Genomic DNA, 288,358 nt, shown 5'->3' with positions numbered 1-288,358 from the left:
TAAAATGTAAAAACTGTAACTTGAATGCAATGTAAGTCGCTTTGGATAAAAGCGTCTGCTAAATGCATAAATGTAAATGTAAATGAATTAAAGTAAAACTCGTCCTACATAAACACACACACACATACATATATATTAGCACTGCAATTGTGCACAGCACTTCAAGGTCAGGGCTCGCAAAAAAAAAAAAAAGCTAGCCCGACGTCCCGGGGCTATTGTGTTTTCCAGTCGGGCTACCAAAATGCATCACCACTCTGCCCGACGGGCTATCTCCCCGTGGGTTCTTAAAAACTCCTAAAGTGAGTTATATCAAACTTAAGGCCATAAAAAGTTTGAAATACGTTAAATGGTATAAGAAATGTCTTAATTATATTTTCAAGAGGTCTTACAGCTGGGGACGGAAAGACAAGAAACCACAATATTTCAGCGCTCCTAAAGCACCACCTCGTGGCAGAGAATGAATTTGCATTTCCGATAAGCCTTTCTTGCCGTTTATAGTCAGATCAACTCAGCAAACACAAAGTTGTAAATGTGAAAGAAGTTAATGTGCCTTCTAAAAATCTAAACAATTAAGACAGTAATATTTACACGTTTTAAATTAACAATAATTTATATGCTTGATTTATCCCTTTTCATAAAAATGGTTTTAAGGATGAAATGCTGTTGTATAAGATTTTTGTTTTTGTGAAAACCTGTATCTGAACAGTAAATCATGTAATTTTATGGCTTAATACTGTATGTTACCATAGACATTGTCCAACCCCGCTCATAATGTGTTCATTTTACTTGTGCAGCTCTTAAAATGGACCATTAAATTTTTTTTTTTTATTATTCTGCAGATACCCTGTAAATAGTGTAATAAAATTCCTTCCTTCATATTTCATGATATTTGTGTATTGAAAATATTTTTGATTGACATTTAAACTCCTATCTGATTTTCCATTTTTTAAAAAGGTATTTTATTTGGGCTAGTTGCGATCCCTGAAGGTTCTTCTAAAATTTAGACAAAGTGTGACCTCTTGTTGACCATCAGTTATGAGCATGCCATTCATAGCACAAGAGCATTCCCCATGTGCTCGGTTTACTTTCAGGATATTTCCTTGAGGTGAGGTTTGACTGCATTCACTCTTAATGCTTTAAGTGGACATCGCTCTGGAAGAAAGGAATTTCACTTATATTCCCCGCTGTTTTGAATAAAAGTCACAATAAGTGTTTGGTTACAGTGGGTTATAAGTACACAATTAAAAAAGCAACAAAAAGCTATGATTCAGTAAATCTGGAAAGCTTATGCTGCCTAAATTCGGAAATAATTTTGATACTAGAGTTTCCGAGTTGGGTGGGTCATAAACTTTAAACATGGAGGAGGGGACAACCATTGCTGCTGTCAATGCTGTTCTCACAACAACTACATCTCTTTGTCTTGTCGCTAAAGTAGTGTATTTATAGGCTAGATGTGAACGATCATTCGAAGCATATCGTATGTTTTATAAGCAGTGAAATAAGCATGCATTTGACCGAAATTCCAGAATTGTCAGCAGACTGCATGTATAGCGCAGTGAATGTTTATATGATTGTCAACCAATGGGATGCTACACTTTATTCCTTCTGACATTAAAGCACTTGAATACGACAAGTTCGTAATCACGACTTCATTAGTGGTAAATAGGACATTTCCAATAGCACGTGAAGGCAGCATAAGAAACCTGCTGACTAAAGCGTTTTTAAGTCCACAATACACCGATCAAGGAAACAACTATTGTGTTACAATTACAAAGTGTGTTTCAGGTCTGTTGATGTTGAGATGCTTGCATGCTTCTAGGAGCGTCTGGTAAGGAGATACAATGTAAAGAATGCATTGCACATGTGAAGCATGTGGTTTATGTTTAACAGATGCCGTCTTCAAGGACACTTCATTGAGACGTTTGTCACTGATTGACCTCTGACACGCAGTAATTCAGTTCCAAATCATCTCAACATATAGAGTTTCTCTTATTTAATCCTTTCCATATGCTTGGAAAGGTTTAAGTTTTTTTAAATGGCATTGCATTCCATTATTAATAAAATACATTTATGAAATTAACAACAATATAATAAATAAAATAGATAATATTGTATTATTATGGAAGACTCACACAAAAAAAAATCAGTGTCTCATTGTCTGTCCTTCTCTAGATGTCAATAATCTCTTGATGATACCCTAAAAATGTGGGTCTTGTTTAAATAAACTAACATTTTAGATTTAAAAAATTTGCAAAAGATTTGAGGATGTCATTAAATAGTGTTTTATTTGTGTCCTGAATTGTTTTGGGGGGCAAAATGTTGTAATGAGGTGGAATATCTTGGCAAAAATTCTGAAATGACATCATTATATACAATATTGTGAAAGTCAACCATCTGGGTTATGTGATATTAATGGAAAGTTTGAGGAGTCTTCGTCTGTCCATTTACGTTGAACAATAGATAGAAAGGTAGAGAGCTGGATGGACTTTCAAATTACTAGAGACTCATGGGAATGCAGATTGAGTTTCTCTCTGTAGTGTGTCGTAAATTAATAACCCTGAGGTCAGAAAATTAGTTTCAGACCAGACAGAAAGTGTGTGTGTGTGTGTGTTTAATGGGGAATGTGCGCAGTGGGGTGCTCTCTGTTTTCTATCAGTAAACCCGCTGTTGTAATCTTTACCAGCTTTGATTCTGGTCTAAAGAGAAGCCAAGTGTGTGTCTCATCGCTGGCTTACACACCTCTGTTTAGCTTTCAGACTGACTGATGCTGTTGATATGAATGTGTATGAGCCGACGGTCTGCCAGGATAAACCAGCACAGGTATTCTGCAGCCGTACAGCGCCACAAACAATCTGCTCACACATTTCAATGAACGAAGCGACTGCATGAATAAAACTATACAACAAACAAGTGACAGCAGCTTTTATAAGGAGGTGAGAGAAATAATGAGTCTTTGATTCTCCTCCTTCATGAAATTCTTTGCTGTAATTTTCCATTTATGGTCTGGTCACTATTTTTGGCATACTATTTTAATCATTATGACTCATAGTAAATATTTTTAGTGGATCACATGGTAAACAGCGGTCTGTAGTTCTAAAGACATAATGTTTGCATGCCATACATTCACTGTGGCTCTTCAAAGAACGTTCACATGCAGCTGTGGAAAGTACAGTACAGGGAGTTTATGACACACTACATAAACCTGACACAAACCCGGCACTCATTACATGCCATATAATAACACCATACTGTATAACTGACCACAGTGCACCATTCATACAGACCAGAGATGCTTAAATGAATGCAACTGTCTCAGATTCATTAGACAACAGTAAGCAAAAGCTGCTGAATTTAACATTTGTGCCTAATAAAGACTGTAAATAATCACAGTAGTTGATGTAAACACGTTAAAAGCAAGTGCATTTCATCCTAGTTGATGTTTGACCCATCATAGACAAAACCAATGCATGCACAACAAATAAGTGAAGGTTAGCATAATAAAATGCATTTAAATGCATCAATAATCTAGGTGTAAACTGTAAAAATCAGGTAACCTAAAATATGCTGCATGTAGTACAATCAGATTGCCTGGCTTTATTCAAATGCATTATTTAATATGACGGATTTAATATGCATTATGTTATGTTACGCAGTCAAAAGTTTTTAAAAAGTAGAGTAGAAATAGATATTGAGAGCAACTACTACACCACCAAACGTTTTATGGCGTGATGCAAAACAGACAATATGATGCATGTGGATAAACATTAAAACAATCCTAACTCATAGCATGACAAATACACATACCCATGTTAATGCTGTGCTTTAATGTTGCAGCGATCCAGTCGTGTGTGTTCAGCGAGTGACAGCCACAATGTGAGTGGTCTCTCACACACTCACGCGCGTCTTTATTGTCCGGAGCGGCGCGTCAGAGCGTCACGCCCACGCGCGCGTAAAGGCTACGTATTATTCACTCCTTATTTTGCATTTTCTTGATAGTATAGTATTGTCTTCTTGCACTGAATATGACCTCACGTTTAAAATAAATGCTATTTTGTGTATTTAATCACAATGAAGTTAACTTTATGCTAAATTGGGTGCTGCTACAATAACAACAATAATAATCATAATAAATAAATAAATAATTTCACAAGGAAAATAGTCTCTTTCAGTTTTTCCTGTCTGTAATTGGAATGTTTTCTTGATCCTGTTTATTTGTTGTTGTTGTTAGCTAGTTAAAATCCCTTTAACTAACAAAATCCAGTCCTAATGACATCATTCTGCAGGAAGTGACATCATTCTGGTGAATAAAACAACACCACAAACATCAGTAAATATTATGAACTATGAAATCTTGAGATAAATCCGTTAGACGGAAATTTCTAGAGAAATCAGTCCTAAAGCATTTCTGTTGTGGTTTTTACAGGATGTTTTGCAATGTGTAGCACAACTTTACTAGCACCCCTTTTCCAAAAATGACTTTAATTTTTATCTACACTCTAAAAAATGGTGCTAAGTAGCACTAAAGGTGGGTCATTGGCTCATATTCACAGAGGAACCACTTTAAGTGCTATATAGCACAAGTGCTACAGCACCTTTGTCAAATGGATGTAGAACAATAAGAGGAACCTCATTATCTTCCTTATTTTAAATATGTTACTCCACTCTTTTTTTTTACTATAATGGCAAAAGCTTTTCTGAGGTCAAAAAGTCTTGTGTGGGGGCCCTGGAATATGTCCTTATAGGGGGCAAAAAGTAGAGAACCACGCAATCTTCAGGAAATACATGGTACTGTGTTTTAAAGTGTTTTAAGTCCTTTCCTCAACTAAAGGAAGAGACTAAGAAAGAGTTAGAGAACCTTTAAAGAACTATACAGGGGCTTAATGGGTTCTTTGTGTGGCATGGTTCTGAAGAACCAGTTTTTTTGGTGTGTAAATATAATGAACATTTCCACATTCATTCAAAGTTTACAGAATAAGTTTGATTCTTTTTACAAAGCAATTCATTTAAAATCATTCCACTGAGAATTGAATTATTTCTTGCAGACCAGTGACTTTATGACAATTCATCAGTTGTTATTTTTTTCCAAGCAATTTTATTAAAAGATTACACCGCTGTTTGTTTATCACCTGTGCAATAAGGCTAAGTAGATACAGAAATACAAAAAAAAAAGATTTTGTAGGATTTTAAGATTTAAAAGTTACAGTAGTTCCATGAACTAATGTTACACACTCACACTGAAATAAATAAATAAAATAAACTTTATTTTAGAGTTTCACAGGACTGATAGGTATAAAAGGTAAAAAGGATGGGCCTGATAACATAAAAGCATGAAGCTATTACAGTATAAACATACATGATGGGCTAAACTTCAGTTGACTTTCCTGTGATGCTTGTCCCTTGAACCTGTAAAGAACAAAGAGAGTAAATTAAAATATAAATATGCAGAATATTCCTGAAAATGTGTCAAATTGTAATGCACAATGTTGAAATTTCATAAATAATATCAAAACAGATAAATCTGCATGCCGTACTGTAGTGCATGAATGGTCGCTGGTTTGGCCTGGTGGGTTAGTGGGTTTCACGCTGCATTCGTGGCTGTGGGAACACGCTTTTTTCACACCAATGACAGGCGCCTCAGATTGGGTGTGTTCACAGTCTCCACCAATCACAGACGAGCAGCTGTGACCAGAACTGCTGAAGCAACTAACACTTTCTTCTGAGGACACCGAACTCTCCACTGAAACACAACACATTAAAACATCATATTAGCAACATATATTGCAAATCTGGCAGAACATTAAAATATGAATCATTCCAAAAAGTATAAAAAACATGGGCGGTAAAAATGGTAGTCAACAAGAAATGACGCTTGCTAATTCCATAATCGATGCATTCATGATTGAAACAGAATAAGAAAGGACAAATGCAGGGCGCGACTCAAATTTATGTAATTACCAAATATGACTTTAATTTGTATTTACATTAAAAATTAAAAATGTACATTAAATTTCATTCAAAGCAAAGTTTGAAAAAAAAAATTTCACTGCTTTTACACTTTCTTATTACAAAACATGGTCATTTTAATTCCATAATCTGACATATTTCCAAGTGAACGTTATTGTTTTCCGGTACACTCAAAAAAGAAAATGCTGGGTTAAATAAAACCCAGTGCGGGGTAAATATTTGACAGAACACATGCGTTGTTTTCAACCAATAGTTGGGTTAAATGTTTAACCCAACCGCTGGTTCTAAACAACTCAATCACTGGATTCGTCCATATTTTACCCAGCACTGGGTTTTAATTTAACCCAGCATTTTTTAGAGTGTACACATATCTAAACAATTTTCTTTCTTTCTTTCTTTCTTTCTTTCTTTCTTTCCTTCTTTCTTGCAGTGCATGTGGAGAGGCTAAAGATGGTTTTAAAAAAAGCTAATTATCAGAACTAATTATTAGATTAACAAAAACATGAACTGATGAAACATTCAAAATAAGACCAGAAAATGTATTAAGAAATAAGGTACATTTTAAATTGCACTTCTATTGATCACAGATTGCATGCGTTATTTTGTGTAGACAACATTGTGAAGAAGGACATACCCAGTGTACTTTGGTTTACGCTCTCCTGGTCTAAATCATCTTCCTCCAGGATCCCTGAGGTGCCGTGGACGTACCGGACAACATCTCCTCCGCTAGGACCGATCAGATGACCCACAGGAGACGTGGATCCCCACCCTGAGGAGGACGAATGGCTTCCAGAGGATGAAGTACAACTGGCCGAGCCGATAGAATTCAACCGGAGGACAGGAATCCCACCTACGATATTATATACAGTTAAATAAAATCGATCTCTCAGGCTACCCAACGTTTAACCATGACAGGTGCTTCACCTCGTCCTGTGGGAGAGCAGTTGATGGCTCGGTCATTGATGGCCATCTCACTGGGCTGGATATCCATGAAGGGTTTATGACCGATTCCCATGAACACCCTCTCCTGCATACGGATCTCTGAGTGAAGATCAGCAAACAAACAAGCTGGGGTTGTTAATAATATATGGTCTATGAAAAGGAACAAGAGGGTGGCTAGCTGCTCACTGAACCCAATACAGACTAAAAAAGTCTACAAAAACATTGCAATTTTATTTTCTAAATTGCATCGTGCAAAAAGTGAATAGTGCATGCAAGTTCAAATTTAATGGACATGAGCAATGCTTAATGCGCACATCTACAAGAGTGCAACCAATTCTAAGGAAAATTACTGCTGTTAATCATCTATGGGACGCATCAAATGGGAGGACTATTATTGGGAAATTCGTGTGGAGGCTGTGAGCAGTGAGAGTGATGAATAAATGCATGCAGCTGTGTATGGGAGGTGAGCTTCTGTCGTTCATCTTTCACTCCTTATCACATTTCTCAACATACAAGATCACGTTTCAGCAGTTCTGTAGGCTTCATTAACTTAAGCACATTCACATTTCTGATTGTCAGTGAAGTGCTGTGGTTTCAAGGTTTTAACTAAATATAAAGAGTGGATTGCAGCAATAATTGCATCAAATCATGGCTTAACAGTAAACATACAGTAGATAAACTTCAAAACTTTTTTTACGATTTAAATCTCAGTTAGGGATTTAATTTTAACTTGCACCTGAAGAGGTCTGAATTTCCAAAAAGCCAGCAATTTTTCAATGAATTCACAGAGAATAAGAGATCAAATCTAATCACAGGTTAATTTTTTAATCATTCATTTGCTTTCAAAAGGCTTGTTTTCAACATATTTCGAAGAATATTAGCAACTGAACAGTGGCTGGTCCCCATTGACTTCCATAATATACGGGGGGGGGGGGGGGGGGGGGGGGTTCTTCAAAATATATTTCCAAAATAAATTTGGTAAACACTTTAGGTTAGGGAACATATTCATTATTAACTAAGAGCTTTCCCTCAATAAACTCCACATTACTGTTTATTGGTAGTAAGGTAGTTGTTGTAGTTGTTAAAAATAATATAATAATAATAAAAATAGTTGTTAAGTTGTTAAGTAGTTGCAGGTATAGGGTAGAGTTAAGGGATCTATAATATGGTCATGCAGAATAAGGCATTAATATATGTTTTAGAAGTACTAATAAACAGCAAATATGCTATTAATATGCATGCTAATAAGCAACTACTAAATAGTGAATAGTGTTTCCATAATCTAAAGTGTTACCAGAAATTTGTACACGTTTGGAACAACTTATGGGTGAACTATCCCTTTAAGCAATGCAATAACCTGAATTGAAAAAAATCCTAGATCAAGAAACTAGATTAGCTCTAAATGCTCCTAAATTTAATTTACACCATAATCATAATTCATGTTTATCAAGACAAAAGCGAATTGAATATATTACTGTGTGCTCACCTCTGTTGTGGACGGCTTGTTCCCACAGGATCCTCTCCAGGTCTGTGGTCCAGTTCTCCTTCACTTCTCGACTCGGTGCTTGAAGGACGTATGTGTCCTGAGACTTCCTCCTTCGAAACCAGATCTCAAAACACAGCCCGCTGTCACCAGAATTATGGGTCATACCGATGTCTGAAGTCTGCGAGAGCACAGAAAGCAAACGTGAATGAGAAAGTCGTCTATATTTTGAGCTGTTCACTGATGCATCATGCAGTGGTTTACCTTGAAGGATTGTTTGTAGATGTACGTGTCATTCCCAACATCGGTTCTGCGCGTCTTGCTGAAGAGTATGAGATCTTGGAAGAGAAAGATGTGACGGTAGCATTTCTTCTTCCTGAAGGTCAACAGGAACTCGTCCTGACGGATCAGCTGGCCCTGTTCCTTCAGATTCACCTGCACACACACGGGAACAAAACAAAATTAATGCTTTTATATCAATCAATTGCTTTTGCATTCAAATTATTTTTTTCAGTGTCTTTTAACAATAAAATCAGTGTCTTTTAATCAAAACATTATCAAGGTTGGATCGAGAGACTTGCATTCACCTTCAAAACCTTTTAGATCTATACTACTGGTCAAAACTGTTTTCAACATTGATAATAATCAGAAATGTTTCTTGTTATTAAAAATTGTAAAGCTATTTGTTTTTACAATTTTTTGTTTTTTGTTCTAATAAATGCAGCCTTGTTGAGCAGAAGAGACTTCATTCAACTTTTGATAGTTAGAGTATAACATTACTTTAAACACATCCATCATCAGCACTCATGTTGGGTTTTCAGGAGGAGATTGATGTGCAGACAGATGGGGAGGAAAGTGAAGCGTAGGTAGCTGCTCGAAAAAGTTACCTGAGACACAGATCATTTTGAACGAGAGGAGCAGACAGAACCGAGAGTGATCCTGAAGAACTGCAGTGAATGAGTCATAGATAAGATGAAGAGCATGTCTAAACCTTCAAGGTTTCAGAGTTTCCCGTTACATAAGAGTACAGTAACTCGAGTGTCTCAGCACACACTGAGCTGATGTGCAGGAGAAGTTAGTTCACTGTTCCTTTTAAAAGCTTGCCGTCTGAAAATAAATGCATGAAATATGAAGGTATTTATCTTTCTAATTACAGACGGTATGTGATGTGGGCAAAACTCACCTACATCTCACGCCTGACCATCCTGTTCTACAAAAATATCTCGATTTCAGTCGCATTCAGTTTGCAGACAAATATGTTTTGCCTTATCATGCAAAACAACATATCATAGATTTATAAGTAAGCACAAACTTAAGTAAACACTTCATATTCTGAAGACATTATGGTGATGATTACCTGTGCAAGACGATGGGTTGTTTTATTGGATTTTAGTGTTACTATGCAGTTGCTAAGGTGTTTTGGTGTTTTACAGGCTACAAAGACCAGCCCTTAAATCTGTGATATTCTGTTTTCTGTAGATATGACTCAGGTCCCTCCTTCAAGTTTAATACATCATCTCAAATCACTTACCCTCAGTGTGTGCAATAATGACACTTGCCATGACATGCTTTTCTAAATTACAGGGTTGAAGAAATTTGGATAGTTCTGTATAGTGAAATGCATTTGGGGTTTTCTGAGATGTTGTAATATCGTCTCTCGCACTCCAGTGTTATTTTGATATTATGTGTATAGTATTATATTATTTATTGATATTGTAATTAATATTCTTTTATATATTTTCATTTTAATTTTAGTTGAAGTATTGGTAATTTTCTATATTATCTCTATTCAACTATAATTTATAAAGCTGAATTTATTTTATTAATAAATTAGTTAATGACTTAGTATTTGAAAGTATTTTCAAACTAGTTTATCATATTAAATAAAAAGTAAATTATAAAAAATGAGTAATTTTAGTACTTCAACTTAATTATTTCAGGTGGTTGCCAAGGCAACATTTATATATAAGTAATTTTAAAATATTGCAATTAGTTGGCAACATTTCTTTTTTTTTTTTTAAATCTAACATTTATATTTTACTTTATTTCAGCGTTATTTTAATGACTGAAACTGTTATTATTTTTGGTAAACGCTAACACTCACATCACAGTCCTGAATGTCGTCCATGGCGAGCAGGTTGTTGCCGTGGCGGAGCTGGAACTGGATGATGTTCAGCGCGGTCTGTATCTCGAGCCGCTCGTGTCCCGCGTGCGCTCCGGTCTCACACTCAAGCAGCATGTCCTGCAGCAGCATTCCGTATTTACTGATGCGCTGCACCGGCTTCAGCAGATATGAGGATAGATCCATCTTATCACCCAGCAGCTGCTGCTTCTGCTGCAATTCACATATCATAACTACAATTAACAAACAAGTACAGCATCAGAGGTTTCACACTCAAAACACTCTCAACCGATTCATTTGATGCTGAATGCAAAGATCTGTCTAAAGAGTACATTTTATGTGTCATCTCATTTGTTTATTGATAACTTGAGGTTACTCCACCCTCAATACCACGACTGAGGTGCCCTTGAGCAAGGCACCGAACCCCCAACTGCTCCCCGGGCGCTGCAGCATGGCTGCCCACTGCTCCGGGTGTGTGTTCACGGTGTGTGTGTGTGTGTGTGTGCATTTGTTCACTACTCACTTCTGTGTGTGTGCACTTGGATGGGTTAAACGCAGAGCACCAATTTCGAGTATGGGTCACCATACTTGACAATACGTCACGACTTTACTTTACTTTACTTTACTTTTGAGATAACAATGAGATTTTTATAGAAATATATCATCAATGCTGTTATGACTTTTTTGCAAGGTCCGTCTGGAAAAGCGCCCACTGTTTATGACAGAGTTGATTTATTTTGGCAGGTTTTTCGTGTTGAAATATGCTAATCGTCATGCCACTCATTTCAAGTAGAATCAAATTTCTGCCGAATGAAAGCTTTATCCCGAGGCCACGGATTTCCAAGAGAATGACCTCAACATTTCCCAACGTGGCCGAGATCAGGCCTGTTCCAGTGCGTGTTTGCCCAGTACTTTACTTTTTATCAGATGTGTGAAATATCGCATTACCAGATAAACTATTTCATAATCTTCGTTTCTGATCTCTTCTGAGGGGAATTTTTTCCCCTATTATTTCGCAAGCTTTAACAGAAAGGAGCTGGGTTTTTATATATCTAAAGTTGTGCCACGTAAATGTATTTATACATTGAAATTCTACTGAATACTAACGAAATTACCTTAAAATATGATTTTTGGATGACTTATGGAGGAAGATCTCACCTTAAAGAACTCTCTCCCGTGATCGATGAGCAGTCTTTCAGAGCGAGGCTTGTTCTTGCTGTATAATGCGTACAGGCCAAAGTTTTCTTTCTGAATTTGAGAGATACAATGTTAGAATCACTGGTGCAAACAAGTGGACTTTTTTTTGCATGTGCATTTCTGTGAAGGTATTTAAAGTGTATCTCTTACTACATGAGACACAGACATGACACACAATAATCTCAAACACGATATATCTATATATAAATATATCACATTTGGAGGATTTTGACAACAGGATATTGGCAACAAACACATTTTCCCATAAATTCAGTCCATGTATTTTACTTCACGTATTTTATTTCATTTTTTTGTAACATTCATTATTCCCTAATGCTGGATGCAACTAAAAACATTACAAATATAACAAACAATTATGTTTAAATACCTTGCAATTTAAATAATAATTTTTTTTAGCATTACAGTTATGAAAATGCACATGAAAAAAATGCATTAAAGTAATATATAAGAAATTTCAGATTCTGTTTTGCATCCGAAACATTTCACTTTAGTTTTTTTTTTTTTGTAATATGCATTATTCCCAATGATGAACTCGTATAAGTACCTTGCATTTTAAATATATAAAATAATAAATGTATCTTTTTTTTGCATTACAGTAATACATTTTTGTTTTTCTTTTTTTGGCATTAATTTTGCCAAATTTTGTCATGAAAATAATGTAAACAATGCAGTGCAAACTAATATTAATGTTCCTAAATTTATGTTATCCTAAAAATGAGAAATATCTAGGCTTCATTTTCTTTATGCAGAATATAATTTTATGTCTTACTAATAATTGTGGAGTGAAATGTGACCTGCTTTTGTTTTTGAGTTTCTTTCATTATAAGTGTATTCGTTTCTGGGTTCATTAAAGCTGCATTAATGGGTTTCTATAAAATAAAAGTTCTTTGTAGCGCTTTAAGAGGCTCTCTGGTATCAGGCTGGAAACTGCGAGTGTGCAGATGTCTTGCTCGGAGCGCTCACGTGTTTCAGGAAGCAGCGTCCGACGCAGAAGGGCTCCTTCAGACACAGCTCCAGCTCCTGAAGGAAGTGATGCTGGTGAAAGTCTCGCAGCTTCTCCAGGTTCCCAAAGATGCTTCCTCTCTGTCCCCGCAGGTCCTGAGGCACGTTGGGACGCTCCAGCTCCGGGATGTAGTTCTCCACCACATACCCCAGTGCTCTCACATACTCTCTCTCCGTCTGAAGCAGCTCCTCCATGATGCGCTGGAGTTTACTGTCAGCAGACAAACAAAAACATAATGCATCCCGCGCTGCTCTGTCTGACATGATCCCTGTTCTCTTCTACAATACTGACTTTATTAACAGTTACTAAAAATTAAAGGTGCTTCATCTGATTTTCCGTTGGTTTAGAACGTGATGTGTGCCAACCAAAATATCAGATTATTAATAGATGAACGTGTCTGGCTCTGTATCTTCACTTTACGATTCTTCATAACTCTCATTAAAGCAATGTTGCATGACATGTGGTTTGACTCACAGTACAGTGCTGCTGTGATCCAGCATGCGGTCAGGCCTGGAGACGGACTCGTCCTGTGTTTGGACTGGAGTATCTGAGCGTGTCGCTGGTGAAATCAAGCTCTGCTCGTCAGATTTGGTGTCACTGCTGAACTTCTCATTGATGTCGCTTTGGCTCAGTCCAGAAGCGCTAGAACAGAAGCTGTCCTGGTGAGACAGTTTAGAGCTCTGGCCATCCCATGATGCTCTGCTTGAGTCACTCTCTTGACCGGAAGATGCACATATCTGGACTTTGTGCTTGACTGCAGTTTTGCAAACAGAAACATGATAGTTGGTGATTGGCAGACAAGAGCCTTCGCTTCGAGAGCGGACCAGGGCTGTATAATGTGCAGAGTGGTTGACCCTAGTGACCCGGCCTGACTTTCTCAGATCACTGTCGCTGTGAGAGTATATGCAAAGACACTTCCTTAATGGTATCGTCGGGTCATTGTGTAATGAGGAAACTTTGCTTCTGCTTTGGTGGAAATGTTGACCTCTTCCTTCCTCTTTTGGCTTGAATGACTGTTGAAGATGCAGTTCCTCGTGTGTGTTTTGGGTCATTATCGGGTCAGAGTTTGAAGACGGTGATGTTTCTCTCCTCACAGGCTCACAGTGAAGGTGGAACTGCGTCATTGTCTCATTATCACCTTGTCCAACAAGACTATTTCGAGTCTCAGTACGACCGCCAGCAGGGTCATTTTGGTCATTTTGTCCAAGGCTAGTTGTAATTACGCTCAGGGTCGGCCCTTTTAAGCGTGTCTCCGCCGCGCTGTCCTTTTGAGGTGATCCCAGAGGCGTTTGATTTCTATAAGAGGCCTGCAGTATTTCGGTGAGCCGCTGTCTGATGTCTCGGCATTGAGCCCAGACCGCATTCCACATCCATATCCCGTCCGGGTGCCTCTCCAGCAGCGCCGAGCTCTTGTCCTGAAAGTGCTGGGGCGAGAAGTCTTTGAAACGCTCCTCAAAAGCCTTCAGTGTGCTCAAGCAGGCACACACGGGAGAGTTTGTGCTCTGTATGTGCTCTAAATACTCCATACACTCTTTGACAAGAGATGAGGCCTGGAAAACAGAGAAGGCCATTAAATAGTGTTTGTGTGTGTATAACTTATACATTAAAAATAATATTATATTATTAGTTTATGATTTTTTATGTTTTAATAAGAAGTCTCTTCTGCTCATTTATTCGATTAAAAATACAGGAAAAATCAGTAATAATGTGAAATATCTTAAAATAAATGTTCTATTTGAATATATTATAAAATGTAATTTATTCCTGTGATCAAAGCTGAATTTTCAGTAGCCATCAATTCCACTTTGCATCATAGGAATGAATTATTTTTTATAATACGTATATATTCAAATAGAAAGAATATTTAACAAAATTATTGTTATTATTCCAAACTTTTTGCAATAGTGTATATTAATTTAGACTATATTAAATAATTATGTGGTAATGATTATTTTCATTTAAACTTAAATATATAATAAATATGAAATGTTTGGATAATCCAGCAAATTAAATACTTTTTTATTATTTTCTGTTTCTCTTAAACCTAGTGGATGCAAAACAAAATAGATTAGATAGAAATTAATGAGAAATTGATATGAGACACATCTGCATCTTCAGATTATGATTTTATCATTCAAACTTGTAAATAATGTAAGCTGTCCTTTCAATCTAACCAACTGCGATGGCGTTTTTTCTCTCTCTAATTGATTAAACAATTACTTTCACTCTATAAAGTCCCACACCACAATTGTTGACTAATAATTTGTAATGACTTTTCCAATTTGCTTTCCAGTTGTTTGTGATAATTACACAAGGATTTATTCAAAATGATATCTTAAAATAATTTTGATTCTGACTGATTCATCATTCATTCATCATCAATCATTTATGAGTACTTTTGACTGATTCATTGAAAATAATTCATTTGCAAATCAAAAATCTCTAGGGTTTGCAAGCAAGTTGTATTTTACCCAAGAGTAATATTATACCAATCACATATTATTGATCTGCACAATTAGAAATGTGTTCATTAGCTACAAATTCCATTAATTTTAAGATTTTTTAAGGCCTGGAGAACTGTGGGAACCCTTGCTAATTACTCCAATAGATTGTCTTTGTAAGTCTTTCAGTAATTGCCTCTTGCTGAATACCTTGTTTCACAAATAAATATATTGCAGAAGTAAAACGGCTTGCTAATGTTTCACGTTGACTTGAATAGGGCAGTTAATTGTCCGTGTTTGTTGACGAACCTCTTCACAGAAACGATAGAGATTGACAGATATCTCCAGCTCAGATTTACGTTCCTCAGCTTTCAAGAGAAACCTGGTCATGTTGGTTTTGAAAGTGGTGGCGTTACAATGAAAAGCCTCGGTTTCAGGATAATGTGTTCCTTTGCTTTTCCTCTCCGCCTCTTTTATCAACAACATCCCTTTTTCTTTTTTCTCCTAGAAAAAAAAGAACATGCACACATTATGCAATACCTCAAATATGTCTGAAATTTCATAAATCTTCATTTCTTATCATTATTTAAGACTAAGTCCCATTTTCATTATCTTAAAAACTATTAACCACAATCTAACTAGTTTGATAAGATTCAGGCTTTCATATTATGGCCCATTCATCTAGTTCTATATATTTGAGTAAATGTCAAGGATTTGTTACCTTTGCTTGTATAAGAACAGACTGAACATCTTGGAGTCTCTGCTCTATTTTCAGCAGAGTTTTCTCTGTGTCATCTTTGTCTTTCTGCCATGACTGCTCCTCTGCATCGCACCATTTTTGGATCTGTGAACAACATAAACAACAATTAATTATACACAAGAATCAAAAGAGCTGAATTTATGGTATTTATGCTCCCAGAAGACACTTCAACAGCTGTGGGACTCTTAATATACTGCTGACTCCACCAGACTTCTTCAAGGACATCTGTGCTACAATGATGATCAGCACAGAAAACAGTTTTCATTCATTCCTTAGTTTACATAAAATGATAACACTTTACAGTAAGGCTCCATTTGTTAACATTATTCACAGTTCACAGTTCAATGCAGTGTTTTATCGAGTGAAAAGTTCAATCTCCTGTTGTTTCTCACATTAAAATCCAGCCACATATTTTGGCTTGTAAATGGTGCTTGATCTGTGCATATTTCTCTCCTGATTCAGACCAGACGACTTGGATTTAGATTTGTTTCCTACAAACTTTGATTACTTGTGGATTATTGTGATGTTTTTTTCAGCTGTTTGGACTCTCGTTCTGACGGCACCCATTCACTGCAGAGCATCCATTGCTGAGGAAATCATTTCTCAAAATCTGATATAGAAACAAACTCATCTACATTTTGGATGGCCTGAGGGTGAGCACATTTTCAGCAAATTGTCCTTTTTGGGTGAAATATTCCTTTAATGTATGAACTAATGTTAACAAATGAGACCCTATTATAAAGTGTTACAAATAAATGACAAATTCATGGTTACTGAATGGGACTATGCACTTTGAGAGTTTAAAAGCTTGTATTTTTGTTAAAACACTAACATGAATTATTCATTATTTTTGGATCTAGTTAATACACAACGCATAGTAGATCATGCCACAGTTACTATAGTTCCCATCTTTAAATGGTTATGGTTGGATATAACATAATTAAGTTCTACTCGTTTAAATGGTGCAATTTAACATTTAGTGCCTATTTTCATTATATGTGCCTTACCACTTTGTTTTGTAACTTAGAGCCAAAGTTATTTTCTGTGGTAAATTGTGCTACAAATGCAGTCGCACCACAACATTTCTTCATAACCTGCTTACAACAGCATGTCTATCCACAAAGCAAGACTTTTCAGACATTTCTCAAAACATTATCTTCCAACAGAGAAATTATGATCACTTTATTTAGCACGGTGATGTTATGTTTTACAGTGAAGGTTGAGACTGTCTGCCCTTCTAACGCTGGCTGATTATTCTCCACGGCACAATGTTTGTCTTGTGCTATTTTCAGCTCTGAAGCACTTTCTGTGGGATGCGCTCATTATCTGTCATGAACACGCATTCAGTGATGGGATGTAATGCATACTGTGCTGAGCGAGTCTTCTGCTTCTCTCAAAAGAAGAACATGTTCGAAATGTTGCAGTGACTGGTTGGATTTTATCACTAGCGTGTGAACAGCCTCTTCCACCTGGTTATACAGACACGTCACAGACTCCAGAGAGTCCCTGCAGGAGACAGAAAAGACACATAGAAGTGTTGTGTGCTCTCAACACCTGCACAAAACATGCTAATGTACTGTAAATTTAACATGTTTTGTAGTTTTTAATTCATTTATTGTAAATATTGAGTAGTACAGACTAGTGAAAATCCATAAATTCTCTACATACTGGTCATGCTTTTCCAGTTTGTGTTTCATATTATTTATGGTTGCTCCAGTGGAGCTCACTGTGTGTATAAAGGCTCTTGCTGTTGGGAAAATAGGATTAACTGGGACCCAGCAGCTGTCCAAACATCATGGACGCAGCTGAGCTCTAATCATGATCAAATGTGACTAAACTGAGCCTGCTGAGGTTCAGACATACTGAGGGATATACCTGAAGTCTTCAGACTGAGCAAATCGAGACTCTTCCTTCCTCATCCTGGCGAGAATAGACCCGCCTTCTCTTTGGAGGGCGACCAATCGTGTGTCTTCAAGCACCATCTTCATGGACCTCCTCTGCTCTTGGATGCAGGACTGGACATCCTGAACAATTACCAAATGATTTAGTTAATTTGGGAGCAGCATTCCTCAACAGGTCAAATTAAATAAATTAGTTACACACAACATTATACATAAATTTTACGGACATTTCTGTAATCTCTAAAATTCAATTCAATGAAGTGTAAAATTCAAAATAGTAAAACACCTGTTAAAAACTCATACAGAAAAATTCATTCAAATAATACAGTATATGGTGCCCTATTTTTACAGATTTATTTTAGTAGTAGTAATAATAGTATATTGAACATATCTGATTGTTTGACACTACAAAAACATACCAAATGTGCCTTTAAATATAATATAACTGTACAATAACAAATTGTTTTAGAGATTTTGTTTTTATTTACTGATATTGGTATTGATGTTTTTGATATTGATAATTTATTGATATTTAATTTTGCATGTAAATATCACCTATTTTCCACATTTACCGTCACCTAACGCTCACTTAAAGGTAATTTTAAAAAACTCTAATTACTTAATAACACTGTTAAACATAATCTTAAAATTAATGTTCCTTTTTCATACAGTACATTATTACATTTGATTCTTATATTCATTTGTGGCAATTAAAATGATTGATTGCAGTGTTTGATTTTTCTTTTATTTAGACAAAATTGCATCAGATTTTAATATCAGACATATCTCAGTTTTCTGACATAATATGAAAATAATTACTGGTTTATTGTATCGGTTCAAATTTAAATATCAGTGCATCTATAGCTGTTATGTTAAAAGAAATGTGATACAAAATGTGTACGGTATTCCTGGAAATGTTCATAAATTAGCATGCAGAATCCAAAGTTACCTTTGCGGTCTCTGTGTTTTTAACATCGATTCTCCTGATTGCTGTCTGCAGTAATGAAGATGCTGCTTGTAGGTCGAGTTGAAAGAGAGAAAGTTTCTGAAAGACACATGCAAAACACACGTTAGATAATCATTTACATACTGTGATAGAAGGGCGTCTGCTGATTATTCAAGCACAAACCTAAAGCATGTGGCCAGCAGACAGACAGCTGAAGGTAGCTGCTAGTCATCAAGATTTTGTTTTGTATTGTTTATAATCAATTCACATAATATTAGGAAAAGTCAGGTTGTTACATATGTAAGTTAAAGCGCTATTGGGCTCTCAGGCCTCAAATAGACAAAGTTGACTTGCATCTGTTTACAAGTGTTTTAACAGCTGCTGACTGATGGTTTGAGAGAACTGATTACACAATAACACGTTCTTACTACAAAAACAAATAAAAATGTTTAGTAAGCGGTATGACAACATCACTGACTGCAAATGTGCTGTTTTTTTGGTGCATCATTTATTCTGCGGGCTTTTGCTCAATTACTTACAGAAGAGAGTGAGTGAGAGAGAGAGAGGACAGGAAACAATGAATGGACTCAAAGCATCAGTGCAAGCGCATTAACCACATCGCTGACACAAAAAAAGTGATTTTAATCATTGAAATGTCCAGCCACACTCCCACTGGAGCACCTCGAAGTTGCAAGAACTGCAAATAATGATAAAACAACACATGATGGCCAAAATTCTACATTTTATATTTGTCTGGATCTACAAATTTTACATTAAGACTGTCTGTATTCACTGAAAAGGTAAAGATATCAGTCAGAAGGCAGCATTACTGGGTGTTTTTGTGATTGCTCTTCTCGCACCTGGTGAAACTGTAGCCAGTCTTCATGACTGTAAGGGAAGGATCCACCAAGGTCAGAGGTCAACTGCTGTCCATCAACTGTCTTATGAAGAGCTTTTAGTGACGTGACAACATCTATCTGAAAGAAAAGATCATGTACTTTAACATACTGTACTGCACATGTGTGAGAGACCCAAACATTAGTAAAAAAAAATTAATATTTTTAAGAAGTCTCTTCTGCTCACAGAGGATGCATTCTTTTGAGCATATTACAGTTTAAAATATTATAATTTTATATTTGGATATATTTTAAAATGTAATGTATTCCCTGCTGTATTTTCAGCATCATTACTCCAGTCTTCAGTGTCACATGATCTTCAGAAATCAATATAAGATTCTGATTTGCTGCTCAAGAAACATTTCTGATTATTATCAATGTCGTGCTGATTCATATTTTTGTGGAAAGCATGATACATTTGATGTTTTAGGATTGTTTGATTAATAGAAAGAACAAAAGAACAGCATTTTAAATGATTAATTGAATGCATCCTTGCTTTTAAAAAAATGTGAAAGCAGCTATAAAATGGCAAAGGAGTTCATCTGCGGAATAGTAAGAGGTATATCAGCCTACAAACCCCAGATCAACACCCAGAGCTGAAGGCATGTGTGTCTGAACTCAGAGAGAGCAGACTTTAGGTGTTAATTAAAAGGTAGCAGGTTTCCATGAAGGCGTAATTGCAGGGCACGAGTGTGTTTGGGAGTGTTAATTACCTGTAGACCAGGATGTTTTTCCGGTCGAGGATTTGCATCTTTATCAACAAGCATCAAGATACTGTGCACTGCATGAAGGGCCTGCTCCTGTATAACACACACATTCATCAGACACATAGGTCAGTGTGTGAAACATGCAGAAACAATGACTGCAATTGCACTCTTGACTGCCGCCTACCGGACAACTTCATTTCTAGATTGTGTGCATAAAGGATGTGTTCAGATGTTGATGCTGGAAGTTGGTGGTGATGATTGTTTTCTAGGCAGATTCTCACCTGAACAATGAGCAGTGATTTGTAGAACACAGAGGGCAGAGGGCACTTCCTGCTGTCAATCACTACGGTCAGTCCCAGCTCTCTGGCCTCCATCCTATAAAAACATACATCAGTAAGTAAAGCCATATTTGGTATAGCATATTAAATTTGTACAGCTTCCAGAAGAATGAAATATCCATCAATGCTGTCAAAACAACAGCCATCAAAACAGATTTTAATTCTTGACAGACAGTAAATTCAGTGTATAAATTATAGAAATAAATTGGCATCAACATTTGAATCTATTCTTAAAGCATGTGGATTTATCAGTGCTTGTAAATAGGATGGCAGTTTTATATATAATGTCAGCTCAGTGACAGTGAGGAAACATAAATAGCTATATACTGTAATATATACAATGTAGCTTTATAAAATATAAGGAATAATCATCCCGAACACCCTTTTTGAAGTGAAGTGACATACTGCCTATGGTGACCCATACTCGGAATTCGTGCTCTGCATTTAACCCATCCAACGTGCACACACACAGCAGTGAACACACACACACACACACACACACAGCAGTGAACACACACACACCGTGAACACACACCCGGAGCAGTGGGCAGCCATTTATGCTGCGGCGCCGGGGAGCAGTTGGGGGTTCGGTGCCTTGCTCAAGGGCACCTCAGTCGTGGTATTGAGGGTGGAGAGAGCGCTGGACATTCACTCCCCCCACCTACAATCCCTGCCGGCCCGAGACTCGAACCCACAACCTTTGCATTACGAGTCTAGGCCACGACTTCCCTTTTTGGGTTTATGTTGGGATAATAACTGGCTGACTGTACATTATTCCCCTTATTAAGGCTACTCACCAAATAAATAAGTACGTGGATATGAAATATTGATGTGTGTTTAAATTAGCTGTATTATTATTATTATTATTAAGGAAAATAAGAAAAAACCTCCTTCATAATGTACTGTCAATACAAAACAATTGTCTTGCACTAGCATGGTTCTAAAATGAAAATTAATTAATATATAGCCTATGATATATATTTCTTAATTCAGATTTAGGCACATGCATGCCTGATAGGCTAATGAGGCCGTTTCAGATCGCTCTGTATTTGGGCTGCTACTCCATGTCTTTTACTGCCCTCTTGTGGTGAATGAGGAGATTGGTTTCTCTGTTTGGTACCTGGGAATGGAGTGCAGGTAGAGCAACAGTCTGCAGAACTCATGAGGAGAAAGCTGAGAGGACGCCCAGCCTTTCCTGCCCCCGTAGACCTCAACCACAGCCCGGCCAGCTCTGTCACGACTGCCTGGTATTGGTAAGAGAACATGCAGTATTGAGTTGAAACAACACGATTTAACAGAATGACCATATTTGCTGTGCATGTGTGCAATAGCTTTGTCATTTTAGCAACAAACATGACAGAGTTTATTCGTGACGAAAAAGTCGTCGTGACGTATTGTCAAGTATGGTGACCCATACTCGAAATTGGTGCACACCCGTGAACACACACCTGGAGCAGTGGGCAGCCATTTATGCTGCGGCACCCGGGGAGCAGTTGGGGGTTCGGTGTCTTGCTCAAGGGCACCTCAGTCGTGGTATTGAGGGTGGAGAGAGCGCTGGACATTCACTCCCCCCACCTACAATCCCTGCCGGCCGGGGACTCGAACCCGCAACCTTTCGATTACGAGTCCAATTCTCTAACCATTAGGCCACGACTTCCCCAATTTTAAGAGCTAAAGCAGATAATTCACTATTGTCTGGAGAAAACACTCAGAAAAGTTGTGCATTTTCTGTATTGGGATTGCACGTGGCTGCATGCTAACCGCTACAATATAGAGGCTTGTCAAAACTGTCAGGCCTCAAAAACTGTCAAGAGGAGTGTCAGAACTTTTCTTGTTTACTGCTATCAGAAATTACATTTGATGCATTTAGCTGTATCTAGAGTGGAATGTGCAACATGTGCATATAGAAAGGTAAAAGCAAGTAGTCATTTAGAAGGTAATATTGGTAAAAGTAACTTATAGGTTCAGACCCCCTGAAGCAATCTGGGTGTTAAAGGAATACTTTACTCGAATAATAATGAAATATAATTATTTTTGTCTTTTTTGTGATCATGATGTACTTTTCTTGTCACCTTAACATAACATTAGTTGTTTTTCTCATAGTTTCTTGTAATGTTATATGTAAATAAAAAAAGCTGCATATTTACTCACCATTTCCCTGGTCAAAGTAAAAACAAATTTACAGGTTGTGTGTTACTGTATATTTCAAGTCTTCTGAAGTCATAAAATATTTTTCTTATGTGAGAGCCGACTTAAATTCAGTTATTAGTCACTGATGATTCTCCTTGTATTGAATTAATCAATGGTACTACTACTTTTGGTTTTTCAAACACATTTACTGTATCGTGTCATCAGAAGATGTATGGACTGTTTTTATTTTGTTTTTGTTGATGAAAAAGAGTAAATGTGACACTTAAATTTTTTGAGTGAACAATTCTTGCTCAAGGGAACAGTTGTTTATATATTAGTCTTTGCATGGATCAGTCCTAGCCCTGAACTTTAAACACAACACATAAATTCACAATTAAAAATGGATTAGGAGGCATACCCGGTAGACAGATAATGCCTAGCTGGAGAAGGCTCTTGATTGTGGAGTCCTGGGAAAGAAGAGTTGCCTGAACTCCATTCTCAGGCTGGCCAGTCAAGAGCTGACCAGCGTCTGGTTTCTGGATTTCTACTCCATTAACAGCTGGAGTTCCAGCCTTTCCAGATGAGTAGACTTCTTAGAAAGATGGGAAATTACATTTATTTTCAACATTGGTAGATATGCCAACACAAAAGATGGTGATTAAAAAAACTAATTCTGCTTTTTCTTAACTTAGGCCTATTGCCTGAGTGAAAAGATTTGTGCCACAGCTAGATGGAGCTATTGATCTCTCCTTTCATTTTTGGGGGTCGGGGGAATGCCTTGTAAACTAAATCCATCCACCTCCTCTTCCCATTTACAAAGACATTTAACAGCTTCCCCATAAAACGGGGGGGTGGTGGGTGGGTGTAGTTATTTCTGTTCCCATCTCTTTGCTCTTCTTGGTCCTCATGAATGCTTTCATTCTGTTCTGCTAAAGAAAGAAATCAGAAGAAGGACCACAGAAATTTCCATGAGGAACACTGTGCACGCTCCTGACCTTTGGCCAGTGTCACATTGCACTCTTTTAAGATGACCTTACAGAAGGGTATATTTTCTCCTCAGCAATTGACCAGGGTCAAGGTCGTCTGTAAATCAGTTGATATGGCGGGCGGCAACTAGATGTGGCCTCATAGTAGTTTCATTTTTGTACAAGCAACCGTTCATATCAGTCATGTATGAACTTGCTTTTCATTTAAGGATAAAGATCTAAAAAAACAGCATGTAGGCCAGATGTCATGTTGCTTCAGATGTTCATTTGACATCAAAGTGAGATGTGGGGTAATGGCTGTATGCAATTAGTTGACACACACAGCAAGGAACCACAGAAAATTATTGTTAGAATATTTCTTTATTTGCTTCTTCTAAATGTCTGTAACAAATCAGAAGCAGAAGTCTCTTTTACATGCAGAGGTCTAACTCAACTTACCCTTTCTTGCTTCTTGCCGTCTGGTTAATTGTGGGGACACCAACAAGGGAATGATCTCTGGGTAGACATCACTGCTGCTTCTGTTGGTTGGCTTGTGCGATTGCAGATACTCTTTGGTTGTTTCTGAGACTGAAGAGGATGAGCGGGATTTAGACCTGCTTTTACCTTTGATCACCTGTACAGGTGAACCTGGGCCTCTTCCACTGTGTCTGTCATCACAGAAGACTTTGTAATCCAAAGGCATGTTCTCATTTTGGAACAGGATCTGACTGCAGTGGGGCTGAAGTAGAGGAGGTGTTTGTTTGGAGGCCTGTGTTAGCTGAATTGGATTGAAACTCTGCAAACATAGATTAGCATCTTGTCTGTGACCACTGTGGTCAGGTAAAGCCCTGAGTCCCATTTTGGGTAAGTGTTGGGTTTTGGCGTGTTTCTGGCCACTAATCCGCATTTGAAATGACTCTTGTCTAAAAGAGTTGTTCAGACAATGCTGCCTTTTGTCGGGTAGTGCCTTAGTTCCTAGTACAGTCTGATGGAGATCCTGTTGCCCAGTGAGGAATGACTTGTGTTGTTGTCTTGCTTGGGCCATGCTAAGGATCTGTTGGGTCATTTGTTGGTCAGAAGGCTCAGCATTCTCCCTTGAACTACAGTCACAAGGTATGCTCTGACTTGAGTTCTTTGGGCTTTGCTTTTGTTGGACTGAGTTCTCAAAGGTTTGCATCGGGTTTCTGTCTGCTTGGTTTGGTGTCTGGCCAAATGTACAACTCGAAGGTTTAAGTCTAAGGCCAACTCTGGATCCCTCACAGCTTGGCTCAACCTCCCCTACATCTGTCCTTGTTTCATCTAGGGAAGGTAGCATACTTGTTCTCTCAAAATTCACAGGGTTTCGGAGAGCTGCCATGTAAGACTCCCGATACCTGCATTTGGAATCTGGATCATTTTGCATGCTCTCAGGTGGGTTGTTTTGCATACAAGGATTGCAGTCCTCTCCACACAGGTTAACATTACTTTTTGGGGCAGGTTGAGTTGTCCTGACTAACTTGAAGCCCGGTGGTTTTGTGGGCATTGCTGTTTTGTTGAGGACCAAAGTCTCTTTCTCCTTGTTGAACTCTAAAAGATCCACATATTCTCCTTCCAGCTCTCGGTTGTGCCTGCTGTCCCAGGTATTAGGAGATACCCAGCCAATAGGTTTTCCAGCAAAACTGCTTATTGGATGTCCTTGGTCAACCTTCACCAATCTGCTACCACCATCCACTAGCTGAACAGAAACTGCCATCCCATCATTTGCTGGAAGGATCCTAGTTTCCATCTCAAGTGGTAAAAGCCCTATAGGTACCCGTGACTCGTTCTCTGAAATCTCAGTTTTAAGATCTTTCACACGGAGAGTTGGAGTTGAGCATGGCTTTGTTTCAGGCCAGATGTTAGATTTGGGCCTGTCAAGGAATTCTGGGTTGGCAACTTCGGTCCAAGGTACCTTCACAACCCCTTGATCAGAGGAAAGCACACACTGACGTAGAGGATTTCCATGACGTCCCTCATTTATTTCCCTTAGCCAAGACTCTGTGAATATGCATGGATAAGATGTCTCAGCAATGGGAGTCCCCTCAATTGCAGTACCCTCCAGCAACCTGGAACCGGCTTGCAGCACCAGATTCTCTTGCCCCAGGAGGTCTTCCTGCACAAGAAGACTTTTGAGGACGATTCGGGCTGACAGTTCTCCAAAAGGTTCCACCTGCAAGTAGAAATCTCCAGGTCGGAGCAGTAAAGGGTTGATGGGGGCGAGTTGGATCACCACACGATCGCTCAGGCACAATGGCCAACCCTCACACCGGAACAGCACATCGGAGTATGCAGCCTAGTGGGAGAAAGAAAGGGCAAAGCTAGTTTGTTGACTTGCAGATCATTTTGGATTGACATATTTTATGACCACAAGATTCCTAATGGCTTGGGTCTTGATGCCGTTTATTGGCTTGCATGCAAACATTCTTGAATCCCCTTCAGAAGAAGCTGCCTCGGAAGGCCTTTGTTCGTTCTGAAGATAAAACAAAACAATCTTGTGCTGAGTGGACAAGGATAAGTAGCTTGTGGGATCTGGGCCATAAAAATCCACATGGAAGAAATATCTGCACAGGAAACTGCTTTCATCTTGCCGAGTGTGCTAACATAATTTACCCTTTAAGGCTTAGTTCACCCAAACATGAAAATACATAATTGACTCACTCTTATGTCATTCTCACGATCCCTTTCCATACACTGAAATAATACACTGAGCATGGCCTGTCATGCATCATAAAATTTGTCCTTGCAAACCTATATTCCAAGTCTACTGAACCTTTATGCTAAAGTTGAAGTGTGGAATATGTTTGTTTTGAGCACGAATAGGTGTATGCTCAAACAATATAAGATGAAATGGTAGTTTTGCAAGTGTGAAATTCCCTACTTCATCTTAAAGACATTATACATTAAAACTCTTTTCCCTCCCTTCAGTTCTCAAATCTCATAATATAGCTTCAGATGACTTGGAATAGCATGCAAGCCTTTGGACTATGGACAACCTTCTGTCATATGGGTTAGGGATGACATGAGGGTGAGTGAATAATTATATTTTTTGGATTAAATGTTTCTTGCAGGTATTAAATGAAAACAAGTCACTTGATAGGTAGGCTATCGGCCATTTTAGATGGTTGGTTTTTACTGCAGCACTGTCGAATTTTAAATTCGATGGTCTTTTTTTGTTGTTGTACTCACACAGGCTGCTTGTTGCACGCTCTCTAGGATATGTTTGGCTGGGATAAGGAAGTTCAGCAGGCACTGCAGTGCATCTCCATGGTAACGTTCCTCAATGGTGCGAAAGAGTTGGCTGAGAACAGTAGGAGCGGTAGCCTCAAACGGAGGGAAAAGAGACGACAGGGCGCTCTGAATGGACCAGTCCAGAGAGGAAGGGTTCTGAGGTGGAGAAAGAGAGATGTTTATTTGTGAGGCTTAATAATTGTATTCTTTGTATGAAAAATATCCAGGGTTACATAACATGATATATGATACTGCAGTTATTGCGCATTATCCCTAAATGCTTTGTTTATAGATGTAAAATGAGGTTGTTGTCAAATGCCTGTGGCAAAACCTTTTCAGAATTTCAACCCCTCCTAAATCTCACTTGTTAGAGGTCCAAGCAAAGAGACAATGAAGCTTGTCATGTCAAGGTTTCACCATTTTGGTCTATATAAATCCACATTCTCCCTTCTGTTGTCCACCATATGAAGGCAGTGTGTTTCTTTCTTACCTAAGGCATTTTAAGTGGAAGAGACGGGCAGTGCTATCATATATGCATGGAAGAAATCACCTTGCAGCTAAAGAGCCACACTTGTTTACCTTGTTAATGTGTGTTGGACAAAGGTGATTTCGATAGAAAGGAGTCTTTACAGAAGCCACATTGAGTGTTACAGTTTCTCCTATTCATTTTACCTTTAGTGACCATCTCCTCCTGGTTAGAATGTCTCTGGGACATGAAAGTGTGAGTTTGTCCATGATACACCTCATTTGAGATGGTTTACCTCGTGCAGAGGAGATTTGTGTCATTGGAATACAAGTAAGACAAGGTAGAACAAAGAAAATACATGCTCTGAACATCGCTGAGAGTGTTTATGTACCGAGCATGTGTGTGTAATATAGAAACATCCACATTCTGTAACAGGATTACAGCTGAGTGTCTGTCTCCTATTTGCTCGCCCAAATATTTATCATACATGTTTCTCAGCCAGTATTCTGTAATGAGGATGTTGGGTTCATGTTTCATGTGTCCGACTTGGAATAATGTACAAAGCAGATGTGGGAAGAGCACAGGAAATGCTGTCTGGAAATCTAGTGAAATCTCTTCTCTTCCAGTCTAGATGACCTTGGTTTAAACCTTAAACAGACAAAACCTGTTATAGAATGCATAACCATCTACTGCCGGTTAGAGGTTGAAACTCTTCAACTGCATGTTTAAAACAATTTTTATGAAGCCTAGTGCAATGATTAACTATAGAAAGAAATGCATGCTTTAACCGTGTTAAGATAGTTGTGTTTAGTCTGTTAATCTCTTATTTCAACAGACTTAGTGGCTTCCTGGTTAAGATGATTACAGGACCTGGGTGTGATCTCGTACAGGAAGTTTACAGGAAGTCTGCTTAGAAAGAACAAACATAAACAAAACCCTTCCTTTTTAGGACAAAAATGTGTAATGTCTCAGCGATATAAGATTGTGTAAATTGACCAGGATTCAAATAGTTCTAAATTTTTCAGTTTATTTTTGTCTAGTTTTCAGTTTCTTTTACTCTCATTGTTCGCTTTAGTTAGTTTTTTTTAAATTACGACTTTCAGTTTGTGCTTAGTTTTCCATAGTTAATTAACGGATTAGTATCATTTACAATTGTTTAGCAGTGTTACATTTTTCAGTAGGCTACAATTTTTTTTTTAGTTTTAGAATGGTGAAAAATTATTTCAGTTCAGTTTAAGTTAACAAAAATAGTTTTCATTTGGTTTATTATTGTTTTCATTAACAACGATTACGTTGACATGGCCTGACAGTATTTACAGTAAGTAGTGTTTGCTAAGGCAACATCACTGTTATTATTGCACATACTTAAGTTTAGTGTTTTGAACAAATACCTAACCATAAGTCTTCAGGTTCTTGAAGTCGTATCTCATTTTATACTATTTGTGCTACAGACATGAATAATTCCTCCAAGTTTGGAGTTTATCGAATCACCTGAGCATCCAGAATTTGAGTCATTGAATGATACAGACATCAGATGTCTGCTTTGTCATGTACTCATGAAGTATGCACGCATTGATGTTTATCTGCACTAGACTTTCTCATGTTCTCACTGTTTCCTGCTTGATATTCCAAGTGATTTGAAGCATTTCAAATTGTACGCTTATCCTCAGTGTGTATGTTTTATGATCCTGAACAGCATTAGAACCGGACCTTCCACAATAGGTTTAATGATTAATAATTTTGAACGATTGTTGAAAGACACAATAGTCTTTTTGTTTAATCATTATCCAAAGTAGTTTGTCTGGCCCATGCTTGTGTCTCATTCCGGGTGGTCCGTCCCGGGTGCATGTGGAACCTCTTCGGTCCTCTGGCTGACTTTCCCATCCTCTCCCTTTCTTCTTCTTCAGTAAACACATCTGCGTGGTGCAGATGTCTCGCCATTGCTCTGAGCCCGTCGTTCTGTTTAACCCCCCCCCCATTACTTCTCCTGTTACACGTCCACACCTCGGTTTACTAAAACACGTCCAAGTAAAACTTCATTTAACAAATCCTCAGGATCCCAAATGAAGGATATCTGGAGCCTGGCGTTGTTCCTGTAGTCTGGTATTTGCATTCAGGAGACTGTCAATTGCATTTATCAGTGTTTTTGTAAATATCACCCTTAGACAAAGCCCTTGGCTGAACTTTGGAAAGTTAATTTGAAGGCTCATTTGATATCTGGAGAATGAGGGTCTTTTTTCACACTTTAAAGCACTTAAAGAAATAATGTCTGTCTGTCTTCTCACCTGCAAGAGCCTTCATTTTAGCAGTACAGTTTTGGTGTGACAACTCTTATTAAATCTACACACAAATATCTGTTGCAAAAACATCTTTTCATTTGGCAGTGCACAAGTCTCTCTATAATTACATGACACAGATCTCAACAGGTAATTGTACGCTTCAGTCTAATGTTTGAAACACACCAAAGCTCAGCTATCATTAGTTCTGAAGATTTTTGCAGATGATTCCATAAATGCAAAGTAAACAACCTGTTTTTCAATAGCCTTTTTAGTGGTGTTTGCTAAGGCGAGCATCACTAATAGGTTACTCGCTTACTAAAGTCACAACAGAATCAGTAAAGATTATTCCGATCAATTCTATTAATTTATTATTCACTATGAAAAAAGTTTGATAAATATTTAGTTGTGTGCATTTAGGTTACAAAAATGTAAACTATGAAACTTCTTTTGGCAAGACTAGTTTTGCAATTTTATTCAAAAAAAAAAAGTTTAAATATGTAATTTATCACTGGTTTGTCATTTTTGTGCAAGTACCGTACATGTCAAGTATAGGTCAGGCATAAATGGCATGGGTAGAAAGTTAAGTATTGCTGTGCCTCATTTACATGGGCTTCCTACATATACGCCCACAGATGCCCATTGCTTGTTGCAATGGCAGAGAAATTGTATTTTGATTTAATGCTTCCACGACAGTTGTATATTTGTTTGTGCATGGGTATATCTAACACGGGTATGAAAATAGGGCCTTTAGTGGAAATAACACGGTGGTGACATTTTGCATAAAAACTAATTATGGCAGAATTCTATTAGTTACCAAATTAAACGGGAGAGTGTGAAAAGTGTGTTTTAAGGAAGCTGTGTATTGGTTCAAATCCAGAGCACCAAAAGTGTCCACAGTTAAATAAACGCATGCAAAAACAAAATGCAATAGCAGAATAGTACCAGTTATGTGGCATGTGTTTGAAAACATTAGTCCTGTGTCTTGACTTGTGCATTTGGCATGGGACAAAAGAGGCACTCAGAGCCTTTAAAACCCTCTTTTTAGGCTCTGTATTCAGTTCTGGGTTGCACAAAGAACACAAAAATGTTACAAGTTCTTGAAGTTACAAAGTCCATGTGCACTCTTGAGATGAACACTAATCTAACCCGAACAGGATTCTTCATCATCTGTAAGCTTTGGAAAGTCTCATTTCAGCTGTCAGATTCCAGTAATTGTGATCTGTCTCTCCCAGCAGCTCTCCTCCCTCTTCAGGACAGTGTTGTCTTTGTCTCTGTGCCACTGTGCTTTAACTCCTTACAGAGTTTGGCACAATGGAGCTTTCTCACACCACTGGCCGCTCTCATCAGACAAACATCTACAACATCTGACAAAATACTCCTCGATTAACTCGCTTGTCTGAATGCAGCTTTTAAAATAAAGGTTCTTCTTTGTAACAACTTCAGCTCTTTTTATATATATATAAAAAAAATATTTCTTTATATAGCTGAAGTCTGCCGTTTTCCTCTGCATGTTTAGCATGATTTTTATAGAACTTGAGGTTCTCATGTATTTTTTTTTTCTTTCTTTTATTCGAATTGGTGCGTTTGCCATTTTTCACAGTAACACTTTTGGTGCAATGTATAATTTGTGTGTGTGTTTTCTTGGTCATACTTATTATTTTAGTGCATTTCTTAGACCATAATAAATTTCTCATTGGATCAGAATAAATCGCCTTCATGCATTTCTTGCATTCTTTGCATCTTTTGCAAGCCATGTGCTACAGACAAACAAAAGTGCTGTTCTCTCCATTTAAGTGTTTGTTGGTGCATTTGAAGGGACAAATACTTAAAAAACACAGAGAAACCAATGTCTTCTCCTGTGTCATTATCCAACTACAATAAAAAATCTTAATAGAAAGAGACGTGAAGGAATCAGTAATCAAAATAAGACACTAACAATTTCTGCAAGCAAAAAAAGTCAGTCTACAGTGAAAGCAACAAAGCTACATGATATCACAGATTAGACTTCAGAAGTAAAATGATAAAGTAATATCCTTTATTTTAAAATGAAGTCCACTGTGAAAAAAGTAATTTGCATGCATTGTTTTACATTCAAATAATTCTGGACGTTAGAAGTGCTATATCTGTGCATGCATATGAGAAAATAAAGGTTTAAATGAAAATTACAGGGCCAGAGACTAAATGTAAATTCATTTGCATTTACGCGTTTTGTGGATGCTTTAATCCACAGCAATTTACATTGCATTCAAGGCACACATTTTATCAGTTCCCCATCTCTATATTGTGTAATGCATTTCTCATTAGCACAGAATAAGCTGCCTTCATACTTTTCTTGCCACCTTTACATCTTTTGCAACTCATGCACTGCATGAATGCAGATATTAGTCAATAAAATGATTTAGTAATAATAATGAGATTTATACAAATGCATAAGGATGCAAAGTATGTTCCAGTGTAGGTACTGTAGCTTCGTTGATTATAATAAGAGACATTGAGTTTTGGCAAGACACAGTGCAAGTGTTTAGATTTTCTGTCTTTTGTACTTTGTCTTTGCTTCTTTTGTCTTCCCTGTTTTCCTCCCTATTCCAATATCTCTTCTATTTCCATTTATACATAAACAAATCTCTCACAGACACTCTAGCAGCACTTGAGCGTTTATTTCCAGAACATATTAAACCTTAAACACCCATATATCACCTCTGACATCTGCAGGTCTCGCGAACACGTCTGTCTCTGCACGCTGTCAACTTATTTTTACAGCTCGTATATTTTATTGACTTTCTCTCCAGTATGCCCTGCTGATGAAGCAATGCTCTGTGGTTTCTCGCTGAGATCCAAGACCGCAAGACTGACTCCAAATGATCCCGGATATCATATTTCATTCGATTTTGATTGAGGGTCCTGGGACTTGTTTCCAAAATAAATATTGGCAACCCAAAACACACGAAAGACCATGAAGGTATCACGGCTGTATAGCACACATGCTTGGATTGCTTATGGTTCCCTGAACTTCAGAATAATTGGAGCATTGCATCAGGTGGAAAAGTGAAAGGAAGAATTGAGAACATTACCACAGTTTTGGCAGATATACCCTACAAATCTGGATTTAAAATCACTAGTCTAGGATCTGGCAACCCAGTGAATGTGCTCTTCAGATAATCCCTTTATTTCCAGGATGGGCACTGGGACACCATGTGACTGGGAACATCTGGATGATGAACAACATGCTAATAGAAAACAGATGGAAATCATTGCTTGACGGGAACTCTGCGAGGTCAAAAGATCACATTTTTTGAGGGGAAAATGCACAAAACATCATAGTCCAGTTTGCTGATGATTATAAAAAGCCCTTAAAATAGCTTATTTTACGACATGTCAGACATGGGGTGGTTACTCTCAGTAAAATGCTGTGTTAACTTTGTAGAGTTACAAGAAAAACTTTTTGCATTTCCTTTTTGTTTTATTTCCTATCCTTAAGGCATCATACCGGTAGTGTTTCAACAGCTGTAACCCACTAACTTATTTAGTGTGCCAAAACAAATCTGTAAAACCACACTGGGGCTTTGATCCAAATCTTAGAAAGCTCCCTAAATAGTCAGTATTTTAGGGCATCATGGGCACATTCTTTATTTAGTCAAATCGTAATGCAGCATCATTAGCACTGTATACCAATCCCAGTATGCATTTTGGAGAACTTAAAGAAAAAGGCACGTGCACAGGTAAGGAGATAGCACATGCCCTTTTTCCCCTTATACTCTGAAGTGCCCTTTTGTGGTGGTGGTGTGATTTTATTAATTTTTTTCTTCCATGAATCAATGCTATAAATCACCCTTTACGTCTGTCTGTCAGTTTTACAAATATTTAGTATTTATGAAACATTAAATAGAGCTTGTGACTAAAATCTTGTTGGATCCGCTCAAACTGTCAGTAAAACCTCATAACTCCACCCCCTCTGTCTGGACTGAATGAACTGAAGTTCCACAGGGTTGCCAAGTTTTCACAACAAAACAACAAAATCCGCGCAATTGCAACTCAAAACTAGTCCAATCGCGTTTCGAGGGGGTCCCCCTGAAAATCACGTTCCGGGGGGGTAAATTACACGTTTTTATTGGTGGTCTTCCCCTGGTAAATTCGCATTCAGGGGCTAAATATCACGTTATTGATGTCGCTTCAACCGGCGGACATGAAAAACATCTTGGCAACACAGCATGACAGCAGCTGAACGAAGTCTTGCAACGATTTGAATAAGTACAGCGGTTTTTTTATGCAAGAAACTCTGTAAAGGCTCATATTTTATGTATTTGAGGTCTGAGACAGGTGGGACACGAGATTTGCCATTTTATAGTCAATAGCCTACACTTAAGTCATGGCCTAATGGATAGAGAGTTGGACTTGTAACCCAAAGGTTGTGGGTTCGAGTCTCAGGTCCGGCAGGGATTGTAGGTGGGGGAGTGAATAACTAACACTCTCTCCACCCTCAATACCACGACTGAGGTGAAACCCTTGAGCAAGGCACTGAAGCCCCAACTGCTCCCCGGGCGCCGCAGCATTGGCTGCCCACTGCTCCGGGTGTATGTTCACTACTGTGTGTACACTTGGATGGGTTAAATGCAGAGCACAAATTCTGAGTATGGGCCACCATACTTGGCCACACACCACTTCCCTTTCCCCTTAAATAGCCTGAGCAGACAGTAGCAATTCATCTTTAATCAAATGAGTTTTTGGCCAAATGTATTTTACAACATAAAAAACTGAGCGCCCATATAGATATAACAAACTTTGTAATCTGTTGATGAAAACATAATGTGATGCCTCCGTTATAATGACGGACTGAAATGCACATTTGCTGGTCAAAAACCCCGTAACTGCATTTGAGTGATCCTCGTCACCTAGGTAAAATTAGGTAAAATCACCTAGGAATTTCTTCTTTGATTTATGATTGCTGATACACTTAGTTTGTTAACATTATATGGTCGCATGGTTAAACGCTGTTAATATGCACGTATTCAGTAGCTAGCGTTGTCTTCACATGTATAAACGCAGTAAAACATGGTTTTACTACAGTAATGTTGTAGTAACTAAAAAAAAAAAAAAAGCCTTACAGAATCAGATCACTGTGAAATCTTTATATTTTTTATATATATAGGATTAGGAGGGGAGAGCTCCGGTACAATTCAAACTTTTCTATTTTTCTAGTTTTATATGTTGTTCCAGGGTTAGCATCATCTGAGGTTTTCTGGGGCCTTGGCATCATCTCTTCTCAGGTGTTCAATATTGGTTGTATGACATTAATAATATGTATATTATTTGTTTTTTGTTGGTTTGTTTGTTTTTTTGACGTACATTTTATGTATTTCTGAATAATAAGCTTTTATTTTGGCAGTTTAACTTAAATATTTGTAGATGAAACTGCGCCACTCATTCACACAAGCAGATCATGCAGACTTTAGTGACGCATACCTGATCATCTAGATGTTGGTTAAATATTTAAAATTACTTGTTTATTATTTTTGACAAATATCAATATTTATTAATTGCCTAGCCCTAGTCTAGACCTATTAATATCAGTTGTGTGTTGACAGAAGCACTTTTTCAGTCTTTCTGTAGAGTGCTATAAAAATTAACACTGTATTATGGTAAAGTTTATTATCTGGTAAGTATATTATAGTTTCAGTTATGGCATTGTCTTAAAGGGCAGCTGCCTGTGTCTAGAGCAAGGCAGTTGGCTAAGTTTTCAGACAAACACCGCTGTCTGCGTTGAACACTAATCCTGTGACAGGTAGATGCCAGAAGGCATGAGTGTGTTTCTGCGGTAGAGTGTGTGTTTGGTGTTGTCAGGGTCTGTGAGGGCTGCTAACAGGCCCGAGCACAGCGTGACTGTTTATGTGTATGAATGAGAGCGTTTGCTCTAATGGTGTTTTTCTCCAGTGAGCACAGGTGTCAAACGGTCAGTTTAACCACTGCACAAGAAAACAAGTGTGTAGGTGAGCGGCACTCCAGACATCTCCTGCAGGACGTCCCAACACTTCTGTATAGTAGAACCTGTCAAGTCCAACATCACATGATCACATCTTCATATTTAATGCAGTCGATTTAGCAAACTGTTGTGCTTGTCACATACAGAAAGGTGTGTAGATGAGAAATTACAGTAGGGAGTTTTATTTTAGCACTTTCACGCAGACCATAAATTACGGCAAACAAAAGTTTGGGAGACTTTTAATGATGTGTCTACAAAATAAACATTTAGTGTTTGTTTTTCAAAAACATTCTAATAAATTCTAAGCTTTGAACAAAACAAACCAAGTAAGATGAATCAGAGTATTGCAATATGATAATAAATGTATTTGAACATCAACAAAAAAGACAAAGGTTCAAGACTTCAAGTAGTGCACTTTAAGTTTTCTCTCTGAAATTCTGGCAAATAAACAATTTTTACATTGAGGTTGAACACTATACTACTGTTCAAAGTTTGGGGAGCGCTGGAATTTTTTTTAATGTTTATGAAAAAGTCTCTTCTGCTCAACAAGGCTGCAATTATTTGATCAAAAATGTAAAAAAAAAAATCATATTGTGAAATATTACAATTTAAAATAACTATTTTCTATGTGAATATATTATTATTACAATAATAATATGTAATTGATTGCTGTGATCAAAGCTGTATTTTCAGCAGCATTACTTCAGAAATCATTCTAATATGCTGATTTGCTGCTCAAGAAACATTTCTGATTATTATCAATGTTATAAACAGTTGTGCTGCTTCATATTTTTGTGGAAACCATGATACATTTTATTTTTCAGAATTCTTTGATAAATAGAAAGTTCATATGAACAGCATTTATGTGAAATAGAAATCTTTTGTAATGTTAGAAATGTGATTTACTGTCATTTTTTCAACAATTTAATGCTTCCTTGTTGAATAAAAGTATTAATTTCTTCAAAAATCTTACTGGCCCCAAACTTTTGATTGGTAGTCTGTCATCACCTAATCTCAGAGCTCATTGCATGTCTGTTGTGAAGTGTTTATGCTATCTGTGAAGACAATGAATGTGATCTGATGCTTTGCGTTTGACTGCACAGAGCGCTGGCAGCTCCAACAGTTGCTTTTGGCAGAATAAAAACCAGAAATCGCCACATGTTGGAACATATCAACATATCATGATCAAGATGGCGCCGCGCATGGCAGCCATTGTGCTTGGCTCTCCAGTTGTTTTAGTGTTTTTGTTGGTTAAACTGATCGTGTTAGACAAACAAAAATCAGGAAAAACTAAGGAAGAACTGCTGAACATTCGGCAGAACACTCCACAAAATCTCCAACCGGTTTTCGATTATTCGGATGTTTTGCTGAACATAGTAGTCGGCGGAGCTGCAGCGCTGTTTAGATGCTTTAGTACGCGCAGATGGGGGAAGCGAGCCGGCGCACTCCTGAAGCTCAGACAGCATGGATTTCGAATGCCGTTGCCTAGCATCCATCTGGCTAATCTCCGCTCTCTACCCAACAAAACGGACAAACTCCTTCTGCTTTCCCGATTTAACAAGGACTTTTCTAACTCTGCTGCTCTGTGTTTCACAGAAACCTGGCTGAACGATGGAATCAACAGGGAAATCGTGCGGCGGCGGGACATGCTTTTACATCAATGAGAGGTGGTGTACAGATGTGTTAAAGATGATGCTTACAGGAATGGGGACAGAGTCTTGCATAAACAGGCCAAATACACACTGGAAAAGGAGATCAGAGTGGCAAAGAGGAATTATTCCGATAATTTAAGGATCCAATTCTCGTCCAGTGACTCGGCTTCAGTGTGGAAAGGTCTGAAAGACATCCAATTACAAGAAACCATCCCCCAGCACTGTGGAGAATCAACAACTGGTAGATGATCTTAATGAGCTCTATTGTAGGTTTGAAAAAACACCATTCACACCTCCTGCAAACCCCCCCTCTCCCCCACACCTGAACTGCAGATAAGAGAAAATTACATGCGCCAGGTCTTCAAAAAGAACAAGAGAAGGAAGGCACCAGGCCTAGACGGTGTGACACCAGCCTGTCTGAAATCCTGTGCTGACCAGCTGGCCCCCATCTTCACACAGATCTTCAACAGATCACTGGAGCTGTGTGAAGTCCCCTCATGCTTCAAACGCTCCACCATCATCCCCGTCCCAAAGAAACCCAAGATTACAGGACTTAACAACTACAGACCTGTGGCTCTAACGTCTGTGTTCATGAAGTCATTTGAAAAACTGGTTTTGGCTTATCTGAAGGACATCACTGGACCCCCTGCAGTTTGCCTACAGAGCAAACAGGTCTGTGGATGATGCAGTCAACATGGGACTGCATTACACACTGCAACACCTAGACAGACCAGGGACTTATGTGAGGATCCTGTTTGTGGACTTCAACTCGGCCTTTAACACTATCATTCCAGACCTCCTCCTGCCCAAACTAACTCAGCTCTCCGTCCCCACCTCCGTCTGCCAGTGGATCAATAGCTTCCTGACAGACAGGCAGCAGCTAGCGAGGCTGGGAAAATTCTCATCCAGCACCCGCACCATCAGCACTGGAGCTCCTCAGGGCTGCGTTCTCTCCCCACTGCTCGTCTCCCTGTACGCCAATGACTGCACATATAAAGACCCCTCTGTCAAGCTCCTGAAGTTTGCAGATGACACCACACTGATTGGCCTCATTCAGGACGGTGACGAGTCTGCTTACAGACAGGAGGTTAAGGAGCTGGCTGTCTGGTGCAGTCTTAACAATCTGGAGCTCAACACGCTCAAAACTGTGGAGATGATCGTGGACTTCAGGAGAAACCCCCCTGCTCTTCCCCCACTCACCATCATGAACAGAACTGTGACTGCAGTGGAGTCATTCAGGTTCCTGGGTAGCACCATCTCTCAGGACCTGAAATGGGACATTCACATTGACTCTATTGTGAAAAAGGCCCAGCAGAGGTTGTACTTCCTTCGCCAGCTGAGGAAGTTTAATCTGCCACAGGACTTGCTGAAACAGTTCTACTCTGCCATCATTGAATCCATCCTCTGCACTTCAATAACTGTCTGGTTCAGCTCAGCTACCAAATCTGACCTCAGAAGACTACGGAGGGTAGTCCGGACTGCTGAGCGAATCATTGGTACAACCCTCCCCACTCTCCAAGAACTGTACTTATCCAGAGTGAGCTAAAGGGCTGGTAAAATCACTCTAGACCCCTCACATCCAGCACACTCCCTCTTTGAACTGTTACTATCTGGTCGACGCTACAGAGCTCTGAGCACCAGAACGACCAGACACAGGAACAGTTTCTTCCCTCAGGCAATCCATCTCATGAACACTTGAACTCTTAACAATACACATGAAACACACAACACTATCATACTTTTTATGTTTATTTTACACAATACTACATTTCAAATTTGCACCTAACATACCTGTACATACTGAATTGTCTATTTTGTATATTGTGTTTGTGTTATTTGGCACATTGTCCATTTTTGTATATTTGTACATTATTTAATTTTTTTCTATTTTTATTATTATTATTTTTTTTTTTACTATCTGTGTCCTGTCCTGTTGCTGTCATTCTGTCGCACTGTGGAGCTACTGTCACTAAAACAAATTCCTCGTATGTGCAAACATACCTGGCAATAAAGCTAATTCTGATTTTGATTCTGATATTGGTGAAATGACAGATAAATACAGTACAAGCGATATTATCATCTATTCTAAAGGGAGTGAAGACTGGTTTCTGCTCTGCAGGTTCACACTGCAGTTGGCATGAACTCCAAAGGTATGAATCTACAAACATGCCTTAAACACCTCGATCTGCTCTCCTGTACCTGTCGGTGTGTAAATCACTACAGTATCAGAGACAAAACACACCTGCCTAACTCAAATAAAACACAGCATAAAGCTTCAGCTCTCAGCCAAACACCATCAGTCATTCAGAGAGGCATAACAAACCATCAATTTAGAGACAAAGCTCAATGTGTGCTGGAAAGTGGGTCAAGCTGAGGATCTCAAGAAAAATCTGAGACCACACTGAAAATGTAGGAGGTTTTTCATTTATAAACAACTGTGAAAGACAAATCTTATTATTCTTACTGAGAGATCACGACACAAAGAGCTAGAGTCAAGAAAAGAAAATGAAAGCTGATCTTAAGCTGTTTTGCTCATTACATGCAGTTCTTTTAAAGTCTGTAATGAAGTGTTTTAACCTTAAACACTGACTGTTGAAACTTCTGAATGTTCATTTTTATCAGTAACACAAGCTGACAAAGTTCATGCAAACTAAAGAAACTTTTGCAGCGACAAAATGTAAAAACTAAAACCGTTTTTTAACTATAGCCATGCTAGATGACCATTAATCCACTTTAAGGACTAAATCATGGTCACCTACTGTACAATAGCAGTCAGCTATCACTAGTTCAGTAGCCCAGTTATCAGTGGTTCAGTAGGTCAGTGGCACAGCAACACAGACCGTGTGTAAAAACTGAAATGAACGAGTCTTATTTACCATCTTGACGACTGAATCACAGCTACGGAGTTGTCATCCTAAAATCTGTGCCTCCAGTAGAGAAAAATTTCCAGTTTAGTTGTGGATTGGTAATGGCAGCATTCCCATGATAATCTCACATCCAGAGGTGCTTCCATGGTGTCCGGTTTGAGACGGGTGGGGGATTTGGACTATAGTGGATCAGAGCCATTGTTTAGCAAGTTATAGCAAGTTTGTACAAGAGTACGACGTCTGCTGAGAAACGCAAAGTGTCAAGCGGTCTGTCGTCGGCTCACTGCACCGTTTGTCTCGACTGTAAAGTGCTTGAGAGAGAGAGAGACAGAGAGAGCAAGTAAAGGGTCGGAGTAAAGGAGGAGGAGGTCTTTCTTTCAGAGGAAATCCCCCTGAAGGCTTTTCATACTTTTCTCAGTGGGAAATCAGGACCTCCCTTCTCACACACACACACACACGGTCAAACAAAGAGACCACTAAAGCCTCCCTAAATTCTTTCATTTCCTTTGTACAGTTCAGTTTCTTCTTGTTTAAACACTTCAGAGAGAGGAGAGCGAGAGATTCTTGGAATGTGTAGTTACACAAACACCTGAATATTATTCACAGACGCTCTCAGGAGGAGACTGACGGATGAAAAACACTGATGGTTTCTTAGAAGGAATGTCCATTACTCACACACACACACACACACACACACACACACACACACAGTCTCACAAAGCTAGACTTTTAACCATCGGCATGAAAGTTTGGTCAACTTTGCAGCTTATTTTGGCCAAGACTCGCCCACTTAAGACAGGAAGAGAGCGTCTGATTGACATGTACAGTGACCAACCACAGTTTGTTTTTATGTGCTGTTTAGAAGTGGCTTTCTTTGTCTCTGTATGACTTTCTTTGTTTTTGTTTTTTTCGAAAATATTTTATATATATATATATAAATATAATTTTTGCAATTCCAGTAATTTTACTTCAGCGACTGAAAGTTGTTTCAGAGTCAGAGCAGGTTTGTAATGAAACATTTTGATAAAATACTATAAAAACAAATCTTTAAATCATGCATAAGAACATGTATTAAGACTGTTTAACAGTGTCCATTTTGATTTTATGTTGACTTTAACAAGCCGCCGCCTAACTGAACATATGTACAACAGAATATGAAGGATGATTCTGGCCAGACATTAAACACAATGATGAAAGAATTATGGTTTTACCGGTTAGTCAGGATTGTTGGATAACATCAAGGACACAGAGAATATGAATGTGGATAATAGAGTCCTTGTGTTTCTCAGCGATAATTGAATAAAGATAAAGTACTGTGGGAAAATTAGACTGATGGACAGATGAGTCAAGAAGAAAGAGAGAGGGAGATTTGGTGGGAAAAAAGCAGATAGAAAGATCTCTGTCATGTTTTAACATTTATCTGATGCTCAAATGAAAGTCTGATCAAAGCCTGTCTAAAAGACTGAAGCAGATGTGTCTGGAGATAGAAAAGATTCACAGACAACACAAAACAAGTGGAAAGAGCGACTTTTCTACACAGTCTGCAGAAAATGTGCAGATACAGAATAAGTTACATACCGAAGGTTAATACTTGGAAGTTTGTTCAGATCACTAACCATGTGTGTGTGCAATAGTCGTAATGGCTGGTTTAAGCAAACACCACAAAAGAGGTGGTTATAAGAAGACATGTTTAGAAGAGGAAAAAACAACATAACTGAGCTCAACTATAAGGATTCTTAGTTATTGTAACGGCTACTGTCACAGTAATAAATAAATGTGTTTTCATTGAATAAAATAAAATTAAAATTGTTTTTTGTTAGTTTTTTTAGGTAGGTCTAACTCAGTAGGTCTCTTTACTGTAGTATTCAGGACTCTGGTACAAAAACTGAATCAAATCACTGCATAGACACTGCATAAAATTGACTTATTTAAGAGCAGTGAGGGATTTTCTGTTTGTCTTTTGTTGTTTGATTAACATTTAATGACAGACAGTGGAAGGTATATTAGGCTGCTGTCACTTTAAGACTTAATGCACAAAACCAATATAATGATACACATCCGATTTCTTCTTCAACTCTTCACTTAAGACATAACATCTGTGTTTACAAGAATTCTTGCCAAGCTGGGCATTTTGACAGTTGTTTGAGTATGTGTCCATTCAAGCAAAAGAAAACACAAACCACTTTTCCTGCACTGTCACGAACAGATTAAAATTGCTTGAATGTTTAAATTGGCAAGACTTTCGATAAACCAACGCAGCACTGGCCTGATTTTCTTTCACGTTGTCCCCGGGCCATCAGGCAGATCGTAATAATGCTGAGAGAAACAGGAAGAACTCAGAGAGTAAGGATTGATGGTTCTTGTTACATCTCAGAGAGCGAGAGACACCTGTGGTTTCTGTGGGCTGCATATTCATCTGGACTGTTGCACTGAACACAAGACCCTCAATCCAGCAAACACCCTGAAGCTGCTGGACCTGCAGAGGTCTGACCCTCCATTAAAGGGTCATTCACCCACCCACACACACACACACACACATATTCTCCCTCGCTCTCCAAAGCATCCTATCTCATGTCTGCTCTTCACAAACAAAAGCAGTAATCCCTCTGTCTAGTTACATGCACATAGTAAATTGTGTTTACAGTCTCAGTATAATTTGAGTGAATCTTTGTGAGATCAGCTCTAATCCAAAGATGATATGTGTTATTTTGAATATTCTCTCATCATTTACTCATTCTCATGTTGCTCCAAACCTGTTTGGCTTTTTTCCCCATCAGTGATGTTTACCAGTATGTTCACTCTGTGGTTTTTCATACAATGGCAGTAAATGGTGTGCAGATGCTGTCAAGCTGCACAAGTGACCAAATGGTACCATATCAATATTTAGTTTTTTTTTCTGTAAATGTTTCCCTTTTTATTTTCTTCATCTGTTTTAATTATAGAGAACTTTGGTATACTAGGCCTATATACCTGTAGTTTTTAAAGTGCTTTAGAAATCATTTGAAGTCTGATAGTTTGCAAATCTTCTGAAGTCATGCAGCTTTGTCTGAGGAACAGAACAATGTGTCTCTTAAATATATATTCAGTTATGTCACAGTTGTTTTGCTATATTGTTCTAGGTTGTAAATAAAATATTATTAGTGTACATGTACAAGAAGATACGGTTGCACTTTAGTTTGGGAATCAATACTTACTATTAACTACCTGTTAAGTATACCTTTTTCTCAAACTCCTCATTTTCTGCTTATTAATAGTTAGTAAGGTAGTTGTTAAATTTAGGTATGGGAAAAGATTAAGGGATCTAAAATATTGTTGCATGCCTCCTAGTCTAGGGTCAGGAAGGGGGTAACAAGTAAGTGTATACATGCAAACTGGGAAAAAAAACTCTTAATAAGCAACCAGGAGCTCCTCTCTCCTGTCCCAGCACTTCACAAAAATCACACAGATTTTTGTAACACTCAAGAAAAGTGGTTTACTTGACAAAAAAGAAAAAAAAGGTACAAAGAGAGGAGCAACTAAAGCTTTGGGAGGGGATCGGGCCAAAACAACAAACATAAAAGGTCTAACTTAGGGAAGTGTACTTTCTAAACTCACAAAATAAAGTTAAAAACAAACAACGGAAGTCAAAAATATTGGCACCCATGGTAAATATGATCAAAGGAGGCTGTGAAAATTAATCTGCATTGTTAATCCTTTTGATCTTTTATTTAAAAAAAAATCACCAAAATCTAACCTTTCATTGGATAATAAGAATTTAAAATGGGGGGAAATATCATTATGAAATAAATATTTGTCTCTAATACACATCGGCCACAATTAACGGCACCCTTTTATTCAATACTTTTTGAAACCTCCATTTGCCAGTTTAACAGCTCTATATTTTCTCCTATAATGCCTGATGAGGTTAGAGAACACCTGACAAGAGATCAGAGACCATTCCTTCATCCAGAATCACTCCAGATCCTTCAGATTCACAGCTCCATGACGGTGCTTCTTCTCTTCAGTCCACCTCACTCATTTTCTACAGGGTTCAGGTCAGAGGACTGGAATGGCCAGACTAACAGAGTCAGTCACTTATTGATTTTTTATCAGAATCAGAATGAGCTTTATTGGCAATGTATGTTTACACACACAAGGAATTTGTTATAGTGACAGAAGCTCTACAGTGCAACAGAAAGACAGTAACAGGACAGATTATTATTTTTTGTCAGTTTTGATGCTTGACAACCCCTGGACACCCTTCACTTCCATTGTGTGGAAAAGAACAGCTCGTACATGCAGCTAAATATCTCATTTAGTGCGCCACAGATATTATTTAAAAATAAATCTTGAGAGGAATGTGAAATTAATCCATTTTTTTACAGATGGAAAAATGTATCTAATAGAATAAGAATGTGTTAGATATCAGTTATAGCCTGAAGAACACATCTGGAGTTGATTGGATGATTTGAGTGTGTGTGTGTGTGTGTGTGTGTGTGTGTGTGTGTGTGTGTTAGATCAACCTAAAAAGTTAATGAGTGGTGTGACCTAGTGTTAGCTGGTTTACAAGCAGATTTTCTGTATTGAGTTTATTCTCTTAAACTTTTTTTTTTTCTCTTTAAAAGAACCTAAACTGCAGAGACAGACACTTCTGTAACCTGATCACCATCATCTGTTTCTGCTTTATCCTCCAGTATTTCATGAGGATACATTATCAAAGTGACTCTAGCAATGAGGCTTTTCACCTGTGATTTGCAAAGAGCATCAAAATCACAGCCTATGGATCAGAATTAACTTTCTTATGAAAGATGAAATGAAAACAGTTGTTCTTTTTGATTGTATACATTGTATTTGAAATCATTGCCTATTCTTTTAAAGCTTGTAGATTGATGTGCAGTTTGTGTAGCGTGAAGGGGGCCGTTTTTTGTTTGTATTAAGAAATGTAGAGTAGGATTTTTACTGAAGTCCTTATATAAAATATTTAATATAAAAATGCATGTTCTTTGATCTCTAGGCAGATGAACTCCTGATTATGCATTGCTGGTGTAATTCCTACAGGTGGAGTGCTTTTGGTTTTTTATGTTTGTTATGTAGTTTGTTTAGATAGTTAAGTTGCATCCCTTTCTTGGTATCCTTGCATATTTTTGTTGACTTGTATAGGGTTTAAAGGCTTTAGGTTTAAGGTTCTGAGAGGGGTAACGAATTCAAACAGTAAACTCAAAACAAATAAATGTATATGAGTGCATGGCAGTTCATGCCGGCGCGCCTAGGAAAAGCGCACAAGCGAGTCATTTTGACACATCAAGACTTAAAATTATGACCTGAAACACAATACTTCCTTTACTGAGGTGAATATCTCTGTTCTGAGTATTATACAGCCTAGAATGTGCAAAAAGAGCACTCCCTCATATAATCACTAAAAGCTGTTGCTAAGAACAAAGTGAATTCAGGTATAAAGCAAAGACAATAGTGTCATTATTCTGTTGATGTTGATTCACTTCAGTTCAATATGTGTGTTTTGATGTCTTAGGCCAAATGTACATGTTTAAACAGATTGTTTTAGTGAAAATGTAAAATGCAGAACGACTTGCGTGAGGGTTCGTTTTAGATAAAAGAGATAGAAGTCGATGGAAAGTCCCCATCATGATAGAAAAACAAACGTGTATGTGTGTGTATGTGTGTGTGTGTGTGTGTGTGTGTGTGTGTGCATGTTTATGTGGTTTATGAGGACACAAATTTGTATAATGACATGGGTATGACAGAGGTATTACAATATAAAGGTGGTTTATGAGGACACTGCCTATGTCTCCGTAATTCAAAAGGCTTAAAAAACATACTAAATGGTGTTTTTTTAAAATCTAAAAATGCACAAAGTCTCCTGTGAGGGCTAGGTTTAGGTGTAGGGTTGGTGTAGGGCAATAGCACACACAGTTTGTTCAGTATAAAAACCATTACGCCTATGGAGAGTCCCCATAAACCACAAAAACCAACATGTGTGTGTGTGTGTATGTGTATGTGTATGTGTATGTGTATGTGTGTGCTTGTGTGTGTGTGTGTGTGTGTGTGCGTCAGGGTGGGGTCGGCTGTAGGTGAATGGAGATCTCTTCTCAATTTCAATAATGAGACAATAGAAGTGCATGAATGAATGTGTGAACCGGGTTTTTTTCATCAGATCTCTTTCAGTCGCAGACAATGATTCACTTCATCTGTCAAATCCATTTACATCCTTCTGTGTGTGTTTGAGAAACACTGTACTAAAAACTGGGAATGAAAGTCATTTTAGTCTGAATTACAGAATATATATCATCTTGATTGCTGTAAGGTTGCATTTCTTTGTATCTAGCCTATAGCTGAAATTATGAATATCTTTCAAAAGTTACCAAAGTATGCCATTATGGTAATGTATACCATGACCCTGTTTATGATATTTACATACTGTAGTATTTACTGTACATGCACTGAAAAAAATGACTTTGATATTATTATTGCTAGCAAATTTTATAAACAATTACAAAGAAATGGCAAGTAACAGAATTAAACATGAAACTCTTATGTAGAAAGACTGAAATAGTATTTTCTTTTTAAAACATACTCCAAAGTGTATTTCCAAAGTAACTAATTTTTTATAGCAAAGCACTGTAAGATTCTTAAGAGAATGCTGTGATATTAATATCATGATAACGTCCAAAAGTGGTAGTTATCGTGACAATTTTTTTGGTTTGTTTGCTAATCTGCTAAAATTCACACACACAATATACACTCTAGATCGATGTCTCTCTCTCTCTCTCTCAGCTGATGTTTGCAGGGGTTTGTGTGCACTGGACATGGGTGGAGAAGTCAAACAGAACACCTGAATAATGTCTGTGTGTGTGTGTGTGTGTGTGTGTGTGTGTGTGAGAGAGACACACCCCTTTTAAATATAGTATGAGCCAGACGGCCTAATCATGGCAAACACACCTAAATGCACTGTGTATTTCTGCAGCGCTGCTGATGGTAATGTGGGTGGAAATAAAATGGACTATTAAAATACCTTTTATGTTTCTCTTTTCTTTTCTGGTGAATTCATGAGAAACAGAATTCCCTCGAGTAATGGTGACGGTATGCATGCATTCACTATTCAGGACAAACACAAACGTCTGGACCGTCTAATCACACACTTACACACAGGATGGAGAGCAGCTCTAATTCAATTTGACATTTTAAATTGTTGCAGATGCGGCTCAGACTGTTCAGATGTGTGTGTTTCTGTGTGTGTGTGTGTGTGTGTGTGTGTGTGTGTGTGTGTTTAATGTGCATGCCTGTATAGAAACTGGACATTCATATACTATCAGCCCGAAAGGAATGCTTATAAAGCACAGATGTACTGAGGCTCCAACAAACTTACCTTAGACACTCTACAGTAGCTTTTTACCCTTTGATTTTTTGCTATCTTGAATATGAATACTGCTTTACTGTTTGCTGAAGGAACCACATTTTGTTCATACATTTTACTGATGAGTTTTTCTTAGTAAACATTCAGCCTCTGCTTATGATCAAATGTAGCTATAAAAGTCATTGCATGTATATTTATGAGGCAGCCTATCAGCTTTGGGACTGTTTAAAGAGTGTTGACCGTTAATACGAAAGATGACATTAGGGTAGATGGCAAATGGACATGGTCTGTTTTTCAACATCCTTATTATAGGTTATAATTTTTTTATATACCTAAATTTATGAATCATCTGGGTCATGTTTCTCACCAAAATCAAAGAGAAAATAAAGATGCATTTTTTTATTTTATTTTGTTTTGCATTTTGGGATTATTTTAAAGATACATTTTGCCATTCACAATACTGTTAATGCAAAAATGGGACTCTAAACCATTTTTATACAGTGATGAAAAACATGCTTTCTGGCTACAACATCTTTTTAATTATGTTTATCTACTTATCAAATTATTATTATTATTATTATTATCAATGAAATAATTTTAATACAAGTTAATAGCCTACAATAAATGCTGCCACCATGGTTATAACTGGTCTTTTAAAAAATTTACTTCACATTTAAACCATTGTAATTATTTTTTGTATTAGTTATTATTAATAGAACAATGCATGTTTTGTCATTAATGCATTAATGGTCATCTAATAAGCTTAATTTTCTTTATACAGAATATCATTTCTGTTTTTCCTTTTGATTTTGAGGAAAAATATGGCTTGACAGGTTTCATATGATTCACTCTTATCTTTGTTTTGCAGATCACATAAATAGTTATGTGATGTGGCAAATGCATGTAGCTACTCAGTTTATCTGACTCGATAAAAACTGCATTTACACAAGAATTATAAAACATATTGTAGATGGCATGTCACGCTGCTGGATGTGCTGTGTGAACTCCTCAAGAGCACACTGACCCTGATCAGACAGCAGAAATGAGTGACTGTCATACTGGGAAACTCTGCTGCATTCTCCTCCTCTCCTCTGCTTTAATGAATCTCAGATGCAGAGCAGAGCGGCTGAAACTCATTACGACTGTACTAAGATTTGGGAAACTGTATCAGAGACGAGGGGCTTATAGTCACGAGACATACGGGAGGAACATCTGGTCCACATGCAGACACATGATGAGAGAGCTTACATGCATTTTCACAGTGTTATCAACAACAATGTACTTTATATTGATATATGAAAATGCATGCATGCCTGAATGAGTGTGATTTTACTGAAGGACGCCCTCCACTGGCTGTTTTTACAATAATTACTCTCCCTAGGATGAACATTTTTCATGCTTTTTCTTTTTTTGAGTGAACTGCAACTACCACTTTAGTGACCATGAAAGGAACACACGTGAGTGTGTGGTGAATGTGTTTGTGAGATTGAGGAGGTCAGTCACTCCTGTCATATCTTTTCTGAGTGTTTGCTTTAAGCTCAGCCGATACATGGGTGTGGGTGTGTGTGTGTAAGTGTCTGGACATTTCAGGCAAACTCACCTATTCTGCTGAGTCTCCATGTTTGTGAGGAGATTAGCTGTGTTTACACTGAGTGTGTTATCAGTCATTAGTCTGAGAGCCACACACACACACCTCTGTCTCCATTTGATCTAATGCTGAGCCATCACATCCAGACCTGAGTGCAAAATGAACTTTTCATATACACATTATCCGCTTGTCAAACTCATCTGACCAACAGTTGTTGAGAGGTTGATGTTAAGCTTCTTTAACAGTGTGTACAGCATTACACATGAAATTAAAATAGGCTATTTACTTTCTTCAGCTGTGCATGATTCATCTTTTATTGATGCACAATATATTGGTACTATATTGGTTATCAGCTGGTATTAGAGATTTTTCTTAAATTAGAAACAAATGACATTGGATATATTGGCTGATATTTAATTGCTCAAGACTATCTTGTCCATCAACATGCTCAAAGTTAATCTTTAAAAACACTAATAATTTAATAAAACTCTTAAATGAATATTCCTTTTTCATAATCTGAATTAGAATGTTATGCCCAATTTTAAAATGATGTATTGTAGTTTTTAGTGTTTTATTTGTAATTTATTTAGATAAAATAGGAAATAATTTTAATAGCAGCCATAAAATTAAGGTAAACACTGCATTAGCCAGAATTTTAATATTGTGCATCTCTAATCAAAATGTAATAACTTCCAAAACAACTTTCCTATCAATCTGATGTCATCAATCTCTTATTTATCTTCTGGACCTCAGTTAAAAGAAATTAAAAGAGATTCAATAAAGGAAAAATAAATCACAAAATAATTCCAAACAAATTGTCATCTCTTCTGTAAAGTTGACATAAGCTCAAAAGCTAACAAAAGCATGTTCTAAGAAACATTTGCTAAAGTTCCCATTAAGTTATAAAACATTATTTCTAAATGTTCTCTGAACACTCAAAAGTCCTTTTTTGTTTGTTTTACTTAAAAAAAAAAAAAAAAAAACCATTTTCTTGTTTATGCCAATGTTACTTTTGAATGTTCTTGGAACCAACTAAGAAGTTTCTGAAAAAAAGTTTCATGAATGACTTATAAATAATAATTTTGTGCTAATGTTTTGAGAAAATTATTAAATCAACACTACTGGAATGTTCACGACTCGTAACTTAACTAGAACCTTGTCAGACAACATTTCCTGTTAGCTAGGTATTTACCTTAATAAAATGGGCATAATTCATTCATGCTGTTCTAAAATTTATCTAACCTCATTAATTATTCTAATTTTTTTTAAGGAAGAGATACATCCAAGTGTACACACAGCAGTGAACATACACCCGGAGCAGTGAGCAATGCTGCGGCGCCCGGGGAGCAGTTGGGGGTTCGGTGCCTTGCTCAAGGGTCTCACCTCAGTCGTGGTATTGAGGGTGGAGAGAGCGCTGGTTATTCACTCCCCCACCTACAATCCCTGCCGGACCTGAGACTCAAACCCACAACCTTTGGGTTATGAGTCCAACTCTCTATCCATTAGGCCACGACTGCCCTTCTAAATCCTTACTGATTTTCAACTGCACATTCCACCATTCCTAGTTGATAAAATCAATTATTTTCAATTGTTCTGTTTCTCTATGAAATATATAAAAGTGAAGTGGGTTTTGAACATGTTTCACACTGATATTCTCCAGTGTCGTGGTGTTAAGTCTGTGTCCTGAACAGCAGCCCTGTGACAAATGACTTATGAAGGATTCACACCAACATCACACTGCACTCCAGGAGCTTTTTCTCCCTCCAGACATGAATTATACACAAAGAATGTCTGTATGTTGTCTAGGATTTATCACAACAGCCACAGAGGCAGGATAACACTCATTATTGCTCTGTTCTCTGAAGACTTCATCCAGTCAGACAAAACTTCCTGTACAAACACACGCTGCAGACGTGACATGAGGGTGAGCTGATAACAGTGACTTCACGTCTGGCTCTCTGACCGCCAGAGACATTTATCAGCGGACAAGAGAGATTAAACTTGACCTCACCTTCCTGAAACAAGCAGAAATTTCACCCATATTCATTTTGTTACCGCTGCATGGCTTCTGCCATTATAGCAGTTACAGACAGCAAGACATAGTTTGCTCAGCAGGGATATACAGTTTATTGCTGTATTATGTTGGTGGTTTTCAACGCTTAGGCTTTGTTCCAAAGCCTAGTGAGCTGCTGTTTATAGGCATTTGCCTTCTAAGGGTGCATCCTGACTGAAATAGAAACTTGGGCAATTTGAAGTGCTCTACATAGGCAGCAACTTCTACAAATAGAGCGCAATATTTTGGACTGTACTGTTATTTATTCATATTTTTCAGCTTTAGATGAGTTATATTCATAATTTTTCTGTAACATTTTACAGTAAAGCCTCACTTGTTAACATTAGTCAATGCATTATTTTTTTACATTTGTTATTCTGTGTTAATGTTAGTTAAGCAATTTTCATTGTTCAAAGTTCACAGTCAATAACTAATGTTAACATGTAACTTCTGATTTTAAAACAATATATTAGTAAACATTAGTAAATAAAGCAGTTATTGAAAAGTTTAGGTTCATTAAGATTTTGGGTTTTGAAAGAAATTCATACTTTTATTCATCAAAAACGCATTAAATTGATCAAAAGTGACACTACAGGCATTTAATGTTACAACAGATTTATATTTAAAATAGATGCTGTTCTTTCTATTCATCAAAAAATAAAATGTATGACGGTTTCCACAAAAATATTGGGCAGCACAACTGCTTTCAACAAAATCAGCATGATTTCTGAAGGATAATGTGACACTGAAGACTGGAGTAATGATGCTGAAAATACAGCTTTGATCACCGCAATAAATTACACTTTACAATATATTCACATAGAAAACCGTTCATTTAAATTATAATAATATTTCACAATATTACTGTATTTTTTATATCAAATAAATGCAGCTTTGGTGGGAGAAAAAAACTGGCAATGTCAACAAATGTGTCTCATTTCTTTCACATCCACTATCTTAGACTGCTTTCACACTGAATTCTGGGATTGGTTAAATTTTGTAACCGGTGTCTGCTCTGCCCATAACTGATGTAATATTCTCTCGCACAATAAATAATTTGAATAGCTCTTTCTCAAAAGGTTATTTGTCTCTCTGTTCCACCCGGTTGTGTATCATGTGTCTTCTCTTAATATGGCAGAGAAGAAAAGACCTCAATAAGGGAGTAAATCAAGCTCCTGATGTGAAACAAAATCTTTTTTAATGCATTGATATGAACAAAATGGATCGGATCCAAAATCAACAGTCTCTCAGTGAGAATGAATTGATATCACAGGGTTTATTGTGAAGCTGCAGCTGCGTTACATAAACCTGCATTTCCCTTCAAAAGACTATTGAGCTCTCATTCGCTCAGCAAGAAACACTTGATTTTTCTCTGAGCAAAAGAATAATAAACTGATATTTGTTTACCTTTTTAGATGTGATGATGGCGATATCCTGTTTTACTGAACCAGTATTTTCAGGTATATCTGCATGTTAAGAATAACAGCAATAGATGGTGAGCAGGGTCTGTCAAGTGCCAAAAGGAGTAAAAAATCACTGTAAAAGTGGTCCTTTTGTATTTGTTTTGTATTTTTTGGAGGCTGACAGAAACTAAACATTTCCTAATGTGTTCCACGCATTACACATGTATTAAATGCAAATGTATTCAATGCATTACAAATATATCTACACCAGCAAACTGTACAAAGAAAGTACATTTAAAAAAAGGCTGTGTGTCACATGAATTAAACTGGATTCTGTGTAAACACAATCTCTACTGGAAATACTGAAATACAATAGAGAAGTGTTCTTATAATTCACTGTCAAAGCAAACCCGAACAACATTCACATCAATATAAGGCCACAGCTTAAATCTTAAGTAAGTCTGAAGCACAAATAGGTTGTTGATTTTATTACAGATTTAGAATTGAATGTATTTGCACATTTATGGACATTTTTGAGTGATTAAAGATCACACTTATGTTTTTTTCTCAGTTTCTTAATCTGCACTCTTCAGTTTTGACCATTTCATCAGACAAAACTAAGAAACACACTAGGCACATACCACAGATTTCTGCTGTTCTTATATAAACAAACACACTTCTGTGCTGCATTCTTGTAAGTTTCATTGATAGAGAAAGTAAAAGATAAAAACGCTCTCACTCACCCTGAGCAGTTTTCTGGACTCTTGTGTTGTTCTCTGTAGCTCCACATGTACTGTGATCTGCAGAGATGAACTCCATGTGTGTGAGCGTGACGGACAGGTGACAGAACAACGGCAGGTGCTGCTGCAGCCAACAGGTGTGTGTGTGTGTGTGTGTGTGTGTGTGTGTGTGTGTGTGAGTGAGAGTGAGAGAGTGACTACAGGATTACTTTTGGGAAAAAAGAAAAGGAAAAGAGTTCCATGTTACACATATTATGTTACTTTTATTAACAATTACATTAAAAAAATGAACATTCACTGTTGTAACCATTGTTTCTACCCAAATACTGTAGTTCCTACAATTATTATTAATGTCATTCCATGTCAACAACAAGATACAAGATACAATTCTAATTTCAGCATTTATTTATTCTTCAGACATTGTTCTTTAAAAGAAAACGAGTATCATATTTATGCAAAGTGACCCACATGACCACACCAGTGACCACTGAGTCATATTGAAATTCCAGTATCTCTGGAACCGAATATAGGGCCTTAAAAATTAAAATGCCAACAGAAAAGTTTGTTAAGACCCAATATCTAAAAGGACATTAAGATATCTTTAATACTTCTTACAGACATGCAAACTTTGGGGGAAAACTTGAAAAGTGCTGTTTCCCCATTTTTGAATGGTCACCATTGGAGCGCAATGCAACAAAGATTGCTAAAGTCAACAGATTTAACTAACAGACCTACCAATATCTGTGTAAAAATCACATCATGTTGCTGCCTTTCTTAATCATTTTTAACCCCCTCCAATTTGGCTCTGAATCACAGGTGAAAATTGTTATTTTGACCCCCCCTCTACAAAAAATGTATATAATAGTGTATTACTCAGTAAATATTCATCCGTGACATTTAATATTTTGGCTTTCATCACTAAACACATTTATCTTGATATGATAAAATATGTTACTTTTTGGATGTCACAAGTTTAAGAAATGTTTTGAACAATCCTGCAGTAACATGACAAGGAACTGAAAATGGAAGCTTGTTTCTGCCGTAGAATTAAAAAAAATGTAATTGCAACTTTTTATCTCACAAATCTGACTTTTTTTTTCTCACAGTTCCAATTTTATTCTCGCAGTTCTGACTTTTTGTTTACATCTCACAATTCTGTTTTAATCTCACAATTTTTTAAATAATAAGTCAATTTCTGCTCTCAGTTCTGACATCTTTCTCAATCAACTGAAAGTTTATATCTCTTCAATTATGACTTCTCAGAAAACTCACAACTGTGAGTTTATTTCTTGTAATTCTGCATTTATATCATGCAATTTTGAGTTCATTCTGAATAGGGAGATCTATAAAGGCAGAATTATGAGGAAAAAAGTCTGTGAGACAGTGAAATAAAAAAAATTGCAATTACCTTTATTTATTTATTTATCATATTTTTTTCTGTGGCAGAAACAGGCTTCCATAATTGAATATCAGTTCAAACGATTGTCAAAATTATAATGTTGTATGATTGTAATTGTAGGATGCAGTTTGCCAAAATTACCAGTTTAACCAATTTAAGATTTTTAATGTGCTTAAAATTAGCTATACTTTTTATGCCATGTTAATTTGATGTTAGATAATAGTTTATCAAGTACATCTTATAAGTCTCACAACAAAAACATGGCATTTGCTTTCAGATTAGATGACGCTCAGGCCCACAGCATATCCAGGGCTAACCTGAAGAGGGGCATCAAGAAGGCCAAGCACTGCTACAAGATAAAGGTAGAGGAACATTTTTCAAACACTGACCCCCGACGCATGTGGCAGGGCATCCAAGTCATCAGTGACAACAAGCCATGCAACTCCCCTCCAACGGTCACAGACGTCTCCTTCCTTAATGAGCTAAATGACTTTTATGCTCGCTTTGACAATAACAACAAGGAGACAGCCACCAAGATCACACTCTCAGGAGACCATCAGACCCTCAAACTCACCTCCACAGATGTCTGCACAGCATTGAGCCGGATCAATGCATGCAAGGCTGCTGGCCCCGACGGCATTCCTGGACGTGTGCTCAGGATATGTGCAGAGCAGCTCGCAGGGGTCTTCACTGACATTTTCAACCTGTCCCTCACCCAAGCAATTTTGCCAACATGCTTTAAGTCCACATCCATTGTGCCAGTGCCGAAACACTCCTCCCCGACGTGCCTGAATGACTACCGCCCCGTAGCACTCACACCCATTGTTATAAACTGCTTTGAGCGACTGGTCCTGGCACACCTCAAGAACTGCCTCCCACCCACACTGGACCTACACCAATTTGCCTATCGAAGCAATAGGAGCACTGAGGATACAGTACTGCACTTGGTACTCACACACTTGGATAACAACAACACATATGTACGGATGTTGTTTGTTGATTTCAGCTCAGCATTCAACACTGTCATTCCCTCCAAGATGACCACTAAACTTGGAGACTTGGGTGTTAACACCTTCCTCTGCAGCTGGATTATGGACTTTCTGACCAACAGACCTCAGCATGTTAGGTCACGCCACACCTGCTCCACCACCATCACACTCAACACTGGCGTACCACAGGGCTGTGTGCTGAGCACATTTCTCTACTCCCTCTACACCCATGACAGCAGGCCTGTGCATGGATCCAACTCCATCATCAAGTTTGCTGATGACACCACAGTGATTGGCCACATCAGAGACAACGATGAGACTGCCTACAGGGAGGAGGTACAGCACCTGGCTGCATGGTGCGCTGACAATAGCCTGCTCCTCAACAACAGCAAGACAAAAGAACTTATTGTGGACTTCAGGAAGAAGAAAAGTGGCACGCATGACCCCATCCACATTAACGGGATGGTTGTTGAACGTGTCTCCAGCTTCAAGTTCCTGGGAACCCACATCTCGGAGGACCTGACCTGGACCACCAACACATCCAGCCTAGTCAAGAAGGCTGACCAACGCCTCTTCTTCCTTAGGACACACTGAAGAAGAACCACTTGTCTCCAGCCATCCTGGTGAACTTCTACCGGTGTGTGATCGAAAGCATCCTGACCAACTGTATCACAGTCTGGTATGGGAACTGCTCAGTTGCTGACCGCAAGGCCCTGCAGATGGTGGTAAAAACCGCCCAACGCATCACAGGGACACCACTTCCTGCCATTGAGGACGTCCAGAGAAAACGCTGTTTACATCGAGCTCGCGGCATTCTTAAGAACTCCTCTCACCTTGACCATAGACTGTTTAACTTACTGCCCTCTGGGAGGCGCTTCAGGAGCCTCCGAACAAAGACACTCTGCCCAATGATACCCCCTCACACACCACTACAAACTCTTCACCCCTCCCCATCACTAAATCGGTTTTAAAAAATATATAAAAACAATAAAAATAAAAATCCATCTACACACTAAGTACTTTGTACTGACATTTTTATTTTCTATGCACTTTCAGTGTTCATTGCACTAGTGTTTATATATCTTAATGTATAGCTTATTCATATCCATTTGTAATTATGCTCATAGTGTACATACATTTACTGCATAATCCATCTGTTCATATCACCCATCTGTATATCATACTGATAGTATTTAAAAATTTGTAAATTATGTCCATAGTACTGCCTTATCTGTATATTTCTGTACATATGTAACTGTACCTCTGGTTAGATGCTAACTGCATTTCGTTGCCTTGTACCTTACATGTGCAATGACAATAAAGTTGAATCTAATCTAATCCAATTTTATGCTTTTAAAGCAGCCAGCAGAGAAGTGTACTTTTTTGTTGGAGATTCTGCTTACCACAGAAACCTATTTTATATTTTTATATATATGTATATTATTTTATTTTATTTTCCAATCCATCTTTCTGCAATTGTTAGTACCATTGTTGTACACTGGGTGGAGCCATATATTACACTACAGTCACCAGCTCTCATTATTGTAGTATCCATTTATATGAGAAGTAAAGCTTCAGTCAGACAGGTCTCAGGAGTGAATGAACGTGCAGTGTGTGAATATAGCAGTGTATTTGTTTGTATGTGGGTGTTGAATTTATTATGTGTGTGAATCAAGATGAGGCCTTGTTCTGTAGCAGAAGACCTTTGAAGAAAACATTTTATATTGAGTAGAAAAAAAGAGTAGGAAAGTAGAACATTGTGTTTTTGGCTCAAATCTCAGAGTTCACGCGAGCATGTTGTGCGTGTGACTAATTCAGACTCCCTGATGGTTTATGTGGCCCGTTTAGCCCAGCGTCAACTTATCAGAAGATCCGGGAGGAAATGCAGCACAGTGTCCTCCTTAGAATAAATATAGCTGCTTTAAGACGGCATGCGGAACACTGCAGCACAGTCCTAGCATGGTCAATCTCCACCTGTCTGCTGAATGGAGAGGAGCGGAATTTGGGTCAGAGAGCCGTCGGAGAGAGCTCAAACACACACACACACACACGAGCCCTGGGTGATTCTTTAAAGCCGCACTGCAGATAGACAGAAAGAGAGGTGACCTGTTTGCATCCTTCAGCATGCAGGAGCTGTGTAGTGATGCTTATTGTGATGAATGATACAGTCATCAGGGGACCAGACAGGTCATTGTTATGGCAACAAGGCTGATAATGGAAATGAGTAACAACTGTTTGCATTTTGCGCTGCCGTATTCATCATATTCTCAAGCAGACATTTGTACCAGTCAGGCCCAGAATGAACTGCTACATATAAAAAATGAGTGTTGTTTTCCCATCCACAATGTTACTCTGTTGCTATGTGGTTGCTAGGGTGTTAGAGGTGGTTGGTTTCCAGGGTGTTACTATGCAGTTGCTAGGGTGGTTGCCAGGGTGTTGCTAAGTGCTTGTTAAGATGTTCTATATGTTACTGTGTGTTCGCTATGGTGTTGTAGGTTGTTGACGAAGTGTTGCTGAGTGTTTTAGCTGTTCTGAACTTGTATAAATCCTCTATACATCTGACTGGCCCCAAACATGGCCGCTTCGGTTTGTTACTCCTTGGTACTTTTTCTGTTTTTGTTTGTTTGTCCTGTCTTAAGCAACGTTTTTCCGATCAGCTTCACTAGAAATGAACTCTTGGACATAAGAAATAGCACACCAGATAACCTTTTGCCGACGTTTGAACATTCGGATGTTTTACTGGACATTTTAGTTGGAGGAGCTGCGTTTCTATACAAGCGCTCCAGGCGACGCAAGTGAGGGAAGCGTGCTGGTGCGCTCGTGAAATTCAGACAGTGCGGTTTAAGGACTCTGCTGCCGAGTATTCACCTGGCGAATCTCCGCTCCCTTGCAAATAAATCAGACGAACTACAACTCCTCACCCGCACAAAAAAGGACTTTTTAAACTTTTCTGCTCTTTGTTTCACGGAAACCTGGCTGAACGAATTTATCCCGGACAGCGCGCTTCATCTAACGGGCTTCCAGCTATTCAGAGCAGACCGCATCCCCGAGTCGTCGGGGAAAACGAGAGGTGGTGGATTATGTTTTTATATCAATGAAGGCTAGTTTACAGACAAGAAAAACTACTCTGAAAAGCTAAAAAACAGCTTTCAAGCAACGACTCTACATCAGTGTGGAAAGGCCTGAAAGCCATCACCAGTTACAAGACCCCTCCCCCCAGCACCGAGGCTAATCAACAACTGGCTGAAGACAAGTTGTATTGCAGATTTGAAATACAAAAACCTGGTTTGACACCCCACACCCACTCTGACCGTCTCACAACACAGCCATCAACACCTTCCCCCTCCCTCCCCCCTACTGTTTCTCAGCCTGTAATCAAGATCTGTGAAGAAAAAAAAGTCGTGACGTATTGTCAAGTATGGTGACCCATACTCGAAATTGGTGCTCTGCGTTTAACCCATCCAAGTGCACACACACAGCAGTGAGTAGTGAACAAATGCACACACACACACACACACACACACCGTGAACACACACCCGGAGCAGTGGGCAGCCATGCTGCGGCGCCCGGGGAGCAGTTGGGAGTTCGGTGCCTTGCTCAAGGGCACCTCAGTCGTGGTATTGAGGGTGGAGAGAGCGCTGGACATTCCCTCCCCCCACCTACAATTCCTGCCGGCCGGGGGCTCGAACTCGCAACCTTTCGATTACGAGTCCGACTCTCTAACCATTAGGCCACGACTTCCCCAGAAGTCGTGGCCTAATGTAAGCGAAGAAGATGTAAGCAAAGTCTTCAGGAAACAAAAGATAAGGAAAGCCAAAGGCCCAGACGGTGTCTCTCCAGCCTGCCTCAAAGCCTGTGCTGTCCAGCTATCATCCATCTTCACACTGGTCTTCAACAGATCACTGGAGCTGTGTGAAGTCCCCTCCTGCTTCAAACGCTCCACCATCATCCCTGTACCCAAGAAACCAAAAATCACAGGACTTAATCACTACAGACCTGTTGCCTTAACGTCTGTGGTGATGAAGTCATTTGAGAGGCTCGTGTTGGCTCACCTGAAGGACCTTACTGGTCCCTTGCTTACCGAGCAAACAGGTCTGTGGATGATGCAGTCAACATGGGACTGCACTTCATCCTCCAACATCTGGACAAACCAGGGACTTATGCAAGGATCCTGTTTGTGGACTTCAGCTCCGGCTGTCAGTGGATCACCAGCTTCCTAACAGACAGGCAGCAGCTAGTGAGGCTGGGGAAACATCCAACACTCGCACCATCAGCACTGGAGCTCCTCAGGGCTGCGTTCTCTCCCCACTGTTCTTCTCCCTCTACACCAATGACTGCACATCTACAGACCCCTCTACACTACAGTCATCGGCCTCATCCAGGACGGTAACGAGTCTGCTTACAGACAGGAGGTTGATCAGCTAGCTGTCTGGTGCTGTCACAACAACCTAGAGCTCAACACGCTCAAAACTGTAGAGATGATAGTGGACTTCAGGAGAAACAGTGAACTACACATATATGGTATCATTTGAAAGCTTAGAACCTCAGCTCTATTGCCAATCCAATCACTTTCGTTAAGTTTTTTAATTTAACTTTTAATTTAAGTTACATAAAATAAGATATTGAAGTCTGAATCCCCCCGTGAAGATGACCTAATGATATTAATATTCATATTGATATCGCTCAAACTTACCAAACATTGATGAGTCATATATCAAAGGAAAGCTCTCATTCCCCACAATGTGATTATGCAGTTTATTTCTTTGATCTAACACATGACGATGGAAATGATTTCTGTAAACAAACAAACATTTATGTCACATTCCTGATCCGATTCCTACTTCCGTGTGCAAAATGTGGCCACAAACTTTATATCAGCTTTTAGATTAGGTTATTATCTTTAAAATGAGACTATGCTTACTTTTCTATGAGCTTGTACACCCTAATATGTCTCAGAAGTGCCGATTAATACATGCATGGAGTTGAATGGTGCGTTTTCGACTAGTTTTGCCTTAACACGATTGTATCGGTACAATAGGGTCTGGCTGCAGTCCCATCTCTGTCGGTGGGCGATTACGTCATCACGTAATCAGATCTGTCCAAAGAGACATCGATCAAACTCCTAGACCAATCTGATGCTGAGTTATGCCTTTCCAAACACGAGGGAAGAGGGCGCACTGAGCACAATGGCCAACGCCTAGGGATGGGCAATACCTCTTATTTTATTTTCGATCCGATACCGATATTTTCAAGCCCGTTATCGTCGATATCCATACCGATACCGATACCTGTAAACTAAAATGATTTTTTAAATGATTAAACGAATATAATCAGTAATTATACTCACTTAATATTAGATTTTGAAGCCATGTTTTTTTTTTTCTTTTTTTTTTACATTTCACAGGCCTTTTTTGTTTATACTGTCAGAAATTAGATATACTAGAATTATATTTTAGCCCTTTACTGGGGCAGTAACCTCAACACCTCATTACCTTTGAGGGTACCTCATGAAAAATAAACATGGTGTTACATATAAAAAGTATCGATACTTTAGGATCGATCCGCCCATCCCTACCAACGCCCCCTAGCGCGCTAGCAGCTAGCTCGATGCTGAGTTGGGATACTTTGGATTGTGAACAAATGCAATCATAATTCTGAATTATTCCACCGACGTGTTAAAATTTAAGGTGTTTTATGTAAAATGATACCATTTTTATCCATTTATCCCAACATATGTGACTCTTTCATATTCAGGTGTGCCTGATCTCGCAGAATGGAGACCCCTTGTGGACATATTGCCTCACTTCAATTAAATATCCATAATTTCTAAAACATAAATGATACAAAGAAAATTATTTTTTCCCTTGTTTACTGGCACCTAGTGGAATCAAAAGAAACTTTCTGCACGGAGATAGACCAAACAGATCTTAAATAACTGACTTTCAAATAAAAAATAAATCTAAATTTGATTTTTGATTTTTATCATAAAATTATGAAAAATACACGCATGTGTTAAAATGTAGGATGTTTTCAATTGAATGAGACCATTTGTTTTTATCAATTTACTCTAATGTATGTGAGTAGGGTGCACTTTTAAATCCAGGTATGCCAAAATCTGTAAAAAATCCAAAATATGCAGCAGAGCTGAAGAAGATAACTTGTTGCAGTCTATGCATATATTAACAAAGCATTGTGCTGTTACATGATTTCCATTTTGCCTTGCTGTATTCATCATCATTGTATCATCATATTTTCAAGCAGACATTTACATCTGCCAGGTCCAGAATAAGGAACTGCGTATTTAAATTTCATGTGAGAGTTTTTCTTCCCATGCACAACTCAATACCACAGTGTTATGCTGTTGTTTGCTAGGATGTTGCTATGTGGTTGCTTGGGTGTAAGTGGTGGTTGGTTTCCAGGGTGTTGCTAGGGTGATGGTTTGGGCACTGCTATATGCCTACTAAGGTGTTCCAAAGGGTTTTTAACACATCACTATGTGGTTACTAGGGTATTGTGGGTGGTTGTCGGGGTGTTGCTAAGTGTTTTAGGTGTTCTAAATTATTTTAACATGTCGCTATGGTATCCAGTCGCTAGGATAATGACTAGGGCTTTGTTTTATGCCTACTAAAGTGTTCAATTTGGTTTGTGTTTGGATTATTGTACGGTTGGAAGATCCAAACATGGCCCATTATAAGATTTCTAACAGAGTCAGTCACTTATTGATTTTTATCTGTTGGTATTTGATAGAATCCATGATGCCATGTGTCTAAACAAGATGTCCAGGACCTCCAGCAGAAATATAGGTCCACAACATCAAAACTACAGCAGTATATTTCATTGTACAGATGGGGTACTTTTTATCCCTGTGTTCACCAAACCCATCTTGAGAGTTTGCTGCTAAAAAGCTCATTTTTTAGTTTCATCTGACCATAGAAGCCAGTCCCATCTGAAGTTCCAGTCCTGTCTGATAACTGAATATGCTGGAGTTTGTTTTTGGATGAGCTAGGAGAATTTTCCTTGAAACCCTCCCAAACAATATGTGCTGATGTAGGGGCTGTTTGACATTTTTTTCAAGGTTTTCTGACCCCGAGACTCAACTATTTTCTGCAATTCTCCAGCTGTGGTCCTTAGAGAGTCTTTAGCCACTCAAACTCTCCTCCTCACCGTGCATTAGGACGATTTGAACACACATTCTCTTTTTTTAAAGCCACTTCACTAATTTGTGAAGCTCAATTATCTTTTGCTGCACATCAGAAATATATTCTTTGGTTTTTCTCATTGTGATGGATGATTAAGGGAATTTGGGCTTTGTTTTCCCTCCTGTTTATATTTCTATGAAACAGGAAGCCATGGCTGGATAATTTCATGTTCATAATCACCCTGGAGTGCTCAAAATTGTGAATATGAATGGAAATATACTTCAGGGATATTTTATTCATAAGAATTTCTAGGGGTGCCAATAATTGTGTCCAACGTGTATTTGAGAAAAACATTTACTTCATAATGATATTTCCCCCCATTTTAAATTCTTATTATCCAATGAAAGGTTAGATTTTTGTGAATTATTTTAATAAAATATCAAAAGGATTAACAATGCAGATTCATTTTCACAGCCTTCTTTGATCATATTTACCAAGGGTGCCGATATTTTTGGCCATGACTGTATATATTTTCAATTCAGGTCCAGCATGAGGAATTACTCTGAGCCCAAACTCTAAGTAGGTCACCATATCTGTGTGTACCAGCGCAGCTCAATGCTGAATTGGGAACTCTCTGATCTAGTGTTGTCTTGTAAAAAAAAAAGACAGCTGAGGCTTAAGTTTCCTCCTCTCCTGTCTTCAGCTTGCACTTGCTGTAAAGATGGCCATCCTGTAACTGATGTGGTGTTGTGTGCTTTTAGAGATGTTAAAATCTTTCAAACACTGCAGAATGTTCTGCTACACTGTTGCTATGACAGAAGAGAGAAGATTATTTATTTTGTTGTTTTTACTTGTTTGCTAACACCAGCATCACTTTTGCTATTGCTCAGCCTCATACTATGAAATGATAAAATGTATACAAAATCATATATTCATACTCACACACACACACACACACACACACACACACACACATATACACACATACAGGTATATACAGTATATATATATATATATATATATATATATATATATGTGTGTGTGTGTGTGTGTGTGTTTTGCAGTAGTTGCAGTTATTGCGTTCATCATTACTATTGGTTTTACTATTTGTTTTAATTATTATTTTATTCAGTAATCAGCTCACTGCAGCAGTTGAGTTTGTTTACCTACTGTACACTTTAGTGTTGCCTGCAGTTTCTCTCTTTTTCACTGGATGGATGTTTTGCTCTGAGTGTGTGAATAGTGAACTTATTTGGCTTATGCAAAGCCTGTGCATATGATAAATGGTCTAATTTAAATATTTATACAACTTGATGTCTTCAGCTGAACCTGGTAAGAATAAGGAATGAAGGGAAATTTGAATTCTTTTGATTTTAGTGTAAAATGTGCAGGCAGGCTTAATTATTTTCCTCGGATTGCAACAAACTTCATGAATAATCTAAATATATTTGCTTGTGTTTACACGGGTCATGTTCAGACTACATAGTGTTGTCCTCTTAAGACCTGCTGTCTGTGCAGAAAATACCCTCATCAGAGTGCTGAAATTACATGAAATAATGTTTGTAGTGAGTGTTTGTGGCATTTGCACTGGAAAAAGTAAATTTTATTTTATTTTATTTTGAAGTGAAGTGACATACTGCTAAGTATGGTGACCCATACTCTGAATTCGTGCTCTGCATTTAACCCATCCAACGTGCACACACACAGCAGTGAACACACACACACCATGAACACACACACACACCGTGAACATACTCCCGGAGCAGTGGGCAGCCATTTATGCTGCGGCCCCGGGGAGCAGTTGGGGGTTCGGTGCCTTGCTCAAGGGCACCTCAGTCGTGGTATTGAGGGTGGAGAGAGCGCTGGACATTCACTCCCCCCACCTACAATCCCTGCCGGCCCGAGACTCGAACCCACAACCTTTGGATTACGAGTCCGACTCTCATTAGGCCACGACTTCCCCCTACCCTTTTTATTTTATTTTGTTTTATTTTATTTTAAGTTTTATTTTATAAATTTACCAAAGGCCTTTTCCCTGAGTGGTTAAACTATTATCTATCAAGAATTTAAAATGTTTACATTTTATTTATATTTATTTTTTGTGTCCATCATTCTGTCCTGTTAGTTGTTGTAAGAAAGAAATTATTAAACAAGTTTTTTTTTTTTTAATGGGAAATATATATTTAGAAATAACTATAAACCAAAATTTGGGAAAGGGTTGCAAAATTGCTCATAAAATATTTAGTTTGACCTTCTGAGGTTGACACATACACATTTTCTAAATGCACCTTCTTTTACTGACAATTTGCTGAGTTTCAGAACCCAAGCCTTATGCATGGTGCTTTATACAGTACTTTCCACATGCTTTGGGTAACAGGCTGTGCATCAGTTCAAAATGTATGTATATGTCAAGTGCCTCTAGGAGACTGCTAGAAGAAGAGATTTTATTGGCTGCCTTCCCTCAGCTGAATTACTTTCTGGGTGGCCACACTTGCATTGATGGAAAGCCACCAATGGAAACTCTTCTTCATGCACCCCAAGAAGAGACAGTATGTGAAGTACGTGGTGCATAACAGATGACACATATATCCCAGATGGCGTGCAGTGGACTGTCCTGCTAACTGATTGTTTGGTTATTTAAACTCATTCTGATGGTGTACTTGCATGACTTTAACCCTCAAGATCCTGTAATCATAATAATATGCAGGACTTCTTTGAACACAGATTCTATACTATTGTGAATTATGTAACATAGTTGCAATTTTCAGAAATCTGTTCTTTCAGAGTTTAACCCTGACAAAATATGCATTCCCGTTCCATGATGAATAGACCAGGAGAATATTTTTGGAAAAGGTAAACTTGTTTTCACACTTTGTGGATACAAATATAGCTGTTAAACATGGAACTCAGCCAGTTGGATAATGTTTTTCAGAGCCAAATGAGGAATTATCCTAAACCGAGCCTGCAGTGTTGGCCCTGTTATAAAATTGCAGTAAAATTTCCCATAAGTGTTCATGTTATTTAGTATTTTCTTTAAATACTGATGAAAAACTATTGAACTACATGCACTTAATTATTGTGGAGCTGCTCGCAATTGCATGTTGTTGTGGTTCTAATTTTACTAATTAATTGTAATATCTAATATGTGCATATATGACACTGTAATAAAAGGTGCGAGCAGAACTGTCCTGTGATTTAGAGCCAGGTTCATGCTGGTCTGAGCTCTTCTGTCGGCTCTGGTCTGATTTGATGGCCTGATTTTCACAGTTGAAGGTTTCAGTGGTAGTGCTGGGTTAAAAATAAGATGGCATGGCCTATAGTTTTTTTTTTTTTTTTATCTATCTATCTATCTATCTATCTATCTATCTATCTATCTATCTATCTATCTATCTATCTATCTATCTATCTATCTATCTATCTATCTATCTTCATTTGGTCGTCCGTCCGAGCAACACTAGAAACCTCCAAGAACATCCTGGAAGCCTCAGAAAATCAGTTTGTGCTTAATATTCCAAGTCTTCTGAAGTCATGTGATGCTTCGTGTGAGGACCAGCAACATTTAAACTGTTGTTTGTAGAATTGTTTTCCCTCTGCTGTAGCTCTCAAATCTCATTTACTTTTCCATGACATGGTAGCACCAATTTGTCATTTTTTTTAAAGAATTTAGTTTGAGAATCTTCCTATATTTTTTCTTTACGAGCTTCCTTTATTATTTCCTTCACTGACAGTGATGTAACATTTGCACAATGAATCATGATTCATCACAAGTTCTTTTTAACATTTACTCAAGCATCTCCTGTTTTGACCTTTATGATGTGTGTTAGCGTTACGACTACATGTGAGGCTTCTGGAATGCAGCATTTCACTTACACACAACTTAAGACTTTAGCTTTAACTCTCTTATGTTTTCTGCCTCAAAGCACTAATATTTTCATCTGAAAATGCACATCTTTATACTTTCATCCACTGGGGTTTGTGTTTGACGCAGCACTCTCTCTCTGTCCCTCCTGTTTCCCATCATGCACCACGTGTCGGTGTGATCAGAGGAGCATGCGAGGAAAGACGTAACAATTAGTTAATGGAACATGAAGAGAACAGAACAGGTCTCATCTGCTCCAAAATCCTCCCATAATCTGCTTTTTAAAATGCCCCAGTTAATCCTGCAGCGGTTTGGCAGTGGACAACATCTCATTCAATTAAACGTGTAGAGTCAGAGAGGAAACAGACGGTCGTGCCATTTACAGGATTTACTGTAACCAGACAAGAGGGTCGGGAGTGACGCTTCCTCCAGCGCTTATGTTGTTGTACCTCGTGTGTGTGTTGGAGAGAAACGGACAGACTGAGTGGAATGGAAAAATGACATGTGGCCATTTAGGATGAATGCCAAAGTGTGATTTCTGTGTGTTTGAAGGGGTATGTGTGTGTAAAGCATGTGTCGGGTGTGTGTTGTTTGCCTTCGGCTGAGCAAACTCTCTCTCTGTGTAGCTGATGTGGGTTTTAAATAGCAGTTCTGGAGCTTCAAACCAGCATCACAGAATCCAGCACAGAAACAGCCAGCGCTGGATAAACACGTACAAAAGCACATGTACAGCCTGCACTGAGCACCTGCTAACATCTAGTGAGATATAAAAACACATTATATTGATTCGAAAGAATGTTGTACTTGAATCTTTGTTACTTTCTTCCATCATGATCTAAACTTTAAAGTCACTGTAAGTCTGTATGAGCCCCAAAAATGTTGTAAATGATATATTTGCAATATATTTATACACTGCTGTTCAAATATTTAGGGACAGTGTTTTGTTTTGTTTTTTTGGAAATAAATTAATATTTTTATTCGAAAAGGATGCATTAAATTTGTCAAAAGTGACAGTAAAGATTTTTTTGTTAAAAGTTTTCTATTTCAAATCAATTCTGTTGTTTTGAACTTTCTATACATCAAAGAATCCTGAAAAATAAAATGCATCACGGTAACAGTTTCCACAAAAATATTGGGCAGCACAACTGTGTTCAACATTGATAATAATCAGAAATGTTTCTTGAGCAGTAAATCGGTATATTAGAATGATTTCTGAAGATCATGTGACACTGAAGACTGGAGTAATGATGCATTCAGCTTTGCATAAAAGGAATAAACGTATTTTAAATGATATTCACATGCATATTTCACATTATAGCTGTTTTTACTGTATTTTAATCAAATAAATGCAGCCTTGGTGAGCAGAAGAAACTGTTTGGAAACATGTCATCATTTTTGCAATTCCATTCAGTGCCTCAGATGTGATTCAGAAACTTTCATAAGTTATTTTTCTAAACTAAAATATGCCACAATGATGAAGTGGGCCAAAGGTTACATAATGCAGATGACACTTGATATCCATATCAATTGCTTGAAAAGAGAGAAGGAAAAAATAACTGAGCTGGTATACATTTCCCTGATCTCTGTTTCTGCTGACATTCCCTGTTGAAACGAGTGAAGAGAGTTGAGACAGTTTCTCCGTCTTTATTTCCAACTGCATCGCTGTAATTAGAGTCAGCACACACACACACACACAGACACCTTTCTCTGCAAATCAGATCCGCACTTCACATACGCTGTAAGTAACAAGCCATTTCACTCATGTTTAATTATCGTCTCGCTGTAAGGTCACACGCATCTGCTGACAGATGTAGTTTAGTGTCTGGACTGCATTAATCTAAAGACAGGATGTCGTTTAACAATCACTCAAGAAAACTCAAACCAGTAACATCTCCATTATGTTCTTAAAATGATCTCATAATGACTAGAAGCTCTTTTTAAAAACCTTCTCTTTGTGTTTTGCATGTGAGTATTTCTTTCGCTGGCAAGCGTGTGAATCGCAGCTTTGAGAATAGATGTTTTGAAGTTGTAAAAATGCATGTTTGGAGGTGATAATTAATGAGAAAAGCACAGGGACCTCTGTAAGAGCACCTCTGAGAACTCCTGAAGAGGTGTGGAGAGTGTAATTTATAGTCAGACTGTGAAACAAGACGAGATGAACAATTTGGTCGGTCTCACAAGCAGCTGGCTTGTGAATAAGCTATATAAAAAGTTATGGATGTGATGTCACTGCGCAATATTGAACTGTGAAGTTGCAAGTGTTCTTTTATGTGAAAAAGCAATTCGTGTGAAAACAGGTGTCAAATCTGCCAAACCTCGCTTTTATTACATCCTTAAAAGTAAAAGAATGACAAATATATCTTAAATAAAACAGTAATCTGTGAGAGAATGTGCCTCACAGAGATTTCAAGGGAAAGCATGTTCTTAAGCACGGTAAAATCAAACCTTCAAATGACTAATTGCTTTCATAAAACTGCTGCATCAGCAATATAATAAAACACCAATAATGTTCAACCAGATCTGCAGATCTCCTGAATACAGCAGAAGAATAGTGTTAGGCATAGTTTACACGTCAATGATCATTTGGTTGGAAGTTTTGAATTTGATGTCATTGCACAAAACTGAATCGTGATTTTCAAAGTGGTCTTAGCATTAGGGTCATTCTGTGTCAAATCAGTCAAATTTCAGAATTTTGCCTGCCTAGATCAGTAGCTCTATTAGTAAAATTGACTTTATTATAAAATTAACTTTAGCAGTGCTTATTGCATTACAATGGTGACAGTTCAAAATTGGGGGAAAAAAACACTTTTCACATTTTTTCCCAGAAAGTTTGCATGCCTATAAGTTAAATAGCATTATGAAATAATTCTGGTTCTTAGCAAAGATTTATTTTGTTATCTTAATTTTTAAAGCCCAACATGGTTTATTTTCAGAGCTACAAGGATTTCAGATTTCAGTCTCCAAGAGTAATTTTACACATTTTCAGTGGTCAAAAACCAAATATGGGTCACTAGTTTGCATTCAACAGATACTTTTTTTCTTTCGAAGAGGAATATCTGAAGAACAAATAGTGTTAAAACTAGAAATGTTGAAACTCTTGACAATGAATGACCTATTATGAGTTGCTGCACGTTTATAAGTGACCAACCTAGTTTTGTTTCTTTTCATGTGTCATTTAAGTGTGGCTTTATCTGAAATAGATTGTAGTTGATTAATAAAAGACCACAATGATCATAGAAACACACTTTAAGCATATGCAGCCTGAAGCTGACAATAGAAGTCAGTGCATTTAGCTTTATTTTTAAAGCAGTTTATCTGCATGTGGTGCATGACATGATTTCGACAGCTAGGATAATATAAGATGCGAATGTTTCCCAGTTTCACTAAAATCTGTGAAATATTAAACACTGCTTAGAGCTGGCTTACCTCGAATGAGCTGCGGTCCATGGAGAAACAACACTCAGTGAGAAACTGTTTGTCTTTTGTTATTCTGCTCATCCGGTTTACAGCGGATATGATATCCTGAGAGAGAAATAGAATTAGAAAGGAGTATAAATGAGTAGTTTCTTGTCTTGTGTACAAGAAAAGTGAAACACTATGAACATTTTCATCAATCTGAGAGGATAAATGATATATTCTGCATAACTCTTTTCTTTGCTTTAGGATCTGGAATATTACAGTACTATTCCACATGAGTCATTTTATTCAGCCGTATTTTGTGTTTATATTCCCATGGCTGCAATTATGGTTGCATTTTTAAAGTGGTGCTCCAAAAATGTTGTTTTAATACAACATCTAAAATGCCCATGTGCTCATTGCCTGATCTCTCTCTCTCTCGCCTGTCCGAGCAATCTGAGAGTAATCTATATGGAGTTACGCCAGAGAGATGGTACTTCACTTTGTGTCAAAATGGTTGATTTATTACCCTCATAAAAATTCCACCCCCCTCCCATAACTGGACACCTGTTTGGACACCTGTTTTGTACACCCCTAGCCCCCACCGTCTCTAAGCGGCCATTTTATTGACCTTATGGTGAACTTAAGAATTTATGACTGTGTGTGTGTGTATGTGTGTGTGTGTGGGGCCGATGTTATGTGGTTTAAACTTTAAATGATGAATTTGTGTTAAATGGGGTAAAGGGAAGTTTTTATTAAAGTGTTTTCACATACACATCAAGAAAAAAAAACATCAAACATGTACGTAAAACGTACAAAGACTGTTTATTTCCCTACAAGTGTAGACTTAAAACAGGAAAAACGTAGAAAATAAAACAAAAAAGCATTAGATACACTATCTTAAAACTAGTTGTTTGACAAAGTTAAATAGAAGAAGTGAGCGCGTTCGTTTAAACCTATTTTGCGGTTTTAAAAAGTTGTGACTTTAAAACAGATACAAAGTTAAATAATATAGATTCGTTTTTATCTTACGATGGTACGTGTGTTTTTCCCTTACAAGTGGACACTAGTCTTGTTAAAACAGTTTTAGGAAAAACTAAAACAAATAAAAAAGCATTAGATACGCTATTTTTCCTATCATTAGAATTTAAAACTAGATCGTTTGACAAAGTTAAATAAATAGAAGAGTTGCGAGCGCGTTCGTTTATCTATAACAAAAAAGAATCGGATGCGTTAGTTAAAACAATAAGATATTTATCAAAAAACTATGTCTTGCTTTAAAAAAAATAGTTTGACTTTATAACAGACATAAAGTTAAATAATATAGAGACGAGTTCTCTTACCGTGAAGTGAAATAAAAAATATCAGACCGTTAAAACACCAGCATAAGATAGCTGTAAAAATCTTCTCGCATTACAATTGAAAACCTAGCATTTGTCCCAACTTAGAAAAGTTAAACAAATGTCTATCTTACGCAGCGTCTGTTTACACAACCTCAAGCTTCTGTGTCAAAACTGAGAATGAGCTGCGGGCCGCTGTCAGGACACACCCACAGCACCGCCCTCTAACGCTGTAAGGAGAGTCTGAAGATTTGCATGTTAAAGAAATTAAAGTAATGTTTTAACATTAGAACAAAGTTATTTTATAAATATTTTACATTTCTCAATTAATGAAACCGTTCACCATTCATCATAAAACTTTTCACTTTAAAAGGTTACATAACCTTCTTGTAAACAAACGCCCCACAGGGGAAAAATGTTGTTTGTTTGTCTTATTTTATTTTAGTTATTCACACTTAACACCTTTTATTTATTTACTCTTTGATATTGTCAATCTTAAAACTTCTAGTGTGCTGCGTCGGTTAAAATACACGTGCGGGAAGAAACTGAAATGATAGCAAATGTTTTGGATTTTCAGTCATAATTAGAGGGGTGGTAAACTTTTTTTTTTTTTTTCTACAACATCTTACGAATGTAAATGTATGTCTCACACAGAGCGACCGAATGAGAAAGTGCGCTGCGCGTCTGGTCGCACGGGCACTGAAACGGTGTTATCTGATCAACGTTGTAAAATAGCTAAAGTTTCTGGGGATTCAACTCATTTGCAATCTAATGAGTTTTTGAGGGGATCTGGCGTCGTAAACTTTGTTAGAACGCGGTCCATTGATTAAAACAGACGGTGTTTCTAACATGTTCAGCGATCAAAGCATCTCTATGGCGTCTATTTTACGATGTGCACCTATGCGCGTGTGTCTGTGCGTCTCTGTCGAAGGTTTAGACAAAACTTCCCAACCCGGTCAAAGGAAGTGTGACCTATTGAACCTTTTCATGACACGCATCTGGCGAAGTTAGATGTACTTGAGAATTGTGTATTTATAATGAGACGAGATAGCACAAAAGAAGAACCAGAAACTTAAACAAATAGAGGTCCCCAAAGATGATGGTTTTAATAAGACGGTCTATAGGAAAACATTCTTTAATTTACTTCATTTTACTTTATTTCTTTTTTCACTCATATATTTTTCAGCCCTCAGCACAAACACACACACACACACACACACACACACACACACAAACATTCAACATATCTACACGTAAACATCCACATAAACAACCATACAGTTAAATATTTAAACTTATGATGTCTCATACAAACCTTTTTTAAAGAACGTTTAGAATCACACTGGGTATCTTTACAAGGTGATGAAAAGCAGCATGATTAAACAATGATATAACTTTTGTTTTAACAAATAAGTTTAACCTAAACTTATAACAAACCTAAAATCATTATCCTTTAGACCAGAGCAAGGATTAGAAGCAGTCAAACGATCCTCTGAGTAAAGCAAGACTCTTACAGAGATTTTTCTTTAGGAATTGGACCTATATTAGACTGAAAATTACTTAAGGCTGTCTGCAACAAAAGTATAAGGTCCCACAAATGCTTCTCAGGATCTTTACAACAGATTAGACTTTCTTTCTCACCTTAAAAACGGTATTATTAACCGCAGAGTTTAAATGTAGCATTTGTTCACAGTATAATGTTCTATTAAAATAAAAACAACTGGTCTATATAGGTTTATCTGACTAAGATTTGATCAAATAACTGATATAAGAAACATGCAAATATTTGATAAGTCCATCTTATCACACCACAACCTGACGTGTCTGATGGTTTATGATGATATCTTACTGATGCAGATGTGTTAAGTGTCTGTAAAATAGTTTAAAAAGTCATATTTTTAGCTTTCACGTAGGATCTGTGTCCACGCTCAAGTGGTTTTTGTGTAACAGAATCCTGAGACAAATGAAAACAGAATGCGTGAAAGGGTTTTCTCTTTAAGATATTTGTAATGACAGACTAAAAGCTTTATAAAACAATCGTGCGTATGCATTTCTCTCGTACATGTATACAGTAACCGATGAATACACAAAACAGTATTAATACATAACCTCATAAATTCAGCGTGATTCTATCATATCAATCAATAATAAAAGATTTAATTATATACCGCATCTGACTTGCTCTTCAAAACACAATAAACTTTCTTACGACTTTTTTAAATGTGTTGAACAACCGGTTTGGGGGAAAACAGTATAGTGTTGTGTTTCTAATTTAGGATGCTTGTAGTTAATCCCGTCTTTATCTAAAATATTTTTGTATTCAAACTGTCTCACGCACACACACACATGTTGGTTTTAATGTTTTCTGGGGACTCTCCATAGGCGTAATGGTTTTTATACTGAACAAACTGTGTGCGCTATTGCCCTACACCAACCCTACACCTAAACTTAGCCCTCACAGGAGACTTTGTCCATTTTTAGATTTTCAAAAGAACACCATTTAGTATGTTTTTTTTTTTTTAAGCCTTTTGAATTACGGGGACATAGGCAGTGTCCTCATAAACCACCTTCATATTGTAATACCTCTGTCATACCCACGTCATTATACAAATTTGTGTCCTCATAAACCACATAAACATGCACAAAGGTACACACAGCTTTCCCGGTCAGCCGCAAATTGCCAACAATATTCTTAACTTTTGTTTTATCATTCAGCTGTAGCTAAAACCTATAACGGAGTTATACTATAGATGCTGAAAGAGCTCATTAACCTGTTTAACTCTAAAAATGTTAACAATGTCGCTCACGAGTAGTTTAACAAACAAGGGTACGCTCATAAAACAAGTCTGGAAGCGATTTGAAGCATTCTAACAACAAGAACAACCGCTGCAGAAAATAGCACCGCAGTAGGCTAAACTCTGGATGTGATATCGACCGCCTTATCAGATGTTCAACATATTATTACAAGGCCTTGCTTATAGTTCATGATGAAGCTAGAAAAATATAAGAACACAACCAAATCCTAACGCTATTTCACGAAATAACGCAACAACGGGTGCTCCGTTTCAACATATACACGTCAAATCTGTTTTACCCTAAGTATATCCTATTCTTCTTATATATATATATATATATATATATATATATATATATATATATATATATATATATATATATTTGTTTAGGCTAAATAGCAACGTTTTAACAATTCTTTTTGTTTTTACAAAGATGTTATATTGAACGCGTGTAACTAATAACTCCTTCAAACGTTGCGGCCTTTCAGGTCAGCGAACCACAATACCCAGCATACACCTCAGACTACAAACGTGGCCGTCGGGGGTCCATATCCCAAAACGCTTGTGCGTGACAGCGCTCTAAACCGTAGGACTTCTGATTATACGGGCGCACAGATATAAAAAGACACGCTTTTCCACACTTTTTGTGAAGTACACGCACCTTTCCGTGTTGTGATGATGTAAACCCTTTTTGTGGTCTCTGTTAGCGACGTGAAGTCCAATTCATTTCTGCGAAACGATTCTTTCCCACAGTTCGGTTCAGTGATTCGGTTCAAATAACCAATTCTTTGTCTCATTAAGTCGTCTCGCTGTAATCAAAATGGGTGTGAAAGGTGGGATAACATATTAACGTGATGTTTTGGTACGTGTCTTACACAACTGCGCGTTACTTAACGTTTTTATTAAGTTTTAATATAAAAGGTAATAGTCTGTTAACAATTTTGATGCTTTTATTATGAAATCGTACAAAGAACCACTAAAGTACGCACTGTTTGTTAACACGGAATAATCAAAATAATAACCTACTACGAGGTTTATTTACAGCATGCCGAATGTAATACAGTTAAACAGAAACATTACAACATTTCAAACTTGTTAAACAACAGCTTCAATACATTCCTCTTATGAAAACGGTTAAAATCGAATGCTGTCAAACAGAACGTTGTCTGCAAGTTCCCGACGTGTAAATTACCAACAAGTTCTCAATATTCTCAATATGAAAATATGTTCAAAACACATAAACATCCATCACGCATATAGTTTGTGCGTCGATTTAACACGTTCTGTACACACGATCAAAAACACGACCGACAGACAGACAAAACCTCAACGATAGCTGAGATGGATCAGGAGGGAGGACAAAATTATTATTCATCGTCACAATAACATACCGGGTCCGAGAAATTTGATACCCTTACTACAGATTTTCGCGACATTCTTTATTCTAGTTGTTATTTTCCTCTTATTCAATCATAAACCTGCAAGAGTTAAATTAATTGATAACATTTGAACAAATTCTCTAAGTGAAAAATGAAATCCTGTGTTTTACGTTCAGATTTGTCTGATCGTTTTGCGATATTGCATCATTCTGTAATTCGGGTTAACGGGTTAAATTCTCAAAAGAAATACAACAACGATTAAATGACCGTCCTTCTACATGACATCGCTTAAGACTAAACAACACTAAAGGACATCTTTCTGGTCTGTCTACGATGTGTACGTTCACAAGACAGACCTCCACTTCAAATTATTTCCCTTGAGGCGTTTGTCCACTGAATCTTTTTCAACACAACGACATTAAACATTAAAGCGTGTTATCGTTCACTATCGCCATCTTCTGTGAGTCAAATAAAGCAACATCTCTGGCGTACCTAAGCATCTACAATGCGTGCATGCGGTAAACATCTTTGTTTCTCCACTTCTGTCATTTTTGTTAGATGTAATGCAAACAATATTTTGAGAACTATGATGTTCCACGCTTTTGTAAAGGCTATAGAAAGAATTCAAACATAATTTTTTACATAGGAATTATCTTTGCGCAAAGCCGATCGACTAAAAATCATTGAATTACAAAATGCAAAACTGTATACACCATTTAAGAAAAATTGCTCTAATGCCTACAGAATACAGAAATCCTCCTCTTGATCTATTGCGACTGGCATTTTACTAAGTCAGACGATCGGCATTACGGATGACGCGGCTCACATTTTGTTTGCTGGATTGCATATGCCATTACGCTGTACTGTAGGTGAGGCCCTCCCTCTGAGAACCATCAGCATTCGGTGTTTATAGAAATAAATGAAAATTAAGAAAAATTTATTGTGAGTGTTTGACTAAGTCGGTATTTCTTTTTTAGGACAATTATACATCTATTTGATGTGAGACTTCATTAAGGCGTGCTGTTTTACACTTACAGCTGCAACGTATCTCACCATCGTACTCAAAGTTACACATTCAGTAAAGTCTGAAGTTGTACGCGATCTTGAAAAGGCTACAGACACAAAATATTAAGGATTTTTTATGCTTCCTATGTAACTCAAGAGTCCGAGTCACTAAGAAAATTATCATATGAATGCAGAAAACCCACTCATGATCATCTGGGTTTATTTTTGTAAATGTTGTTTTAAATTACTTTTTTCTTATAACAAACAACTAATACTGAAATCCTCTCTTCTAAATATATTGATACCACTCTATACTTTTTCATTGTTTTTAGATGAAGACTATTCTCTGAATTCGGTCAATCATGTCGCGACTGCTTGCTGGAAAACATGAACAAATGCATTATAAGATAATAAAAGAATAATCCTTGTACAAGAGTTTGTTTAAACCGAGATTGTGATGTACTGCAGATCTTTTTCTGCTCTGTCTACAAAGCGGCCATCAGACACAAGCATTCCCCGATCTTACCGTTTCTCCGTTACATGTACATCTATGTCATTTAGAACACAAAGTTGCACATTACAAATTGAAGATGGTGTGGAAACACTATTTTCTTTGTACGCGTCTCTAAACAGGTCTTTAATAAATAAATCACAGACGTCATGTAGTTGAATTCATTGAAAGGTGCGCATTTTTGGCCGTTTTAGACGGTCTGCTCCAGCACACAGACGCGTTTTAGGTATTCATCTGACCAAAAGGTTTGATCCTGGGGAAACACGCACGACAGCGGCTGTGTTTTGTCACGATTGTCTTCATAATTGATCCGCTTTTATTAAAACAATGCAGTGCGAAGTTACTGTATTCAACAGCACGGACCCTTGAAATATTTTAGTATATTTTTTTTCCCCCCTTCTAAATATCTTAACATGTATTTAGCTTAAATATTGTTTGTTAAGCGTTTACAAAGTTGTCATGCCGGTCGTTGAATTTTATAACATATATTTCACCAAACCTAAAGGACAGAAAATTAGGTTTAGCATAAGTCCGCGTTTCAGCTAAAACGCAAGAGAACTGAGATTTCTTCACTGAGATAATCTACAGAATGTGAAACAAACTCATTAGAGTTACATTAGAGTTTTGGATTCTAGCGCATGTCGAATATTGTTTGTTACTGTTTCACAGGTATAACACCTCATTATTTGAAGACTCATAGGCTGCTGTATAAATCACAAAGTTTTCCACTGTAGTAGGGCGACTCTGAAACCAGACCAAAAATAAATAAATTAGCTTGAGACTTAGTCGTAGCAGTATGACAATTGTTGTTTTTATCTTTCTATGATTTGTTTGTGTTGTTCCGAACCACGGTTTCATTTTACCTATTGTATCGTCATGTGTGATTGTAAAAGTTTTGTCTGTGAGTGTCTTGTTTTTTTTTTACAAACAGTACTGCTGTAATGTTAGCGAACTCTTTGCGTTCGTCAATATTTATGCAAATTTGCTTGATGAAATAAATATACCCTCTTCATTCACAATATTGTATCAGGTATAAGATACAAGATCCTTTCTTATTACATTGATAACAAACAAACAAAAAACTTATCTTAGGCGAGACCGATGTTTAGGAATTCCTGGCGACAACCCCCACCCTGTACACCAGCCAACAGGTTGAGGGCGGTTCCGAAATCTAAAACCGTCGATGACTGGCCTGACAAACTCAGTTACGGCGTTGCTACCAGGTTTGAAAGTGCAGACGACGAGCTACCAAAAACAATCAAAACGTTATATACATGGATCGACAGAATCAGATTCAAGAATCCAATTCATCTGAGCCTGACGCCCCCCGCAATGTTTCTACTGATAACGCTTCGGCGGATCTGAACCATAAACCGGAAACTGAAAGCGAAATTCCACAGGACCATCGCGGATTAAAACGGTCAATCAAGATTTTAGGAAACGGGGACAACGTTCTATATCGGTTAGGGGACAAAACGTATCTCTTGGAAAGAATCGAATTCTGAAAAATCGTCTGACGCTGTGCAAAAGCTAATGGATCGTGACCGGAGTTCTGGAGATGTCGCGGATGTGCGACTGGAGTCCGACTACGGTACTGGAAAAACGTGTCTTGTAAAAGACGTCATAGACCCCGCTGTTAAACCGCATTACCGAGGACAGATGATCAAACTGATGCAAACGGTCATCGAGCATGCTTGCGATCCGAATCGCGATTGTGTGGGGGATACAGAGCGTGTAAAAAATCTCAAGAACGAAATGGATATTGTAAGAAGCCTGAAAAATAACCCATGGCCTGATTTGAGTAGCATGTTTCTCACCGGCAAAGAGTCTGCCTTTTTAATAACCAGAAAAATTCTGGATGTAACGTCCGAATGTGAGGATGAAATGGACATTAACGAGGTTCTCTGTCTGTGTACGTGCATAACAGATTTATGCACGTCGTTGGCTGCAAAAAATTGTGATTCTATAACGTGTGAAATTGTTGAATCGCTGGTTGATTTTATATTTGAGCAAAACATGTTTGTCTGCAGAGATTTTCTTTTCTGGCTAGACCACCGGTATAATGTCGTTACTACCGCTTGTTTGTAAATTTGTCACTACTTCAATGTATGATTGTATACTCAACGATATATTGTTGAAATAAAAGGTTGTCACAACTCCTTGTTCTGTTCTCTGACTTCATAAAAATGTCATTATTTAAAACGTTTAAAGGTAACTATTTAAGCGGTACAGATAGTAAGTTTTTTGTTTGTTTGTTATCAATGTAATAAGAAAGGATCTTGTATCTTATACCTGATACAATATTGTGAATGAAGAGGGTATATTTATTTCATCAAGCAAATTTGCATAAATATTGACGAACGCAAAGAGTTCGCTAACATTACAGCAGTACTGTTTGTAAAAAAAAAACAAGACACTCACAGACAAAACTTTTACAATCACACATGACGATACAATAGGTAAAATGAAACCGTGGTTCGGAACAACACAAACAAATCATAGAAAGATAAAAACAACAATTGTCATACTGCTACGACTAAGTCTCAAGCTAATTTATTTATTTTTGGTCTGGTTTCAGAGTCGCCCTACTACAGTGGAAAACTTTGTGATTTATACAGCAGCCTATGAGTCTTCAAATAATGAGGTGTTATACCTGTGAAACAGTAACAAACAATATTCGACATGCGCTAGAATCCAAAACTCTAATGTAACTCTAATGAGTTTGTTTCACATTCTGTAGATTATCTCAGTGAAGAAATCTCAGTTCTCTTGCGTTTTAGCTGAAACGCGGACTTATGCTAAACCTAATTTTCTGTCCTTTAGGTTTGGTGAAATATATGTTATAAAATTCAACGACCGGCATGACAACTTTGTAAACGCTTAACAAACAATATTTAAGCTAAATACATGTTAAGATATTTAGAAGGGGGGAAAAAAAATATACTAAAATATTTCAAGGGTCCGTGCTGTTGAATACAGTAACTTCGCACTGCATTGTTTTAATAAAAGCGGATCAATTATGAAGACAATCGTGACAAAACACAGCCGCTGTCGTGCGTGTTTCCCCAGGATCAAACCTTTTGGTCAGATGAATACCTAAAACGCGTCTGTGTGCTGGAGCAGACCGTCTAAAACGGCCAAAAATGCGCACCTTTCAATGAATTCAACTACATGACGTCTGTGATTTATTTATTAAAGACCTGTTTAGAGACGCGTACAAAGAAAATAGTGTTTCCACACCATCTTCAATTTGTAATGTGCAACTTTGTGTTCTAAATGACATAGATGTACATGTAACGGAGAAACGGTAAGATCGGGGAATGCTTGTGTCTGATGGCCGCTTTGTAGACAGAGCAGAAAAAGATCTGCAGTACATCACAATCTCGGTTTAAACAAACTCTTGTACAAGGATTATTCTTTTATTATCTTATAATGCATTTGTTCATGTTTTCCAGCAAGCAGTCGCGACATGATTGACCGAATTCAGAGAATAGTCTTCATCTAAAAACAATGAAAAAGTATAGAGTGGTATCAATATATTTAGAAGAGAGGATTTCAGTATTAGTTGTTTGTTATAAGAAAAAAGTAATTTAAAACAACATTTACAAAAATAAACCCAGATGATCATGAGTGGGTTTTCTGCATTCATATGATAATTTTCTTAGTGACTCGGACTCTTGAGTTACATAGGAAGCATAAAAAATCCTTAATATTTTGTGTCTGTAGCCTTTTCAAGATCGCGTACAACTTCAGACTTTACTGAATGTGTAACTTTGAGTACGATGGTGAGATACGTTGCAGCTGTAAGTGTAAAACAGCACGCCTTAATGAAGTCTCACATCAAATAGATGTATAATTGTCCTAAAAAAGAAATACCGACTTAGTCAAACACTCACAATAAATTTTTCTTAATTTTCATTTATTTCTATAAACACCGAATGCTGATGGTTCTCAGAGGGAGGGCCTCACCTACAGTACAGCGTAATGGCATATGCAATCCAGCAAACAAAATGTGAGCCGCGTCATCCGTAATGCCGATCGTCTGACTTAGTAAAATGCCAGTCGCAATAGATCAAGAGGAGGATTTCTGTATTCTGTAGGCATTAGAGCAATTTTTCTTAAATGGTGTATACAGTTTTGCATTTTGTAATTCAATGATTTTTAGTCGATCGGCTTTGCGCAAAGATAATTCCTATGTAAAAAATTATGTTTGAATTCTTTCTATAGCCTTTACAAAAGCGTGGAACATCATAGTTCTCAAAATATTGTTTGCATTACATCTAACAAAAATGACAGAAGTGGAGAAACAAAGATGTTTACCGCATGCACGCATTGTAGATGCTTAGGTACGCCAGAGATGTTGCTTTATTTGACTCACAGAAGATGGCGATAGTGAACGATAACACGCTTTAATGTTTAATGTCGTTGTGTTGAAAAAGATTCAGTGGACAAACGCCTCAAGGGAAATAATTTGAAGTGGAGGTCTGTCTTGTGAACGTACACATCGTAGACAGACCAGAAAGATGTCCTTTAGTGTTGTTTAGTCTTAAGCGATGTCATGTAGAAGGACGGTCATTTAATCGTTGTTGTATTTCTTTTGAGAATTTAACCCGTTAACCCGAATTACAGAATGATGCAATATCGCAAAACGATCAGACAAATCTGAACGTAAAACACAGGATTTCATTTTTCACTTAGAGAATTTGTTCAAATGTTATCAATTAATTTAACTCTTGCAGGTTTATGATTGAATAAGAGGAAAATAACAACTAGAATAAAGAATGTCGCGAAAATCTGTAGTAAGGGTATCAAATTTCTCGGACCCGGTATGTTATTGTGACGATGAATAATAATTTTGTCCTCCCTCCTGATCCATCTCAGCTATCGTTGAGGTTTTGTCTGTCTGTCGGTCGTGTTTTTGATCGTGTGTACAGAACGTGTTAAATCGACGCACAAACTATATGCGTGATGGATGTTTATGTGTTTTGAACATATTTTCATATTGAGAATATTGAGAACTTGTTGGTAATTTACACGTCGGGAACTTGCAGACAACGTTCTGTTTGACAGCATTCGATTTTAACCGTTTTCATAAGAGGAATGTATTGAAGCTGTTGTTTAACAAGTTTGAAATGTTGTAATGTTTCTGTTTAACTGTATTACATTCGGCATGCTGTAAATAAACCTCGTAGTAGGTTATTATTTTGATTATTCCGTGTTAACAAACAGTGCGTACTTTAGTGGTTCTTTGTACGATTTCATAATAAAAGCATCAAAATTGTTAACAGACTATTACCTTTTATATTAAAACTTAATAAAAACGTTAAGTAACGCGCAGTTGTGTAAGACACGTACCAAAACATCACGTTAATATGTTATCCCACCTTTCACACCCATTTTGATTACAGCGAGACGACTTAATGAGACAAAGAATTGGTTATTTGAACCGAATCACTGAACCGAACTGTGGGAAAGAATCGTTTCGCAGAAATGAATTGGACTTCACGTCGCTAACAGAGACCACAAAAAGGGTTTACATCATCACAACACGGAAAGGTGCGTGTACTTCACAAAAAGTGTGGAAAAGCGTGTCTTTTTATATCTGTGCGCCCGTATAATCAGAAGTCCTACGGTTTAGAGCGCTGTCACGCACAAGCGTTTTGGGATATGGACCCCCGACGGCCACGTTTGTAGTCTGAGGTGTATGCTGGGTATTGTGGTTCGCTGACCTGAAAGGCCGCAACGTTTGAAGGAGTTATTAGTTACACGCGTTCAATATAACATCTTTGTAAAAACAAAAAGAATTGTTAAAACGTTGCTATTTAGCCTAAACAAATATATATATATATATATATATATATATATATATATATATATATATATATATATATATATAAGAAGAATAGGATATACTTAGGGTAAAACAGATTTGACGTGTATATGTTGAAACGGAGCACCCGTTGTTGCGTTATTTCGTGAAATAGCGTTAGGATTTGGTTGTGTTCTTATATTTTTCTAGCTTCATCATGAACTATAAGCAAGGCCTTGTAATAATATGTTGAACATCTGATAAGGCGGTCGATATCACATCCAGAGTTTAGCCTACTGCGGTGCTATTTTCTGCAGCGGTTGTTCTTGTTGTTAGAATGCTTCAAATCGCTTCCAGACTTGTTTTATGAGCGTACCCTTGTTTGTTAAACTACTCGTGAGCGACATTGTTAACATTTTTAGAGTTAAACAGGTTAATGAGCTCTTTCAGCATCTATAGTATAACTCCGTTATAGGTTTTAGCTACAGCTGAATGATAAAACAAAAGTTAAGAATATTGTTGGCAATTTGCGGCTGACCGGGAAAGCTGTGTGTACCTTTGTGCATGTTTATGTGGTTTATGAGGACACAAATTTGTATAATGACGTGGGTATGACAGAGGTATTACAATATGAAGGTGGTTTATGAGGACACTGCCTATGTCCCCGTAATTCAAAAGGCTTAAAAAAAAAAAAACATACTAAATGGTGTTCTTTTGAAAATCTAAAAATGGACAAAGTCTCCTGTGAGGGCTAAGTTTAGGTGTAGGGTTGGTGTAGGGCAATAGCGCACACAGTTTGTTCAGTATAAAAACCATTACGCCTATGGAGAGTCCCCAGAAAACATTAAAACCAACATGTGTGTGTGTGCGTGAGACAGTTTGAATACAAAAATATTTTAGATAAAGACGGGATTAACTACAAGCATCCTAAATTAGAAACACAACACTATACTGTTTTCCCCCAAACCGGTTGTTCAACACATTTAAAAAAGTCGTAAGAAAGTTTATTGTGTTTTGAAGAGCAAGTCAGATGCGGTATATAATTAAATCTTTTATTATTGATTGATATGATAGAATCACGCTGAATTTATGAGGTTATGTATTAATACTGTTTTGTGTATTCATCGGTTACTGTATACATGTACGAGAGAAATGCATACGCACGATTGTTTTATAAAGCTTTTAGTCTGTCATTACAAATATCTTAAAGAGAAAACCCTTTCACGCATTCTGTTTTCATTTGTCTCAGGATTCTGTTACACAAAAACCACTTGAGCGTGGACACAGATCCTACGTGAAAGCTAAAAATATGACTTTTTAAACTATTTTACAGACACTTAACACATCTGCATCAGTAAGATATCATCATAAACCATCAGACACGTCAGGTTGTGGTGTGATAAGATGGACTTATCAAATATTTGCATGTTTCTTATATCAGTTATTTGATCAAATCTTAGTCAGATAAACCTATATAGACCAGTTGTTTTTATTTTAATAGAACATTATACTGTGAACAAATGCTACATTTAAACTCTGCGGTTAATAATACCGTTTTTAAGGTGAGAAAGAAAGTCTAATCTGTTGTAAAGATCCTGAGAAGCATTTGTGGGACCTTATACTTTTGTTGCAGACAGCCTTAAGTAATTTTCAGTCTAATATAGGTCCAATTCCTAAAGAAAAATCTCTGTAAGAGTCTTGCTTTACTCAGAGGATCGTTTGACTGCTTCTAATCCTTGCTCTGGTCTAAAGGATAATGATTTTAGGTTTGTTATAAGTTTAGGTTAAACTTATTTGTTAAAACAAAAGTTATATCATTGTTTAATCATGCTGCTTTTCATCACCTTGTAAAGATACCCAGTGTGATTCTAAACGTTCTTTAAAAAAGGTTTGTATGAGACATCATAAGTTTAAATATTTAACTGTATGGTTGTTTATGTGGATGTTTACGTGTAGATATGTTGAATGTTTGTGTGTGTGTGTGTGTGTGTGTGTGTGTGTGTGTTTGTGCTGAGGGCTGAAAAATATATGAGTGAAAAAAGAAATAAAGTAAAATGAAGTAAATTAAAGAATGTTTTCCTATAGACCGTCTTATTAAAACCATCATCTTTGGGGACCTCTATTTGTTTAAGTTTCTGGTTCTTCTTTTGTGCTATCTCGTCTCATTATAAATACACAATTCTCAAGTACATCTAACTTCGCCAGATGCGTGTCATGAAAAGGTTCAATAGGTCACACTTCCTTTGACCGGGTTGGGAAGTTTTGTCTAAACCTTCGACAGAGACGCACAGACACACGCGCATAGGTGCACATCGTAAAATAGACGCCATAGAGATGCTTTGATCGCTGAACATGTTAGAAACACCGTCTGTTTTAATCAATGGACCGCGTTCTAACAAAGTTTACGACGCCAGATCCCCTCAAAAACTCATTAGATTGCAAATGAGTTGAATCCCCAGAAACTTTAGCTATTTTACAACGTTGATCAGATAACACCGTTTCAGTGCCCGTGCGACCAGACGCGCAGCGCACTTTCTCATTCGGTCGCTCTGTGTGAGACATACATTTACATTCGTAAGATGTTGTAGAAAAAAAAAAAAAAAGTTTACCACCCCTCTAATTATGACTGAAAATCCAAAACATTTGCTATCATTTCAGTTTCTTCCCGCACGTGTATTTTAACCGACGCAGCACACTAGAAGTTTTAAGATTGACAATATCAAAGAGTAAATAAATAAAAGGTGTTAAGTGTGAATAACTAAAATAAAATAAGACAAACAAACAACATTTTTCCCCTGTGGGGCGTTTGTTTACAAGAAGGTTATGTAACCTTTTAAAGTGAAAAGTTTTATGATGAATGGTGAACGGTTTCATTAATTGAGAAATGTAAAATATTTATAAAATAACTTTGTTCTAATGTTAAAACATTACTTTAATTTCTTTAACATGCAAATCTTCAGACTCTCCTTACAGCGTTAGAGGGCGGTGCTGTGGGTGTGTCCTGACAGCGGCCCGCAGCTCATTCTCAGTTTTGACACAGAAGCTTGAGGTTGTGTAAACAGACGCTGCGTAAGATAGACATTTGTTTAACTTTTCTAAGTTGGGACAAATGCTAGGTTTTCAATTGTAATGCGAGAAGATTTTTACAGCTATCTTATGCTGGTGTTTTAACGGTCTGATATTTTTTATTTCACTTCACGGTAAGAGAACTCGTCTCTATATTATTTAACTTTATGTCTGTTATAAAGTCAAACTATTTTTTTTAAAGCAAGACATAGTTTTTTGATAAATATCTTATTGTTTTAACTAACGCATCCGATTCTTTTTTGTTATAGATAAACGAACGCGCTCGCAACTCTTCTATTTATTTAACTTTGTCAAACGATCTAGTTTTAAATTCTAATGATAGGAAAAATAGCGTATCTAATGCTTTTTTATTTGTTTTAGTTTTTCCTAAAACTGTTTTAACAAGACTAGTGTCCACTTGTAAGGGAAAAACACACGTACCATCGTAAGATAAAAACGAATCTATATTATTTAACTTTGTATCTGTTTTAAAGTCACAACTTTTTAAAACCGCAAAATAGGTTTAAACGAACGCGCTCACTTCTTCTATTTAACTTTGTCAAACAACTAGTTTTAAGATAGTGTATCTAATGCTTTTTTGTTTTATTTTCTACGTTTTTCCTGTTTTAAGTCTACACTTGTAGGGAAATAAACAGTCTTTGTACGTTTTACGTACATGTTTGATGTTTTTTTTTCTTGATGTGTATGTGAAAACACTTTAATAAAAACTTCCCTTTACCCCATTTAACACAAATTCATCATTTAAAGTTTAAACCACATAACATCGGCCCCACACACACACACATACACACACACACAGTCATAAATTCTTAAGTTCACCATAAGGTCAATAAAATGGCCGCTTAGAGACGGTGGGGGCTAGGGGTGTACAAAACAGGTGTCCAAACAGGTGTCCAGTTATGGGAGGGGGGTGGAATTTTTATGAGGGTAATAAATCAACCATTTTGACACAAAGTGAAGTACCATCTCTCTTACGCCATGCTATCTTTATCCTAAAACATCCACCTAAAGTAGTTTGTTTGAGATCATTTTAGCTGTTGTCTCTAAACGGATTTGGGCTGAATTTGGTGGATGGCAGCTGTTCCCATCTATGGATGTTCTCATGTGTCTCACAACCATCTGCTGATCAGATGCCACGTCACGTAAGCTCTTCATGTGCTTTTGACATCTCTGCTCATCTCTCTTTATTTGATGAGCTAAAAATACTTTTAAAAGAGTGACGATGGCAGTCTTTTGGATGTGAATTACTTGATGGTTATTTTTCACAAGGACTTGGCTACAAATAACACAAAGCACATTCGAATGTGAATAAACATCTATTCTTCTGAGAAATTCACTAATATCAGTTCTTAATTAGATGATCAACGCTTAGAACCGATGATAAATGTTTATAAATGCACAATGTACGTTCATATATGAGAAGTTTCAGGTCACTTCAGGATAATCCAGACTAGGGTGGAAGTTTGAGGGTAGTTTGGGTAAGAGTTTGGTTCAGGACAGAACTGGCGTTTGGATTTAATGTGTTTGAGGTGGGATCAAACGGAAAGGTTCGGATTGAATCTCGCTTCATCCCATTAGCTTCTGCAGAGAAGGGAGTCTAAAGGATAAGTATGCAAAAATGTACCGCTTGTCAGACTTTTAATCCAAAGCAAGTAGCTGTAGACTGCACTGACAGATTCCTATTGGCAGCTCGGGGCTAAACACTTCTCCAGAGGCCTTCATGATGATGATAAAAGAGGAGCAGACATGCATATGTGTTCAATCTCACAAATCTTTAACCTCTCAGCAAACAGCAAATGTCCTTAATTGGATCATTTGAAAGCAGTACATTTTAAAAAGTATTACTAAATTTACTTTTTTGACAATATGAATTACTTGAATGAGAACATTCTTTTTTCTTTCTCTCTCTGTCTAATTGAAATGTTTCAAACAGCTTATTGATGAGTGATCGTTTTGTATTTAGTAATAGTTTGTCAATCAATGTCCTTTATCACTTTCTATCACAGCTTTTCTATCATAATGACATTCAGGAATTGGCATCATTGTAGAGGATAAACAAGAATTATTATCAATGGATTTTGTGAAGACTGGGATATTTTGTGGTTTGTTTCTTTGTGTTTCTCTAAAACATTCATCTTGTTCAATTACACAAATATATTGTTAGATGTTATTTAAATTGATGCATAAAAATACAAAATTAATGTTGAATGAATATCTATATTTTCTTGTCATTGTGTAATTAATTAAACAGTTAAAGTCACCGAGGTTGAGCCGAGCAGAGCATACAGTATTGCCGTAGCATATTTACATAAAAATCATTAAATGAGAACACAGAGTAATTACAGAGTAAAGGTGTTGCACAAGAATAGGAAAGCTGACATGACTCTTAATGATGGAAAGATCATGTAAGTGGCATTATTCCAGGATCTCTGAAAATAAACTCATATAGTTGTTCAGATTTGTTTGTGCACTTAGAGACACCTTAACCCAGTTAACTCTGTATATAATAACTGCATCCATGCATCAAATCACTTCACACGAGTCAAACGCTTCAGTCACCTCCTCAGATCACGGCTGACATATTATTCCCAATACCTCCTCCCAGAAGACCTCAGCATATGTGTCACATGCGTCTGCAGGTAAATAAAGACCAAACTGAGTGTTTTCAAGTTCCAGTCCTCTCTAGACCTGAAGAAGAGACTGTTAAACAGAACAAACTATTATCAGTATTTTAATGCGAGCCTGTCAGGAAGAGTGTGTTCTGTCCTGTGTGTAACCGTTTAATTCAGGCCTGACATATACAAAGATATGTCTTTTCTTTTTTCTTTTCTTTCACATTTTAAGGAAAAATAATGTTTGACTGTAACTTCAGCTATAGTTTTCTGTATTTACTTGTCATTTAGTTCATGTGAAATAGATTAAATCACAGTAATAGACCTGGACAACAACAGCAGTAACTACTTCTGCTACTAATACTACTACTAATAAAAGTACTAATACAAATTTTGGAAGTGCATGTAATAAAATTCAGCTATGTATGACTTGTGTGACTTCCAGACTTTTATGGTAGTTTTTAGGGGGTTTTTTTACACTGAAGAACGAAAATCATACGGATTTTAGGCCTAAGGCAAATTTTTATTAAAAATTTTGAGTCAAATATTTAAAAAAGTATATTATTAGCAAGCCTTTGAAGATTTAAAAAAAAAAAATAAAGACAAAAAAAGTTTTTTATTTTATTTTATTATAATTTTTACTCGTTTTATTTATTTCCTTGATAAACGTCTAAACTGAATGAATGGGGGTCGCTGTCCGTGGTGCTGATCTCTCTCTCTCTCTCTCTCTCTCTCTCTCTCTCTCAAGCACACGCACACACAGATCTCTCTCCTCTCAGTGTTTGTGCTGCTCTCCTCGCGGATGAAACTCGCAGTGATGGAGATCAGAGTGGCTCGTTTTCGCGTTCGCCGGACATAAAGTGATTTTAAGGACAAATGCGGCGTGTTTCCTGTGCTGCTGATCTCACACACCGCCAGACCTGAGCTCGCATTGAGACGAAGAGCGGCGCTGGGAAGTTTAATGTTCCTCAAGAGCGAAGGAAACAGTCATCCGAACATCTGAGGTAAAACTCCTCCATCTGCTGAACCTTCTTGTCTCAGGATATTTGTGCTGTGTGTCAGTATGTGTGTGTTTAGCTGTTGTTTTGTAAGTGTGCCCGTGTGTTTGTGTCTGATGAGCCGGAACACAGTGTGAGGTCTTGGGCTGTGTTTCAAAACCTAGTGTGCTGACTACATAGATTGCATTTTTTGGGGCATCATAGGCCCGTTTTGAGTCAGAAAGCTTGTGTACAAAAATGCCGGTGGAACGCAAATACTATACAGTATGCTCAGTATTGTTTGAGACACAGCCATGAGGCTATTTGTCGTGTAGTTTATGTATTTGGGCTAATAAGCACTTGATGAAGGGGAAATATTCCTATAATGACCACTGTCTGTTAGTCTTATCTCGTAGATGTAGATTGAAACACAGGCTGGGAGTGATAGCTGCATTTATAACAGTGATAATGAATGACTTTGTAGTGAGCAGTCGACTTGGACTTAATTAAATGACTAAAAGAACTGCTAGCCACGTTAATTCCTATAGTGAATCTGCTGGACCATCACGGTTATTAATAAAGCAGCTGGTTTAAGGCTGAAGGGTGGGCTCAGATGCATGCTCTCCAGACCTCTACATGAGACATTTCCCAAAGCAGGTTAAGAATAGTTTGAGTAAAGGCCAAAACAAAATGTTTGCGTTTCTAAAAAAGTGCTGTATGAATTCAAATATGTGCAGTTTTACACACTGGCATGTTGCTTCCTATGAACCGGAAGCAAAAATAAGGTTTGATACTGTCAGAAATGCTGCTTCACCATCTCAGGAGGTCAATATAAGCATTTGGGCTGTTTTTCAGCATGCAGCCTAATTAACTTCTTGCTTTTTTGTGAAAACTGAATTTGCTTCTTTAGCTGTCTGGCTATTCTGTGTGATGTGAAATACGGCATCATCGTATGTGAATTGAGCTGTTTTGAAAAAACTGGTTCCAGTCGATCATATGCTCACACATTTTTAGTCGTGTCACACAGGCTCCTTTAAGATAAAGGCTGAATAGAATGGATTTTAAGATTCAGGTCAGTTCTGGTTTTGTTTGTGCATCCAGCTCCATCATTCTTGTTTCTGGTGTCTGCCCGCCCTGTTGAAAGCCCATCTAATTTACCCTCAGCTACATTTATTTTATTCTTACCTCTGAACTTTCTGCAAAATGCTTTTTTTGTCTATGCATGACTTGAAAGTTTGTCAACTTTTGACCAAACAATGTGTTGCGTAACAAATGTCTGTCCTTTTAAACATCTTCAAAAATACAACAGATCTGCTCAGATTGTTTTATTAGCTCTCATTTCTTGAGATTTTATCTACCGCAGTGAGTGTCATCTGTGATGCTCTCTATAACAGGCTGATGGCTTGGCAAATGCTCAATTCATCTCTGGGCACACTTACATGCACTGTTTTAGCAACTCGCAGAAGACCTAGATATCTTGGCTTTTGACGCATTTCTCAGAGCATTCTGCGCTGCATATGGGGATTGTTGCTTAATTCTTCATCTTATGCTTTTTTGTAATGTTGTTTTAATTTGAATTATGGTGGCATAATCTTGGAACTGTTATATTATTAGCTATTAAAGTTTGCAAATGCATGTTCAAGTTAACTTTATTGTCATTCAACCCAGACATGGTTTCTCTTCAGGTACTGGCAATAATTCATTCAAAACATTAATATTATCAGCATGACATTAATATATAGAAATGCCATTTTGCATATCGCATATCAGAAATGCAATGTATGTAGTACAAAGACAATAATCCTACAGATTAGACAATAAACAATACACACAGTATACAAGGCATTTGGAAGTGATTTTGCAGTCCACAAACTTTGTTCACATTGTCTAATCCACATTTCTTATTACTTTCTCATTGTTTTTTTTGTAACTTCACTGACAAAAGCTGAGGATCCTGATGTGAATAAGAAGAGTAATGCTAAGACTCTTTTCTACAACCTAGTGCACTGCATTGCTGTCTACCATCGACATGCGTCCTAACTGAAATGGAGGCTCATAAGTGACAGATTTGGAGCGCAAATGCGTGTCATACAAATAGCGTCTCACATGAAGCAAACGGGAAACTGGATGCACAATTGATTTCAATAGACTTATGATGATCTGGTGTGAAGTAATGAAGATAATGATACAACACCGTAAAAACTGTACACACAAATATTAAGAAATATAGTCTATTTAATTAATTGAAATAGTCATTTATATATTAACAATAATTATATCAAAATGCATTCTATGTTTGCCTTCTCTGTGAAGGATGCATTCAGTGCTACACTTTACAATAAGAATCTACATTAATTCAGCAGTTAACATCAAATAACAATGAACAATTCTACAGTTAGTAATCTTGCTTAAATTATTTTTTTCTAAAACATCCATTGTAAAATATTCAAATAAAGAAATTTTATTTTATTAAAAATCAGTTGGCAAAGGAAAAGAAGCAAGAAAACAATGTTGTATCTTTTAATTGGTCTAGCAATTTTAATAAAGTAAAAGTTTGTTCAAACAAATCTTGCTTAATGTACTAAATTAACATCAGCTAGTTTATTATGAACAAACATGAATTAACATTTAATAATGCATTTTTAAATTAGCATTAGCCTAGATTAATAAATAATGCAAAAATGTTGTTCATTTTTAGTTTGTGATACCTAATGCATTAACTAATGCTGAAACTTATTAATTTTAATAATCATGTTGCCTGTATAGGACGGTGCATTACAAGGTTTTGAAACAGAACTGAGCCATCAGTGCATTCTAGAGCTAATACATGTAGAAATGAATTAATGCATTCACTTTAGTGCACAAGATCTGTTGCATGATCTACAGTCAGCACCAAATGCACAGATTTGAGGTACTTTGTCTTAAAGTATATCCTCAATCTTGTGTCCATGTTTTGCTTTCTATTGATGATTGACTCTTGCTTTCATTAGAAACCTCCAAACAATCTTATCAACCGAAAGCCCTCAAACAGCAGTGAAGTTTCTATCTTATCTCAGTCTGCCATTGTGAACGGGCTTCTCTTGAATGGGCCGAAGTCAGTCCATCACGGCGAGTCAATAAGGGAGCGAGGGCCAACAGCCACAGCAAAGGCCATGAATGGACTGCTAATCATAGGCGGCTCAATAGGCTTTTCAATAGCGCTTACTCATATCTAAACAGGGCTCAGGCTGAGAGCTCTTTCTGTGCGCGCTCGCTGCTGAAATGTGACACAATGTTCACGTCTCGCAGTACCAGCTGTGTCTTTATGCCACCAAATTAACATTCACTTTAGCAGCACTATTTCAGTAAGTGTGTGTGTGTGTGTGTGTGGATGCTTTTTTTTTATTGGCCTGAATAAGCCCCACCTAACTGCTTTAGTGAACTAAATATGCTCTTGTGCTAAAAATAAAAATAAGAAGCCGAACTGAAGGCGACTGATGTCTTGTTGTTGCACGATAGCTTGAGAGTCAAAGCTGGTATGTCACTGAAGAATCAGCGGTGAAGCTTCACTTTAGCAATGGTAAAATAAAATCATATTTTCAGGGTAAATCAGTTGGTATACAAAATTAACGATGGTTTTTGCATGTGCTACTTTACAATGGAAAAATACGTTTATACATTCTCTAAATAATTAGTATTGCTGATATGTTGGTTATGTTTAGAAACAAAATGTGTTTGGAATGCATTCAGTGGAAAAACTTAATTCAAGATATTATAAATGCAAAGAATAACTTTAAATATACATACATTAAATACTACAAAGTTTAATATAATTTACATATTTTATATATTAATTTAAATTCTACTGTCCAGACATTTGGTGTCAGTAAATTTTTTTTTTTTTTTAAGTTTTGAAAGAAGTGTCTTCTGCTCACCAAGGCTTTGTGAAATATTATTGCGATTTTAAATAATTGTGTTCTATGTGACTATATTTTAAAATGTAATTTATTTCTGTGATCAAAGCTGAATTTTTAGCATCATTACTCCAGTCTTCAGTGTCACATGATCCTTCAGAAATCATTCTAATATGCTGATCATTTCTGATTATCAATTATTTACAGTGAGGAAGTTTAGTCACAAGTGGAAGACATTCAAAACAGACACCAATCCTCCCAGGAGTGGATGTCCCAGCAAATTCACCCCAAGATCAGACCATGTAATGCTCAGATGAATGGCAGACAACCCGAGAACTTCACCGCAGGCTCCACAGGCCTCAGTTAACATGTGATATGATCAAGTTCATGACAGTACAATTAGAATAAGACCAGTCAAGTATGGAATGTTTGGAAGGGTTGCCAGAAGTCAAGTTAAGTCACCTTTATTTATATAGCGCTTTTTACAATGCAAATTGTGTCAAAGCACTGCACAATATCAAAAAAAGGAAAATAATGTGTCAATAAGTTTAAATAGTGTCTTTGCAATAAGGTCGGCGATATCGCTGGAAATGAAGCGTCCCCAACTAAGCAAGCCAGAGGCGACAGCGGCAAGGAACCAAAACTCCATCGGCCAGAAGAAAGCCTCTTCTCTCTAAAAAGTACATGGCAGGATAGCTTAAGTTTTCAAAATTGCCTCTGAACAAGCCATAAGACAGTTACACCTTATTTTGATGGTCTCTTTAACACACTCTATTGATTATAAGTAACGTTGCGCCTACATATCTACTAGCTCTCAATAGAGTGTTGGTATAGAGTATTAGTAGACTGTTAGGGTTAGAATAAGTTGACATGTACTTGCAAAGTTATAGAATCTCTATTGGAACACCATCTCAAATAAAGAGTTAGCAGATATTAATCAGACAGTCTGCTAATACTCTAATGAGAGTTAGTAGACATGCAACTGCAACTTTACTTATTGTTAACAGAATGTTCAAATGCGACCATCAAAATTAAGTGTTACCCATAAGACTTCTAGAACAATGTTCTTTGAACAGACGAGACCAAAGTGGAGATGTTTGGCCATAATGCACGGTGCCACATTTGGTGAAAACTAAGCACAAACACCTCATACCAAAAGTCACACATACTGTACTGGTGGAGGGAAGATGATTTTGGGCTTGTTTTGTAGGTACAGGACCTGGGCACCTCACAGTCAGTTACTACTCTGTATACCAAAGTATTCTAGAGTCAAATGTGAAGCCATCCGACCAACATTGGGTCATGCAACAGGACAATAATCCCAAGCACACCAGCAAATTTACAAAAGAAAATAAACAATAAAAGCAAATGCCCACAAGCCTCAATAAACTAGAGCAACGTTGAAAAGAAGAGAGGGCCAAAATTCCTCCAGAATGATGTGAAACACTGATAAAGTCATACAGAAAATGATAGTTAAATAAATATAAATACATTTTGCTAAATAAATAATGACACGGTGTGATTTGTCATATGTTGATGCTCCTCTGAGGTTTTATTTTCCAAATTTTAAGAAATACCAAAGACCAGATTATTTTTTATTTTTTTAGCCCTGTAGTATAAATATACACTCACTGGCCACTTTATTAGGTACACCTTGCTAGTACCGAGTTAGACCCCCTTTTGCCTTCAGAACTGCCTTAATTCTTCGTGGCATAGATTCAACAAGGTTTTGGAAACATTCCTCAGAGATTTTGGTCCATATTGACATGATAGCATCACGCAGCTGCTGCAGATTTGTCGGCTGCACATCCATGATACGAATCTCCCGTTCCACCACATCCCAAAGGTGCTCTACTGGATTGAGATCTGGTGACTGTGGAGGCCATTTGAGTAAAGTGAACTCATTGTCATGTTCAAGAAACCAGTCTGAGATGATTTGAGCTTTGTGACATGGTGCATTATCCTGCTGGAAGTAGCCATCAGAAGATGGGTACACTGTAGTCATAAAGGGATGGACATGGTCAGCAACAATACTCAGGTAGGCTGTGGCGTTTAAACAATGCTCAGTTGGTACTAAGAGGCCCAAAGTGTGCCAAGAAATTATCCCCCACACCATTACACCAGCACCAGCAGCCTGAACCGTTGAGAAAAGGCAGGATGGATCCATGCTTTCATCTTCTTTACGCCAAATTCTGACCCTAGCATCTGAATGTTGCAGCAGAAATCGAGACTCATCAGACCAGGCAACATTTTTCCAATCTTCTATTGTCCAATTTTGGTGAGCCTGTGCGAATTGTAGCCTCCGTGTCCTGTTCTTAGCTGACAGGAGAGGCACCCGGTGTGGTCTTCTGCTGCTGTAGCCCATCTGCTTCAGGGTTCAACGTGTTGTGCGTTCAGAGATGGTATTCTGCATACCTTGGTTGTAACGAGTGGTTATTTGAGTTACTGTTGCCTTTCTATCTTCTCTAACCAGTCTGCCCATTCTCCTCTGACCTCTGACATCAACAAGGCATTTTCATCCACAAACTGCCGCTCACTGGATATTTTCTCTTTTTCGGACCATTCTCTGTAAACCCTAGAGATGGTTGTGCGTGAAAATCCCAGTAGATCAGCAGTTTTTGAAATACTCAGACCAGCCCGTCTGGCACCAACAACCCTTCCACGTTCAAAGTCACTTAAATCCACTTTCTTCCCCATTCTGATGCTCGGATTGAACTTCAGCAAGTCGTCTTCACCACAGCTAGATGCTTAAATGCATTGAGTTGCTGCCATGTGATTGGCCGATTAGCAATTTGTGTTACCAAGCAATTGAACAAATGTACCTAATAAAGTGGCCGGTGAGTGTATTTTGTTTAAATACATATTTATTTTATATTTAATATATAATATATGTATTTTTAATATAAATATATGTTTAATATAATTTTTTCAGGATTCTTTGAGAATAGAAAGTTCAAAAGAACAGCATTTGAAGTCATTTAATGCATTCTTGCTAAATAAAAGTATTCATTTCTTTTTAAAAAATCTTACAAACCAAAATGTTTTAGCAATATCTTAATAATCATACTACTACTATTACTACTAATAATAATATTCATCCATAAATAATATATAGTTAAAGAATATCTAATATAATATGCATTTGGAAAAGTTTAAAGGGGACCTATTATGCAAAAATCACTTTTATAAGGTGTTTGAACACAGTTGTGTGGCCGCAGGGTGTGAAAACAACCATCCTATAATGTTAAAAATCCACCAAATCATTTTTTATAAAACCAATAAATCATAAACGGTCTCTCCAAACGAGCCGTTTCAGATTCTCCCTCTGTTCACGTCACCGAGGGGAAAAAGTCCCACTCATTTGTGACGCTCTCTGCTCTATTAGCATAAACACAGCCCTGAGTGAGAAGCTGCGGTCCACCATTACTGGAGATATATACAATGTCAGCAACAAAGAGGCTTTACAAGTGTTGTGTTTTGGGATGCACTAATGAACATAGGAGTCTCCATAATCTCCCCTCAATCTGAGCCGAGGACACTGTGGTTAAGTTTCATTTTCGAAGGAAATATCCCGGTAAATTAATAAGTTGAAGTTGTCGAGCTCATAATCAGAAGTGGGACTTATAAAGTTTGTGATAGCATGAGACCAGCTATGTTGTTATTTTTATCCCGCCGTGCTTCCTGTCTGTGTAATTCATAAACACAAATTTATTATGCACAGTATAATCAGATGACTGACTTTGAAACAGAGTAGTTTTCTGTAAAGATAACAGGCTTGTACTAATAGGGGAATGTTTATTTGCAAAGGCTAGCACTGTCTGCTAATGCGGAGCTGGAGCTCTTGAAGCTCCGCCCCCTTCTCCGGGAGCAACAGCTCATTTGCATTAAAGCAACATACTCAAAATCAGCGGGTTTTGGCTCACACCCTAAAAGTGGCAATTTTAACAAGCTGTAAAATTTATCTGTGGGGTATATTGAGCTAAAACTTCATATATACGCTCTGGGGACATCAGAGATTTATTTTACATCTTGTAAAAAGGGGCATAATAGGTCCCCTTTAATTGAATAAAAAGCTGATGTTGTCTATGTAGGCATGAGGCAGTGAGGGAGCGGTTTGGAGCTCAGAGACGTCAGTAAAGCAGCTTTGTGTTTTTGTTTTCAAGCGTCACGCCGTTAAATCCATCAGCAGAGAAGTTTTTCACTACGTTAATTCCTAAATGTCACTGTGCTCTCTGGTGTTTTACTCAAACCCCAGAGAAAACGCTGTACTCAAGCTATTTCAGATTTCAAATGACCTTCTAAATCCCAGCAGTGATTTTTATTTAAAACAAATCACAGCTCTGATGGTTCTAACCTACATACGTGAGGACAAATAGGCCTAATTGGCCATGAAAGGCCGCTGTGTGTAAGAGTGAAGGACGTGCCATTGGGACAAATCTGGACAGAAGCGGCCCGCTGATAAAGCACAGCGCCGCTGGCCTCTACATTATTCATGCACTTCCTTGTATTGAATATCCGCAGAAATGGAGACGAGTGTTTGGTTCTGGAGATCGGCTGCCTGATTTCCTCGTGTTGCATCAATCGGGAGCAGAGAGAGAAATGCAAAAATGAGCAGAAACTCTGTTCTGTTTTCTTTATGACACAATCTTCCTCTCAAACCCCCTGCTGTGCTGAGAGAGAGAGAGAGTGATCTCTAGATGGGAAGACTAGATATATAGAAGAACAATAGCACTAAAAGACATGGGGAAATTTGCTTTAAGTCAACATGAAATCAAAACTGAACCAGTTTATTTTTAATACACATTTCTGGTCAGATTTCTATGGAAAGGTGACTTTTCAGTCAGGTCACAATTCAGTCTTTTTCTCACTATTCAGAGTTTATATCTGAGAAAACAATTTAGTAAACTTACAATTATGAGTTTGCTACTTGCAATTGTAAGGTATAAATTCTGAATTGTGAGTTATAAACTCAGAACTGTGAGGTATAATTCAAATTTATTAAAAAGTTATAATTGCAAGAAATACTGTAAACTTATGATCGAATTTATAACTTAAAATTGAGATAAACATGCAATTCTACGAAAAAAAGTCAGAATTGTGAGATACACTTGATAAACATAATTCTTTTAGACTTTTTATCTCACAATTATGATTTTTTTTTTTGTGCTATTCTGAGTTTATACTGTATCTCACACCTCAATCTCAACCACAATTTCACACCAATTGTGAGATATACACTTGTAATACTAAGAAAAAAGTCAGAATTGGAGGATATAAATTTGTAATTCTGAAGAAAAAATGTCAGCTGTACTGTGTCAGAAACTCAGAACTGTGAAATGTACTAATATAAAAGGTGATTGTGAATTTTATCTCACAATTGTAACTTTTTTTCTCACTATTCTGGGTTTATATCAATTATGAGTTAATAACTTAAAATTGAGATATACAAAAACACAATTCTAGGGAAAAGTCAGAATTGCAAGCTGTACTGAGATAAAAGTTGATTTGAGATCAAATTTGTGACTTTTTAATGTTTTTTCTTGCTATTCCGGGTTTATATCTCACAATTCTGAGGAAAATTGAGAGATATACTGTCAGCTCGCAATTATTTGCTTATAACTTGCAAATGTGAGATAGAAACACGCAATTGTAAGAAAAAATGTTAGAATCTCACAATTCTGAGTTTTTTCTTACTATTCTGAGTTTATATTTTGCAGATCTGAGAAAATAGTCAGAATTATGAGATAAGTCACAATTACCTTTATTCCTTTATTTATTTGTCCCATGGCGGCAACCATCTTTCATAGTTTCCCCATTGCACATTATTCCAAAGAAAAAAAATGTTTGTCCTCAGAATCTTTTATTACAATGAAATCAAATTCTGCCAGTTCTGAAAATACTTTTATTTTCGACTGACATCACTTAAATAATCATTAAATAGTCATTAATAACTATTCCCTCATTGTTTTAGGCAGCTATTGCATCATACTTCTTCAAATGCATCACATTATGGAAGTAATGGACTGTTTCATGTTGCCTTAATAGCTCAGAAAACACAGCACATGTCCTGTCATATAGTGCCGCTGCGCTCGAAGGCAAAGTACTTAAAGTACATACTGTAGTGACACATGGTGAAATATGGTGATTCTGACCTTTCTATACGGCCCGTATTTCAAGCAGGAATTTATACTAGATAGACAGAAAGAAGGACATGAGCAAGAAAAGAGAAAAAGAAACTGACAAAAAAGAGAAAATAACATGCTCTATTCATTTAGCTGCGGTACCCTTTTGGGCTGTCGGCTGTATTGTCAAAAGTGTGAATAATTGAAGCTGTGAAAATGTCAAGCAGGCTGTCCTGAAAGCCCCGAGCTGTTTGTCTTTCTCAAATTAGCACTGAATGAAAAATCACACTTTTGAAGAAGGTAGCAAGAGAGAGAGAGGTTCGGTTTGGTAAATACATAATTTAGTTGCAAGCTTAAAAAGTTGATTCGGCTGTGTTTCTGAACGCTGCTCTTGACGCATCAGTACAGCTCAGATTTGTTCAGGAGCTCGGCTGTTGATTTACAGTGAGGTGGCTCGTATCACATCAGCTGCTGCATGCTTTGTGAGCAGAAATATAGGCCTGTTATCCTGTTCATTCATAATCAAGTTAATTAATAGACTATAATGCCCACAAAATGCACTGAAATCGCATTCGCTGTTTGAATATTAATTTGGTAACCTTCATCATGGTCTGCGTAATCACTCAAAAAATGAGCATTTACGTTTACGCAAATATGATGCATATATACTGTTCAAGAATCTGAGGTCTGTAATGTTTTTCTCTGTTTTTGAAAATCTCTTCTGCTCACCAAGGCTGTAATATTGTGAAATATTATTACATTATAACTGTTTTCCATTTGAATATATGTACATGCGCAGCTGTATTTTCAGCATCATTACTCCAGTCTTCAGTGTCACATGATCTTCAGAAATCATAATAATATACTGATTTACTGCTCAACAAACATTTCTGATTATTATCAATGTTGAAAACAGTTGTGCTGCCCAATATTTTTGCGGAAACTGTCATTCATTCTTCAAACTTCACTGACCCCAAACTTTTGAGCAGTGCTATGATAAATTATTTAAATATCATAATAGTATTTTGTACTGCCAGACTGTAATTTTACAGTAATTCAAAATTCAACATTACTCAAAGGAAAATGTTGTGTGGAGGAAAATGTGCTTAATTGCTATGAAAATAATGTCAAAATGCAAAAAAAAAAAAAAAGTGGTTATAAAATTTCATTTTCTTGCAAACATGATGATATAACAAAATCTAAAAATGCAAAATATATCTTATATTTTTTACTTAGGGCTGAATTATGCATACATAATGCCAAATTTATGGCTTTGTCACAATGCACACACATGAAGCCTGGAAATCCTTCTCTTTTTATTTATTATAATATTAATCATTTTTAATTTTGTTTATGTTTAATAACTTTATTGTCATTGTAGCTTAGTTGTATTCACATGTATTTACAGGTGAAGTGAGTCATTGATGCTAAATGGAATTGCTAATAACTGTTATTAAACATATTTCCCAAATATCTTCCATTGGTTGGACAGACAGATAGTCCCGCCCCCAGACTCGCACCATTGGTTGAGCTAATGTAGCTGTATCAGGCAGCTTAAACCAGCAGATCAGTGTTTTGAAAGCATCACAGTGTTACACTTTTTGGGGATTCTTCCTAAAAATGTATTTTGTATAATGACTCTGAATATGAAGTTTGGATAGAAAAATTGTATTATATATTGAAAATTGACACACATCACCTTTTAAGTAATCAACACTCTCCATTTTTGCTTACATTATAAATCGAATTATGAGAATAAAATGTTATGTAGATGTTTGACTTCTGCAAATGCAACACTTGCAGATCTTCTCATCTAGTTTCTGTCAGTCTGTCTGATTCTGTCATTGAGCACACAGACTGTGTGCCGCAGCGATTCATCACGGCCGTACGGCTCTGCCACCAGCCATGTGTTTAAATAAGATCTTCTATTTTCAACCCTTCTCCACTCCATACTGTGTCATGCTGAGACCTTCAGTACCAATGTAGGTTAAAATGAACAGAAATGTGTGCAAGGTGCCTTTTAACCAAAGCGTCTGTTTAGCCAGGTGTCACGGCCAAATGAGCCCCATTAGCTGCTGCCACGCAATAGAGACGGACCGAACTGCTTATTTTCTCTATGAACCCATATCAGGTGCTATGAAGGTCAGGATTGTATGCAAAACGTGTGATTTCTGACTGTAAAATGGATAATCATATAACAGCAAAAGCTCCTTTTTGTTTCCCATTTACTCACTAAAACCTTTTAGCTTAAATTTAGAAAGTATTTTTTATATTTTGGTTTGTATTGGGTCATGCTGCATTACACCACTCCGTTTGTTTGTACTTCTGTCTCGTTGAACTATTTGCTATGTGCTAGTTTTTTTGTTTTGATTGTTTTTTACACTTTTTTAGCATTGGAATGCATTAAATTTCATGCTAAACAAATAAAACTATTCAGAAGAATTAATAAATCAATTAGAACCAATGTTTCTATATGAAGATCATTCAGCAAATATTGACAGGAGTCTCATCTGCTCTCAGGTATTTATGAAAGCTCATTTCTGCCATGGGATATAAATATAAAAATGAGCTTTTATCTCACAGTTTGGACTTTTTTCTGGCAATTTCTTTTTTTTCTTGTAATTCTGAAATTGTCAAAATTAAGTAGAATTGTGAGATATAAACTGTTTCTTACTATTGCGAAGTTACAATTATGGCTTTATATCTATATCAGAGTTCACTAAAATTAAAACTAAAGCCAAATAAAAAAAAATATTTGCTACTTGAAATAAAATATTAAAAAATATTATTTCAGCGAGTTGCCAAACTACACATACTCATTTTCATTCAGTTTAACTTGATATACTAAAATAACTAAAACTAAAACTGAAATAAAAAGTTAATTTAAAAAATTACAAATAGAAAAATTGCATAAGCACAAAATTACTAAAAGTTTAAAATTAATTGCAATTAAAATTAATTGCAATTAAATAAAAATAAAAATAGGAAATACAAAAATAAAAATAAAAAATTAATTTACAGTCAATAAAATCTCAATGATACTAAAATAGCTCTGATGTATATCAGAATTGTGAGATTAACACAAGTCAGCATTCTGAGGTAAAAAGTCACTATTATAAAAAAAAATAAACAATTATATATATATATATATATATATATATATATATTATCCATAGGTATTGAAAGTAATTGTGCAGATGAATGTTGTTTCATGTGGGTTTTAGGAATGAGTCTCCTAGTAATGTCTTTGAGAAATTAGTTGGGGATTTGTGTGTATGTGTGTTTAATTAAACACAAAATTGCTTTGATAAGATAACTTGATCTGCATCAATAATCAAATAGTCTAAAATAATGTACTCTGAACAAGTACTGAATGCCATGTGATAAAATTGCATATTGCTGCATACTGTTGTTTTTGCATGTAATCATTAGTTCTTTACATTAATGAATTTCTACTTCACTTTTTGTTCACACTTTTTAAAACAGCTCTGGCAACTTTTGACATCACATTTCTTACCACATTTCCTCTGAATCTTAATAAAACTGGGCAATATTAGCCCAAAAAGCATGCAGTTCAATAATCCACTAAACTATTGTGCCATCTGGACATGTTTGGCGTACTGTTTTCAGTGTAGTGAGATTTGAGATGCTCTAATCCTGTTTGCACATATTATAATAGCATGCTAATTGGGATGCAGCTTAACTACTTCAGGCATTTAATTAAACTGAACACCAAATATCCTGCTCTCCTGTGCTAAATAAGTGCTATTTATTCTGTACGGTTTCAGATAGAGTGATATTAGCACCAGTGCGTACTGAGAGTGAGTTGGAAAGCCACAACTCTGTGTATGTGTGTGTGTATTCATAACATAGTTCACAAAACAATGAAAATTATTCACTCATTTACTTTCCTTTTTCTGCCAAAGAACCCACAATGAAAACCCAACCCAAACCCAATAGAAAATATTTATAAAAATGTCTGTGCATTAAAAAAAAAGGCCCTGCCATTTTTAACAGGCCCAAATGCAACACTTATTTATTTATAAAATACACAAAAAAGCGAATAAACTCAATGTGATATGTGTTAGTCATAGATAAATCAACAGGTAAAAAACAGATCAGATTTCTGCACAAAAATAAATCATTCAAATTTTCAAAAAGCATTATTCAAATTATTTAGAATCAGCATAAATATTTTCATTGTAAAAATAATTAAATGTATTCAGTTAAGATGTATGAAAATGGTCAAAATATGGGCATTTTCAAAAAATGTTGTTTATTAATAAAATGCAGATTATTAGTAATTAAATACATACAGTTCAGTTACATACAGAAATCTGACCTGTTGTGTAATTCAAATGAATGGAAATGCATAATACTTAAATGTAGGCCTAAATATTTTTTGAGTATGTATTTTCCATACAATGAGAGTCAGTGAGGTCCAATACTGTTTGAATCCCAATGTTCTTCACAATATGGTGTTTGCCCATCCAGAATGTCTCTTTGCAAAGGTTTTTTGAATCATTTTGTTTCTTTACTATGTGGTTTGTAGGGTATTTTGGTCTGCTTTATCGTCCAGGAGGTGCAAATTGTGTCTGATCCACTCACCTCTCTTCAACACGACAATCGTTCATGTCTTCACATGCTGAAGTCTTGGTGTGTTCACTAACACTTACTTTTCAAGATCTTCCCATTGTAAAAATTGTCCTGTATGAAAGTGGCTACAAGCGATGTGCCACAAGCCCTGGAGCTACGAATGACTCTTTCACGAGCTCACCTCCCTCAAGCAAGAAAGAGACAGTATGAAACTGAGGAGACACAAGACGTGACGAGGAAAACAGAATGAGAGAGAAGGAGGTGTATTTTTAGCGGTTTGACCGTGACTACGGCTCATATCCGAGCTATAGAGAACACACTAGCTGAAGAAACTCTGAACAAACGCTTCATCTGTAAGATCATGTCATTTGTTCTGGGAAAACAACATGACAAACATAAAATCGTCCCAACTGACTACAAAATTGATTGAGCCACATGAATCATCTCTGGTTAACATGGAACAGTGTTCATAACCGTTTCACCTCCATAATGTGACGTATTTCTCAGTGGAACAGGATTTCAATATGAATACATGCATTTTATACATAAGGAATTGATCAGGCTGGGACTTTATAAGTGCGGTGGTTGAAAATGAACCCTCTGGAACTTTTATTTGACCTCAAAAAGTTGACGTTTTGTTTTTTTTGCCATTGGAATGGTATGAAACATGCAGGTTTTGGCACTTGCTATGTGAACAAACTCAAACAATAATGGACATGATTTGAAAAGGATAAATGGTCCTGAAAAAAATAATCACACTTGGTGTTGTTCACTGGAAATGAATGGGAAGTGAATTTCATCTAGTGGAAAGGTTTGGTACTGCGCCCAAACAAAATTGTACTTTTTGAGATATCAACCTCAAATTTGGAACATAACTTGTTTAGATTTATTGCTTTGATTTTCTCACAGTTTTACAATAAAACATGTTTTGGAAAATATATATATTTTTTTAATTTTCATGAGGCATTTTTAAATGTTACTTTTCTTTTTTCAATGATCAGTAATAATCAGTTTACAGTATAACATGTAAATTTTATTTTCAGGTCTATGCTTAAAAAGTGGTTAATAGGTAATCAGTGGGTTATAAGTACTGCATGAATATAATTTAATATCACTAAAATACAGAGCATTCATTTCATTAAAAAAAAAAAACCTTACATGAAAAGGAAAATCATTTCAGAACAGGTTATTACGTTTTGATGAATGAAAGATTACATTTTTTTCTTGGGAACAGTGTGCACTGATGAATCATGTACATTTAGATCATGAACCTTTTATTAAGTAAACAGGGTCACTCTTGACATTTATGTCCACTTTAAATATAGAAGAGAATGTCTATTTTTTATTATTTATTCACTTTTAATCTCCTTTCACTGCAATCCAAAAGAAACGCACTAAATCTTCTTGTTCAGAGCTGGTTCACAGGGGACTTTGAAACATCTTTTCTCGTTTTTCCATCCTAATTGTCTGTCTTCCTGATCCTTTTAATTTCATTCTAATGCTCTTTTGTTTCTCTTTTAACTTTTACGCTTAATAGAGGAGCTGTATGCCACCTGTGAACCGTCAGCAACAAAAGAACAATCAACTGATTGGGTTATTTAGGTTTGCGCATTCGCTTTGTTTATTTTTCTCATTTAATTATGCAGAAGCTCCACTTTTGGCCTGATGTACAATGCCTAATCAAGAGCAATACATGGCTTTACTCAATTATAATGCAAATGAATGATATGAATCAAATCACAGACATGCTACTCCTGACTGTTTGAAACGGGATTCGAAATGAGCAATTTCTTCCCAAAGAGGTTTTTCTTTTCTATGCACGCATATCACCACGAGCAGCTTTCTTTTCATATTCAAATTTAATTAGTTTTTGTGTGAAAACCTTTAATGAGCATTCAATCTCAAGGCGGGCTTTCTGTGTGTTTGTTTCTGTATATGTGTGTGAACTGATTATTGGTAGACCTTCACATTGGTGACGGCCTCCGCGGCGCTCGTGGCTCTAATAAATCAATCGCAGATATTTACCACGTCCTGCCTTCTACCCGGATATCTCTGACAATATAAATAGTCCGTTTTGCATGATCTTCAGTCGTCATGCATGGATGGATGAAGAGAGAAATGAACAGAATGAAAGAAACAAGACAACAGAAGGCAGAGATAGAGAGGTCAGAACAGCCAGGCTTTGGTTATACAAGAGAATCGGATAGATTAACAGATGAAAAGTGAGTAGAAAGAGGATATCCATGTCTACATAAGTGTTTATTTGGACTGTGAAAATATTTGAATAATTAATTGCATTAAAAAATAACGTTTTGTTGGAATTAATCTCACATTTTTAATTTATTTAATCCAAGATTCACTCCAAACGCTATTGATTTTTTTTTTAGTTGTTGACTACAGAACTGCTTGGATTGATTCATTGTGAAAAATCATTCAGGCTGGTTTTGTGAACCAGTTCTAATATAAGCATGCTGCTCATCACCAATTATGAATCGGCTCATTACAATTAACACAAGTGAACCAATTCATCTGATTCACTGAAAAGGTCAGACTCAAAAGAATGAGTCGTTCACAAGCGGAATATCATTAATATAACTATGCTGCATATGAATCAGACAGTTGATCAACTGTGAGTCAAATAGATCTGAAAGAGACCAAGATGTTGACTAGAGACCTGATTCAGTCTAGTTTGTAAACGAATCATTCAGGTTCAATAAGTTCAATTGATTCATTGAAAAGAATCAGACAATCGATTCTGACTCACTGCAACTCAAATGTATCTGTAATACAATGAGTCATTGACTAAATTCATGAATTTAATATCGTTAATTTAGCTGTGTTGCTCATTATGAATTTGACAATCGATCCTGACTCACAGTTGTTGATTAGAAGACCACTTGTACTGATTGTCTGATTTGTGAACAGGTTCAGTCGATTCATTGAATCAGCTAATATACAGTAGCTGTGCTGTGTATAACTAAGCTGATGGTTGTTAGTTCTAGTTTAGGAATGGTATTTATTCAGTTACCTCACTGTGACAGGTTAAGTGATGTGTAATTATGGATGGTCATGTTTTTATATATGTATTCATCAGTCAGAATGTGTTGTTTTTGCCCTTTTTGGGCTGAAAGTTTGGACTTGAGTTCTGAAATTTACAGTATGTTTTCTTAGTACAATGCACTCTTTCAGAGATCAGGAAACGTTTGATTTCTCATTAAATGAGCCCTGTAAAGTTTCCGTGAACTGCTGCTCCATTGATTTGTGTGTGCTCGGTTTTGTTTGCTTCAGGTCGGGTCTCTGTTGAACCCTGCAGGCCTCCGTATCGAGATTCGCACAGAACGTTACACTTGTAATTGAATAACCGCATGCTGCGCTTTAAAATCATCTGGTTCCAGCCGGTCTGTGCGCTGGCGAGTCTAGGACACGGTGTCTAATTCCAGCGAGACTCAGCCCTCCTTCGGGAGCGTATTAAAAGCAGTACATTAAAGTTTGATGACTTCCATTCACTTCTCTCGCCGTGCGACTCGACAAATCAGGCCAATTACGCTGAGATTGGGGACAGCTTCAATTGGATGGCTTTGGCTTTTTTCACATGCACTGCTGCATCAAGGCTATTCCTGATTCTCAAGCGCAAATTAAATCTGTGTACTGTCAATTGCAACCATGGGGGTATTTTAAACCAAATTACTCTCTGAAAAATATGTGGCAAGTTGATTTTCATGCAAAAATCTGCAGTAGTACCAAATGTCTAAAGGGTTTGGGATGCACTTACCAGAGTAATTCAGTGTAGAAAAGCATATGAAAATATATAGAATTTATAGAATATTTATTTTATAATTGCTCATGTTGATCACAGAGACATGTGGATGCAGGACTCTCATAACATCTCATGTGACTGTAGTATATCATCTCTATGCACTCGGACACTGACCTTGACTACACTGTTGTTTTTTGATAGAAAGAGATGAAGATGAAACGCTGTTCAAGGTTTCTTATCAAGCTGTGCAGCACAGCTGGTGTCTCACTTTAAAGACCTGAGTAAAAACACAGTCTGTTCAAAAGGTCTCTTTTGGTCACCAAGGCTGCATTTATTTGATGAAAAATACAGTAAAAACAATAACATTGTGAAATATTTCAATATAATAAAAATATAATAACAAAATAAAACTAATACTAATTTAAATATAAAATAACAGTTTTATATTGTAAAATGTAATTTATTCCTGTGATGCAAAGCTGAATTTTCAGTAGCCAGTCTTCAGTGTTGTTTTCCGATGTTGAAAACAGTTGTGCTGCTTCTCATTTTTGTTAAACAATGTGATGCATTTTATTTTTCAGGATTGTTTGATGAATAGAGTTCAAAAGAACAGCATTTATTTGAAATATTTTGTGTAACATTCTAAATCCTTACTGAATTATATGTAAATAAATAAATAGGATTATTACAGTAAAGTTATAATATTTTGTCAAAATTACAATAATAAAGTCATAGCTTTGTGAGAATAGTTGAAATATGTTTAGAATACAGTCAAAATTGTCCGAACAAAGTTGAATCAATACAGAAAGTCTTAACAATATGAAATTAAAGTTGAGAAATATTTTGAGAATAGAGTTGAGATTTTGGGGAAAAAAATGGTAACACTTTATTTCCGATAGTCCACTTTAGACATTCTTCTAACAGTAAGTAACTTCACAACTACATGTCGACTAGCAGTCATTATTAGTAGACTGTCTGCTTAATATCTTCTAACACTTTATTTTGATGGGTCCACAACAACATACTGACTATGAGAAACTTAAGTATATGTCAACTTACTCTACTAACCCTAAACCTACCCTAACAGTCTACTCTGAGAGTTAGTACACATGTTGCAAATTAATGAGTAAAAAGTTGAAATGTAATTACAGACTTATAGTTAGTAGAATGTCTAAAGTGGACTATCAAAATAAAGTGCAACCAAAAAAATCTGACTTAAATGCTACAACATGTCTTCTCATATGTTAATTGTGTGTATATGTACAGTGGGGGGGGGGGGATTATTTGATCCCCTGCTGATTTTGTACGTTTGCACCCTCTGACAAAGAAATGATCCGTCTATAATTTTAATGGTAGGTTTATTTGAACAGAGACAAAAATTAGAACAACAAAAATTCCAGAAAAACACATTTCAAAAAAGTTATAAATTGATTTTGTATTTTAATGAGTCAAATAAGTATTTGACCCCTTCGCAAAACATGACTTAGTACTTGGTGGCAGAACCCTTGTTGGTAATCACAGAGGTCAGATGTTTCTTGTAGTTGGCCACCAGGTTTGCACACATCTCAGGAGGGATTTTGTCCCACTCCTCTTTGCAGATCCTCTCCAAGTCATTAAGGTTTCGAGGCTGACGTATGGTAACTCAAACCTTCAGCTCCCTCCCCAGATTTTCTATGGGATGAAGGTCTGGAGACTGGCTAGGCCACTCCAGGACCTTAATGTGCTTCTTCTTGAGTCACTCCTTTGTTGCCTTGGCTGTGTGTTTTGGGTCATTGTCCTGCTGGAATACCCATCCCTGACCCATTTTTAATGCCCTGGCTGGCTACAATGCCCTTGCCCTGATGGTACATGGCCCCATCCATCGTCTCTTTGATGCTGTGCAGTTGTCCTGTCCCCTTAGCAGAAAAACACTGCCAAAGCATAATGTTTCCACCTCCATGTTTGATGGTGGGGTTGGTGTTCTTGGGGCCATAGGCAGCATTCCTCCTCCTCCGAACACGGCGAGTTGAGTTGATGCCAAAGAGCTGGATTTTGGTCTCATCTGACCACAACACTTTCACCCAGTTCTCCTCTGAATCATTGGCAAACTTCAGACGGGCTATACATGTGCTTTCTTGAGCAGGGGGACCTTGCGGGCGCTGCAGAATTTCAGTCCTTCGCGGCGTAGTGTGTTACCAATTGTTTGCTTGGTGACTATGGTCCCAGCTACCTTGAGATCATTGACGAGATCCTCCCGTGTAGTTCTGGGCTGATTCCTCAGCGTTCTCATGATCATTGAAACTCCACGAGGTGAGATCTTGCATGGAGCCCCAGTCCGAGGGAGATTGACAGTTAATTTGTGCCTCTTCCATTTGCGAATAATCACACCAACTGTTGTCACCTTCTCATCAAGCTGCTTGGCGAAGGTCTTGTAGCCCATTCCAGCCTTGTGTAGGTCTACAATCTTGTCCCTGACATCCTTGGACAGCTCTTTGGTCTTGGCCATGGTGGAGAGTTTGGCACCTGATTGATTTATTGCTTCTGTGGACAGGTGTCTTTTATACAGGTAACAAACTGAGATTAGAAGCAGTCCCTTTAAGAGAGTGCTCCTAATCTCAGCTCCTTACCTGAATAAAAGACACCTGGGAGCCAGAAATTTAGCTGATTGATAAGGGATCAAATTTCTTATTTGACTCATAAAAATGCAAATCAATTTATAACTTTTTTGAAATGCGTTTTTCTGGATTTTTTTGTTGTTATTCTGTCTCTCACTGTTCAAATAAACCCACCATTAAAATTATAGACTGATCATTTCTTTGTCAGTGGGCAAACGTTCAAAATCAGCAGGGGATCAAATAATCCCCCCCACTGTGTGTGCATATATATATATATATGTATTAAATTAAGAGAATAATTTTTTAAGAGGATTGTTATTTTTATATATCCTAAATTCCCCCTATGGATAGTGAATTATCTGTGTGTTTGAGTAGTTGGATTGTTCTGCTCTCTTTCGGTACAGTATGTGTTTCTGCTGAGTGTAGTCATGTACGTAGTACGTTCATTTATTACAGTCAGAGTGTGTTTGTGTCCTAATTTCGTGGACTTAATAAAGAAGTTCTGAGTCTCCATCCGTCCCTCAAGGTTAAAGCCCAGTGGGAGAAACGAGCTGCTGGTTCAGAAGTTCAGGTGCCATCATGAATAGAGTTTAACATCAGTGTGGAGCAGATGTGAGCGCTGCTGTACGTGACCAAACGTGCATGAACTCAGCTTCGCTTTTCAGGGAATACGCTTTGGTTGTTTCAGCCGCTGGTGGAAAGATTCAGAAGTGAGAGAAGTTTATTAAATAAATGCATTAATATTGAAATGTATTTTGGGATTTCTTATGCTTGTTTTTTTTTTAGATGTATCGCCCATCCAGATTTAATGTTAAATGCAGTCACGTATAATCTGAGAGATCATGTTAAACGTTTCCTGAGAATAACACTGCTGTCCACCTCAGATGACCTGTCTATGAAACGATCATGGCACATTAATCCATTTTTATTTGTCTGGAACAGCTGAACTCTCTGAGCATCACAGGTGCTCGCGGGTCAATGTATTCATGTCTGTGTGCTGCTGTAATGATTATCTGACGGTAAAACATCATGCTTGTGAGTCTGAGCAGGTCAACAGCTGCTCTTGTTTTCCTCTCTAATTCCACATCAGTATTTCTATGGAAGATTTGCAGTATCTAAGCATTACAAATCTCCTGAAAAGATAAGTAAGAGATGCTTAACTTTGATTTGAACTCTTGATATTAAGAGTACCCTCTGAAATATGCTCATTTGCCTTGGGCTTTTTCACGATTGGGTGACGAAACGTCCTCAGAAACATTTAATGGTTCTACATTTGGCTGCATTTACCATAAATTTCAGGAACAAAATGATTTTTTTATTATTATTATTACAATCACCCCAAGGACAGTTCAGTGCAGTTAAACACTAAAGACATCAGCAAACAAAACTGAACATTTCTTTGAAAAGACTAAAGTAATTGTAGCTCCATTGTAAGCATAAAATGTTGATTGAAAGTTTATATTGTTAATGAAAAGTGTATTTTTTTGTTAAAAATGTATTTATATGCTAATTTATATGTTAAATTGCTTGTGGTTTTCCTTATTCATTAGTCACTTTGGATTAAAGCCTCTGCTAAATTAATAAATGTAAATGAGGAACAACATCCTAATGTGGCACATGAAGTTTCCAGCATGTTTTAACACAAATTATGAGAGCTGTCAGCCCTGCCGAGTGCTTTCACCGCTCATGCCGATTTGTAAAACCTCTTCAGATAGAAAATAATTTTGTGAGCTGAGCTGTCTTTAAGGAGTCATGATGTGTTGAGTAAATCTTCACAAATGTTTAAGATAATGAGTAAACAAAACTCTCTGTTTTCTGCTGTTTTACTGGGTAAAATGTATATTTGTGTTGTTAAATTATCTAAAAGTGTGGATGCAGTTTGTCATTATGTCATTTGACAAACTTTGTTGTATTAAAGCACTTAAAATTAAATATTACATGTTTTGTCTATTTCTAAGTGCCAAATTTTCTGGAATGTAAGTCAGTTTTTTTAATAATCAGTTGCAACTTATTTTCCAAAGCGACTTGCAAAACATGCACAAACCGCACAGATATGTATTTGTGCCGAATGACAGAAGTTGATTTATTTTTATAGTGCATTTCCAACATGCTGGTAGTTTCAGTTTTGCTTTAAATAAATTTGTTTAGGCTTGCCTTTTAGAATAAATGTTGTTTATAATGAATACCACTATCATTTATGTTTGTGTTATACTTAAATTTTTCATGCCTGTTCTATTCTGATTAAAGGATTGTTGTTGAGGGATAGGAACTAAAATACATGTATTTATAATGTATGTTTACAAGTGTGTAAATGTTTAGTTTTAGCAGTATATTACATTATGTATTTCTAAATGCAATAATAGAATGTGACTTCTATACAACAATGCAACTTATCTGTTTTCTTTCTCTCTGCAGTGCAGTTTTGACTTGATACAACTTGTGCGACTTATGTGGAAAATGCATTAATGAAATATAATTAGTTATTTTCTTAATGCATTTTAATGTAGACTAAGTCACTGATGAATGTTCAGCCAGTTAATGACACTAATACACTAATGGTTTAACCCATCTCATGCACACACACAAACACAGGGCGTGAGTGAATCCCATGAGTGTAAACGAGTGAGTGGGTGAAGCGCGGATTCATTCATGTGGAATGAATCAGAGTGAACTGTGTTTGAGAGAGGAACAGGGCCAGGACACCAAACACCAGTTTGATCATTCTGTTTGCCTGCAGGGCCACACGCTCGTGTGTAATACCCTTAATGACTGTCTGAGAGCATCTGGGGTGGGATTTTTCTGAATCACTGTGTGTGTGTATGTGTGTGTGTGTGTGTGTGTGTGTGTGTGTGTGTGCGTGTGTGTGTGTGTGTGTGCGTGTGTGTGTGTGCGTGTGTGTGTGTGTGTGTGTGTGTGTGTGTGTGTGTGCGTGTGAGAGAGAGAGGAGATGAGGAAGAAGTGTGTTGATTTGTGAAGTCGAGAGATTTCTGGCTTTAAACTCGATATGAAACCTAAATGGACTTAATTCATGTTCCTGGTCTTATTGTGAGTGATTCATCAGCACACATTATTTCACAGGAAATGTTTGCTTTCATGATCTTTCTTCCATCTGTAGTAACTCTTAAAAAAAATGACTTTGGTGTCAGAGTTCAGTTTATTTCCCATTGAATATCCAGTTTCGCTCAGAAATATGGCACGATGGATATAAAGTGTTTTGAATTCTGTTTCGCATTGATGTGAATCTGCTGATGTGTATATGTTGACTTATATATGATTATATGTTGGCTTATATATGGCTTATATGATTTCAATTTTTACTTTCTGTTTATTAAAGTATCTTGAAAAACTATGAAAGGTATCATAAAAAGTATATCACAGTTTCCACAAAAATATTGGACAGCACAACTGTTTTCTACATTGCTAATAATCAGAAATGTTTAAATTAGAATGATTTCTGAAGTCATGTGACACTGTAATGATGCTGAAAATTCATTAAATTACATTTCACTGTATATTCACATAGAACAGAACAGTTGTTTAAAAATACATTTTTACTGTGTTTTTGATCAAATAAATGTAGCCTTGGTGAGCAAAGGAGACGTCTTTCAAAGGCATGAAATAATCTTGCCAACCCTAAACAGAAGTTCCTGAATAAGACCAGGAACACGTATTAACAAAGTAAATGGGTTTTGATTTCCTTGTGATCTTAAAGCAAATTGACTTGAAATGCATATTTTCTTATGTAAATGTTTCATGTATAAATATCACTGAATTCAACATTTTAGTCTTGAAATCCAACTTCATGTTTGCTGTGATTCAGACTTGCACTTGCTTTGATTTGAATGCAGACACAGATATTGGACCATTTGTAGTCTTTTGCAAGCAAGGAAGCTTAAAATAGGCCCAAGTGTGGAGCTTGACCTAATTGTTGTTGCCGCAGCTGTCACTTGAAAGAGAGAGAGAGACAGACAAGAGGACAAGAACAGTCAGGCTGAAAGGGTGAGAGAGACGAAGAGGGAAATATAAAGGGCAGGAAAGAAAGACTGATGTTCAATAGGACCCTGATGGCCACTGAATGAACTGTCACTTGTAAATCAACGATAAAAGACCACTGTAACACAAAACGGCCCCGGTGCCTGCCGCAGAAATAGACCTGACTTTATCAAATCTCTTCTTGCTCTCTGGGGACGGAGCAGCATATTTGGGAGGTTAATTCATTAATGTCTCTGAGGTAGGCAGTGGATACAGAAACTAGAGTCACACTGCAATGTCAAGTCATATGAAGCTCTTTGTATGAGGAACAGACCCAAATTTAAGTTGTTTTCCACTGAATTTCTTCCATTATGTTACAGTTTTCAAACCTTATTCCTCATATTTAGACTTCTAACACAAAAACCACTTAAGTGGTTTGAATAAGTACTTAAAGTATACTCAAAATACATTTGTGTCTGAAAAATATTCGTATGTGGTGACAAATCATATCACGATTTTACTCATCGTGATGTTTTGTCTCAATCACTCAGGTAGTGTTATTTTTGAATTATTTAGTATTGTTTTATATTGTCATTTTTCATGTTAATTTTAGTAATTTTGGCATGTGCATTATATTTAATTTTTTTAGTTTTAGTCATTTTAGTACTTATTTCAACATTTTATTTTATTTTATTTCAGTTACTCCAAAGTTATTCTAATAGTTTTTTGCATTGTATTACATTAAATTACAACCATTTTTTACAGCTTTTATTACAGGCAAAATAAGTCAATCCACCTGAACTGGATTGTTTCCTCTCACAGTAAACAAAAGCCCTATTGTATGACGCACTGAGACTGTGAAACACATCGCTTTTAGATAGAGAACAGAAAAATGCTGTTTATAAACCACTGAGCAGTGTCAGTTTTTTTAGTTTAAGTTTTGCTAATGACTGCAGCTGCATGTCATTGTGGTTAGAAGCACGCATCCCGATCTCCCGTCATCTCCTGACGCAGCTCAGACACTTTAAGTGGATGTTTCCTACGGCTCTTAAAGGGGCAGGTTTAACAGCTTTTCCTTTTAATCCTGCTTTAATCCTGCCTGTATGCTCAATAAATCTCCTCAGACATAAATCTTTTTATAGACTTACAACTTAGTTATACTTTACTTTACTGTACTCACAGCTGCTGTTGCAGGTCAACTAGATTAAACCTATTTCTCCAAGCAGATGATGTTCTGCACCTGCAGTGAGCGGACTGATTGATATTACAGTTCTTAGACCCTTGTACGTCTCCCTATAAAATATTACAGACTGGTTAACATGGACATCATAGAGCCTGCTGGTACTGAGATGTTTTGGAAAGAGAATCATTCGAGTGAATCATTTGGGTGAACAGATTACAAAAAATGAATCACTAATTTGATTGTATGGCTTCTTTTTTTTTATAGTGGAATATTTATTTAAGTGCTGATGCTCATTACTACTGTCAGTTGTTGACTGAGTAATATCAATTAGGCTGTATTCTAGGTAATTTGTTGAAATTTATCTGTTTAAGTTTGATGCTGTCACCCTTAGATTTGCTGAGATTTATCAAGAACCCTTGTTTGTGTGCCAAATAATTTAGGCATATAGTCATATATAGCTGTTATAGGAGATATTGTCCTCTTAAGTAGCTTCTCTGTATTTTTGTTAGTAGATTGTATATGTTGCTTTACTTGACAAATAGTTGAGTTTACTCGAGTTTAAATAGTTTACTTGACAAAAAGTCTCTGCATGCAGTCACACTCGTGCTGATGATGACCCAGATCTCGTCCCTTCACTGACCCAGAGCTGAAGGGGCGGCTGGGGTCGCTTCACCAGGCTTGTTATTTAGTGCCGTATCCTTGTGCTCTAAGCTGAGAGGACAGAGAGAGAGATCAGAAAATATGGAAGGTGCTGCTTACATTGATGAAAGCTGCAGATGGTTATATGAGGGGTTTTGGTGCAAAACATACTTATTTCTGTTTTTGAAGACTACCATAGTTTCTCTTACTATTTTTACAGTAGCCTATACTGTGCACAGTATGTAGATTTACTGAATGCATGAAAATCCTGCATGACCTACTGCTTATTGCATGCAATACTATATGCAATGTGCTTGAGTTGAGCTTTCATTTCCAGTGGGATGAATGAGGCTACTGTCTTGAGTCTAAACACTGTAATAACCTAAAAGACTTTAGGAATCTCTGCACTGCATTTCTTCAGTGCATTATGATGTCTGTCTTGATTCATTAGAGACAATTGTGAAGATCAGAAATCCAATCCTATCTAATTAACGGTTTTTACTTCCAACATGATAACTGGACTGTACTTATTGAGTATAACATTCAACACTTTGAGGTCATGCTTTATGCTTCAATAGAAGACTTATCACGGCATCTAAATGCGTTTCAGATAAGGCACGCCAATATAAATCACTAGATATGATGGTTATTATTTTACAAACGTTAAGATTATTCTGTTTTGAAACCAATTGAACATCCATTAAGACCAGATGGAGATGAAAATAATCATGATGTCATGCTGTTAATAACATGAGATTTGCAGAAGCGGTTGATGGATTTGTGGAGTCATGACCACTGTTTATTTACAGTCTGACTTGACGATATTTATGACGGTTGTTAAATGAAAGACTTTGCTGAGGGGTTAATTGCATACTACCGCACATGACTCATGAGTTGAAAGCGCTCGCGAGCTGGAGAAAGTGTTTGCAGACTGTTTCTGAATGACACGGGCCACATCTGTAATACAAGAGGGTTTCTCGCTTTTCATCAAAACGCTTTTCATTTGGTCAGTTGAATGTGCTTTCATTTAGTTTTCAGTCTCGTCATCTTTGAAATCTGCACTTTTGTCTGTCAAGCCCCGCCCCTCTCCCAGCCCTCCGCCTCCTCAGCCCAACCTTCTCTCATGCCACACCCCCTTCCCCCCACATGTTCCGCCCCTGTCAGAATCTAACCAATCCTCTATTGTCAGGCCACGCCCCTTAGAAATCACAGTCCCCACCCCTTTCAATCAGCCCAACCCTCTTCCCTCAAGATCTTACATCTTATATAGTCTTCTCGTCATTATTGCCCTTAAATGAAAATTAAAATATGGAAATACAGAGAAAAAGAGAAATGTCAGCCAATCAGTTCTAATGATTTTAATAAAATGTCCTTTATGTGCTTTAATTGGAGGGAGATTGCTCAGATTGATAGAGCTAATGGAGGGCTTGGATTAATGCAAATGTTGATGCAAATTACTTGGGGAATAAAATAAAATAGAACAGAAGTCTAAATGTGATGGCAGCTTGGCAGGAGGAGATTATAACAGGCCGGCTTTGTTCTGCCAGTAAAACAGACAGAGACGAGAAGAGCAGGAGAGAGAGAGAGAACGACTGAGAGAGTGAGTGTGAGAGAAAGACAGCTGTATTACAGTAATCTAAAACAGATTATGGAGCAGAGACAGAGAGGAAGCCAAACCCATCACAGTGCCCTCACTTCCTGTGTGTGTGTGTGCACTCATTCTTATTCCTTATTCTCACTCAGTCTCTGGAATTACTGCTTACTTCCCAAGTCATTAGAGATTTGCATGACGAGGTCATATGTCACCCCAAAATCAAAATAATATGCAATCAAAAAATTAGTGTAACACAATATAATCAGCATTTTAATCATCTTAAAAACGTATATCTGTTTGATAAGGCTTATAATGTGTATTAATACTTTCCTGCCTCACATTTTATTGTACCTTGTGTACTTTTTTAGTAAATGTGTTATTATTTTTAATATTTTAATATTTTTCCTTTGCTGTAAAGCATATTGAACAACCATGGGTTGTAATTAATAGTGCTATATGAATAAATTTGCCATTGACATTTTTTAAATATTATTTAGTTCAAATAAAAAAAAATAAAAAAAAATGTAACAAATACTTTAATATATAATATGTATACTTTTGTTTAGCAAGGCTTTAAATGTTACAAAACATGTCTATTGTCAACTAAATGTATCTTGCACCATTTCCACAAAAATATTTGGCAATTTTGACTGTTTTTAACTTTGATTATAATCTGAAATGTTTCTTGAGCAGTAAATCAGTATATTAGAATGATTTCTGAAGGATCATGTGACACTGAAGACTGGAGTAATGATGCTGAAAATACAGCTGCAGATCACAGAAATACATTACATTTTACTATATATTCACATAGAAAACAATTTTAAATTGTAAAAAATGTTACTGTTTTTCTGTATATTGGATCAAATAAATGGTGCTTGGGTGAGCAGAAGAGACTTATTTCAAAAACATTATACAATCTTACTGACCCAAACTTTTATATATAATAATAATAATAATAATAATAATAATATCTCTTGTTTTGCATTACATTAATGAGAATGGGATTTTTTGCTTTACAGTTCTGAGCATTTGATATAATAATGTGTTTAATTGATATGAAACTATTGTCAAAAATTTAGTTTTAAAAATTATTTTGAGAATAGGCTTAATTTTCTTTATTCAAAAGGTAATCCCCCATTTCTATCTTGTGATTTTGGGATGGAGTATGCCTGGCACATCTTCTGGACAGGTTTCACCCGCAGTATTTCTCTTTCACATGGTTTCGTCCTCATTCCCTTCACTCTGTCACCATCTCTGGCCTGAGTCACACTGACCCATACCCCCCTCCCTCTCTCTCTCTCTCTCTCTCTCTCTCTCCATCCCTCTCCCCTTCTCTCTTTCTCTGTCTCTCTCTCTCCCTCTCTCTCCATCCCTCTCCCCTTCTCTGTCTCTCTCTCTCTCTCCCTCTCTCTCCATCCCTCTCCCCTTCTCTGTCTCTCTCTCTCTCTCTCAGCTTGAGCTGCATCCTGTCTCCATGACGATGGCTCGCAGCTTCTCTGTTCATTTCAAGGTCGCCCTGTGAGAGACAGACACATGCGTTCACATGTTGGTTTGCTCTACAATAGGGAATTAATGTATAGAGTATATACATATACAGCATGTGTCATTGTAGTTTCTCTGTGTTTTAGGCTATTGAGAGAGTCATTATGGATTATTTGGGTTATTCAATTAAACTGACTATTTTGTTTGAATAAAGATACTCAAATCACATTATCAGAGTTCATTGAAAAATGTCTTGGGATTTTTATTAAAGTAACAGTTCTCCCAAAAATGACTTTCTTTTACTCACTCTCTTGTTATTCAGACCCAGTACTGACATAAAATAAGATATTACAGTGATTTACACTGTCCAGCACAAAAACAAAAAATAAATAAAAAGACTGGAAAATGATTGGTTAATGTCACATGACCAATCATGATGCAGCAATTATAAAAACAAAACTGGAAATAAGTTTTGAGAACCACAGATGGGACGATTTCCAAAGCTCTTGTATGACTTCATAGAATATAACATATGAGTCATATATGGACGTATTTATGATGCTTGTTGTCCTTTTGTCAGATTAAATCAGAATCCACATTCACTTGCATTAGAAGCTTAAACATTCTGCATCAACTTGTGTTTCAAAGAAAAAAATATGTACAAGTTTTGAACGACACGAGCATAAGTATATTTTATGCTGCTTGCATAAAATTCAAGGCATTAATGTTTGCCTACAAAACCACCTCTGGCTCTGCACCCCTTTACCTAAATTCATTACTCCAGACTTATGTGCCTCTAGAAGCTCGCATTCAGCAAGTGAACGTCGCTTTATTGTGCCATCCCAAAGAGGCACAAAATCACTAAATGTTCCCTCCCGGTGGAATGATCTGCCCAACTCAATCCGAGCAGCTGAGTCCTTAGCCATCTTCAAGAATCGGCTAAAAACACATCTCTGCCATCTGTATTTGACCCTCTAACTCTAGCACTCTCCATTCTAAAACCTTGCTACGTGTATTGTGTTACGCTAACTGAGACTTGTTATGGCACTTGCATATCATTGCTCTTTTGTTGATTTTGATTGCTTCCATTGTCCTCATTTGTAAGTCACTTTGGATAAAATCGTCTACTAAATGTAAATATAATTACACGATGACAGAATTGACTTATTTATTAGTTCTCATAAAAACAAAACAGTAGGTTGTCTTAACACTAGTGCCAGTTTCAAAAACTTTAAATTTTAAAGCATTATATATTCTCATGCATGAGTAGTTGATGCATGATGTCCCCATTTTATTAAATTAGCATCCAAAAATTCTCATTCAAATGTATATGAATGTAAAGGTAAAGTGTTGTTTGGTTCTGTAACTGGCCACTGTTTCTCGTTAAACCTTTTTGCCTCATTTTAAAAGGTCCTGCGGTGTGACAAATGACTTTTCAAGAGCACAAATATTCTATGTCTTCTCTCCATTAATATGGACTCATAAAAGCTGCAGAATAATTATGCAAGGATTAAATAAACACTGCTTTAGATGAACTATAACATGTGACACCGCAGGACATGTCAACTTCCACATGCGTTTCATTTCAAATGCACACAATGACATTTAATACATACAATTTAAAAAATAGCTTGGATTAAATATATAAAGTTATGTAATAATATAAACATTAAAAAAAAACAGCAGACGCACATATAAAGTGAAGCTGGCAGCATGAACAGAAGTTCTAGCTGTTTTCATGACTGACGTTGACTGACTGTCTGAAGTGTGTGTGTGTGTGTGTGTGTGTGTGTGTGTGTGTGTTTGCGCCACCTGCTCCCCTGATATCAGCAGAGTGTTTGCAGAGATGGAAAAGCGTGCTGCTGCACTGACACCTTTATATGTCTCCTGTCATCCGCTGGCAGAGGAGCATGAACACGCAGCATCTCTCACTGAAATGACCTTAGTTTGCTAAATGACCGTGTGAGTGCAGTTACCTGCCATTTAGCATGCACTTTTCATCCGGTGTGACTTTCAGAGCATTAATTACATGCCCAGACTCTCTTTGTCTCGCGTAGCCAGATATTTGACTTTTCAGCATGAAGTCAGGTTCATACTGCAGATTATTCAGGTCGGGAACCGCCCGCATGCTGCTGTTTTGTTGGTGTCATGACTTGAAACTGCTTCTGTGAGCATGCAACAACATATTCATCTTTTAAATATCCATTCAAACCAATGAGTTCAACTGATAACGGTTGAGTTTTAAAATATAGAGGTCACGTGTTACTGTTGTTGTCTTACTGCCAAAACTGGGAAGTTATTTATCTTTATTTACATTTACTTTTTATTTAAAAAAAAAAAAATGTTCAACTGTGATTGCTATACCTCACAGTCCAGACCTTTTTTTTCTCAGAAATACGAGTTTGTATCTTGCAATTGCAAGTTTACATTGTTTACATTATGACACTGTTTCTCCAGGTTCTGCACACAGTATGGTCTGGTCTAAAACTTAATGGAAAAAAATCAGGATTGTGAGATGTAAACTATGAATTCCAGGGAAGAAAGTCAGAATTCCAAGAAGTAAACTCCAAATTCAGTGGGGAAAAAAAGGAACAAGATGTACTAGATTTAAACTAGATGTAAAATTGTGAGATATAAACATTTAATATTTTTATTCCTTGGCTGAAATAAGCTTTGATAGTGATTAGAAAGGCTTTAGTAAACATGAAACTCTTTCCAGTGAACTCAAATGATGTGTTGAGAGGGTATCAAATGACGTCGGACATGTACCTGAGGACGCATCAGCGTGCTAAAAGAAGCTCAAACAGGACAAACGAGAACTGAATGAGATCACAAAACTAGAGCAGAAAGTGGAGCAAAAAGTAGAGCTATGTCATGACAAAGCCGAGCGCAGAATTCCCCCGGCTGACCGCTTTTCCACTGCAGCGTCTTCAGGAGAACGCTGACCATCAGCGCTGTGTGAGCTATCACATGGGAGCTTTTGTGTTTTTAGATATGTTTGTTGGGCCGCCCTGCATCATATTTGTTGATTGAAATCCAACGCTTGCTTCTTACTAATTTGAGGTGCTGATTACAAAAATAGTGTCTGTTTTGCTCGAGCATGTCAGACTTTCTCACAAAATATAATGCTTGTATTCTCCAGAAAAAAACAGCCACAAATACACGTCTTCCTCTGAGCCAGATTATTTGTTCAATTCTCACATTTTCATATTTATGACATTATTTTGTGCCTATTTCCAGGTTAGAATTATGGCCAGTGACAGAAGAAAGTGCAAACATAATCCAGATGTTTTCTGCAGCATCTGTGGCTGTTTTACTATCCAAACAGTGACAGAAAATTACAGATTTTATGAAAAAAGTTCAACTCGTGTTTATGTATGTTATGTGTATGCTATGTTTATTTCCTTTGCAACTTTTATGATGCAGGTTATAGAGAATCTGCCCTATAGTGTTAAATGTTACAAAAGCATAAATTAAAATAATGAATGCAACTAATTGCATGATTATCTGGATTGGTGCACCTGTTTTTGCACAAAATCAAAGCAAAATAATTTTATTATGGGAAGAAAAAGACACTGATGCGTAACTATTTGTGACAGTATAATGAGGCCATTTCTTGCTGCTCGGTAGGAACATCTTTTATTAAAAATATAGCAGTGTAGGAATTTCATATTATAAAATTCATAATGAAATATTCAAATGGAATGAAAAAACATGCAATATCAGGCCTGCAGGGAATATAACTATGGTTGTAGTCATAACTGTGATGATCATTTCTATAATCGTAAATGTGTACAGTATATTGGCATGTTAATTTGTCTAAGAAGGCTTTGTGCATTGATTATGTATCCAGCAATTCTAATTATATTAACTTGTAATGTTAATGAGAAATGCCTAATAGGATTGTGTGCATTATAGATGTTCTCACACAGCATTAGCACTCTGATGGTTTTGTGGTGTCTCTCCACAAGTGTTTTCAGACTTTCTGTTCCTTTACCATGTTGTATTTCTCACTCTTGGGTTAATAGACCATAGATATCATGTGTTGTTTAATGGTCTGTTGGGATGTTTTGCAGTATTACTGCTCGTTTCTTTATGATTTCTTGGCAGAACTTCACTAATTACTGCATGTAGTCATTTATGTGAAATGCTCATCAAAGCACAGACTGTTTTCGTAACCCTTCAGTTGGTTTATTTGAAAGATCTGACTCATTTCAAAACATCTTATAGTGATCATTATTGTTTTGATCTGTTTTAATTATGTAAATTAATAATGTGCTCTATCGACCTAAGCATAAAGCACAGGAACATTCTCCAGCCTAATGAAGTGGCTCTCTGCTTTTGCCATCAGTCTTTAAACAGGTTGATACTTGCACACTCTTTCATTTGTCAGAAGTCAGACGATAGCAATCTGAAGTCTGGCATCCTAATTAAATTGTTTCATCTCAGCTGCATTTCTGATCAAATGCCTGTCAAATGATGATTCATGTTTTGGTCAATTAAACAACCACATGATCCATGAATTGACTCAGTCGAGTAATAAATGTGTGGAGATATAAGCTGATTGGGGAAGCACGCTTCTGAAATTGAATCATGCAGTTGAAATATCGTCCAAAAGGGATTTTTGCTCAAATATATTTGTTATAGGCAGTAATTTAATGCAAGTTTGGTTGTATCTGGGTCAACAATGTGACTTTTTTTTTTACTAGATCTGATGTTTTTATAAAAAAATACATTGAAATGCAACCCACTATAGACAATGACTTTGAACGCATGTCTTTTACGATGAACACATTGAACCCTATTTTTTCTGCATTGCATTTGCTTTAATAAAATATTTTATTTTTAATATTTAATTTATTTTGGCTGTAGCTAATTAAGTTATGTTATATTAAAATAACTATTCAAAAGTTTGGGGTCAGGATGTTTTTTAAGTTCTTAAATTTTAAAGTTAATATACTTTTATACAGCAATGATGCATTAAATTGATCATAAGCAATGATACTTCACATAAAAAAAAAAACTTTCTATTTGTCGATTTATCACACTTTTCACAAAAATATAAAGCAAATGTTTTCTACTTATAATATTTCAATTTACTGGTAATAATAAATCTTTCTTCAGCACCAATGTTTCTTCTGGACCTATGTATTTAATTATTGAAATACATTGAAATGCAATCCATAGAGACAATGACTTAAATACATCTTATTTATGATGATTATTTATTTATTATTTCCTCATAATAAGGACCTTGAAAAATATGTTTGAAAATTTTACAGAATTATTTTACAGACATTTACTCTGCTTTATTTGTTTATTTATACTGAATCACTTTTAAATAAAGTAAACATGTTTGAAAATCGTAAAGAGATTATTTAAAAGGATATTTTTGGTGTTATATATTTATTTATTCCTTTATTTGCAATGCATTGCTTTTAAATAAATAAAAAAGGGGGGGAATTATTTTATTAATTTCAGACATTTTCATGTTTTTTCATAATATTGACCTTATTTGAGTAAATATTACACAAAAAAACAAAACCAAAAAACAGGTAGAACATCCGTATCATGTCACAGTTGCAGTAATCCTGACCTCAGTGTCATCTTTCTCTCAAGGTCTTGGGGTTGGAGAAAGAAATCTGTAACTAAGGTCAGGAAACTAAAAGCTTTGCTGACACATGTGGGAATAATGTGGATCAGTGTGGAGGCTGGTTGACTCTGAGGTCAGGGGGTGTTATGTTTGTCCTTGCACAGGTTCATTTCACAGCGGGACTGGATTTGAGACGGAGCGAGTGAGGCGGCGTGTGAAAGAAATTGAATTCAGTGGAGCACAACTAGCGTGTGATTTGGTGCAAGAGATCTTTGTGTTCCTGCGCTAATGTGTGAGATTCCGTCTCACCTTCAGCATTAAAACATATTCAGCATGACTCCATTTCTCATCAATCTTGTATTGATCTAATGTGGCAACTTTTTTCAGAAAAATGTCTCTAAAGAGTTTGTTCAGAACAATCTGGCTTGGCAATATAATTTGCGGATGGACAGAAGGTGCAGTTGATATTGACAGGTGTGAGTATTTTAGACCGAGCGTCTGTCCTTCACTTAGAGGCGCATTGATCGACTCGGCCTTCAAAGTCTTAAACGAACAAGCCAATGAAACGTTGACCTTTATGGGTAAAGGTCAGGAAAACAATGTCTATTGGTCAGAGAGTCATTTAAACAGCTCAGACATACAAAAATGTTTTTTTGTTTTTTTTCCTGCTAAGCAGTTAAAGCTTTAGATACTGGCTTTCTAGTTCAATGATAGACTGATTCTCGATGATTTGTTAAAACAAACAACATATAGACTTCTGAAGCGACTATTTATCTATTAAGTGTTTGCATGTACCACAATATTGTAATTTCTATGAATCGTAATTTAGTAACTTTTCTCATCAAATATTGCTATGCATTTGATTGTGATTCATTTGATTAATCAGCATATTACTAAACTACTTTTATTTTTTAAATATATTTTTGATTTTATTTTTAATTAAATACAAATAATTCAATTCAAGTTTATTTGTATAGCGCTTTTTACGATACAAATCGTTGCAAAGCAGCTCTACAGGAATTTAAGTTTCCACAATATATTTATATATTGCAGAACCTTAATATGTTTAATTTATGGCAAAATTTGTTAATTCTGTAAGTTGTCTGAGTGTTGGCATCCTCTGAGGGGTTGGCATTATCTTTTCTCAGGTGTTCGGTCATCTCAGATCATTTAAGGGTTGGATCCAGACTGAAGCTTCTGTTATTCCTAGTTACCACGGGATGTTAATCAACAGAGAAATAAATAGAGACATAATTAGCGTAGCTGCTGTTCCATCTAAGCAAAAATGATTTGTTCAACCCAAGCTAAAGAATAATAATAATGTACATTTGGAAGGAGCACAATTGAGCAGACACAATTTTTCAAAAATTTTAGACATAAACGGAAGATTTGAAATGGGTCTGTAATTTGCCAGTTCATTAGAATCTAGTTGTGGTTTCTTAATAAGAGGCTTAATAACCGCCAGATTGAATGGTTTTGGATCTAAAGATAACGATGAGTTAATGATATTGAGAAGCGGTTCTTCTGCTACAGGTAACAACTCTTTCAGTAGTTTAGTGGGTACAGGATCTAATAAACACGTTGTTGGTTTAGATGCACTGATAAGTTTATTTAGCTCTTCCTGTCCTATAGTTGTAAAGCACTGCAGTTTTTCTTTGGGTGCGATGAATGAAGCTGAAATACTAGACGCAGTAGAATCTACATTTGATATTGTATTTCTGATGTTATCTATTTTATCAGTACAGAAATTCATAAAGTCATTACTACTGTGAGGGAATATTTAGATCGGGTGGGTTCTGTTTATTTGTTAATCTAGCCACTGTGCTAAATAACAGCCTTGGATTGTTTTGGTTATTATCTATGAGTTTGCAGATATGCTCTGCCCTGGCAGCTTTTAGAGCCTGTCTATAGCTGGACAAACTGTTTTTCCACGCACTTCTAAAAACCTCCAAGTTAGTTTTTCTCCATTTGCGCTCAAGATTACTTGTTTCTTTCTTGAGAGAATGGGTATAACTGTTGTACCATGGCGCAGTACGTTTTTCTCTAACCTTTTTCAATTTGAGGGGGGCAACAGCTTCTAATGTATTAGAGAAGATAGTGCCCATGTTGCTAGTCATTTCGTCTAGTTCATGCGTATTTATGGGTACACAGAGCAGTTGAGATAAATCAGGCAGATTATTTGTGAATCTGTCTTTGGTGGCTGGAACAATAGTTCTGCCCGGACGATAACACGGAGCCATATAACTAATATCAGTAATACGCAGCATGCACGATACAAGGAAATGATCAGTAACATCATCACTTTGAGGTACGATATCTATATCGGTAAGATCAATTCCATGCGATATAATTAAATCTAGCGTATGATTAAAACGATGAGTGGGTCCGGTGACGTTTTGCTTGACTCCAAAAGAGTTTATTAGGTCAGTAAACGCAAGTCCTAACGCATCATTTGTATTATCAACGTGAATGTTAAAATCTCCGACGATTAGCAGTTTATCAACATTGACCAATAGATCTGAGAGGAAATCTGCAAATTCTTTTAGGAAATCTAGTAGCCAGAGCAAGAGACAGGAGAGATTTTTTTTGCATATCTAACAGTGTAACATTAAGCAGAAGTATTGCGAATGAGTTAAACCTCCGCAGCTTGATGTCGTTAACCCCCGCGTGCAGCACGACAGCACCGATGCGCTCTTCGCCCTTCAGGATCGCGGGTATCTGCGCAGAAACATCGAGAACACGGGCACCGGGGAAATAGTGAGTGTGCACTTTACCTTCAGCTAACGTAGCACGGACGTGCCGGACGATGGAGTCTCCGGCGATCACAGCGTTGCGTTCTGTCTCGCGGAGGGGAGCGAAGCGGTTCCGGGTGGAGATCTCGAAGACCGGAGGCGGCGGAGGGGGAGAGGTCGTCGCCCGGGGCTTGGCTCGCGTCTTCCGCTGATGGTACACCCAGGGTCCGTGGCGTCCCGGCGCCTGAGTGAAGGACATCTGGGAAGATCGCGTACTGGGTGCACAGGTGCACAGGGTCTGTGCAGAGAAACACACGGAGTAGAGGTGGTGGGAGTGTTAGCAGCGTGCTGTATACTTACCCCGGACTTGTGAGCGTCAGCCCGGGATGTTTCCAGCACGGCTCTCCGCTCTCTCAGCTGGGCCTGCTTCTCCACGGCTTCCAGCTGCACCGAATGCAGCTTACATGTCCTTACATTGACGAGAACGGACGAGTACAAAGGAAGAACTGAGGACTTATAAAGGATGGACCAAACACAGGAGATTAATGAGATGAACTGAATGACTAATTAAACAGAATGGGGAAAACTAGGTCACAGGGGAAAACAGAAAACCAGACATGTGACAAAGGCGGTCTGATTGGTTTTGTTTTAGAATGCTATAGTGGATATATTCACACGTTATAGAAACGAAAATGATAGTGTATAAAATTGTTTTTAAGATAGAAAATAGACGATAAAGAATCAACTTGACGGAGCTCAAACTCAAAACACGCAGTCACAAATCAGTCACAAATCATTCCAGTATATAATACAGTATATAAAATTAAAAGTAAATTTTTTAAATACTTTAAAATTTTAATTAAAACTTTTAATCAGCAAGGACACATTAAACAAGTAACATTAAACAATTTTATGTTGTTCAAAAAATTCTATTTCAAATAATTGCTGTTCTATCGAACTTTCTGCTCATCAAGGAATCCTGAAAAATTAAATGAATCGCAGTTTCTACAAAAATATTGGGCAGCACAACTGTTTTCAGCATTGATAATAATCAGAATTGTTTCTGCAAATCAGCACATTAGAATGATTTCTGAAGGATCATGTGACACTGAAGACTCGAGTAATGATGGTAAAATTCAGTTTTGATCACTGGAAAAAATTACATTTTACAATATATTCACATAGAAAACAGCTATTTTAAATTATAATAATATTTTACACAATTTTTATGTCTCCACTGATAAATTTTTGATCAAATAAATGCAGCCTTGGTGAGCAGAAGAGACTTTTTTCAAAAACATATTAAAATCTTACAGACCTCAGTCTTTTAAACTAGTCTTTTGGATGTATTATAATATATAATAGTGACATGTGCACTTCAGTGATGTTTCAGTGTTGATTATATGATATGCCTCCTAAATATCACTAGCCTGAAGCCTCTCAGTAAATCTGCAGCATGTCTTTGTAGTCATTCAAACACACAACAGTGTGTCCAGTGTGTGCAAGCAGCATTACCTGAACATGTTTTAATCTGCTGCAGGCTTATTGGAGACAAATCCAGCCAAAGCTTTAAAAGCCCAGCCCTTTATTCTGGCTCGCTCTCTCACTCATATAGTCTAAAAGTCTTCAAGGAAGCCTCAAATGCTTAATATGACAGATTTATTACAGAGCATGTTTACATAATTGTGCATTTATTCCTGTATAAACCAGCAATTGTTCGCTGGGACACATTCATGTAAAACTCTTTCTTTCTGCCTGACTGTCGGGATGTCAAATAACATCCTCGTGTCACGCAGAGAGACGGCAGCGTCAGAGAAACCCGCAGGCAGGGTACATGACGGAGCGAGGAGGAAAAACACTTAAGTGTTCACGGACAGCAAGTAGGACGCTTTGGACCGTTTCCTTCCTACATACAGTACATGTGGACTGAATGTTATGACAAAACACAAGCAGGTGTTTAGTTCAGTTCTACATTCATTTCTTTCAGCATATGGTTTCTCTGATATATTTTCTTATTTATGCACACTTCTCACATGGTATTCTAGGTTTCCTTTACATTCTCCTTTCATGTTCTCCTAATTGAATTCAAGCTTAACTGAACAAAGCAGATATCTGAAATCTTCCTGTGATAAAACATCAGCCTCCAGTCTGAGTCCAGCTGTTGAGGAGAGATAAGACGTCACATCAGCTGCACTCTATCACAGAGAGACTAATGTCCTGGAAGAGATAAAGCACCTGCGTTTAACCTTAAGATGACATGGAACAGCATCTCTAACACATTTAACATCTGTAACGTGACACGTTTCCGACTGCTTACCAAATACACTGCCATTCAAAAGTTATTTTTTTAAATTATTTTTTATCATTTAGCAAGGATAAGATAAACTGATCAAAAATAGCAGTATAGATATTTATAATGTCTATTTCTAATCAATTCAGTACTTTTTTACGTTATATTAATCAAAGAATCCTGAAAAAATGCATCATGGTTTCCACAAATATAAATTACATTTTATATTTTATATTTTACAAATTACAAAAATATTTTTAAGTAGAAAACAGTTTAATTTTAATAATATTCCATTGTTTTTACTGTACTTTTGATCAAATAAAAGCAGCCTTGGTGAGCATTAGACTTCTTTTAAAAACATCAAAAAATATATTCAAATAAAAAAAGAAATAATAATAATTAAAAAAACTTTTCAACCCCAGACTTTTGAAAAGAGGTATAAATAGTCAAATAAATAAATAAAATACATATTTTACATATACAGTATACTTGTTTGTGGTGTGATAAACTGATATTATTTTATAAAGTTATTTATTTTATGAAGTACAGGGTTATCGTTCAGAGTTGGAGAGCGTTATTAGATTTTGCTGAAAGAGTATGAAAGCAATTTGTTTCCTTTGCAACATGCGCTGATGAATTATACATAATGAAGCAGAAACATTTATGAAAGTGGAGTCAGTGTAGATTGCATGTTGTTTAATATTAAAGGTGCTGTAAGAGACATTATTCATTTCACTTTCCCACTAAATAAGACCCACTCTCTCCAAGCCCCACCCTCCACACACATCTAAATGACTGACATTTCACGCCAAGTAGAGACATTTATGTGTGTTATTCCATAAGAACATCACTTACAGCATCTTTAATATGTCAAAGGGACACATACACTTGACATTCTAAGAAAACTGTGTAACGCCAAGATGAGATTCCCCTCATTATTCTATAGCATTTGTATGTAAAATGTCTGCTGCTATTATCCCTTGGCCTGTCAGCACCTCTGTCTCTGTCAGTCTTTTCATGGCTCCTGAAGCAAATTCAATTTATGTGCTAATTAGCCTGGACAACTTCAATTAAAACATTAATTTGCGGCCATTTCCACTGCGAGCGGAAACAGCAGCCTGAAGACGACGGTCACATTCAGAACTCACAGCGTCCTGTAACCGTGAAGCAGTATGATTTACATGCATTTTTCTAATATTTTCTTATATATTTCTAGTTTTACAGCTGCTATAGTTCAGAGTGCTTGACCTAATAGAACCAGCAACTAGGATGTTCTAATGAGGTTTATTTATAATCACGGGAATATGGTTTTAGAGATGCTAATACACTCTTTCCATTATGGTCATTAGCATAGAAGCCTTGAAGTGCTTTGCTGTGCTGTTGCCCTCCAAACAGACCTTTAGCTGGTAAACGTCTCATTGATAAATATGCATGTTGTGCTCGAGGTTGAACAGGAGGTGTGTTGCGTGAGAGATGATTGTACGCTGCTCTCCTACACAGATGTTTAGCTGTTTACAAGCTTGCTTTCTCAGTTCAATAAATATGTATATGAGTTCACCCTTTTCTGCAATCGATGCAAGGCCTCGGTTATAGCCGAAAGCTTGACTGATTGCAAAACATGTTTAGAATTTGTGATACAAATCTGTCCGAAAGTAATAAATACAAAATTTGTATAACCCTGAAAACAAGCAGAATATAGAGCTAGTTTTCTAAACTTTTTGAACACATTGTAGCCATCTGAAAACATGACTTTGTTGACTTCTGATACCTGCCAGAAATAAAGTGTGCATGACATGGTTATCATATTAAAGTCAAATTAAACTTAACCCAAAAATGTTCGCCCCAAAAATTACATTATGCTGAAAATGTGCTCATCCTCATCCCATCCAAGATGTATTTGGAGAAATGTAGCATTCCATCACTTGCTCGCCAACGGATGCTCTGCAGTGAATGGGTGCCGTCAGAATGAGAGCCCAAACAGCTTATAAAAACATTACAATAATCCACACCACTCCTGTCCATTAATATTAATATCTTGAGAAGCCCAAAGCTGTGTGACTGTAAGAAACAAATCCATCATTAAGACATGTTTAACTTCAAACTGTTGCTTCTGGCTAACAATAATAACACTTTGTCCAGTGAAAAAGTGGTCTGGTCTGAATCAGGAGAGAAATCTGAACAGATCAAGCACCATTTACAAGCCAAAACTGTTCTAAACAGCTCTAAACAAATATGTGGGTAGATTTCGTTATGCGTAGGTATATTTCAACAATGTCAAATCACATTGGACCCTAGTGATATTATGTAGAGTATTAACAGAAGATTTCAGACCTGCAGTATTGCTATGAACTGTAGTTATAGTTAGTGGTTTGACCGATATCTTATATCACAATATCGGTAATTTTATATCATGGTAATGGCTCATACCGTATTACAATATCGATTTGAGCTAGAAATTCAGTGAAAAAAATGGTTAATGTATTACATAACCATGTGCTAATGCCTATTTTTGGATAAGTGAATAAAATACTTTTCAAATAAAAGGTGCTTCATCTCGAATGATTATTTTCTATTTTTATTGGGATCATCATGACCAAAAGATCAGATTATTCATAACAAATAAATGCTAATTTTCCAACCGTAATACTAACATTATAACAGATAATGTGAGGTTATTCTTTCACATATTAATAATGTAAAGCAGCCCATTGAAATCTGGATGGAAATATCTAAACTGAGTATCAGATTCACAACGGGTTGACTCATTTCTACACACTTCATACAGCAACCAGCTCTAATACAGAGAGGTTTATAATGGAGGGTGTTTTTGATTTCATGCGAGTTTCAAAAGCTTCGGCTGAATCTACTTTCGGTTCACATCTGTCATAATGGTGCTCCCTCAATCCCTACAGCTGGGACACACTCCAGAGACCTGCGGCGAAACATACACACACGAGAGCACAGTCCTCTTTATCCACTTTAAAAGCAGGAGTGTGTGCGTCCCGATAGAGTATAAAGCTGCTGTGTGTGCTTTAACCTCAGAGGGATGTGGCTTTGTCTGTTCCCTTTGACCTGGCAGTAATTCTACAGTACAAAACCCCCAAAACACTCTTTTAGCCCTCTGGATGTTACATTAATGTGCTCGGCTGAAGTACTAGTTCATGTCATTCTAGAAGATAATAGAAAAATGTGAATGATGTTTGGTGCATTTAGCAAGTGCAACTAAATTTTGTTGTTGTTGTCTTTTGCATTTGATTATTGTGAGTTAATGTGTCATGCAGTGGGATTAGTGCAGAATAACAAGAGACTGGATTGATAAATCTCATAAAAACAAGTTAAATTTCACCCCAACTTCAAAAAAAGACAAATAAATTTGCTTACTGTAAATTGAATATATGACAAAACAATTGTCATGCACTATTCAGTTTTGAGATTTGGGTCTGTTTTGCTTTTTTTCAAACTAATGGAAAGAAAACATCTAAAATACACATTTAAGTGTTTATTTTATTACTATATCTATTTGCATCTGTAGATTTTGTTTATCATATATAGGTTTTGCCCCCTTCCTGTTTTGTTTTGTTTTGTTTTGTTTTTTGCATATTTGTCTCACTTGAATGATTCTGATCATCAAACAAATTTTAATATTACACAAAGATAACGAGAGTAAATAGAAAATGCAGTTTTGAAATAATGATTTCATTTATTAAGGGAAAAAAGCTGTCCAAACCTGCCTGGCCCTACGTGAAATAGTAATTGCCCCCTAAATCTAATAACTGGTTGTGCCACCCTTTGCAGCAACAACTGCAAGCATTTGCGATAACTGGCAATGAGTCTTTCACATCACTGTGGATGAATTTTAGCCCACTTTTCTTTGCAGAATTGTTTTAATTCAGCCACATTAGAGGGTTTTCGAGCATGAAAGGACTGTTTAAGGTCATGCCACAGTATCTCAATCGGATTTAAGTCTGGACTTTGATTTGACCACTCCAAAACCTTAATTTTGTTTTTCTTGAGCCATTCAGAGGTGGACTTGTTGTTGGTGTGTTTGGGATCATTGTCCTGCTGCATAACCCAAGTGCGCTTGAGGTCACAAACTGATGGCCGGAGATTCTCCTTCAGGATTTTCTGATAGAGTGCAGAATTCATGGTTTCCAGGTCCTGAAGTTGCAAAGCAGCCCCAGACCATCACACTACCACCATGTTTGATTGTTGGAATGATGTTCTTTTTATGAAATGCTGTGTTGGTTTTATGCCAGATGTAACGAGACACACACCTTCCAAAAAGTTCAACTTTTGTCTCATCAGTCCACAGAATATTTGCCCAAAAGTCTTGGGGATAATCAAGATATTTTTTGTCAAATGTGAGACGAGCCTTTGTTTTCTTTTTGGTCAGCAGTGGCTTTTGCCTTGGAACTCTCCCATGGATGCCGTTTTTGCCCAGTCTCTTTCTTATTGTTGAATGATGAACACTGACCTTAATTGACGCAAGTGAGGCCTGCAGTTCTTTAGATGTTGTTCTGGGTTCTTTTATGACCTGCTGGATGAGTCGCCGTTGCACTCTTGGAGTAATTTTGGTAGGCGGCCACTCCTGGGAAGGTTCACCTCTGTTCCAAGTTTTCTCCATCTGTGGATAATAGCTCTGACTGTGGTTCGCTGGAGTCCCAAATCCTTAGAAATGGCTTTATAACCATTTCCAGACTGATACATCAGTTCTGTTCTTGAATTTCTTTAGATCGCTGCATGGATAGAGAGTTGGACTTGTAACCTGAAGGTCATGTGTTCGAGTCTCAGGTCCGGCAGGGATTGTAGGTGGGGGGAGTGAATGTCCAGCGCTCTCTCCACCCTCAATACCACGACTGAGGTGAGACCCTTGAGCAAGGCACCGAACCCCCAACTGCTCCCCGGGCGCCGCAGCACTGGCTGCTTACTCTGGGTGTGTGTTCACTACTGTGTGTACACTTGGATGGGTTAAATGCAGAGCACAAATTCAGAGTATGGGTCACCATACTTGGCCACACACCACTTCCCTTTCCCCTTAATTTTTGATTAGTAATATGCATTTCTAAGAACATTTCTAAGAACCTCATTTGGACCGATTTAAAGGCAATTTCCTCAATATTTTGACTTTTTTGCACCCTCAGATTCCAGATTTTCAAATAGTTGTATCTCGGCCAAATATTATCCTATCATAACAAACCATACAAGAATGGAAAGCTTATTTATTCAGTTCTCAGATGGTGTATAAATCTCAATTTCAAAAAATGGACCCTTATGACTGGTTTTGTGGTCCAGGGTCACATATGTAATGTCTTTGATATTTAGATCTGCATGCACACTTTACACCAGTGAAGACACCTGACCATGATGTTTTATGATGTTGTACTGTCCTGTGTGTTAACCAGAATAAGACAAAGAGCTCTTCCTGTGTTTTGTATTGCTTCCAAACATCCTGTCCTTCCTGCTAAAACAGGAAGTGTTGCTGTCTCTTATATGTCAGAGAGAGAGAGAGAAAATGCCAGCCTAGATAAACACTGCTCAAATGGTGAGTTGGGTTTCTTATTGAAGTCTGTCTTCGTTTGGATTTTTAGCTGCTCTCGTCTCATTCTTGTATTTCTATGAATAAGGTCAGATGCTGGGATTCTCTAGATTCCTGTCTTGTGAAAGGGAGATACTGCCTTTGGATTTCATTTATTTATTTATCTGTTTTATCAAATGATGCTTTGTGTTTTGCTGTACTGAGAACTGACTTTGTACTTCATGTTCTGCACCTTTGGAGCATGTTTTTTTCTCTTTGAAGTCTCTTGTTAAGTTAGTGTTTAGTTTACATTTCATAATTTAGTTTTTCACGATCATTTTCTGCTCTTAAAGTTAAACAGGCTGGTTTTGCAATTGCATCTTTAAGTATTCTGTTCTATAAATGTATCTTTATCTTTTCACATTTGAAAAGAGTAACAAAAGTTGATGAATTAAATAGGTGTCAATATGTAAATATGGACAGTCATATGTTAATGAGATAATGGTTGTAATCAGGGTTATAATCGTTAACCTGAATTGAAACTAAAACTTTTAAAACATTTTTGCTAATTGCAATAAAGCTAAAATAAAAATGAAATATAAATATTAGAGGAAAAACATAAAATACACATAAGTTAGAATTGTAGCTAAACTTAGTTTAAGTTGAAGCGTTAAAATTACTAACTGGAAATAAATGAAAACTAATGTCGAACATCACCTGACCAAACCCGGAAAACAGGTCTTATTGCTTCCGCTTGTCGGAGAACGTATACATAGCAGTATTAAATAATGGCGACAATTAGCTAGCTGTTTTTATTGTTGATGTTTATTCAACTTTTATATATAAATGTTATTGAAAAGAATTAAAAAAAAGCTTTATATCATTCCACATATGTGATGGACATTGGTTATGATTATCTTTAGTGTCTACTTTGAAGGCATCTTGAGAAAAACAGCTTCATATATATAAAGAGGCATTTGCAAAACGCTTGACCTGGAAGCAACGAGACCTGGTTAGCAGAATACGGAAGCACACAACCCCTATTTGAAACTTATATAAAAATAAATTAAACCTAAATAGTAATATTAAAAAGAATGATAAAAAAAATGGCGTAAGCACTTCTAAAAATAAACATAAAAATAAAAGCTAATTTAAAATATTAATAAAGACATAACCAATGCTAAAATACTGGTTCTAATGTGATAATTATGAAGATTTGCAGTTTAGTTTCAATAAATGTTCTAATCCCTAAATCAGGATGTTTAGTGGAATCGTTCTGCAGTTTCTACTCCTGGCTCTCCACTCCTTTTAGAATCAATATTGAAGAATTAAACAATCAGCGAGAGCGATAAAGGCATTAAAACAGATCTGTGTCGGTACTTGTGTTTGAGGCTCGTGCTGCTTGTTTTTGGTAATCAGGCTCTTTGTATTGATGAGCTGTAATTGCTGGGAAACCTCATCTCGTTTAATTACCTTTGCACATCAAACAGGAAACAGATGTTGAACACAGACAGAGATGGAGATTGCTGATTGTGATTTTCTTTATGCAAAACATAATTCCTTTTTTCTTCCTTTTGTTTTAGGTGTGACACATATATATATATATATATATATATATATATATTCTGATATATTTTTATGAGATTCCCTCAGAAAAGTAGAATTGGTGCAATAGCCTATGTTGGGGACAAATTAATCTTAGGTAGTAAACTAGCATGATACTGACATTTTGGTGTAGAAACTATTTTCACTCAGAAATTGCTGGTAAATTTCACAAATAATTACAAAGACACAGCAAGTAACACTCTGATTAAACATGACAGTTTGAAGTAGAAAAACTTTGTGTTTGTCTTGTAAAACACACTTTAATATAATTTTTTTATTTATAACTGAAAAATATGATGCCGTTTAGTGCCACATAAAATAAAAAATAAATCTAAGATTACAAGATTAAAGTCATAATATAAAATCAAATTTATAAGAATAAAGTCAGCAATATGAGACTGTCATAATATTTTGAGAAAAAAGTATTGCGTGAAGTTAATTAATGTGAAACTTCGCAAAAAAAAAAATATTAGGACATTCTCAAAATATAAAGACTTTAATCTCATGTTGCTATGAATTTATTTTCAAAATATTATGACTTTAATCTTGTAATCTTAGATTTTATTTCTATTTATTTATTATGTGGCACTTAAACGCCATCGTGCTATTTTTGGATGTTGAGCAATGTGAGCACTTTATTGTTTTATTCTGTATTTATATAATACATTATTAGGTAAATAATAAATAAGGTAAATAATAGCAAAAACCAAATAATCTTCTGAAAAAATCTAAATCACTGTGTAGTGTAAATCCTTTATATTCAGTAACATAATGCAGTGCTTCTCTAGAAGGTGTTAAAGCAATATTAAAGTATGACTTATATTCACATTTTTACTGTATTTTAATAACCGATTTCAGATTTATGTACAGTTAAAATATTGCCGGCGTAAACATTTTTAACATGCCAATAGGAAATTAGTCCAGGTCTCATTTGGGAAAGACAGTAGCTGCCTTACGGCATTCATTAATGTTGATCTCACGTGTGTGTTCTCACTCTGGAGCATTTTAACAGGTGACTACAGCTCTACAGTGTCTGCTGTAACGGCAGGAACACGTCTTTGGGTCTTCAAAAACATTTTCAGGTGTCAACAGTTGACCTTTTGTTAACTCATTGATTGAACAGCTACACGGATATGAAACATCTGAGCCTGTCCAATTATTTCTGATTTCACGAGGTGACTGTGTACAAATAAATGCTTGAAAAGTTGCACTTTCACCTCATAGACTCATAGATGCATTAGTTTGATCAAAAGTTACAGTAAAGACATTTATAATGTGACTAAAGAATCTTTTGAACATAGTGTACATATAATGTGCACATGGACAATACATTGTGCAATACACAGTATGGTAGAGAACGAGTGAGAGAGTAATAGATACAGGGAGTCAAGAGAAATTGATTTTAGAGCTCTGAACAGACAGTAAGTTGAAGCCAGAGTGGCTGTAAATCAGATTCCCGGACCCGACCTGACCGGTACAGGCCAATCTGAAGACCGAACTCGACCCAAGCCCACAATAACCAATAATCTTTTTATTTCCTCTCCAAGCAAGAACAGTTTCTGAAATACTAGACTGACAGTGATATATATAAGCACCCAATTATTCACCATGTGTCACAATGATTTAGCAAAAAATCATATTGCAATGATTTTTAATACTGGCCTTTGACATTTAACATCACTAACAAAATATCCATAGTCCCTTTCAGATAACTTTCATGCATTAAAACATTTTAAATTGTATTAATTTAAATATTTAATATTAAATATATTCAAATTAATTTTAAATATTTCATTTCATTTAAATAATAATGTAATAAGATCATTTTACTGTATTTTACATTAAACATTTTGAATCTACCTGAACATACTGAATTTTTTTTTTTTTTTTTTTGTCATTTAGCAGACGCTTTTATCCAAAGCGACTTACAAATGAGGACATAAGAAGCAATCAAAACCAACAAAAGAGCAGCAACGTGCAAGTGCTATTACAAGTCTTGTTTAGCCTAACGCAGGACGGATAATTATTTTATTTTTTTAAATAAAAAGACATATAGATAAAATAAAATTAGAATAGAGAGTGCTAGAGTTAGAGGGTCAAGTAAAGATGGAACAGATGAGTTTTTAGCCGTTTCTTGAAGATGGGTAAGGATTCGGCTGCTGGGATTGAGTTGGGCAGGTCATTCCACCGGATGGGAACAGTTAATGACAAAGTCTGTGAAAGTGTTTTTGTGCGTCTTTGGGATGCGTCGTTCACTTGAAGAACACAAGCTTCTAGAGGCATATAAATCTGAATTAAAGTGGTGCAGAGCCAGTGGTGGTTCTGGAGGCAAACATTAATGCCTTGAATTTAATGCGAGCAGCTATTGGTAGCCAATATAATATTTTTAAGCTGTTTGAAATATGTTTTACAATAAATTGCTATTTCAAAATTTCATGTTTAATTCAATGTCTTCCCTGCTGTTTATTTGTATTTATTTGTGAGATTTACTAGCAATTTCTGAGTGAAAATTTTTGGTGCATCTGCTTGGCTGAAATTATGGATAAAAATGCTTATGTTTCATCAATAACATCATATTATACAGTGTAAAGAGCATAGAGTGTGCGTTAACGCTGTGCTACTGTAAGCAGGATTTGTGTGAGTACAGTGCTGACAGACTGTTGGCTGCGGCTGACCTTTAGCTCTCGGTGTCGGAGAGAGTCAGTCGCAGCGCATCACATCACATCAGTCGAGCCCACAGAGACACCGACTGCACATCCCAACACCATTAAACTCAGAGCGCCTCTCATCCTGCCCTGAGTGAGCCGTCAGTCAGTCAGCGCTGCCAAAGCACTCGCTTGACCTTTATTACCACCGCAGAAACCACGTATAATTAGACAACACACAACGCTCTTCAGTCAATACACACTTCACAGAGAGGCATTCATTCTAATGGGAGCTCTTTACCTGAAGTTATATGCCATGTGTAAGATTATGGATAAATGAGCATATGTTTTTTATATTATTGGCTTATAGTAGTTATTCAGTGTTTCATATCAATCTTTCCATGAAGAATATCTACAATTTACAAGATTTTAAAGGCCGTATAGCGAGGACTGAATTGGACACATGCTAAACAATTCATCTGTTCTAAAAAATAAATAAATAAATTCCATGGAGAGTATCACAGAGACTTGAGAATGGACTTGGGTCAGTAAGAAACCACCTAGCGACCGCAGAGCAATACCCTAGCAACAATCTGCAGCACTGTAGTATTGGTGATTTTAAGCAAACACCACTTATATTTTCTGTAGTTTATTAATGCAGTCTTATAATGCATTAAGACTTTGCTTTTTAATGTCTTTGATGATTTTATGATTTTTATGACTGTGTGTGTGTGTGTGTGTGTGTGTGTGTGTGTGTGTGTATATATACTGTATATATCACACACCATGCAATGGTAAAATATGACAACCAGATTGTGATATATATTTTGTATTTGCAAAGGGCCTGTGAAAAATGTAGAATTTTTTTTTAAAATAAATAATACAACCGTAAGATTTAAAAAATAAACAAATTGGGTCTTTATACATGTAAATATACTATATAGCTGCCTTTTAAAATTTATGATGGTGGTCCCTCGCTCGAGGATAATCATGCTGTATTTGGTGATCTGTGTAATATAAACGATTAAAACCAGTTTTATAATATCAATTGTACTGTTTTGAGCTGTAGTGAAGTGTTTTTTAATGGATTAATTCATTATTAATATTCTGATATCCAGGGTTATTAAAACTGAAACCATTTTTTAGCAAAAATGTTATTTGAAATAAAGTAAATGTTAACTGAAACAAACTGTTCCAGAGCAAAATTTCTCATTTTCATGTAGTTGTACTACATGTACTAAAAAAACTAAATTAGTCAGGTGAATAATAATATTCAATAATATCCAATTAATATCCATCACTGCTCTGAGTGTGTGTTCACGGTGTATGTGTGTGTGTTCACTGCTGTGTGTGTGTGTGTGTGTGTGTGTGTGTGTGTTCACTGCTGTGTGTGTGCACTTTGGATGGGTTAAATGCAGAGCACGAATTCCGAGTATGGGTCACCATACTTGGCTGTATGTCACGTCACGTCACTTTCACTTTTATTATTTTTACATTCAGTTACTGTAAAATAAAACTCATACTGTGATAAATTTCTACTGTGAAGGATAAAAGTCAATCTAGAGCTAAAGACCAGAGCTGAAGTGAATGTTCCAGCATGGATCGAGACAAATGATTTTCTCCTTTTGTTTTGTCACGGGCTCATTCAGCGCTTTGTAGAAATAACAGCAATATCCTCAGCACAGGCCTCTCAACAACTGATCCGTGTTATTGTACAACTCGACAACAGTAATGTCTGTTTGCTGCAGTAAGATGACTAATGGAGAGGTTGTATTGCTCAGATTTTGCTCGGACACTCGCGGTCCATCAAACTATAATAGCAGTTAACAGTGAGGCGAAGCAGCTGTATGTTTCTGTCTCTGTGACAGTGGCTTTAAGGGCTAGCGTGTTGAATTCTCTCCTGTCTCTTGGTGCGTTTGATGGACCGTCCTCACTGAGAAGCACCAGCGAGACACTTTCACGCCATCCGTCACTGCAGTTATCAGCGCGGCAGACGGGCTGCTACTCTGTCATGCTAATATAACAGTCCTGTCTGCAGCTGCATTTATGAATTTATGCATTCATTTATGTATAACGGGATACAAGAGAGATGTAGTTTTATTTTTGCACTGTTGACTGATTGATTGACTGAGTGATTGATTGATGCAATTATGCATTCAATTATTTATGCATTATTTTATGCATTTATTTGTTTGTATATTTATGCATTATTTTATGCATTTATGTATGCATTATTTATAGAATTAAATGCATTATTTTATAGTTGTTGTTGTTTTTATTAATGCCCTCCTACTGGAGAAAATGCCCCATATGCATGTACACAGTTAGGATTTTTTACAAGCACTACAGACTCAAATGATAAGAACTAATGAGACTCGTCACTTTAAAACTTGAACCAAGATCATGATGTTGAAATGAATGCCTTTTACTCTTTTGGCGGGTCAGATAATATGTAGAAAGTTCATCACAGGGACTCAATTACACGAGCGGTTTTACCTGTAGATGTGTGAGGGCCGAATGAAAACTCACAGGTGGCCTTGAAAAACAAAACCACTTTATGGGGAAAAAGTCCACAGAATCAATAAATGCTGGGTAACGCAGCAGGTGTGGGGGTGATCACAGATACAGAGATGCAGCTTTGATTGAACTGAGCTGAGAGCTGCTAAACCGCCTCACTCACAGATCATCATTTCAGCTGCATTTCAGTTCAGACGTGACTGACGGTTATAATGTCTGAGCGAGCTTTGTAATTAGTCCATCCATTTCCATTAGTTTAACCCACTGAGGTTAATTTAGAAACACAGTCGTATGGCAGGTCAGTCAGCCAATCACAGGGATGTTATTGGCCTTCTCTCATGTGACTTTTCACCATTATCTTGCCGCTCTCTCACATTCACCAAATTCTATGGGATCTTATTGAGAACACAATGCGCTGAAGTAAAGCTAAAAAGATGCAGCCTCCCTCTGTAACTTTATATGTGTTTAGTTTTATTTGTGTGTTACTTATTATACATTTATTTATTTATTTTTGCATTTACACATTTATGTGGTTATTTATTTATAACTAGAAACAGAAGAGATGCACCCTCTCTCTGAAACATAAAATTTGCTTTAGATTTCTTTTTGTATCTTTTTGTATTTTTCTTTTTTTTTGTAAATTAATGCATTTATTTATTTATGCCATGAATTTCTGCATTATTTTAATGCATTCGTTTATGCATTTGTGTATTTATTTATCTAACTGAATGGAGCAGTTATATATATTAATGCCTTCATATTTGAGAAAACGCCCCTGGTATATGCATGTGCACAGATATGACTTTTTACAAGCACTACAAACTCAAATGAGAGGAACAAATGAGACTCGTTGCTTTAAAATTTAAACTAAGGACAATGAAAAGGTATTGTCCATTCTTTACATATTTGTTTTTACAGAGTTATTGCTGTATCAAGTGCTGTTGATACTTTTATGTAGTTATTGCATAAACACATCTAATTTGATCAAATGAAAGTGAAAAAAGTGAAAAAAATGCATTTGAATATGTGAGAATATGTGATGCAGACTGATAATGGATGACTTAATTTTGCTCTGTGTTGTATCAGTCAGCATGTCACATGCCGTTCCTGTGGCTTAACTAGTACATCATGGTGCTAGAAACCCAAAGTCATGGTCCTGGGTTTGATTCCCTGAGAATGTACGTACTGATACAATGCAATGCTTGAACAGGAGTCGCACTGAATAAAAGTGCCTGCCAAGTGCATAAATGTAAATGTCATGCTGGCACTGCTTCCATCCTCATTAAGCGTGTGAGTCAGCTGTTAGCATGTGTAGGTTAAAGTCCAGCAGCAGTTGGATGTGGATTGGTTGGCAGCAGGAGCGGACAGGTGGTCTGCTCTCTCCAGAGCTCAGTGTTTAAACCCACTGTGAAGAGCACAAGCTGCAGCCCATCATGAGTCTCATGATTCCACAACACGCTCAAGCATGCATCGCTCATTAATCTCAATTTATGTGCTGACATCGTTGTCTTTGATGTGTTTATACTCTATTAGTAGATGGATCTGGTCAGTAACTGGTCTAAACCTGATGTTGAAGTTAGCAGAGATATATCAGATTTTTAAACGGCATTTGAAAGTGACTTGAATTAGATTAAAGAAATGAATGTCATATGTGTCAATTTTATTCATGTCTAGTCAGAATTTTGGGATGTAAAGAATTTTAATATTTAAAGTCAGAATTGCAAGATATTGCAAAATGTAAATTCAGAATTGCAAGCTGTAAAGCCAGAATTCTGAGACATAAAGTCAGAATTGCAAGATATAAAAATTACCACTTTTTTTTTTTTATTATTACTATTCTGTGGCTTCCATAGATTTGTGCCTGATGCCTGCCAAAATAACTGCTTAGTTGACAGAATAAATCAAGCAATATGTGATGTTTTAGCCATTTGGAGTAGATAAATTGATTAGCCTAAATGCTTTTTGCTGATTTCCTCTTTAGTCGTTTTGTTATTCAGTTCATATTTTTTATATTAATTTTTAATCATCTGATTTTTTTTATTTTTTTTTCATTGCACACCAAAATACATGTGTATGCCAGTGCATACTATTAAATTCAGATGTTCTCAAGACTTTCACTGACTAAGTGCAAGGATAGGGATATTTTTGACCAGCACAGGTTGAATTTCAGCACACTAGATTGCAGTCAGTCCTAACAGTGTTACCGGCTGTATCATTCACAAGATGAGACTCAATCACACTCCGGTTCAGACTCCATTTTGGTTCATGCCCCACGGGACGCCCGCACATCGCAGCTGTAACTCCAGAGATGTGGGACAGAGGCAGCGTTTGAGGATACAGCCCTCACTATTGTAGAAAAACCCTGGAGACTTGATGCATAAGTACAGAGCTCATAATAAAGACCAGAGGAGTGCAGAATGATGCATTGCCTGCGCTCACCTCACCATACCACAGGCAGATACTTTCAGAAAGAGGAAGTCGAAAGCAGAAAGAGTTTTTTTTACTCTGATCATTTGATGGATATCTGAATCAATTGCTGGACAATTATTTGTATCTGATCAGCTATTGTGGAATAATATACTTCAGATTTGCCATATTTGCCATATTTCATATTGTAACTTGTACTGAACCTGGAATAGTCATTTAAGCAATATGGACAGTCTTAATTGATGGTCAAAGCTACATCAAATTTTTAGAGTGGAATAAAGAGGCCAATCACATTGCTTTTTAACTCGTATATGTATGTCTATAAAACCTTAAGCTATAGTAAATCTCTATCTGGATGATCATCATTTTCTTTCGACATTCCCCCACAACTCCTAATAGTTCCGGGAGCAAGTGCACTGAATGGCTGGTTGCTGCTCTCTTTGGTAAAGTAGGGCATGCGAGAGCCTGGGGACGCGCTGGATTAATGCACTAATTCCATTCATGCACTATTCAAAACGGCAAAGGTGCTTTCATCAGTAATCTGCTGAGCAGAGCGGTGGCCCAAAACTCCCTCACATTACGCCGTATCATCACAATTCATGCTCACGGCCGCTGATAGGAGCCACTTCTCACTGCTCTTCTGAGCTGAAGATGTTGTGGGACTTTATGTGTGCTTCCTGCAGGTCTTAGACACACCGAGATCCTCAAGAGGACGTTCAGTGGTGTGTTAGACCATGAAAGGGCTTTTATCCCTTTAGTGTTACTCTGGGTCTCATTTAGATATAACTGTGTACGAGAACAGGAGGTGTTGGGGAAAGTTACTTTGCATTACAATATTGCGTTAATCGCTTTTAAAAGTAACTCTTTAGTTACTTTTTTATAGATGGTAATATCTTACGTTACTTTTGTGTTACTTTTTCTCATCTGGCCTTGACTGGTTTGTTTGCTTTTAATATAAAAAGTTCATTTTTTGGCAAATGTAAAAGACCTTTCAGACCAAAAGTAAAATGAGTAAGTCTCAGGCTGAAGGAAATGTAAATTCCTGTTTTTTATTGTAGAAGGCGCAGCTCAAACAAACCTTTCAGCTGTTCTGACATTCTGGATTGCATAAAGAATATGACGCAGGAGAAGAAAGTTCAACACAATAAAAAAAGAAAAAGAAACAGAAATGTTATGTTTATCTAAAGTCGTTTTGGGTTCATTCGTATGGTTGAATTGGATCATCAAACGTCAGCAGCAAAGACATTGGTTAATAAAATAGGATTATAGGATTATAGGATTTCTCTCAACATGGCAACACAAGAGCTGTCAGTCAATACATGCAAAATTACATAATTGCCGTTACTTCTTTGAAACTTTGTAACTCAGATATTTTCTTGTAAATTAAAAAGTAATGAGTTATTTTTCTAGTTACTTGAAAAAAGTAATCTGATTACGTAACTCGTGTTACTTGCAGCTTTCCTGTAGCTCAAATAGTAGAGCATGGCGCTAGCAGCGCCAAGGTCATGGGTTCGAGTCCCAGGGAAAGCAAGAGCTGATAAAATGTAAAAACTGTAACTTGAATGCAATGTAAGTCGCTTTGGATAAAAGCGTCTGCTAAATGCGTAAATGTAATGTAAATGTAATGCTTTTCCTCTGCATTCACAAAAAGATTTCAATTCTAATAATAATATATAAAAGCAAATTCTGAATTTAGCTAATTGATGAAAACATTTGCACGTCGTGGACTAACATGCACAGTTTTCGAACAAAACAACAAACAAATAATATTTTTAATACGTAATTTAGTAATTTTCCTTGAATTTTAGATAGCAATACTGAATAAAAATGAAGAACTAAGACTATAGATATTCTGAATATTAATGTATTTTGACTTGCTTTAAGTGTAAACTATTTAAAAACAAGTGAGAAAATATTATTATAAAATTAACATGTAGTAAATATACAATCAATGAAAACAAATCATAATACTGCAGCTTATGAATTGTTGCTTTTCAGATAAATCTTGTTTATAGGAATTTTGGTACTTTGACTGGAAAACGAGTAAAATACTTGTTTTGAAGAAAATGTGAGTGCTTGATATGTGGTTTCTAGCCAGTTGCTAGGGTGTTCTGGGTGGTTGCTAGGGTGTGATTTTTTTTTTTCAGTTGGTTGATTGGTTAATATTTACCTTATGTTCAGTATATGTCTCTATGATCACTTTTTCACTTTTGCATTTGCAAATGTATTTGTTAGTTACGGATAAATATGCAAAGCTAATGTCACACAGCTATACTGGAGCATGGTTTGCAGACAGACACATTTTCTATGTAATGGATAGAACAACTATGAAAGTGTGATTATGAAAGCCTTGTTATCAGCTCTGCATTGTGCGGTCGTGCTGTATATAGATCTGGTTGCTGAAACCTCTTCACCAGAGCTGAGTCACGCAGCAGGAAGAAGCCGCTGATCCTGAGCTTTATTCTGCTTAGTCACTGCTGCTGTTAAACATGACAGACTGACATCCTCCTGATGGCATGTGACCAGAGATGGAGGTCTTTTCCTCTCTTTCTCTGCCCATGATCCTCTACAACATTACTGATTTACGAGATCATAAACACTGCTGAAGGGAATCCAGTGACTAACAACTACAGGCAATTCGGCTGATTAAGAGTTGGCAGAGACGGATGGAAGTCAGCCAAAAACAACAGCATCACTATTTAATGAAATATTGACACAGCTTCTGAGAAGCATTGATCTTTGTTGGTAATTTGTTTAAAGTGCTTAACTGGTCTTTGAAATTAAAACAATTACTACAAATACATTTTTGATTACTTTCATCCAGGGAGGTGGAAATATTTAGATATTTATGCATGTCATATACAATCCACACTAGCCTTAAAGGTCCACCCAAAAAAATAAAAATCATTTACTTCGATCTTGACCTTTTCTTTTTTGTTGAACAAAAAGGAAATAAAAGCAGCAGAGAATGACTGAAAAAGCAACTTAAATGTAGTCCATGTGACTCTATGCACTTTCGTTATCAGAATGAGCTTTATTGCCAGGTATGTTTGCACATACAAGGAATTTGTTGTAGTGACAGAAGCTCCACAGTGCAACAGAATGACAGCAACAGGACAGGACACAGATAATAATAAATAAAAAAAATGTACAAATATACAAAATAGACTATTTAGTATGTACAGGTATGTTAGGTGCAAATTTGAAATGTAATAAGTATGTGTTTAAAACAATATATATATATATATATATATAATAAAATAAAAATAAAATGTATGATAGTGTTGTGTGTTTCATAACACAAAAACCTGTATAAAGGACTGTAAAGGACTGTTATATGGGAATTATTATATGGAAAACTTATTATTTTTATAATTAAATAATTATTATATGGGAAAAAAAAATTCATTTAGAATTTCTAAAATCCTTGAAACAAAATAAATTTACTTGAAGCAAAAATACATAAAATATTAATACTTATTTCACAGATTTTGTCTTGAATATAAATGTATTTTTTTCACCCAAAAATGATCCTCTGGATCCTCTGCAGTGAATGGGTGCCGTCAGAATGAGAGCCCAAACAGCTGATAAAAACATCACAATAATCCACAAATAATCTAAACATCTTCATAATGGATTTGTTTCTTACAAACATGCAGCTTTTGGCTTCACATTAACTGATGGACTGGAGTGGTGTGGATTATTGTGATGTTTTTATCTCATTCTGACGGCACCCATTCACTGCAGAGGATCCATTGGTGAGCAAGAGAATCTGATGAAGAAACAAAATCATCCATATCTTGGATGGCCTGAGGGTTTTCAGCCAATTTAAATTTTTGGGTTAACTTTTTCTTTCAGATCTTAATGTCTGCATTGTCGCTTCTCAAGTAAATGTATCTTATTCATTTGTGTTTAGCAGAAGAAACTAAGTCATACAGGTTTGAAACTAAATATGCATGAGTAAATCATTTTTCAGTGGGACTCTGTGGGGTATTGCGTGTGCTGACCTGCTTCTGAACAATGATGTCCTCTGGGTTACGCTGTAATTGCTCTGGACGTGTGTGTGGACAGATACCACAAAACAACACACTCACTCAAGCCGTCCTAATTCTTTGAGAAAATACTGCTCTTTACAATAGATTTATAAAAACTAAGCCTCAAAAACAGCTTGTTCAGGAATCTAAAAGGTGGTTATGAAATCATGAGCATATTAGCATATGCCATATTTGCATATCGACACCTATTCAGTATTCTGCAAATTGTCCCCGCCCTGACAGTTTCATTCAAGGTTAGATTGAGAGTGGGGAATGATCACAGAACAGTACATTGCATGTTTTTGTGGTGCATGAAACATTGTAAATAAAATGTCAGTTCTTTCCAGTATTATTTTAGTATCATTGATATACTATTATAATTTTGTTAATATTTTGAATTGCATTTTATTTTCATAATTTCTGCTTTCATGTTAATTGTAAAGTTTTGGTAATTTTGTTATTTTTCAAATTTTTTGGTAGTTTTTGTTGTTTTTAATATATTTTTAATGTAAATGTTTATATACTTTTTATTATTTTATTTTTTTCTGTTTTAGTTTTTGTTGTAGATCAAGTCAGATAAGAAATGTTGCTTAGCAACTAGCTAAAATAATATATATATATTATTTTAGTTAACATTTATTTTATTTCAAGTATTTATTTATTAATTCAGTTAGATTTAGTTAACTATAATAACCAACGATTCCGCTGGAGTTGATGATTTTCTAAACAATAATTTTGGTTTTGTTTTTCATTAAAATATCTAAACATTCTTCAATCAAGGTACATTTACTTGAGAAGCAAAATGACATGAGATATATATAGAGAGAGATTTTTGTTTAACTTTATATTTTTTTTTAGACTTAATTGCTTAAGAATTGTGTTTTTCAAGCAACTGTATCTAGATATTTGTACTGGAATAAAGATCGAAAAGTAAGAATATAATTTTTTTGCAGTGTTGATGTCAAAACCTCCTGAAGCTCATTTTCAGTGTTTGACTGTACGCAGCTATTCTGTGGAGACGTACAGCGCTTTTGATTGCGTATATTTATCTTCCTTCCCTTCCATTCAGTTTTCATGTTTCTCAAGCAACTATCCATCTTCTTCAAGCAAACTCATTTCTTCTCTCGTGACTTGATTCATGAGGTGCTGTGGTGTAAATGTGTAGGTTAAAAAGTAGTGATTTTATTAACTTAACCTTTTTCAATAGTGCGACAGTAGTATTTCCACATTAGTTGTGACCGTGCTGCTGGCTTCAGTTATAATTTGGAAGCAGTAATTGTCTTTACTCTATTAGTTAGAAAGTCTTCGTGCTGAGAAGAACAAAGGCTCTTGGGAAACTGGATAAATGGGATTGACCGTGAGGGAAGGATGAGCGATATCTCTTCTGCCAGCCATGTATACAATAGAGGCCTTTAAACAGCATTAAATCAGCTCAGATGCAGAGGACGATAGCAGGGCTGCCCGGCAGCAGTGTAGTGTGATCTCTGTAGGGCCTGAAACACAGTGCTTGGTTTATATAGCATGCTGATCTTTCAGGACATTCATCTCAGCGGTCTGAGCTCACAGCTGCTTACAGAACAGCTTATATGAAGTATGCTGCAGGACACTGTTGTTGCGGCAGTGGTTGTAGAAGATAGGCGCCCGACAAGGAGTGGATGAAAAGGAGTTTTTAATTGGCTTCAACACACATAGACCATTATACAACATTAAACCAAGACAAAGACTAAGGGAGAACTGAGGACTCATAAACGGACTGAAACAAAGGAACAAACGAAATGATTAATACAAGACAGGTGAACTGAATGATAATTAACTAAACTAGGACAGGAAATGCCAAATAAGGACAAAACGGAACTAAATGGAAACGGACATGTGATAACTGTCAGTTCATGCAGTTATTAGTCAGAGTGAAATCTTCATCACTGATAGTTCTTGTGTTGGTAGTGTTCGACTCATGAAGTGATGCTCAGTGTCATTTGATTCATGCATCACTTTAAGTCTAAAATAAACTTTTGAAAAATCCATGTGTATGCTGTGCTCTTTTGGTATTTCTCACTTTTGTGAATATTGAAAAATTGCACTCTTAAAAAAGAGAAAGAACTGAATAAACATTTGTTTATTAATTAATTAATTAAATAGTAATGCTGTTTTTGCAGAAGCAGTATGAATCAGTTATCTAACAATCAACTTCAAGGTAATTCATACTGTACTGAAGCACAACAACGTGATAATAATAAAATGCAATTACATGTTTCATTTTTTAATACTTAATAGCGCTGCACAATTAATCGAAAACAAAACTGAAATCACAATATGGCTTAGTATGATTATCAAATCACAAATATTCATTTAATAATTTTTGTGCTGCTTGTTTTTAGTACTAGTAACAATAATAAAAAATATCATTATATTATATGGCTATTGAATAGTAGTTATTATTACATTAGTAGAAGTAGTAGTATATTTTATATGACTAAGAAATAATAATTAGTAGTAGTGATAGTACATATTTTATATGGCTTTAAAATAATAATAATTAACAATCATTTCATATAATTAATCATATTAATAATCATATTGAGCCATAATCACATTTTTTTGTCTACAAGTACAACAAACCAGTTTTTTTATTACATTTCAAAAGCACAATCACTATTGATTGATTGATTGGTTGATTGGTTGATTGGTTGATTGGTTGATTGATAAATTGATTGATTGATTGATTGATTGATTGATTGATTGATTTATTGATTGATTTATTGATTGATTGATTGATAAATTGCAATTAGATAAAACATACTGCCCTACTTTCTCTTTTAACAGTTTAATACGTTATCTGTGAGTAATTTATTTATAGTTTGATGTCCTAAAACACTGTGACACATCAATAAGTTTTTTATTTTTTTATCATTGCATTACTTTTGAAATTGTGTTTAATGCAAACGGTTCTTCCAAATGATGCAGGTTTGAATCCAGGTTGTGTTTTCTGATCAAAAAGGGCAAAAAGAAATTCTAAAATAAACAAAAGGCTGTAATATGGATGAGTGCCAAGCTTTTGACTATTGATTATACATTGACTAGAGATGATGTTTATCCATCTGACTTTGAATTTAGAAAAGAGACATCTGTTTTGGAATTAGAAATGATGAATAGTCGTATATGCTGTTAAAAAATAGTTTTACATTAATACTAGCTTTACATTAATAGTCTCTGTCAGTAGGCTGATTCATTCTGTTCTGGTTTTGTCTTTCAGCTTAACCCGGAGTCAGTCTGATCTGGGCTTGTAGCGATCACATGTAATCCCTTTAGATACAGCAGGAGAGACCACAACAACATTTCAGCTCTTCATTTCATCTCTCTCATTCGTTTGCTTTTTTTCTTAAATGCTAGAGCTACTATTAATCTGTGCAATATTCTCAATCCTCTGTGACAGACTGACATGCATTCTAAACGAGATTACAGCAGAATCTCTTCAGAGTAAATAGATATTTTCCTCTTTTGTCGTCAGAATGCTGTTTATTCTTCATCCGAAGGAAATTTGAGAACATACACTTAAACTTTGATGTAATTTTGTGTCTATTTTCATGTATAAAGACCTTTGACCTACAGCATAAAATGGATCAATAATATTTTTTTAATGCATTGCATGTATTAAATTGATCAAAAGTAATTTATAATGTTACAAAAGATTTCTATTTCAAATAATTAATGGTTTTCATAAAAATATGAAAAGGCACATCTCTTTCCAACATTGATAATAATCAGAAATATTTCCTGAGCAGTAAATCAGTATATTAGAATGATTTCTGAAGATCATGTGACACTGAAAACTGGAGTAATGATGCTGAAAATACAGCTTTGAGCGAAGCAATCAATTATAGTTTAACATATATTGACAGAAAACAGTTATTATAAATGTACAGTATTTTTGATTAAATAAATGCAGCCTTGGTGAGCAGAAGAGACTTCTTTCAAAAGCATGAAAATATTTACAGACCCTAAACTTACTCATCAATCAAAAACCAGTTATACCACAATAATAAACCAGCACGCAAACTGATGAATCTGTGTAGAAGTCAGCACTTCTTGATCAGGGTATCTGAGTTGTGGGGTGAGAGAGATGGAATAAGACAGCCAGAAAGACTGGATCGGCACAGCCGGGCAGGGTTGTATTATTTGATCTTGTCCTGCAGGTATCAGGATTTTTAATGCACCGCAGGCCAGGAACGACTCGACTGATATTTCTGCAGGCACTGGAGGCCAAATTAGAGATCAGAACAAAGAGATTCTGGAGGGTGGATGTGAGTCGGGCTGCAGCTTTGTGATTTAGTTGTGATATAACTAGAGCTTTAACCAGGACAGAAGACAGAAGAGGGTCTGTTCCCCAATATATCGAGGGTCATGAAGAGACTGCAAGGGCCGCTTGTGGTTAATGGATGTCAGTTGATCATTTAGGATCATTCAGGTTATTTTTGCACCTGGAGGTGGCAGCGGTTTGATCTTTGACTACAGGGCTAGAATTGAGAACTGGTTCTTATTTTAAAAGTTCCATTAAAAGTACTAGACTTTTTAATGATATTTAGTTTCTTTAATGGTTTTTGAGTGTCTGCATTGATTCCAAAGGAACATTATTCTCAAATAATCTGTTGGTGTTTCCTGTGCAGCTGCTGAATCTGCAGAGTTTGCTTGTTTGATTGAATGTGATGAGAGAGAAAGGTTGGATGCCACACATCAATGACATTTTTTATAAATTTAATTCAAAAATGAACATTTTGTCATCATTTACTCACCCTCGTGTCTGTCCAAGCCTGTGTGATTTTCATTTTTTCTGCAGAACACAAATGAATCAATGCAAAAAAATAATTTCTTACGGCGTTTTGTCATATTTTCCAGTACAAATATCTAAAAATTTTATATTGAGAAACCTTTACTTTAGAAGTAAAACTGCATAACACAAGTCTTGTTATTCAAAATATTTATCAGAATTAAGTGAGTTATGCTTAAAACAAAAAATAAATGCCATTGGGGTAAGAAAAAAAATTGTTTTCCCTTTGAATTTATTGTATTTTTGTTTCCCCTTTGATAAATATTTTTTTCATGTTTTATGCTTAAGCTCACCTAATTTTGATTCATATATCAAAAAACAGAGATTAATATTTAGCTTGCCAAATAAATGTTTCTTGATTTAAGAATGTTTTGGTATTTGTACTGGAAAATAAATTTATTGGAAAATCACTTTTTACAGTTAAGATACGTTTTAAGTGCTTTTTGTCTATATAATGAAGGTCAGTGATGTTCAAAACAACACAGGACCCCTTTGACTTTACAAAACTAAAAGCCTTTCAAATCACATGAGCCGATATTTTATTTACAATAGAACATAGAGAACATAATAATAAATACTTTTTTAATATTTATATAAAAACATAATAAATGTTTAAACAGAAATTTTACACTTTTATCCACTAAATGAGCTCATTTCAAATTTGATGTCTGCTACAGGTCTCAAAAAAGTTGTCACGGGGGCAGCAAAGGGCTGAAAAAGCAAGAAATTTTGAAAATTTTCTGCTGGGAGAACATTTAGCAACTAATTAAGTTAATTGACATCAGGTCTGTAACATGATTATCTATAAAAGGGATATCTTAGAGAGGCAGAGTCTCTCAGAAGTAAAGATGGGCAGAGGCTCTCCAATCTGTGAAAGAGTGCATAAAAAGATTGTAGAATACTTTTAAAATATTGTTTCTCAACATCAAATTGCAAAGGCTTTGCAAATCTCATCATCTACTGTGCATAACATCATCAAAAGATTCAGAGAAACTGGAGAAATCTCTGTGCGTAAGGGACAAGGCCGAAGACCTTTGTTGGATGCCCGTGGTCTTTGGCCCTCAGACGACACTGTATCACTCATCAGCATGATTCTGTCATTGACATTACTAAATGGGCCCAGGAATACTTCCAGAAACCACTGTCAGTAAACACAACCCGCCGTGCCATCTGCAGATGCCAGCTAAAGCTCTATCTTGCAAAAAGGAAGCCATATGTGGACATGGTCCAGAAGCGTTGTCGTGTCCTGTGGGCCAAGGCTCAATTAAAATGGATTGTTTCAAAGTGGAAAAGCATTCTATGGTCAGACGAGTCCAAATTTGATATTCTCATTGGAAATCACGGACGCCGTGTCCTCCGGGCTAAAGAGGAGGGAGACCTTCCAGCGTGTTATCACTGGAATATTAGTCGTGGCCTAATGGTTAGAGAGTCAGACTCGTAATCCAAAGGTTATGAGTTCGAGTCTCGGGCCGGCAGGGATTGTAGGTGGGGGGAGTGAATGTCCAGCGCTCTCTCCACCCTCAATACCACGACTGAGGTGCCCTTGAGCAAGGCACCGAACCCCCAACTGCTCCCTGGGTGCCGCAGCATAAATGGCTGCCCACTGCTCCGGGTGTGTGTTCACGGTGTGTGTGTGTTCACTGCTGTGTGTGTGCACTTTGGATGGGATAAATGCAGAGCACGAATTCTGAGTATGGGTCACCATACTTGGCCGTATGTCACTTCACTTTCAGTTGAAAAGCCAGTATCTCTGATGGTATGGGGGTGCATAAATGCATATGGTATGGGCAGCTTGCATGTTTTGGAAGGTACTATGAATGCTGAAAGGTATATAAAGGTTTTAGAGCAACATATGCTCCCCTCCAGATGACGTCTATTTCAGCAGGACAATGCAAAACCACACACTGCAGCTATTACAACAGCATGGCTTCGTAGTAGAAGAGTCCGGGTGCTGAATTGGCCTGCCTGCAGTCCAGATCTTTCACCTATAGAGAACATTTGTTGCATCATTAAACGGAAAATACGTCAAATACGACCACAAACTCTTCAGTAGCTGGAAACATATCAGGCAAGAATGGGACCAAATTCCAACACCAAAACTCCAGAAACTCAGAACCTCGATGCCCAGACGTCTTCAAACTGTTTTGAAAAGAAGAGGAGATGCTACACCATGGTAAACATGCCCCCGTCCCAACTATTTTGAGACCTGTAGTAGGCATCAAATTTGAAATTAGCTCATTTTGTGCATAAAATTGTAAATTTTCTTAGTTTAAACATTTGTTATGTTATCTATTGTGAATAAAAAATAGGCTCATGTGATTTGAAAATCTTTTAGTTTTCATTTTATTCAAATAATAAAAAAAACGTCCCAACATTTCCATAATTCGGGTTGTAATTGTATGGACAAAATAAAACACCACAATTTTCATACTGATGTGAAATGGTTTGGGGGAGTAAATACCAATTTGTACATGTAGTTAAATATAAACATTCAGAGCAGATTTATGTTGTAGTTAATGGTATTGATCTTACTGATCAAAGCTGATCTTGAAGAAATCCTCATCCATCCATCTTGAGATGTCAATGAGGTTAGTGAGCTTCCCTTTCCTAATCGTAAACATAGTGGCTCAATGTAGGTCTGATGTGTATGAAAGAACCCAAGAGAGGAGCATAAACCCTTTCAGCTGATCTAATAGGACTTGTTAAACCGAAAACCTCAGAGATCTGCTGGTTTAGGGATGGTGATGATAGTTCCCTGATTAGAACAAATGAAAACAAAAAAGGTGGTTTTATTCCTTCCAGAGCAGTTTAATTTGGCCAAGTCTGACAATATCTGACATCTTTTAAGCTGAGGACAAATTCAGGACAGGTGTAGGAGGAGGTCAGAAGGAGAAGCTGCAGAAAGCTGAAGTGTTTTTATGTCAAAGAGAGTCTCGCATGAATTCAGGAGCAGGAGGAGATGTGGGTCACAGCAGGGGTTTGAAAACTTTTGCAAACATTTTGAAAAGAAATCCACTTTCTAAATTATCAAAGTTGGAGATGATCGCCAAATACTCAAAATGACTGGTAGAAGGTACAGTATATTACATTTATTCTGCTCAAAGAAAGAAATTAAAATAAAAAAAATCAAACACCAAGTAGAGGCGCTCCGAGCCACGAAAGGGTCGGCGAGTCTGACACTTCATTAAATATCTAAAGCCTGAAGGCGTGGATTGTTTGCAGTTTATTTCAAGTTCAATAAAGTGCTGTATGCTGACGGAGACGAGTAATATGTGGAGAAAGAAGTGAGTTGCTGAACTCAACTGTGGCTCAGTATCTGTTCTCTCCTTTTTCTTGCCGCTTTCAGACAAACAGGACATTGCAGTTCTGCTTTAATAAATAAAGACGAACTCTTAAACATTTTAACAAGACGTGACAACTGTCATGAAATATTCAAGTGCACTACTACAGTACATGCAAATATGTGTGATGCTTTCAAAGATGTGGCCTTCTGTGGCCATTCAAGGAAAGATACCAGAGCTCTTAATGGTTGCATAGAACTTTAATGCAAAAATACATATTAAAATATAGCTAGTATTTTTTCTTGCCGCTGCCGTCGTAGAGCATGGCCTTAAAACGTCAGAGCGGAGGCTGTGATGATCTCCACAGGGCTTCATGTTCAGACGTGTCCTTCTGTAACGTGAACATGAGATCATCCATCATGCCACACACAGCAGGGCGGTTCAAGGCTTTTGAGAGCAGCGTTTTGAGCCCAGCTGTACTAGAAACTTTAATCTGAAAACATGAACTCCTTTACATCCTCATTGGGAAATGTGGTGCCTTAAAATGTAAATGGTGTTTTATTTTAATAATGCAAAGGTTTTTCCTTTAGTGCAAGGGTGTTTCCTCATAGAGTTGATTTTTTTGAAGTTGTAAATAAGGATTATTGAAGTAGGTTTTACTATAAAATTACTCTTTCAATATCTCTGCTTCTAAAAAGTCATGAGTAATGCAGTGTGTCATTTCTTTGTAATTATCTGTGAAACTTACTAGCAATTTCAGAGTTCAAATTCAAAGTAAATCAATCCCACACCAAATTGTTTTCAGTGTAGTCTGAAAGAGCTTTCCAGCCCTGCTCGCTCTAGTCTTGTTGAAGCAGACTAAAGAATCAACAAAGCGGATGCGAGAATAAAAATAGAAAAAAACGCAGCAATTAACGCCAGCTAGAAGCTGTGTGTGTGATGTCTTGCCTGAGATTGCCGTATCACATTGACCCTGTAATCATTTTTGCATCCGTGACATAATTATGTCTGTGAGATGATTGATTGGATTAATTAGGAATGTAGTAAGACTGACTGCAAGCACACACACACACACAGAGAGAGAGAGAGAGAGAGAGAGAGAGAGAGAGAGATCACAAGAAGGCAATTATAAGATGGTAAGCAATTGTTTCTCTTTTCTGTCACTGTTATATTTGTTGTTTCGGTTGTGTTTGGAGTCTGATATGTTTCTCTTATCATTGCACACTTTTGTGTTTTGCTCTCATTCTTTAAAATAAATGTTTGTCAGAAATGTGCTTAATATGGTAACATCTAAAGTAACTGGTTTTATTTAATGTTGTTGAAAGATTATTTAAATGTTTTGAAAGAAGTCTCTTCTGCTCACCAAGGCTGCATTTATTTGATCAAAAATTGTGAAAAAAATATTACTATTTAAAATAACAGTTTTCTATGTGAATATATTGTAAAATGTCATTTATTCCTGTGATCAAAGCTGAATTTTAAGCATCATTACTCCAGTCTTCAGTGTCACATGATCTTTTAGAACTCATTGCTGCTCAAGAAACATTTCTGGTTATTAGCAATGTTTAAAATAGTTGTGCTGCTGAATATTGTACATTTCAGGATTTTTTGATGAATAGAAAGTTCAAAAGAACAGCATTTATTTGAAATAGAAATATTTTGTAACATTATAAATGGCTTTACTGTTACTTTCAATTTAATGTGTCCTCACTGAATAAAAGACCTGTATTTTTAAATGTAAACCACAAAAGTGTTTTCAGAAAATATACAGAATGATTATTATTTTTTGTCACTCATGTAGTAGATCTCTCAGGCATTGTTGTAGCACTGCAGTGAGAGTATGTGATTTTCATGTTTAATATTGTTTTGTACTGTAATCCCATGAATATGGATGGTTTTGGAGACTAATATTCAGCACACAAACATGTACTTATTGCTCAGACGCCATGTGTTAGGTCATGAAACTTCACCCGTCAATCTTTAAAGGCATTGTGGTGTTGCATTAAATATGCATGAAGGTGAGCTCACAGATAAAAAGTTAAAGACTGATGAGCAGGATTGTCTTCACATTACACATCCATAAATCATCCAACCCATCCCATGACAGCAATACTGGTGTTTTTTCAGGACAAACAATTCTGTATCATTTCTGTATCAGTCATCTCATGAATATGATCTATTTGTTATCTATATATTAATGACTTGTTTTGTTTCAACAGGAGATTTCACATGCTTGTTTTGGCGCACAAAATTAGGATGACCTACAAATGTAAGTATGTTTTTAGTAACTCACCACACTGATATACTACTAAATTTTTTATAAAATGTTTTTTTTTATATTTTCTGTTTTCATTTGAATTTTTTGTTAAAATCTTCAGAATCAGAATCAGAATCATTAGCTTTATTCCCAGGTATGTTTGCACATACGAGGAATTTGTTTTAGTGACAGTAGCTCCACAGTGCGACAGAATGACAGCAACAGGACAGGACAGGACACAGATAGTAAAAAAAATAAAAAATAAAAAATTATAAAATAAAATAATAATAATAATTTACAAATATACAAAATGGACAATATGCAAAATAGCACAAACACAATATATAAAATAGACAATTCAGTATGTACAGGTACGATAAGTGCAAATTTGAAATGTAATAAGTATGTGTGTTAAGTAAAAAGAAAAAAGAAAAAAAGTATGATAGTGTTGTGTGTTTCATGTTTGTTGTTAAGAGTTCAAGTGTTCATGAGATGGATTGCCTGAGGGAAGAAACTGTTCCTGTGTCTGGTCGTTCTGGTGCTCAGAGCTCTGTAGCGTCGACCAGACAGTAACAGTTCAAAGAGGGAGTGTGCTGGATGTGAGGGGTCCAGAGTGATTTTACCAGCCCTTTTGCTCACTCTGGATAAGTACAGTTCTTGGAGAGAGGGGAGGGTTGTACCAATGATTCACTCAGCAGTCCGGACTACCTTCTGTAGTCTTTGTCAAATCTTTGTCATTTTGTTGTATCTGTTTTAATATTTACTGTGTGTGTGTGTGTGTGTGTGTGTGTGTGTGTGTGTGTGTGTGTGTTTGTGTGTGTGTATATACTGTACGTATACACACACACACACACACACACACACACATAGAAAATCTTAAATAAAAATAACTAAAAAAAAAAAAATTTATATATATATAGTAAGTAAGTAATTTTATTTGTCACATACATAATCATAAAGAATATAACCAGCAGTGAAATGATTTGGTCAATAACAAAAGTTCATCTCAATACTTTGTTATATACCCTTTGTTGGCAATGACAGAGGTCAAACGTTTTCTGTAAGTCTTCACAAGGTTTTCACACACTGTTGCTGGTATTTTGGCCCATTCCTCCATGCAGATCTCCTCTAGAGCAGTGATGTTTTGGGGCTGTCGCTGGGCAACACGGACTTTCAACTCCCTCCAAAGATTTTCTATGGGGTTGAAATCTGGAGACTGGCTAGGCCACTCCAGGACCTTGAAATGCTTCTTACGAAGCCACTCCTTCGTTGCCCGGGCGGTGTGTATATTTCTGATGTGCAGCAAAAGATAATTGAGCTTCACAAATTAGTGAAGTGGCTTTAAGAAAAGAGCTAGAGCAGTGAAAATCCCCATTTCCTCCATCAGGGCAATAATTAAGAATTTCCAATCAACAGAAAATGTTACGAAACTGCCTGGAAGAGGACATGCGTCTATATCGTCCTAATGCACGGCGAGGAGGAGAGTTTGAGTGGCTAAAGACTCTCCAAGGACCACAACTGGAGAATTGCAGAAAATAGTTGAGTCTTGGGGTCAGAAGACGTTTTTAAAAATATATCAAACAGCACCTATATCACCACATGTTGTTTGGGAGGGTTTCAAGAAAAATTATCCTAGCTCATAACAAGCATATTCCAGCAAATTTAGTTATCAGACACGACTGGAACTTCAAATGGGACTGGCTTCTATGGTCAGATGAAACTAAAAAATGAGCTTTTTAGCAGCAAACACTCAAGATGGGTTTGGTGAACACAGGGATAAAAAGTACCCCATCTGTACAATGAAATATACTGCTGTAGTTTTGATGTTGTGGGCCTATTTTTCTGCTGGAGGTCCTGGACATCTTGTTTAGACACATGACATCATGGATTCTATCAAATACCAACAGATAAAAATCAATAAGTGACTGACTCTGTTAGAAATCTTATAATGGTCCATGTTTGGATCTTCCAACCGTACAATAATCCAAACACAAACCTCAAAAACAACACAAAAATGGGTCACTGAGCACAAAACCAAGCTTCTGCTGGCCATTCCAGTCCTCTGACCTGAACCCTGTAGAAAATGAGTGAGGTGAACTGAAGAGAAGAAGCACCGTCATGGAGCTGTGAATCTGAAGGATCTGGAGAGATTCTGGATGAAGGAATGGTCTCTGATCTCTTGTCAGGTGCATTAACAATGCAGATTAATTTTCACAGCCGTCTTTGATCATATTTACCAAGGTTGCCGATATTTTTGTCCATGACTGTATATATATATAGTTATAGTTATATTTATTTAAGATACCTTGGTGCTAGCTGAAAGGAGAGGAGAGGTTTATTTATTTAAGTTTATTTATTTATTTATTTATTATTTATATATATATATATTATTATTTTTTTTTTTTTTTTTTTTTTTTTTTTTTTTTTTTTATTCAAGATACCTTAGTGCTAAAGGAAAGGAAAGGAAAGGAAAGGAAAGGAAGGGAAAGGAAAGGAAAGGAAAGGAAAGGAAAGGAAAGGAAAGGAAAGGAAAGGAAAGGAAAGGAAAGGAAAGGAAAGGAAAGGAAAGGAAAGGAAAGGAAAGAAAAGAAAAGTTTGGTCAACAGCTGTTTTTAAATGCCATGAGTGAACTTTAAGCAGCTTTGGATAAAAAGTTTTGCTGATCAGCATCTTCTGTCCTTTGCGTTCACCTGAATGCCGTGTCCTCGGCTGATGTCGTACGCTCCATAGCACACGTTTGCATTAAAATGGTAAATTTCGACTTTAAAATTCAAATGTAGCTGTAAGCGTGTCGCCTCCTCATGTAACTGAGTATTATTGATGTGTTAATGTTTGTGAGTATGAGAGAGAGTATATTTGGAGCTGTGGAATTAGGGCAAAAGCAGCACTGCAGAATGTAATTAGGACAAGGTTATTGTGAGACTTTCTCAGGGACACACACTGATACCACCGACCTTCAGCTAAACACAACACACACACACACATATTCTGTGGGGACATTCCATAGACATAATGGTTTTTATACTGTACAAACTGTATTTTCTATCCCTTTACCCTAACCCTACCTCTCACACAAAACTTTATTTTAGATTTTCAAAACACTTAATTCTGGATGATTTGGTGACTTTGTGACGTGAGCCGAGTATGGTGTCCGGTACTCGGAATTTGCTCTGCATTTTACCCATCCAAGTACACACACACACACACACACACACACACACACACACACACACATACCGTGAACACACACCCGGAGCAGTGGGCAGGCCAGGGAGCAGTTGGGGGTTCAGTTCTTGCTCGAGGGTCTCATCTCAGTTGTGCTTTCGAGGCTGGAAGGGAGCACTGTACATTCACTCCCCCCACCGACATCCATCCATCGTTCTATCTATCTATCTATCTATCTATCTATCTATCTATCTATCTATCTATCTATCTATCTATCTATATACAACCCGAATTCCGGAAATTTGGGGACGTTTTTTACATTTTAAAACGTAATAAAAATGTAATATTAATATGTAATTTAAAGCAAATAGTTTAATTTAGCTCAAAGGGAATAATTTATGATTTTATAGGGATTTGAACAGAATCACTGTTTTATAGCTGATCACTGAGGCGGCAGCGATTCATTGACCAAGCCATATAACATCAACTCGCCACTGGATATTAAAATCCTAAATATAGTGAAAACACTATTTAATAGCACAGTAACAAGATCGGCAGATTAAGACATTAACTTGTGAGCACAAAACACGAGATGCTTCTCTTTTCAATATAAATAAGATTTTATTTATATAAACCTAAGACATGAACTAATCTAACACATGAACACAAGCATTCACACGTTGCAGGAAGAGAGAAAGTGAGGAAAGGATGAGTTTAAGAGAATGGAAATGTGAAATCCCAAGTTTACAGCAATATGTTCAATTGCATTTACCTGAACAACCATCAATCACTTATTTAACCCTCGCTTTGAGTTTCTCAATGAGGCTAAAATTTATATTAAATACACCAATTCAGTTAGAACCTGGAGGTGTTACTTGCTTGCATTACCTGTGTTAAGGGGTTTCCTTTGTGTCATCCTTGTTGCTGACAGGGGGTTCCCCGAAGTTGCTGATTGGCTGGAAGTTCAATAGTCTTTGAAGTGACGTCTTGGGCGTTGGCTGAAAATGCGGAGTTGGTCTGGTTGAAGTTTGAAGCGAGTGCAGTCAGAGCTGAACTTTGCAGCAATTTATTATGTTATCTATGTTGTATTGATGGTTGTACAGATGGTTTCCTCAGTCTGACTGAGATGTTTCTCTGGCGTGTGTGTGTGTGTGTGTGTGTGTGTGTGTGTGTGTGTGTGTGTGTGTGTGTGTGTTGAGGGTCATTTGCACAACCTGTGATCAGGATCTATCTAAGAATGCTTTTTGTGCACCAATGACACATTGAGTCTTCAGTCACAATGAAGAAAAGTGTCCTGCAAGATGTGAGACGGTAATTTAGAAACTTGATTGAAACTTGATGAATTTAAATTCAGAAATTTGAACATGACTTAAGAGTCCAAACACATTTTGACGTCACTGTATTTGTATTTCGATGTGAAAACAGATACTTATTACTGCATGTTTGACTTTATTTTACATCTTCATCTTCACTATCTTCCTCTAGGACAGTTTTGATTTGATTTTAGGTGCTCCAGCACCATGTTTTGCCTCTTAGCACCCCCTGCTGTCAGAACGAGTGAGCGGCTGTTTTCAGGCCCTTTGCTGGTTAGAGAGAAGGAGCAGAGACCTGCTGTTACATATCTAAAAAACTGAGTGTTGCAGTTTACCTGTGCAGTATGTGTGTGTGTGTGTGTGTGTGTGTGTGTGTGCACCTGGTATTCATCACGTCCTGGGGACCAAATGTCCCCACAAGGATAGTAATACCAGTAAATCTTAATCTTGTGGGGACATTTTTTGGTCCCCATGAGGAAACAAGCTTATAAATCATACAGCATAAAGTTTTTTGAAAATCTAAAAATGCAGCATGTTTCCTGTGAGGGCTAAGTTTAGGTGTAGGGTTGGTGTAGGGCAATAGCACATACAGATTGTACAGTATAAAAACCATTACGCCTATGGGATGTCCCCATAAAACATGGAAACCCAACATGTGTGTGTGTGTGTGTGTGTGTGTGTTGCACCAGAGCCCACCTGTGCTAAACACACCTCACACTCCACAGCAGATGGTGACGCTCGAACAACAAGTCTGAAAAATATGGCCTGTAGACTAGAGTTAAACATTCACACTAACAATTTGTGATGCTGTTTTATTTCTCCGGTGAACAGAGGAGTGTGTTTGACAGCAGCATCACAATAATTCATGTTTATTGAAGTCGGAGCAGATCCTCGGGCTGAACACAGACGGGATGAACAACACATGATCAGAAACACACACAGATCAATGCACAGGGCATATTTCACCCCAAAACCAAAGGAGAAGAAATAGAGAATCATATGTTGCATAAAGAAATGGGACAGTTTTTTCATGTGCATTTTCTCCACTTTTCAAACACTACACTGCAAAACAATTGTTGTACGTTTGGTGTTGGTTTTCACATTAGAAATTACATTGAATAACATTCACAGTATTAAACATGACATTTTGAAGTAGAAAGACTGAAATTGTATGTTCTTGTAAAACATACTTCAGTAATCTTGCAGCTATTTATTAGACTAATGCCTAATATTCATTTTCATTGTGAATATGTTTATCTATTATTTTTCCATGTTTTTTCAGTGTAAGTGTGTGTGTTTTGCATGAAGCAGCACGGTGTCATGTTGAGCTCTTTTATTTTCCTGGTCTTCTGGGATTTAATGACCTTTTCTCAGCTTTTGGATCACCTGTCTTCATCTGCGGCTCCTGTGGTTGTTTTTCAGCTGAAATCACGTCCCTCTCACAGGAAACATGTTGCTTTGTTTGTGTGTCCCGCTGATGGGTGGCTCTGCTTCCACTGTCACGTCTGTCCGCTCCACTCTTTGTTTTTCTGTCTCTCTCGTGTCTCCTGCCGTCTGTGCCGTCCGCTGTCTCTGGCTGCTCTTAGACTGAGACAGGACTCTGGTCTGTGTGAAGTTAAAGCCGGTCTGGTCTCCTGAAGGCAGGTTTTGCAGGAGCGTGAGCAGGTGACGCGCGGCGCAGACGGTCTGGGCAATCAAGCGGTTCAATCCGATCTACCTCCATGAAGCCCATCTGTGAGCGCCATCCTGGCATGTGATGAGAGGCAGAGAGATGGCTTTTGGAAAAATTGTCATGTGTCGTACCACAATCATTGTGATTGTTAAAGGAAGAGTTACAATCAAAATGGACACTAAATGATAAAAGTAAGACTTCTATCTTATAAGAGAACAAATTCCTTTCTAAAAAAAATGTTTCAAGTTTTAATAAAAAATTTAAAAAGGTTTATATTTAAAACAAAACAAAAAAAACAGACATGTTTAGAAAAATAAAACTTTTTGCAATACATATTCTCTCAAAATGAGTTTTATTCATTTAAATTTTAATTAAATCTTATTTATATTTAATTTCTAATTTAAATCTTATTCCCCCGGTTTCACAGACAAGGCTTAAGCCTAGTCCCAGACTAAAATCTAAATCTGAGCTGTTTCAACTGAAAGAAACTTGCACTGACTGATCTTAAAACATGTCAGTGCCTTAGTTTTGTTTAAGATGCACACCAGTAATGCTTTTTTCCAAGGCATGTTTATAAAAATTACTTAAATGTCTAATCCTGGTTTAACTGGGCCATTATTTTTGCTTTTCAAATAACTAAGTCTTATTTTAATGAAACATAAGGACAAAAAATTAAAGTAAAATCACAAATCATATTGAATATCTTGATTGTTTCTTCTAGACAGCAATGAGATTAAATTGAGAGCAAATGGAAATGTTTGAATTCTGCCGCAGATGTTTCTCCTCTAATTTCATAATGAAATAATGTTATATTATTAAAATAAAACATTAAATGATGATCATTTATCTAATAATAATAGAGTATATTTTAATATGCATTTTGAATGTATAGCTGTAAATGAACATCTTGATTATATTTGTTGTACTGAACTTAATTTATGCTTATTTATTTATTTACGTTAAACTAATGCAAAATGTTGTGCTTAATTATACAAAAAAAAAAAAAAAAAAAAAAAAAAGGATTTTTGAGTGAAATATGACCCATCTTTGTAAGATTCAACAATAATTAAACAACAGCAGTCGTCAATAGAAGCTACTTACATTGATATTATCATGGTGTGTGTGTGTTTATATGACAGGTGGTAGGAGGGTTTCTGGGTCAGTAATAAATGCTGAACACATGCTGTTCAGTCGTTCTTTTTTTATTTGCTTTATTAGTCATTTAAGAGCGGTTTGAGAAACAGGAGCCTGTGTTCCAGCACCATCTGGGTTTGTGTGTGTGTGCTTGTAGTGTTCTGCACAATATATGGCTGATAGGAAACTGGCAAAGTCCAATGCATATTTTGCTTGTCAAGTAGACTATTCCTTCTGTCATCTAAAGAATTGCATGCAGCTTTCCGTTAATCATGCATGTCATTCTGTGTGAGAAATTTCATGACTGAAAACATGCCAGTCTGCCACACAAGACAAATAATGTTTGAATGAAAAAACACTATGTAATCACATATTTTTCCAGTTTTTGTTATGTATCTACACTAAAACAAAGTTGAACTGCAAAAAAGTCTTGATCAATAATTATGTCTAGTTTTCCTGTACAAAAGCAAGATAAACTTACTTTTTTCAGAAATGCATCAAAATGAAGTGAGTTTAAGCTTAAAACAAAATAAAAAAATATCTGCCAGTGTGGAAAAAAATAAATAATAATCATTCAGATGGAAAACAAGTTTATTTTTACCCCATTGGAATTTTTTAATACTTATCTTATGTGAATTTTGCTCCTCAATTAAATTTATCTTGATTTAACATACAAAAATATTAAATACAATTTTATGGAAGCTTGTTTCCATCATTAAATAAAAAATAAATAAAAAAGGTTATTTTTTTATTTTATTTTTTTCATAATTCAGGGGATTTTTTTCTTCTTTGAAATTGTGAGGAAATGCCAGAATTGCAAGATATAAATTCAAAATTACAAGAAAAAAATGTCAGAATTGTTTGATAAAAAGTTGCAGCTGCCTTCTTAATTTGTTATTCCAAGCATATAGTGTTTTAGGTAACACTTTACAATAAGGTTGCATTAGTTAACATTGGTTAATGCATTAACTAACATTAATGTGCAATACAGTTGTTACAATATTCATCAATCTTTTTTTAATATTAGTAAATAAAATACAACTGTTCATTCTCAGTTCATGTAAGCTCAGGTCCATTAAATAATATTAAGATTCAACTTTTTCTTTTAATAATGCACTCTATAAAATGCTGGGTTAAATACAACCCAGCACTGGGTAAATTGTGGACAAATCCAGCGGTTGGGTTACTGCCCAGAAGGTTGGGTTAAAAATGTAATGCTGGGTTAAACCAATCGCTGGGTTTGTCCATATTTTACTCAGTGCTGGGTTGTATTTAACCCAGCATTTTTTAGAGTAAATGTTGAAATGCACATGAAGACTAATATGAAGATTAATAAATGCTTCAGGAGTATTTTTCATTGTTAGTTCGAGTTAACTAATGTAGTTAACTAATGTTAAAGGATAAGTTCACTTCCAGAATGAGAATTCTGTCATCACCCTCCACTTGTTCCAAACCTGTTGAGTTTCTGTCTTCTGTTGAACACAAAAGAAGATATTTAGAAAAATATTAGTATTCAAACAGTTCATGGGCACCATTGACGTCCATTTTTATTATTGGGATGGTGCCCATCAACTATTCGGATACTAACAGTTTTCAAAATATCTTCTTTTGTGTTCAACAGAAGACAGAAACTCATACAGGTTTCCCAGCAGGAACAGGACGTCAGTATAACATCAGGACAAACGTTGCATTTTGGTTGAAGAATGAAAATGCGTCAGTATTTGACGCCTATTAGACGTTGATTTAACGATGGATTTTGGTTACACAACCTAAAGACAACAAATATCAACGTCAGCTGACGTCGGTATTAGACATCAGATCAACATTGATATTAGACGTTGAACTGACATTCAATTTTGGTCACCCAACGTCGCAACCAAAATTTAATCAAAAATCAGCGTCTTATGACGTTATGTGCCTGCTGGTTAATGATGACAGAACTTTCACTCTGGAAATGAACTTATGCTTGAACAAATGAAACCTTATTATAACGTGTTTTCTTGTAAACATGCTCTAATAATCTTTCTTTGATTTGCAACTTCTAAAAACATCACTTTCTCTCCTGCTGTTCTCTAGGGTTTCTTTTTCTCCCCGGTGGGCTCATGCTCCTGATCTAGGGTGGGGGGGCATTGCCCCGTTCTGCCATGAAAGGCTACACCCCCCCGCACACCCGTCACCTGTCCGACTGCGAGCCGCCCCGTTCTCCCAGTCACCGGGACCCTGTGTACCCCCCATCCGCCTCCTCCACCCTGTCCCACACCCCGTTTCACCTCCCAGCAGCCATGGAGCATTACGGAGCCCTGGAGCCGCACCACTTCTCCCCGTCGCCCGACTGCCTGATGCCCCTCAACAACCAGCTGTCCTCCAGCAGCACCTTCCCCCGGATCCACTACAACTCGCACTTCGACCAGGGCGACTTCGGTCCCACGGCCGACAGCATCGGGGGAATCAGCACCGGGACGCTGGGGACGTCTATGTCCATGGGAATGGGTCTCGGAGTGGGACGAACCGCTATGATCACCAGCGGATCTGCAACTATATCAGGTAATAAATGTAGGACTGTCTTGTGAAACTTTCATAAAAAGTTTAATGCTAAACGTCATAAAAGTAAATGCAAAATTGCATAACAAAACAAAACTCGTCTTACTTTCTAAATTGTTTCTTTTTTCATCTTTTAAGCATAAATTTAATGAGCTTTATGTTTAAAACGAACAAAAAAGTCAACTTTTTTAATGTTTTAAAGTCTCTTCTGCTCATCAATGCTGCATTTATTTGATCAAAAATACAGGAAAAACAGTAATATTGTAAAATATTATAAAAAATTTAAATAACTGTTTTCTATGTGAATATATTGTCATATGTAATTGATTTCTGTGATGAAAGCTGTATTTTCAGTATTATTACTCCATCTTCAGTGTCACATGATCTTCAGAAATCATAATAATATACTGATTTACTGCTCAACAAACATTTCTGATTATTATCAATGTTGAACACAGTTGTGCTGCACAATATTTTTGTGGAAACCATCATACATTTTATTTTTCAGGATTCTTTGATGAATAGAAAGATCAAAAGAACAGCATTTATTATAAATAGAAATCTTTGGTAACATTATAAGTGTATTTACTGTCATATTTGATCAATTTAATAAAAGTTTTAATTTCTTTAAAAAAAAAATCTTACTGAGCTCAGACTTTTAAATGGTGGTCCATATTCTCTCAAAATAAGTTGTATTATCTGAGACTTTTTTTAGGTAACTATCGATGTTTAGATATTTTACTGAAACATAAGGACAAAAATTTGAATTATTTTGAATTACTTTTTTTCCCCCAAATAATGTCTGCACTGCTCTAGAGGCTGTTGAACTCCAAAAATCAATCAATCAAATAAATTAGTTATTTATATGACTCATGCATGTCATATACAAGTCATAAAATAGAAAAAAAAGTTAATTCTCAAATTTAATTCTTGACTTTCAAACTTTGCACTTTGTAAAATATTTTACTTGATTTGTGACTTCAAACCTGGTATGCCACATCTTCTGCACCGCATTTAATTTTGCATGAAATTTGCACTACTTCATTCTGTAACATACATTCTGGTGTAATAATATAGATAAAGAGGAGGTTTGTAACGGAATAGCAGTTGTTGTTGTCTCCTGTTTTTTTATTAACTCCTTTTTCTGAATATTTACAGTAGAAATGAAGTGTTTAAGTATGTCTAAAAGTATCCTAATGTGACTATTTGAAAAGCTTAAAAAGTTCATGGTTAATTCACTTAAAATATGTCAACGCTTTTTATTTGTACTGTAGATGTTGCCTGCATTGTTTAACACTTAGCATGCAAGTTATTCAGATCAGGTAATGCTGAAAAAAACACCATTTTCAAAGTGCAATTAGTGATGAAGCAAACATAGCAATGGATGCAAGGCCAGTAAACCTCAGAGATGTGTGGAGAATAAAAGACAAATGAGTCATTTGACCTTCACAATGTATATTCTTGTTATTTTATTTTCTGGTTATTATTTATTGTCTCACTTAAGACTTTTTTTTATGTTTCTTAAAATACAGCATAAATGTGACCCTGGACCAAAAATCCAGTCTTAAGTCGCACGGGCAAATTTTGTAGCAATAGCCAAAATTATCAATTTCGCCTTTATGCCAAAAATCATTAGGATATTATGTAAAGATCATGTTCCATGAAGATGCTTTGTCAATTTCCAACCATAAATATATCAAAACTTAATTTTTGAGTAATAATATGCATTACTAAGGACAACCTTAAAGGTGATTTTCTCAATATTTAGATTTTTTTTTTGTGCACCCTCAGATTCCAGATATTCAAATATTTCAGCCAAATATTGGCCTATCATAACAAACCATACATCAATGGAAAGCTTATTTATTCAGCCTTCGGTTGATGTATAAATCCCAATTTCGAAAAATTGACACTTATGACTGGTTTTGTGGTGCAGGGTTACAAATGATGTGCATTTTCTTGAAATACAGCTCTATTATCTGCTAAATTTATTTTTTAAAGGCTAAATAGCAACTGGTTAAATTAATTACGATTTAAGTGAATAAGATTTACTGAATTATGACATTGCTTCATGCATTCGGAATCTTTCCTGTTTAACTCTCCTGCTCTTTTGGCATTTAGGAGCAGGAAAGATGAACCGGTTGCCCCCTAACCTCCTGGACCAGTTCGAGAAACAGCTACCAGGTCAACAGGACGGTTTCAGCACATTACAATTCCATCGAAACACCGCAGTGACTACAACCAAACAGCAGCAACAGCAGCGCACCGACAGTCCGGGAAAAATACGCTACTTAGTTCACTCCGTCCAAAAACTGTTTGCTAAATCCCAGTCGCTGGAAAACTCCGCCATCAAGGGAAACATGAACGGCCGCAACAGCAGATCGTCGAGTAGCGATGACAAACACCGTCGGACCAAAAGCAAAGACCGGGTGAAGAGCGAAGGAACAGCCAAACGTAGGCCACGATCCAATATGTCCGGATACTGGAGCTCTGACGATTTGGACAGTGATATTAGTAACTATAGGAATCCGATGGCCATGATGACTTTGGGTCGGCAAGCGGTGGGATCCGGACCGGGGCCGGGCGGACAGGTGGCATCCAGGTACTTCATGCAGGGCTACAGCACCATGAGCGACCACACGCTCAAATCCTCAAAGAGTAACAGTGACCTGAAGCACCAGGGGCTCCCTGCACTCCCGGGACCTGGCGGCGGCAGCGATGGTGGTGGGGTCGGAGGAAGCCGAGGGCCGATGTTTGACGGGAACTTTAGTAAAGGGGGACCCTGGTCCACGCTTACATTAGGACCCACCAGACAGGTGTGCCAGAGGGGCTCAGCCACGCTGGATCGCACCCTGCTGAAGTCCAAATCTGTCCAGCAGGATCTGGGCTGCCACTTACTCCAGGTGCGTGGGAGGGTGAGTTGCATGAATAAAACATGTGCATATGCAGGCAATCTACACATGCACTCTAGAAAGCTTCATCTTTGTTTCTGTGCTATTTTTTCTGACCGATAAAAATGTCTTTGTACTCTTTTAAACCAAAGTTGCAAAGTCTCCGCTGTTTGTGACCCTGGAACACAAAACCAGTCACAACTCAGAATTTGTGCTCTGCATTTAACCCATCCAACGTGCACACACACAGCAGTGAACACACACACACACACACACACACCGTGAACACACACCCGGAGCAGTGGGCAGCCATTAATGCTGCGGCCCCGGGGAGCAGTTGGGGTTTCGGTGCCTTGCTCAAGGGCACCTCAGTCGTGGTATTGAGGGTGGAGAGAGCGCTGTATATACACTCCCCCCACCTACAATCCCTGCCGGCCTGAGACTCGAACCCACAACCTTTGGATTACGAGTCCAACTCTCTAACCATTAGGCCACGACTTCCCCTTAAAGCTCTTAAATATGCCAAGTGTTCTAATAATTTTGGCCAGCACTCTAATTTGTACTGTAAAGCAGCTCTCCTGAGTGTTCATGTTTTTAATTGCATCTGATCTTGACAAACTGAACAGAAGAAATGAACCAGAGATGATTTCCATGTCAAAGCCACACCTACCTATTACGTAATCGCCATGTACCAATGATAATAATAATAATTCGTTACATTTATATAGCGCTTTTCTAGGCACTCAAAGCGCTTTACAGTAAGGGGGGTATCTCCTCGTCCACCACCAGTGTGCAGCATCCACCTGGATGATGCGACGGCAGCCATAGTGCGCCAGAACGCCCACCACACACCAGCTTATTGGTGGAGAGGAGACAGTGATGAAGCCAATCAGTAGATATGGGGATGGTTAGGAGGCCATGATGGTCAGAGGCCAATGGGCAAATTTGGCCAGGATGCCGGGGTTATACCCCTACTCTTTTTCGAAGGACATCCTGGGATTTTTTATGACAGAGAGTCAGGACCTCGGTTTAACGTCTCATCCGAAGGATAATAATAATTTTGGCCAGCACTCTAATTTCTACTGTAAAGCAGCTCTCCTGAGTGTTCATGTTTTTAATTGCATCTGATCTTGACAAACTGAACAGAAGAAATGAACCAGAGACGATTTCCATGTCAAAGCCACACCTACCTATTACGTAATCGCCATGTACCAATGATAGTTTGAAGGCGTTTCCCAGCCATAGTGAAATCTTCTAGAAAGTTCACTTTGGCAAGTCATTTTAACACCCAAAAATGAATTCTGAATGAACTTCATTTTGGCCTGGTTTTGTTCTAAATTACATCACGCCAGTTTGTTTTTCAGTTTAGCTTGAAGTGTATCTGGGCCGTTAAGCCTTGTTTAAACTGTCAGTCCAAATCTGTGCTAATCCGATAATATTTAACAAGTGTGAACAGCAAAAAAAATCACATGAAATAAAGTGCAAGATATTAAGTCTGATGTAAACATGTTTTTTCTTCATTTGAATTAAGTTTATATTTCTGATCCCACTGGAAGATATTTTTCTTGATTTAAATACAAACTCATTTATGTTTGATACAGTTTTCAGAAGTCATGTATTGTCGTGTCTTGATTTAACAATGTTTGTACTAGACTTTTTTCTACAAAATTTTTTAAATGCTCTTTACACTAAGGAAAAAACTAAAAGGTTCTTTGGGGAACCAAAATTGGTTTCACTGCAAAAATCCCATTTTGTAACCTTTATTTTTAAGCTTGTGGTCTGTATATCAGAAGGGCCGTGAATGTGCATCTACAGTGTCTGTCTGATGTTTGTTCAGATGCCCTCCACCGACGAATGGACGGGGACTCTGGGCCGAAGCGGGCCCATGGGCGAGATCCCATGTAGACGGATGCGTAGCGGCAGTTACGTCAAAGCCATGGGCGACCTTGAGGATAGCGACGACTCTGACGGGAGTCCCAAACCCTCGCCGAAGAGCACCGCACGGAGGCAGAGCTACTTACGCGCAACACAGCAATCACTAAGTGACCAGTTCCCCTCAAGAAAGTAAGTCAACACCTAATACATGCACATATTATGGTTCTGTTCATTATTAAAACAAAACTCTATATGCACAACCGCAGTGATCCATTTCTGTGCAGAAGGCTGGAGATATATTAGGGTACAAACACAGAAACACACTCTGGTCTGTTTGAGGTGTGAGCTCTGTTATTTCATGCCTTCTGGATTAGGATGAGTTTATCGGTGCTGATTTTCTCTCATACATGCATCAGAATCCAGCTGTGCTCGTTCATCTGCTAGATTAAGCACAGCTGGTCTTTCTCCCCTGCATATGCTGAGCCTCGCACAACCGTTCTGCTGTTCACATGTAAAGAAAACACATTTTATACCCTTGAACAGTTGCTATTTTGCCGAGTATGTGGACATAAAATGTGCATTTGTATTATCAATCAACTGTGATTTTTTTCCACAGGTATCTGGGACAGATCAGATCGTGTTGTATATGAAATAATTGCAAAACACACGAACAAAAAAAGTTGTTTTTGCTTCCAATTTGTTGTACTTTTAAATGTGCTTGAATCAAATCTGACGTCATCAATGAAGTCTCATTCAGTATAAATTGCAGAATTTGTTACATTTGTTATGCTGCCTTTTGTTTATGCTGGTTTAAATAAAATGATTGTGTCTGGTCAGAATGAATCTCATTATGTTATTACAGTGCAGTATTATTTATTTATACACAGTCATGGCCAAAAATATCGGCACCTTGGTAAATATGATCAAAGAAGGCTGTGAAAATGAATCTGCATTGTTAATCCTTTTGATCTTTTATTTAAAAAATCTAACCTTTCATTGGATAATAAGAATTTAAAATGGGGGGAAATATCATTATGAAATAAATGTTTTTCTCTAATACACATTGGCCACAATTAACGGCACCCTTTTATTCAATGCTTTTTGAAACCTCCATTTGCCGGTTTAACAGCTCTAAATGTTCTCCTATAATGCCCGATGAGGTTAGAGAACACCTGACAAGAGATCAGAGACCATTCCTTCATCCAGAATCACTCCAGATCCTTCAGATTCCCAGCTCCATGACGGTGCTTCTTCTCTTCAGTTCATCTCACTCATTTTCTACAGGGTTCAGGTCAGAGGACTGGAATGGCCAGCAGAAGCTTGGTTTTGTGCTCAGTGACCCATTTTTGTGTTGTTTTTGAGGTTTGTGTTTGGATTATTGTACGGTTGGAAGATCCAAACATGGCCCATTATCAGATTTCTAACAGAGTCAGTCACTTATTGATTTTTTATCTGTTGGTATTTGATAGAATCCATGATGCCATGTGTCTAAACAAGATGTCCAGGACCTCCAGCAGAAATATAGGCCCACAACATCACAAATACAGCAGTATATTTCATTGAACACATGGGGTACTTTTTATCCCTGTGTTCACCAAACCCATCTTGAGTGTTTGCTGCTAAAAAGCTAGTTTTTTAGTTTCATCTGACCATAGAAGCCAGTCCCATTTGAAGCTCCAGTCGTGTCCATTTCATGTTCATAATCACCCTGGAGTGCTCAAAATTGTGAATATGAATGGAAATATACTTCAGAGATATTTTACTCTTAAGAATTTCTAGGGGTGCCAATAATTGGTGTCCAACGTGTATTTGAGAAAAAACATTTATTTCATAATGATATTTCCCCTTATTTTAAATTCTTATTATCCAATGAAAGGTTAGATTTTTGTGATTTTTTTAAATAAAAGATCAAAAGGAATAACAATGCAGATTCATTTTCACAGCCGCCTTTGATCATATTTACCAAGGGTGTCGATATGTTTGGCCATGACTGTAGGCATTTTCAGTTTTCATTTTAATAATAGTGTAGGTTTTAATTGTTGTATGTGCTTTGTTTCATTTTTCATCATTTATTAATTTTTTTCAGTTTTAGCCATTAAGTTAGTTGCCAAGTCCAAATTTCTTTAATAATAATAAAATACTAAACCACCCTACAAATAGGCCAGATTTTTTAGAGCAGTTTCATATATTATTCTTTTGGTTTTGTGAACAAATATGGCATGGACATGTTTTCTTCAGATTGACCCTAACACCTTCCTCTCCTAACCCTGATTGTTTAGATTATGTTCACAATGGTATACTAGCTTATTGCTTACTGAATACAGTGAAGTATACACTATTTTCTGATTAATATTTTTATTAATAGTAAATGAAACATTGGCGTTTTTATTAAACTAAAAAAATAAATAAATAAACACAATTCTGAGAATATTGTTGTCACATGATGGTACATGGGAGTAGCATCCAATTACCATGGTAATTAAATTTAGTGTGATTCAAAAACCAAATCTAAACAATCGCTGCTGCTTCAGAACATTTGCATATTGTGCACAGTATACTTACTATGTTGTGCTGAAATAATAAAAGCAGTTACTATGCTGTTCTGAACATAGCATTTGCCTCTCGGTATGTTTTGCAACATTTATAAGTTTCCCTTCTTTAATGACTGAAACGTCTTGGTTTGAAGCCCCGCCTCTTTTGTTTTAAGCACCTCACTTTTTCTGCACTGTAAGCTCCTCCCTCTCTCACCTGTAACCCTGCCTCTCTCCAGCCGTCTGCTGGACTACTCGATGCTGCAGGGGGATCTGGAGGCTCTCTGGTCCCCCCTCCACAGCATCAGCACCCTGCAGCAGATCGGACGCTCTGTCAGGTCAGTGCAGTGAGGAGACCGGCTGTCTATCAGCTCCTCACTGACCGCACAAAGGAGTCGTCGCACCAGCGCTGCTTTCCTCAACTCCTCTCAAATTAGGAGTGCTGATTGAAAATCGGTTTATTATTGGCCAAGAAACAGTTCTCCTACTCTGAGATGTTTAGTCTGAGGTGGTTTTCTCCATACAGCACAGATCTGATGTTTGGGTTTTGCTTGCATTGCACGTTTGCAGACAAGTGGATTGTGATTGGAGAGAGAGAGAGAGAGAGAGAAAGCCTCCTCAGTGCTTGTAATGCTCAACCTAACTGCTATAAGAGCTCTGATTGGACGCTGAATGGAAACGGTACTTTGCTGATTGGTCATTAGCTGTGCTGCTTCAGTCTGATTGGATAGTCAAACTGTTTGAGGAAATTGTGTTTTTTATTTTAGTTTTCACCAGACTAAAGACACAAATCAGTTATGATGATGGATTGATGATGGATAGGTTCATTTTTGAACAAAAAAAACTGGAAAGATAATACATTTCCTAATAAGTAAATGTTTCTTCAGTAGTTTTGTTGCTGCTTTACCATTTCCATTTGCTTGTTGTGTAGAAGACCAGGGGTTTTCAGTCTTATAGATGCCACGGACCCCCAAATATGATCAATATGAAAAAGGCATAGAGATTTTTATATAAAGACCCAATTTATTCTGTGAAGAAAATTATTATCATAATCTTAATCATTTTTTCTACTGATTATAGTACTGTACTGTTAGATGTACAGTTTATTTATTTACTTTATTTTATTTATTTTAATCTAATTTCTGTTTATTTCATTAAATCAAATTTTTATTTGATCTTATTCATTTTTTTAAATCTTTTTTATTTATTTATTTTAATCTTGTATTTGTATTTTTATAATTATATTTACAAATATTTTAATCTTTTTTATAATTTTTTTATCTTTTATTGATTTCTTTTATTTCTTTAATATTTTTTATTTTATTTTTAATTTTCCCTAAATTGTTTACCATTTTTTATTTAATCTGTATTTTATTAATTTAATTAATTTAATTCATTAAAACTAATTTTATTGATTTATTTTCATCTTATTTTACTTATGTATTTTTTTTTTATCTTGCATTTGTGTTTAATTTATTTTGCTTATCTTTTATTCCATTTACTTCTATTAATTTATTTTTACAATTTTTTTACCATAAACATTTTCACTGACCCCACAGCACTACCTTGTGGCCCCTGGGGGTCCCCGGGCCCCAGTTTGAAAACCCCTGCAGTAGCCTATAGAGCGCTTGAGCTGCTTGTTGCCCTTCTCTCATCTCCTGCCTCTTCTGTTCTCTCTGTGACCCCTGTCCCTTTCCTATCCTCAGCTGTCTTCCTTCTTTGCGAGAGTTCTCTGGAAATCGCAGTCTGGATAACCTGGACTGCATCGGAGGCAGCTCTCTGTTCCCAAACTGGGACGATGATGACTTCAGTCAGGGCTGCAGCACGCTGGGACGTGGCAGCTGCATCAGTCAGGTCAGACCCCTCATGGCCTTTGAGTTCATTATAGGACACGGTCGACAGATGAGGATGAAGATGCGTAATATGCATTGAATATAATGACATAGTCTTTCTCATAAATAACTTAAGAAATGGGCTGATTTATCAGTGTGTCACTCATGACCTTTGAGATTATACACATGATCCATTGCAGCTCACAGAGCATAGAAAAATGAATCAGCTCAAAGACTAATTAGTAATTAAACTGACATAAATGCACAAACATAATCAAATCATAATTACATATTTATCTGTGTTTTGATAGTATGAATGCAATATTTGAATGCCCTACCACATTTTCCAAACTGTGCATTAAAAACTGTAAAACTGTATCCCAAAATGCAATGCACAAGACTTTCCTTTCCATTTTCAGTGTGACAAATGAACCTGAAGTAATTGCAGCGTTTCTCTCCTTTTTTGACTCATTATTTGATCAGACTGCCAATTGTTGAAACATTTTTACCCAACAATAAATGAAAAAGCAAACTACCCTGGTGGCCAAAAGTTAGGAATAATTAAGATTTTTAAATGTTTTTGAAAGAAGATATGCTCACCAAGGCTGCATTTATTTGATCCAAAATACCGTAAAAACTGTAAAATTATCAAATATTACTACAATTTAAATTGACTGTTTTCTATGTGAACATATGGCAAAATGTGATTTATTGCTGTGATCAAAGCTGATTTTTCAGCATCATTACTCCAGTCTTCAGTGATCCTTCAGAAATTATTCTAATATGCTGATCTGCTGCTAAATTATTAATAATATTAATAGAAACTCTGAAGGATCATGTGACACTGAAGACTGGAGTAATGATGCTGAAAAATCAGATTTGATCACTGGAATAAATTACATTTTAACATATATTCACATAGAAAACGGTTACTTGAAATTGTAATAATATTTCACAGTTTTTACTGTGTTTTTGATCAAATAAATGCAGCTTTGGTGATCAGTAGAGACTTTCAAAAACTTTTGAAAATCTTAATTATTCCGAACTTTTGGCAGCCAGTGTGTATATAATGCATAGTGGGCAGTATTCAGTAATGTTATTCTGAACGCAGCCATGCACCCGTCACTGTTCCTACTCATTCATGCCAGCCCACATCAGCCGTCGCTTTGTCAGCAGGTGCGAGACATGGAGTTGAGCCAGCATTATGGAGACGAGCTGGAGGACATGCATCCTCACTCCCGCTGCAGCGAGCCTCCAGACATGCCCATCCCCACATGCTTCCGCTCACGCAGCCATAGTTACCTTCGAGCCATTCAGTCCGGCTGTTCTCAAGACGACGACACGGCCTCGATGGACTCTGATTCACCGCCGCCCACGACCGCAACGACCGTACGCACCTACAGCAACAACACCGGTGAGTACAGACCAGCAGAGCCAGTCTGACCAGCGCTCAACCATCTCTGCTGTGCTTCTGTTACAAAATATTTAAAAAAGAAATGCATATCAAGATTTGATGGTGTTACTCATTGTCCTGTCCAAATAGAGTTTGTTTTCCCTGTTTAAAATGAAAATAAAGGAGTCATGCTGTTGATCTAATCACACAAAATAAGCTGAAGTGCTATAAAGTTCAAAAGTCAGTCATTCAAAAGTTTATATTTTAAGCATTTTTATTTTTATTATTTACATGCCCAGTATTTATAGATGTAGGGAACTAATTCCTTTTCACTCAAGTGAATATTTGTAATATATTTCTAAATATACTGAGTTTATTTATTTATTTATTTGTTCATTTCTAACTGTAAAGCACAAAAAAAATGTATTGCTGTTGCCCAGGATAAAGGAAACACTGAACACACACCTTTTGTGACAACTTGCCCAAACAGTGGCTCATGGTTGTCCCACTATAGTATAGGGCTGTAGTACTCGAGTCCGGACTCGAGATGTTTTTCTGTCATCTCGGACTTGTCTTGGACTCGTTGGTATTTGGACTCTGACTTGTCTCGGACTTGGTCATTGGACTCGCCAAATGTTCTAGTTGGTCTCGACCGAGTCCATTTTTTTTTTCTCTTTCAAAACAAAAGCATTAATCTGGTTCGCTTGTTCAGAAAATGGGTAATGTAATTGGTTTAATTTACAATCCATCTAGAAGGGGCACTGCCATTGGTCGCCTGGTAAATGCACGGCTGCGTCATATTCCTGGCTCCGAGTGTGCATGGCAGAGGCATAATTCATTTTTATTTTGGCCACGGACAACAATGTCGGCGAGCTGCATAATACAGTTTGCTTTTACAAAGTTCGTTGGAGTTTTCCCTCTCTTCCACCTGACTTTCCTTTGCTTTTATATAGCTTATAAATGCCCGTGCGCAATTTACTTTCACTTTCAATAGCTCAATTCCGGTCAACTGCTTATCGATAACTTACAACAACAAATGTTCTGCAATAAACATCGTCCAGCCTAGAAACAAATAAAAAAACCTTCCAATTTTTAATTTCTTTAATTTTTCAATCTTTAATTGTCTGTTCTCTAACTGAACTAAATGATTTTTATTTCTACTATTAAAAATGGCCTCAGCTTAACACCTGTAATACTGTCTATATCCCCCTATCCCCAGGGGATATATATTGCACCTATATTATATGGCCTAAGGTAAACGGCAAACAAATGCATGCGCGGCCACACACAGACACACAGAGCTGAAGGTGTTTATATGCTACACAGCCTTGCTTGGGAGGGTTACATTGCACTATGGTTTCTTTAGGACAGGGGTCTTAAAGCTTGGTCCTGGAGGGCTGGTGTCCTCCAGAATTCAGCTCCAACCCTTATCAAACACACCTGAAACAGCTAATCTAAGCATACTAGAAACTAGCTAAACTCTGCAGGACACCGGCCCTCCAGGACTGAGTTTGGACACCCTGCTTTAGAACAAGTAACAAGTTCAAGAATGGGAACATGTTGATTTATTTTTTATACTTATGTTGCTTGTTCTTTGTAATATTTTCCATTGGCAGCCCAGAATGTGAGTGTTACACTTTAATAAAAATGCTGAAAATGTGAAGTTGCACTTCAGCTTATGTGACTTTAGTGAAATTGCTAAACCTAAAGTAAATAGAATAGCCTAATTTGATCCTACAGTGTTGCTGCACATGCTTTTAGATCATTACAAATAATAATGCAACATGATTATCTTAGAATAGAAGATATGCTGTCTCTCGTGTCACATAAATGATCAATAGTTAAGTATGTGGTTTTGAAGAAGATGCTTTTATTTTCTTTCTCTGTTTTGACTGTCTCATTTGGACTCGGTCTTGACTCGGACTCGATAGTCCTGGTCTTGGACTCGACAAAGGTGGACTTGACTACAGCCCTACTATAGTATAAATTGGAACCTCATAATGGAACCTGCTATTATTATAGGTATTTTTTTGGCAAATTAGTCATTTAAAAAAAATAAAACCATGTGACAACTAGCCCCGGTCTCTGCGTGTCATGGACTTGTGGTGTGGTGACAGTATATCTCTCTAGGTTTGCTAGTGTAAATTAATGTATAGAGTTGTTGATATAGAAAAATGTTGCATAAAAATAGTTTTATACACTATTTGACAAAATTGAGCAAACATTATTTTGTTTTATTTTTGCAATGTTGATTTATTTTCTTGGTTTTATTATTATGAATATTATTATTTATAACACTTGCATATCATTACTCTTTTGTTTTGATTGCTTCCATTGTCCTCATTTGTAAGTCGCTTTGGATAAAAGTGTCTGCTAAATGACTAAATGTAAATGTAAATTTATTTATTTATGTATTTATTTAATTTCTCTATTTTTCATTTTTGTTTTATACAACAGGCACTGCCTCCCATGACCCCTTGGACATATGAACTGTGTGAAACAATTGTGTGAAACACACAATTTATAATTATTCTGTGTTTCTTGATTTTATTTTATTATTTTTTATTTATTTACTGTTTCTTTTTAAGTTACTCATGCACAATTACATATCCAAATATTTTACATGTAATTTTTTTTTCCTGCAAATAATTTGACAAAACTGTAGTATTTTTCTTTGCAAATTCCTGCATAGCTACTTGAGGACATAAAGCGAGGTAGAGAGAGACCCGCCCTCTCTCCATTTCATTCACTACTATCCTCAGAAGTAGGCGGGCCCTAGTATTTGCGTCACAGATTGAAGTGGGCGGATCTATCAGTCTGATGTCCAATCGCTTGCACGCAAAACAATGACTGACGGCTCGTTTGTCCAGTAATGATTTCCGACGCGTTGTTTCCTTCAACAATACTCCGCTGCATGTCACGAAGGCGTTTCCACACGGTTCTTTCTTTCCGCGACGTGGAAGCTCTTATGATGATGATGATGGTGATGTTGCGTTAATATAAATCTCAGTATACGAGCGAAACAGCGACGAGTTGAGCATCATTTCCAGCGCGAGAGCAGGTGAGAATCAGATACTTCTGTTCATGTGATGCGGACCGACATTAACCCAAGTTTATCATTTAAACACTCACACATTCACACGTGTGTGGATCTTGCTTTAGAATTGTGTTCTTTAAGATGAAAAACTTTTTTTTAATATATATATATATGTCCAGTGATTGTATTGGATGGTGTGATTGGTTATAATAATAATATGTGTTATTCTTAATTACATTAATCATAATGTTTTATTGTTATAGTTTATAATGACTTATTTCTGAGTTATTATACAGGCTGATTATTATATTATTATTATTTATTTTTTTAAAGACAGTTTATGTATGACACACACACTTACACTTCTACACCCTCATTCTCAAACACACCCTATAAATGCAGTGCAATGATCCCAAAACAGTTGTCATGTCAGTTTCCAAGGGGAAGTATCATCTTTAATGGGACTTAAGACGTCTGTAGAGCAGTTGAACTTGACCGCCCTGTCAGACAGGAGCATGCACTGTCAATGATTACAGCATGAAGAGGTTTTACATTACACACATCGCTTTTGTTAAAGGTGTCACTTTGCATTTAATTGCTGTGCATCGCTCTGAAGCGGGTTCATTCATCTGATGACAGGCCTTGGCTTCTGTTATTTTATGCACTCTTATATTTCTTTCAGATGTTTTCTGTGAAGAGTTATGGGCATCTAATCTTAAGAGCCTCATTCTCGTAAGCACTCTCTTGATGTCTGGCTCTTGTATAATGTTTTGTGTTGTGCTTCCGGAAGTGCATACATTCAGAGTGAGTTTTGTCAGTGCAGGGTTGGATAAATAGTCGGCCAACTCCCAGGATGTTTGTACTGAAACAATGAAACAAAGCATCTAGTTTTTTCACAATGACCCACTTGCATGCAGCATATTTCACCTGAATCATGGCATGGAGCTTAACATGTTATGGCACTGGGTCAGGTCTGTGTTTTAAAATACAAACTGTTCCTTTCGTGGAAATCAATAGATAAGGATGAGATCCCCATGAGGCTTTTTACATTCAGCTTCCAAGACTTTTTCCTGCACTTACGGGTAAGTTTTTCATGGATCTGCTCAATTATTTATCGGTTTCTCCATCTGAGCTCAATGCTCTTGTGCTGGAGAGCCTTATGCAGCAGTAATGTCATATGTGGAAGTAATCTTTGTGTTAAAGTCAACATGAAATCAAAACCCATCCTTATTGTTGAGCTCACAAAAGCACATTCTCTGCTGCTTGATCTGATAGTTTACGACTTCAAAACGGTGGATGGTACAAGAAGGATGGGTCAAAGATATCATATCCTCTCATGGCTTTGTTTACATGGCTGCTGTTGCTGTAGTTGTTCTCTTTGGGGATTTACAGCATTTAAACATCAGCAGTGTTTAGAAGTAGCTGACGCAGCGACTGATGCTGCTTTCTTGGAAAGTGTCTCAAGAAACACTGGGAGGAAAATAAGCTCGTTTTAAGGAGTAGTTCACCGCAAAATGAAAATTCTGTCATGATTTGCTCATCCTCATGACCTTCTACATCCAAATACTGCGAAAGGGGAAAGAATCTTCATAGCAGCTTTTGTAAAATAAACAAAAACACCAGAAAATAACTGTAAAACCTTTTAGTTTTTAGATGAATTAAACCTTTAAACTAGGGATAGTTCACCCAAAAATTAAAGTTCTGTCATCATTTACTCACCCTCACGTTTTTCTGCCAGCCATAAAAGAAGATATTTTGTAGATATTTTGCTGGCTGCCATTAACTTCTGTGGTATGAAAAAAAAAAGCACACTGTGGAAGTCAAGAAGGAAATTCATACAGTTTTGGATCCACATGAGTGTGACACTGTGCCTTTAACCTCTTGTACTCTTTTAGTCATAGTATTCTACTGATATTTAATAGTCGACTAGATTTTGAAGCTGTTTCTGAGGTGAGGAACACACACATAGATGAACCGTCAGTGCAATAGTGTCAGCAGTAGAAAGGCCTGTAATTAGGGCTTTTATTAGTTATACAACCTTCATCACACCCAGAATTAGTGAACTAACTAACTAACACACCCATGTCCTAGAATGTGAGATTTCTCAGGTCAGAAGGTTTGGGATCTCCATCTGCTCATTTCTTCAGGTAACCTCAAGGAGGTTATAAACGCTTTATGAAAGAGTTTTAGACCACAGAAAGCTGCATGAAGGGCCGTTCCTGTTGCTAATCATTTGATTAGTCCAAATTCTTGCCTGGATTATGAGAATAAATACATTTAATATGTATTGGGTTCAATATGTTGCAGCAGATTCTTCCTCACAATAAAGTTTTGGCTGTTCCACATATTAACTTTATCTGTTGAAGACTAGATCAGTGTAGATGTTTAGGTGCAGAGGTTGATCTTTCTCGTTGTGGTTTGTTGAAAGAGATTTTGACAAACATGTCTACCATTTATCTTTCACTGACCTGTAGTTTGTTTCCTCATATTATCAGATGGGTGTTTTCTGTGTGTTGACTCATCGTATATATGATCGTAGTAGAGACAAACAGTGTTCCTCATTCTTGTTGTACAAAAATGTGGCGAATTTAAGCACGTAATGTGTTATTTGAGCAAAATAGATGTTAGATGTGAGACTGCTGATGTATTTTGTCAGGATGGTGCTGACACCTGATCTTCTGACACATGAGATGTGTGTGTTTGTGTAGAGCCGAAAAAGTCTCAGAAACAGGTTCAAGGAAGCAAAAGTGAGTAAAAATGGAAATAAATTGGAATGAGTGGATGATGACCTGTGATTGTGCATGACTTGAGCTTTATGATGCATTAATGCATTATGATGCATTAAGGGGTGGTGATGGCGCAGTGGATAAGACGCATGCCTTTGGTGTGAGAGACCCGGGTTCGAATCCACTGTGAGACACCAATGTGTCCCTGAGCAAGACACTTAACCCCTAGTTGCTCCAGAGGCGTGCGACCTCTGACATATATAGCAATTGTAAGTCGCTTTGTATAAAAGCGTCAGCTAAATGAATAAATGTAAATGTAAATTAATCTAGATCTACAACATATCAGCTACAGTTTGGCTCATGAACCGTAGCTTTGCTGTTATTGTGTCATGCAACATTTTCACATTCATTATCAAATTTCTCACATTGCATCTGCTTTATCACGCATTATGCCAAAAAACATCTTAACCATGCTAAATGTTCTAATGGTTTTGTTCGACATGGGAAAGTTTCCATATTTTGCACATTTCCCACACTAAAGGCCAAATCCACATCCTTACAGATTCCAGTGGCGTTGGTCACCGCATCGCTCCGATTTAGAGCTCATACTCCACCAAAGGTTCATTCCACTTGAGTAAGCAACTAAAACAATGACCCTGATTGTCATTTGTGCATTTTTACATCAGTTGCATTTATAAGCTTTATTCTGCATAAAGCTTCTTATTTCTGTCTCACAGGATTTGTGTTGTTTGCTGTATTATTTGTCAGGATTTTCAAATTTCCAAAGAAAAGTAAAAGCATCTAGAATATTATTCAGCAAAACATAAGTTCATTTGGAGAGATTGTTTTGAGGAATAGATGTCATAATGCGTTACGGATTAAAATGTTTTCCCCTTATAAAGACCATGTTTGATCTAGTTTCATTGTACAGTAAAAGAAAATAATGGAAGTGAACTGACCGACATCAACGTTTAAAGTCTTTCTGATGTGGCATTCAGTTTGCATTGAACAAACCTCAGATTAGACGCTCTGCGGCTGTCAATGCCAAGATGCTGCATTAGAAGTGGATGCTCATTACCACAATACACCTGCCATATCGGAAAGGTCAAGATCCGTGAACATGAATTAACAGCAACAGGCAGCAACAGTCCCATGCATCAGATTTTCATAAGATTTGGTTTGTCATAAACATCACACAGTTCTGCATATTGAAAATTCATGCAAAATCAAACGAGAGTCAGTGAAAAGCTCTAGTAAAATAATATGGTAACATCATAACCAAACTTAGCATGCTTATGAGGTCACATGACTGTCTCAAACATGACCCCTCCAACAATAGGCTCCGTCTAGACCTGGAATGTGACTGAGAGGCGTTCTGCAGAAGTATGTCACAGACATGAGCTGAATGTTGGAGTGATGATGTCACAGTGGTGTTTTGTCTTCTGGCGCTATGCAACAGTGAGAATCACCTTCTGAATCACACACTGATACTGGCGTTGTCTGATTCACACTGCTTTCACTTTGACAGGATTTAAGATGACTAACATGAGCTGTTCACATCCTCAGACTCGTTTCTATGGCAATGTTCATTATAACACTAAAATGAGTCACGTGTGGCTTTATTGATGACAGCAGAACACTTAATCGCTTATTAATACATGTCTTTATGCTCTCGCAAAATACTGAAGACGACGTGCATCAGGTTATTGGCTTATAAACTTTTATTTACATATATGCGTATCTATCTGTCTGTTTGTCTGTCTATCTAATCTATATACTTTTTTTCATTAACATTATTATCATGATAATTAAGCACATTTTACAAAAAAAAAACTTAATGCACTTGGATATTTTACTTTGTTTGTAATTGTCATTATTCTCAATGTTCATTGTTTTTATATTCTTATAAACGTCATATAGTATTTTTACTTAATGCAAAATATAATTTCTGTAATTTCAAAATATTGTGTATTTGTTATGATTTTATAGTTGAAATATGACTTAAGATGCATTTTCCTAAAAGCATTGTAAGCCTAAATAGATCTTGGAGACATTTGGTGCCAAATGCAGGGAAATGCAGTTGCTTTTAAGAGAAATGCGTTTTTTTTATTTATTTTTTACATTTTTATTTGTTATTTTATTTCATTTTAAAAGTTTGACATAAAGATTTATTTCTAGTCTGAGACTCTGACAACACCGTGTAAGAGGAATTAGTAATGGGCTAATGGGATCGATCTGCACGTCCTAATTGAAAACTATCATCATAGAGAGCTTTCCATCCAAAGTTTAAAGTGATTTCTGCTTAATGTACTTAAGGAAAGTTGTGCTTTGCTTCTAGTATAAGGTTTTGAGTTGGGTTTCGCACAGAGAACCGGTCATTAACAAGACCCTCTCCGCTTTAGTGTTGTTCAGCGAGTTATTAACATTTTCTCATGGCTCAGTAAATGTCTCGTTTCATTCACAATGCATTTCATTCACACAAGCAAGCCTCTGCTCTTTAGAAACCCGGGATTTCTAGCCTAATGAATGATTTATGCTGAAGCAGAGTCTTTCCACAGGCGATCTCGGATGCTGACACAGACATTACAGCAGCTGCTCCAAACAGACCCGTAAAAATAAACCAGCTGCATCTAATGTGGATTTCATAATGGCCCTCTTACTGTTGAATTAAACCTTTCTGATGGTCCCGATTCACATATACTGTCCATCCTAAATAGTATTCAAAATTAGAATTAGTGTTTCCCAAATTGTAGCATGTTGAAGTGCAGATCCATGCACACTCTAACGGCTAATACTGCCCACAATCCATTGCACGTAGGACGAGGATTCAATTACATAAAAAGTGTTAAAAACTACAAATTAGATGAACAGGTTTAGATAAAGGCGTTTGAGTGATCAGTAATCATATCTAAAGTGACGACTGGATGCATCAGAGACAGAGCGGTTCATTGAAGATGCAATTATGAAGTAGTATTACAGTATGTCCCAAAGCTTGCCTATTATACACACTCAGAAGTATGTACTTTTTCTGCTCAAAGAGTACATATTTTTAGGGTGTAATATAAGTAAGGGATGCAGCAATTGCATTGGACATCATTTTTTCCAACGCAGAGAAAAACAATTGCCAGTTGCAACCCATTTTACCTCAGAGTGAAGCAGGAAATTCAATGCAAAATTAATTGGTTTCATTGGGAAATAATTCATGTGAGCCAGACAGAATACACACAAAACATTAAATAATTGCATTTGGTTAAAATGATCCAATAACCCACTAGGCATATGTAACAAACACAAGCCGAAAGTTGTTTTAGAGCGTGCATGTGTTATTTTGATTAGAGTTTCTTTAAAAGAACTTGCCCTGATGATTCATTTGCAGAAACACCAAGTTACATCTCTAAATGTATCCCCTTTAACGCAGTAAATTAACAAGCTGATCTCAGCCAACCATCTTCCCCTTCATACATTCAGGAACTGATGCTGACTCATCCGTTTTAACATGATCGCATGCATGTAGATCCGTAGAGCTTTTGTCCATATGTTTGCGAATGTCTTTGAGTGTTTGGAGTCTCAGTATGGCAGGGGTCGGCAAGTAAGTTTGGCATCGGGCCAAAAAAAAATCACCTCTAGATGGCGGGCCAGAATTATCAAAGGATAATTTAAGATATTAATTGATGATAAAAAGTGTTCCAGTGTGTTTTGTAACTGGTGGTGAGCTGCTACTCTGTGTAAAATCCTGCGACAGTCATCAGCAAAAAGCCAGATTTGTGTGGCGGTGTCTGATCAGAGTATGTGAGCGGAGTGGAGCGTCAACAATTTCCCCTCCACGCTCCGAGCATTTAATAATCACTCCGCTCTCACTGATATCAGAAACACTGCTCCGCGTCTAAACTATTTCAGTATGTTTGAAATATCACAGTTCTATGGAAACCACTGAATAAAAACTAAAAAAAAAACTTTTTCCCTCAGAATTGTGATATAAACTCACAATTGCGAGTTATAAAGTCAGAATTGCGAGTTTATATCTCAGAATTATGACTTTTTAACTCGCAATTGTGAGTTTATATCACGCAATTCTGAGAAAAAAAAGTCAGAAGGAACAAATAAATTCCTTGAGAAATATAACTTCCTGCTTATGTCCACTGCAGTCATCATAGCCTTCACATTCTTTCTGATTTGAGTGAGCCTTGCTAGCTAAATATGTTCAACATGTGAGATCTTGCTAAATATGCAGTTATATTACGGGTCGTTGGCATGAATTGTACTCATGATGGTGGTGGAGTGCTCTTGGAGCGAGTGAAAACCACGACGCTCCGACTTTTTAAAATCCGCTTCTCACTCCATTCAAAATCACACCGCTCCACTCACGCTCTGCTCCGCTCACATACTCTTATTGTGAGTAACTGTTGCTGTCATGACAGATCTATTTCAGAACCAGCCGCTATCAAAATAATCTGGCTATGGCTGCGGGTCAGATATTATTGCTGGCGGGCCGCCTGTTTTTTTTAGGAAAGGAAAGTTTTTAAGAATATTATGCTGGATCTGAATTTTTGTGTCTAGTTGCAGCATGTTTCTGCATGATGTTTGAGTATGAAACATACATACGGCTCTGACGCTCAGATTTACGACACACAGGATTCCTGTGGGCTTGTTATGTTTGCCATCGTTTCCGTCTGCCAACTCCACCCGAGTGCTGCGGTGGCGCTGTGAACTCACACTGAGACACACACATACTGGGGTTACAATGGGCATATATTGGGCAAAATAAAATCTTTCTCTTCTCTGCATTTCTCCTCTCCAGGCATTGTATATTATGAATATTGTTGGTGGATTGCTTTTATTACTCTCTTGTTAGTCACTTTGGAGAAATGCATCTTCTAAATGCATAATGTAAATGTAATCCACTTTATTTCACTCTCTGTCTTGATTTAAATCCAGTAACCCATTAAAAACTGCTAATACTATCAAGTCTGTGAACAAATAAATTAATGAGGTCAAATACTCTTATGCACTCAAATGCAGCAGGATCTGTATGTCAGATATGTTTTAGTTTGTTTGTGAATCTTTCTTTACAACTCTGATATTTTGTTATCTAATGCAGTGACATGCAGAGATTTTAGCGTGGCTTTGGAGTCCAGATACATTTCGGGGCCGCTGCGGGGCTGGAAAAACAACTGTGTTGTTGGAAAGAGAGGTCGCAGGCTGTGTTGACGTCAGAGTCACTGCCATCATAAACATGGACAAAACACACACACACACACACACACACACACACACACACACGGACACATGTACACACTGAGAGCTGTGAGGACGAGATCAGACTACAGCTGAGAATTAGTGCTAGTTGTTATTAGTATATAGATTTATTGTTGTTGCCAACAGCCTTTGATTTTGCTCATCAATCTTTGCCTTTGCAAGTTTGTGTGTTTGAGTCATCTTTAATATTCAGTTTTATAAATATATACTCTTGTCTGAATTTGAATTTATATTTATGAATTTACAGTGAATTTAAAGATATTTGTAATCTTTGCGTCACTATTAATAGCAGTAGTGAATAATTGAAACTTTTACAGCAGCGACTTTTTCATTTTGAAGCATCAAAACAAAGATGAAAATACATTTGTGAACATTTAGAACAAATTTTAAATTCATACATATTTAATCATTATTGAGTTATGCATTTCGAATATTATTTAAAAAATAATTATATAATATATTATATATGATATTATCGCTGTTAAATATTAATATTTAGTTATATTATATAATATATAGTTATATTAAGATTATTGATGGGCAATAATTAATCACGATTAATCGCATCCAAAATTAAAGTTTTTGTTTATATAATATGTGTGTGTACTGTGTATATTTACACACACATACAGTATATATTTTGAAAGTATTTACATGTGTATATTTATATTCATATAATTTATATTATATATAAATATAATTACTATATAAACATAACGCATTTTCTTAAATATATATACATGCATGTGTGTGTATTTATATATACCTAATAAATATTATGTATATTAATTAAATATTAGTAAATATATTAAACAGGGCTGGGTTGTGCAAATAAATTATGGGAAAAATTGCCTCAGAAATCTATCTCCTGATATCAGTATCGGTTCAGAAAAAGAGTGTGTATACTTGTATACATTCAAATATACATCGTCAACCAACAAAGGGATTTTGTGTCTTGCATACTAAGTTTGAATAATGGAAAGATATTTGACACGTCAGTCTCATCCCTCTAATGTTTTATGTTTCTTTCTCTCCGTGTCTGCAGTCTCCACATGTATGACCACCTGTAAGAAGGTGGCTCCGCCTCCTGTTCCCCCTCGCACCACCTCCAAACCCTTCATCTCCGTCACCGTGCAGAGCAGCACAGAGTCCGCGCAGGACTGCTACCCCGACCACCACGACCGCAAGAGCGAGGCCAACAGCCAATCAGGACGCAGCAACTCCTCCGACAGCCTCAACAGCCTGGCCAAAGGGTCACGACCCCAGCTTCCTGTAGCACCGCCCCGTGAACCCCAGATCCCGGCGGCTGTGGTCATCTCTCCCAACCCGCTCCGAGAGTCCCATCATGAGCAGGTGAAGGGGGAGGCGCTTGCTGCGGACAAACCCCCTGTAGACCCCGTCCCGAGACGGAAACTCTCCTCCATCGGGATTCAAGTGAGTTTATTGAGCTCAGGCTGTCACACACTTCAATATGAATGGATTTTAGTGTTGCAGACCTTCTTTAAAGGGGTCTCATGGAATTTATGAATGGAATGATTCAACGACTCACTCAAGATTTAGTTTCATAACTGGATGAATCTGTGTTTTTGAATAAATCTCTTGAATGAATGATTAAAAGACTATTTTAATAGCCCCTTTTCAGCACCTAAAAAAAGTTGCGCACACAGGAATTAATAGGTGGAATTTAAATTAAAATTTTACAAGTATCCGATTGCTAACCGATTATGGAATTGGAATTGATTTTCGATTCTCAACCCTACTCATGACGATGCTGAAAAGAACAATATTTTGTGTAATGCAATGTGTTTACATGGTTTCAGGTTCAAAAAACACATTTTCCACATGCCGAACATTATTGTTGCTCCCCTTAAAGCTTATCGTTCTGAAAAGCACGGTGTGCTCTGATTGGCCAGCTATCCAGTGCGTTGTGATTGGCCGAATACCTCAAGCCTGTGACGGAAATGTTACGCCCCTTACCATATTTGGAAACACACAGCGTCTCCACGACAACAATACTACAACAAGAATAAAAGTTCCGCCTTCTTTATTTGCGTAAACATTTGGGCGGGGTTATGCAAATCGTCCAACACAGTGACGTAGATTTGAGTCTTAACTTTTATAAAGAATATCTCTTTGGGTTTGAGACTTTAGTCTTTGCAACTTTACGGATCTTATATATGCACACACCGCTTGTAACACTCCAAAGACAAAGGAAAACTTGAAATCGCATCATATTTTAAGACCCCTTTAAGTTGAGTGCTGATATTTCACTGCTGTTTGTAGGTCGACTGTATTCAGGAAATCCAGGCTAAAGTAGAGACGCCACCGCTGGCCAGATTCCAGTCCATCGGAGTTCAAGTGGAGGACGGCTGGACGTGAGTCTGTTTCACTTCCTGTTTCTTGCTCACTGTATAATAAACCTAGTCTCAGAAACAGAACTCAACTGTAAACAGCCACTTTTTCAGCTGCCTTGGCTTATTTTTCCTCATTCAGTTTTTCTATAATCTTTTTAGAAGATTCATCAATAAGGAGAGTCTTGAACCAAACCAACCAGCTCTGTTACACAGAACAAAAACTGTGTAAGCCTATAGGAAAATAAAGCAAATATCGAATAACATTATTGCAATAACAGTTCAATTATTATATAGATATGCACATATCAGTAAGATTTTTTTACAAGAAAATAATACTTTTATTCACCAAGGAAGCATTAAATTGACCAAAAATGACAGTAAAGACATTTACAATCAAATTATTATAATTAAATTATAATATAATTATACAAAAGTATTCTATTTCAAATAAATGCTGTTCTTTTCAACTGGCTATTCATCAAAAAACCTGAAAGAAATGCATCTCGGTCTCCACAAAAATATTAAAGAAACTGTTTTCAACGAGCTTTGCCATCACAGAAAAAAATTATATTTTAAAATATATTAAAATAGAAAAGAGTTATTTTAAATTGTAATAATATTTCACAATATTACTGATTTTACTGTATTTTTAATCAAATAAATGCTTCTTTTTTTTCAAAACATTTTTTAAAAATCTGACTTTGATTTTGAACAATATTAAAATAATATTTTCATAACTGCATTGATTTTTGTTATTGTTACATTTCATTAAATTATCAAAAACATTAATTCAATCAAAAGTTTTTATTTTTTATTAATAAATGTATTCCTTAATTTTTTCAGTGGCATTCTTAGTGTAGTAGACTGAAAGCATTAGAGAATCGACCCAACATCTTTTAAAGTAATGCTCTGTCCCGCTTGATTAAACACTGTCTTTAATTTTGTCTCATTGTATCTAATGTCAAACACAGATCTGCACGCAGTTCATGCCGACATCACTGGCCTGTGAAGATGCCAGAATCCCGAGCCAAGCTGTACTCGCTCGATAGGGCATATATTTTCATGCTCCAGCTCAAATATGGCCTAGTTTCTGCTGTTTAGTGCAGCGTTAAACAGAATCTAATGGGAGACTGTGTGTAGTTTAGATTGTCTGGAGTTGGACGCGTAATTGATATGATAAGTGACCTAATTTGACTCATAACTGTGTGTGTGTGTTAGTTTCAGCCGCTCCAGTAGTATGGCCTCTCGGCAAGAGACGGACTCAGACACACAAGATCTCTCGCTCACGTCGCTGACGTTCCTGTCCAACTCCAAACACACTGAGAAGAAAGTCATGGTCAACAGCACCAGCCAATCGGTGGACTCGCCTCCGCAGCTCTCCCTCGACAATGGTAACCATGACAACGACGTGCCGGTGACGACCAGCGGCCCCTCCCGACAGATCCTGACCAATCGCTCGACCACGCAGAGCAGCTCCTCGTCCTTCTCCGAGAGTCTGGATCCGGCCCTCGACCCGTCATCCCTCCCGCCGCCCGACCCCTGGCTGGAGAGCGGGAACGGGACGGGGAACGGGGGCCCCGCCCAGCTGCTGACGGGGGCCACAGGAGCTACGGCGTGCCGGCGGGACGGTCACTGGTTCCTGAAGCTCCTGCAGGCCGAGACGGGAAGGATGGAGGGATGGTGCAGTCAGATGGAGAAAGAGACCAAAGAGCACCAGCTCTCAGAGGAGGGTAAGACCGCATATCTGGTCCTTGGTGTGTTCTGATGGACTGGAGATCGTAGGGTGGCCCTCCAAAATCTAAAGACCCTGAATGCGCTCACATATGTGACCCTTTTAAAATTGAGATTTAACAATCATCTGAATAAATAAGTTTTCCATTGATGATTTGGTAGGATAGGACAATATTTGGCTGCGATACAACTATTTGAAAATCTAGAAACTTTAAAATAATCAAAATATTTAGGTAAAATCTCCTTTAAAGTTGTCCAAATGAAGTTCTTAGCAATGCATATTACTAATCAAAAATTAAGTTTTGATATATTTAAGGTAGGAAATTTACTAAATATCTTCATGGAACATAATCATTTCTTAATATCCTAATGATTTTTGGCATAATAGAAAAATTGATAATTTTGATCCATACAATGTATTGTTGGCTATTGCTGCAAATATACCTGTGCTACTTAAGACTGGTTTTGTGCTGCAGGGTCAGATATATGTGATGTGTTTGTTTCTGTGTGTGTCATATATCAAACCAGCAAATAGAAAGGTGTTTATTCCGATGAAGTGCTCTAATCTACATGATTAATACAAATCAGTGTGTTAATGTCTGACAGAACTGTGAAGATGCACATAATCACACACACTGGCCTAGACTGGCCTTAACCCTCTTTTTATTTGTGATAAAGTGTCTCAGTCGAAATTACATTCACACTGGGGTTTTAGGAAGCCAAATAAATTAGAATATAATAATAATAACAACAATGACAGTAATAGCCATATATTGTAAAACAACTGTACTGTAAAATAAATGAAAATGAATATTTCACAGGTTAATTATTTTTGCTTTACATTACAGTAGGGAAATTACAATGCTTCTTTCCTAATTTCTTCACTTGAAAGAGACTAGCTGTCAGCAATTCATGCTGCACTTTTAAGCTTTTATTTTGACAGAAAACTCCAGCTTCAGTGAAAACGTGCTTAGAAAAACACGTCTCTCACTACAAACCTAGTGAAATGCTGTAATCATCTGCCACGAAAATAAAGCCTAACTGGTGGCCGTTGCATTCCCAAACGTGCTAAACTCACAGCATGTGCAATAAACGAGTTCACTGCATTCAATCAGTGTGAACGGAGCTGTTCTGAGGCACGGAAAACTCCGGATCACGAGCTGATCATCTGTACGAAGTGCAGCTTCGCTTTAAAACACACAGCAAAAACAGACTCGAGGAAGGAATTAAGCTATATTGTGCTCTTGGTTTTAGTTTATTTGATAGATACTGTTCCAAAGCATAATGGCCCAAAACACAACTTTAAAAACCTATTATGTTAGAATAAGAAGTATAAATATGTTTTAAAAACTACACTTTTTGCCTTTTCATATTGTCATGTCATGTGACCACGATATCGAGACCGTTTTGCTATCATGATATTGATCATATCGTTACATCCCTATATATACACAGTCATGGCCAAAAATATTGGCATCTTTTATTTAAAAAAAATTCACAAAAATCTGACCTTTCACTGGATAATAATAATTTAAAATGGGGGAAATATCATTATGAAATAAAGGTTTTTCTCTAATACACATCGGCCACAATTAACGGCACCCTTTTATTCAATAACAGCTCTAAATGTTCTCCTATAATGCTTGATGAGGTTAGAGAACACCTGACAAGAGATCAGAGACCATTCCTTCATCCAGAATCACTCCAGATCCTTCAGATTCACAGCTCCATGACGGTGCTTCTTCTCTTCAGTTCACCTCACTCATTTTCTACAGGGTTCAGGTCAGAGGACTGGAATGGCCAGCAGAAGCTTGGTTTTGTGCTCAGTGACCCATTTTTGTGTTGTTTTTGAGGTTTGTGTTTGGATTATTGTACGGTTGGAAGATCCAAACATGGCCCATTATAAGATGTGTTGGTATTTGATAGAATCAGTGATGCCATGTGTCTAAACAAGATGTCCAGGACCTCCAGCAGAAATATAGGCCCACAACATCACAAATACAGCAGTATATTTCATTGAACACATGGGGTACTTTTTATCCCTGTGTTCACCAAACCCATCTTGAGAGTTTGCTGCTAAATATCTCATTTTTTGTTTCATCTGACCATAGAAGTCAGTCCCATTTGAAGTTCCAGTCGTGTCTGATAACTGAATATGCTGGAGTTTGTTTTTGGATGAGCTAGGATCATTTTTCTTGAAACCCTCAATAGGTGCTATTTGACTTTTTTTTTTTTTTTTTTTTTTTTTTATGTTTTTCTGACCCCAAGACTCAACTATTTTCTGCAATCCTCCAGCTGTGGTCCTTGGAGAGTCTTTGGCCACTCAAACTCTCCTCCTCGCCGTGCATTAGGATGATATAGACACACATCCTCTTCCAGGCAGTTTCGTAACATTTTCTGTTGATTGGAAATTCTTAATTATTGCCCTGATGGAGGTAATGGGTTAGGGTAATTTAAGGTCATTTTCACTGCTCTAGCTCTTTTCTTAAAGGGTCCTATTATGCTCTTTTACACAGTCTTGATTTTGTTTTGGGGGTGTACTAGAACATGCTCTCATGCTTGGTGGTTCGAAAATCGCATTATTTTTCACATAATTTACATTATTACAATACCTTTCTCCCCAGCCTGGTACAAACAGCTCGATTAGTTCCGGGTTTGATGAAGGCCCGCCTTCTGAAAAACGAACTGTGTTGTGATTGGTTATCTGTACCAGTGCGTTGTGATTGGCGAACAGCTTAGACAGCGTTTCAGTATTGCCCCGCCCCTTGCCAGAACAGCAAGTTCGTCAGTGTTGCCAAATCAATTCAGAGCCCGAGAATATTGAACAAGAGGATCGTGCAGATCCTTTGCATGCACGGATATTGCAAGGCATATTAGAGTGATAATGTTATTGTTGTTGTTGTTGTTTTTTTTTGGGCTAAATCATGTTTTAGATGGGATGTCAACAACAAAATAACTGCATTGACTATGTACAGATAAGTGCAACGGTAATATGTATTATGTTTATTGTTCTTTAATTCTAACATTATAACATGAATTGCACTGAAACTGTTATACAGTTGAATTTATTTATACCATAGTCCCACAGACTTACACTATTTGTGGCGGCATATATATATAAAAATATGCAAATTGATTCTCTGCCAGCAGGAGGCGCTGTTGGAGCGGGAGAGAGCGAGGTTTCCCTGTAACTCTGTACACAAAGCAGAGCTCCGCTCACAAACGCTGCTTTATCAGACATTACATGCAAGATGAAATGAAAATGATATCCAAAATTTTCTGAAAATAGTTGGTTTCCATCAGAAATACAGTGATATAAAAACACCCGCACTGAGTTTTGATTTTGAAACGTGCAGTGCTCCTCAGCCCCCAACCATTCAAATTTCTGTAGGCGGGATTTACAATTTGTGATGTCATAAATACAGGAAAACAACTTTGTAGTCCAAACGAGCCGTTCGCTGTAGTTCTTGAAAAGGGATTTTTTAAAAATGAAATATCTGCCTTTGGAGTGGACTTTGAGATTTGTAACATTGTAGATTGTTTTTTGCCCAAACATACACACTACATACAGACTAAAATTCAAAAAGTGAAAAAGCATAATAGGACCCCTTTAAAGCCACTTCACTAATGCTGCACATCAGAAATATATTCTTTGGTTTTTCTCGTTGTGATGGATGATTAAGGGAATTTGGGCTTTGTTTTCCCTCCGGTTTATATTTCTGTGAAACAGGAAGCCATGGCTGGATACTTTCATGTTCATAATCACACTGGAGTGCTCAAAATTGTGAATATGAATGGAAATATGCTTCAGAGATATTTTCACTCATAAGAATTTGTAGGGGTGCCAATAATTGTGTCCAACGTGTATTTGAGAAAAACATTTATTATGATATTTCCCCCCATTTAAAATTTTTATTATCCAATTAAAGGTTTGATTTTTGTGATTTATTTTTTAATAAAAGATCAAAAGATTGACAATGCAGATTAATTTTCACAGCCACCTTTGATCATATTTACCAAGAGTGACGATATTTTTGGCCATGACTGGAGATATATATATATATATATATATATAATGTCAAAAGCACAATTAGAATTAAAACTATTATATTAAAAATTTTACTATATTAATATACTAAATATTAGATGAAAAATGTCAAAGTAAAAAAAATTCAACTTAGAAGTGTTACTGAAAAATAAGTTTGTTGAAGTACTATAATTACTAAAACTGAAAGAAAAAGAAAAATTAATTCATGCTAAATAGAAGAATTAAAAATGAAAATGACTAAAATCTGAAAATATAGAAATAGGAGCCAATTCAAAATATTAACAAATGCAATAGCAGTATATAAAATGACTCAAATGTTTTTGTGATTTCATTAGGGTTCATTAGTTAGACCTTTTGAAGTGGCACACAGACTACGATTTCTCTTAATGAATGAAACAAAGTGCCTCATTAATTAGGTTAATTACATGTGTTCTGAGCAGCTCTAGTGTTTCTACCATTCTTCACAGGCTCTGTTTGTCTGTTATATACGCCTGGTTCATCAGTTTTGCTCAACTCTTTCTGCCAAACACTTACAGATCTCGCTCTCTCTCTCTCTCTATGTCTCTCTCTATGTCTCTCTCTCTGTTTCTCTCGCTCTCTCTCTGTCTCTCTCTCTCTCTATGTCTCGCTCTCGCTCTCTCTCTATGTCTCTCACTATGTCTCTCTCTGTCTCTCTCTCTCTCTATGTCTCTCTCTCTGTCTCTCTCTCTATGTCTCTCTCTCTGTCTCTCTCTCTCTCTCTGTCTCTCTCTCTATGTCTCTCTCTCTGTCTCTCTATGTCTCTCTCTGTCTCTCTCGCTCGCTCTCGTTCTATGTCTCTCTCTCTGTCTCTCTATGTCTCTCTCTGTCTCTCTCGCTCTCTCTCGCTCTATGTCTCTCTCGCTCTCGCTCTCTCTCTCTCAATTCAATTCAGTATTGCTTTATTGGCATGACTGTAAAAATACAATATTGCCAAAGCTTGAAATATATGTGGAGAACTATAATAACAATGAAAGATCAAAATAATAGAATAAAAACATTTCATATAAAATTAATTAAACAGTGTAACAAATAAGAACTTGTGTGAACATTTCATTCCACAGTGTTTAACATATAAACACACACACTGTGGTGGACAGTAGGGAAACACACTGAGGTCAGACATATTACACACACACACACACACACACACACACACACACACACACGTTCACCTGCTGTCTCTCAGGCTGTGGCACACACACATACACACACACACACGTATCTCGCAGCCAGTGCTGCTGTCTGTCCCTCTCCTAGTATTCTCTTTATTTGTTCCTCTTCAGTCATGTCTGTAAAGTTCTTTATGATGTTTGTGAATTTGTTGATGTATATGTCTCTGATTGATTTAAATTGGTAACAGTGAAGTAGGAAGTGTGTCTCTGTCTCGATCTCTCCTGTCTCACAGTGAACACACACTCTTTGCTCTCTGGGTAACCAGCTCTTTCTGTGTCTGCCGGTCTCGATGGCTAGTCTGTGCTCACTGAGCCTGTACTTGCTCAGGATCTGTCTCTGCTTTGTGTGTCTAACACACTGGAGATATTCTTCTTATTCATATTTTAATTTTATAGTTTGATAGAGTTGTAATTTACTTAGTGTTTTGGTTTCTTGATCCCAATGTTCCAGATATATATGTTTAGATTGTTTGATAATTAGATTTATTTTGATGTTTGGGTGAGAAGCAGTGCTGGTCTGAGACTAGTTAGTGTTAGTAGAGTTAGTCAGGTTAGTAAGTCTCAGAACCAGCTGACTGAGTGGACTCTTTTCAGGGTTCAGTTCTTGGGTTTGTAGTGCTTTAAAATGTAGCGATTCTGTGGGACTTAATTTTAGATGCATCCAGAATTTGAGGAATCTTTTTAATATATTTATAATGAATGGGAATCGGCCTAATTCTGCCCCTCTCTCTCTCTCTCTCTCTCTCTCTCTCGGTCTGTAGTTTTGGGGAAGGTCCGTACCGCGGTGGGCTGTGCTCAGCTCCTCATGTCCCAGAAGTTCCAGCAGTTCAGAGGCCTGTGTGACCAAAACCAGGTAGTTCAATCACAGTAGTTCACGCTCAAAATGGTCCTGTGTTTAGTTTATTTAGTTTATTTAGTATGTCTTATCACACGCTTCCAGTGGACAAAATGATTTATTTTCAGCTTTTCATTTGCCGAGACAGAAGTGCACAGCATACGGAGTAGAATAAATTTGTGTATATTATTCGCAAAACTGCTGTTATCTTCAGTTTAGTGCAACAATTTATGTAAGAATGATTTTACACACAATATACACAAATTAATTCTGCTTGTATTCATTAAAGGGACAGTTCTCCCAAAAATGAAACTTCTGTCATCATTTACTGACCCTAGTTGTTCCAAACCTGTATGAGTTTCTTTCTTCTGTTGAACATAAAAGAATAAATTCTGAATAATGTTGTTAACCGTTAACAGTTAACAGGGGGAAAAATGCTATGAAACTCAACAAGGACATTCAGACCATTCTGTATTTCAGTCTGTTTTTGTACATCAGCTCAAATACAGAACCTGTTCTTCTGACTACAACTCAGGGTTAGTTATCAAATCAGCTTCTCAGAATCAGAAAATGCCAAGAGCTGCACATTTATGAGCAACAGAACTACTTCTCTTGAGATGTGTCGCCCCCTTGTGGACAACTGAAGACACACTTGTGTGAAATGCTATTCCATATAAAAATAAAAATAAATCCCTGTCTGTTCAGAATGTGAACGCAAACCCGAGACCCACGGCTCAAGATCTGGCTGGGTTTTGGGATCTTCTTCAGCTCTCGATAGAAGACATCAGCCTCAAGTTTGACGAGCTTTATCATCTCAAATCAAACGACTGGAAGCTGCAAGGAGACTCGCCGGAGAAGCAGGTACAAACACGGCTAATGAAATAAATATAGCAGTAAATGCCATAGATGCCATGCAGATGATATATTGTACATATACTAGACACTCAGAACAGTGTTGTTTTAGTATTATTTATAGTATTTTATTTTATATTTTCAGTTTTTAGTCATTTTATGTTTGCAACGTTTTGTTTTTAATATTCCTATTTACCTCAAATCATTTTTATTTATTTTAGTAATTATTATAATGTCAACTTAAACTTATATTTTAGTAACATTTTTATTTTATTTTAAGTTTTTGTCCTGTGCTTATGACATTTTTTATATATAGATATATTTGTTTAGCTTTAATTTACACAAACAGTCAAAAGTTTGAAATCATTAAGATATTTTAATGTTTTTGAAGGAAGTCTCTTCACCAAGGCTGCATTTATTTGACAAAAAAAAAAATGCAGCACCAATAATTGAAGTATTATTGCGGAGTATTATTGCTATTAAAAGAATGGTTTTCTACTGTAATGTAGTTTCAAATGTAATGTATTTCTGTGATGCAGCTGTATTTTCAGCATCATTACTCCAGTCTTCAGTGTCACATGATCTTCAGAAATCATTCTAATATACTGATTTACTGTGTAATTATTGTCAATTATTATTGCTACTCAATTATTAATAATATTTTTTTTTTGCTGCTCGGAAACTGTGATGCATTTCATTTTTCAGGATCCTTAGAAAGTTCAAAAGAATAGCATTTCTTTTAAATAGACATTTTTGTAACATTATAAATGTTGTTACTGTCTGTTTTGGTCAATGTAATGCATCTTTGCTGTATATATATATATATAATCTATTTTACTAGTAATTTTAATACTTAAACTTATTTTCAGTTAGTTGCCAAGTTTAAGTTGGAGTTTTGCATCTAATGTTTATATTTGATTTTATTTCCATTACCAAAAATGATTAATATTTATTATTATTAGTAAACAGTAGGGGTGTAACGGTACACAAACATGGCGGTTCGGTACGTACCTCAGTTCAGTATGGTTTCAGGACAGCAGGAGGAAAAAATACTAAACATGTAAATTGCACTCATAACTTATTTCATAAAAGATTATTTAAATATAGCCTACATTCAATAATTAAGACATCACTAACAGGTAAAGTAAAAATGAGTGTATAGTCTAATATTTTGTGAAATGCTCTTCTTTAGACTTCATTACACGAGGCATGAGATGTTTATTTCACACTAAAACTAGCAGTAAAGAGGAAGGGATGATCACACTCACACCAAATACGTGTACCGTTACACCCCGAGTTAACCGTAACAACACTGACTCCAGAACTTAAATGCATTAAGAGCCAGTTTCTTATGGATTGTGTCTCTCCATTTCTGATCTTTCCGGTCGTGTGACGTTCAGGAGAACCAGAAACAGGCTCCTCCGGTGCCCAAGAAGCCCGGGAAGAGTAAACCAACCCTGGGCCGAGAGAAGAGCAACGACACGGTGGACAAACAGAGACAAGAGGCTCGCAAGCGGCTCATGGCGGCCAAGAGAGCTCAGTCCGTCAAGCAGAACTCGGCCACCGAGAGCGCCGACAGCATCGAGATCTACGTGCCCGAGGCACAGACGCGGCTCTGAGGAGACACACAGCAAACAAGCTCAAGGGCTCCGGCGTCACACACAGCACCAAAAGCTGCTTTTGTCTTGGTGACGTTTAATAAACCGAGGTGAGAGAGAGGGATGGAAACCACGCAGTGCAAACAGACTACCAAGGAAAACCTCACAACCAATCTTATTAGTTGCAATTAATGATATGATAATTAATATCGGACTGCTATTGATTATGATTATTGTCCTAAATTCTATCAGATTGTTCTAAATGTTCTAATATTTTGGATAAGAACTCCTGTATCGTAGAAACACACCCGGCGCTCGCGTCTTTCCCCGCTGGAAGCCACTGTTACACGCTTCGGTTTCTGTTCTTCTTCCTTCACCAGAGATGCTCCTCATCTTCTGTTAACAGTTCGGATCGGTGTGTTTCAGGTCAGGCAGGTGGCGCTCTTCCATGTTTTGATGTTTACAAATCATGCGTTTGTGGTATATCAAATGAAAGCTGTCTCCATCTCAGGTCCTGAAGTCTCACGGTTGTCCAGTTTAAACAGGTTTTCAATCCTAAAAGTTGTTATTTCTGCTTTGCTTTAAGGAAAGCAACCCAACCTGATGTTTTATTGAATGAAGTGCCTGTGGATCATTATTGTGGGTAACTTTACGACCCTTGTAGCAATATTAAAGATTATAATATCACAATTTAATCAGCACTCCATAAAACACATAGAGGCTTTGACGGTGTGATAAAACTTAAGAGCTAAGAGTTTCTCTTTCAAACTGCACAAATCTGTACTTGTCATTATTTATCCCATTTTTGTCCTGTATGGAATATGACAGATCTGACTGGATAAAGCAGACTCTTCTGTAACTGTTGTTCGGGGATGTTGTAAACTCTTGAGAACGTCTTTACTGGGAATTTTCACAAATACAGAGAATTATAAATGCACATTTGATGTGGTTCAATGTGGACTTGGACTTGTTAGAAAAAGGCTGAAAACATCTTTATGCAATGGGTTTTTTAGGTTTGTTTTAAAAGTATTTGACAACTGCAAATTAAGAAATCTTACCTACATATTCAAATATTAATGCAGTTTTATTAATTTCATCCTTTATATATTTAATGTGACTTAATCTGACAAACTTACTGCTTCTTTCTTACTGCTCTTTCCATGCACTACCATTAACAAGTTTGGGGTAGGTTAGATTTTTTATGTTTTAAAAGTCTCTTGTTCTCACCAAGGCTGCATTTATTTGATAAAAAAATAAAGAGAAATTTTGAAATATTATTACTCTTTAAAATAGCTGTATTCTATGTGAATATCTGTTAAAATGTAATTTATTTCTGTGATGCAAAGCTGAATTTTCAGCATCATTACTCCAGTCTTCAGTGTCACATGATCTTCAGAAATCAGAATAATATACTGATTTACTGCTTAAGAAACGATTCTGGTTATTATCAATATTGAAAACAGTTGTGCTTACAAAAATATTTTTGTGGAAACCGTGACACTATATTATTGAGGATTCTTTGTTGAACAGAAAGTTCAAAAGAACAGCATTTATTTAAAATAGAAATCTTTTGTAACATTATAAATGTCTTTACTCTCACTTTTGATCAATTTAATGCATCCATGATTAATAAAAAATTATTTTTTTTAAATCTCACTAACCCCAAACTTTAACTTTATACTTTATTTTTCATCACATACAGTGGTGTGAGAAAGTGTTGGCCCCCTTCCTGATTTTTAAGTTTTTTGCATGTTTGTCACACTTTAATGTTTCAGATCATCAAACAAATTTAAATATTAATCAGAGATAACACAAGTAAACAAAATCCAAACCCACATGGCCCTGTGTGAAAAAGTGCCCCCCCTGAACCTAATAACTGGTTGGGCCACCCTTACAGCGCTGTGGAGGAGTTTTGGCCACTCATCTTGGCAGAATTGTTGTAATTCAGCCACATTGGAGTGTTTTTGAGCATGAACCGGCTAAAGGCGGTTTCACTGTACATTGTCATGAACTGTTGCAGCTCTGCATTCAGTGACAAATGTCCTCAAACTGCCGCTGATTGGTCACTATTGTGTGTCATTGGGCCGCTGATGGTGTGAATTGCATCTCTTCAGTTTGCAGCCGCTCCCAGTCGTTCCCTCCATTTGGTGTCGGTCGAGTCGTTGACGCCTGCTGAATGTCTCAGTCCTCTCATATTCAGCCCTGCAAACGTCTGACAGCCACAGATAACCCAGAATAATGGATCAGGAGAATTTGAATACTGCTCATATCCTGTGTTCAGATCAGATGAACCACGAACACATCACTCCTCTCTTGAGGGAAACCTGATTTATTAATGTTTTACCAGCCTTTGGTACTTTCCCCCCAATTAAATCTGCAGAAATAAGCACAAAAATTCTACTATGATGTATTATAAGAATTTAAATAAAAATAATTTGTATATATTTTATGGTGTTTATACATCATGATAGTTATTTCATAATACCTTTAATTTATTTTAAAATAATTTATTTATTACTTTTTATGAATTACAGTAATTTCGTAGGAAGAAAAATGTCTAAAACTGCATTCGAGTAATGAATAAATATGAAAAAAAAAATTAAGTAAACTTCCAGATGCATTAAAGTGATGGATCTGAAAACGGAAAAACAAACAATGTTAAAATTAAATAAAATTAAATCATAAAGGTGGGTACCCTTTACATTCAATATTTAATTTAATTTATATATTTATTTTATTTTCATGAGCAGTTGTTCACCAAATGCATAATTTTGAGTCTTGAATCATCACATCACTTCATTTTCTGTATATACACAACATCATTTCTGTTCAGGGATTCAGTAAGCGGATGTTTTATGGTTGTAGTTTGTGATGCTGAAGCGTCTCATATGGAAACAGACACGAATGTTTTAAGCACACTGAGAAATACAGACAAATCAACCAACACCTATGTTTTTTTTTTGACCATTCGCTCTATAGATACCGTGTTATGATCATTTATTGCCTCAATCTTTTTCTATGAAAACATCATTGCACAGTCCGGCGTTTCAGTGTTGTCAAACTGTATCATTAATTTCCCGATCATGTCCGGCTGTATGTTCACATGCGATCTGGATCATGTTTGTGGGCTTCCCTGAGGACATGGGTCACAGAAACACCGTTCACCTGGATCTGGAGCAGCAGATGTGTTTCAGAGAAACACAGGGATTTGTGTTCTGCGCCTCTCTGTTCATGCTGCTTGGATACTAGATAAACTCTTTTATAAACCTGTTAAGTGACTGAGCAGCGGTCGGGTTACGACCCACGGACCCTCTCTGATCTCCACATCCACCTGACGTGACGCTCTCTTTCTTCAGCTGTTTTACTAGTTTTTGGGGGTCGTCAAACAATATATCATCTAAATGCAAGAGTTTGTAGCAACAAGAATTAAGATTATTATTATTACTATAAAGTTTGATAATCAATATTTTATGAAACAAGCACATATTTTACTGACTAGGATTTGTTCAATATGTCTAATGCTATATGAAGTTTAGACTGTGTATGTCAGGGTCTTTTGTTTAGTAAGAAATACAGTAAATCTGAGTTAAGTTCAAATGTGTTTGTGACTCTTTATTCTTTCTCAGCGCCCTATATATAGATATAGATATACCCTCATTAAAATTGAAAAAAAAAAAAACTACATTTCCAATGTGGCCTCAGTGTTTTAAAACCCATTTTTCTCCATCTGCAGAGAACACTTCAGGTCAGAATGTGACGTATGAGCAGCTCTTTTCTGAGTTTAGAGGAACTGTTGTTCTCTGTGACTGTGAACGGCACATTCCTGCATATGAAAGAGTGAGATTTGCCACAGGTGTTGAGTAAATACATCACAAATCTAATCTGTATGCAAACAAACACTCAACCATTTCCTACAAATACTGCACTTATGTAAAGAGCTTTTTCTTCCAACGGGCCTTAATGTGCAGACAATGTTGGCAAATTTAAACATTTTCTTGTTCAGAAATATAATGTTGCATGTCCTGTCATGGTCCATGTATGACATGAATATAGTTGAATTTTTAAGTTCAACAGGTGTGAGATACACAGGTTATATCGGTCCAGACTCACAGTAACACTCACACAAACACACCAACAGAAATTCATCTATATGGACGTTTTCCCTTGTAAGTAGGGTACACTGCTTATTGATATTGTATAGAAAGATTATTATAATATTATAACAAAATAATTAAAATAATTACAATAAAATTTTCTCTTAAAGTTAACATAATACTAACCAAAAATGGTGGAAGATACAGAAAAAATTATTATAAATTATGTATATATATGTATATAATTTATAATAATGAATTTAAATAATTGTATAAATATTTCATAAAATATATAGTTATTTTATATATAATATAGTTATATAGCTAAAGGTTTAATCAAGTCAGAAAATACTTATATTTTATATTAAAAACATTTTTAATTTTTATTTCAAATATATATTTTTTGAAACACTTTATTTGCAAAAATGAAATCAATTAAAATAATATGTGCAAATAAAGTGTCTAATATTTATAAATATTGTGGTAAAAAGATAATCAATGCAAAACGTGTTTTAAAAGAAAAGCAGCTTCTAAACACATTTATTAGAATAGCACATGCATAAATTCATACTATATATATATATATATATATAGAGAATTAAGAGGAAAGTTTAAATGTGTTTCGATTTTGAAAACGTCACTTTAGTTCTGTAGAGCATTAGATTACTTATTTAAAAGTCTGGAAGATTGAAATGAGTGTCCAAACATGACAAATCTGGACCGCAAAGCTAAAATTTAGCTCTTAAAATAAACTCTCACAAGTGTTTGAATTGTTTGAGTTTTGAATGAAAGAGTGATGACACACAGATGTGGGGCCCTTATTGGCCCCTGGAGTGTGGAGGAGGGACCTAGAGCCTGTCATTAAGGGACGGACGGAGGGAGATAAAGAGAGAGAGTTTGCTGGAGCAGCAGGTAAACGAATGCTTGTCAACACTTCCCTGATGAAACACTGATGAGCAGACTCTCTGATTACTGGAGCTTCTCCTCTGATCGGACTCAGTGCAGCGCGTGTGTGTGTGTGTGTGTGTGTGAGGAACACACTCTCCGTTTGACGAGGACCCGCTTCTGCACACCAGCAACTTCCAACATTTTGAGGATTTTTTTTTTTTTTAGCATCCAGGATGAAGCCCAACAAAAGAGGTGAGTATCGCTGACAGATGCGGGTTTGAACGGTGTTTAGCGTCGGATCGCACGCTGCTCATCTGCACGTCTGTGAGCGAGCGTGGCGTGATTTTCAGTCTGAACGCGTGAAACCCAGATGTGCTTCTGATTCTGGCCTGATCCACGCGTTCAGACTCGTTTATGAAGGGCCTTCGGCGTCAGAAGCGAGTCTCCGCGGCTTTATTGATCAACGCGTTTCTTACATTGTATCATTGTGATCTGATGACGTCAGCGCGCGTTTGTTTATTCGCGTCTGCAGACAGACTTGTTTGAGCGCTTTTATATTTTGTTTTAATAAGCAGCGTTGCTGTAAATGACGTTGAAGATGTGGAGGTTTCTCGATCATTTGTGTGTGCAGACCCTCATGTTTGTTTGGAACTACAAATACTCTTTTTATGCGTTCATTAGCATGCAAAATGAAAATAAGAAAAGGGGGAAGTGACGTCTTGCGTGTGGAGTTCATTCAGTCGTTTTGTTGCGTTGATTTCATGTTAGATAATCATGTGCATGAACCTAACAGTTGTGTTGGCTAATCGAGAAAAAAACAAATCACATGAAAGTTTGAATGGAATATTTTCCTAATATTTTATTCCACTTTAATTAGTTTTACATTTGTCAACTTTTCGTTTTATGTAATAATCTGTAACGCAGCTCTGTGTTGGATCATTCATCCAAGTTTTCATTTGTCACATACATTGAAGAAAATTGATTACTGCTACAAATGATACTGAAGCAGGGATACAGTTGCAGACTGGAGCACACACACACTCTCTCTCTCTCACACACACACACACACACACACATGTTGGTTTTTGTGGTTTATGTGGTCTCTCCATAGGCGTAATGGTTTTTATACTGAACAAACTGTGTGTGCTATTGCCCTACACCAACCCTACACCTAAACTTAGCCCTCACAGGAGACTTTGTGCATTTTTAGATTTTCAAAAAAACACCATTTAGTATGTTTTTTAAGCCTTTTGAATTACAGGGACATAGTGTCCTCATAAACCACCTTCATATTGTAATACCTCTGTCATACCTATGTTATTATACAAATTTGTGTCCTCATAAACCACATAAACATGCGCGCACACACACACAAACACAATCTGCTTTGTTAAAGTGGGTTTCAGGAACTCCCACATTTTTAGCTGCTCTTTAAGGCTTCATGTTTCAGCAGGAGAAAGAAACTCGGAGCTGCTGAAGTGTGTCTGATTCACTCTGAGTTTAGTTATCACACAACAACGAACGCATGCTTTTCCCAGAACCACTCCAGAAATACAGTATTTAGGCCAATACTGTGACTGTTGCTTTAGTAAAAAGATGGAAACTTGATATTATCATTGTCAAAAATACAAGTTCTTACGTAGTTTGGAGGAGATCCTGTAATGCTGTTAACAACTATTGTAATAACTGTTATATCGAGTGACACTATTATGTTCAATGAGTTAAAAGCTCTTTTGGTGTGTTTTCATTTAACATTAAACTAATTTAGTAGTTAAGGTGCTTGTCCAGGGTTGTCTAAACAGGCCTAGACTTTAGTTTTGTGTTTAAGGGCCTTGAAATTATGCTCTTCTCAACTTTAAAAAAAAAAAAATGTTATGCAATCTTTCAAATGGGTGGTTATAAATATGATTCAGAGGAAAGTATGTGATTGAATCCTCAAAGGTAAATATTTTTAGAATTGGCTGTTGAAAAAACATTCCCCTCAGCGACTGATACAGTTACGTATTGTTAATGGCCGTATTCAGAATCAACTGAATGAATTATACCGTCTGCTTTATCTGGTGATAATGATTATCTTAATAATCAGCAGTTGATGCTTTCATGAAAATGTTCATTGTAATTTTAAAACGCTTGATTGGACCACCTGTGATGCTCAATAGTACTCTAGATAAGCTTAATGTCCCTCTGGTTTGTGAGCGTCAGGATGGGGGTGAGGAGACACTGTAATGGTGAAGGTGTGAATGGAGGAGCAGTTCAGACTAGTGTTTTCATGTGTAAATGAAGTGCAGTCAAGCAGGTTTATCTGTGGGACACTTTTAAATGACAGACCGAGACAATTCAGTTGTAAGATAAGACCTGATTCTCTTTCACTTGCATGAAAAGGAAGCATTGCATTGTAGGATACAGTATTGCATGCGGTGTGTTCTCTTGTACTACATTTTTCCAAATTTAGAAGATCCTCTAGTTGTTATGCATGCAAAATTGTGCATAGTATACATATTTGTGGCATTTTAAACTTTTTTTGTGACCTAACCTAAATCACTTGCATTCCTCTGTCATGTATGCTGTTTTGAAACCAATAGTTCTGTTGTTGTCTTCATCGCAGCTTTTGAGGAGGACCAGAAGGGAGACACTGAGTTTTCTGCCATGTCAGACAGCGACCCTTGTGAAGACGACAGTTGCCCTCTCAACCTGTCCACCAGCGGCAGAAGAAGCGGGTCTGCCACGAAACGCCGCCGACGGGGAAACCTCCCCAAAGAATCCGTTCAGGTTCTGAGAGACTGGCTGTACGAGCATCGCTTCAACGCTTACCCGTCAGAGCAGGAGAAACTGAGCCTGTCTGAACAGACGCATCTCTCTGTGTCACAGGTGAGGCATAACAGGATCATTCAGTGCTGCATCAAACATTAGACTTAAATTTGAACAAAATGTCCTTTACTTGCCTGCATTTTTCAAAGCAGTGTGATATTGTTGATGCGATTACAATGAAACTCAGTTTTCAAGCTGTGAAAGGTGGCAAAATTACCATAAAAGTTTTCTAAATTTAAACTTTAGACTTAAATTTGTAAATTATCCTTCATTTCAAACTACACTAGTTTCCAGATTAAGCTACAAAGAGTCTAAAAGTCTTGTTAATCATCAAATTCAGTTTAAACAATGTTCTCTTTCCAGTATTCAATTTTTTTAATATCTTTGATCCGTTTTTACATTTGGCTGTAATCTTCAAAGACTAAGAGTTTCCCACACAGTCTGTGCTGTGTTTGGTCCTTGACCGAGAGCTGCAGTGTTGTCAGAGCGCAGGAATGTGCTGCATATTTCCTCTGGTCTCCATTAGAGCCAGCTGTCTGTCTGACACAGCCTGCAGTTCACTGCTGCGCCAACAGGAGGCACCACTTTAGGATTCAAAAAATGCATCTTCTTTTTGTTGTTGTTGTTCTTTTGTTCCTGGATCAAGAAATAGCAAGGGCATTATCTCCAATGCAATACCTCCTTTAAATTGCACTTTTCTTTAATGTTAAATTAATGGCACTAAACATGTCTAAATTGCAAGTTAATTTTTAAAATTATGAAACAGTCAGTTATCAGTTTCTGTATCAAAAAATTTCAAGTGGTTTTTCCATCCCTGGAAAAATCTGGAGGTTAATTAATAAAATAGATTTATAGTCTGTTTCTAGTTAGTTCTGATGTCATTTTTGGGCTAGAAATGAAATCAGTGTGAAATCATCTTTTATCATTTTTGTATTTTTTAAATCCCTTAACCAGTTACACAAATGACTAGAAAAATCATTAGTCAAAAAATGGTTAAATACTAACAAAATTTAAGCATTTAGTCAAATTAAATTTATTTGCATAGTGCTTTTCACAATACACATTGTTTTGCAGCTTAACAGAAAATCATGATGTTAATGTTTGTAATATCATTCAGCAGATTAGTGCTGGGTGGTAATATAGTTTACATTTTGCAATGATACAAGCAATCATGCAGTTTTACTGTTTGCTATATTGCGTATAATGTAGTATGCATCACCGTACATGCGTATGCTGTATGTATGTTGATTAAGTTGGACATACAAACTTTATTTAGCTGCGTGATAACATTTTGTGACAATACAAGCAATCAAGCAGTTGAGAATTGCTCTAGTATACTGTATGTATGTGGGTAAGTTTTATATAATGTGATCAGTCCCATGGCATCTTAAGTTTCTGAAACTAAAGTCTTTAATTTTGTTTGTAGATCTGTAACTGGTTCATAAACGCCCGCCGGAGGCTCCTGCCGGACCTGCTCAGGAAAGACGGCAAAGACCCCACTCAGTTTACAATGTCACGGCGCACTACCAAACCAGACAGATCCGCCTCCCCGGAATGCCCTGCCTCTTCGACCCGCCCCTCTGTCATCTGCCCTGCCCCCACACTGGACTTGAAGCTGTTGGGTAACACTGCGACGGCAATATTGGCCGGAGCCGGTTGCTTGCCATCATCAGGAAACCAAGACGGCATTCAAGCTCTGATGCAGCTGGACACTCGAGGTCTGCTGAGGCGGGAAGGTCTAACCGGAGACCAGCACCTGACAACCATCCCGCTTGCTTCTACCTCTGTCCCAACCCTGGGAGCGGTGAGCCCGACTGGGGTCCTGTTCAACACGCCTCCACCTACCCCACCGGAGCTTTACTCTGAAGATTTCAGCGATCTGAAGCTTCTGGTGGACGCAGCCTTGCAGCGAGCGGCCGAGCAAGAAATCAGCCAGCAGAAAGAGCAAACGACGCAGCAGCAATCAAGCGGACCTTCAAACGAAAGTTCAAGAGCGCTCGTCCAGAATGGCAATTCGGAGACGCCTTCAAGGGACGAATCCAATGCTGCACCGAGCTTGATGGAGAACGCAGTGTTACCAGTGTCGGTTCCCGTCATGAGCCACGCTTTTCCAGGCCTCCCCGTCAATCTAAGCTCGGCCGGGGTCTCCGATGCAAAATCTGGAAGCTTTGCGTCTTCTGGGATGTGGAGCATCCGACAACCCGGTCCACCTGCGAATGTGGTATTGCACGCATGGGTTACTCCGTACAAGCATAATACAGTCACGGAGGCGGTTAACTAAATGACCAACTCACTTTAGACCCTTTTGTTTGCTGGAAAACTCTGAGCAAATGTAAACCTGCCTCCCCAAATCGTTGTAATGGATGTCACTTCAGGGGAGTCCGGAGGGAAGCTTCTCTACACCACAATGTATTTTTAAGACATTTTAAAAACGTTTTGAACCAAAACCCTTTTACCTTTTTTAGCTACATGAAGTTTATGGGCATGCATAAAATGCTCTTCGAAAAATAATCCAGCATTTCAGACTCTGGGATCTTCAAGACCAGGTGGAGGTCCTTTCACATGGCCATGCAATATTACCATGTGCGAACACCAGCAAACTCCAAGCCTGTGCAGCTCAGGTTTACAGCCAAGAGATTTTCATTTAAACGTTTGTAATTGAAGTGGCCTTGCGTTGTTTTCGATAAAGTAGCTCCACATGTTGTCGATCTTGCCTGTTTGCATCAGTATACCCACTAGGGTTCGACGTAAATGTGTCATATAGCATGCTTTACTTATTAGAGATCTGTGAATGCAAAGACCAGCATGTATTGTAAAAGATATGATCAGAGATTAGCAACCAAAAAATGCTCTCTTGGATTTAATACTTTGCTCCGAATTTGCCTGAAAGCCACTGCTGACGAAGCCTCTACTTCTACAATCTCAGCTTTGAAAGTCTTTCCCAATAGTGTTTGTCATATTTCCTGCACTTTATAGTCTAATTTCACCTCCTCGTGGTTACGTCAGGAGCATCTGTCCGGTCTCAGAATAAGGTCCGAGCGCTCTCTCGGGTGTCTGTCAGGAATTGATCGTGCTGCAGAGATCCTCCCTCACGTCTCGTGTCTGTCTGAGATGCTGGAGGGAGGTGGTCTCAAAGAGGGACATTGATTTTCTTCACTTCTCATGTAACGTGATCGTAGGGCTGTAGCTTTATTTTTGCTGAAATGATTATTGTTCTGACAGTATTGCTGGGTGAAGTAGAAGATCAGCATTAATAATAGTGTTTTACATAGAGGGAGACATCATATGGATGTGTTAGTGAGTATGAGAGATTTTATTGGGAAGACTGAAAGTGCTTTTTGACGCTAAATGAGTTTCGTGCATTTCCAAGATGAATTTAAAGTCTGTTCGTACCTCGCTGAGATGAACTGAAGTGCTTCTTTCTCTCTCATAATCTGTGAATGTATCTAGAGAACTAATGAATATTATTTAGAAACAGAACATTCTTTCCAGTGATTTCATGAGCTAGAGATCCTAGATGCATTATGATTTTATGCTTGTAGTTTCCATGAAACTGAGAAAATGTACAGATTTGTCTTTATGGTAATGTTTTTAACCTTTTAGTATTTTTTATGAAGCAGTTCACGTTATTTCAATTTATTTCCTCACAAAGTTCTCATTGAGGTCAGTGCAAAGGTCAGAGGTCACGTTCTGTAGTACTGTACATGTTTCTTGTTGTTTTTCAGTACATCTCAGGTTTGTTTTTATTTGACCTTTCTATCTTGGGTTCGAGTCATTTTAATTTCCTTCTCTGACATCACAAAAGGTGTTTTTAATTCAATTCTATAAGGTGCATCTTTTTTTATTTTTTAAGCCATGTTTAAGCTGATTATGAGAAACTGACTGTCATGTTGTAGCATCATAAACTGTATTACAGATCTAATTAACACTTCAAAACCACTGTGATCGTTCGGTTAGTTACTGTAACAGCGATGGGTACTGGAAGTAACTATATATTTCATATAATATACTCTATTTTTTTCACCTCTTCAGAAAGACCAGTATTAATATTCCTGTATTATTGATGTTCTTATTGCAAAAAGGATGACAATGTGAAGCATGTAAATATCATTCAGGTTTTTGTCTGGCATAGACCTGCTTTTAATGCGTGTGTGTGTGTGTGTGTTTATACATCAAATATGAGTAGCTCTCTTCTTTACGACCAAATACATGGATTTTGTTTAATGATCGTGTGTGTGTGTGTGTAACTGAGGACAGTAAAACTGGCATTTGTGCCTTACCTGCTTCCTTAGAAAACATTTGGACTAGTCTGTGCAATATCTGCCTTAAGATTTTATTTGATGTCCTTTTGTACAAGCATTACAGAGAAATAAAGCTTCGTTTTTCATAGATTTGTTGTAATGGAAGTTGTTATTTTACAGAGCAAATGTCCAGAAATGAGTGCTGTTGATTTATGCATGCACAGAAATGATTTTGAGAATTCATTGTAGTTTGAGGCCATCTTTATTTCAGTATAAAATGAGTCATGTTCATACGATGGATGACTTCATGTCTGAGAGCTGCCACATGTAAATACACATTTCATAAGCCAGATATTCACAGGGTTTGATGGGAAAATACAAGTAGCAGTACAACCAAAAAACAAACATATCCCAAAGTCTGCGTCTCAGAGTTAACAGGAGAATATCAGTTTGAAAAATGGAGATGACCTTAAGGAATCTGTCATTTTGTACTTGCATTAATGACTTCAAAATACCCATAATGTTTTTGATATATGATAATATTGCTCAGTGAGCAGGAGATACTGATAATCCATTTAAATACACACGTAAAAATAACTCTACAGGTTTATGGCATCTTCTCCAATGTAATGGTTTCATCAGTTGCACAGATTCCGAACTCAAAGATGTCCAGCCGCAGCTGCAGAGTACATTGCTTTAACCTACTCAAATACAACTGTAGTCCCCCATAAAAACACTAAATACACATTGCACAGATTGTTAACAATGCCATCCGGTTGTATCAAATGCATTTAGAGAAAGAATACTTCTTTTACAGATCATGCAATATTTATGCCATGCAATGTGTTTTTCTTGACTTCTAGGTGCTGATGTGTTTGTAATGTGCTGTGCAGCTGCGGCTGATGCTCTCTGATTGTCTACATGTCGTCTTTATCTTTGGCCCCGTGTTTGAGAATCCGGGTGAATTCGCCATAGTTAAAGTTGCCCTTTTTGTCAATGGGAGCCTCTCTGAAGAGCTCGTCCACCTCTTCATCTGTGAAACGATCTCCCATGGTGGTCAGCAGCTCTCGCAGGTGGTCTTCATGAATGACTCCTGTGCAGACGAGAATCAAACTCGCAGATAGAACAGTTCAAGATCAAGCAGGTATGAGATGGGAACTGGGTTTTGCATCCTCAGATTTCAGATTTTCTCACAGTTGTATCTTGACTAAATATTGCCCTATCCTAACAAACCATAGATCAATGGAAAGCTTATTTATTCAGATTTCAGATTATGTATAAATCTCAATTTCGAAAAATTAGCCCTTACGGCTGGTTTTGTGGTCTAGGGTTCACATATAGTACTGATGTAGCTTAAAGGGATATTTCACCTTCAGTTGGTCCCCATTGACTTGCATAGTGTTTTTTTCCATACTATGGAAGTCAATGGGGACCATGCAGCAACTGAAGGTGAACTGCTGTACACTCTTAAAAATAAAGCTTCCAAAAGCGGGTTTTCACAGCGATGCCGTTCCCCAAAGAACCTTTCAGTGAACAGTTCTTAAAATAACAATTTTCTCTTAGTGTGAAGAACATTTTAATAATCTAAAGAACCTTTTTCCACTGTAACACTGTAACAAAAGCTTCCATGGATTGTAAAGGTTCTTTGTGGAACCATTGATGCCAATAAAAAAAAAAACTAGAATAAGCATCTAGAATATGTAATTAAAGGGTTTTTATTTCTTATTAGTCCTGAATTTATATTTGTATTACCTTTTCATTTTATTATTTTGTGTATTTATTATTATTGTAACTTCTTACATTTTTATTCATTTTATATGTATTTATGTGTTATTTTTATATTTATTTATTCCCATGTATGTAATTTTCCTATATGTCACCCCATATTATGGAGGCCCAAAACAGCAGAAATTAAAAATAAATTAATGTATTAATAAATATGGAAATAATTACATGTGGAAATAATAACATCAATAATTATGAAAAATAAAGTTAACATTAACAAACAATAAATAAATAGTATTTATTTTATAAAGTCATAGATTACTTATTTTTCTATTATTACATTATTTATTTTTGCGTTTGCAGGTTTGGGTCTTTATACTACTTTCTGTTATGGTCAGACTCTTGATATTAAGGCAGTTTTGTTTTACCGGATCCTTCCTCGTCGAAGCAAGCGAAAGCGTTCCTGATGACATCCTCGGGGTCGGTTCCGTTGAGCCGTTCTCCAAACATGGTGAGGAACATGGTGAAGTTGATGGGCCCTGGAGCTTCACTCATCATGCCCTCCAGGTAATCATCAGATGGGTTCTTCCCTGAGCACAGGTAACACACCGAAGCAAAGGTCAGTATTTGATATAGAAGACTTATAATGTCGGTTCCTCTCAGTCAGACTCACCCAAAGAGGCCAGCATGTCATGGAGATCCTCTTTATCGATGAATCCGTCTCGGTTCTGGTCGATCATGTTGAAGGCCTCCTTGAACTCCTGGATCTGTGACTGGTCAAACATGGCAAACACGTTTGATGTGGCTCTCTGTGGCCTCTTCTTAGTGGTCTTTCCCTTTGCTCGCTTGCTGGACATGATGACGGTGTTTGAGGTCTGGAAAGAGCAGATGTTCATTAATGCTTCTGCAATTACAGGGTCCACAGTAAAGGGAAAGGGAAGTGGTGTGTGGCCAAGTATGGTGACCCAAGAAAATCCAAGAAAATGGCCAAATCCAGGATTAAGATTGGGGATGGTGTATTTTTGTAGGCTAAAAACATTTTTTGCCTAAGAAAAAGGTCTGTGTTTAACACAAGCTCAAGATATGTTCAAGTTTTAAAATCCATCAGTAATACACCCTTGTGATTCTTTTAAGCCTTTTACTTGTCTTGTGATGCAGGGTGATTATTCAGAGTTACCCGATCTTTAATAATGTTCTTAAAACATTTATGCAATAAGTTTTTCTTTTAGTTGGTTCTTCATTTAACATTTCTTTTAAATGTTACTATTTGTTTCAGAATGTTCAAGAGAACATTAAATAGTAACATTCTCATAATCATAAAAGTAAATGATCAAATGGCATATTCCCTTAAAATATTAATTTTTTAACTAAATTTAATGATGTTCTAATGGGTTCATCCTGTTTGATTAAAATACACAAATCAGTCGCACTTTGTGTGTGAGTTAATGTGTGTGTGCTGTACACACATTGTCATGCAGGACACATTTAGCTTTGGTTCTTTCATAACTTGTGTAGTTGTTATTGTCATGTGCATTGTGTTGTTGTTATTAGAGTATATAAACCATCAGCTACCAAACATTTTTGTTCTTTGTGCTTCTACATGAATGACTTTATTTGCGTGTCAACCAACAGCTGTCATTACAGGAAAGTGTGTGTCTGATATATGACTGTCTAGCCAACAACAAAAAGTTGTGTAGTCAGCATTATTCATCTGCATTCATGTTAAATCAGTGAACCACAGATTCGTATGTGCTTTCAGAACTGGATTTCAGTGTGATTTATAGTAAAAAATCATTAGTTCAGTGTGATCATGCATGCATAATAACCACTGACAGGGTTCAAAAACTTTAATAAAATAAGCTAGCTGCCAAGGCAACTTTTCTTATTTCCATTTAGGTTAACTTGTAGTAAAAAAACTGAAATAAAAATGAATAAAAGGTGGACAAAAAAGACAAAAACAACAAAATTACTACAATTTTAAAATAAAAACTTCAAAACATTAATCAAACCTATAATAACACTGAACAGACTTATAGTATGGTCACACAAAATATATATTTATATGTCCAGCTCTCCAAAAAATAAATTAATAAATTGACAAAAACAACAAAATGACTAAAATCTTGACTAAAATTAAAATGGAAGTATTCAAAATATGGATCAAACCTGTACTAACACTGGTCCAGTTGCTCAGACTCACAGTATATGTCCAGCTCTCATAAGCAGCATTAGCCAAACTCGGCTGAGACCAGGACTGTGGTGAGGTTTTGATTACAAGGATTTATAGATGGACCGAAAGTGCCTCTTGCGACTAAGAATTTAGTTGGCAGTCGCTCTTTTCGATTAACTCCAAAGTGGTGGTGATTTAAGGATATTAGTCAGCTTTGATCTAGAAAGCATGTTATATCCGTGAACAGAGCAGATTGACTAAAGGCCAATAAAGCCATGAGCATCAGAGATGAGGTTACAGACGGTTTCTGTTTCTGAGCCCGATGTGAACAACACATTTCACAACCACCTGTTTCAAAACACATTAAACATTTATGAATACATCATTCATTATGAATGTGTCATTAATGTTATTCAGTCTATCTAGATGACCGCAGTCTGTTTTTATTGCTCTTGTATTCAAAGTTTCTCAATATCTGCTCAATAAAGTAAGCAAATGCTGTGGAATGATCTGTTCATTGCTTCTATAGCTGGCCTTGTCAGTATGCAAATGTCCTGCTCAGTTTCTTCATATCACATTAACCTTACACTGAAGACACCCATGCAGCACTAAACTGTCTATTATGAATATGGATATATCCTAGAGTTGCTTCCTCATTTTGGTGTATAATGCTGTGTTTTAAACTCTCTGACTGCATTATTGCTGTGCGGTGTGCTTCATGAATATGAAGCAGCAGTGTTTATATAACTGATTAACCAACTGCTTATTTTCAGGCTGTGTGTGTCAGTGTGTGTTTGACCTCATCACCAGATCACAATGTCCAGCTCCACCACAGGATTAAATGTAGGAATTTAGAAACAGACGGACCGACCGCTTGAAGGACATCAGACGCTCATCTTCCTGAAGGATGTTTCCATGCACTCATTTATGTACGTCATCATGTATTGGAAAACAATATATGAATATAACTTGGTTTTAAATATTGTTTTAATAGTTGATCCATTTTAAACAAACTCTGGAAACTACATTTATTTGGATGCATTGGCTTATACGTTTAAATATTTCAATTGTTGATACATTTTTAGTTAAAAATAAAACAATATTTTTTTTATTTATTTAGATAAATTGGGTTAAACTTGGGTTTAAATGTTTGCTGATACACGTTTGTTTTACTTTGTCCTCAAGGTTACTTTCTGTCCTGTTATCCTGTTCTTGTTTACAGGAAATTACATCATTATGGTGGTAAAACAGGAGCACAGACATCATCAGTAAGTATTTGATGAATTCTGCTGTTTTAGTTGGTCCTTTTTAAGTAACGCAAACCAACATTTCAAAAAAGGTGGTTAAAATATGAAAATGAACTTTATGTGGACATCCTAATGTACTCAAACTTTAGCACTTATGAACATCCATTAACGACCAAACATGGTCACATTCTCCCACATTTGTTTGCTGCCTCTGAAATTGGTTTGGCAAACACACAGAATTCCTCAATGACTTTTCAGAGAGACATTAACAAACTATCCAGTCATGTTGCTTCACTAAAACTGCAGTGATGTTTAAGTTTCACCTCCTCTGAATGGAAAAGCTCAAACTAAATCACTCTATCCCTCGCTCTCTTGATTTCTGTTAATGAGTTGCTTTACTGTTTCAGGTTGTGTTCTCCAGCCAGTGGTTACATCACGGGTCTTGACTTTTGACCTCAATGGCACACAAAAAAGCCAAGTGCTCTTTTCCAGATGAAGCAATTATAGCCAAACTACAGGCAAAGAAAAATACAGTATTTGAAACTCAAGAATTTCTTTCATGCTTTGTATCCCTAACTCAAGAGGACACTCCTATAACAGAAATGCATTGAACCGCACTAAAAACAAGGAAAAAACTCAAACAAAGCCCTAAAATGTCCATCAGATCCTTTGCTTGGCATTATGAGCGATGATCCTGGATCAGTTTTAGCTCCATAACTGCAACATACGTCACCGGCCCCATCCAGATCTTTCCTCAGTGTCCCATATTCATACAAAGCTTCTGTGGAAAGCCTTTATAAGACTTTATAGCACATTAAACCAAACCAGAGCACAAGGAGACCTCATAACTCACCTCTGCTGCAGCTGATGAATTGTGCTGTCCACTGGACTGTGTCTCTGTGCTGGAAACTAAGGCTGTCTGCTACACTTTCGGGACACAAAAGTTTCTCCAGAGCATTAGCTTGAGAAATGCGCCCCTCCCATGTTCCTTTCAGCCAATCAGAGTTCTCCGTTCTCCCAAACAGAGCCCGCCCACAGCAGGGATTTAACCATATAAGGGCAAGGAATGTTGAGCCTGTGTCTGTGTATGACATACAGAGAGTAAGATGCTCAGAGGAATCAACATGAAATGACAGGAAAAGAGATAAGCTGCCTTATTTAGAGAAAACTGGCCTCACATCTGTGTGTTTGTGTCAGCGATGGATGGATGCATTTGTGTTCATTCCACAAAACCACAGAAGAGTTTCCTCAGCATACTCTAAGGTGCTTAAAAGGTTCTTCACAGCGATGCCATTTTAGTTTCAAAAAGAACCATTCAGTTAAAGAATAATCTCTTTATTACCTTTTTATAATCTGAACAACCTTCTTTCGCCACAAAGAACCTTTTTTGAAACAAAAAGGTTCTTCAGATGTTAAAGGTTCTTTATGTGAAGCACCTTTATTTTTAAGAGTGTAATTAATCAGCACATTTTCAATCTTATATATTCCATGGACCCCTATGATCCCCTAAACATGAGGGACCCCATCCTAAAATTTAAGTAAAATCTATTATGCATAAAGACCCAGATTATACTAATTTAAATAAACTATACCAATTTAAAATGTTATTATAAAATATTATTTTATAATATGATTATTATTAGTACTATTATTTTTATTTGTTAGTTTTATCAAATATTTATTTATTTATTTACACATCTTTTTTATTCCAAAGTTTTCCCCTAATCCTAGTTTAATAACCCCCTGGTTTACTATATCTAGGATAGAGAGTTATCTTAAAAAAAACCTACTGAAACACCATTAATCTTCATAACAGAGATATTATCCATCCTAAATTATTAGAGAACTCTGTTGATATTAAATAACTCTCACGTTTGTGCATGACAGCACTTTAGTTATTGTCTTCTATGGTCATTAAATGTGACACGAGCCAGGAACCAAACGAGAGAGAGAGTTATTATTATTGTTATGGATGTTATTATATTACTGTCCTTGGAATAGGCCTCTATCCATCATTAAAGCTGGAATTGTTTACCGTTTCCAAAGTGTCTCTTTACACATTGTCTAAACACTAAATAACTGAGCATAAGCACAATTTTATTTTTTAATGTGTTAATCATCTTATTATTATTTTTATTTAATGCTTGAGTAACACATGTTAGAATGCCTTAACATTCACAGTGATAAATACACAGTCGCTGCAAGGTCATGATTTGATTGACATAAAGTGTTTTGCCACATCATTTAAGATTAACAGTAATTGCTAGTATGTTTCTGTATTTTATTCCAGAACAATATGCAAATCAGCGGATATCATGCAGAAATAATGTGTGACAGAGTAGTATTATATATACATTTTTTTTATTTATTTTTTTCAATATATATATATATATATATACACACACACTCACCGGCCACTTTATTAGGTACACCTGTTCAATTGCTTGGTAACCCAAATTGCTAATCAACCAATCACATGACAGCAACTCAATGCATTTAAGTATCTAGATGTGGTGAAGACATCAGAATGGGGAAGAAAGGGGATTTAAGTGACTTTGAACGTGGAAGGGTTGTTGGTGCCAGATGGGCTGGTCTGAGTATTTCAAAAACTGCTGATCTACTGGGATTTTCACACACAACCATCTCTAGGGTTTACAGAGAATGGTCCGAAAAAGAGAAAATATCCAGTGAGCAGCAGTTGTGTGGATGAAAATGCCTTGTTGATGTCAGAGGTCAGAGGAGAATGGGCAGACTGGTTAGAGATGATAGAAAATCAACAGTAACTCAAATAACCACTCGTTACAACCAAGGTTTGCAGAATACCATCTCTGAACGCACAACACGTCGAACCCTGAAGCAGATGGGCTACAGCAGCAGAACACCACACCGGGTGCCTCTCCTGTCAGCTAAGAACAGGAAACAGAGGCTACAATTCACACAGGCTCACCACAATTGGGCAATAGAAGATTGGAAAAACGTTGCCTGGTCTGATGAGTCTTGATTTCTGCTGCGACATTCAGATGCTAGGGTCAGAATTTGACTTAACAACATGAAAGCATGGATCCATCCTGCCTTGTCTCAACGGTTCGGGCTGGTGGTGTAATGGTGTGGGGGATATTTTCTTGGCACACTTTGGGCCTCTTAGTACCAATTGAGCATTGTTTAAACGCCACAGCCTACCTGAGTATTGTTGCTGACCATGTCCATCCCTTTATGACTACAGTGTACCCATCTTCTGATGGCTACTTCCAGCAGGATAATGCACCATGTCACAAAGCTCAAATCATCTCAGACTGGTTTCTTGAACATGACAATGAGTTCACTTTACTCAAATGGCCTCCACAGTCACCAGATCTCAATCCAATAGAGCACCTTTGGCATGTGGTGGAACGGGAGATTCGCATCATGGAAGTAGGCTATATGTGTATGTATAATATGGGTTATTTATTTAAAGATTGATTATTTGGTAAGCGCTGGCTTTTATTTAAGAAATATTATTAAATAAACAAATAAATGCAAAAAAGAGAAAACAATAATACTCCCTCTAGCGGTGCTTTACTGAAACTTGAGGAACTGAACACAAACGCACACGTCAACAGAGCTAGACGGAAAGAGGGCGTGTCCTGAGGCGAGTCCCAGCTTGTCATTGGCTGTCACATGATTGACGTGCTGACGTGGGCGTGATTGCTCAGGAAGTTTTTAATGAATCGCGGTTGTGTTTGAGGTAAGAGCAGTCGCATTAACTTCATAATTTCACCTTTTTATGGTTAAATGTTTGTTTATCAGTTGTTGTGTTTTCAGCTGAAACGAGTGTTTAGTGTTTGTAAAGAGCTGCGCTGTGTTTTTGTTCCCTGAAGAGTCTCTGGATTGCTTTTAGTGTTTATAATATAAAAAACATAAAACGAAGAAGTCGATTCATGTTTAAACAAACCCTAAAAAAGATGGTTTTGTAGGTAAATTGTGTTTGTAAATTGTATGGCTTTGGTGTTTGACAGTGGACACGCAGTCGGACAAAACAACACATTAATGGTCGTTTTACTCTTCAGTTGATTTTTATTCAATCAGCAGTTTCCCCTGTTAAACATCTAAAATGCGGTTAAACTGGGTTTTTATCATGTTTTCATTCATTCTTAGGCACAAATTCCTAGGGTTTGTAAATAATAGCCCCTATCTATTATTTTAGATATTAAAATATTGATTTTGGTTAGTCTTTATCAGTCCTGATCAAATATGATGCTTATTTCCTGTTGTTTGCCTTGACTTGTGTTAAACCTGCCATGCTGTTAGAGACTGAGATAATCAAAAATAATGTTTATTCATTATAATATAATTTCAAAACAAATGCTGGTGTTTAGAATTTTCTGTTCGTCAAAGAATCATTGTTTCTACAACAATATTGTGCAGCACAACTGTTTCCAACATTAATAATAATAATCAGAAATGTTTGTTGAGCAGTAAATCAGTATATTAAAATGATTTCTGAAGATCATGTGACACTGAAGAGTTATGATGCTGAAAATTCATTTTACAATACATTTCACATAGAAAACACATTTTAAATTGTAATGATATTTCAGAATTGTACTGTTTTTGTATTTTTGATCAAATAAATGCAGCCTCGGAGAGCAAAAGAGACTTCGTTCATAAACATTTGTGCATTTTCAATATTAGTCAAACAATTTGACACACTGGACTTACGTTATGCTTAAAAATAGTTTTAAACGCATAGAAATCACTAGTTGTAAACATGCTGAAATGACAGATTTTGAGGGTTGTTAATGAATTCTGGGTAGTTTAGAGGTCATTAAGGTCATGAAGATGATTGACAGACTAACTGTGCTGCGATCTTGCTGACTTACCCGTGTGTGATGATGGTCGGCGTTGACATCAGTGAGTCGAGTCATCGTCAAGATTAATGTGATGTTGAACTTCATCGGCGTGAATGTTCACATCGGTCTGTGAATTTAGAGCGTCGTCTGACAGAATTAGACAGCTGGTGTCGTTCTCTCTCTCTCTCTCAAACACACACAATAGCAGATGAAAAGAACGGCTGAGCATGTTACAAACTGCTGGCATGGCTTTCATGCTGTGTGTGCAGTCAGATCACAGTGTGTGTGTGTGAGTTTAGACGTGTGATGCGTTACAGATGTTTGTGTGTGAGAGGGAGGGAGAAAGACAGCGAGAGAAAACAGTTGAATGTACTGGGTCTCTCTGAAAATCACCAGTATCACCGTCTTTGTTCATTTTGCACTCAACCATCACAGAGAGACACAGAATAAGGGCTTGAATGCAAGTAAAATAGGCTCTGGATGTGGATAGTTTAGTTAGTCCAGATAGTTAACTCCGCTCTAGGATGAAGGAGGTGTTTACTCCTCGATGGCAGCTGAAGGGTGGAGGGATCATCATCATCATCAGTCACTTTGGGTAGGTGCTCATCGTGGATCATCAGAGCAGGAGAATTTCCTCAGTTTGAGAAATGATAGTGCACTTTTTAACCCTGTAAAGCCTACTGTATCATATTAGATACACAAAGGCCTCTAGATCATCTTCAACATGAACAAAGCTTTGCTGCTAAACATGTCATAATCTACTCTATGCCTTCTGGCGTCTAATAGTTTAGACTTTTAAGGTCTTTTAGTTTAATTGTACAAAAGTCCTCCTTCAGCTTGTGCTTCACGTGTCTTTTTGCCGTCAAATTTTTATCAAGTAAACGTAAGAATAACTTTCATAGTAGTAGTATTTCAAGATGAACACGTACTGGACTCAAGAAACTTTGGGTTGCTTCATTTGTTTTAGAAAAAATATCAATATTAAAAATATGATCATCAGGAACATTTATTTGTTCATCCCTCAATCAATGTATTGCATCGCGTTATATGATTTGATCAACAAATTTCATCATCTTCCTGAGGCATATTATTGTATATTTCTATCATTTTCTGTGAGTATCTGTGACGCTGTTGATTTCATTGATTCACATTACAAGCATCAGAATTTCATCTCATAAATATCAGCGTTTGCAGCATTTTGCACAGTTTGGGCCTCTGAATAAAAGTTTTTTTCTTTTCATATTTTCACTGTATCAGACTATTTGAGCCATAAAAGCCTGACGTATCAAATATAATACTCAACAAAAACACTTATAAAATAAAAGTCAGACTAAAATCTAAAGACAGAAGTTTGCATATGTCAGGCCTTACAGGGTTAAAATGTGTTTGTGGCACAAGGTGTTAAAGTAATTTCAGCAATTTCATATTATGATGAAATTGTATTTCATAAGTTTGATTTGTCTTTATATCAGCCAGCAGACACCCTGATCTCTAAATGAGCATCAAATCCTGAACCAAATGCTGAACTCAGTTTGTGTTTAGTTTGTTCACTTGATTGCCATCCAAAATCTTTTGTTTGAATTTAATGACTGAATTAGTCAAATCAGGTCGGGTCACAGATGGCGATTCTGTTTATTATCTATATGGTATGTTGCTATATGTATGTTTATATAACTATTATTTATATATTTAACCAGCTATGTTGTCCTCAGACTAACTGTGATGTCAGACCACTGAGCTTGAATGAGAAAGGAGAGGTTTCAACTCGTTAAGGTGTTTCTTAATGTCAACAATAAATCAAATCATATTTCACCCTATTAACCTTCTCCTTGATTCCTGGACTGATCTTGTTGTGAATGATTCATCAGTGGAGGTTATTCTAAAGAAAAATAACTTGCTCCACTCTTACAGTCCCACACCAAAGAGGTGAGGAACAAACACAGTTATTCTAGTCTGATAACACACCTGACAATATTGCGTAACATGTATTTGTCAGATTTATATTATGTCAGATCCAGTTTTACAAATGTAGCCAATGTCGTTTTTGGCATGACTTCGAATCTGCCAACATGTCATGATGTTGAGATGATGCACTGCCTGACTTTTGCTCCGTGTGCAAAGGTCATAGTTGTACTTTAAGTTTCAGAAATATTGAGGGCACTTCAGGAAAAATATGATCTAAACTGCACACTGGTATTCTTTGTCTCTTGTTCTTCAGTCCCTGACCATGAACTACGTGGGTCAGCTGGCAGAGACGGTGTTTGTGACCGTGAAGGAACTGTATCGCGGTCTGAATCCGGCCACGCTCACCGGCGGCATCGACGTCATCGTGGTTCGCCAGCCTGATGGCAGCTACCAGTGCTCGCCGTTTCACGTGCGCTTCGGGAAACTCGGAGTCCTGCGCTCCAAAGAGAAAGTGGTGAGGTGGACGTTTGTTAAACTCAAGTTAGTGCAAGCTGGTTGTTATGTGGCAGCTGTGTTTATGTGTTACCTAGTTATTAGTGCAAGCTGCTGGTTATGTGCTGAACATCTGTCAGATGTCATCTGTCTCAGATTGAGCAATCGGTTAGTTAAAGCTGTCATGCTTGTCTCTGCTTCCTCTTTCTCAGAACTAACTTAAACACCAGACTATTGGTAGAACATCTTGTTAGCAGGAAATAGTTATGAGGATGTGCAAGCGTTTTCATAAATGTGTCAAAAACACAGCTAGCACATTATGTCAGAATGAAAATAATTAACAGAATTTAAACATTTTGTTAGACAGTCGTGGCTGTCATGTTTTCATTTAACAGCAGTGGAATTTTAACTTAAACTTTATTTAATTTATTTTTATTTTACAGCAAATATAATGTTAGTCACATTTTCATTCAACAGCAATTACATCTCACTTAACTTGCATAATAATAATTGCTAAATGAAAGTATGCATTGCAAGTTCGGTTAAGTTAAAATTCCACTGCCAATAAATTTGCTTTAAAATAAAAAGTAATACGATTTAAAATGGTAAATTTAATTTAAGTTAAATAGAATTCCATTGATGTTAAATGAAAACTTGACTGCTATTTAATGAATAAAAATAATTTTTTTTTATTTCATTAATTTAATGGCAGTTATAATGTCATTCAACAGCAATTGCATGTAATTTAGCTTAGTTAGATTTGATTTTAATTAAATTTAATTTAATTTAAATGTAACTTAAACTAATTTTTTTTAAAGGCTTGGAATTTAACATTTTACTCTCTCGTTGACCATTAGAATAACACTTTTTCTTTTTTTTTTTTTTCTCTTCTGTACCTTTTAAGCCTTCTTTATGTAACAGACTTATGTGTACAGAATATGTGTTGATATGCAAATTATGCCATTCATATGTTAACGAGCTCATGGATAATGAATGAGGCTTGAGTATTTCTACATAGCACATCATTTTTCTTTCCAACGAGTCAAGAAAATGTTATTTCCCACATTAATTGTTTGGTTTTTAAGAATTCGTATTTCTAAACCAGGAAGCCTAAGACATGCTGCTCCTCGTTCAGCTCATGTAAGCGCTGTATTCGTCCCTCCACAGGTGGATATTGAGATCAATGGAGAGCCTGTGAGCCTGCATATGAAGCTGGGAGATAACGGAGAGGCGTTCTTCGTGGAGGAGAATGAGGATTTTGAGGTCTGTCTGGATGGCTTTGAGTTTTCTAATCTCTCTTGTAATGTTCTGCTGTGGTTTTCACGATGCTCTCTCTGTGTCCGTCTCAGACGCGGGTTCCCGCTCACCTCTGCACCTCTCCGATCCCCACCGATGTCCCGGAAGTGTCTGAGATGACCGAGTCTCCCTCCAGCATCATGTCCTCCTCCAGCCGCCGCAAAAAACGCCGCAGGAAGCGAGCGCGTTCAGACACGCATCTGCGAGAGGAGGCCAGTTCCTCCTCAGACGAGAAAGAAATTCTAGATCAAGATCTCCTAAAGGAAGAGTCACTTCTGGCCGCAAGGTTAGAGGTTTACTAAAGTTATTGTACATTTACTTTCTCTGGAAATTCTGAGGTTGTCTGATCAATGGAAGATTGTTGGCTGCTTATTTCATGAAGCTCTAGCTCAAGACGGCTACACTACTACCAGAAATTATTTTTGCATTGCACCATTAAACCTTGTTGAAACATAATCCTGCTTATAAACTAAATATTATACGGACGCCTCCGACTAGGAGTAACAGTTGGATTAAAATAGCAGACTGACTGAACTGCGTTATTAAACTTGTTTTACCTGACAAACTTCAATCCTTTAGACAATCCTTTACACTTATTTACATTTTAAGCATCATATCATCATAGAAGGTAAACGTTCTGCATTCAGAACAAATGGTGCAACCAAATTAAATATACACTGTAAAAAATGTGGAATTTCATGTGATTTTATATTAAAATGCTGGGAAATATACAGTCATCTTAAAGTTTACAGTGAAAAACTGTAAATTGACATTACCAGAAATCTGTTACCGTTTACATTTGATGGTTTTTCATTGAAATAACTCTTTCTTCTTAGTATGTTGGGTTTTATCCTACATCTCTTGTTGTTAAATGAATATTTATTGCATTGTTTTAGTATCATCTGTTTTATGGTGTTTTGTATTTGTGTGTATGACACTGTGTGCACCTTCTATATATTAATATTTGCCTCAGCTTGTGGAAAAGTTACTCGTGATCAACTTTGTTAATGAAATATACGATTTATTTTACTGTAAATTTAAGTTGTTTAATCTGAGTTGGTCTTAGTTTAATATTGTTTAATCTTAATGAGGGAAAACCTTTCAGGTTTTAATCTGTAAAACTTGCTACCATATTTTTTTTTACAGTAGTTCTGGTAACCATAGCTACCATTTTAATTCCACATAGCATAAATTCCACAGATTTATTTTTACAGTGTACAGAGTTGATTACAAACTACCTAGTACGTGCAACGCCTCTAATGTGGACGTTATGTTCCCATTTAAAGGGATAGTTCACACATACACCCAAAAACCTTCCTTCATCATTTACTTACCCTCAAGTATTTCCAAAGCTGCATGAGTTTCTTTCTTCTGCTGAGCACAAAAGAAGATATTGACTAATGTGTGTAAGCAAACAGTTTCTGGTCCCCATTGACTTCTATAGTGTGGAAAAAAAAAAATACTATGGAAATCAATGGCTACTAGCAATTGTTTGGTTTCCTACATTCCTCAAAATATCATCTTCTGTGTTCAAAGAAACTTTGGAGTAACGTGAGGGTGAGTAATTGACAGAATTATCTTTTTTGGGTAACCTGTCCCTTTAAAGCAAAAACTTACGGACAGCTGGTGTAACCTAACCCAGGTCACTGATGATTTGTGTTTTTACTCTCTACAGTAAGTCTGTGTACTACTCTCTGTCGGAGGAACCCTTCGAGGAACCGTCTGGAGCTCAGAGCAGAGACGTTCATCCTCACTCTGATGGAGAGTGTTCTGTTAATGAGAGGTAGTTATGTATCCTTAAAAGTCTTTGACTGATGTAGTTCAGCCCATATATTCTCTCTCTGTTTATATTATGGATACCTGAACGTATAGCTCTGCTTGTGTTATCTCTACCTGCAGTGTGTTCTTCAGTCGTCCCTCCTCTCCTAAGAGTGATTCAGAGTTATGTAAGCCGCAGGAATCTCTAGGGCCTCAGATGCAGTGGAACTGGGGTGCTTTTCCCAAGGTACCGTGCTGCATGCATACAGATTTCATCGCAGATAGTCTCTCCAGAATGTCCGAATGTTCTAAAACCAATTAAGCTGCCTATGTAGGCAGTATTTTTAGACATATGTCCACTCTGAACAAGTTAAAACATTAGATTAGGGTAGAGTGGGGGAAAAATGCCCCCGTACTGTTTTTCCCAAAATAACCGCAAGATAAAGTCAAGATACATTTTTATTGTAACTATGGACTATGTTGATGAGAGTGATGTAGACGTTTTCACGATGAAGCTCACACTGGTGATGTATCGCAGAGAAAACAGATTTCACAGTAAATGATCTAATTATAAGCAGCAAGAAAGTGTTAAATAAATGAATATTTATGAATAAATTCTATTCATTTCATTAAAGAATACTGGGGAAAAAATATAAGTTTCCACAAAAATACATAACTGTTTTCAACATTGATAACAATCAGAAATGTTTGTTGAGCAGTAAATCAGTATATTATTATGATTTCTGAAGATCATGTGACACTGAAGACTGGAGGAATGATGCTGAAAATACAGCTTTGATCACAGAAATAAATTACAGTTTAACATATGTTCACATAGAAAACGCTTATTTTAAATTGTAGTAATATTTCAAAATATTATTGTTTTACTGTATCAATTAAATGCAGCTTTGGTGAGCAAAAGAGACTTATTTCAAAGTTATTTAAAAAAATCTTAAACGGGGGGGATCACGTGACGCTTTCATGAGCCAAGTCACACATTAGCTGAGCTCCGTGTATATTACCCGTCTTTTATTGTTGTTCGTCGTCTTTTTTTACATTTGGGGTAGTTTTTTCATTTGTCGTTGGTCTGGAGATGTCACACAGTTGGAAACTCGCTCATCTTTCACCATAATCCTCGCCAATTAAGAAGAAAACCCAACCAGCGGCTGACATTGAAGACAATATGGCGATTACTATAAAGTGATTTGAGGACATTTTAAAGGCTGAATTAGCAGCAATGCGCACCGAATTTGCCTCTCGCATGACTACAATCCAGAATATATGCTCTAAAGTTTACTTTTTATTCGGGGAACCGAGAGAGCAGAAAAAAGTGATCGAACACCCCGGCCGTCTGGATGCCCTCGAGCAGCAGGTGACTGATCTACAGGACTGCATCAGACGCAGTAATCTCCGGCTGCTGGGACTACGAGAAGGATGACCCGATCGGCTTTCTGAAACGGTCACTGCCCATCTGGATCCCATCACTTGCGGGCAGAGATATCGAGATTGAACGCGAGCATCAAGTTTACTCCAGAGCTTCAACGGATCACTCCAAACTGCGAGTGTTTCTCTTCAATCCGTTACGCTACAACGACAGGAATTTGATTCATAATGAAGCAAGACGCCGCAGTACAATACGGAAGGAATTAAAAGAGGCAGGTCTGCAGACCTTTCTTCAGTATCCAGCTACTCTGAAGATCGTTATGAAACCCGGCGAGACCAAACTAATGCACTCACCAGACGAGGCGCATCGGTTCCTGAGCTCCGTTCCTGCTCTTCATTCTCCCGGGATAGACGTGGCACAAGGGTTTGATAATACCGAGTGACTCGACTTCTGATTTATTGATCTAGAACTTCATGCATCAATTGGCTGGCATGCACTGGCAGTTCTTCATGTAAGCTAGGAAACTTGGTATAACTAATGCACAGTTTTCAAAGTACATGATACAATTATTTGTTTGTTTCCTCGTTATGGAAAGTACACACTATTTTTATTTTTATTTTTTTAACCCCACTTTATCACTCGTGTGAATTTGAAGTTATTCTGTTCTCTTATAATAGGGCTAATGTTCTAAAGAATGGTACTGGCTGTCATGTTACTGTCACTGATTAAGACCGGGGAGGGCAGCTACCTGGGGTTTTTACCCCAGTCTGTAAAGTTTTGTGGGGTGGGTTTTCTTTGTTAATGGATTTTTAAAGGCAGACTTGAGTTAATTTATTTGCAGTGGTACAACTTTCTCTCATTTGTTTTGGTTTTTTTTCTTTTCATGTACTTGAGTTTGCCTTTTAAATAGAAAAATAAAACAAATGTTCACAAAAACAAAATCTTAAACAGTAGCGCATGAGGATTAAATAAGCAGCTGATTCAGTGTTTCTTGTGTTTGTGTAGGTGTGTCAGGCAGAGAGGGATGAATCTGATTCGCTGCGTGACCCACCCATCATGCCCTCTGACCACTCCCACTTCCGCACCATCCATCGACAAGCGTCCATTGATGTGGACAGCACTGACTCTACAGCGACGGTGACCGTGGTGAGACCTGAACCTCAGATTGGTACGACCAGCCCTGTTCCTTTAGATGACACTCATGCAGTTGTATCGTCTTCATTTAACACACAACTGGACGTCAAGGTCACCGAAACGCGTGTAGTGACCTTTCAGTCCGCAGACGACACCTTCCCACAGGCCTGGACTGCACTGGAAAACAAAGAGACCAAAGACTTAACTGTCAGCACAGTTAGCAGCACAGACAATCACAATCAGACCTATAATATAACCAGCTCTACTAACACAATCAACGGGACCAGTGCTGTCAGTAGTGCAGCTAGTTTAGACACTGTGGCTCATGTAGGAAGCCAAGAAACCTGGGATGAGAATAATGTCTCAGTCACATCCGAAATCCAAACCATCACATTCGGTGAGACTGAATCAAATACGGTTTTAGAAGCAGAAACGGAGGTAAACTCAGCAGACACGATCACGGTTTTACCAAAACACCAAAGCTCTGTAGGCGGCTCAGAGGAGGGGGCGGGATTAGAGACTTCACAGACCAATCAGAACGCAGACTGTGCTGGAGTGACACCAGCTCTGGAGTCCATCGTCAAATCAGAGGATTCGATGCTTCTTGAGTCCTCGAAAACAGCAGACTCTCAGGACAAGAGGAAAGGTAGCGGATTACATTCTCTACTTATTCCAGTGCACTAGTTCAGTGATTGAAAATGATTTGAAACATTTCACCTAACTGTACGTTTTTTCTAGTCAAGCGGAGTCATCATTTGGGACCATCTGATATCTATCTAGACGACCTGTCCAGTCTTAACCCTGCAGTTGCTGCCCTCTATTTTCCAAAGAGGTTAGAAGCTTTATTACCCAACATTCTTCATAATTTAGTTTTATTAGATTTATTTACGTCTGCTTTTTGACGTAATACATAAATAATTGTTAGACTACAACAAAAATATAAAATTTATTAATAATAATGGCAAAAATAATAACAAATAAAATCTACAAAAAATTTGTGCTGTCAAACGATTAATCGCATCCAAAATAAAAGTCTTTGTTTACATAATATATGTGCTGTGTAAATTTATTATGCATATAAATACACACACATGCATGTATATATTTAAGAAAAATATGTTTATATATATTAAATATATTTATATGTAATATATTATTTTTAAATAAATGTATACATGTAAATATTTTCAAAATATATACACTGTGTGTGTGTATTTATATGTACATAATAAATATACACGGTACACACGCATTATATAAACTTATTTTGGATGAGATTAATTGTGATTAATCGTTTGACAGCACCGCATAAAATAAATATTTTTTTATTTTTGACACCATAAACAAATGATTGTAGCACTACAGTAATGAAAATATAATATTCATTGAGTATTATTATTAATAATAATAGCAAAAATAAAAAAAACTATTTTAATTGTTTTCTTTGATTTTTGATGTAATGATTGTAGGACTACAGCAATAAAATCTATTAAATAAAATCAATCATTATTATTGTTATGTTTTTATGTATTTATGCAAAGTTGTTTTGTGATCTTTATAATCACAAATATTTTTTTCGTCTTTTGCGTTATGATTGTTAATCTGCATATTTCTTACTTGAGAATGAAGGGCTGTAATTATCCAAACAATACATTAAATAAGTTTCTTCACCCAGCAACAGTATTCACAGGTATCGGGGGTCCAAAGTTAGAAGATTAAGAATCATTTACATTTAGTCCTTTAGCAGACGCTTTTATTCAAAGGACTTACAAAATCAACAAAAGAGCAAGATTACGCAAGTGCTATGACAAGTCTCAGTTAGCCTAACGCAATACACATAGTAAGGTTTTTTTATTATTATTTAATAAAGAAAACAAATAGAATACAAAAAGAATAGAGAAGCTAGTTTTTTTTTTTAAACGACTAGTTAGTAAATGAATGGAGTGCTAGTCTAAAAGAATCAGTCACTAAAAATGCTGTATTGATCAACTGTGGACAGATCCATGTCTGTGATGGTTCTGCTGTAGTGGCTGATGACTGTACTATCATTTTAAATATGGAAAAGCTTAATATAAGGAATGGGTATGAATGTCCAGATGTTTGACCGGTAGTTTAATTCCTGTCCCTTCATGTTTTCAGTGAGACAGAGTCGTCAGATCTGCGCTCGACTCATGGGCCGGATCCGTCTCCTCCCTCGGGTCAGCTGTCGTCTCAGTCACTGGGCAGCACTAACGCAGACAGCGGCACCGAGTATCTGTCTGACTCTACCACAGACACGCTGGACGTGACCATGTCTCTGTGCGGGAGAGGAGATATCAGTCAGATCAGTAAAGGTAAAGAGTGAGACAAACACTGTGTCCCAACCAATAAATCTCAACCATGTTCAGTCACGACATCACACATTGGTCTACACTCCTGCTCCAAATAACCATATGTGACCCTGGAGCACAAAAGCAGTCATATATTCGTAGCAATAGCCAACAATACATTGTATGGGTCAAAATTATAAATTGTAATTTTTTGTCAAAAATCATTAGGATATTAAGAAAAGACCATGTTCCATGAAGATATTTTGTAAATTTCCTACCGTAAATATCAACGTGATTTTTGATTAGTAATATGCATTGCTAAGAACTTCATTTGGACAACTTTAAAGGCGATTTTCTCAATATTTAGATCTTTTTTGTGCACCCTCAGATTCCAGATTTTCAAATATATTTATCTTGGCTAAATATTGTCCTATCATAGCAAACCATACATCAATGGAAAGCTTATTCATTTATTTATTGATGTATAAATCTCAATTTAAAAAAATTGACCCTTATGACTGGTTTTGTGGTCCATATATTGAACATTAAATATATTATGATTGGGTGTGATTTTTGCTGTTTCATGCAGCATTTTATTTTCAGGGCAGAAAAATGATTTAGGTTTATATCTTTGGTTCTTCCTGTATTAACTTTCTTTTTTATTTATTTTTTTGTTTGTTTTGTGTTGCAGAGAAGTTCATGGAGCATCTTGTCAAGTATCAAGACTTTGTCAACAACCCTGGAATTATTGAAGACCCAAACCTTGTCATCTGCATCAACTCAAAGTTAGCATGTGTAATATTCATTTATTAAAGCTGTAGGCAACAAAAACTGTTGGTAACAGCAATCTGTAGTACAACAATATTCAATAGCAAATACATGAAACAGTTCTTAGTAAAATAGTTAGTCTAACTGGAGGTTGGTTACAGTTGCCAGCAAACTTGGCACATTAATATTCTATGAAACTGAGGTGAAGTTACTGGTGCGAGTAAATCGGCTTTAGATGTGGCTCATCCAATTAGATTTTAGAGCCAGAGCTTTTTATCGTTTTTTAGCTTTGTGGCCGTTTTTCTTTCAGATATTATAACTGGGCTGTGGCAGCGCCAATGATTCTGTCAGTTCAGGCTTTCCAGAAGACTTTACCAAAGGTGGGTCGCGTCAGAGATCATTGATTACTGCTTCAATGACTTATCGTTCAGAGATAATGACTTGTTTTTTCTGTTGTAGAGCACCATTGAGCAACTAGTCAAAGATAAGATGCCAAAAAAGTCTGGCCGCTGGTGGTTCTCCTGGAGGAGGAAAGATCTTAACAGTGTTGCGGTAAAACTCAATCTAACAGTACAGAAATAATGTTTAACTCATGAAAGGAGCAACGCTATTGTCCAATTTCCCTTTAAGAGACTAAGTACACTATCTGCTGACTGCGCCTGTATATCTCTAATGCCGCACTGCACATTAATTTTCTCATGTTAGGGAAGCCAAAAATCTGATGCAGAGGGGAATCAGCTTGACGCATCTGCTGCTATCGCTGGACACTCGTCACTGAAGTAAGACGTGTTTGCATGCATTGCAAAACATGATGCACTTAGTGTTTTTTCCTAATTATAAAGTTTCAGAAATTATTCAGAAGGATGTTTGACAAATGTTTAAAACTGTTTAAGTCATGCACGCTAGTTTGTCTCAAGTCATGCACCAGCACAAACCACCATCAGTGCACAAAAATATGTTGGAAATGTCTTGTTTATGTGTCATGATATGAGACAACAAAGGAAAGAAGAAAAGCCCCATAAGTTTATAACCAAACTTCATGCATCCACGCTAATAGGTGTCAGTATAAAGTACAAATCTACAGGACAAATAAGAGCAAGCTAAACAAAAGTAACACTTCAAATTGAATGCATGTGTGCACCACATCTTAAAGCATTTTGTTGTCTTTGCACTAAATCTCATGCAACCTGTCAGGGACTTTTTATAATATTGCATAAATTTGTAAGCTTGTTATGAAAGCAACATGCAAATATGGGCTTCCTCTCCTTATATCAGAGAGCACTTGACCTTTGACATATCGAGTCTTCCTTCAGTTAAGCATGATGAAAGTCAGTATTATCAAGACTATTGGCTGACTGTGCATTGCTTATTTGATCTTTGACCCAGTAAATCCATGAATTTGTGTTTTGTGTATGCAGGAGTTCTGTTGAACTCTCGAGTGATGATGATGGCTCTGTCTCCATGAGGAAGAACAGTGAAGTGATGAACACAGTGCAGTGCATCAGTCAGATGTACCGCAAATCCCTCCGGCTGACCTCTGAACAGATCGTAAGAATCATATCAACATCATCATCTGTGTGTGTCATAGAGTTTAGTCACAAGCAAGTGGAAGACCTACAATTTGGAAATAAATTGAACTAGACTAGTCTAGTTAAATTTTACTTAAATATGTATTTATTTATTTAATGAAATAATAATGTTGATTTGGATTTTATTTATTTTTTTAAATTTTTTTTAGAATTTTTTTTTATTATTAATTTTTAATATTAATCTCTTTTTTTTTTTTTTTTTTTTTTTTTTTTTTTTTTGTCACCATTACCTTTTTTTCATCCACAAAAAGCTTGTTTCCACCATGGAATAAAAGTTAATTGCTTTTTATAATAACTTTTTCTCACATTTCAGATTTTATTTTTTTTCTCAGAATTGTCAAGTCAATATTATTTGTATAGCGCTTTTAACAATGCAAATTGTGTCAAAGCAGCTTTACATGGGCTTGATATAAAGCTGGGTGGCTTTATATCAGCTTTACAGTATTTAGACGGGGAAATAGTTTGTCGAAATAGTGTCATTCTCCTCTGGCCAGACAAAATCAGCAGTTTAAATCTAGGCTAAAGCAGAATCAGATTGTGCAAAGGACTCATCTGCTTCCTGTGGTCTTGTCCCGATGGCCGTCTTGGAGACAGGGTCTTCATCAGTCTCTGGGGCTCATCTAGGTGTCCTGATCCCCGCTGACGTTCAGGGCTGTAGAGGTCATCTCTAGGTGCTGATCCACCATTTGATCTGGATACAGTCTGGATCTGGGTGGCTACGGTGACCTCAGAATAAGAAAGAAACTGACTAATATTAGCGTAGATGCCATTCTTCTAACAATGTAACAAGTACATCAGGTGTTTTGGGAAGTGTCCCTGGTTCCGGTTGACCTAATTAATGTAGCCTAACAATCCTTTAACGGATTTGAATTATAGAAATGTGAGTGTATTATGTGTAAGCCAGGTTAAAGAGATGGGTCTTTAATCTAGATTTAAACTGACAGAGTGTGTCTGCTTCCCAAACAGTGTTAAGTAGATTGTTCCAGAGTTTGGGTGCTAAATAGGAAAACGATCTCCCGCCTGCAGTTGATTTTGATTTTCTAGGTATTATCAAATGGCCAGAGATAATTTAGGTTGAAAATATGATTCATGTGAATGTCATTAAAATGTCACAATGCAAAAAATACATAAATAACCAAAATAAATAAATAATATTTAGCATTTAGATGCTGAAGCTTGATAATATTAATGAAGATTAATATGAATTTTCATTACAGTAGTGAGATTTTTTTTGCATTACTCAATGCTCTCAAATTTGGGCTGCATTATTGTACTTTTCCTACTGAACAGCTACTTATTGATCATCTAAACATGTGCAATGGCATGTATGAATTTCTGATATTGTGCGTGTGTGTGTGTGTGTGTGTGTGTGTGTATGGCAGGAGAGTCTGAATCTGCGTGAAGGAGCCAACACTGTGGTGTTCAGTGTGACCACACAGTATCAGGGCACCTGCCGCTGTGAAGCTGCCATTTACCTGTGGAACTACGACGACAAAATCATCATCTCCGACATCGATGGGACCATCACCAAGTGAGTCTCTCTGAATCATAGCAGGAATTAAGTTACTATCTGCGACATTAGGCTGATGGTTGTTAACCTTTCTCTCTGTATCAGGTCAGATGCTCTGGGGCACATTTTACCGCAGCTGGGGAAAGACTGGACTCATCACGGCATCGCCAAACTATATCACAAAATACATCAGTAAGAAACACACACGCTTTAATTCACAACTTTCTGATTTAATAAAACACTTGTTGTTCACTATAAATATATGTGCAATGTTTAATATTTAGTTTTGACATACAGAAACAGTTTAAAGCAGCAGCAATACAAATATAGGTGTCGTATACCTTTATTATATTTTTCACCTGAGATGCACTAGAAAAAAGGGAATGTCATTTGTTTATTTACAATTATTGCTGTTAATTGCATATCTATATTTGCTGACAAAGTCCAACATGCAAATAGGCTTATTTGCTTTGTTGCATCACATCTTGCTATTTTATTTTTAATGTGTTAAAACTTAATGCATGTTATGTGATAAAATGCATACATTATACAATTGATTTATTGACAGCCCTGTTAATATTTTTATTCATCAAGGATGCATTAAAGTGACAGAAATCTTGTCACATTATAAATGTCTTTACTATTTCAAATAAATGCTGTTCTTTCAAAGAATCCTGAAAAATAAAATGTCACAGTTTCCACAAAAATAGTGGGCAGCACAACGGTTTAATAATAATCAGAAATGTTTATTGAGCAGCAAAGCATCATATTAGAATGCTTTCTGAAGGATCATGTGACTCTGAAGAAATGATGCTGAAAATTCAGCTTTGATCAAAGAAATACATTAAATTTTAACAGATATTCACATAGAAGAGTTGGTTTAAATTGTAATAATATTTCAGTTTTTACTGTATTTCTGATCAAATAAATGCAGCCATTAACATTTTGCTGACCCCAAGCGTTTGAATGGTGGTGTATTAAAGAATCATTTATGATTCCGTTCTTCTCTTGCAGGAATGGTTATAAGTTCCTGTACTGTTCAGCTCGAGCTATAGGTATGGCAGACATCACTAAGGGTTACTTGCAGTGGGTAAATGATCGAGGAACGGTTTTACCCAAAGGACCGGTGCTACTGGCTCCCAGCAGCCTGTTCTCAGCCTTACACAGGTGAACACAAACAGATCATTAATACAGATCACAGCGGCCTCCATGACTGACTGTACCGAGGCTACTACTGTGTGTGTGTGTACTTGTTTGTTACATTATGACCAAATGTCCCCACAAGGATAGTAAAACCTGCAATTTGACATTACGAGGGGAAAAAATTATTCAAAATAGTAATTGATGTTTATCTGAATGTGTAAGAATGCAAACAGGTTTTCTGTAAGGGGTAGGTTTAGGGGATAGAAAATATCGTTTGGTCAGTATAAAAGTAATAGTCTATGGAAAGTCCCCACAATTCACAGAAACCTGTGTGTGTTCTCAGGGAGGTGATTGAGAAGAAGCCGGAGGTGTTTAAGATCGCCTGTCTCACTGATATCAGAGATCTGTTCAGTCTTGTCAGACAGCCCTTCTACGCCGCCTTCGGCAACAGAACTAACGTGAGCATTCCTTTAGTGTTACAAACATGTGCAATTAAGCATCTCTTAGGAATTATGGGAAGGCCTGACCGTATCTTGTGTCTGTGTGTAGGATGCATATGCGTATAAGGAGGTCCGTGTACCTGAGACTCACATCTTCACTGTGAACCCCAAAGGAGAACTCATACAAGAAAAGTCCAAAGGAAACAAGTCCTCGTGAGTCACAACACTTTTTTTTTTTATTTTATTTTTTTATTTATCCTTTATTTAACCAGGAGAAGCCCATTGAGATTAAAAATCTCTTTTACAAGGGAGACCTGGCCAAGATAGGCAGCTGAATTACATCACATCATTACATGCATACAAAGACACACAAAAAACATGAAAATAAAGACTAATAAATTAATAGAAACAGTTTGAAAGCCAATTATGCACTTAAAACACTTAAAACTTAGTAAATTGATTCCTTTGAGTGTTTTTAAGTTGTTCTGCAGCAAATTCCATGTAAAGGGTGCAGAATAAACAAAGGCCCTTTTACCCAGCTCAGTACTGACATGTGGGACAGAAAACAAGACAACAGCCTGAGAACAGAGAGAGTAACGACCAGCACTTTTTTTTCATAAGAAGTGAACATAAATAGGATGGAAGCACACCAAGAATAGCCTTATATATAAATGTATACCAATGACAGAGCCTCCGTGTGGCCAGAGCAGACCACCCTACACGAGAGTACAGCTCACAGTGGTGGCTGCGAGCTTTACAATTAGTAATAAATCTCAGCGATGCATGATAGGCTGCGTCAGTCATATGAAGGCATTGAACAGATGAATGCATATACAGTATAATATATCACCATAGTCCAGCACAGATAAAAAGTGGATGCCACTAACCGTTTTTTAACACTAAAAGAAAAGCACAGCTTATTTCGAAAGAAAACAAATGCAATTGTTTTACTTTGGTGTGTGTTTCAGTTACTCTCATCTCAGTGAGCTGGTGGATCACGTCTTCCCCTTCATCTGTAAAGATCCTGCCACCTCCTTCGACTGTCCCGAGTTCAGTAATTTCTCGTACTGGAGAGAGCCGTTGCCTCCGCTGGACCTCGCTGACCTGATCTAGACACAGCAACTCCACACCAATCATCTGTTCAGTTATACCTCTTCCTCAGCATTTCTTCTCATTTTCCTGTACTGTTTATATGAGCCGAATGTGTCTGTGCATTTACAGCCAAACCTGCTGTAGCATCAAAACCAGAGACAAACACGCATGCAAACGCGCACAATCCTACACAAACACGTGATACACACTGGGTGAGGAATGTGCAATGAGGATAGCACAACACTACACGGAGCATCAGCAATGCTCAGAGAAGCTCTTTTGACCCACAGATAGAAGTGCCTTCACCTCTGCACTGACTATAGTACTGGTCTGGGGTTCTCATGAAGGCATGTTCATTTCAACTTCTCTGCCAAATAATGGCCTATTACAGTTTCTAGAGGGTTTTCTATTATTATTATCGGTGTTCTTTTTAAATATGTTTTACAATTGCTTTGAGTGGTTGCGTGAGTTTGTTTTATCAGCAAATACTTTATATACAGCTGAATTATATTTTATTTATTTTGAACATTCAAATTGAGCTAAAGCAAAGACAGTCTATAGATACTTGGCTTCCATTTATTGTATTTAAAAGAACATTGAAACAATAAAAAAAAAATCACCAAGTGACGCTTTAGATTTCACCTGACTGGAGTTTCAGACGTACAGTTAGTGGTGTTTGCCAAAGAAGCATCACTTGCTCGTTGTGGTCAAAAGTGCTGTACAAAGCAAGCATGATTGGAAAATAGTGTATCATGTAGACTATTTTATCCTGTATGATCTGTGACATGTACCCCAGGTTTCACAGACAAGGTTTAAGCCTAGTCCTAGACTAAAATGTAATTCTGAGCCGTTTCAACTGAAAGAAACTTGCACTGACTGATCTTAAAATATATCAGGGCCTTTGTTTTGTCTCAAGATGCACACCAGTAATGTTTTTTCTAAGGCATGTTAATAAAAATTACTGAAATTTCCTAATTGAGCAATGGCCTAATCTAAGCTCTGTCTGTGAAACCGGGCCATAGTAATCTTGCATACTCTATCTAAGGAAGGATACGTGATGCATCCAAAAGTTGAGCTCTGATAAAAACATCCTGGTTAGTTTTACACTGCTCTCTGTACAGTACAGGCAGTTATGGTGTCAGCCAAACATGCTGCTCAAATAATATTACATGTGACCGTGGAGCACAAAACCAGTCTTAAGTCGCTGGGGTGTATTTGTAGCAAGAGCCAAAAATACATTGTATGGGTCAAAATGAATGATTTTTCTTTTATGCCAAAAATCCTTAGGATATTATGTATAGATCATGTTCCATGAAGATATTTAGTAAATTTCCTACCGTAAATATATTAAAACTTAATTTTTGATTAGTAATATGCATTGCTAAGAACTTCATTTGAACAACTTTAAAGGCATTTTTCTCTTCTTCATTTTTCCACCCTCAGATTCCAGATTTTTAAATAGTTGTATCTCGGCCAAATATTGTCCTAACAAACCATACATCAATGCAAAGCTTATTTATTCAGCTTTCAGATGATGTAGAAATCTCAATTTTGAAAAATGGACCCTTATGACTGGTTTTGTGGTCCAGGGTCACATATACTGAATAATATATACTCATATTAGTGTTATTTTTAGTTGGGTAGACATCTGACTTTTTGAACAAAATATAATTTAAAGATATTATAAAATACATGTTATAAATGTGTTGTTATATAAGATATACCTTTTATATTACATGAATCATTATAAAACCACAATAACGACCTCCATTAAAGATCAAAGTTCCCACATCACAATTAAAAGCATTATTTTTTATGTTGACAAAAACTGGGCAAAATATGTTGATCTTTTGCTTATATATTATTAATATTTATTTTTATCATTGCCCATACAGTTAACATTCTAATCAAAATAATTTAAAATTGTCTCATATAATAATATATTAATATTTTTTGTTAAATGGGAGCTTTTAATAGGCTTTGTCGTTTTATTTTATTAATTTTATACATACTGTATGCATATATCATATATATATATGGTTTTTTCTGATGGTTATAAGTATCTGTTTGTGAGTGAATGTGATAGAAACCAACAGGAAGCAGCAGAGATTGTAAATAAAGGTGTGTATGGCTGTAAATGCAGCTCTAATGACACACCTGCTGTCTGTAGATGAACAATAACTCTTGTTTTACACAGAAAACCTCCTCAGCACTGGATCTCTCTGTAAGTGTCCTCGGGTAAGTGCATTATACAAACCTTACACGAACACTTATGAAATATTGCGACGTTAACTGAACCCATAACCGATCCGAGTCGCTGTATTAATACAGTAATATACGGGTGATGCAGGAAAGCGGATCTCTGCAGGTTATTAGCGGCTTCACATCAAAACAATCTCGTTTCCACGGGATTCAGAGCTAGCCGCTAGCCGCCGTCCTGTCGCTTCAGTTTGGACCACAAAACCGGTCAATTTTTGTTAAATTGAGATGTATACATAATCTGAAAGCTGAATAAATAAGCTTTCCATTGATGTATGGTTTGTTAAAAATAGAACAATATTTGGCTGAGATACAACTATTTGAAAAAGGGGGCGTATTACAGGAAGTTTCTTATCTTGGGTCTTAAAGGAACACACTCCACTTTTTTTGGAAATAGGCTTATTTTACAATTCCCCTGGAGTTAAACAGGTGAGTTTTACCGTTTTTGAATCCATTCAGGCGATCTCCGGGTCTGGAGCACTTTTAGCATAGATCATTGAATCGGATTAGACCATTAGCATTTGGTCATCAAAAATGACCAAAGCGTTTCGATAATTTTACTATTTAAAATTTGGCTCTTCTGTTGTTACATCGTGTACTAAGACTACTGGAAAATGAAAAGTTGCGATTTTCTAGGCCGATATGGCTAGGAACTATGCTCTTATTCCGGCGTAATAATCAAGAATTTTTATCGCAGAATTTAAAATTTTATGTCTTGATTTTAACTGTTATGCCACAATTCCGACTAATAATATAAATAATTATGACTTTTTATCTCATAATGTTGACTTAGTCTCGTAATTTTGGCTTAGTTACCTTTTTGTTACTCTTTATCTCAAAATGTCAACTTTTTTAATCTTATTATTATGACTTAACGTCTCATAATTTTGACTTTTGATGCCATAATTATAATTCTCCCTGTGAGGTGGAAATGGGCTTCTAGGGAATACTGTTTTTCCACATTTCTCTCCGAACTGGGAGTCATTTAGTCAGTTTGCATTAAAGCCAGAGGAGCATTTATGTAACTGTACTGTTCTCTGTCTGTACTGCACAGTTACCGAAGACAGTCATCATGGCACACGGGTCTCCTGAGGGCTATTTGGAGTCGGAGCTCACCTGTCCCATCTGTCTCCATCTCTTCCTCGACCCGGTCACTCTTCCCTGTGCTCACAGTTTCTGCCTGGTTTGTCTGGAAACACCAGAGAGGGACAAAACTTCTGGATTTGATCAAGCACTTTGTTGCCCAGTGTGTGGACAGGAACATCTCAGCCCAGAGTCCCTGCCAAGAAACATCAAACTAAAACAGGTAGTTGAGAAATACAAAGCCAACAGCATCAGTGGTGAACTTCAATCCAGTGCAGAAGACAAGATAATCAATAACCAACCATCTTCAGAAGACGCTGATGTGTCCACATCAACAGATTCTGGGAAAAGCTCTCTTGTGGAGAATGAAACCAATGAATCTAGACTGAATCCCGTCATAGCTAGTCTTCAAGAAAAGCTCGCTCTAGTAGATGATCTGGTGAATAAGGAAAAGGCCAGAGAGGCTGCGGTTAAAGCAGCACACGCAGATCTGAGGAAAGATGTGAGCAGTGTATTGGAGGAGATAGCAGAGCTGGTGAAGACCTACAACTCGACTGCTTTGAAGCTTCTGGAGGCCGAGTTGAGACCCAGAGAAGATACTGTTGGGAAAAGAGTGCGAATGCTGTCCGACCTCCAGAAGCCGCTGAGATCCGCTGAACTTCAGGTCAACACATTAATGGACGAGACGGACGACGCGTGTTTTATCGATGGAGTCCGAGACGTCAAGAACCAGGTTTCCAGCTTGACCCTCGAGCCTTTGCAGGACTTCTCAAGCGATCTGGAATTATCCAGCAGTTTGAAGAAAGTCTGTGAGAAGATCGAGCACCAAAACACCCAACTCCGTCTCGGACTTGGATCCGCTCAGAGGGCCTTACGCGTCATTCTCAACCCATCCGAGGTCACCTTCGACCCCGATACCATCCATCCCAACCTGGTCTTATCTGAAGACCTCAAAACGGTGTCTTTTAGCGTAGCCAAACAGCCGTATCCAGCCAGTTCTCAGAGGTTTTCCAGTTTCTTCCAGGCTTTGAGCTCCCAGAGCTTCGTCCGAGGAGAACATCTCTGGAACTTCCAGGCTGAAGGTTGTCCTTGGGTTTTGGCCGTGTGCTACGGCGATCTGCCTAGATCTGGTTCTGGTAGCGGTCTGGAGAGCAGCTCTGGATCCTGGTGCCTCATGTACTGTGATAACCTTCTGAGGGCGTACGAGAAAGGAAAGGACATGCCGCTTAGACGTACGCCGTCTCTGAAGAGAATGGAGATATGCCTTAGCTTTAGTAGCGGCACTTTAGCGTTTTACAGCATCAGCGATGTGAGTGGAGATAAAACTCATCTGCACACTTTTAAAGTCAGCTTCACGCACCCGGTGTATCTGGCTGTAAGGATGATGTCCGGTCAACCCAAAGCACACATAACTCTCAACTAGCGTTTGAAGAAACCCACTTGTTTCTGCACTGCTTTCGCCTTATGCAACAAATTGCTCAAATAATTTCTTAGACCTTATTTATCCATTCTTATCCTGTTGTCATAATGTTATGATGCAATACGTTATTAATGTTCACTTATGATTGAATGCATCGTTCTACACTAGATTATGACATGCACTCTGTTTGCAGTATTTAATTTGATCATATACAGTGTTCCTCAGTTCATGTGTTAGGCATGTGATGTTGCATTTAAGCATGTGACATTTGTTTAACTTCAATAATACAAGACCACATTACATTTAAAACATTTCTAATTCTGTTTCTATGATGTGCTTTACTTATAACGTGTATTAGTACTTGTTTCTGTCTAAATTTAAATAAACAGTAGAATCTACCTTTTTTCTAGATACTGCATTATATGTACTATTTATTGTATAGTTTTTTTTTGTCTAAACTCCAATTTTTTTTTATTTATTTATATTTATTTTATTTTGAAGGGTTGCTTACATCGACTTCGGAAGGGCGATTAGGCTTTTATTTTGAAGTGTCGCCAAGATGAGGGGTCTTCGGTGTAGTTTTTGTTTTACATAATTTTAATTTTAGTGTGCGTTATTATAATCGCAGCTATATATAAATGTAAATTCAGCTATAATAAAAAATGCATATAAATGCAGCTATAATAAAAAAAATATAATGGTATTTTGGTACTGATGAAACATAGATGTGTATTCATTTTATTAATAAGATTTAAATGTAAGTGAAATGACATGTGCAAATCAAAGCAATAACAACACATATAAAATAAAGTGAAATGAAATAAAGCTACAGTACAGCATAAGCTATCAAAGTAGCAATTAAATGTCCTCAAATATGTATTTAGCGGTTTCTTTGAGTCTTTTATTGTGAAAGGGTTCATAGATGGCGGCCATCTTTGATACGCGTTCACGCAGACTTTTATCTGACAAGCGCGTCGCGGCTGACGCATCAGTTTCATTCCGCCTGTAAACAAGAACCCGACGAGAGTTATTATGCCTCAACTAATAACTTATGATCACATTAATACTGAAGCGCACCGGCTCTGATCTGAGGTCATCAGCAGTTAAAGGTGAGCTGTGTTTTTGAGGTTATATCCGCGCGCTGTGTGAGAAATGTGTGATATGATGCGTTACAATATAAACACATCTCGCTCGTGCAGGAAACACAGAAGATTCTCGATATCTGACGCTTTATGCTTGTGTTTGGATCAGTGTGTGCTCTATTGATCACATTTTGATGTGAGTGTGTTATATAACGTCATATCTGTGTAAACACACATTCCAGCGGAGAAACTTTGTTACCTTTCAAACATTCCAAACTCTTACAGAATGTAACATTTTTTTAAATAAATGGATTTGAAAATGTTTGATGCCTGATTTAAGCCAGTCAGTACATTGTCAAAGTGGGGTTGTCATTTTAATATTATTTATATACCATTACAGCGTTTATTAATATTTTAATTAGTGTTTATTTTATGTATATTTAGTTTTAATTTTAACTTTAGTAATTATTATTATTATTTTTTAGGTTTTTTAAACATTTCTGTCTAGCTTTAATTTCTTTTTATTTCCGTTTTAGTAGTATTTTTATTTCAGTTAGTTGCCAAGGCAACATTTCTCATTTTTAAATGTTCAACTATTGTGTCTTGTCATATTGACACAGTTGTGAATCTAATCTTATGCATTTTTTATTGTTGACTCCTAGAAATCTGTGTCAATGCCAGTAAGTTTCTTGTATATTATATATGTTTGTATGTCATAAATGTTGTCAGTATGCGTGTAAACTGAAGGAGTTGTGTGTTTTGCAGAGGTTTAATCCAGAATGCTGGAGACTGTGACTGATGCAGTAAGTTTGCTCCATTATGCCAACGCCAGTGTGTTTCCCACCATGGATAACAGCTCTGAATTCAACCCTGACCATGAGAATATCACCAAACCACACCAATGCCTGCAGATCCTGTACGACGACATCGGACACTCCAGGTATGTTTTCCATTGATGTATGGTTTGTTATGATAGGATGATATTTGGCTGAGATACAACTATTTGAAAATCTGAGGGTGCAAAAAAATCTAAATATTGAGAAAATCTCCTTTAAAGTTGTTCAAATTAAGTTCTTAGCAATGCATATTACTAATCAAAAATGAAGTTTTGATATATTTACAGTAGGAAATTTGCAAAATATTTTCATGGAACACAATCTTTACTTAATATACTAATGATTTTTGGTATAAAAGAAAAATAGATAATTTTAACCCATGCAGTGTATTGTTGGCTATTGCTATGAACCTGTGCTGGTTTTGTGTCCAGGGTCACATATGTGTCCTTATTACTATTATATGGCATGTGCATGTCTGATATATGGAGTTGCTGTAAATTAGCAAGTTTTTTTTTCAGTTGAATTAAGCGACAGGCAAGGATTTGTGATTTCATGTCGTTGTATTTTGCATTTCTGTGTGCTGAAACTGACTGCAGTTTTCATCTGGGCTCTTTGCCATGTTTGAATGCCTGAATGCATGTAGTTTTTGAGCTCATATACTGAAGAGTATTTCTCAGATACAGAAGATCTTGTGTTAGATCTAACAGTAGACGCTTGTGTGAGGCGCGTGAAATGTGATTTTAGTGCTGGAGGATTTTTATAACATGAGCTTTCAGTTCTGCTTTCGTTTCTGTGCTTGTAGTGACTCTATCAAACGGGACTGTCCTCTGTAATTTTATTAAAAGTCACATCTGGTTCTCCTGGGACAGTTGGGGGTTTTGTTCATTTGAGGACGTTTGTGTTGGTGAACGTCTCTGAGCTCAGAATAGTTTTGCATGTCTTTAAGACGATGTCATGGGCTCTTTGGTGCTTCTCATGACAACTTCCTCTCCTTGTTTTTAAATTCATAAATCAGCAAATTATATAGAAAGAAAAACAGTAGGTCTATTGTTGTACAGTAGTTCTTTATTAAATTGATTCATTGACTGCAGGTGCTACATATGTATAAACCTATGAAAGTTTTATACATTTATGTTTTTATGAAGAGAACTTGAGGAAAATTAGCCTCAAACCTATTTTTTTTTTGCACTTTTTATTTTTAGCTTTATTAAAAATATATATATATATATATAAAAAAAAAAAAATTCAGTTTTAAGACTTCAGCTTAAACTTTTTTGTTTGGGTTCCCAGGGGGTGGTTGTGTGACTAAATCGGTGCTTTCCATCACAGCATGAAAAGCTGAAATTCCAGTTTTAGGTGTGTGTGTGGTCTAGTATTGTAGTAATAAACGGCAGGTTTCTGTGCTGTTTAATCTAAACATGTTTAATGAACACCGTGTCACAGCAGTAAAGCTCTGTTTTGCTCTGATTCGTAACTCTTCGTCTCTGTTTGTCCGTCAGGGTTCGCTACTGGGATGTGATGCTGCTCGTCCCAAACGTGGCTTTCCTGGTCTTCCTGATGTGGAAGCTTCCTTCTGCTCGTGCTAAGATCCGTCTGACATCTAGCCCTATATTCGTGGCGTTTTACATCCTGGTAAGCAGTAGAGCGTCCCGCGTGACCTGAAGGTTTGTGCTGTGCTGCTCAGGTTTGCTCTGACAGACTCTTTCTCTCGCGCCGCGCAGGTGTTTGTGGTGGCGGCTGTAGGAATCACACGAGCCATCGTCTCCATGACCGTCAGCACATCCAGCTACGCCACACTTATAGACAAGGTGAAAACACACACAAAACATCTCAGTGAGGACTTCACACTGACTTCTGTGAATCTTGATTTAATTATGGTAAAATAAGTATTGAACACGTCACCATTTTCCCCAATAAATATATCTCTAAAGGTGCTGTTGACTTGAAATTCTCACCAGATGTCGGTAACAACCCAAGCAATCCATGCATACAAAGAAAACAAAACAAATAAGTTCAGAAATGAAGTTATGTATAATAAAATGGAATGACACAGGGGAAAAAGTATTGAACGCATGAAGAAAGGGAGGTGCAAAAAGGCATGGAAAGCCAGGACTCCAGCTGAAATCTATCAGTAATTAGAAAGCAATCCTGCCCCTCGTCAGTGGAAATTACATTTAGCTGCTTCAGTCCCAACACCTACAGTACCAGGATGATGAAGATGAAACAAGGACAATGATCCCAGACACAGCCAAGGAAACTCTCAATTGGTTTCAGAGAAAGAAAATAAAGCTGCTAGACTGGCCAGCCAATCACCTGACCTGAATCCAATAGAAAATAAGAGTTCATAGAAGAGGCCACAGAACCTTCAAGATTTGAAGACAGTCACACCTGAGCAATGCATGCAGCTAGTTTCTCCTACAGGAGGCGTCTTGAAGCTCTCATTACCAACAAAGGCTTTTGTACGAAGTATTACATTAATTTCAGTAGTTCAATACTTTTGAGTCGTTCCGTTTTATTACACACAACTTAATTTCTGAACTTATTTTGTTTTCTTTGTATGCATGGATTACTTGGGTTGTGAAAATTATGTCAACAGCACTTTTAGAAATATATTTACTGGAGAAAATGGTGACGTGTTCAGTACTTATTTTACCCGCTGTATACAAAATCTGCATCTGAAAGCACAACTTTTTACATTTGAAACATTTTATGACGCCACCAAAAGCTTCTGTAGACATTGTTCTGCATTCTGCTTTGTCTTGCTCTGAAAATAAATGAATGTTTAAAAATATGACTTATTCCCATTTTGATATTGTGATTTCATTATATTCCATTCTACTTATCAAATTACTATATATTTATTGTATTTGACATGCACTACAGTTTCCAGTCAGAAAATACTGTGAGAACTTTTGTGCATTAAATGATCAAAAGTGACAGTAAAGGCATTTCTAAACTTGCAAAAGATTTCCATTTCAAATAAATGCTGTTCTTTTGAAATATAAAATGCATCACGGTTTCCACAAAAATATTGTGCAGCACAACTGTGTTCAACATTGATAATAATCATAAATGTTTGTTGAGCAGTAAATCAGTATATTATTATGATTTCTGAAGATCATGTGACACTGAAGACTGGAGTAATGATGCTGAAAATACAGCTGCATCACAGGAATATATTATAGTTTTGATCAAATAAAGGCAGCTTTGGTGAGCAGAAGAGACTTCTTTCAAAAACATTAACAAAACTTACCAACGAGATATTTAGTGACAAGTTAACGTGGAGCAACTTATTATATTATGTTGATGGATTATAAAAACAAACATTTATTTAATTACAATACCGTGACTGATGAATCATTCATAATCAGAGCAGGAACGTGAATGAAGAAAGTAATCGGTGTATTCTGGCGTCATGTTGGCTTGCAGATGTGTTAGGTTTGCTGACGCTGTAATGAACACAGTGAGAGGATTGTGCTGTAATTATGACACGGATTCATCAGTGATTTCTGTGTTTACAGGTGCTTTGGGAAATCACGAGGTTCTTTTTATTGGCTATTGAGCTCAGCGTCATCATACTCGGACTGGCTTTTGGTACGTTCCTGCATTTGTGTTTATTTCAGATTTCAAATGTGATTCTGTTTCTTATAAAAATCTAATTTTTCAAATGGGTAATTTTAGTCTTATTAATCTATCACAATATTAATTTTTTTTTGCTTTTATTTTTATGTTTTTGTTGTCATTTTAATTTTAAGTTTCACTAATTAAATTATGCGCTTGTAATTTTTTATTAGTTCTTTTAGATTTTTATCATTGTTTTTGTAATTTTATTGCCAAGCCAGCATTCAACATTTTAAATGATCTTTTTTAGGTTGTTACATTTTTTTTGTCTAATATTTTATATTTTAATTTTAAGTCGTATTTAAATTATTGAAAATTATTTTTAATGTTTTTTTAATTAATGCTATAGTTTAGGAACAGTGAGAATTGGTCCTTAAAATAAAGTGTAACTTTTTTTATTATTATTTTTTTTAGTTACAGTGATTTCCATATGTTCTAAATGTACCTGTTGCATTGTAACTTGCTGTGCAGCGAGAGCCCATGAAAACAAAGGGTCTGTTAGTGTGTGCTGCACTTGCTGTTAAAGTGTCGTGTTTGCTGATTGTGTTTGCTCAGGCCATCTGGAGAGCAAGTCCAGCGTCAAGCGTGTGTTGGCCATCACTGCGGTCCTGTCTCTGGCCTACTCCATCACACAGGTGTGTTATACAACAGCCATTCATTACACATTTATATGTGTCCCTGCAGCACAAAAGCAGTCATGAGTAACACAGGTATATTTGTAGCAATAGCCAACAATACATTGTATGGGTCAAAATTATCCATTTTTCTTTTATGCTAAAAATAATTAGGATATTAAGTAAAGATCATGTTCCATGAATATATTTAGTAAATTTCCTACCGTAAATATATCAAAACTGTAATATGCATCGCTAAGAACTTAATTTGAACAACTTTAAAGGAGATTTTCTCAATATTTAGATTTTTTTGCACCCAAATATTGTCCGATCCTAACAAACCATACATCAATGCAAAGATTATGACTGGTTTTGTGGTCCAAGGTCACATATACATTTATTACAGCAAAAAATTGCTGAATATGCATCCTTAACAAAACATCTGTTGAGCTGGATGTTAATTCAGAAACCACTCTGATTAATTCAAACTGATAAATAATGATTTTTAAGTGCCGATGTTTGTAAAAACACACTTAGCTGTGATTTTCAGTGAGTTATTGTCTCTTGCTCTCTCAGGGGACTCTGGAGATTCGTTTCCCAGACAAACATCTCTCCGCCAAAGACTTCAACATCTACGGCCACGGCGGGCGCCACTTCTGGTTGGCCAGTTCCTGTTTCTTTTTCCTGGTATCTAGTTAATTACTTCTCCTTTCTTATGAAACCATCTTGTGTTTATATGTTGAATTATTAATGTTTATTCTGTCGTGTAATCTGTTTTAGGTGTATTCCCTGATAGTCATTCTACCTAAAACTCCAGTCAGAGAGAGGATCTCGTTACCATGTGAGTAAGCGCAGTGTTCATCATGTAGGAATCATTCAGATGATGATGAATGATGTGAATGTGTTTCTGTTTCTCGTGCCGCAGCGAAGAGGGGTTTTTACGTGTACGCTGCCATCCTGTCCGTGCTCAATCTGGTTCAGGGTTTGGGAAGCGCGCTGCTCTGTGCCGACATCATCGAAGGCCTGTGGTGAGGATTCTTCTCTGACGGTCAAACCTACCCTTGTGGGAAAAAAATACTAATTAATACTGATTTTGTGCTTAATGCACTTTAATTGTGCAGAAATAGTGCTGAAGTCCAGCTAAAGATATACTGAAGTCTATTTGATTCTGCTAAAGTGGAACTATTGCAAGTATACTTGAGGGACACTTTAAATATCTTGCATTATACAGAGATCATACACTCCTTATTATTATTTCTTTCCAGACAGGAAAATATCCAAATGATGTGTCATAAGTAACCCTTTGAAATAATCAATAATTATTTTTTAATTGTGTTTTATGTTCAGTCACAATTGTGACCGGTGGGATAACGTGTGTACTGAAATAACATACTTCTGCAGTCATAACATTTTTTATATATCTTAGCCAGCTATTTTACACTGTTTGATCACATATTATGCATAAAAAAACCTTATGCAACATTGATAGGAACACTGAGATAAAAAACAAAAACATTCAACCATCACCGCATTTCAAAATTGTTCATTTTTGCAAAATATAACATAAAATTTTTATTTTATTTTATTTATAATTTTTTTTTTTTTTATATTAATGCTACGAGTATCGAGTAACATCATTATTGTAAATATTTTTGTAACATTTTATTTTTTTTATTTAGTGCAATATTTTGTCATTGCAACATTTTATTGTAATTTTCATTAGCAACTGCAATTGGATTATATTGTACACCTAAATTCACTGTTATCCCAGCGTCAACATGTTTACTCATTCTATGACCACACTCAACAAAACTAAATACATGCAAATGCATATATTAATACTAGACACCCTAAAGATCATGCGTACCAAAAATCTACTTTACATTCTTTACTAGCCTTTTGTTTTGTAGCTTTAATGCATCCATCTAATTTAATGCAAACAGGAAATAAACTGCTCTGGTCACGTGACAATTTGCATGTGAAACTGCACACATTTAATTGAGACCCTGTAATTTTCCATATTTGCAGGAAGTGCACTAAAACATCAGTCAGTAAGGTCTTTAGAGCTTTATAAATGAAAACCTTCGTTACGGGGACTATTGTGGGATTAAAACACATTTCAGGCACAATATTAAGAAATGTGCATTGTGCATTTAATTATAATTTTAAATCAGTAAGTTTTAATTGATATGTCAATAGATATGTTAATGGATTTGGTGTGAAAAAATGTATTGTAAATAAATTATGGCATGTTTTTTAATTTTTTTTATATAACTATTTTTTTTTTTGCACATTAATAGAAATGTTAGTGTTAGATAATGCAATTTCCTAATGAAATTGTGTTTTCAAATATATTTTAAAGTAACATTTTGTAAACTAGTTTAATAAAATTCAGTATACATCTCATCTGCTATCTTTATATATGTGTTATATTGAATATTTGGCAATATGTCATGCTCTTTAGACTAAAAGATGCATTGAAATAAAGCCCAAAAGAAATTTTTTTTAATTGTTTTTAATATATTATTGTAATGCATATAATATACATTCTTATTTGCATAAAATGTGAGTGAAAAGTAAATATATGAATTTTGAGAATTTTGGTTTGTCTCATGATTTGAGAATGCTACAATAATATTAGAAATGCTAAAAAAATTTAGTCATACATTTTATATCATAATATTTATTTAACCTTTTTCAGAATGCTACAAATGAATTCTCTAAATTGTAACGGATGCCAGATTATGAGAATGGTTTCAAACTGTATCTGTTCCTCTCTGTGTTTGCAGCTGTGTAGATGTGACCACATTCCTGTACTTTTCCGTCTTTGCTCCTCTGATCTATGTGACGTTCCTGAAAGGATTCTTTGGGTATGTAGCTCCACCTGTGATTCAGTCACAGGATATTAGATGTGTCTGTCGATCCAGCCTCTAGACAGACTCATTTCTGTCATATTATTATGCTTTAGTTCTGCATGAGGACCTGTATTCACAGAGCAGATGAATAGGCTGCTGTGGGTTTCAACTTCCTTAAAATGCCATATTCTGCACCTTCGTAGGATTTATTTTTAAAAACAGTCATGCGTTGCCTCATTCAGGGTGAACTGGGGAAGGTTTGTTTCTATATGCCATCATGTCAAACGCTTATTTCAAAAGAGCAAGAGAAATGCTGTTGTCCATGATAAGACTGCACTAAACACCACCTTAAAGACATCACTGCCCTCAGCAAATGTGGCCAGCCATCATATTATCATACAAGCTTTAACTCGTTCTATGAACGTCTATGGAAGTCCTTTCTGTTTTAAACAGAATTTTACAGAAATGATCCAAAAAAGTCGGAGCACTTCTGATACCAAGAGAGGATAAAAGTGGTTATTTCCCTCTTCCAAATCTTTATAAATAAATAATTAAATCCTTTTTTATTGAAGTGCAAAAAGAGTTTTTAAAAACTCAGACAGTCAGTGGTTTTAGACATTTTCTACAAAATGATATATCAAATTGATACACTTTATTTGGATCTGTTTTTTTATATCAATAATTCATAGTTAACATACATAAAATCTCCTCAATAACATTAAAAGCATAAAAAGATTACCATTATGTACTACCTTTCAAAAATTGTTTTAATGTTTTTGAAAAAAGCAAGGCTGCATTTATGTGATCAAAACTGGAGTAAAACAGTAATGTTATGAAATATTGTTGCAATTTTTATTACTGCTTTAGATGTGAATATATTGTAAAAAAAAGTTTTTTAGCATCATTACTCCAGTCTTCAGTGTCTATGGAAACCCATTTCCACCTCATAAGAAAACATGCTTTGGAAAATCATAATTATGACATAAAAAGTTGCAATTTTGAGATAATCAGAATTATAAGATAAAAAGCAGCAAATTTGACATAAACGCCAGTATTGAGGTAAAAAGTCATAATTATGACAGAAGTGCAAATTATGTCATAAAAAGTCTAAACGTTCACAATTGTTTTTGTCATAATCATGACTTGAATGTAGACTTTTTATGTCATAAGTTTGACTTATCTCATAATTGTCCTTGTTTATCTCTTATCTCATATTGTAATTAGGGAAACCTATTTCTGCCACATAAAACACGCTTTGATAAATCATAATTATGACTTAAATCCTGATTATGACAAAAAAAAGTTATGAGAGACTAAGTCATAGTTATGAGATAAGTCATGATTATGACCTAAAGGTAATTTTTTTGTCATTTTGTGTCATCATTTATGTCACAATGACTTTTTCTAATAATTTTGACTCATAATTACAATACTCATAATTTTTGAATATGGTGGAAATGGGCTTCCATAAGAGTCACATGATCTTCAGAAATCATTCTAATATGCTGTTTTGCTGCTCAAGACACATTTCTGATTATTATCAGTGTTGAAAACAGTTGAGCTGACATATTTTTGTTGAAACCATCGTACATTTTATTTTTCAGCATTCACAGATGAACAGAAAGTTCAGAATTGATCTGAAATAGAAGTCTTTTGTAACATTATAAATGTCTTTACTGCCACTTTAATGCATCCTTGCTGAATTAAAGCATTCATGTATTTGAATAAACTTTTTAATGGAAGTGTGTTTTAAAAATGTATTGAATTTTCCACCTGATCTACATGATAAGAAGAACATTAACTACATCCTGTCTAAACTATAACTATAATGCTATGTGCTTTTTCATGCTTCCTCCTGGTTTCTCTTCAGCTCCGAGCCCAAAATCCTCTTCTCCTACAAGTCACAAATCGATGAGCCGGAAGACTCGGACGTCCACCTGCCCAACACCTCGTCCTCCGGTCTGGGCCGGAAGGATCTGGATCACGGCTCGTACTCCAGCACGCAGATCGACGGCTCCGGAGCGTATCTGGACGACGTGGTGTCGGGGCCGTTCGGCGGAGCGCACAGCATCAACAGCATCGACAGCGACCGCTGGAGGGCCCTCAACGCCTGAACACACTTTAACTGACTCCAGCTCGTCATGGACTGCCTTGATCAGAAACACTTTCCCAGTCCGTGCTGTTATTTAAGATCGATTTCATTTGTATTCCATGAATTCAACATTCCTTGTGTAACACCAATGCTCTTAATTTTACATTTGTGTGTTCGGGTCTGTACCGCAAGCAACTTTATATGATGTGCATAATGTAATATATTTCTGCTGAAACCATAATCGCTCGCCATTAGATGATTTCATGATGTTATGCTACTGATACCAGCAAAAGATCTGCTCATTAGGGTTGTTTTGCACTGATTTGGCTCATTTGATTGCTAATTTGAAGTCTTAAGGACCCAGTAATCTACTAGAAATTTGTAAAAAGATTTATTTCTCAGTGCTATATTATAGTTTTGAAAGCATTTTCCTTGGATTTGTATTTATTTTAGTTATCTGCTGAATTTAGTTTTAGCCTGTCATCATTAGTCTTGGGTTCAGTTCTTAAAGTGAAAGCTTAAATTGTGATCTTGACCTTTGTTCGTGTTTCTAGTTGATAATGGAAATGGCACCGGCTCAAGTCAGGCTTCTCTTCATGTCAGTCCATGAGGGAGAAAGTGAAGAGAAAGGACCATACTGGGAGAGAGAGCATATGACCCGCTTTGTTTTATTTGATAAAATACCACTCGTTCACTTTTTTTGGTGCACAGAAAAAAAAAATCTTCAATTAAATCTGGCCTGAGTAAAATGCTTGGTGCTTATTTCTTTTTTCTTTAAATATGATTTGAGCATGGAGAGATGTTTATGATTAAACTGTATCTGTTTAGAGATGTTTCACAGTGGATTTTTAATTTTTGCACTGAAATGCCACTGTAAATGAGTTGTAATATAATCTGAAATTCAGTGCAAATTGTCATATTGCTCATACTCAATGCTTTACTCTGCCTGTTTGTTTAAAAAAAAAAAAAAATGATATTTCAGCCTGTTATTGGAAGTATATCTCAAAGATATTTTTAGTTTTTTCTTCCCTGAAATGCTTTGCTAAAGATCAGGGTATTTATTTTGTTTAGCCTATCAATGTTATAAAGCAGAAAATAAGAAACCACTTTAATCAGATAAACACTGCACTTAAGTCCAGCAAAGAGCCACACGGACTTTTATTTTGGAAAATACTTTCAGTGACGTGAGTGAAGTGATTTTCACAAACCGGAACTCTCGACGTCAGCGGATGTGGATAATTTACATTATTCACTATAATAATGGTTGCTTTTACATTTGAACATTCTAGATAAATAAATTAATACCAGGAAATGTCATTAAAATGAATTGTAAGAACTAAAAACAGAAAATCTGAATGGATAACATTGATTAAAAAACAATAAGAGAAAAAGAAAAGGCAAAGTAAATAAATGAATTAGTTTAACATTTCATTCAAATGTAATAATAATAATAATAAATACTAGAGTGAAAAACAATATTCAACAATAAAATGCCATTGGGACTTGATTTTATACATGATGGACAGATAAAAAAAAGAGGGACTGATGTAAAATGTTCAGTATTTTTATATAAGCTATTATAGGATTTAATGATAAATTAGCTTTTATTTTAAAAATTTCATTTTAATGCTAGCTTTAGTAACTTTATGTGCTTTTTAAAATATAAATATTTTATTTTAAATTACTAAAACTGAAACAAAAATACCATTTAATACATTTTTGTTTCAGTTTTAGTAATTTTAGTAGGCTACTTCAACTTTTAAAAATAATTTAAGTTTATTATATTTATATTGTATTTCAGTTACCAAAAACAGTTTTTAATAGTTTTATTTTGCAACACTGGATCCAGAAGTTATTTTGTTTCATGTTGACTTTAAAGCTGCTAGCAGTATAATCTTCAGCAATAAGAGAAAAAGAAAAGGCAAATTAAATACTATTTACCGACCATTTCATTCAAATATAATAATAAAAAAACTACCTTAAAAATAATAACATAGTAAAAGAGTGCATTTTTTTATTTCTTTTTATTATAATATATCATTACAAAAAAGTTTTGCTTTCAATACAAGAACACAAATTAAACAAACCATAAAATTAAACCATATAAACCTCCATGTGACGTCAGTGTGGCGACTAGAACTACATGTCCCATAGTGCACTGCGCGTGTCACGTGACGCGTGGATGTTTTCTGGTTGTATCTGCATATAGCGGGACACAGTGACCCTGAAGTGAATCGGGGTGATTTTATTTGTGTCGCTGGAGTGTTTGGGGTGATTTAGTGCTGATGGGGGCCGCGGACAGCAGGAGCAGATCTGTGTCTTACGGACTCGATGAACAGGACAATGTCAGGGTCATACACGGAGTAAAGGTGACAGACACCACAATAATAATCATGTCCTGACTGATACTACTGGACCTTTATGAGATTTTAATGTGCTTTTATGACTCTTTTGAACTTTAGTGGCTCTGAGAAAATGAAAGTATCAGTTTTTAATTGATTCATATGTGATATAATGATGAAATCTGCTCATTTTAAAGCATTGTGCTCGTGTTTCTCCTCATGGCTTGTTTGCTGGGATCTAATATGCTGTGAAATAGTAGTTTTATCTGCTCTTACTCAAGGTCAACGACACAAAACAGTTCAATATGATCTGTGAGAGCGTGTGTTATTTATTATTATTTTATTATATTTTTATTTCTTTTGAGAGCTGTATGTTTATTTGGTTGTATTAATATATTTTTGTTTTATATGTCCAGATGTGAAGTCATAACTCAGTTGATGTTATATTAATGCGAGTGTCTCTGTGCTCTCAGTTGTCTGGTGATGTTCTTCAGCGGATGCGGGACACTGGACCGTCATCATCATCATCATCATCATCCTCATCATCATCACCCAAAGCAGAGAGTGCTAAACCTGAGCCAGGTTCGACCGCTTCTGCTCCTCTCTTCAGCAACACTTGTTTATATCTCATATTTGACTGTGATGCTGATATTTCAGGGCCGTCTGCTGCAGAGACACAGGAGGAGCTCAGGAGACGGTTAGTGTGTTATATAGTTTTATCAGTATTTCTCAACACATTCTCTGCCATAACTACTGCAACTCTGTTAAACATCTCTACATTTTGAGTTTTTTTACTTTGTAATTTTGTAAAAGTTTTTTAGTTTTCGTCTTAATTAATGATAATAACCTTGGAAAAATCATTACATCTATTGCTATCATGATGCATAAATATTTGGCAGTTTAAATAAAATAATATATAATATTTATTTATTGAGATTATTATGCATTACAATGATAAACAAATAATTGTAAGCTGCATTCACTAGAATCAAGGCTAGTTGGCTCATTCATCATGAACGATTCTTTAATGGTCATGCAATTAGTGTCTGTCTGTCCCTGTAGCTGATGTGTGTGTGTGTGTGTGTGTGTGTGTGTGTGTGTGTGTGTGTGTGTGTGTGGCTGTAGGTTCGAGCGTGAGCAGGCTCTGGTCCAGGAAGAGTTGGCCCGGATCAGCCGTAGAGAGATGGTGAGAGACGATATAAACCCAGCGGCGCTGCGAGAGACAGCAAAGACACGGCAGGAACTCGACAAAACACACAACCTGGTGAGACACACACACACGCTTTCTCTTGCTTCTCTTCTGCTTTCACTATGACCTGACGCTGTCTGTCCTTCTCTGACATACAGGATGCATTTTAACATGCCTTACTTTGACAACATGATTCCTCATTTCACGAAAGAATATAATGAAGAACTTTCAAGCAATAACTCTCACAGATTTTTGTTTGTTTTCTCATATTTTTCATGATGATGAGACATCTATCCTTCTGTTTCAAAAGCAGCAGTATTAATGAGTGTTTTGCAGCAGGAGTGTTTGATGTAATGTTGCTGTTTGAGGTGATGCTCCTCGTTTTATTTATAATAACCAGCTTCGTTGTTAATTATAATTACCCTGTTTTGCGTGTAAAGCTTTAAGTGCTCATGATTGCAATCTTTTATTTTGTACTCTCTCTCAGTTCATTTTCCCTCAGCTGATGCTTTTCTGATTAACATGTATATTCCGGCTCATTTAGATGCACAGATGTGTGTTAATACCCAGTTCATTAATTACTATAAACACTAAACGAGTGTAAAAGAACAGCAAACCACTGTAAGAAGCGTGTGATTCCCTAGAGAGACACTGATTTGGTACAGTCATTAAAATAGGCAGAAATTAAATTCAGCACAACTTTCTTTCTTTCTTTGATGTAATTATAAATACAGCATGGGCTCTGGGGTCCATGGGCTGTAATGTTTCCTCATCCTTCACCTTGTTTCTCTGCTCTCTGTTGTTTCTCAGCCGGATGAGTTGAGTGTTCGGGTAAGAAGCAGCAGTCGTTTGCTGTGAATCTGAGTTTTATTGTAGTTTTATGTGTCATTGCTTCTTAGTGCTGTGTGTAAATGAGACAAGACACAGTCAGTCTCTTCATCAGAGCCTTTTTAAAGTCAACATGAAACTGTTTACTAGAGTATGACAATATTTAACAAGAAAGTGTCATTGGGACTTGAACTGATTGGATGGTGAAAACTGATTACAATAAGAGTGATTGATGCATGTAGCAAGTTTAGTATTTTTTTTATACAATTATAGTTTTACTAATATTTTCAATTGGTTTTAATAATTTTGTTCAAATTTAAATAATTTAGCTTGAATTGTTTTATTGTTTTTTCATTATGGCTTTAATTTTAGTTTTAGAAATGTTAGTATTTCAACTCCAACTTATTGCAATATTTCTAATTTTCATTTAAGTTTAGGTTTTTCAATTAATATTAATATTTTATTTTATTTCAGCTTTATTTCATTTACCGAGAACATTTTTAATAGTTAAGTTAACAGTAAAAATATTGTCAAATGTGGAAGTTTTTCCAGAAGTGGAGCAATTTACTACATTTTGATGAATATGATAAAAAAAAACAAAGATTTTTCATGTTAACTTTAAAGCTGCTAGCTATGGAAGCCCGTTTGTGCCACTTGAATAAAAAATAAAAAAGGTAATTGCAACTTTTTCTCACACAATTCTGACTTTTTTTCACAAAATGTTGAGATATAAACTCACAATTGCGAGGTAAAGTGAAAAAAATAAATAAAAATAAATCAGAATTGTGAGAGAAAAAGTTGCAATTACCTTTTTAATTTTTTTATTCAGTGGCGGAAGCAGCTTCTATAGGGCTAGCCATATAATCACACATCAGTTAAATCTTCATTTATCATTGTGTGTGTGTGTGTTGTATGTCTTCCAAATGTTTGTAGTCATATTTATTTATTGAATCATATTTGTGTTATTGTATCATCTGATTCATGCATCTGAAGTGTGTCTTTTCATTCCGTCCCATCATGCTTTGTTTTCTGTGTTATTGTACGTCATGTCTGTCGTCACAGAAAGCTAATTTCTGGCTAATCTCAGCATTATTCATTGAGTTTGTGATGACGTGACGGTGTTTCTGTCCTCTTGCATGCTGCTGCGCTCTTTCTGTTGTGGATGGCTGCTTAAACTGCCAGTTTCCATCATAGATCAGGTACATCAGAGGACCTCAGATCTTCATCGTGTGCTGCAGTCGAGCATCTACCACGTTTGAAAGCCATCAAGAGTTTTGTTGAATTGCAAATGAACATGTGATGTTGAGCAGGTTATTCTGTGTCTATCAGGCCCGACAGCTGAAGAAGAAAGAAAATGAACTGAAACATCTGGAACAGTTTTACAAGGAGCAACTACATCTGATGGAGAAGAAGGTGTGTGATGCACAAACACACTTCCTCACAAACCATTTTTAGATTTGAAGCCTGAATTTGGCCCATTGATGAACCTTTTTCCATTGCTAGAAATAAAACATGTCAGTTTTAACAGGTTTTATTATATTTGTGAGGATATTTACAAAATGTGGCCTTTAGAAGTACTTTAAACGCACATCACTGCCACGTTCCTACAAACCGTCTCGTCTTTGATCTTACTGTAAGGCTGAAGATGGGTTGTTTTCTCTGATGTTTTCATAGTCATATTGAATATAGTTGGTGAGTCTGCATTTATAAATGCATCTGTTTGCATGAATGCGATAACGTTGAGGTCATGATGATTATGCGGCTTCATCTGAACCGTGGCGCTCTTGTATCAACATCCTTTATGCTTCTGATGAGGGATACGCCACTTTAATGTGTGTGTGTGACCGATCCGGAGAGATGAACTGTGGGTGGAATCCAAATGTGGGATTTTATGCTTTTAAAAGTTGTTTTAGATCATTGATTAACCGCCTGAGGAATGAAAGCGAGAGAGTTTCAGCTTGTGTTTAGTTTCATCACTGCAACAGAAAAAGAAATGAATTTTTTGAGAACTGAAATAAAATTATAGAAACTAAGAATATATTTATTTCACATGAAACGAAAAGTGAAAATATGATCTTATAAGCCATAAATAGTAGGCCTGTTGCTATAAAAAAACAGTCTCAGATGGCCTCTGGAATGTTTTTGAACGTCCAGAAGTCAGACTGGTGCCGTTTATTTAATTTTTAAACTTTAACCATATTTATTTTGAACTGTCTGAGCAAACAAGGCATCACATAGTTGTATATTTTACATTTACGTTGATGCATTTGGCAGACATTTTTATCCAAAGCGATTTACATTGCATTCCCTGGCAATCGAACCCATCTGTTTGAGCTACAGGAACACTGCGGTTACAGTGAAATGAATTTGCAGGTTCAAAGGTAGCAAATGTTTGAATGTTCAAGACAAAGTCCTATGGGAATGCAACCTTTGAACCTTGGGATATCAATGCCACAATAAAGTCGTGTAAAGTTTAAAAATAAAATGAACTGTAAAAGGATCAAAATTCCTGTGAATACAAACCTGCGTGAACAGAAGTCGGTGCATAACATGTTCATGGGCTGTTTTTCAGATTAACATCAAGATTTGAACTATTACTGTACAAAGGAAAGGGTAGAAGTCAAATGGTTTAAGTGGAAACTGGAAGTTTTGCACTATATTTTTAATCACCATTTTTGTCACAGCCATGGTGTGACAAAGTATAAATAATATGTGATCTTTTAGGTCATTTTAAGCATAAAAATTGAAATTAGCAAAATGTGTTAAATGCAGTATACTGTGTCACACAACAGGACATCAGCTTCATATTGGCTAACTATAGCTGAATATTATATTATGAAAGCCTGCTTTTATGAACATTAAGGCCATTAAGATTTTTTTTTTGCTGTTATTTCACCTCATAATTAAATAAATAAACTAGTAAATAAAAAGTATTATATTATAATATATTAATAAATTAATAAGATAAGAGTTTCTGTGTTGACATAATTTTCATGACCCACAAAAATTAATAAATAAAATATATATTATTATAGTACAATATTGATCGTAATTATTATAGTAATCGTAATGTAACATTGCAAAGAAAATCATCTTAATGTTTCTAAAAACAGGTTTCGTTTCTTTTTGCAAAATCTACATGAGCCAAACAAACTTCATTGACCGGCTTAATATGCAAATTCTGACTCAATGTTGAATCAATGGAGTGAATTTGAGGCAGGATTATCTGTTTGTCCAACCCATGGCAGACAAAGAAGTGTACAAGGAAACCTGTCTGGAACAGTCATTATTTGTGCAGTTTCATTTGGTGATGCCTGTGTACACTACGAAGGGTTTGAAACGGAAAGCCGTAAGTGGCATTTCACCAACTTTACAGGAGAGCAACAATTTGACCATAGTTTGATCTGACTTTGTGTACTGATTTCAATTGTTTATAATAAAAATACGTGCACTCATGGATGACAGTACTTTTGCCAGTATAAAGAGCTCATTAAGAGCTTTCATTTGATATATATATATATATATATATCCATTTCACCAAAAATGTCACTTTGTCACAACACACACACAGTTGATGTGATGCTCTTCTTACACAAACACACTCCGCCGTCCCTGAATCTTTTATTTTTCTCTTGTCTTCTGAGACCTTTAATCGGCTCTCTGTCATGTGTGTTATACTGCTGCAGTCTGTATGTGTGATGCTTTAAATGACGGCTCACATTTGTAAGATTCAGCCTACATACAGTAATCTGAAACGCTTTGGTTAAGCTCTCAGAGAGGAATCCTGAGCGTGACACAAAGGCATCACACACACAGAGAAACAAAGATCCTGATCTCACTGGCTTTCTCTTCTGCATGCCTATCTTCACTCTTCGTACTGTAATGCAATATTCATGTCCATCTTAAAAAGGGTTTGTGCTTTACACTCTGTCAAGCTTTTGCTAGAATAAATCAGACTCATCTGCTCGTGTTATCAGATGAAGCTCTGACGGCCGATCAGACTGATATCTGCTCCGATCTAAAAGGACTTAACTAGACAAACAGGTGTAATTTCCTTCATTCTTCTTCATTATTGTTCATACAGTCAGAATACACAAATCTACATCACATTAAATGAGTCTCGTACATATCTTCTGGTATTTTTCTCTAATGCTTCATGTAACAAACAAAGTAACACTTTTGTAACACTTCATGTAACACTTTTTTTTTTTTTGAAAGTTGTAAATATAACAGATTATCAGTACGTTTTACAAGAAAATACTTTTTCAGTGTTTCTGCTTCAAGATTTCATGTTTAGTTTAATGTGTTCCTTGCTGTTTCTTTGTAGCTAATTTTGAAATTTACTAGCAATTTGTAAGTTTTGTTGTTTCTACACCAATTGTTCCTATAGGTACAATTCACTGCAGTTTCCTGCAGAAATCAACCCTAGAGGCAGTAAAACAATGACTTTTATTACTTTGTAACAGGAATCATGACTACAGAGGCAGATTTTCCATTAGTAAAGACTTATTTTTGCGTGGTTGCATGCACAACTCTTGTTATAACCTCAGAACACTTTTACCATGATGCATGATTTGTAAACTAATATATTTTGATGTTTACATCACATAACCAGTGCCATATGTATGGCTTTTCTGATGCAGTAAGCTTGCTCGGTAGCGCACCTGGTACAGCATTGTGCTCTCTTTGTCCTGGTACGGCATCGGGTACAAGATCCTGTGAAACGCGGGTCAAATTAAAAGAGCTCAAAAGCTTTTAGAAGCATGATTAAATGGCACGATTGCTTTTTTTAATCTTTCATTTGCTCTTAATACTGTCGGTCAGGTTTAGTGTAGGTGATACATTATTTTCAAATGCAATAGAGCATTAGCCTTTTAGTGCCACTCTCCGTACATTTCATTTGCAATTGCTACAATGTATCTTGCAGGTATCTTGCAATTGTGAGTTTATGTCTCACAAGTCAAACTTTTTTCTTTGCAATTCAGAATTGCGAGATATAAACTTGCAAAGAGTTAAAAAGGTAAGATAAAAAGTTGCATGCACCTTTTTATTTTTTATTTGTGACATGTAAATTGCGTCTTTCATCTCATTCTAATTCTGAATTTTCTTCTTAGAATTGCATGATAGTAATTTGCATTCGCAAGTCTGAATTGTGAGATAAAAAGTCATAATTACCTTGTTTTATTTTTATTCAGTGGCAGAAACAGGCTTCCATGCGTTTCACTATGTAAATATATTTTTCAGTGGTTGATTGACAGGCGAGTTGGCGGCCTATTTGAGCCCAGCTGGTATAACCGACCTTCATCGCTGAAATGTGTGTGAAATAATGTCAGGTATTGTTTCATTTCTGAAAAAAACATTTAAACAATGTAAATGAATGTTAATGAAACAATGCTAAATGGTTGTAAAAAGCTCAAAATCAGCACTAAAACTTTAACAAGCACGGTAAACGATGTTCACAACATGGTTTTTGTTCTGTTCCACCTTTAAATGAATTTGAGAGAGTTTATGCATGTTTATTAAATAACTCGTTCCCACCCGAACACACACAACACATCTGCTCCAGCTGTGCTGTCAGTGTATTTCATCAAAGAGACATAAACAATATACAGATGTGAGCATTTTTCACTTTTGCTGAGGTACTGCCTCACACAGAAAAACAGATCAGATGAAAACATCCAGAGACACTTCAGTAGAGCTGAGAATCAGGTATTAATGAAGCCAGAAACGAGAGAACGAGTCGAGAATCAAAAGTGTTATCTCTACAACATTATCTGAGCTTTACTTATTTGCCGTTTATCCCATTAGACTCTTCCTTCTCTGAGGGAGGAATCATGGGATCTCAGCGGCAGCAAATTCACGTCTCTTATTAGAGGTGTTTTATAAGGAATTCGTTATTACTAGTTCTTTAGAGTTCACAAAGTCACAGTTCTGTTAATAATCACTCACACTCTTCTCTCAGACTGATGATTTCTGATGCTTGTCCCTCTTATTTCTCTCTACCTCTTGCATCGGGTAATAGTAGATTTAATAAGATAACAGAGTCTAATTACTCCAGCTGCGTGATGATACAGACTGAGATGGTAATTACACTGATAGATTATAATCACTTTCAGGGTATTGTTTTTGTGTCTTGCTGGATTTAACAGCACAGAGTTGAAGGAACGAGCTGATATTGCACTGATAAAGTTCCACGGGCCGTATTTCACACTTCTGCAGCATTGATTTGTTTCTCTGAAGTCCATTTATAATGTCAGTCAAGGTTTCGTGCTCCAAAACAGTCATAATTTAGATTTTCTTGACTATTTTCACCCCTAACTATTAAAGTTTTTGATACTGTACCTTTTAAGACGACTTCTCCCATAGTCATTTCTGAACTATTAATTAAGTTAACTCCTCAAAGCTCCATCTTGAGGAGTTTGCCCCCTCACATATACTAATGTGCCACAAACAGGACTTTAATATCACCAACCATTCCCATGTTATTACGGTGTATCCATATAAATGGCCCACCCTGTATATATACACACACACACACACACACACAGTGGGACAAATAAGTATTTGATACACTGCTGATTTTTCAAGTTTTCCCACTTACAAAGAATGGAGAGATCTGTAATTTTCATCGTAGGTACACCTCAACTGAGACAATCCAGAAAATCACGTTGTATGATTTTTGAATAATTAATTTCCATTTTATTGCAGGAAATAAGCATTTGATACAATAGAAAAATATTTGGTACAGAAACCTTTGTTTACAATTACAGAGGTCAGACGTTTCCTGTAGTTCTTGATAAATGTATCATTTATATTTTATTTAATTTCAGTTCATGTTTATTCTATTTCAAATAACAAAAGTAATTTAAGGATTTAGTTTATTTTTATTAGTTTTCTTTTTTATAATATTTCTACAGAATGAATGTGTTTTTATTGAAGTTTTTCATCTAATATTTTATTTTCAGCTTTATTTCAAGTAGTTCCAGTAGTTTTATTTAACTCTGACAACATTGTTTCTGAATGAACCGTTTTGCATTGTTTCAATTCAAGCTAATGCAGTTTTGTGTTGTGAATGTTAGTTTATATCAGCCGTGTTTATTTAAGAAAATCAAGCATACTAGTATTATTTGATCAGTTGTGAGTAGCAGATAATTTCTCTGGTAAAAGTGTATCTGAGGCCGATGCATTGAGTGAGATGTGCTGGTGTGAAGGTAATGTTCTGCACTGCTGTGTTTTGTAATTGTGGTAATTGCCGTGTAAATGCCAATAAAACTCGCCAAATAAAACGTTACGGCGTCTCACTCGGTGTCCGCGGGCTGAGAGATGTGCTGACAGAGCTAGAAAATAATGACACTGCTTTAATTGAGCCTGTGAGGATGATGAAGAGTTCTTCCACACACATTTCTGAGCGTTTATTGCATCGTGGGATTGGTTTAGAGAAGGTAACAGAAGCAGGAGATGGAGAGAAAAATTCACTATTAAACCAAAGCAAGAATGAATTGTCTTTTTTCCCCTCTCCTTTGAGTTTGCATGATAAATGTGGCAGAAATGCATCTGTTTGGGACCGTAAACACTTGCTGATTGTAAATGGAGAGTCTGCAGGAAAACAAATGCATTATTTAATTGTGTATTTTATGAATGATTGCAGCTTAACTGAATGAAGTCAGACTCTTTGTGTCTGTTTCTGCAGAACACTGAATACTATCACCAGACTGCACACATGTACGAGCAGGAGGCGCTTAAAGCAGAGGCCACTGTTAAGTGAGTACAGAAGTGACACAGGCCTTATTTCAGTATCATACTATTATAGTTTTTAAATAAACTTTATTTTTTTTATTTTCAAATTTAATTTATTATTTTCATATTTTAAGTTTTTGTTTTAAATGTAGGTAAATTTTTTGTAAATTTTATTTGTATTTGTTTTTTAGTAGGTTTATTAATTTTATTAATATTTTTATTATTCTATATAATTTTTATAATTTTTTTTTATTTTAGTTTTCGATTTAGTTACTGTATGTACATACATTTAAAAATAAATCAAAATTAGAAACTATAGCTAAAATATTTTTTTTTTATAAAGTATAAAAAAGTTTTTCATATTTATAGTATAAATTAGTATTTTGAAAAGTAAAAAAAACATTTATTTATTGTATTTTATTTTTTTATTTTTAACTATAACCTTGGTTTGACTTAATTTACTAAGATAATATTTTAACCTTTAATGACTCATTTTTTTATGTAAAAGAGCAGAAAGCTGTGTCTTTGTCGAGTCACAGACATGTCTACTCAATATCAATGCCAGACTTCATCTCTGAAGGACCTTCGTGCTCTCTTTGTCTTACTTTTTGTGAGAAAGAGACCAAATCATATCCAAATTCCTATGCAGTATTTCTGTAGGCCACTAGGTGGCAGGACTATGACTATTTTTTCCCTCTAGTTCTTAGTTTAGTGTCTATCAGTCGTTGCACCTGTGATCTGTATAGTGTTCTTGACACAGTTTGAAGGTGATCCTGTATTAGTTTATTAGAGTAGAGTGATTGTGAGTGGCATAAAACTGTTTTTGATGTGAATGTCTTGATTGCAGTCTGTGTAATTGACCCAGCACTGTTGATGAAGCGTGTGTGTGTGTGTGTGTGTGTGTGTGTGTGTGTGTGTGTGTGTGTGACGCTCAGGCCTCGTCATGTGAGTCCCGTCTGCCCTGAGCTGCAGTCGCAGGTGTTGAGCTGCTACAGACTGAACCCACAGCAGACGCTGCACTGCTCACAGCTGGCCAAAGACTACATCAGCTGCATCAACACCTCCAAGAAGGTACGGCTGCGATCTGTCTGCTTGTATCCGGGATGTACAATATTGCAAAATATTATTATTATTATTATTCTTACTGTATATAGCATTAAAGGGACCATGCACAGTCAACCAGTCTTTAATTGGTAAAAAAATAAATGCAGATGGTGCAGTATTATTATTTTTTTATTATTTATGTACTATTATAGTGTTTATTAATAATCTGAATTTATTAATATTTTGCTTTATTTATTTTAAATTTTAATAATTTTGTGATTTGCTTTAATAATACATTTTTGTTTTTATATTTCTATTATTATTTCAGATTGCTGAGGCAACATTTCTAAGATTTTTAATATATATTTTTTAATATATTTTTATTTCAGATTTATTTAATCACTAAAAATGATTTTTGGTAGTTAAACAGGTGTGATAATAATTGTAATGTATAGTTGAAAAGATGGATGACTGTTAAATACTTTTTTAAAAATGTTTTTACTGTTTGAAATATAAGAAACCCGGCCTGATGATATTGCAGTTTGAGTCTAATCAGACCTATGCTGATAATAAAACAACATGATAATACTGGCCGATAGTGATATTTTATTCATATTTCTGTCCATTGTGTAACCAAGAGCTAGTTAATTTTAGAACATGCCAGTCATTTTCTCTGCAGGAAATAAGAAGCAGCGTCCACTGCTGTGTGTCTCGTCTGATGAGTGTGTGTGAATGAGCAGAGCTTCTATCAGACTCAATTTAATACTGGATCATTCATGCATCTCACACACACAGTCAGATTACAACAGCTTTTAGTAGAGATCATTTCTGTGTGTGTGTGTGTGTGTGTGTGTGTGAGAATCTGGCGCAGTGGCCGTATGCCAACTAGAGCGGGCACACTGCCACACTGCTACTGAAGTGAAACACAGTGCTAATGAAAGGCATTTACATTCGAAAGAATGGTCTACAGCTAAAGACTGAGCGGAGCTCTCCAGCACTGAAGACTGAACACAGACCCTCTCCATATCACCGTCATACTCCGCTTTAGCTGATATACAGTCTCTTTGTCATTAGTTTAGTGTAAAAAAAAAAACCTACTAAATTTGTTTGGCCTGTTTTGAGAAAACTGACATAAAAAGTCAAAATCATGAAATAACAAAAACAATTATGGCATAAAAAGCTGAAATTATGAATTTGGCACATCTCAATTACCAACTACTTTTTATATCATAATTTTCACTTTATCATAATTAGCCATTTTTTTTAATCTCAGTTATTTGTATCGCATAATTTCAACATTTTATCTAAGAATAATTTTTTTATCTCAGAATTATGACATGCCTTAACATTTTGACATTTATCTCATTATGGCTTAGTATCTCATAAATGTCATAAATTTTTGTCAATCATTTATCTAATTATTTCAATTAATTCAACTAATTATTTTTATTTCCTAATTATGACTATCATAGTTGTGTTTATATCATTCATCTCAATTTGGACCATGTATCATAATTATTACTTAAAAAAAATAATTTATAAAATTGAAATACTGTCAAATTTGGCCTTTTATCTCATAATTTTGATTTCATAATTTCATCTTTTTATCTTGCATTCACTTATTTTCTTAATTTCAAATTTTATGTCATAATGGAGTTTTTGTCTCTGATTTCAGCTTGTCATAATATTATGACTTACTATCTCATTTGGACATTTGTCTCATTATGGCTTTGTATGTCAATACATTTTGACAAAAAAATCATAATTTTATCATCTCATTTTTACTTTATAATTTCAAACATTTATGTAATAGTCTTAACTAAGATTGTATCTCATGATTTTATAATTATGATTTATCTCATTATGACTAAGTATCTCATAATTTAGACTTTTTATGTCATAATTTTCCAAAACAGGACTTCTTGTTCTTATGTGTTAGAAATGGGCTTGCAGAGACCCGAGCCAGAGACTTTTCACAGCAGACAGAAAGAAGCTCAGAAGATCTTATCAATGGCCCCCAAAACACGCTAACACAGAGACACCATATTTTTTACTGGCAAGAACTTCAGAAAATTTAAAAATCAACTTATTTGTTTTTTTGTGCCATATTTTTATTGTCGAGGAGGTTCAGCTTGCATCGTGTCAGACTGTACCACTTTACTGTGGTAAAGCCACACAAGCTCATATGATATTCTGCCTCAAACAAGAGATCACACGGATCTATCCAGCTGTTTAAGATTGTCGTATCAGGTTCAGGGTGATAGACTCTTCAGGAGACGGAGCAGATCAGCTTGAAACAGCCCTGTTAGCGTTAAGAGACCTCATGCGCTGGGTGATTGAAAGAGCGCTGATAATGAAGGAAACGCGTGTCAGGATGATCCTGAGATCATAAAAGCGTCTGGCATTTCTCATGTGTCGTCCTGCAGCTGTGTGATTGATTCAGATGATGAAGCTGACAGCCTTTGTTTGCTCCAGAACTGAGATGGTTGCCGTATCGCGCTCATATCTCTGAGCAGACAGTAGACGTCCTCTGACCTTCATATTTGTAAGGCCTTCACGCTGAACCCGCTGACATCTGAAGCTAAATATGGCACATGAACGCCTCGCCTCGTTCTGGAAATTTCCTATTGATTGCCGTCAGACACACAGACTGTACCGGAAGAGAAATGCCACATGAATCAAGAGTCTTTCTTATCATTCTGTCATTTCCCCATCTTTTCTAGTCTGTGCCACCGCTTCCTGTCTGCCACTTTCTAATTTTTTATTCCAGAATATCTGAATGTTGTTTCATCAGAACAAGTGTCTGTATCTGTGTCTCTTTTCTCTCCCAAACTTTTCTTCTTCAAGTATGTCTTTTAACTACACCATTTCTTATTTTTATTTTTTTTTCAAATGAAAGTGAAGTGACATACGGCCAAGTATGGTGACTCCTCCAGTACTTTAATTTAATCAAAATAATTGAACCAATTTCAACTTCATTGTTACATTATACAAGGTTCAACTTCATTTATGTCATTTATTTTACTTATAGTGCCCCTATTATGGGTTATGAAAGGTTCATATTCTGGTTTTGGGAGTCCCCAACAACAGGTTGACATGCATGCAAGGTCAAAAAACACTTTCATTGTCTTATAATATGCATTTATTTTTACCGTATTTGCTCAATGACTCCCAAACAATTCGCTCAATGATTAATTTTTCCAAACCCTTCCTTTGCGAGACGCTAAACTGCGGTGATCGGTCGATTGATCTCATTTTAATTTCATCTCGCCTGTAATGCCTGATAAAGCAGTGTTTGTGAGCGCAGTGCTGCTTTGTGTACAGCGTTACCGGGGAAACCTCTATTTAAAAGCGGCACCTAGTGACAAAGAATGACTTTGCATTTTCATTCAGACCAACGCGAAAATCAAGTTTTCCCAGGTCTGCGCGGGCAACAAGTGGGCGGGCAATATGCTAATGTTTCATGTTGACGTCAACATGAAACGGCTTCGGATTAATTAAAAAAAGGACTAGTTTCAATGATTCAGAGTCGACTCTTTCTTTTGAGAGACATTAGGAGAGTAGCCGGTTACAATCGGGGGCGCGTGAGTGATGCTCTCGCGGTGTTTGCATACTCTATCAAAGATGAAGTGAATAAAATGCAATATTTGTCAAATACATAGACATTTCAGAAACGTTTTCATGAGCAACAGAAACACTTTTTATATACTGCTTAATACAGCGTCATCTGTTCAAGAATAAAATTTAACATAATCAGATACTATTTAAATACTAATAAAGTGGTGGCATATATGCTTTTATCCATGTTGTATGATAAACGTGGCTCAATATAACATTGCGACTACAGTAAAAAAGCATTAACTGTTGTAAAAACAGATTTGTGAGCATTATTGGAATTGAAGATGTTCGAACAAACCTGAAATACATGCCATCGTATGATTTAACCAATCATGAATCAGCTGTGTCGTCATCAGCGCTCCTGCAGCCCCTCTGGTGAAACTGCGGGGGCTGATCTCGAAACGCTCTCGCAGTGCTTTGATGCCACACATGCCAGTCACGAAGCGTCGGTGCCGTCTCAAGTCGGACAACATTTCTAACCGGCATGCACTGCTTCAAGTCAGAATTTGATGGATCTGCGCAGCGCTGCGTTGTCAAACGCACCTAATAACTTTATACACGGCCCACTTTCAGATTTAAAACTCTGCAGGATGTTTTCATTCACTTAGAGCTGTGTTAAACACTGCATGAAAGCTCATCTTCAAAAATCCATAATAGGGGCTCTTTAAAATATAATATATTTTAAGTCAATTTAATAGAATTTAATATGAAATTAAGCTGAAATGACTTTTTTATTTAACGTAATTTAAGGCAGCAACTACCATGCTATAATATTGTGAAATGTTATTACAATTGAAACTGTTTTCTGTGTGAATATATTGTAAAATGTAATGTTATTGCTGTGATGCAAAGCTGAATTTTCAGCGTAATTACTCCAGTCTTCATTTGTCTCATTTCTGTAGTCTGTCTAATGTTTTTGGAGCCAGTGTCTCTTATTCCTGTATTGTGTCTAAATATCCAGTGAGTGAGTCCCATCATCTGTGCAATGATGGTCCGTTAGCAGTAATAAAGTGTGTGTCTGGTCGGTCAGCGCAGGTGTGTGTGTGTGTGTGTGTGTGTGTGCTGCTCATTGATGAATCTGCGGGTCGGGTCATTAATCTACAGCAGTGTCTGATGAGGATGAGGACAGGAGGAAGGTGTTTTGTGGTTCCTGATGCCCGCGGCGCTGCTCCGCTCAGTCTGGCATCTTCATTTTACGCTCCTTTGGCTTGATTGGGACGCTGTGTTCCAGCTGTGGCCGTTTCTCTGGGCTGTCGGCTGAGGATTGAAGATGTGCGGCTTTGTTCCAACATCAGTGTCGTACCTCGGCCAGACTGAAGCACAGCATTAAACTCCAGCCCTGAGCTCAGACGCTGGCCCTTTCTCTGAGAGATCTCTATCTATCTCTATCTCTATCTCTATTTAAAAGTAAAAAAGTAAAGAGTGTAAAGACCATCGACTCTACCGTGCGACTCCACCGGGCAGGGACACCGGCAAGGGATAGTAGTAGCTTTTTATTTAATTTTTTTCATTGATATGTTTATTATTGAAATGTTGTTGTTATATGCATGTGTCAATTTTATTTAATTTCTTTATTTTCTTAAATATGTGGGTAGATAGTATTTATAGAGTTGTAACTTTTTAGTTTTAGTTACTTTTTCTTATTTGTAAGTCGCTTTGGACAAAAGCGTCTGCTAAATGACAAAAGTAAAGTAAAGTAAAGTAAGTATTTACTGCATTAATTTATCATGAATATTTATGTACTGCATTAATGACATTATTTTCATGATAATAGCTTAAATTCATTCAAGTAATACTGTAATATAACAAATGCTACCTTTGAGTGAAATTAGAAATTCAGTTTGTAAATGAACAAATGATCAAATAATAATACATTAATATAAAAATATAATTCATAATTTAAAATGTAATTATCTATAGCTTCAAAAAACTATTTATAACTTAAAATATAACAACTTAACTTTATAAAATATATCTATCATGTCTCTCTAACAAGTAAGTATCATTGAGATAATATTATAGTTTTTGATAATATATTAAATTAGTTTTTAATTATATTCTGCTTTTTAATTTTGTGTTTTTATCATTTTTATAATTATTTCTAAACATGTCTGTATAGTTTTATTTTCAGTTTCAGTGTTTTTAGTTCTTCAAGTTAAAATAAAAAGCTGGCTGAGGTAAAATAAGCTTAGGTTTTTGTTTTAGTGTGTGTGTGTGTGTGTGTGTGTGTGTGTGTGTGTGTGTGTGTCACATGAGGACACAAATTTGTGTAATGACATGGGTATGACATGGGTGATTTATGAGGATATTTACCCATGTCCCCATATTTCAAAAGGTGTATAGATCATACAGAATTAGTTTTTTCTTTGAGAAAGAAAAAAGGCAGAAAGTTTCCTGTAAGCAGTAGGTTTAGGTGTAGGGCGATAGAAAATACGGTTTGTACAGCATAAAAACCATTACGCCTATGGAATATCTGCACAATTCACAAAAACAAACGTGTGTGTGTGTGTGTGTGGTAAGGGCAATTCTAAAAGTGAGGTTAAGGATCAGGTCACAGTAAGTTCCTCTGTGACGGAGATTAAAAACACAGCTAGGAGCGATGCTCTTATCTGACGACCAAAGTCATTATTTAGCAGTTCTTATGTGTGCTGTTTCTATGATTAGCCTCTAAAAAACCCATCGCATTATCGATCTTCACAGTGTGATTTCTGTGGCTCAACATAAGGCTTCATGATTAATCGAAATATATGGATTTCAGGGGACTTATCAAAGTGCAATGGCTACAAATTAATTAAATATAAATTGGCTTCTGAGTGAAGATTTTGGTCCATATTGACATGATAGCATCACGCAGCTGCTGCAGATTTGTCGGCTGCACATCCATGATGCGAATCTCCCGATCCACCACATCCCAAAGGTGCTCTATTGGATTGAGATCTGGTGACTGTGGAGGCCATTTGAGTAAAGTGAACTCATCGTCATGTTCAAGAAACCAGTCTGAGATGATTTGAGCTTTGTGACATGGTGCATTATCCTGCTGGAAGTAGATATTTTCTCTTTTTCGGACCATTCTCTGTAAACCCTAGAGATGGTTGTGTGTGAAAATCCCAGTAGATCAGCAGTTTTTGAAATACTCAGACCAGCCCGTCTGTCACCAACAACCCTTCCACGTTCAGTCACTTAAATCCACTTTCTTCCCCATTCTGAAGGCTTCACCACCTATAGATGCTTAAATGCATTGAGTTGCTGCCATGTGATTGGTTGATTAGCAATTTGTGTTACCAAGCAATTGAACAGGTGTACCTAATAAAATGGGACCTTGATTTCCAAATGAAATGCAAAATTTACTTTCATCTGAAAAGAGGACTTTGGAGCACTGAGCACCAGTCCAGTTCTTTTCCTCCACAGCCCAGGTAAGATGCTTCTGACGTTGTCTCTGGTTCAGAAGTGGCTTGGTAGCTCTTTTCCTGAAGACGTCTGAGCGTGGAGACTCTTGATGCACTGACTCCAGCTTCAGTCCACTCCTTGTGAAGCTCTCACAAGTGTTTCAATCAGCTTTGCTTGACAGTATTCTCAAGCTTGCAGTCATCCCTGTTGCTTGTGCACCTTTTCCTAACCAAATTCTTCCTTCCAGTCAACTTTGCATTTAATATGCTTTGATACAGCACTCTATGAACAGCCACAGCTTTCAGTAATGACCCTCTGTGACTTACCCTCTTTGTGGAGGGTGTCAATGTTCATCTTCTGGATCATTACCAAGTCAGCAGTCTTCTCCATTATTGTGGTTTCAAAGAACAAGAGATACCCAGAATTTATACTGTAGAGATGGTCATTAATTGAAACTCAAATGTAAATATTCTAATATTTTGAGATACTGATTTTTGACTTTCATGAGCTATAAGCTCTAATCATCAAAATTAAAACAAAAAACGTTTTAAATGTATTACTTTACATGTAATGAATCTAAAATATATGAAAGTTTCACTTTTTGAAATGTTACATGAAAAAAAATATTTTTTCATATTAAAATTGTGTGTCTCAACATCAAGAATGACTGTGAATTCTGACAATAACAGGAAAAGCAGAAATTATATAATCATCAGTTTTGTTTAGCTCACTGTTGTTTTGTGTGGTTCAGTGTTTGTGTGTGTGTGTGTGTGTGTGTGTGTCACTAGCGTGTGCTGCTTATAGAATATCTCAAACTAAAGTCAGGAGAGGTGAGCGACACATGAGCGCTGGAATTGTTGAAGGAGGTTTATAATGGAAATCAGCGCTTGTTGACGTGACTGTTTGTTCATTCTCTGCAGAACTTGCTGGTGAACCACGGATGAAGATGATGATGGTTGGTGCTGAAGAAGAGGATCAGCTCTAGAGGACGTTTGTGTGTGTGTGTGTGTGTGTGTGTGGGGGGGGGGGGGGGGGGGGTAATCAGGTTTGTTTAGCTGATCTTCATTTACTGTGAGCAAATAAAGTCTCTTCAGCGTCTGTTTCTCTCTTCAGTCTGTCATTACTCTGTTAGCTTTCCAAACAGTGACAGTGAAGAGTGTTCATCAGTCTGAAACTGTTTTCTGATGATCCACACGGATGAATATGATTAAACTCAACCATTATGGAGATAAAAAGCATCTTTGTTCATTGCTGTGTGCTCTGAGAAAATGGCTTTTCACTGAATATATAAATCACTATTTCACTATAGTTGATGCATTTTTCAAAATATAGATCTCTAATGTTTCAGTGTAGTTCATGCATTTTAAAGCACTAATATTTCAATGTAGTTTATGCATTTTTAAATCAGTAATATTTATATAGTATACAGTATATACAATATACTGTATACAAATACAGTATATTCGATGCATTTTTGAACATATAAATCTCTTAATATTTCAGTGTAGTTTGTATTTTTAACAGATAAATCTGTAGTATTTCAGTATAATTGATGAATTTTTGAAGTATGTTCAAAAATGTAGCAGTCAGTGATGTTTTGGGTTGATTTTTATACTTCGACTCTCTTTTTCTGGCCTGTACAAGCGCAGGTTTGATTTTTGAGACTGAAATATGACACATGCGTGTTCTGTGATAACTGAGTGTTTGAGGAAGTTCCTGCTAGAGCTGGGATCAGTAACAGATCTCTGAATCATTCTAGAGCCGTGTGACTTGATTTCCATGCATTGCGTCTCTGGCACAGAGTAGTAGTCATGGTAACGCTGGTGGAGACGGATGAAGATAACAGGTCGGAAAATGGGATCTGGTGTTCCCGATGTGTCGTATTGATCTCCATCTCTGCGTGTGAATCACAGAAAGAGAGTTAAACATTGATTCAAACGTGCAGCTGCAGAAATACAGTTTACTCGTGTGACTGAACATATGACAGCGCTTTATTACGTTTGCTGAGCCCTTATTAAAATAATACCAGGATATGAATCTGCTGTCTTGTTTTAAGTAGAATATTATATGATATGAAGATGGTCAGACTTCAGGTTCAAAAGCTCTGAGCTCAAATAGACACTTTCTCAGGAAATGCTGGCATTTATGACACATTGATAGAATTACCAGGAAGAAATTAATATTTTAATTGTTTACACTTATTATTTCAACTCTGTTATTATAAAAATTACATAATAGAGTTTTTGGTCAAAAAGCATACAAATTGACAAAAAATATGATTTTTGCTCAGTTTAACTGCTTTTGAGCTTTTTTCTGTTTTCATTTTAATTTTAGTTAGTTTTAGTTTTGTTGCGTGTTCCGGTTATGTTCTTAGTTTTTTTTTTTTTTTATATATATACCTTGAGTACATTGAGTTAAACTAAATGAAAATGCAAAATGTAAATGAAATACATTTTATTTTATTTTTTTTCATTTAAATGTACTTTATTTCAATTAACTTTTTTATTTCAAGTAACTAAAATATTTCTTAATGGTTTTAGTTTTAGCTAATAACCCTATTAACAATAATAAGCAATATTTGAATTTAACACATTTGCATATTTATGCTTCTTTAATGTTGGTTAATGGTCACATGACATGCAAGTAAACAAATAAAATATTACATCTTTTTTAGTAAGTGTTTTATTTTTCTTATTTTTCTCAATTTTACATTTTTTTATGGTTTAATTAATTATTAGCTTTTCATCAACCAGTTTGGTAAACCGGATTTATTAAAATGACAGATTCCATATGTACTGTGACAAGATTTAAATAATATAATGCTTAATAACTAGTGTTACTTTGCAAGGTAAGGTCGTAATTGGAGGTAAACATCTAATTGGCCTTTGCCTGTGCTGGTGGACCACTAATGTGACTAAGAATATAAATATACAGTGTCAGAGACTCTCACTGACTTTCACCATCAAGTGCAGCATGTTGTTACATATTCATTAAGGCAAACAATAAACTGAATATATTACTGATTCACAGCCTATTATTATCGGTTTCTTCAAAAATAACTGATGTTCACGTGAAGATCTGATATAGACAGGATCTACATTCAAATCCCATTTGCATTAAACGTTGATAGACATGATACGTGACATTTGAGGCAGACATCTGTTCTGCTGGCGATATTCATATATCATACATCCTTTACCTCCTCTGAAATATCACTGGAGCAGCTTATATTGTATTACAAGTGAAATTGTCATTTCAAAAAGATCTAATTGAATTTACTTTAATATGGAATTTTTATTCTAATCTGTTGCACTTTGCATATGTCATGAGGAGAGAATGAGCTGTTCTGAGGGTACAACTTCATTCACAGCCCGAAGCTCAGAAAGAGACGCAAAGTGAACAAATGCAAATGAGTTGAATGAAAGTTTCTCCACAGCAGGTGCAAAATGCCTTCAAACCATGAGAAAATGCAAAAACTGAGCTGTTGCGGATCCACACACACACACGTGGTGACAGACGAGTGTCTGCAAATCTGTAAATCTCTCAATAAGCCTCTGTCAGAAGGGTTGATGTGTGTGTGTGTGTGTGTGTGTGTGTGTCCTGTATTTGCATTTATAAGCTTGCATTCACCATTAAAAAATCTAATTCCTCTGATGGCTTCCAAAAGTCAATGTAATGATCCAGATTTCCTCCTGAAAGCGAGATTGGCTTTTTTTTTTACTTTCTTCAGTTTTCCTTTTAAACACTTTAACACTTTTTTAACGCCGTGTGTGTGTGTGTGTGATGGAATCTCATTTCACAGCTCATTTAACACTCATGGAAGCATATTCATGAAAATAAAGCCTCTCCACCATCATTTCCATTGAGCTCCGTGTTCTTCTCTCATTATGACGCTGTTTACTTGCTTTAGTATAATGTAAAATAATTGGATCTGACTCGTTGCAGTAACGAGTATTTGATGGTGGATAGTTGGGCTGATGCACGACTGGAGGAAAACAGTCGCTGAACTGTAATCTGCAGGAAATATTCGGCTTAATCACAGTTTGCCAGATAATAATGCAGATGCCAAACCGCAACATGCTCTCATGCCAACAAACATTATCTGATTATGATTATTATAGCCGGCCTGTCATTATCTTATTATCTTGCTAACACTTTACTTCATATAAACTATGAAGCATTGCTCAATAAAGATGCAAAAAAGGAACATTAAAATGCTCAAGATCAGGACAAATAACAGGTGCAAGAATGAAAGTAAAAGACTATTTGAATAAATCAATTGTATAAATACATATTTGTAGCAGCTGCTAACTTCAGTTCAGAATCAGTGGCAAAAGATCACAGAAACATTAATGCAGAACAAACACCATTATTCATTTGAAGGTGCCTTATCTCATTTTAATCAGATGAACTAAAGCTATGATTATAAAACTGATTAAATGAGCCACAATCAAAGCTATAAAATGCAGGGGAAAAAGCTTTAAAAGTCTGTGAAACACATTGTTCAACAGCCTGCAGGTTAGTTAAAAACTATATTACTTAGTGCCAAAAATATTATTCTGATTTTATTCTAAGGAATTTGAATAATAAATTTGTCATGGCACTCTGGAGTTAAATATGAATTAAAGGCTTTAATGCATCATGGCTATTAAATTTAACATACAACAGTCTGCTTTTGTTCTTCTTTTGTAATCACTAAGGATTAAAGCATCTGTTAAATGCATAAATGTAAATATTTGCACAAACCAGCCAATCAGATTGAGGCTTATGGGCAGGGTTAACAGAAAGTGAGCTGTCAATCTTTATGACATCACCAAATGCTTTATAGTGTGTGTGTGTGTGTGTGTGTGTCTTTCACTCACTGCAAATACAAGTGAGGTTAAATGCTCTTTACAAATTGTGGCAATTATTCAAAGGCTGCAGACAATAAGGTCAAAGGTCAACAATAGTTCACTATGATGTCACTAATCAATAGAGGTCTTGAACTCCAGTCCTTTCTGTCAATAAAAAGAACCCAGAACGCTCCGTTAATGAAAATCTATGGGTTTTTTGGGGATTGTTATGTGACTGCTACAGGAAAACCATTAATCCAGTGGTTTTCCATACACCTATATGCACTTCTTTTCCTGGAGATTTCCTGGCTGGGATTTCTAAATGGCCTAAAATGTCTCTCTACAGTCCTCATACTTTATATGAAGACATATTTGCATTGCTTTTACCGTACTCTGTAGATCCCGCTTTCTCTCATTCCACGATTGGTCGATTATTTCCAATTCCTCTATGCAGTTGGTCAAACTACTTTTCAGTCATTACCTTCAGCAAGTAAGAAAACAACAGGAAAACAAAGCTAAAACCTAGACATTTTAGGCAATTTAGAAATCCCTTGAAAAAAGGATATATGGCCACTCTAGAAAAAAATAAAGCATACTAAATCAGAACAGGCCTAAATACCATGTAACAAATGTATGCTAATATTTCATTTGTCACAACGTGAAAGCTCTAAAAGGAAAAGTTTGTACACTGTTTCCTGACAAAACAGCAAAACGGATAAGTCAACAGAAATACACCCTTTATAGCTGAGGTAAAGAAACTTGTGATGTTGCACACGTATATGAAAACACTTCCTGCAGCCGTACGGTGGCCTGAGGGTGCCATTTGAGATTGTCATTTCACATGAAGAGCTGTGAGGAGATGAGAAGCGTGGAAACAGGTTTACCTGAGACTCCCAGCTGTGTGTGTGTGTGTGTGTGTGTGTGTGGTGTAAGATAACAATACACAAAAACATGTTATAGTATATGTTTGCATTGGTGAGTTCACCTTTATACACACAATATTTGAATATTCCAGTAATAATTGAGCATTTGATCTCAGGCCTGAGTGTGTTTGCATTCATGTGTCTCTCTCGTGGTCCTGGTTGAACCGCCTCAGGACTAAACACAGAAAGCAGATCTCCGCTATGCTTAGACAGTTATTTGAGGATCAGCTCCACACCTCCAGGTGTAAACAGATGCCGTTCTCAGCTCTGAACCTCAGGTAGAGCTCATCTCGCTGGAGTAAGCAGCCTAAACGTCCCCCTCCTCTGCTGCCTGCGAGGAAATCGCTCGCATCGCCCTGAAATATTCCTCAGAAGAGCCGCTGTGAGGTATGGAAGATCATTAAAAGTGCATGGACAGTGACTGATTGGTGTTAAATGTGTGTGTGATGCTGCTCTGTGCTCCTCTCTGGATTGTATTTCTGTCACTGTTATATGACAGAGATGAATGGCTCTGAGGGTTTGTTTGTGGAGGAGTGCATGTGTGTTTGGAGAAGACTGAAGTTATGTCATGAGTCACTGGATTTGATGTCTTGGCAAGCAGGAGATAAGTGTTAATGAGCAACCAAAGCTTGTGTGTCATTCAGAACTGACAATATAGCCTGCAGCACTTGTCAAACGTTTGGAAACATTACGATTTTTAAATGTTTTTAATGAAGTCTCTTGTGCTTGCCAGGGCTGCTTTTATGTGCTCAAACACACAGTAGCATTGTGAAATATTATTACAATTTAAATACATTGTAACATGTAATATATTCCTGTGACCAAAGCTGAATTTCCAGCATCATTACTCCAGTCTTCAGTGTCACATGATCCTTCAGAAATCATAATAATTTGATGAGCTTTTACGGATTTCTCCTAAACACTGAAGGGTTTGATTGGGCTAAATAGGAGCTGGGGAAGTGTTCCTCCTGTTTAAAAGTTGATAAGTCTGTTTATACACTGGTTATACAACACTGGGACGGTTTTTATATAAATCCACATCGTTGTTCCAGACAGACTGTCAGTTTATACCGACTCTTCCTGCAGGTTATACAGTTACGCCAGTTACATAATTACATATTACGTTTTTACGTTACAGTTGAGTGAGAAATTCAATGACTCATGCACTGATTCTTTCCTGATGAAAAAGTGTTTTGAATGAATCAGGTGAATGAGTCATTGAATTTCTCACTCAACTGTAACGTAAAAACGTAATATGTAATTTAAAGCAAATAGTTTAATTTAGCTCAAAGGGAATCATTTCTGATTTATAGGGTTTTACAGCTGATCACTGAGGCGGCAGCGATTCATTGACCAAGCCATATAACATCAGCTCTGTACTGGATATTAATCCAAAATATAGTGAAAACACTATTTAATAGCACAGTAACAAGATCGGCAGATTAAGACATTAACTTGTGAGCACAAAACACGAGATGCTTCTCTTTTCAATATAAATCAGATTTTATTTATATAAACCTAAGACATGAACTAATCTAACACATGAACACAAGCATTCACACGTTGCAGGAAGAGAGAAAGTGAGGAAAGGATGAGTTTAAGAGAATGGAAATGTGAAATCCCAAGTTTACAGCATAGACCTGAACAACCATCAATCACTTATTTAACCCTCGCTTTGAGTTTCTCAATAATTTGTATTAAACTGCACTGAAGTCTGGAGGTTACTTGCTTGCTTTGCCTCTGGGATTGCCTTTTGTCGTCGTCGTCACAGGGGGGGTTTCTCAAGTTTGCTGGTGGGTTGGATGTTCAGTAGTCGTTGAAGTGATGTCTTGGCGTTAGCTGCAGATGACCGCATCTGCAGCCAACGCCAAGACATAGCAAGACAAATAATTAACTGCATTTGAAGCTTTCATAAAATTAAAAATGAAACACCTAAAACTGTACGTGGCATCATAATGAAGATGAACTATACGTTTATATGTGAAATTCGTGTGCCATTAATCAATCTATGTACTATAACGTAAAACGGGAACATGAAAGGATTATTCTAAAAGCAACTCATGTAAACACTTTAATCATAATATTGTCTTATTCACAATAAGGTAAACAATTAGATTACTGATGTCCATGTAAACATAGTCGTTGTTTTATGTGTCATTTAGGGCTCAGTAAATCTGAAAAGGATGACAGTACAATAACAGATGGAAGTGAAAAACACTTGATATCAGGATATATAGAAACATGTCACAAACATTGTCAAATCCAGTGATTAGAAGCCAACAAATGTCCTCCGACTGGTGAGCTCCATGATGTTCCCTCAGCTGTTTTGAAGTCCCAGCTGTGTGCTCGTTCTCGTGGTGTTAAACATCTGTGTGCTGAAGTGACATTGAGTTCACACAAACAAACAAACAACTACAGTGCAGCAGATTTAGCAGAGCTGCAGGAAAAGGGTGGCAAAAAAGAGTTTTTGTGCATAATTTACATACTTAAATTTGTGTTATTTTATAGGTTTGATGGGGTTAGTTTTATAAATAAAAAAGGAAAAACTTTTGAATGCTATTGTACATGCGTACCCTTTATTTGCGTTCTCAAGAATCAACAAAAATAATGTGCAGGGTCACAAACACCCATAAATATTTTTCACGCTTATTAGCATGTGAGATGAAGACGCTAAGCAATATTCAGCATGTCTAACTGATCCCAGAGCAACTACAAACATCAACATTTCTTTATTTTCTGTTTAGCATTCACATTTACTGAGAGCAGCTCCTCAGAGATCTGATCCTTAAAACACATCTGCCAGAGTCAGACGTGTTCAGAGAATCAAACATCACACTGTATCCTAAATGAAAAGCTTTATGGTTTCTACCAAAAATACTGCTGTTATTAGAGGTACAATGTTATATTTCACTCAGATAAGTCGAGATCAGGGTCATGTTATATTGAAAACCATCTTTATAGAAGTGAGAGATCATCTTGGGTTTTTAAAAAACTCTTTTCTCTGCTTTTTAGAAGTTGACCTTCTGATTTGATTTCTGTAATTAGTTTTTATATATGGACCGGATTTGACTGTAGCTTTTGCATTTCCACATTGTGCACTTCACAGATCACGTTTTAAAGATGCGGTCATTATGGAAACCACAAACTTCTGCTTTGCCGGGTGCAGCTTCAGTATCCAATTATGCAAGTAGGCATTTTATAAGACTTATGATAGGTTAAGGAATGGTTATTGTCATTGTTGTGATCAGCTGTTCCTGCTTTCAGATCTGCTTTAACAACATGTACATGTTCTTTCAGCTTTCAATATGAGCTTTTCACAGTCATCAGTTGGCAATGGACTAGTTTGAACAGGACTTGATTGCACATAAAATTATAAGCACCAGACTACAGAAAAATACCTCCTAAGTGAATCATCAGCTGTGGTTTGAATAGCACCGAACATGTCTTCTCCTTTTGCATGACTTTAGCTGCTTTTAATTGGCCTTGAAATCTGAAAAAGATCTTTTAATCAGTGAAAATGAGACGCCATCTGAGGAGAAACGCTCAGAAATGTTCATTTGCTCCAAAGCTCCAGTCGTCTTCTGTTCTGCTGTCATGGTCTGGCATACTAAAAGAGGGATAAAATTAGGTTAAAATGGAGTCATATTCAATCATGAGGACTGATTCATTCAATTAGGATAAATTCATAATGTTTCTCAAATGCTAGTAATTGTTTCTCTGTGGGTTTATGGAAGTAAAGACATCCAGTGAATAAGAACTGTGGCCTTACTCAGCCATGGTCAGGAAAAACCAAAGCAAATGGGAAAACCCATCTTCTGCTTGAAAACACTGTGGCATGGGACACAACAGAAGTCATTCAGAGAAAAACAGCTGTTTAAAAGAAAAGCAAAAATCATTCGCCTTCAAGATATAGTTACAAAAAATGACTCCAACATCTAAAATACTAACCCTAAACAATACAATTCAGATGTTACTCGAGAATACAAGTTCGAAAAAAAAAATCTAACACTATGACTCCAAAAATAAACTCATGATGAACTTAATATGGGCATCTGTAGCTGCGATCAAAAGCTCTGTAACTCGAGTAGAAGATGTTGTCTGTCTGATGGAATTAGATGTGATTATAGAGTCTCAAAGGAGGCCATCATAGATGTACATTCAGCGACTGAGGTTTTGTCTCAGCCTACTTAACAGCGATTCAGCAAGAACTGCGTGTGTATGCATGTGGCAAACTTTATAAGGTATAAGACAATTACACGGTCAAACATGTGCCTTGGACCCTTTTACAAGCTCAACTCCAGCCATAATGCAAAGACCGTAAACATTAAAGTGTCCAAGGTCAAAGCCAAAATAGTCCATTGAAATTCCAGCGGGACAAGAGGCTGAATGTAATCTGAAACCAAGAATGCAAGCACAACAACCCTCAAACCAGAAAAAAAGGCTTCATCTCGCAGTGTTTCCATACATGACTTCATAGTACATAAGAGACATATGCAAAGTATTTA

The 288,358-nt window shown here is 36.6% G+C and overlaps 9 protein-coding genes across 16 annotated transcripts in view; 6 read left to right on the top strand and 3 right to left on the bottom strand.

Moving 5' to 3' along the window:
- Positions 1-3,903, bottom strand: part of LOC306879149 (protein-glutamine gamma-glutamyltransferase 2-like) — a 14,003-nt gene extending 10,100 nt beyond the window's left edge. The window contains exon 1 of the mRNA XM_079431899.1: positions 3,805-3,903. Coding sequence (XP_079288025.1) covers positions 3,805-3,808 — 4 coding nt within the window. The 5' untranslated portion in view covers positions 3,809-3,903. The remainder of the gene's footprint in view (positions 1-3,804) is intronic.
- Positions 3,904-5,082: 1,179 nt separating this feature from the next.
- LOC306879148 (pleckstrin homology domain-containing family G member 4B-like) lies at positions 5,083-40,632 on the bottom strand. Of its 2 annotated transcripts, none has more exons than XM_079431897.1 (23): positions 40,313-40,632; positions 27,021-27,218; positions 24,276-26,127; positions 23,270-23,443; positions 21,842-21,965; positions 20,665-20,758; positions 20,390-20,476; positions 19,641-19,757; positions 18,784-18,879; positions 17,809-17,957; positions 17,301-17,439; positions 15,895-16,017; positions 15,483-15,677; positions 13,207-14,282; positions 12,693-12,942; positions 11,670-11,759; positions 10,494-10,724; positions 8,654-8,824; positions 8,393-8,570; positions 6,889-7,005; positions 6,599-6,814; positions 5,532-5,737; positions 5,083-5,403 (listed from the first exon to the last, which is right to left on the bottom strand). In XM_079431897.1, the coding sequence occupies exons 1-23, from the start codon at positions 40,313-40,315 to the stop codon at positions 5,362-5,364; spliced, it is 5,928 nt and encodes a 1,975-aa protein (XP_079288023.1). In that variant the 5' UTR covers positions 40,316-40,632; the 3' UTR covers positions 5,083-5,361. The 2 variants fall into 2 exon arrangements, with proteins under 2 accessions (XP_079288023.1, XP_079288024.1); XM_079431898.1 differs by having other exon boundaries at positions 23,270-23,440; positions 40,313-40,615.
- Positions 40,633-168,720: 128,088 nt separating this feature from the next.
- Positions 168,721-204,510, top strand: LOC306879514 (disks large-associated protein 4-like; the record flags this gene model as incomplete). The annotated part of the gene is made up of 12 exons (XM_079432518.1): positions 168,721-169,120; positions 171,239-172,032; positions 173,846-174,072; positions 176,654-176,752; positions 178,121-178,268; positions 179,423-179,660; positions 191,704-192,092; positions 192,942-193,033; positions 194,231-194,742; positions 200,746-200,837; positions 201,525-201,680; positions 203,072-204,510. The coding sequence occupies 12 exons, from the start codon at positions 168,721-168,723 to the stop codon at positions 203,288-203,290; spliced, it is 3,366 nt and encodes a 1,121-aa protein (XP_079288644.1). The 3' UTR covers positions 203,291-204,510.
- Positions 204,511-208,213: 3,703 nt separating this feature from the next.
- On the top strand, positions 208,214-215,449 carry LOC306879413 (homeobox protein TGIF2-like). Its single transcript, XM_079432348.1, has 3 exons — positions 208,214-208,503; positions 210,857-211,119; positions 212,486-215,449. Exons 1-3 carry the CDS (start codon positions 208,485-208,487, stop codon positions 213,338-213,340), a joined length of 1,137 nt encoding a protein of 378 aa, XP_079288474.1. The 5' UTR covers positions 208,214-208,484; the 3' UTR covers positions 213,341-215,449.
- Positions 215,450-215,543: 94 nt separating this feature from the next.
- Positions 215,544-221,426, bottom strand: myl9b (myosin, light chain 9b, regulatory). The gene is made up of 4 exons (XM_079432349.1): positions 221,296-221,426; positions 217,699-217,900; positions 217,454-217,615; positions 215,544-216,393 (listed from the first exon to the last, which is right to left on the bottom strand). The coding sequence occupies exons 2-4, from the start codon at positions 217,880-217,882 to the stop codon at positions 216,218-216,220; spliced, it is 522 nt and encodes a 173-aa protein (XP_079288475.1). The 5' UTR covers positions 217,883-217,900; positions 221,296-221,426; the 3' UTR covers positions 215,544-216,217.
- A 2,664-nt stretch (positions 221,427-224,090) lies between these two features.
- On the top strand, positions 224,091-243,886 carry LOC306878933 (phosphatidate phosphatase LPIN2). Its single transcript, XM_079431552.1, has 20 exons — positions 224,091-224,166; positions 227,490-227,690; positions 228,836-228,931; positions 229,018-229,250; positions 230,640-230,747; positions 230,864-230,969; positions 233,112-233,886; positions 233,979-234,072; positions 235,380-235,573; positions 236,241-236,334; positions 236,628-236,697; positions 236,777-236,869; positions 237,023-237,096; positions 237,736-237,865; positions 239,289-239,437; positions 239,522-239,608; positions 240,431-240,583; positions 240,903-241,017; positions 241,109-241,212; positions 241,968-243,886. Exons 2-20 carry the CDS (start codon positions 227,499-227,501, stop codon positions 242,110-242,112), a joined length of 3,012 nt encoding a protein of 1,003 aa, XP_079287678.1. The 5' UTR covers positions 224,091-224,166; positions 227,490-227,498; the 3' UTR covers positions 242,113-243,886.
- Positions 243,887-244,202: 316 nt separating this feature from the next.
- On the top strand, positions 244,203-247,278 carry LOC306879106 (E3 ubiquitin-protein ligase TRIM39-like). Of its 3 annotated transcripts, none has more exons than XM_079431817.1 (2): positions 244,203-244,329; positions 245,405-247,278. In XM_079431817.1, exon 2 carries the CDS (start codon positions 245,423-245,425, stop codon positions 246,854-246,856), a length of 1,434 nt encoding a protein of 477 aa, XP_079287943.1. In that variant the 5' UTR covers positions 244,203-244,329; positions 245,405-245,422; the 3' UTR covers positions 246,857-247,278. The 3 variants fall into 3 exon arrangements, with proteins under 3 accessions (XP_079287943.1, XP_079287942.1, XP_079287944.1); XM_079431816.1 differs by having other exon boundaries at positions 244,205-244,315; positions 245,405-247,261; XM_079431818.1 differs by lacking the exon at positions 244,203-244,329 and adding an exon at positions 244,706-244,779.
- Positions 247,279-247,795: 517 nt separating this feature from the next.
- LOC306878915 (transmembrane protein adipocyte-associated 1 homolog) lies at positions 247,796-258,941 on the top strand. Of its 5 annotated transcripts, XM_079431514.1 has the most exons (12): positions 247,858-247,962; positions 248,598-248,615; positions 248,701-248,875; positions 250,271-250,403; positions 250,493-250,579; positions 252,293-252,365; positions 252,948-253,027; positions 253,583-253,693; positions 253,787-253,847; positions 253,932-254,034; positions 255,796-255,876; positions 257,732-258,909. In XM_079431514.1, the coding sequence occupies exons 3-12, from the start codon at positions 248,715-248,717 to the stop codon at positions 257,973-257,975; spliced, it is 1,134 nt and encodes a 377-aa protein (XP_079287640.1). In that variant the 5' UTR covers positions 247,858-247,962; positions 248,598-248,615; positions 248,701-248,714; the 3' UTR covers positions 257,976-258,909. The 5 variants fall into 5 exon arrangements, with proteins under 5 accessions (XP_079287638.1, XP_079287639.1, XP_079287641.1 ...); XM_079431512.1 differs by lacking the exon at positions 248,598-248,615 and having other exon boundaries at positions 247,796-247,962; positions 248,686-248,875; positions 257,732-258,941; XM_079431513.1 differs by lacking the exon at positions 248,598-248,615 and having other exon boundaries at positions 247,798-247,962.
- Positions 258,942-260,088: 1,147 nt separating this feature from the next.
- LOC306879302 (MICOS complex subunit mic25a-like) lies at positions 260,089-280,769 on the top strand. The gene is made up of 8 exons (XM_079432130.1): positions 260,089-260,322; positions 260,769-260,877; positions 260,953-260,992; positions 261,421-261,559; positions 263,642-263,725; positions 270,003-270,073; positions 270,985-271,120; positions 279,019-280,769. The coding sequence occupies exons 1-8, from the start codon at positions 260,239-260,241 to the stop codon at positions 279,040-279,042; spliced, it is 687 nt and encodes a 228-aa protein (XP_079288256.1). The 5' UTR covers positions 260,089-260,238; the 3' UTR covers positions 279,043-280,769.
- The last annotated feature ends 7,589 nt before the right edge of the window (positions 280,770-288,358 follow it).

The sequence above is a fragment of the Barbus barbus genome, assembly GCF_936440315.1.
Source record: "Barbus barbus genome assembly, chromosome: 13".
NCBI classification, from domain to species: Eukaryota; Metazoa; Chordata; class Actinopteri; order Cypriniformes; family Cyprinidae; genus Barbus; species Barbus barbus.
Note: the sequence above shows the minus strand (reverse complement) of the source record. Positions and strands in the feature narration are given on the sequence as shown.

What these genes read in the sequence shown, in the direction of transcription:
- LOC306878933 (XM_079431552.1), top strand. Translation starts at nt 227,499, where the DNA reads ATGAACTACGTGGGTCAGCTGGCAGAGACGGTGTTTGTGACCGTGAAG. An exon ending in GAGTGTTCTGTTAATGAGAG is followed by an intron (nt 230,748 to 230,863) that starts GTAGTTATGTAT and finishes CTCTACCTGCAG; the next exon opens with TGTGTTCTTCAGTCGTCCCT. An exon ending in TATCAGTCAGATCAGTAAAG is followed by an intron (nt 235,574 to 236,240) that starts GTAAAGAGTGAG and finishes TTTGTGTTGCAG; the next exon opens with AGAAGTTCATGGAGCATCTT.
- LOC306879106 (XM_079431816.1), top strand. Translation starts at nt 244,262, where the DNA reads ATGAACAATAACTCTTGTTTTACACAGAAAACCTCCTCAGCACTGGAT. An exon ending in CCTCAGCACTGGATCTCTCT is followed by an intron (nt 244,316 to 245,404) that starts GTAAGTGTCCTC and finishes TGTACTGCACAG; the next exon opens with TTACCGAAGACAGTCATCAT.
- LOC306879148 (XM_079431897.1), bottom strand. An exon ending in GACGCTGCTTCCTGAAACAC is followed by an intron (nt 11,760 to 12,692) that starts GTGAGCGCTCCG and finishes TCTCAAATTCAG; the next exon opens with AAAGAAAACTTTGGCCTGTA. An exon ending in ACGGGAGAGAGTTCTTTAAG is followed by an intron (nt 10,725 to 11,669) that starts GTGAGATCTTCC and finishes TGTGAATTGCAG; the next exon opens with CAGAAGCAGCAGCTGCTGGG.
- LOC306878915 (XM_079431512.1), top strand. Translation starts at nt 248,715, where the DNA reads ATGCTGGAGACTGTGACTGATGCAGTAAGTTTGCTCCATTATGCCAAC. An exon ending in ACGCCACACTTATAGACAAG is followed by an intron (nt 250,580 to 252,292) that starts GTGAAAACACAC and finishes CTGTGTTTACAG; the next exon opens with GTGCTTTGGGAAATCACGAG. An exon ending in GACATCATCGAAGGCCTGTG is followed by an intron (nt 254,035 to 255,795) that starts GTGAGGATTCTT and finishes CTGTGTTTGCAG; the next exon opens with CTGTGTAGATGTGACCACAT.
- myl9b (XM_079432349.1), bottom strand. Translation starts at nt 217,882, where the DNA reads ATGTCCAGCAAGCGAGCAAAGGGAAAGACCACTAAGAAGAGGCCACAG. An exon ending in TGACATGCTGGCCTCTTTGG is followed by an intron (nt 217,616 to 217,698) that starts GTGAGTCTGACT and finishes ACCTGTGCTCAG; the next exon opens with GGAAGAACCCATCTGATGAT. An exon ending in CTTCGACGAGGAAGGATCCG is followed by an intron (nt 216,394 to 217,453) that starts GTAAAACAAAAC and finishes TCGTCTGCACAG; the next exon opens with GAGTCATTCATGAAGACCAC.
- LOC306879413 (XM_079432348.1), top strand. An exon ending in CGCATCTCTCTGTGTCACAG is followed by an intron (nt 211,120 to 212,485) that starts GTGAGGCATAAC and finishes TTTTGTTTGTAG; the next exon opens with ATCTGTAACTGGTTCATAAA.
- LOC306879302 (XM_079432130.1), top strand. Translation starts at nt 260,239, where the DNA reads ATGGGGGCCGCGGACAGCAGGAGCAGATCTGTGTCTTACGGACTCGAT. An exon ending in CAGGAGGAGCTCAGGAGACG is followed by an intron (nt 260,993 to 261,420) that starts GTTAGTGTGTTA and finishes GTGTGGCTGTAG; the next exon opens with GTTCGAGCGTGAGCAGGCTC. An exon ending in TCGACAAAACACACAACCTG is followed by an intron (nt 261,560 to 263,641) that starts GTGAGACACACA and finishes TGTGTCTATCAG; the next exon opens with GCCCGACAGCTGAAGAAGAA.